Raw genomic sequence first — 288,358 nt, 5'->3', positions numbered from 1 at the left:
TAACTTTGGAAAATTGAGTTTATGAACTTGAAAAACACTTGAAATATTCTTTGAAATTCAATGCTTTTGGGAAAATCGATTTTGCTATAAGACTTAGGAGATTTTGAGAAAATGAACTTCTTTGAATTGGAATTTGAATTGGAATTGACAAATGCATGAAATGAATGAATATGGATTTGAGAAATACTTTTTGTATTTTTGAGAAATGCAGTGCATTTTTGAAGTTAGCCTAAGAGTGTAGGCTGAATGTGGCTAATGTGAAGATCATAAATCTAAGTATCATTCGTATTCTAACTATGGCCATAAATACAAATTCCACCAAGTTTATAAACTTCATAGAAGCTAGTGCATGTGCCATTCGTGTAGACCATGGTGAATTTGTAAAAATATGCATGAATCATCATCCATCACACATTAACATTATAAAAAAATAAACTATATGCAATGCTGCCTAAGCTAAGCAGGAAATGTAAATTCTTATTCCAAAGTTTAATTACAAGTTACATCACTATTGAAATTTAAATACATGAAAAAAAAAGTCTTCAATGTACCTGCAAAACTAGAAAACTTTGTTAATGAAAATATGTTGGCTTTTCTAGATTTATACAACAATATCAAGAAATTGTTGGATTTTGCTAGATATAAGCCTTTTCCATGATTCCCTTAAATCAAAATTGATAAAATATGAAACAAAATTGAAAAAATATGAAAATAGAATTTGAAATTTCGAAATTGGGGTCAAAATGACCAAAATACCCCTAATAACAAGACTATGGCCTTGAAATTAGGGTTTTTAGAAAGATATTTGGTAAAATGCAAGTTTTGAAATTCAAATGCAAATAAACTAGGCTAAAATATGATATGACATACTTAAACACATGAAAATTAAGGTTAGGGATTTCGAAATTTAGGTCAAATGACCAAATTGCCCCTGATAGCAAGACTATGGCCTTGAAATCAGGGTTTTTAGAAATAGATTTTGGTAAAAACTTAGGTTTTATGCCCTAAATGAAATCAAATGAGCACAAAATTAAACCTAAAGCATCCTAATATGATTATGAACATGATTAAACCCTAAAAATATATGCTTATGCACGAAAATCCAATAATATCACAAAAACTGTGATTTTAGCAGTGTTTTTGGATCTTTCAGGAACCCGGTTTTGCAATTTGCTTAATTCAGCCATCAAATGGATTCCAAAATCCATAAAAATTGGTACCTGCACTTGTTATAACCCTAATGTCGAATTGGAATTATAAAAATAATTTTTTGACATTAAATTAATCCGAAAATTGCATTAAACCCTAAAAATATGCTATTTTTGACCTAATTCACCAACCAGTTTCAATCCAAGACCTGAACCAGGGGTCAAATCTTCATGGAAATTTATGAAATTTTACAGAGACTAACTAAGAAGAAAAACAGAGATTTCCCAATTTACATATTGGAAAAATCATCTCCGGTTAGGGAGAAACCCTTCCGGAAATCTGAGCTAAAATATATCACTTTTAACAGGGATTAAAATGGCTACTTCAGATTGAAAATACAGGAATAAATAGCAATTCTAAACAAAAATCTCTGAAATTGTAGTGGTGAACAGTAGACAGAAAAATAACAATACTCACTTTTTACAGATCTAGAATCGGATCTGTGGTTTGGGATTTATGACTAACACAAGTCTGATTAGGGTTTTGGTAAACCCTAACGAGTTCTAAATTTAAAAACAGATTCTCTGAAAGGAGAAAAATACTAAACCGTGATAAAAAAATCCGAAAATTTCACAGCAGACAGATCTACTCAATGTGAATCCATAGCACTTTAAAGATCTAAAATCGGATATAAGATGAGAGAAATATCATCACAGCAAGTTACCTTCTTGATTTTAACCACGATTTTAAAGCTTTAAAAACCCGATTTGATGTCTGATTTTTTTTGACAGAGTTCCCGAGATCCAAAACCTCTGATTTTTCTACAGTAACTCAATAACTCATGCATGCATCACATATAAAAAAATCAGAAATAAACAATGAGTAATTCAATCCGAAATAACATTATCTTTACTGTTCTAAACCTAAAACACACAGAAATTTAAGAAACTTGGAAAACCATGCATTAACTAATGTAAATCAATAAAATAAACCGTAAAACAGCAAATAAAAATTATTTCTATGCTGTAGAACGTAAAACAAACATGAATAAACCATGAAAATAAAATAAAAACAGGGAATCAATGGCTGAAATTTGATATCACCTTTAAAACATAGATTTAACCCATTAAAAGGGTAAATCATATATTTTATTGGTTAATAATGTAAAGAATCATATTAAAATCAATTCTAATGGATTAAAATCCCTGTAAATGATCCAAAACAGGGTTAGATCACCTTCTTGGATCGTTCTTGCTGATTCTTGATGGTTCTTGAGGTTGAATCCATGGTTTAATCCATGAAGGTGATGGTGCCAATGGCTAAATCATGCTTAAAACAATGAAAAATATTAAATAAAAGCTAAAAATTAAAGAAAATAATTACCTTGAGGTTGCTGCAATGGAGGAAGGGCTGAAGAGGAGAGAGAAGCTCCAAGAATCCAATAGGAGAGAGATGGAAAAAATCGACCCCCCTTATGCATCTATTTATAATAAAAAAATTAGGTTTAAATTTTAACACTTTTGAAAATCTTGGACTCTCTAAGGGGGGCGATTTTGGTGTGAGTTTACCTAACTAACCCTAGCCTAGATTATCCTAATTAAGTCCTAATTAGCCCCTAGCTAAACCTAGAAAATCCCCAAATGTGGTGCCACTTGGCATTTTCTCACATTGGGTTTTTAAAACACCTTTAAAAACCTTTAAAAACACTAGTTTTAAAAACTAACTTTTAAAAATGAGTTTTTCAAAATGGTTTTGACTCTTCTAAATCTCTAACACTAACCAAGACATCAACTAACCCTAGTCTAGCCCTGACTGACTCGAATATGGCACCACCCCGAGTGGGCCCTACTTGAGTTTTTACAAAAAGATGATTTTAAAACTTGAAATTGAAGGAGTTTTCAAAAGGATTTTCAAAAGGATTTTTAAAAGTAATCTTAAAATTAGGATTTTTGAAATGGCATAGGGTTCTAACTGAATTAGAATTCCTCTGGATATGGTGCCAACTGAGTGGGCCCACATCGAGTTTTAGAAATTTTGAAATAAACACTGAAAATGGCTTTGAAAAGGGGTTAAAATCGATATTTGAAATTCAAGATCTTTGAAAATAGGGTCTCAAGCGAACTAGAACTCCGGGTTAGAGTCCTGAACTCTTAGGACTCTGAGATTTTAGATTTTAAAAGCCAAATGAAAGAATTTTCAAAAGATTTTATCAAGAAATGATGAAATAAGTCAGAAAACACAGTCAGGGTTAGACTCCTAACTCAACCGAACTCTAAAATAGAATCCTGAACTAACTGGACTATGTAAAATGACCTAAATTTTAAAAATAATCGAAAAAGACTGAAAATGGAAGTAAAACAAACTTAAAAACCAGACTCCTGACCGGATTAGGACTCTGAGACAGAGTCCTGATCGGACTGAAACTTTCAAAGATTTGAGAAATTTGATGAATAGAGGAATTCAGAAGCGACACCACCTCAATGGGTCTCATCTGTGAATTGAAATCGATTAAAATTTGGATTTGAAATGAATCCAGATTGTTTTTTGAGAAAATATTTCAAAATATAAAGTCCTGGGGTTGGAAAATGACAGAGTATTGAATAAAAACCCAGGTTTTGAAATTGATTTTGAAATAAAGCTTTAAAATTCAAATCTGGATTGAATGTTTTGAAATAGGAGTGCGGGATCACGAAAATGAGATGCAATGACATGCAATGCTATGCAGAATACATGCAATGACATGCAATGATCTGTAATGACACTGGATGAGGGTGAAAATTTGGGGTGTTTACAGATGCCCCTCTTTGCTGCTAAGCCGGTTGAAAGCCGAGCTTAGTGGCAAAGAAAACACACCAAATTTGGATTATAGAAATGCCCCAGTTAGATGAATCTGACTGGGTATGAAAGAATTAGTTCAAGTGATGATGATAGATATGAAATGAAGAATAAGGAGAAAATTTTACTTCGAAAAGAAGTGAGATTCAGGTTTTGCCCTTAACCTGGATGGGACGGGAAATACCTCGTATGGAACGAAGCTCAGGCTTAACCTTTAACCTGATTGGGCGGAAAATGGAATACCTCATCAAATGAGGCTCAGGTTTATACCCTTATCCTGATCGGGCAGAAAATGAAATACCTCATCAAAGTGAGGCTCAGGTTTATACCCTTATCCTGATCGGGCAGAAAATGGAATACCTCATCAAAGGAGGCTCAAGTTTATACCCTTAACCTGATTGGGCAGAAAATGGAATACCTCGTCAAAGGAGGCTCAGGTTTATACCCTTATCCTGATCGGGTAGAAAATGGAATACCTCATCAAAGTGAGGCTAAGGTTTATACCCTTATCCTGATCGGGCAGAAAATGAAATACCTCATCAAAGTGAGGCTCAGGTTTATACCCTTATCCTGATCAGGCAGAAAATGGAATACCTCATCAAAGGAGGCTCAGGTTTATACCCTTAACCTGATTGGGCAGAAAAATGGAATACCTCATCAAAGTGAGGCTCAGGTTTATACCCTTATCCTGATCGGGCAGAAAATGAAATACCTCATCAAAGGAGGCCCAGGTTTATACCCTTAACCTGATTGGGTGGAAAATGGAATACCTCATCAAAGGAGGCCCAGGTTTATACCCTTAACCTGATTGGGCAATGAAAATGAAATATCTCATCAAATGAGGCTCAGGTTTGTACCCTTGACCTGATTGGGTGGAAAATGAAATACCTCATCAAAGGAGGCCCAGGTTTATACCCTTAACCTGATTGGGTGAAAAATGGAATACCTCATCAAAGGAGGCCCAGGTTTATACCCTTAACCTGATTGGGCAGAAAATGGACGGAATCCTCGAAAGAAGAGACCGTGATGGAACCTTCGGATTTCCGCACAATGAATCCGATAGGGGTTTTGCAAAAGGAAGGAAATTGGGGTCCCTAAAGTTTGAAAAGGGATTGATTTTGGGCGCCTCATTGCTGAGACTAATTAACTTTTGAAATTGCCTTTTGCTGAAATTGGTGGCTTAACCTCAAGCCAAAATTGGACTGTCTATGGTGGGACAGTGGGGACACAGGGAAGTGTGCGAATCTGAGAACCCAGGTGCTCAGATTATACCGAAGAAGGGAAGGAATCTTGAAAACTCCCATTATCAAGTCCTAAAAAGGGATAACAACTGATGTCAGGATGCACCAAAGATGAACCTCAAGCTCTCATTTCATGCCAGGATAGCTAGAAAATATTGTCAAAATGTTGAAAATTGTTGTTGATTCAAAATAATTGAAAATGATGCACATTGTTTTGAAAGTATTCCCTCTTTTCTACCTGAAGTATTACCTCCGACTGGGCTTAACTCCGTAAAATCTAGATTCGAATTCAAATTGCTTGCGATTGACTTTCTTTCAAGGAAGCTATCAATTTCCTTGATATGGACGGAAAAGAAAATATTCTTGATATTGTGAGAGCTATTGGTGAAAGAATATTGATAAAAGAATTTCACAAAATTAAAGAAGATTCTTGATAGATTTGGAAGTCTGATATCCTGGGATTCTTTTCTCATGATGATCTTTCTGCACTCTTTTTTTTTTAGCAGATTGGAGCTCTCTTGGATTTTTCGGGAATTACATCATCCTTCATTTTGGAGATGTCCTGACTTGTCTCTCTCTTTTTTTTTTTGGAAGGGTACGTCACAAACTCCTTCATCTCAGAGATGTTCTGATCCTTCTTTTCTCTCAGGGATTATCTTGATAGTTATTGGCTCTTTGGTAGGAAATCTCTTGATGATAGCAGAAATTAAACACCTTTTAGGGTTTGTCGGTAGGCTCATCACACTCGCCTTCATCTCGACGGTGATCTGAACTTTCCCTGGAAGAATTCGTCACAAACTCCGTCATCTTGGAGATGATCCAAATCTTCTTTGGCCCCGGGGGTCGACTCGCTTAATTCGCCTTCATCTTGACGAGAATTGAGAGATCCTTTTTGTAGATATTTAATTGCAGCTTAGGTGATGGAGGAGATATGGAGATTGAGTGGATTTTTTTGTATCACCTAGGATATTTCGACTGCTTTATTTTTCAAGAAAGGTCTTTAAAAATGTGTCATTGACTGCGATCAATATCAATCACTTATGGCTTTGCAACAACATTGAGTTTTCTTTACTGGCCATATCGCGGATTTATTCTTCATCCTTTTGGTTGGCCAATAGAAAGATTTTGAACTTTGAATCCTTTTTCGCGAAAGCTTTGTCCTTTCGGAAGTAATACTGAGGGTATTCTGAGGTAATAATTTTGTGCAATAAAGATTTTTGAAATCAACAAATATTTAATGACAAATTGGCAAAACTTTCTTGAAATTCTTTTGTGAAAGTGAGCATTTAAAGCACAACGCAACACATCAATGACAAAAATTCTCTTCTCCTTTCCCCAAAGGAGAAGATTCAGAAATTGGAATTGGGAATTACTCCTCTCTTCTTTGAAGAGGAGGTGTTTGCAAAACGAACTTTCGAAGAGAAATTAAGCTTTCGTCAAAATTTCCTAACATTAGGCTTCTCTTATGGAAAGGGGGCCGGAATTGGTGAGGTTGGTAAATTGGTCATGAAGGAACGAGTTCATCACACTCTCCCTGAAAAGAGGGTCCTTCATGATGAAATGGCCTAGTCTGAAATTATGGTTACAAGGACAACGAACTTCCGTCGAAGCTCTCCCTGACCTAAGGGTTCCTTGTATGAAATTGGAATTTTGTTTTGCAAACGGTTCACAAAGGCACGAGTCCCTTCAAACTCTCCCTAAAAAGGGGTTAAGTGAACGAATTGGATAGCATGCGAAAAGAGCGAGCTCCCTCGAACTCTCCCTATACAAAGGGTCTCTCGCAAGAGGAATTTTTGGAATTGGTATTGAGTGACCAAAAGGTCGAAATTTGGAATTTTGAATTTTGAATTTTGAATTTTTGAAATTGGAATTTTGATATTTGAAATTAGAAATTAGAAATTGGAAGTTTGGAATTTGATATTCGAAAATTGGAAATTGGAAACTGGAAATTTGGGAATTGATTGGCTAAAAAAGTCGAAATTGTGAATTGGTTTATTGAGAATGACATGGGTTCTATAGGGATTTAGCCTAATAACGATATTGGTTCAATTGAGAACGGCATTGGTTCACTGGGAACGACATGGGTTCTGTAGGGATTCGACCTACGAACTATCTATTCCATAGGGATTTAACCTAAGGATCATAGTTTAAGAAGGAATGATTCCAACTTGTGAGCTTTGAATGGACCAGGTGCTAAACTGGGTTTTTGAGGGAAGATTCGAATCGGAATTCAACTCTTCAAGGAAAACTAGATGAATTGGATTTTAAAAGAGAATTCGAGTCGGAACTCGAATCTTCTAGACCAGTTCTGAATTGGATTTAGAAGAAGATTCAAGTCGGGACTCGGATCTTCTAGACCAACTCTGAAGGAAAGGAAAACTCGGATCGGAACCCGAATCTTTGAAGGAAAACTAGATCCATCGTGGAAGGAGAAGAAATTCGAGTTAGAACTCGAATCCTGAAGGAAAGGTAGATCAATTTGGAAGGAGAAGAAATTCGAGTTGGAACCCGAATCCCAAAGGCAAACTGGATCAACTAGAAGGAAAGAAGATTCGAGTCGGAACTCGAATCTCGAAGGAAAACTAAACCGGTTAGAAGGAAAGGAAATTCGAGTCGGAACTCGAATTCCGGAGGAAAACTAGATTAACTAGAAGGAAAGAAGATTCGAGTCGGAACTCAAATTCCGGAGGAAAACTAGGTTAACCAAAAGGAAAGAGGATTCGAGTCGGAACTCGAATCCCGTAGGAAAACTTAAACCGGTGTGGAAGGAAAGGAAATTCGAGTTGGAACTCGAATTCCGAAGGAAAACTAGGTTAACCAGAAGGAAAGAAGATTCGAGTCGGAACTCGAATCCCAAAGGCAAACTTAAACCGGTGTGGAAGGAAAGGAAATTCGAGTCGGAACTCGAATCTCAAAGGAAAACTAAACCGGTTAGAATGGAAAAGAAATTCGAGTCGGAACTCGAATTCCTGACGGAAAACTAGATCAATTATAAGGAAAGGAAATTCGAGTTGGAACTCGAATCCCAAAGGAAAACTAAATTAGTGGACACTGAATTTTAAAGTATACCAGTGCAAACACCGGATTTTGAAAATGTGCCAATACAAGCATTATGTTTTGAAAAATTACCAGTACGAATACCAAGTTTTTGGAAGATTACCAGTACGAGCGCTGGATTTTGGAAGGTTACCAGTACGAGCACTGGATTTTAAAAGGTTACCAGTACGAGCACTGGATTTTAAAAGGTTACCAGTACGAGCGCTGAATTTTAAATGGTTACCAGTACGAGCACTGGGTTTTGGAAATTTACCAGCACGAACACTGGATTTTTGAAAAATTACCAGCACAACACTGGATTCTGAAGAATTACTAATTGATTTTGATGGAAAATTTTCAGTCTTCACCCTCACGACGACTTGGACAACTGTCGGGGTCTCAGGATTTATCCCTTATCCTGAATGGGTAATCGATGCAAATGCAAATTGATGCAGATGAATGCGAATGAATGCATGCAAATGCAAATGAATGTAAATGGGTGCACATGCGTGCAAAATGAGAGATTTGTTTGATCATGCCTGCATACAGAAAGTTTTGAAGATAAAATGAAAATTTAAAAATGCCCCAGTGTAACTGGGAAAGAAGAATTTGAACAAAAGGATAAATGATTGATGTTCGAAGAGCGCTCTCCGAAGGTGACACGACAACTGGCTTTTAATTGATTCAGACGAGACTCGGAAGAGGTTATTCCTCATAAAAGAACATTTTGCCGAGGAGAAAATGGCACCGAGCTTGCGAGAAAAATTGAAACTTTATTCATGTATTGAAGGAAAGGTAACAAATAAAGGAAAGACAGACGGGATTACATCATCCCTTTGAAATAATAAAAGCAAGATGAGAAATTGGGAAAGCACTAGTGTTATCAACTTTTGAATGATTGGGGAGAAACATGATCAAGATGAATGGTCCTCCTTTTCATCTCCAACGAGGAAATTCTTGTCAATGCCGTCTTGAACAATATTTTTAAGGACAAAATAATGCTCGGTATCGTGACCCATTGCCCGATGAAATTCGCAGAACTGATCTTTAAACCTTCCCATGGCTGTTGCGGGATCAGCTACTTTAGGTAAACGGATCATATCTTTTGCGAGCATGTATTTCAGAACATTCTCTAGTGTCTGATCTAGAGGGGTGAACTTTCGATCCGTATTCCAATCCTTGTGCTTTGGCTTTTCTTGATCTTTCCCTTTATGCTGAGGACTAGATTGGAGAGGCTTATCATTGTTGAACTTTCCTTTTTGGCCCTTGGATCCCTCTGAAGGATGATCATAATCTTTCTTGTTGCTTTTGCTATCATTGGCAGAGAGAGTGAAATGAGACTTCAGAGATCCGACTGTATCTTTTGTAAGCATGTATTTCAGAAAAGTATCAAATATTTGATCCAATGGGGCTATCTTGCGATCCTGGTTCGGATCATCACACTGCACCTCTTGTCGAGTGTTTGATTTCTGCTGAGACTTAGATAAGACAGTCGATTGGTATTCTTTCTTATTCTCAACGAAGAAATTCTTGTCGATATGATCTTGGACAATGTTCTTGAAGACGAAACAATGGTCGGTATCATGTCCTACTGCCCTATGAAATTTACAGAATTGATCCCTGAATTTTCCCATGACTGTGGGAGGATTTGCGACTCTTGGGAGTTTTACCAATTCCTTGGCCAACATATATTCAAGGATTTCGTCGAGAGGCTGCTCGAGAAGAGTAAACTGGCGATTGCAATCCCAACCGTCCCGCTTTATCTTTTCTTTCTGCTGACTCAATTTTCCACTCTGCTTTAAAGATTTCTCTTTCTGACTTGTGTGATTGCCTTTGTTATCCTTGCACCCCTCGCGGTGGGCCTTGACAGAATTTGTCTTTTTTGAATCTTGATTATTCCTGACGGGAGTGATGCTCTTGTAGAAATCTTTGCCCTTGAAGACCTTCTTGCCCTTGTCGCGGGCTTCCAAATCTTTAATCTTCTTTGCCATTTCCTTCAGTTGTATTTGGATTGGATCATCCATTGCTTGATTTTTCAATTTATAGGCTGTCCCTTGTCTATGAGGGGATCTTTGAAATGCTTGCTGAACTTCATACTCTTCATCGGTGTTACCTACCGATCCTGATTCATCCGATGTATCTTCCTGTTGGATATGTTTCTTGGATAGCTTCAGAACTTTCTTGACTGCCTGGTCTTTTGCCTTCTGCTTAACCCGAGTCTCTTATATACTAGTTTCAGTTTGTTCTGCCAGCATCTTGGTCATCATTTCTTTGAACATAACATACATTCGGGGATCGATGCCATCATCCGCTTGCTGACTCTGACTTCTGACTGATCGGAGTGAGTCCATTTCCTCTTCTGAAGCGATCGAGTATGCCACACCTTCTATTGATGCAGTTTTCTTTCCGGACCTTGTCTGAACCACTGAGTATCACGAATGCTCTTTTGAATGTTATTAATGCTCTCTCTGCAAGGCAGAACTGATGGTTAGGCTTCTGAAGGAAATTTGGTTGGAGGAAAATATTTGTTGAGAATTTTGGTAGACAATTGAAAGAGTATCCCATTACTAGGGATTGAGTCATCGCTGGAATTACGACAATTGCGATGCTATTCTTTGCAAAATAAACAACTGAAAATATGCCTTGTTACCTATGCGAGGTCGTCAAACCAAAGTGAAATGAAGATTAAAGGAACTTTATCGAAAATCTGATTTTAATAATACACTTGACAGATTGGAGGGGGACAGACAATTTTCCACCACTCCGGATAATCAGAAGATACACGAGGACCAGGAAAAATAGTAAGACTGACAAAGGAATCCCAGCCATGTCTGGCAGAATGGTATGCTCCGGACCACTGATCTGATGCTTGATCGAATTCTGGCAGAACCCCTGCTAGTGGACGAATCTCTACGCGCTTCTGCCTCTGAGAGAACTGCCTGACACACCGCTCTGGATGATAGTATGCGCAGAAGAATGGGCCAAGTAGCCTGAATCGCTTGCCATATGCATAAGTATATCTGGGAGGTGATTCCTGACGATCAAAGTAGTCCCATACGACCTCTTCCTTCTGAAGGTTGTCGATCAAGAACCGGTATCGCGCAACTGGAAGAAGCTTTTCACCATTGTATCTGAAGGAACTGGCTCAGACTGGCACATGTCGGAGGAACCAAGACTGCAAGGCATAGGTGCACCCTTCGACTAGGATCGACTCTCCGAGTGCGAAACGAGTCAACCCTCGGTATAGAAAAGCGAGTGCGGCCATGGCTATTGAGAGGCGGCTGGTCTGTCGACTTCCCCATCTCCTTAGAAGCTGAACTATTCTGATATCCATGTAATTCCGTCCATCGGGAAAGAAAACTAATCCCACCGTGCACAGAACCATCGCGTGCTGAATTCTCTCTCGAGCTATCCTGGATAACGAGCTGACTTCCACAAATGTTCCATACTGTTTGTAGATTTCGAGCAGGTCCACATATTCATTTCCATCTTCTTCAATCAAAGGCCAAGACTTGCGTCCCGTCATGCGAGCTAAGGCATCTTTAGGGTCCAGACCCTTGACATTAATCAAAATTGTTTCTCCAATGGATCTCCAGGCTGACCGGCTGGCTCGAGCAATCCCATGATTTCTGAAAATTCATCCATCAGTATTGTCATCTCGCCCCACGGGAACCAGAAGGTAGAAGTGCTCGGATTCCACCGTTCTGCTAGTGCATGGATCAAGTTGCCGTTGACTGTCTGCTTTCCCACTGCGGACGCCAGTTCCAATCCACACTCGTCCAGATGGTCCAGAAACATATGAGAGAAATTCTTGAACCATGAATAATACCACCGAAGAAAGAAGGATCCGGTGCTGAGGACTCGATGTTCGGGAAGACTTTGTCGCACCTCGTAGGAGATGTGACCCTCAGGGAAGACTGAATCAAGCTGACTGGATGCCATCAGACTGGAAGACATAGAAAATTGGAATAAGACTTGGGAAAATACAGGAATTTTGAAAGAGAATTGCAGGTAGGATAAAATGAAGCAAAAAATTCGAGATCCAGAAGAAAGGAAAGATGGGAAATCACCTGGAGTTTTGAAGAAAATAGCGGAATTTCATGAAAATCGTCTAGGGTTTTAATATTTCATAAAATGGAGTATTTGAAAATCGTCTAGGGTTTAAAACATGGACAATATATGGACATGGATTGAAAATCGTCCAGTATTTTAGAAAATATGGAAAATAAAAAAGAAATGACTTTAACACATTTAAACACATCCTACACAATCAAGTATGCACATACAGCATTCCCTAAAAGCTGACTCTAGATGCACAAATTTTGAAATAGCTGTAGGACCTTAATCCTAACTCTAAGGTTCAGATCATCTGTATCCAATCCAGTTATGCCTATATACTCAAGCCAAGGCTCGATGTACATGGCATAAAATCAAATTCTCCGGTTTTAGGTTCAAGTTTTCCAACATCCTTGAGCACCTGCCGATATACGTTGGACTATGGCCCTTGGTACGTGGCAGGGGGTTTTCACCCAAATAAGTGGCCCAGTTGTGAGGCTCTGTCCCGAACTATGGTTCTGGAAGAGAGCCCAGCAACGTGAAGACCGGGACAATATAGGTGGGGTGATTTTTGAAAAACATGAGCACATGCAATCAAATAGAAAGCTCTAAGTCCTAAAGAGATAGATTTTTGAAATATTTGAAGAAGCAAGCATTGTTTTCATACAATTCCTAAATTGAGGAGTGTTGTATTAGACCTAAGTCTATGTGAGCATGAATAATTCTCCTCAATATGGTCCTACCAAACCATACCTAGTCTATATGCATTCCATGTCAGCTGGGTTCAAGTCTAGGCTCCTAGGTTCACATGATAGCATAAAGTAAAAGCTGACATTCCATGGAAATCGATTTTGACAATTTGAACTAAGTAGAGCATTAGATTGATCAGGCAAAGACAGGTCCCATCATGGTCGCCAAACCTGTTATCATCGCAAAATTTTACTTTTGCAAATCAAACTGACCTTTGAAAAAGATTTTTGAAAATAACTCACCTCCGTTTTTAAAATGCAGGAAAATTCCGTAGAATGGGACTCGCCTGTCGGTACGAGGTTCAACCGTTCCTGCCACCTTTAACAGGGGTAATTGAACCAAGGATCAATCTTATGCTCTGCTCTATTCAACTTGTCTAAATCATATTCTAATTTCTAAATGCACATAGAATCAGGCATGTGCTATGAATTTTCAGAAAATGCACATTTTGAAAACATGATGTTTGCTTTGAATGATTGAAATATTTAGAATAGGTTTCTCTGAATTCAAACTTGGAAATTGAAATTCTGACTTAGAAAAATTGAATTTGGAACTTGGGAAATACTTGAAATATCATTGGCAAATCCATATTCTTTTGAATAAGACTTAGAAAAATTCTAACTTCAAACTTTGAAATTGACTGCATAACTTTGGAAAATTGAGTTTATGAACTTGAAAAACACTTGAAATATTCTTTGAAATTCAATGCTTTTGGGAAAATCGATTTTGCTATAAGACTTAGGAGATTTTGAGAAAATGAACTTCTTTGAATTAGAATTTGAATTGGAATTGGCAAATGCATGAAATGAATGAATATGGATTTGAGAAATACTTTTTGTATTTTTGAGAAATGCAGTGCATTTTTGAAGTTAGCCTAAGAGTGTAGGCTGAATGTGGCTAATGTGAAGATCATAAATCTAAGTATCATTCGTATTCTGACTATGGCCATAAATACAAATTCCACCAAGTTTATAAACTTCATAGAAGCTAGTGCATGTGCCATTCGTGTAGACCATGGTGAATTTGTAAAAATATGCATGAATCATCATCCATCACACATTAACATTATAAAAAAATAAACTATATGCAATGCTGCCTAAGCTAAGTAGGAAATGTAAATTCTTATTTCAAAGTTTAATTACAAGTTACATCACTATTGAAATTTAAATACATGAAAAATAAAGTCTTCAATGTACCTGAAAAACTAGAAAACTTTGTTAATGAAAATATGTTGGCTTTTCTAGATTTATCCAACAATATCAGGAAATTGTTGGATTTTGCTAGATATAAGCCTTTTCCATGATTCCCTTAAATCAAAATTGATAAAATATGAAATAAAATTGAAAAAATATGAAAATGGAATTTGAAATTTCGAAATTGGGGTCAAAATGACCAAAATACCCCTAATAACAAGACTATGGCCTTGAAATTAGGGTTTTTAGAAAGATATTTGGTAAAATGCAAGTTTTGAAATTCAAATGCAAATAAACTAGGCTAAAATATGATATGACATACTTAAACACATGAAAATTAAGGTTAAGGATTTCGAAATTTAGGTCAAATGACCAAATTGCCCCTGATAGCAAGACTATGGCCTTGAAATTAGGGTTTTTAGAAATAGATTTTGGTAAAAACTTAGGTTTTATACCCTAAATGAAATCAAATGAGCACAAAATTAAACCTAAAGCATCCTAATATGATTATGAACATGATTAAACCCTAAAAATATATGCTTATGCACGAAAATCCAATAATATCACAAAAACTGTGATTTTAGCAGTGTTTTTGGATCTTTCAGGAACCCGGTTTTGTAATTTGCTTAATTCAGCCATCAAATGGATTCCAAAATCCATAAAAATTGGTACCTGCACTTGTTCTAATTGTCGAATTGGAATTATAAAAATAATTTCTTGACATTAAATTAATCCAAAAATTGCATTAAACCCTAAAAATATGCTATTTTTGACCTAATTCACCAACCAGTTTCAATCCAAGACCTGAACCAGGGGTCAAATCTTTATGGAAATTTATGAAATTTTACAGAGACTAACTAAGAAGAAAAACAGAGATTTCCCAATTTACAGATTGGAAAAATCATCTCCGGTTAGGGAGAAACCTGTCCGGCAATCTGAGCTAAAATATATCACTTTTAACAGGGATTAAAACGGCTACTTCAGATTGAAAATACAGGAATAAATAGCAATTCTAAACAAAAATCTCTGAAATTATAGTGGTGAATAGTAGACAGAAAAATAACAATACTCATTTTTTACGGATCTAGAATCGGATCTGTGGTTTGGGATTTATGACTAACACAAGTCTGATTAGGGTTTTGGTAAACCCTAACGAGTTCTAAATTTAAAAACAGATTCTCTGAAAGGAGAAAAATACTAAACCGTGATAAAAAAATCCAAAAATTTCACAGCAGACATATCTACTCAATGTGAATCCATAGCACTTTACAGATCTAAAATCGGATATAAGATGAGAGAAATATCATCACAAAAAGTTACCTTCTTGATTTTAACCATGATTTTAAAGTTTTAAAAACCTGATTTGATGTCTGATTTTTTTTTACAGGGTTCCCGAAATCCAAAACCTCTGATTTTTCTACAGTAACTCAATAACTCATGCATGCATCACATATAAAAAACTCAGAAATAAACAATGAGTAATTCAATCCGAAATAACATTATCTTTACTGTTCTAAACCTAAAACACACAGAAATTTAAGAAACTTGGAAAACCATGCATTAACTAATGTAAATCAATAAAATAAACCGTAAAACAGCAAATAAAAATTATTTCTATGTTGTAGAACGTAAAACAAACATGAATAAACCATGAAAATAAAATAGAAATAGGGAATCAATGGCTGAAATTTGATATCACCTTTAAAACATAGATTTAACCCATTAAAAGGGTAAATCATATATTTTATTGGTTAATAATGTAAAGAATCATATTAAAATCAATTCTAATGGATTAACATCCCTGTAAATCATTCAAAACAGGGTTAGATCACCTTCTTGTATCGTTCTTGCTGATTCTTGATGGTTCTTGAGGTCGAATCCATGGTTTAATCCATGAAGGTGATGGTGCCAATGGCTAAATCATGCTTAAAACAATGAAAAATATTAAATAAAAGCTAAAAATTAAAGAAAATAATTACCTTGAGGTTGCTGCAATGGAGGAAGGGCTGAAGAGGAGAGAGAAGCTCCAAGAATCCAATAGGAGTGAGATGGGAAAAATCGACCCCCCTTATGCATCTATTTATAATAAAAAAATTAGGTTTAAATTTTAACACTTTTGAAAATCTTGGACTCTCTAAGGGGGGCGATTTTGGTGTGAGTTTACCTAACTAACCCTAACCTAGATTATCCTAATTAAGTCCTAATTAGCCCCTAGCTAAACCTAGAAAATCCCCAAATGTGGTGCCACTTGGCATTTTCTCACATTGGGTTTTTAAAACACCTTTAAAAACCTTTAAAAACACTAGTTTTAAAAACTAACTTTTAAAAATGAGTTTTTCAAAATGGTTTTGACTCTTCTAAATCTTTAACACTAACCAAGACATCAACTAACCCTAGTCTAGCCCTGACTGACTCTAATATGGCACCACCCCGAGTGGGCCCTACTTGAGTTTTTACAAAAAGATGATTTTAAAACTTGAAATTGAAGGAGTTTTCAAAAGGATTTTCAAAAGTAATCTTAAAATTAGGATTTTTGAAATGGCATAGGGTTCTAACTGAATTAGAATTCCTCTGGATATGGTGCCAACTGAGTGGGCCCACATCGAGTTTTAAAAATTTTGAAATAAACACTGAAAATGGCTTTGAAAAGGGGTTAAAATCGATATTTGAAATTCAAGATCTTTGAAAATAGGGTCTCAAGCGAACTAGAACTCCGGGTTAGAGTCCTAAACTCTTAGGACTCTGAGATTTTAGATTTTAAAAGCCAAATGAAAGAATTTTCAAAAGATTTTATCAAGAAATGATGAAATAAGTCAGAAAACACAGTCAGGGTTAGACTCCTAACTCAATCGAACTCTAAAATAGAATCCTGAACTAACTGGACTATGTAAAATGACCTAAATTTTAAAAATAATCGAAAAAGACTGAAAATGGAAGTAAAACAGACTTAAAAACCAGACTCCTGACCGGATTAGGACTCTGAGACAGAGTCCTGATCGGACTGAAACTTTCAAAGATTTGAGAAATTTGATGAATAGAGGAATTCAGAAGCGACACCACCTCAATGGGTCTCATCTGTGAATTGAAATCGATTAAAATTTGGATTTGAAATGAATCCAGATTGCTTTCTGAGAAAATATTTCGAAATATAAAGTCCTGGGGTTGGAAAATGACAGAGTATTGAATAAAAACCCAGGTTTTGAAATTGATTTTGAAATAAAGCTTTAAAATTCAAATCTGGATTGAATGTTTTAAAATAGGAGTGCGGGATCTCGAAAATGAGATGCAATGACATGCAATGCTATGCAATGACATGCAATGCTATGCAGAATACATGCAAGACATGCAATGATCTGTAATGACACTGGATGAGGGTGAAAATTTGGGGTGTTTACAGATGCCCCTCTTTGCATCTCTGTCAGGTATGCATAATATTACACATCTTCATAAGTAGTAGGTAATTAAAAAACTTTGTTTTTAAAATATTTCCTGTTACAAAAAAAATCAAACATAATTAGAGTCTTTTATATACCACCACAAAAAAAGAATTTCTTTCACTTTTCTAAATATCACAATTATTTATGTTTTATTCTTAGAAAATCCAATAAAAACAAGTTATTATTTATTTATTCTCACTCATATGTTTTCTGCACAGGTTTTTCTCAATCACACTTCTAAGCACTAAACTTTTTTCTTTTTAAGATCTTTTCTTTTTCTTTTTTCTTTCTTTTTTTTCACACTTTTTCTTTTTGCGCATTCATTCTTCTTTTATAGCTTGCGTGTGGTCTGCTTTTATGCCTTGTGCAATGTTAATATCTTCTATACTTTTTCAGTATATACCAAAAGATATCGACTAAGACATAAAAGTGACTTCCTTTATTTACCTTTTCAACGTGATAGTCAAACACTTCAACTTGTGTCTGTTCTCAGCTACTTGGGATCACAAAGTTTTCCACTATCCTTTTCAAAATGGAATTCAAAAGCTTCAACTTACATCTAAGTCCCATCTACTAAGGATTGCGAAATTATCCAAACAACCTAACACTTGCTCTTTTCACTTTTTGAGCTCATTTTTGTGCTTTTGTTCATTTGCTTAGTTTTTCAAAAATAAAACTGTGCATATTCATATTTGTGATTCAAAATAAACTCTAACATGTATCTATTGTCATTTCTTTGAAATCCACATAAACAACCATAATTTCTAGATCCATGTCAGAAAAAAAAATCGTAGGGCTTAAAAATCCTCTAAAAATATTAGATTTGAAATAATATTCATATAAGTTCAAACTCTTTCTTTAAAAACCTACTTTTCATGAGAGATGTGTAAACATGTGCAAGAACGTAGACAAAAATATTCAGGTGTGCAAACTACACCCTCCCCCATGCTTGACTGACATTGTCCCAGTGGCACTCCCCCATGCTTATATGAAACTACGTGAATGCACATGAGATGCAATAAATGAGGGAAAAGCGTAGAAACAACTTGACATGAATTAAAAATGCACGTTCTATGAATGCAATATATACCTGACATGACATGCAAAACTCATGAATGAAACGAAAAAAAGAAAAATACAACTTAATAAAATTTACAAATTCTAAAAGCAAATCTAATAATACACAAGATATGGGTTGGCTCCTATAAAGTGCTAAGTTTCACATCCCCAGCCAGACAAATCCCTAGAAAAATCCTTCATCGTCCATGAGATCAATGGACATGAAGTATCGCTCAATCGGGCTCTCTATGAAAAAGAGTGTCATCTGTGACACTACGCACTGTGTTCTTGTCTAAATCGAAAAATGGCTCAAAGTGCCATATCCAACTCAAATCACCTGTCTGATTCTCATGTAATCCTAAGTGATCCTCTTCGAGTGATTCATCCTCCTCCTCTTGAGGTGGATCACTCAACAACCAAGCATGTTTTGCTTCTACAAGGTCCTGGATGAAATCAACCTTGAAAGTAGCCTCCTCTCTGATAGACCCTAATACAACATGAAAAATGTTCAACCTTATCTTCTTGTTGCCAAATGAAACATCCATCGCACCAGTGCAGCAATTAATGCACGCATTGGCAGTGGCAAGGAAGGGGCGACCAAGAATAATAGGGGTCTGACGTATGCTATCAGCTCCCACCATATCGAAAATCATGAAGTCTACAGGAAAATAACAATCCTCTATCTTAACTAAAACATCTTCAAGTATCCCTCTTGGGATCTTGATCGATCTATCTGCAAGCTGCAAAGTCAGAGGTGTTGGTTTTATCTCTTTTAATCTAAACTTGTCATAGAAGAAACCCGACAAGATATTGACACTTGCCCCAAGGTCGAGCAATGCTTACTCAACAATAATGTTTCCTATGACACACGAGATGATCGGAATCCCAGGGTCCTTGAGCTTAATTGGGGTTTGTGTTGCAATACTGCGCTCACCTGCTCAGTCAAGTAGATCTTCTTCTGCGCATGGGACCTCAACTTCCTTTTCTGCGTACAAAGCTCTTTGAGAAACTTTGCATGTGCAGGGACTTGCTGGATGACATCAAGTAAAGGGAGGTTTATCTGGACGTGCTTGAATATCTCAAGCATCTCTTGCATGTTCACTCCAGACTTACCTAATGCTCTTGGTCTCTCTAACGCCTCAGGAAAGGGGGCTTTGGGAATGTAGGATTTTGAAGGCTCAGATGGAAGAACCCTCTCGCTTTCCTCAGGTAAAATATTAGGGACAGGCTGCTTCTCACTCCTAAGGGTAATCACTGCTTTAGCCTGCTCTTGATGTGTATCGGTCATATTGAGGCTATGAATTGGCTCTTTACCCCTAGGGTTAACTATAGGCTGGCTAGTAAGTATCCCCTCATTTCGCCTGCTAAGCGCCTCGACGAGCTGCCCCATTTGGGTCTCTAATTTTGTAATTGACTGGGTATGAGAGCTCAAATTCACCTTAATATCAAAAAAAGCTTGTAATATCTTGTCCTCAAAGGACTGACTAGGCGAAGGCTCATGAGAATGGGGTTGAGTATAATCAGGTTGGGCTGGGAGATAACTCGATCTCTGAAATCCAAGCGCATAACTGCCTTGGCTGGGTTGGCTCTGGGAAGGGTTAGGTAGTTGGGACTGTGGGTTGCACCATGAAAAATTGTGATGGTTTCTCCAGCCCGGGTTATAGGTGTTGGCAAATGGGTTGGGTGCAGGCCTAGCAAAGTTTTAAGCCATTTGAGCTTGCTCTTGGACAAACTCAGAGTACTGTGGTGCAACTGAGCACTCGAGGACATGGTGTGCAGGACTCACACACAATGTGCACACCTGCATGGCAGGAGAGGGACCCAACAATAACTGATCTAATTTCTGAGACAACTGATCGACCTTGTTACTCAACTCAATGTGCATCCCTATCTCGAAAATACCTGCCTTCTTTGCGCCATCCTGCGCAGGTGTGGCCCTATCAAATCGTGAAGCATGGTGTATAGAATTTTTGCTCAAGGACTCAAAGAGAGTCCATGCTTCGTCTTCACTTTTCAACATAAAAGTGCCCCCACAGGCAACATCAACCATTTGACGGTTATTCTGAGTAAGACCGTCATAAAATTATTGCACCAGTTTCCAACGAGGCACCTGGTGGTGGGGACACTTACGGAGAAGATCTTTCATTTTCTCCCAAGTCTCATAGCATTGCTCTCCCTCAATCTGCGAGAAACTGGTTATGGCTTTACGAAACTGATTCGTCTTACCAATTGGGAAGTACTTTTTAAGGAATTCGTGCTGCATTCCTTCCCAAGTGGTAATCTGAACCGTATCGAGAGCCTTTAGCCAGTGCTTGGCTTTATCTTTGAGGGAGAACGGAAACAACGTCAGCCTCAACGCGTCATCTCCAAAGTTATTGATCCGCACTGTCGAGCAGATCTCCAAAAAATCATCGAGATGACTATATGGGTCTTCATTGCTAAGGCCATGAAAGGATGGTAGCATTTGAATGACACTGGCCTTTATTTCATATTGACTTGCTCCTACATCAGGTCTCGTGATACAGGAGGCGGGAGTGTATATGTTGGGCATGAAGTACTCCCTAAGGGTAAGGAACAACGATTGATTTTCGGCCATGGTGACAGGAGGAGGGGCTCTCTTAACAAGAGACTCGGGACTCAACTAGCTCAGGTTGAGTGATTATTGCTCGTGCATACACCTCAAAGTAGATCGGTGTAGCACACGTCCTAACTTTGGTTTTTTCTACCTAACTAATGTGCTAACGGCCAAACCACGCAAACCACAAAGCAAGTAAACTAAAAACGAGAACTAAACAAACACCACACAGTTGCACACAGCAAGGATTATGCAAAAAAATGAAATCTATGTGCACGATACCAATCGTACACAGTCACCTCTAAGGGAATCCTAGTGGGTGGGTTGTGCAGAATAGTAAGCTTGTCTCTACGGTATGCACACACGTGGTTCTAAATCTAAATGCAAAAATAAAATACTAGGCAATAAAGTGAATACTTGTATTTCACCGTTCCCGAGCAACGACGCCAAAAATTTGATGTCTTTTTAAAGATGTAGTTTTAAAAAGATTTTTAAATGAAAAACATGTGAAAACCAGACATCAAATAATAAAAACCGGCTCTCACTAGTGGTAGAGACCGGGTCGAACTCAGGGAACAAGAATATTTCGTATTCAAACAAACAACTAAACTATTCTTTATTGCCGAAATGGAAAAAGTACGAAGGAAAGTAAACTACTTGGCTATTACAATGAATGATTACCCTACGCAGAAGGCTTAAAAGACTTTATTTACAAACCCAAAATTAAATTCCTAAATTCTAAACTAAAAGCAAAAGTCTTCTATTCTTTATGTATTTCGTGTCACGTATGCACTTAAGCTCCATGGTTGATATTTTGGAATGATCTTTTTAAAACAAGTATTTGCAATAAAACTTTGGAAAATCGTCAACCAAAAATATAAAAACCGACTTTCCACAAAGTGGTAAGTACAGGTCGAATCCTCAGGGAACAGGAAATAATCAGAATATTTCTTAAAATTTAATTTATTAATTACAAATGTCAATCTACAATTATAAAGATAATACAACTACAATTTATCACTAAAATGAAAATGAAAAAAAAAAACAACACTTGGAAATTTTCTATTTTGGTTGACGATTTATCTCAAGTTCTGAAGTTAGATTCAAACATTTCTGCACACCCTTACCAAGTTCATCTCAGAACACTTGGAAATTTTCTAAAATGTGTTTTTTTCAAATAGCATACATCTTCACATTGCATAAGCATGATTCTTTGTGCATTTAGAGTTAGATTAAATTCTTAGATATATTTGGGCAAAGCAAAAGGCATAAATTCAATCCTTGGTTCGATTACCCCTGGTAAAGGCGCCAGGAACGGTCGAACCTCGTACCGACGAGCGAATACCATCTCTCCATTTTCCTGCAAATTTTCAAAACGGAGGCGAGTTAAAATTTCTAAATGTTTTCAAATTAAGGTCAAGTGAGACCGCGCAAAATAGTTCCTCTTCTCTCTTTCTTTCTTTCTTTTCTCTTCTCTTTCTCTTTTCTTTCTTTTATTTTCTTCCCTTCAAAAAGGAGGAAAATAGAGGTTAGAAAAGGGAAAGAGAAGGAAGAGAGAGAAACAACAAGAGAATAGGAAAAATTTTGCGATGATTACAGTTTTGGCGACCATGATGGGACATCGTCTTCGTCCGGTTGGATCTATGCCTTTGCTTTGCTTTTATATAATCTAAGTCTTTATTCTTCTATGTCAGCTACATTTTCATGCAAACCTTAGGAAGCCTAGATTTTGTCCTAAGCTGACATCATTGCATATAGGATCTAAGTATGGTTTGGTAGGACCATATTGAGGAGATTATTCCATGTTCACATTGGACTTAGGTCGTAAATACAACTCTCCTCAATTCTAGGGATTGAATGCAAACAATGTATGCAAGTGTATGCTCCTTTTCCATTTAAATTCTATCTCTTTAGGACTTGCATTAGAGCCTTCTGATTTTATTGCATGTTAATCATATTTTGAAAACATCTCTACCTATATTGTCCCGGTCTTCACGTTGCTGGGTTGTCTCACTGAACCATAGTTCGGGAGAGAGCCTCACAACTGGACCACTTATTTGGGTTCGCGCCCCCCTACCACGTACCTAAGGGCCATAGTCCGAGGTATATCGGTAGGTGCTCAAGGATGTTGGGAAGTCTTCTGCTCCACGCCAAGGGTATTTCCATCTTTTCGCCAATTATTCACTCTTCGCACTTGGACAATAACCCTGGAAACTAAAGATGCTTTTCAACCTAAAAATGAAGGAAATATAAAGTTAGTATTTTTAATCTAAGAATGAAAACTATAAATAAAACTAAGTCTAATTTTACGAAATTAATAAAATAAATACTAATTATCAGACAATAATTAAATAAAATACTAAACTACTTCTAAAATTAGTTAAATTACTTCTACCAATGCTGTATGATGATTATGCAGCTACTAAAATGCAGAAACTACTGAAAACAGATCTAAAATGCCGAAACTAAGGAATTTACGAAACTACCCCTAACTAGTGTAAAATAGAATTCTGACAGGTTGTCGGAAAACCACTGTTTGACAGGGCAAACGAGGTCCTATTTTCCCCAAATTTATTCTGTTATGCAACTGACAGATTAAAAAATCTGACAGTTTTTACAAAATGAAAAAAAGATATCTGAAACTCCAGATATAAGCGTTTCAAATCTGGGAAAAATCAGGATATCGAAAGTCCTGTAATTTAAAATCCAGAAAAAGTGGTTTTCGCAAAACGCTTAAAAATCAGACCAAATCAACTCCGAAAGAGCTGAAATTTGGTCTGCAGTCAGATAACACGCCACTAAAGTGAACAGAAAAAGAATTTTTGGAAAACACGGAATTTTTGCACAGACAATAACGCTTGTGCGACAGGGCAAAAATCGGGTTTTTCTTTGAGTACACTATTCACTTTATAAATCTATTTAAACACTATAAAATGCAAATTAAACCTAATGTAATCTAAATGACACTGAATAACAGTGTATATGCAGATGAATATTACAATTACGCTAAATGCATGACGAACAAAATACGATAAGCAAATTATGACTAAAACTACGTTAACTAATGATGCAAATGCAACTATGCTACTCAAAGGAATGCAATTCGAACTACTATGTTAAATAATAACTAACTACAAGTAAAACAATCACAAAACACAGCTCACACAATCAAAACAAATACAATATACGCACACACACTTCTACACTAAAACTAAACTAAATAACTAAACTAATTAGTATAAAAATCAAAATAAATAACACTAAATGAAATTAATTCACTAAAGAACAAAAGCTAGTGTTAGGGTTCACTCGGTTGACTCGACTTGGACTAATGTTGACTCGGCTAGGCTTGACCTAACTAGTTGGGTTCGGTTGACTGAGGATTGGGTTCGGTTTGGTCTATGACTTGACTTTAGGCTTGGGTTTTGACTAAGTTAGGTTTAACTAAAACTAGGTTGGACTCGGTTGACCTAAACTTAGGTTAGGTTTGACGAAGACTTGATTAGGGTTAGGTCTTGGTCTTTGACTTGACCTAGACTAACTAGGTTTGATTTGGGTTTGACTAGGCTCGAGTTTGGGTTAAGTCGGGATTATGTTTGACTCAACTAGGCTTAACCTAGGGTTTTGACTTGGGCTAGGGTTGACTCGGTTTTGACTAGGTTAGGGGGTTTAGACTAGGGTTTGACTCACTTAAATTGGGTCGACTAAAGTAATAACCTCTTAATTATCCTACAATTAATTCAAAGTTAACGATTTTAATGGAGAAGGTTGGGAAAATAAAGTAATAATTGGAAATGCTCAAACTTTGAAATGATTTGGATTCTCAAAAATCACTCCACTTAATAAGAGAGTTACACTCTTTAATTGCCTTTAAAGCTCATTTTGGAAAAATGAAAAGTCCAATCTAGAAATCCACGATTTTTGCTTTTCAAGATGGAATTGAATTGCCTTTAATTCTTTATGGAAATCGTGGAGCCTAGATTGGAGGATTAATTAAGTTCAAAAACTCTTTCCAAAACTAAATAGTAACTCCTTCTTTAATGCAAAATCAAAATTTAAATCTCCCTTAAATGCCTCACACGATTTTTGAAGAAAATACTCTTTCCAAAAACTATTCATATTCAATTACTTTAATTACCCTCCTTCTTAAAAACCGCCAACTTCTAAAAGTGCTACTTTCTAAACTAATACAATTAAAGCTACCTAGGGAATAAAATGACTTAAATAGAAAATCGACTTCCTAGGATTAAATGCTAACCTAATTCCCAAAACCTACCTAAATGCAATCCTAAAAACGGCTAAGAAAGAAAAACCCTAATACATTGAACCTAGACACCTAATTAAACATACCTAATTGCACTTACTAATTACCAAGAATAGCCTAGAGCTCGAATTGAGCTCTAATGGCTGCCGCCCCTCCTTGGGGAAGAAGAAGACTAAAAAAAAAATAAAAAGAATAAAAACATAAACTAACAAAAAACGATTTTACCTATTAACCACTATTTTGATAAAACTAAATTAAAATATAATAAAGAGAACTCCTAATTCCACAAATGCAAACATGAACAGCACTATACTGGAATTTATTTAAAAACATAAAGAAATGAAAATTCGACTTTTGTACTTTTTTTTTTCAATAGATCCAAAACACCAAAAACACAAAATGATAAAAACGATTCTCTAGAACAATCCGAGAATAATGAAATGAACTAACACAAGTTTATGTTGCTGTTAACATACAAAATACACAGCAAACCACACGACTTACCAACCTAAACACACACTTTTAAAGAAATTGCAAAGATCGGCTAGAATAAATCTAGCCGATTTTTTCTTTTCTTTTTTTCAAAAATGAAAGCAAACAAGACACAATCAAATCCACAAATAAGATGAATCAAAATGAACTTTTATAAGTAGATTTTCAGTAGAACATAACCAAGAACACGCCTATGACAGATTACAAATAAAATAAAAGAGATCGGCTAGATGAGGTTCTAGCCGATTTATTGGTTTTCAATGAAAAACACCTTTAGATCTAGACCCAACACCCAAAATAACTCAAACTCATCTTTTTGAAGGCTTTTTCTGTAGAAATAACATAAACACATACGTGGAAGAAGACAACCCAAATCGGCTAGAATAACCTCTAGCCGATTTACATGTTGTTCTTGAAAAATGATGGAGATCGATACTCGAACATGCAAACAATGAAACAAACCTAGATCTAACGTGCTAGTCTATGCACGGATACTATTCTAAGGTTGAAACAATAAAAAAAATAAAAGAAACACATAGAAATAATAAAAGAAAACCAACACACAATTCGGTTTTAGCTAGAAGACAAGGAAGAAGAAGACCTACCTCTTGGAAGATCCGACGACCGGGGGGATGAAGAAGAGCGGACCGTGGCTGGAGTTGGACGTCCCAAACAGTTCGAGAATGCTGGACTTCACCAAAAAACAACACCTTTGCAGCTGCTACACGTTGGAGATCCACCGAAGATGGATTATGCGCCGATTCTCGATCGGAGGGTATAGAAAGCCGGATGGAGGTAGGGTCGGCTGACCTTGTTGGTGTGTTTCGCACTCCCACACAAGGTTAGTAGTCTCCACCTCTGCTACACCTGCAAAAGTACAGAAAAATGGTGAAAAGACAGCAAGGAAAAAGGAATAAATGAAGAGAAAACACAAGGGGGATCGACATATGCTTGGAACCCAAGCATAGACCGGTCTTCAATGGCCAAAACGTGGGAGGATGGAGAGGAAGGAGCTGCTGGAGTAGAATCACTATAGGGGGCGTCCAAACAAAGCCAAAGACGCCTGGGGTTCTTCAAAAAAAACTATTTATAATTTTGACCTTTTTCAGAAAGAGGGTTAAAAAATAAATTTTTGCTAGGCGCCACTTTCTGGGTGGTTTTCTGCAAAACTTTTTAAATTGGATATGGATAGGCGTGTGGGTTGGGTTTTGGGATTTCTAAGGGTTGATCCAAAGTCCAAATAACCTAATTGGGTCGGCTATGGATCCGATCCACCTCGAAATCCGTGCCCAAATACTAAAATAGCCATAACTCTCTCATTTTAACTCCGATTTTTCTGAAATTTGAACCATAACCCCTTACTATCAAAATACATCTAAACATGGGTTTAAAACCTTAAACTTAGTACAAAATGCATGAAAAACTTATTAACATGATGTGCATTTCATGCATCATCAAATACCCCCATGCTTGAATGTTTGTTAGTCCCTTAACAAACCCTAATTATGCTATGCAACGAAGACAAGAAATGCTAAGCATAAATGCATAATACTAACTCACTTTCGTAGGAATCACGGTTGCATTTAGCGTATGAAACAAGCCCTTTAAACCCCTAATTTACACTAGTGGACGAGTAAGGTCTCGTGAGGGTTTGCAAAGATGCTACCCACAAACATCAATGAAATGCGAGGCTGATCTTTCAAAAATATTAGGCTCTTAAGAATGCAGTTATAACAAATATTTCATGTAATTGACATTCTCAAAACAAGTTTAAAAATCTCATGCCACTACAGTAAAAATTCTTTTCCTTCACTTTTCTAATATTGTAGCTAGTTCATGATTTTTCTCCGAAAGTCAAGTACTCTCATGTTTTACTCATTTATTCTCACTTATATATTTTCTGCACAGTAATACACATATATGCCTAAGCAATGAAAATTTTCTCATTCAGCACATTCTTTTTCTTTCATTTTCACTCTTTTTTTTCAACTTTTGTTCTCTTGAGCATTCTTCTCATATGAGCACTATTTCGAATAGTCAGTTTTCGTGACCCGTGTAGCGAGCTTTGGGTCAGTGACTTCCAAGTCGGCCGACCTTAGGGCACTAGATACGGAGTATCCCTCGGACTTAATTGCTCGAGTCACTAGACCTTCTATTCTAATAGTTTACGTATAGTCTTCTTCTCGTCATGTGCAATGTCTCTATCTCTTAGGCTTTCTATGCAGTCCATGTAACAAGCTTTCGAACCGGTGGCTCCCAAACCGGCTGGCTTTGGGGCACCAAGTGTAAAACACCCCTCTGATTCTACTTACTCGAACTACAAAGGCCACAGATATCAACTAGACAAGGGGATGATCTCCTTCGTTATCCTTTTCGTTAAGATACTCAAACACTTCATCTCGTGTCTGAGTTCCACTACTAGGATTCATGAAGACATCAACAACTAAACGAAGCTCTATTCTTTTAAACTCATTTTTCAAAAACACCTTTCCATTGCTTATTTCTTTCACAAAGCATACTGTGCATACTTATACTAAAGTGATTCAAAATTTTCTAACAATCAAATACTATCTTTTCTTTGAATTTTCTCATAAATAACTACTCTATTTGAATCAGTTCAGAAAAAAAAAAAATTTATGGGGCTTAAAAATTTATAAACTGTTAGATTATGCCAAAAACAATCATATATGCTATAACTTGTTCTCAAATGCCTACTTTAATTACCAGTCATAAAAAAATTTTGAATTTATTTGCATCTAAACCACCCCCCCATGCTTGAATGACACTGTCCCTAGTGGCATACAAAATATATAACAATATGATGCACATACACTAAAAGACCCTAAGAATATGGAAGAAAGGATAGATACAACCTGATCTGCTCTGAGCTTCTGAAGTTGAATTTCATCTGATCTTTGAATTCTTTGAAAGCTCTTATCTGTACCTGGTAACTTGATATACTAAGTGTTAGATTCATCCTGCATACATCAAAACAAATGTTAGCACATATGAAATGAAATACTGAATAAAGAAAAATACTGAAATGAAAAATAAACTAGTGTACATATGATACATCCCTCTGGGTGAATCCTCATGCCTTCGCGAGATGCACTATCTCACACTCACCATCCTGCAAGAAATCTGAAATAAAGGGCTTCAATCTTTGCCCATTTACCTTGAATGTACCTTGGGTCATAGGATCGAATAATGTCACTGCTCCATGGAAAAATACTTCTTTCACAATGTAAGGACCTGTCCATCTTGATCTCAACTTCCCTGGGAATAAATGCAAATGAGAATTGTATAGCCACACTTTCTGATCTGGCTCAAACATTTTCCTGACAATATGCTTATCATGAAATGCTTTCGTGCGAGCTTTGTATAATTTGGCATTCTCATACGCATCATTCCTGAGTTCCTCTAATTCTGAGAGCTGCAATGTTCTCTCTTTGCCAGCCTGGGTGAGGTCAAAATTCAATTTCTTGATAGCCCAGTACGCTCTATGCTCTAGCTCGACAGGAAGATGACATGCTTTCCGAATACAAGGCGATACGGGGACATGCCAATGGGAGTCTTAAATGCAGTTCTATATGCCCAAAGTGCATCATCTAAGCACTGGGACCAATCCTAGCGATCCGGGCGAACTGTCTTTTCTAAAATTCGCTTAATCTCCCTATTGGACACTTCAACCTGTCCACTAGTCTGCGAATGATATGGAGTGGTGAATCTATGATTGACAGAATATCTTCTCAGTAGAGAAGCTATCTGTACATTCCTAAAATGCTTGCCACCATTGCTAATCATCGCACATGGCACCCCAAAATAACTGAAAATGTTGTGCTTAATGAACTTAAGCACTACTCTATGATCATTGGTCTTGGTTGCCACAGCCTCGACCCATTTGGACACATAATCAACCGCCACCAGAATGTATAAATTTCTGAATGAAGGCGGAAATGGTCCCATGAAATCAATGCCCCAAACATCAAAAATCTCGACTATCAAAATCGGAAGCAAGGGCATCATGTCCCTCTTGGACATGTTCCCAATCTGCTGACATCGAAGGCATCGCCTACAGAACTCATGAGCATCCTTGTGGAGTGTGGGCCAATAAAATCCTGACTACAAAACCTTTGCAGCCGTCTTCCTACTACTAAAATGCCCTTCACAGGCTAATGAATGGGAAAAATTCAGAATGGACTGGTACTCCTCCTCCGGAACACATCTTCTAATGATCTGATCTGCACAGTATTTGAACAACTCTGGTTCATCCCAATAATAGTGCCTCACCTGAGATAGGAATCTCTCACGCTCATTCTTGTTCCAATGCTCAGGTATCTGCCTCGAAACCAGATAGTTCACAATATATGCAAACCAGGGTAACTGCGATGTACTGACTGTCATGATCTGCTCGTCGGGGAAAGAATCACTGATCGGCCTCTGATCCTGCGTGGTTTCCACGATCAGTCTGGACAGGTGATCTGCTACTACATTCTCGCTTCTCTTCTTATCTCGAATCTCGAGATCAAACTTCTGTAGTAGTAGAACCCAACGAATCAGTCTCGGTTTGGTGTCTTTCTTATTCAACAAATATTTCAATGCAGCATGGTCAGAATAGACAACCACCTTCGAACCGAGTAAATAGGACCTAAATTTGTCCAATGCGAAAACTACCGCAAGTAGCTCCTTCTCTGTCGTAGTATAATTCATCTGGGCATCAGACAGAGTTCTACTCGCATAGTAGATCACATAGGGCTTCCTATCAATGTGTTGTCCTAAAATAGCCCCCATAGCATAATCAGATGCATCGCACATAATCTCAAATGGGAGAGTCCAATCCGGCGGTCTCAAAATGGGCGCAGTAATCAAGGCCTCTTTGAGAATCTCAAAGGCCTTCATATAATCCTCACCGAAAACAAAGGGCTGATCTTTCTCCAATAAAGTACATAGCGGTCGCGAGATTTTACTGAAATCTTTTATGAACCGCCTATAAAAGCCTGCATGCCCTAAGAATGATCGAATCTGCCTCACAGAGGTGGGTGGAGTCAAACGGGAAATGGATTCCACCTTCGCTCTGTCAACCTCAATACCACGCTTGGACACAATGTGTCCAAGCACAATCTCCTTCTGGACCATAAAATGACTCTTTTCTCAACTAAGGACAAAATTTGTCTCAGCACACCTACTCAGTACTCGAGTAAGTTTTTGGAGACAATCTTCAAAAGAAGAGCCATACACTGAAAAGTCGTCCATGAAAACTTCCATCACATCATCTATCATGTCCGAGAAGATAGCAAGCATACACCTCTGAAAAGTAGTCGGGGCATTACAGAGCCCAAACGGCATACGTCTAAACGCGAAGGTGCCATAAGGACATGTAAACGTGGTCTTCTCGTGGTTGTCAGGATGGACAACTACCTGATTGTATCCTAAATATCCATCTAGAAAGCAGTATTAGCTCTGCCCTGCGAGTCTCTCTAAGATCTGATCAATGAATGGCAATGGGAAATGATCTTTCCTAGTTGCCACGTTCAGCTTCCAATAATCAATACAGACTCGCCATCCTGTGGTGGTTCTCATCGGATTTCTCTCACCCTTCTCGTTCTCAACCACAGTGAGTCCTGACTTCTTCGGCACAACCTGAATCGAACTGACCCACTGGCTATCAGAAATAGGGTAAATGATTCCAGCATCCAACCACTTCACCACCTCGTTCTTCACCACTTCCTTCATGTTGGGATTTAGTCTTCTCTGCATATCCCTAACTGGCTTGACTTCCTCATTACAATGAATTCTATGCATGCAGAATAAAGGATCAATCCCCTTCAGATCAGCAACTCCCCAGCCAATCGCTGCCTTGTGCTCTCGAAGAATAGTCAGCAATCTCTGCTCCTGCTCCTCAGTGAGCAAGGACAAGATGATCACAAGCAGAGTCTCCTCATCTCCGAGGTACGCATACTTGAGTGAATCCGGTAAGGGTTTCAACTCGAGTTTCGGAGGTGACTCGATCGAGGATTTGGCGGGGGTCTCCGCAAGTGGTGGGAGAGTCTCAATGATGGCTCCCCAAGGTGGTCTCTCTGACGACACTCTAGACACATCTACACTATCTACATCACTATTCTTCTCTATATGGTACAAATCTAACGAATCTTCAGTAATATATAACTCGGGCTGCTCTTCCAATAATTCCTGCGCAATGTCTACATGAAAGCAGTCCATGTCTCCCGCTGGTCCCATCGCGGCATTGAAAATATTCAGCTTGACTTTCCTATTGCCGAACGAGAGGTCCATGGCTTCGGTCCTACAATTGATGCATGCATTGGCAGTCGCCAAGAATGGTCTGCCCAAAATGATCGGAGTTTGGTGCTGGCTATCCACTCCTTCCATATCCAGAATAATGAAATCGACTCGAAAATAAAAGTCATCCACCTTAACTAGCACGTCCTCCAAGACACCTCTCGGTACCTTGACAGAACGATCTGCCAGCTGCAGTGTAATCGGAGTCAATTTCATTTCTCCTAGTTCGAAAGAATCAAAGAAATATCCAGGCAGAATGTTCACGCTTGCTCCAAGATCGAGCAATGCGCGTTCTATCCGGATGTTCCCTATAGTACAAGCAATGATAGGGGCTCCAGGGTCCTTGAGCTTTGGTGGTGTCTGATGCTGAAGTACTGAACTCACCTGCTTAGTAAGATGGACCCTGTTAGGAACTCTCTCTCTAGATTTACACTTCTGGGTACATAGTTCCTTCAGGAATTTGGCATATGCCGGCACCTGCTGAATCACATCGAGCAAAGGTAAGTTGATCTGCACATGCTTGAATATATCAAGCATGTCCTGGATCTTCGCACCTTGCTTCCCTCTATATCCAGGAGACTCTAATGCTTTGGGATAGGGTGGGGGGGGGGAATATACTTGGTTGGTTCCTTCTCTTTGTGAGAAGTCTCACTCCTATCCTTCTTCTGCACTGCAGATAAAGAGGATGATGATGAAGATAATGAAGATGATTTTGGGGATGGGGATGATGATGATGGCTGAGCCGACGTAGGTGAAACAATGGTCTCTGGCTCCTCTATCCTCTCTCTACTCTCTCTTTCTCTGCTCTCAACGTGATACTCACGTCCACTCCTTAGGGTCATAACAGATTTGGCCTGCTGCTGTGTCTCAGTATGAAATAGGCCTCCAGTCATCTGGTCCTTGCCCTTCGGGTTCATGACAGCCTGACTCGGTAATGTACCCTCAGGTCTCCTACTGATAGCCTCAGCTAACTGTCCCATTTGCGACTCTAACTTCGCAATGGACTGCGTATGTGAGCTCAATATCTGGCTACACTTATCGAAGGTGTTCTGATTAGAGGTTTTCACCTCTTGGAATGCCTGGAGAAGTCTCTCCTCAAAAGATATCTGCGGGGCAGACTCTTGCTGAATCGGGGGAGGGACTGAAGAAGAAGAGGACTGAGAATAACTCGGTCTTTGGAATGGCTGAGCAAAAGATGGCTGCCGAGCAGGCTGAGAAGATGTAGGCATTTGCATGGAAGACTGTGGATTCTTCCATGAAAAATTGGGGTGGTTACGCCAACCTGGATTATATGTCGATGAAAATGGGTTATTCGGCGGTCTGACGTAACCCTGAGCTGCCTGAACTTGTTCTTGAACAAATTCAGGGTACTGAGCTGCCGAAGGGCACTCAGTGATATCGTGTGCCGGACTGGCACAAAGAGTACACACCTGCTGTGTAGTGGATGGTCCTGAGAGAAGCTGACCCAGCTTCTGAGCAATCATGTCTACTTTGCACTGTAGTGCAGTAGATGGACCAATCTCAAGAACACCAGCTTTCTTCTGAATGCTGGGTGTGGCTCTATCCGAATGAGAACTCGAAGCATGGTGGAGGAAATTCTCGGCCAATGTATCAAATAGCCTCCATGCTTCGTCCTCGCTCTTCAGTATGAATGTCCCTCCACATGAAGAGTCGATCATCTGACGATTCTTGTCAGACAATCCATCGTAGAAGCTCTGCACCAGTTGCCATTTCGACACCTGATGATGGGGACATTTCCTGAGGAGATCCTTCATTCTCTCCCAGGTCTCATGAAAGTGCTCACCATCTAGTTCCGCAAAACTAGTGATGGCTCGACGATACTGGTTCGTACGACCAATGGGAAAGTATTTCCGAAGAAACTCCTGTTGTAATTTCTCCCAAGACTCTATTTCTACAGAATCTAAGGACTTTAGCCAATACTTGGCTTTGTCCTTCAATGAAAAAGGGAATAGAGTCAACTGCAAGGTGTCATCATCGAAATTATGTATCTTTACCGTAGAACAGATTTCGAGGAATTCATCTAAATGGCGGTATGGATCCTCGTGACTAAGGCCATAAAAAGATGGGAGCATCTGAATAATGCTGGCCTTAATCTCATAATGAGGCGCTCCTACTTCGGGTCTCCGAATGCAGGATGCCTGAATATAATATGTGGGAATAAAGTATTCCCGCAGAGGACGTGGATGAGCTGGGGGGGGAGGTGGAGGATCCATGTCAGCCATTGTTGTCGAACTTCGATGAGAATGTAAAATTCTCTCTGAGTTGTCAACAAATGGACGTAATGGGGTTTCTAGACCTCGTCGCCCCTGCATACACTGGTACTAAGACCAGATGTAAGCAGACAACCTAAATCTAAATCTAAACTAATACAGGTACTAAAATGTAAATAAACAAATAACAGTAACTAAAAACAAACAGATATGCTATCTATCTATGTCAGATATCTATAACTAAATAAATAAATAACAAAGTAAACTATTCTAAAATACTAAAACAAATAAATACAGGAAATCACAAACTATGTTTTTCTAAAACCCACCTGTCTAATCGCTCCTTGTAGAATGAAAATTAAGTGAATCCTAGAAAGAACAGTACGTGAATCATATATTTACTAACTATGTTAATCCTATATTCACTTACTAATCCTACTAACTAAAAAGAAAACAACTAATTAACTAACTAAAACAAATTAATAAATCAAACTCTAAGAAATAAAGTAATTAATTCCCCGTTCCCCGGCAACGGCGCCAAAATTTGGTTGATATTTTGGAATGATCTTTTTAAAACAAGTATTTGCAATAAAATTTTGGAAAATCGTCAACCAAAAATATAAAAACCGACTTTCCACAAAGTGGTAAGTACAGGTCGAATCCTCAGGGAACAAGAAATAATCAGAATATTTCTTAAAATTTAATTTATCAATTACAAATGTCAATCTACAATTATAAAGCTAATACAACTACAATTTATCACTAAAATGAAAATGAAAAAAAAAACAACTAAGTCTTTTGCTCCACGCCAAGGGTATTTCCGTCTTTTCGCCAATTATTCACTCTTCGCACTTGGACAATAACCCTGGAAACTAAAGATGCTTTTCAACCTAAAAATGAAGGAAATATAAAGTTAGTATTTTTAATCTAAGAATGAAAACTATAAATAAAACTAAGTCTAATTTTACGAAATTAATAAAACAAATACTAATTATCAGACAATAATTAAATAAAATACTAAACTACTTCTAAAATTAGTTAAATTACTTCTACTAATGCTGTATGATGATTATGCAGCTACTAAAATGCAGAAACTACTGAAAACAGATCTAAAATGCCAAAACTAAGGAATTTACGAAACTGCCCCTAACTAGTGTAAAATAGAATTCTGACAGGTTGTCGGAAAACCATTGTTTGGCAAGGCAAAAGAGGTCCGATTTTCTCAAAATTTGTTCTGTTCTGCAACTGACAGATTAAAAAATCTGACAGTTTTTACAGAATGAAAAAAAGAAATTTGCAACTCCAGATATAAGCGTTTCAAATCTGGAAAAAATCAGGATATCGAAAGTCCTGTAATTTAAAATCCAGAAAAAGCGGTTTTCGCAAAACGCTTAAAAATCAGACCAAATCAACTCCGAAAGAGCTGAAATTTGGTCTGCAGTCAGATAACACGCCACTAAAGTGAACAGAAAAAGAATTTTTGGAAAACACAAAATTTTTGCACAGAAAATAACGCTTGTGCGACAGGGCAAAAATCGGGTTTTTCTTTGAGTACACTATTCACTTTATAAATCTATTTAAACACTATAAAATGCAAATTAAACCTAATGTAATCTAAATGACACTGAATAACAGTGTATATGCAGATGAATATTACAATTACGCTAAATGCATGACGAACAAAATACGATAAGCAAATTATGACTAAAACTACGTTAACTAACAATGCAAATGCAACTATGCTACTCAAAGGAATGCAATTCAAACTACTATATTAAATAATAACTAACTACAAGTAAAACAATCACAAAACACAGCTCACACAATAAAAACAAATACAATATACGCACACACACTTCTACACTAAAACTAAACTAAATAACTAAACTAATTAGTATAAAAATCAAAATAAATAACACTAAATGAAATTAATTCACTAAAGAACAAAAGCTAGTGTTAGGGTTCACTCGGTTGACTCGACTTGGACTAATGTTGACTCGGCTAGGCTTGACCTAACTAGTTGGGTTCGGTTGACTGAGGATTGGGTTCAGTTTGGTCTATGACTTGACTTTAGGCTTGGGTTTTGACTAAGTTAGGTTTAACTAAAACTAGGTTGGACTCGGTTGACCTAAACTTAGGTTAGGTTTGACGAAGACTTGATTAGGGTTAGGTCTTGGTCTTTGACTTGACCTAGACTAACTAGGTTTGATTTGGGTTTGACTAGGCTCGAGTTTGGGTTAAGTCGGGATTATGTTTGACTCAACTAAGCTTAACCTAGGGTTTTGACTTGGGCTAGGGTTGACTCGGTTTTGACTAGGTAAGGGGGTTTAGACTAGGGTTTGACTCACTTAAATTGGGTCGACTAAAGTAATAACCTCTTAATTATCCTACAATTAATTCAAAGTTAACGATTTTAATGGAGAAGGTTGGGAAAATAAAGTAATAATTGGAAATGCTCAAACTTTGAAATGATTTGGATTCTCAAAAATCGTTCCACTTAATGAGAGAGTTACACTCCTTAATTGCCTTTAAAGCTCATTTTGGAAAAATGAAAAGTCCAATCTAGAAATCCATGATTTTTGCTTTTCAAGATGGAATTGAATTACCTTTAATTCTTTATGGAAATCGTGGAGCCTAGATTGGAGGATTAATTAAGTTCAAAAACTCTTTCCAAAACTAAATAGTAACTCCTTCTTTAATGCAAAATTTAAATCTCCCTTAAATGCCTCACACGATTTTTGAAGAAAATACTCTTTCCAAAAACTATTCAAATTCAATTACTTTAATTACCCTCCTTCTTAAAAACCGCCAACTTCTAAAAGTGCTACTTTCTAAACTAATACAATTAAAGCTACCTAGGGAATAAAATGACTTAAATAGAAAATCGACTTCCTAGGATTAAATGCTAACCTAATTCCCAAAACCTACCTAAATGCAATCCTAAAAACGGCTAAGAAAGAAAAACCCTAATACATTGAACCTAGACAACCTAATTAAACATACCTAATTGCACTTACTAATTACCAAGAATAGTCTAGAGCTCGAATTGAGCTCTAATGGCTGCTGCCCCTCCTTGGGGAAGAAGAAGACTAAAAAAAAAAAAAAAAGAATAAAAACATAAACTAACAAAAAACGATTTTACCTATTAACCACTATTTTGATAAAACTAAATTAAAATATAATAAAAAGAACTCCTAATTCCACAAATGCAAACATGAACAACACTATACAGGAATTTATTTAAAAACATAAAGAAATGAAAATTCGACTTTTGTACTTTTTTTTTTCAATAGATCCAAAACACCAAAAACACAAAATGATAAAAACGATTCTCTAGAACAATCCGAGAATAATGAAACGAACTAACACAAGTTTATGTTGCTGTTAACATACAAAATACACAGCAAACCACACGACTTACCAACCTAAACACACACTTTTAAAGAAATTGCAAAGATCGGCTAGAATAAATCTAGCCGATTTTTTTTTTCTTTTTTTCAAAAATGAAAGCAAACAAGACACAATCAAATCCACGAATAAAATGAATCAAAATGAACTTTTATACGTAGATTTTCAGTAGAACATAACCAAGAACACGCCTATGACAGATTACAAATAAATAAAAAGAGATCGGCTAGATGAGGTTCTAGCCGATTTATTGGTTTTCAATGAAAAACACCTTTAGATCTAGACCCAACACCCAAAATAACTCAAACTCATCTTTTTGAAGGATTTTTCTGTAGAAATAACATAAACACATACGTGGAAGAAGACAACCCAAATCGGCTAGAATAACCTCTAGCCGATTTACATGTTCTTGAAAAATGATGGAGATCGATACTCGAACATGCAAACAATGAAACAAACCTAGATCTAACGTGCTAGTCTATGCACGGATACTATTCTAAGGTTGAAACAATAAAAAAAACAAAAGAAACACATAGAAATAATAAAAGAAAACCAACACACAATTCGGTTTTAGCTAGAAGACAAGGAAGAAGAAGACCTACCTCTTGGAAGATCCGACGACCGGGGGGATGAAGAAGAGCGGACCGTGGCTGGAGTTGGACGTCCCAAACAGTTCGAGAATGCTGGACTTCACCAAAAAACAACACCTTTGCAGCTGCTACACGTTGGAGATCCACCGAAGATGGATTATGTGCCGATTCTCGATCGGAGGGTATAGAAAGCCGGATGGAGGTAGGGTCGGCTGACCTTGTTGGTGTGTTTCGCACTCCCACACAAGGTTAGTAGTCTCCACCTCTGCTACACCTGCAAAAGTACAGAAAAATGGTGAAAAGACAGCAAGGAAAAAGGAATAAATGAAGAGAAAACACAAGGGGGATCGACATATGCTTGGAACCCAAGCATAGACCGGTCTTCAATGGCCAAAACGTGGGAGGATGGAGAGGAAGGAGCTGATGGAGTAGAATCATTGTAGGGGGCGTCCAAACAAAGCCAAAGACGCCTAGGGTTCTTCAAAAAAAACTATTTATAATTTTGACCTTTTTCAGAAAGAGGGTTAAAAAATAAATTTTTGCTAGGCGCCACTTTCTGGGGGGTTTTCTGCAAAACTTTTTAAATTGGATATGGATAGGCGTGTGGGTTGGGTTTTGGGTTTTCTAAGGGTTGATCCAAAGTCCAAATAACCTAATTGGGTCGGATATGGATCCGATCCACCTCGAAATCCATGCCCAAACACTGAAATAGCCATAACTCTCTCATTTTAACTCCGATTTTTCTAAAATTTGAACCATAACCCCTTACTATCAAAATACATCTAAACATGGGTTTAAAACCTTAAACTTATTACAAAATGCATGAAAAACTTATTAACATGATGTGCATTTCATGCATCATCACTCCACTCCTGTGCTATCTAGCATGAATCAAAAGAACACAAGCAGCACAAGAGAGAAATAGAAACTATACTAAGCAAAAGATATTAATTAAATGCTAAAACAATGAAAGAAATCTAAATGACAAATTTAAATGAAAATCTAAATGACAAGTAGAACTATATTAAGCCTATAATGTGAATATATGCAAACTAACTATGGACTATATAAACCTAATCACAATTCATTAAGTAATTTTAAGAACTAAGTGGAATATCAAAAACTAACTAACAACATCTAACAGTTCAATTAATAATTACACATTCTCTAACTACAGCTAACAAATCAATTTAACTAGACAACTAACTAATTAATGAACTAACCCTATTATTCAATTAGAAAACTCAATAAACAACAATCTAAAGTAACAATCTATCTATGAAACAATTAGAACTCAGACAGTAAAAAAATTCTAAATGACTAAAGCAAAGCATCGACAATTAAAACTCAAACAGTACTAGTAAATCGATCAATGCTGGATCAATTCAATTTGCTTTTAAAACACTCAGTGTCGGAAATCGATTGCAGTATGAGCGATCAACATAAATCAGAACTTGCCGGAAACAAACAGCAACGCCGGATTTAAACTCAAATCGTGATAGAGGATTCACGGCAAATCGATTTCAAAAATCAACAACAAATCGATAAATGCACTTCACAGCAAATTGTGACAGAGAATTTTGGCAAATCGTAGGGGATTCTGGAAAATCGTGACAGAAAACACGATTCAGATTTAAACATCAACGCCAGAGATCAGTAAAAAAAAACACGGCCAGAAGAAATTTTAATTGTCGATGAATCCAGTAAAAAACACGATTTGGATTGACATTCACCAGATTCAAACGAACACAATATTCACCGGAGATAAACAGAGCATTCAATGGAAGATGTTGTGGTTCAGAGGTTCGCATTACCAAATTCTGGCAAACTGGAATCAATCGATGACCAGAGGATTCAATCCGAAAATCAGATACTCTCATTTCCGATGATCATTCAATCATCAAACGTTTCATTCCAGGATGATCATCAAGCTGGAATCTACCCAGAGATCTGATCCAGATATCTGATCAGACTTTTGATATTCAATTGGGATCAATAATCGATCAAATGATCGATTAATCTTCAGATGTGTTGATACTTTGCAAGAAACAAATTGAAAATGCTATAAACTAAAACCTATGATGCAATTTATGCTAATGCAATGACTGTAATTAATCTTTAATTAAGCTACAAAAAATTAACTGCAAATAACACTATGAATGCTATGAAATGTTACAAAAAATCAATGCAACGCACACAAAATTTTGAGAAAAGAAGGGAGGATAGAAGAAGATAAGAAGAAAGAAGAAGAAGATCCGAGAAAAGAAGACTTACCGTAGACTGGAAGAGTTAGAATCGAGGTGGACTCCTCCTGTACGCCATCGCCGGATTGAATATCTCCACCAGAAAAAAGGAAGAGGATAGATGAGAGAAAGAGGGAGAAGAAGAAGAAGAGAAGGAAGAGGTGGAGAGGAAGGGGAAGAAGAGAGGGAGAAGGCGCAAGGGGGAAGACAAGCTTTTCTTCCCCCCTACGTATCATATTTAAAGAGTTTGGAGTTTTTCCATAAGTCCATCTCTTTTTGAAGAATTTCATTTTAAAACCTTTCCTTCAAAAAGTTATTTACAAAACACCTCATTTTGACTATGTTTTTCAAAAATCTAAACTAACTCTATTTTAACTCTAATTTTTTTATTATTTAAAAAACTAAAACTACTCCATTAATGACAATAACTAAAATATGCATTAAATTGCAAAATAGAACTAATTTTCAAATATTTTCTATTTTTTAATCATTTTAGCACATTTACTCGAAACTAGCACAAAATTGGGTTTTTAATACGTTTTCTCATGAAATCATGCATATATTAATATGAAAGTAATGTGAAAAGATATAAGACATGTCATGTTGCAAAAGGATTTACTTAAAGGGAAGACATTGATTACACATAGACTTTATCTTTGGTTTCTACGAAAGACTTTTTTATGATTATGATGATAGTTGTGGGTCATTATGATTTAGAGTTGCATCAAATGGATGGTAAAACTGAATTCCTTAATGGTGACATTGATGAGACAATATATATGATCCAAACAGAATATTTTGTCTCTAGTAATGTCAAGATAATGGTTTGCATTATTTGTCTTTTGCATTGTCGAAAGAATCACTCTGCTCCTTTTGGATTGCCTTGTCCATCTTTCGCACCGTCGAAAGAATTGTCTCATGTTACCTCATTCATCTTTCGCATTGTCGAAAGAATTACCTCATATTGCCTTGTTCGTCTTTCGCATTGTCGAAAGAATTGCCAACCTGTTGCCTCATTCATCTTTCGCGTTGTCGAAAGAATTGCCACATATTGCCTTTTTCCGTTGTTCATACTAATAAATTTTCACCTTATCCTTCTTAAAAAAGAATTGCCTTACTCACCTTCCTCTTACTATCTCACTTTCCTTTCATGCCTGCTCAGGTTAAGGGTCAAACCTGAATTTTCTGCGAAAGGCCATCTGATTTTAAAAGCTGATTTAGTCTCAACAATGAGGCACCCAAGATCATCCATTTTCCAAGCTTTAGGAAACCCCATTTTTTTTCCTTTCGCAAACCGCTCTCGGATTTGTTTGTCCAAACTCCGAAGGTCCCATCATGGTTTCTTCATTCGAGGATTCCGTATGGTCGTCCTTTTGAGGTTAAAGGTTAAGCCTGAACCTCGCTCCTCGAGGTATCATCCCTTTCAGGTTAAGGGTTAAGCCTGAACCTTGCTCTATGAGGTATCTTCCGTTAAGGTTTGGGTTAAACCTGAGCCTCATTCCGACGAGGTAGTTCTCTCAGTCCCATCATGGTTTTCCTCGTCATGGAATCCATGCTCTTTATATAAATCCATGAAAGGATCATACTAGAGCTTCATTTCACGAGGCATTTTCTCAAAAATGTCCCATCAAGGTCTTTATGTATTCCTTTCCCATTTAGGTAAGGGTAGAACCTGAAATTCATCTTGATATATCTTCGTCCCATCCAGGTTAAGGGCAAAACCTGAGTCATTTCAAAAAGTTGATCTTGTCTCACCCATGAGACTTGATCGAAATTCTTATTTTCCACCATTTCGAGACCTTTACCCAAAGTTGCATCATGATTTCCTCAGTTTCTATTATCCAGTTATATTATTTTCGATGATTTCATCTCCCCAAAACCATTCAGGATAAGGTTTTAAGCCTGAGAAATCATGTCTATTCAAATAAATTCTTCCATACCTAGTTCAGATCTACTGACTGGGGCATTTTTCAAAATTTGGAGTGTTTTCTTTGCCACTAAGCTCGGCTTTCAACCTGCTTAGTAGCAAAGAGGGGCATCTGTGAACACCCCAAAATTCAGAATTGGTCTAGAAAATCTGAGTCCCGACTCAAATTTTCTTCAAAATCCAGTTCATCTAATTTTCTTTCCTCCAGATTCTAGAATTGGTCTAGAAGATTCGAGTTCCTATTTGAATCTTCTTCCAAATCCAATTTATAATTGGTCTAGAAAATCTGAGTCCCGACTCAAATTTTTTCCAAATCCAGTTCATCTAATTTTATTTCCTCCAGATTCTAGAATTGGTCTAGAAGATCCGAGTTCCGACTCAAATTTTCTTTCAAATCCAATTCAGAATTGGTCTAGAAAATTCGAGTTCTGAATTGAATTTTCTTCCAAATCCAATTCAGAATTGGTCTAGAAAATCTGAGTTCTGACTTGAATTTTCTTCGAAATCCAATTCGCTTAGCTTTCCCTTAAAAGTCTGAACTTCTACTCAAAATTTCCTGCAAATTTAGCAATTGGTTAAGAAAATTTGAGTCCTGACCTGAATTCTCTATCAAAATCCAATTCATCTAGTCTCTCCTTAAAGATTTGAATTTCGATTCAAAGCTTCCGACCGAACCTAGTTTTACATCGGTCTAGTTAAATCTAATTTTCAAATTGGTCCTTTTATGAAATCCAACCTCGCCTTGGTTGCTTTACCAAATCTTGTATTTGTATTGATAATATTTCAAAAATCTAGTGCTCGTACTGGTAATCTTTTAAAATCCACTGCTCGTACTGGTAACCTTTTAAAATCCGGTGCTCATACTGGTACTCTTTTAAAATCCGGTGCTCGTACTGGTATCCTTTTAAAACTCAATATTCATACTGGCGATCTTTCAAAATCCAGTGTTCGTACTGGTAATCTTTTAAAATACTATGCTCATACTGGTAATCTTTCAAAATCCAGTGCTCATACAGGGAATCTTTTAAAATCTAGTGCTCGTACTGGTACTTTGTCAAAGTTCGGTCTTCATACTGGTCGTAACATAAATCTCACATTGAGGTTCAGACTCAATGTTAATCTTCAGATCTACGAACCAAACAATCTTTATCAGACCTTTGAGTCACCCCATTCTGTCAATCTGATCTTCAGGTCACCAATCTTGTCAGACCTCTGGTCATTCGTGTTATCAAGCAAACTTTTAGGTTATCAAATTCTATCAAAGTTGATCATGTTTGTCTGACCTTCGAGTCATATCCTTCAATCATAGTCTTTCAAGATTCGACCTTTATGTCGACTTCGTCTGTTAATTAGTTCAAAACCAATTATCAATCTTTTCTCTTGCGAGAGACCCTTTTTTCAGGGAGAGTTCGAGGGAGCTCGTTCTTTTCGCATGTCTTTTATATTCGTTCGTTGAACCCCTTTTTCTAGGTAGAGTTTGAAGGAAGTCATGCTTCACGAACAGTTTGCTAAACAATCTTGATTGTCGTACAAGGAACCCTTTTTCCAGGGAGAGTTTCGACGGAAGCTCATCCTCCTTGTAATCCTGAATGTCTTTTGTTAGGCCACCCCTGTCATCGAGGACCCTTTTTCCAGGGAGAGTGTGATGAACTCATTCCTCTATGATATCCTTTCAACTTTTGTTAGCGGCCCCCATTCCATAAGAGAAGCCTAGAAATAGGGAGTTTTGACGAAAAATTTATTTCTTTTCGAAAGTTCATTTTGCAAACACCTCCTCTTCAGGGAAGAGAGAAGTATCTTTTGTTACCCGTTCAGATAAGGGTCAAGCATGAGTCTCTCCTTTGAGGAAAGGAGAGGAGAATCTAGCCACAGATGTTTCAATTAGACCTCCAACAATTTCATTCACCAAGGATTTCAAAAATATTTTGCCAATTTGTTATAAAAAATAGTTGTTGATCTCAAAAAATCTTTAATTGTATAAAAAGAATTACCTCAGATTACTTTTAGTATTACTTCCAAAAAGAGTGAAGCTTTTGTGAAGAATGATTCAAAATCCAACTTCTTTCTATTGGCCAACCAAAGGGATGAAGAATAAATCCTTGATATGGCCAGCAAAGAAAATTCAATATTGTTGCAAAGCCATAAGTGATTGATATTGATCAAAGCTATGGCACGTTTTTAAAGATCATTCTTATAAAGATAAGGTAGTGAAAATATCCTGAGTGATAAAAAAGAGAGTTCATCTAATCCATATCTCCCCAATCACCCAAGCTGCAATTACATATCTGCAAAAGGGATCTCTCAATTGTCGTCAAGATAAAGACGAATTATGCGAGTTAGACCCCCGGGGCCAAAGAAGATTTGGATCATCTCCAAGATGAAGGAGTTTGTGACGGATCCTTTCAGAGAAAGTTCAGATCACCGTCAAGATGAAGGCGACTGCGATGAACCTCCTGACAAACCCTAAAAGATATTGAATTTCTGCTATCATCAAGAGATTTTCAACCAAAGAGCCAATAACCGTCAATATAATCCCTGAGAGAAAGAAGGATCAGAGCATCTCCAAGATGAAGGAGTTTGTGATGTACCCTTCCAAAAAAAGAGAGAGAGAGAGAGAAAAGTCATAACATCTCCAAAATGAAGGTTGATGTAATAAACTCCCCAGAAACCCAAGAGAGCTTAAATTCTGTCAAAAAAGGAGAGTGCAAAAAGACCATCATGAGAAAAGAATCCCAAGATATCAAATTGTCGAATCTGTCAGGAATCTTCTTTAATTTTGTGAAATTCTTTTATCAATATCTTTTCACTAATTGCTTTCCCAATGAGAATTTTTTTTTTTCCGTTCATATCAAGGAAATTGATAACCTCTTTGAAAGAAAAGTCAATTGCAAGTAATTTGAATTCGAATCTTGATTCTATGAAATTAAGTCTAGATCGAGGTAATACTTCAGGTAGAAAAGAGGGAATATTTTTCATATAAGTATACTTACATTTCAATTATTTTTGAATCAGTCACAATTTTTTTATCTTATTGGCAATCTTTTCAAGTTATCCTGACATGAAGTGAGAGCTTGATGTCTATTTTGATGTATCCAGGCGTTATTTTTATCCCTTTTAGGATCGGATGATGGGAGTTGTCCAAGATCCTTCCCTTCTTGTTTTTATCTAAGTGCTTGGGCTCTCAGATTCGCACACTTCCCCGTGTTCCCCACTGTCCCACCATAGACAGTTTCCGTTCAGGGTAAGGGTTAAACCTGATTTTTTTGCAAAAAGGTCATCTATCTTAAAAGCCATTCAGTCTCAGCGATGAGACGACCAAGATCAATCTCTTTTGAAGCTTTAGGAAACCCCCTTTCTTCCTTTTGCAAACCCCTCTCGGATTTATTGTGCAAAATTCGAAGGTCCCATCATGGTTTCTTCATTTGAGGATTCCGTTTATCGTCCCCTTTCAGGTTAAGGGTTAAGCCTGAACCTCATTTTTCCACGAGGTATCGTCCCCTTTCAGGTTAATGGTTAAGCCTGAACCTCATTTTTCCATGAGGTATCATCCCCTTTCAGGTTAAGGGTTAAGCTTGAGCCTCATTTTTCTATGAGGTATCGTCCCTTTCAGGTTAATGGTAAAGCCTGAATCTCTTTTTTTTCACAAGGTATCTTTTGTCCCATCCAGGTTAAGGGCTAAGCCTGAGCCTCATTTCGATGAGGTGAGTCTTCTTCTTTATTCTTCATTCCATATTTGTCATTACCGTCGTAGCAGATTCCTTCATACCTAGTCAGATTATCCTAACTGGGGCATTTTTTTATATATAGTCCAAATTTGGTGTGTTTTTTTTCGCCAATATGCTCGACCCTAAACCGGCTTAGTAGCAAAGAGGGGCATCTGTAAACACCCCAAATTTTCACTCTCATCCAGTGTTTATATATTTCATGTGTCATTGCATATCATTACATGCTTTCGGCATACCATTTCATTGCATTGCATGTCATTACATCTCATTTTCGAGATCCAACACTCCTGTTTTCAAAATATTTAATCCAGATTCGAGTTTTAAAACTTTTCTTTCAAAATAAATTTTAAAACCTGGGTTTTTAATCAACATTCTGTCATTTGCCAACCCCCAGGACCTTATATTTTGAAGTGTTTTTCTCAGAAAACAATCTGGATTCGTTTTAAACTCAATTTTCAACTGATTTCAATTCTCAGATGAGACCCATTTAGGTGGTGTCGCTTCTGGATTCCTTCATTTATTAAATTTCTCAAAATTTTCAGAGTACTAGTTGGATCAGAACTCTATCTTTTTATTTTTTTTAAACATTTTCAAAATTCCATTTTTATTTTAAGCTAGTTATGGTCATATCCCTTGTCCATTTCCTCCATTTTCGCCAAAATCTTAGAGTCCTAGTTGGATCAGGACCCTTTTTCCAGAGTCTTAGTCGGATCAGAACTCTACTTTTTATTACCTTTTCTACCTGTTTTTGGAGAAAACCTTTCAAAATCTTCCGTTTTGGCCAAAATCCCAGAGTCCTAGTTGGATTAGGACTCTTCTTCAAGAATCTCAGTCGGATTAGAACTCTTCGTCAGAATCCATGTTAGACTAGGACTATGTCCTTCATTGTTATTTTACTTGTTTTAACCAAATCTTTCAAAATCTTTCAAAAAAAAGTCAAAAACTCAGAGTTTTAGTTGAACCAAGACTCTATTCAGAGAATCCCAGTTTGATAAGGACTCTGACCCTAATTTCAATTTTGCAAGAAGCTTTCCAAAATCTCTTCATTTATCTTTCCAAATTTCAAAATTGTTACACTTTTACCACTAAGTCTCAAAATTATGGGATTTTACCCCAGAGTCCTGATCAAATCAGGACTCTACCCCAGAGTCCTGATCGAATCAGGACTCTATCCTGAATTCATTTTCTCACTTCATTTTTACTGGTTTTCAAAAGCTTTGTTTAAATCTCATCATGTACTTTCTAGAAAACCAAAAATTTTCAGAGTCCTAGTTGAATTAGGACTCTTCCTCAGAGTCCTAATCAGACCAGGACTCTTAAACCAAAAGTTCAATTTTATCCTGTTTTCATCTATTTTTCAAGATCCTCTCGATTGTTTCTCAAAAAATCCAAAAATCTAAGAGTCCTAATTCAATTAGGACTCTGTCCCCAAAGTCCCAGTTGGATCAGGACTCTGTTTTAATTTCAATATTTGTTATTGTTTTCACTGTTTTTACAAGTTCTTTCATCTATTTTTCAGAAAATATAAAAAAAATCTAGAGTTTCAATCCGATCAGGACTCTGTCCTAGAGTCCTAGTCCGGTCAAGAGTCTGTTCGAAAGTCTGTTTTTACTTCCATTTTCATTCTTCTCCATTTGTTTTCAAAAATTAGGTCATTTTACAGAGTCCAGTTAATTTGGGACTTTGTTTCAGAGTTCTGATTGAGTTAGGATTCTAACCCTGACTGCGTTTTCTGACTTATTTTATCATTTCTGATAAAATATTTCAAAAACTTCTTTATTTGGCTTTTAAAATCCTAAAATCTCAGAGTCCTAAAAATTTAGGACTCTAGCCCGGAGTTCCAGTTCGATTAGGACTCTATTTCCAAGTCTTTGAATCTCATTTATTAATTTTAACCCCTTTTCAAACATAGTTTCAGTCTTTATTTCAAATTTTCTAAACTTTGATGTGGGGCCCACTCAGTTGGCACCATATCCAGAGGAGTTCTGACCCAGTTAAAACTCTGTGCCATTTCAAAACTTTTAATTCCAAGTTTACTTTTGAATATCTTTTGAAAATTCTCTCAATTTCAAGTTTTAAAATTGTTTTAGAAAATTCAAGTGAGGCCCACTCGGGGTGGCGCCACATTTGAAGAAGCAAGGTTAGACTAGGGTTAGTCATTGTCCTAGTTAGGTTAGGGGTTTAGAGGAGTCAAAAGAAATTTTGAAAATTCATTTTATTTAAGTTTTAAACCATTGGTTTTTTAAAGGTTTTAAATTCAAGTTTTAATAAAACCAAATGTGGGCCCACACTAGGTGGCACCACATTTGGAATTTATAGGGTTTAATTAGGTGTTAATTAGGGATTAATTAGAGTCCTTTTAGGTTAAAATCCTCTAGGAAAATCGTTGGTCCCTAGTGGATTTATTAGAAACAGTCCTGGAAAAAAGAAAAACCTCTTAATTAACCCTAATTAAGTGACTTTTTGAAAACCTATACAACGGGGACTTCAAGAGGTCAAAAGAGGCTGTTTTTCTCTCAAATTTTCGTGGTCTCCCTCCTCTCTCCAACACCTTTTCTTCCTACATTGAAGCTGCAACCCCAAAGTGAGTTTTTTTAACATTATTTTATTAATTTTTATTAGTTTTTTATGATTTTTCAATAGATTTCACCATGGAAACTCTTGTGTTCATGGATTTCATCCAAGAACCCCAAAATCGACCCAAGAAGATGATCTAACTCAGTTTGAGGGTGATTTCAAGGATTCTAATCCATTAGAATCGATGAGAGGTATGTTTTTCATGTTCTTAACCAAGAAAACATGAGATTTATCTGATTAAATGGATTAAATTCCTGATTTCAAAGGTGAAAGCAATTCCAGCCATGGATCCCTATTTTATTTTTATTTTTTAGCATATTACTGTTTATTTCATGTATTACAACATCAAAATAGAATTTATTTTACTGTTTATATTTTTTTTTTATTGTTTTCATTAAATAAATCATGTTTTATTAGGGTTTCTTAGATTTCTGTATGTTTTAATCTTGGATTCATAGAAATCATGTTAGTTCGCATTGAAATACTCGTTAGAAATTACTTATTTTTTTATATGTGATACAAGGATATGTCAGTGAACTACTGTAAAAAAATAAGATATTTTGGGATTCGGAAACCCTGTTCATAAAATACAAAGTCAAATCAGGATTTCTGTTGATTAAAATCGTTGTTTAATTTCAAGCATCACTTGCAGATACGTTATTTCTTTCATCCGATATCCAATTCAAGATCCGTAAAGTGAAGTGGGTTTATGTTGATGTAGGATATTTACTGTAAAAATTTCATAATTTTTTTTTTCAATTTGGTATTTTTTCTCAGTCAAAAAGTCGGATCTATTTTTAAAAACTCGTTATGATTTATCAAAACCCTAATCCGACTTGTGTTGATCATAGATCTCTAACCGTAGATCCGATTCATACTTTGTAAAAAAGAAAGTTTATTATTTTTCTGTCTACTGTTCACTGCTAAAAGTTTAGAAATTTTTGATGAAGTGTTCTATTTGTTTCTATATTTTCAACCGGAAGTACCTGTTTTTATCAATTTTATATTCGTTAAATTTAAGTTCAGATTACCGGAACGATATCTCCCTAACCAAAGATGATTTTTTTGATCTGTAAAAAGGAGATTCTCTGTTTTCTGTCTAGTTTGCTCTGTAAAATTTCAGAAATTTTTATGGTGAATTGGCCCCTGATTCAGGTCTGACATTGAAACTGGTACGTGACCATGAGTAAAAATAGCATATTTTAGGGTTTTAATGCAATTTTTGAATTGGAATAATGTCAAAAATATAATTTTATGATTCCAATCTGATTTTAGGGTGATAAAAAGTGCAGGTACTGATTTTTATCAATTTTTGAATACATTTGATGCTTAGATGAGCCAAATTGCAAAACAGGGTGCCCGTAGGATCCCGAAACACTGTTAAAATCATGATTTTCATGATATTTCCTGGTTTTCGTGTATAAGTTCATGTTTTTAGGGTTTATTCATGTTTATAATCATATTAGGATGTTTCATGGTCGATTTTGTGTTCATTTCAATCTTAAATCCAAAGTTTTTACCAAAAATATTTTCTGAAAACCCTGATTTCAAGGCCATAGTCTTGTCATCAGGGGCAATTTGGTCATTTGACCTCAATTTCGAAATTCTAAACCCTAATTTTCATATTTTTAATCATATCATGCCATCTTATGTTTGATTTATCCTTATTTGAATTTCAAAACTTGCATTTTACAAAATATCTTTCTAAAAACCCTGATTTCAAGGCCATAGTCTTGCTATCAGGAGTATTTTAGTCATTTTACCCCCAATTTCGAATTTTCAAATCCTATTTTCATATTTTTTTAATTTTATTTCTTATTTCATTATTTTTATCTTAGGGAATCATGGAAAAAGGCTTATATCTAGCAAAATCTAGTAATTTCTAGATATTATTGGATAAATCTAGAAAAGCCAACATATCTTCACTAACAAGTTTTCTAGTTTTGCAGAGATATTTGAAGACTTTAATTTCCTGTATTTAAATTCAATTAGTGATGTAAATTAAATGTAAACTTTGGAATAAGAATTTCAATTTCTGCTTAGATTAGGATTTGCATTGCATATAGCCTAATTCTGCAAATTTTAATATCTGATGAATGCATCATTCATGTGCATATTTTTATAAATCCACCATGGTCTACATGAATGGCACGTGCACTAACTCTTATAGAGTTGACAAACTCGATGGAATTTGTATTTATGGACATAGTTAGAATATGAATGAGACTCAAATTTGTGATCTTCGTATTAGCCACATTCAGCCTACACTCTTAGGCTAACTTCAAAATGCATTGCATTTCTTAAAATACAATTTTTTTTTCTCAATTCCTCAAAGCCATGTCGTTCAAATCCATATTTATTCATTTCATTCATTTACAAATTCCAATTCCAATCCAGAGAAATCGATTTTCTCAAAATTTTCTAAGTCTTACTCAGAAATTGATTTTCTCAAAACTTTGAGCTTTTAATAGGTATTTCAAGTATTTTTCAAAGTTCAAAATTCAATTTTCCAAGTTATATATTCAATTTCAAAGTTTAAATTTAGAAAAATCAAGTTTTCCAAAGTTACTTGGAATTTCTCAGAAATCCATTTTCACAAAACACTTGGATTCTTCAGAAATCGATTTTCATTTTCCTCAGAAATACTTTCACAATGATTCACGGTTTTCCAAGTGACATCTTTTCCAAGAATTTTCTAAGTATTTCAAATATTCAAAGCAAACATCATGTTTTCAAATATGCATTTTCAGAAATTCATGGCACATGCCTGATTCTTTGTGCATTTAGGAAATAGAACACGATTTAGACAAGTTGAGCAAAGCTAAGCACACTTTTGATCCTTGGTTCGATTACCCCTGGTAAGGGCGCCAGGAACGGTTGAATCTCGTACCGACAGGCGAGTCCCATTCTTCGGAATTATCCTGCATTTTAAAAACAGAGGTGAGTTATTTTCAAAATCTTTTTCAAAGGTCAGTTTGACTTGCAAAAGTAAAATTTTGCGATGATAACAGGTTTGGCGACCGTGATGGGACCTGTTTTTTCCTGATCAATTGTGTGCTTGACTTAGTTCAAATTATCAAAATCGTGTTCTATGGAATGTCTGCTTTTATTTCATGATATCATGTGAACCTTGGAGCCTAGACTTGAACCCAGCTGACATGGATTGCATGTAGACTAGGCATGGTTTGGTAGGACCATATTGAGGAGAATTATTCATGCTCACATAGACTTAGGTCTAATACAACCCTCCTCAATCTAGGTTTGATTGAAAATAATGTTTGCTTCTTCAAATATTTCAAAATCTCTATCTCTTTAGGTCTTAGAGCCCTTTGTTTGCTTGCATGTGCTCATGTTTTCAAAAACCACCCCACCTATCTTTACCCGGTCTTCACGTTGCTGGGGTTTCTTCCACAACCATAGTTCGGGAAAAAGCCTCAAAACTGGGCCACCTATTTAGGTTAACGCCCCTTTGCCACATACCAAGGGTCATAGTCCAACGTATATCGGCAAGCGCTCAAGGATGTTGGAAAACATGAACCTAGAATCAGAGAAATTGATTTTATGCCACGTACATCGAGCCTCGGCTCGAGTATATAGGCATAGCATGATTGGACACAAATGATCTGAGCCTTAGAGTTAGGATTAAGGTCCTAAAGCTATTTCAAAACTTGTGCATCTAGAGTCAACTTTTAGAGAATGTTGTATGTGCATATTTGTTTGTACAAGATGTGATTGAATGTTAGTTTCTTTTATTACATTTTCCACAAGTTTTCTAAAATACTAAATGATTTTCAAAAATCCCTAATTTTTTCATTTGTTTTCATATATTGTCTAAAATTCCTGTTTTATTCAAACCCTCGACGATTTTTCAAATTCTTCTTTGTTTTCCTCAAAACTCCATGTGATTTTCCATCCTTCCTTCCTTCTGGATCTCAAATTTTCTACTTCATTTTTATCCTGCCTGTATTTTTTTAAAATTCCTGTATTTTCCCAAGTCTTATTCTAATTTTCCATGTTTTTCAAAGTCTTATGGCATCCGGTTAACTTGATTCGGTCTTTCCTGAGGGTCACATCTCCTACGAGGTGCGACAAGGTCTTCTCGAACATCAAACTCTCAGCACCGGATCCTTCATTCCCTGGTGGTATTATTCATGGCTCAAGAACTTCTCTCGTATGTTTCTGGACCATTTGAGCGATTGTGGATTGAAGCTGGCATCTGCAGTGGGAAAACAGACAATCAATGGCGATTTGATCGACACACTGGCAGAGTGGTGGAACCCGAGTACTAGTACCTTCTGGTTCCCATGGGGGGAAATGACTTTGTTAATGGATGAATTCTCAGAGATTATGGGATTGCGTGAGCCAGCTGGTCAGCCTGACGATCCATTGGAGAAGCAATTTTTTATTAATGTCAAGGGTCTGGATCCCCGAGACGCTTTAGCCCGCATGATAGGACGCAAGTCTTGGCCATTGGTGGAGGAGAATGGAAATGAATATGTGAACCTGCTCGAAATCTACAGACAGTATGGGGCATTTGTGGAAGTCAGTTTTTATCTCAAATAGCTCGAGAGAGAATCCAACATGTGATGGTCCTATGCACTGTGGGACTGACTCTTCTTCGAGATGGATAGAATTACATGGATATCAGGATAGTTCAACTTCTGCGAAGGTGGGGAAATCGTCAGACTAGCCGCCTCTCTATAGCCATGGCCGCACTCGCTTTTTTGTACTGAGGGTTGACCCGTTTCACACTCGGAGAATCAATTCTAGTCGAAGGGTGCACCTATGCATTGCAATCTTGGTTCCTCCGACATGTGCCAGTCTGAGCCAGTTCATTCAGATATAATGGTGAAAAGCTTCCTCCAGTTGCACGATACCGGTTCTTGATCGACAACCTTCAGGAGGAAGAAGTCATGTGGGACTACTTTGATCGTCAGAAATCACCTCCCAGATATACTTATGTATACGACAAGTGGTTCAGGCTACTTGGCCCATTCTTTTGCGCATATTATCATCTAGAGCGCTGTGTCAAACAGTTCTCTCAGAGGCAGAAGTGCATAGAATTTCGTCTACTATCAAGGATCTTGCTAGAGTTCGATCTCATATCAGATCAGTGGTCCGGAGCATACCATTCTGCCAGATATGGCTGAGATTCTTTTGTTACTCTCACTATTTTTCCTGGTCCTCGAGTGTCCTCTGATTATCAGGAGTAGTGGAAAATTGTTTGTTCCCCTCCCCTTTGTCAAGTTTAATACTAATAAAATCATGTTTTTCCTTCAATACAATTCCTTTAATTTTCATCTTAGTTTGACGACCTCGCCTAGGTAACAAGACATATTTCCAGTTGTTTATTTTGTAAAGAATAGCAGCGCAATTGTCGTGACTCCAGCGACGACTCAGTCCCTAGTAATGGGATATCCTTCCAATTATCAATCAAAATATCCAGCAAATATTTTCTATTTAAAACTATTTTCAGCAGCTAATCCTCAGTTTTGCTCTGCAGAGAGTATTTGCACCCTTATATGGTTCAGAAAAGGTCCGGCAGAAAAATTACACCCGTTCAGTGTATGAGTTACTCGCCAAGCCTCAGAATAGGAAATGGCCTCTTCAAGATTTATCAAAAACAAAAATCAGCAGAGCAATGATGATGTTGATCCCCAGATGTATGTCATGTTTCAAAAGACGATGAGTAAAATGATGGCAAAGCAAGCATAGGCAAATTCTGACAAGATATCTAGCAAGAAGAAGACTAAGGGCCAAACACTGAAGAAGCAACTGATGATATCCAAGAAACATATCCAACATGCGGATACATCTAATGAATCAGAATCGGTAGGTGACACTGATGAAGAGTATGAAGTTCAGCAAGCATTTCAAAGATCTCCTCATAGACAAGGGACGACCTATAAATTGAAAAATCAAACAATAGATGATCCAATCCAAATACAGCTGAAGGAAATAGCCAAGATGATTAAAGATTTGCAAGCCCGTGACAAGGGCCAGAAGGTCTTCAGTAGCAAAGACTTCTATGATGGCATCACCCCCGTCAGGAATAATCAAGATTCAGAAAAGAAGACAAATTACACCTTCTTCGCCGATGCCAACCGTAGCGATTGCAAAGATAACAAGGGAGATCATACAAGTCAGAAAGAAAAGTCTTTGAAGCGGAGTGAAAAATTGAGTCAACAGAAAGAGAAGAAAAAGCATGAAGGGTGGAGTTACAATCACGAATTTACTCCTCTAGATCAACCCCTTCAAAAGATCCTTGAATACATGCTGGTCAAGGAAATGGTTAAACTCTCAAAAATTGTTAATCCTCCTATCGCAAAAGGCAAATGGAAAGATCGATTTTGTAAATTCCACCGAACAACGGGGCATGATATTGAACATTGTTTCATCTTTAAAAATATCATCCAAGACTATATCAACAAGAATTTCTTTGTTGAGGGTGAGAAAGAATACTAGTCGATTGTCTTTGCCAAGTCTTAGCAGAAATCAAGCACTCAGCAAGAGGTACAACATGATGATCAACATCAGGACAGCAAGATGGCCCCATTAGATCAAATACTTGAGAGATTTTTGGAATACATGCTCGCAAAAGATACAGTAAGATCTCTGAAGGATCACTCCACATTTTCTACCAATCCCACCAGAAATAACAATGGCCACAACAAAAGAGGAGGTAAAAAAATCATACTGGAGGCTCAGGAAACCCAAACCCAGAGAGAAATGACCTCGCAAGTCGAAAGGATAAAATGGACAAGCGAAATGACAACTCTCCTTCAAGTGTTCAATTAGAATTAAAGCTCCAAGAAAGACCGAAGCATGACGGTTGGAGATATGACCGCAATTTTACTCCCTTAGAACAACCGCTCGAGCAAATTCTGAAATATATGGTAGCCAAAGGGATGGTCAAACTTCCCAGGATGGTGGATCCTCCTGTGACCATGGGAAGGTTTAAAGATTAGTTCTGCAAATTTTATCGGACAATGGGTCATGACACCGAGCATTGTTTTGTCTTCAAGAACATCGTTCAGGACTGCATCAACAAGAATCTTTCTGATGAAGATGAAAAGTCATCCTGACCATGTTTTTTCTCAATCATTCAAGAAATTGATAACACTAGTGCTTTTCAAATTTCTTGTCTTGTTTTTATGGGAAAATGCAATCTCGTTTGTCTTTCCTTGATTTGTCACTTTTCCTTCAATGCATCAATAAAGTTGTCTATTTTCCCCGCAAGCTCGGTAACACCTTTTATTCTCCTTCTCTGTAAAATGTTCTTTCATGAGGAAAGACCTCTTCAGAGTCTCTCCTGAATCAATCAAAAGTCAGTTGCCTTATCACCTTTAGAGAACATTCTTCGAACATCAATCATTTATCCTTTTGTTCAAAATATTCTTTTCCCATTACACTGGGGCATTACTTTGAAAATTGTCTTCAAAACTTTTTGTATGCAGGCAGGATCAAACAAATCTCATATTTTGCATGCATATGCACCCATTTACTTCATTTTGCATTCATTTGCATGCATTTATTCGCATTTGCATACATCAATTTACATCAGTCCAATACTCATTCAGGATAAGGGATAAATCCTGAGACCCGTGGCATTTGTTTAGGTCATCGTGAGGGTGAAGATTGAAAATCTCACATCACAATCATCAAGCGCTTTTTAAACACCAATCTTTTTCAAATTTGACCTTCGGGTTGAGTCTTTTATCGAAACCGTTTTTATCAGTCAACCTTCAGGTGAAGCCTACTTCCTGAATCCAGTTTTCACTGGTCGAACTTCCTAAATCCGGTTTTTACTGGTCAAACTTTCTAAAGCCAGTTTTTACTGGTCGAACTTTCAGAATCCAGCTTTCACTGGTCGAACTTTCTAAATCCGGTTTTTACTGGTCGAACTTCCTAAATACAGTTTTTACTGGCCGAACTCTCTGAATCCATTTCTTACTGGTCAAACCCTCTAAATTTAGTTTTCATTAGTCAGACTTTTCCAAAAACCCAGTGTTCATGCTGGTAATTTTTTTCAAAACCCAGTGTTCATACTGGTACTTTTTTAAAATTCTAGTGCTCGTGTTGGTACTCTTCCAAAATCTGATGCTCGTACTAGTTGAACAAGTCCCAAATGTCATTTTTACACTTATCAACTTTTCTTTCCTTTAAATGTCTTGAATTGGTCTAGAAGATTCGAGTTCCGATTCAAATCTTCTTCCAAATCCAATTCAGAATTGGTCTAGAAAATCTGAGTCCCAACTCAAATTTTCTTCCAAATCCAGTTCATCTAATTTTCTTTCCTCCAGATTCTAGAATTGGTCTAGAAGATTCGAGTTCCGATTCGAATCTTCTTCCAAATCAAATTCAGAATTGGTCTAGAAAATCTGAGTCCCGACTCAAATTTTCTTCCAAATCCAGTTCATCTAATTTTCTTTCCTCCAGATTCTAGAATTGGTCTAGAAGATTCGAGTTTCGATTCGAATCTTCTTCCAAATCCAATTCAGAATTGGTCTAGAAAATCTGATTCCCGACACAAAATTTTTTCAAATCCAGTTCATCTAATTTTCTTTCTTCCAGATTCTAGAATTGGTATAGAAGATCTGAGTTTCGACTCGAATTTTCTTTCAAATCCAATTCAGAATTGGTCTAGAAAATCCGAGTTCTGACTTAAATTTTCTTCCAAATCCAATTTTCTTAGCTTTCCCTTAAAAGTTTAAACTTCTACTCAAACTTTTCTGCAAATTTAGCAATTGGTTTAGAAGATTCGAGTCCCGACCCGAATTCTCTTTCAAAGTCCAATTCATTTAGTCTTTCCTTGAAGATTTGAATTTCGATTCAAAGCTTCCGACCGAACCTAGTTTTACACCGGTCCGGTTAAATCCAATTTTCAAATTGGTCCTTTTATGAAATTCAACCTCGCCTTGGTTGCTTTACCAAACCTTGTATTTGTATTGATAATCTTTTAAAAATTCAGTGCTCGTACTGGTAATCGTTTAAAATCCACTGCTCGTACTGGTAACCTTTTAAAATCCGGTGCTCGTACTGGTACTCTTTTAAAATCCCGTGCTCGTACTGGTATCCTTTTAAAACTCAATATTCGTACTGGCGATCTTTCAAAATCCATTGTTCGTACTGGTAATCTTTTAAAATCCTATGCTTGTATTGGTAATCTTTCAAAATCCAGTGCTCATACGGGTAATCTTTTAAAATCCAGTGCTCGTATTGGTACTTTGTCAAAGTTCGGTCTTCATACTGGTCACAACATAAATCTCACATTGAGGTTCATACTCAATGTTAATCTTCAGATCTGCGAACTAAACAATCTTTATCAAACCTGTGAGTCACCTCATTCTGTCAATCTGATCTTCAGGTCACCAATCTTGTAAGACCTCTGGTCATTCGTGTTATCAAGCAAACTTTTAGGTTATCAAATTCTATCAAAGTTGATCATGTTTGTCCGACCTTCGAGTCATATCCTGCAATCATAGTCTTTCAAGATTCGACCTTTATGTCGACTTCGTCTGCCAATTAGTTCAAAACCAATTATCAATCTTTTCTCTTGCGAGGGACCCTTTTTTCAGGGAGAGTTCGAGGGAGCCCGTTCTTTTCGCATGTCTTTTTTATTCGTTTGTTGAACCCCTTTTTCTAGGGAGAGTTTGAAGGGAGTCGTGCTTCACGAACAATTTGTAAAACAATCTTTATTGTCGTACAAGGAACCCTTTTTCCAGGGAGAGTTTCGACGGAAGCTCGTCCTCCTTGTAATCCTGAATGTCTTTTGTAAGGCCACCCCTGTCATCGAGAACCCTTTTTCCAGGGAGGGTGTGATGGACTCGTTCCTCTATGATATCCTTTCAACTTTTGTTAGCGACCCTCTTTCCATAAGAGAAGCCTAGAAATAGGGAGTTTTGACTAAAACTTTATTTCTCTTCGAAAGTTCGTTTTGCAAACACCGCCTCTTCAGGGAAGAGAGGAGTATCTTTTTGTTACTCGTTCAGGTAAGGGTCAAGCCTGAGTCTCTCCTTTGGGGAAAGGAGAGGAGAATCTAGCCACGAATATATTAATTAGACCTCAAGCAATTTCTTTCACCAAGGATTTCAAGAATATTTTGCCAATTTGTTATAAAAAATAGTTGTTGATCTCAAAAAATCTTTTATTGTATAAAAAGAATTACCTCAGATTACCTTCAGTATTACTTCCAAAAAAAGTGAAGCTTTTGCGAAGAAGGATTGAAAATCCAAATTCTTTCTATTGGCCAACCAAAGGGATGAAGAATAAATCCTTGATATGGCCAACAAAAAAAATTCAATATTGCTGTGAAGCCATAAGTGATTGATATTTATCGAAGCTATGACACGTTTTTAAAGATCATTCTTATAAAGATAAGGCAGTGGAAATATCCTGAGTGATAAAAAAGAGAGTCCATCCAATCCATATCTCCCCAATCACCCAAGCTGCAATTATATATCTGCAAAAGGGATCTCTCAAATGTCGTCAAGATGAAGACGAATTATGCGAGTTAGACCCTCGGGGCCAAAGAAGATTTGGATCATCTCCAAGATGAAGGAGTTTGTGACGGATCCTAACAGAGAAAGTTCAGATCACCGTCAAGATGAAGGCGACTGCGATGAACCTCCTGACAAACCCTAAAAGATATTTAATTTCTGCTATCATCAAGAGATTTCCAACTAAAGAGCCAATAACCGTCAATATAATCCATGAGAAAAAGAAGGATCAGAGCATCTCCAAGATGAAGGAGTTTGTGACGTACCCTTCCAAAAAAAAAGAGAGAGAAAAGTCAAGACATCTCCAAAATGAAGGATGATGTAATAAACTCCCCAGAAACCCAAGAGAGCTTAAATTCTGTCAAAAAAGGAGAGTGTAGAAAGACCATCACGAGAAAAGAATCCCAGGATATCAAATTGTCGAATCTGTCAGGAATCTTCTTTAATTTTGTGAAATTCTTTTATCAATATCCTTTCACCAATAGCTTTCCCAATGAGAATTCTTTCTTTTCCGTTCATATCAAGGAAATTGATAGCCTCCTTGAAAGAAAAGTCAATTGCAAGTAATTTGAATTCGAATATTGATTCTATGAAGTTAAGTCTAGATGGAGGTAATACTTCAGGTAGAAAAGAGAGAATATTTTTCATATAAGTATACTTACATTTCAATTATTTTTGAATCAGTCGCAATTTTTTTATCTTATTGGCAATCTTTTCAAGTTATCCTGACATGAAGTGAGAGCTTGATGTCTATTTTGATGTATCCAGGCGTTGTTTTTATCCCTTTTAGGATCGGATGATGGGAGTTGTCCAAGATTCTTCCCTTCTTGTTTTGATCTGAGTGCTTGGGCTCTTAGATTCACACACTTCCTCGTGTTCCCCATTGTCCCACCATAGACAGTTCCCGTTCAGGGTAAGGGTTAAACCTGATTTTTTTGCAAAAAGGTCATCTATCTTAAAAGCCATTCAGTCTCAACGATGAGACGCCCAAGATCAATCCCTTTTAAAGCTTTAGGGAACCCCCTTTCTTCTTTTTGCAAACCCCTCTCGGATTTATTGTGCAAAATTTGAACGTCCCATCATGGTTTCTTCATTTGAGGATTTCGTTTATCATCCCCTTTCAGGTTAAGAGTTAAGCCTGAACCTCATTTTTCCATGAGTTATCGCCCCCTTTCAGGTAAAGGGTTAAGCCTGAACCTCATTTTTCCATGAGGTATTGTCCCCTTTCAGGTTAAGGGTCAAGCCTGAACCTCATTTTTCCATGAGGTATCGTCCTCTTTCAGGTTAAGGGTTAAGCTTGAGCCTCATTTTTCTATGAGGTATTGTCCCTTTCAGGTTAAGGGTTAAGCCTGAATCTTTTTTTTTCACAAGGTATCTTTTGTCACATCCAGGTTAAGGGCTAAGCCTGAGCCTCATTTCGATGAGGTGAGTCTTCTTCTTTATTCTTCATTCCATATTTGTCATTACCGTTGTAGCCAATTCCTTCATACCCAGTCAGATTCTCCTAACTGGGGCATTTTTTTTATATATAGTCCAAATTTGGTGTGTTTTTGTTTGCCACTAAGCTCGACCCTATACCGGCTTAGCAGCAAAGAGGGGCATCTGTAAACATCTCAAATTTTCACCCTCATCCAGTGTTTATATATTTCATGTGTCATTGCATATCATTATATGCATTCGGCATACCATTTCATTGCATTGGATAGCATTGCATGTCATTACATATCATTTTCGAGATCCAACACTTCTGTTTTCAAAATATTTAATCCAGATTCGAGTTTTTAAACTTTTCTTTCAAAATCAATTTTAAAATCTAGGTTTTTAATCAATATTCTGTCATTTGCCAACCCCCAGGACCTTATATTTTGAAGTGTTTTTCTTATAAAACAATCTGGATTTGTTTTAAACTCAATTTTCAACTGATTTCAATTCTCAAATGAGACCCATTTAGGTGGCGTCACTTCTGGATTCCTTCATTTATCAAATTTCTAAAAAATTTTAGAGTCCTAGTTGGATCAGGACTCTATCGTTTTATCTTTTTAAAACATTTTCAAAATTCCATTTTGATTTTAAACCACTTATGGTCATATCCCTTGTCCATTTCTTCCATTTTGGCCAAAATATTAGAGTCCTATTTGGATCAGGACTCTTTTTCTAGAGTCCTAGTCGGATCAGAACTCTACTTTTTATTACCTTTTCTACCTGTTTTTTGAGAAAACCTTTCAAAATCTTCTGTTTTGGCTAAAATCCCAGAGTCCTAGTTGGATTAGGACTCTTCTTCAAGAATCCCAGTCAGATTAGGACTCTTTGTCAGAATCCCAGTCGGACTAGGACTATGTCCTTCATTGTTATTTTACTTGTTTTAACCAAATCTTTTAAAGTCTTTCAAAAAAAAGTAAAAAACTCAGAGTTTTAGTTGAACCAAGACTCTATTCAGAGAATCCCAGTTTGATCAGGACTCTGACCCTGATTTCAATTTTGCAAGAATCTTTCCAAAATCTCTTTATTTATCTTTCCAAATTTCAAAATTGTTACAATTTTACCATTGAGTTTCAAAATTCTGGGATTTTACCCCAGAGTCCTGATCAAATCAAGACTCTATCCTGAGTTCGTTTTCTCACTTCATTTTTACTGGTTTTCAAAAGCTTTGTTTAAATCTCATCAATTATTTTCTAATAAACCAAAAAATTTCAGAGTCCTAGTCGAATTAGGACTCTTTCTCTGAGTCCTAATCAGATCAGGACTCTGAAACCAAAAGTTCAATTTTATCCTATTTTCATCTGTTTTTCAAGATCCTCTCGGTTGTTTCTCAAAAATTCCAAAAATCTAAGAGTCCTAGTTCAATTAGGACTCTGTCCCCAGAGTCCCAGTTGGATCAGGACTCTGTTTTGATTAAAATATTTGTTATTGTTTTCACAAGTTTTTTCATCTGTTTTTCAGAAAATATCAAAAAAATCTTGAGTTTCAGTCCGATCAGGACTCTGTCCCAGAGTCCTAGTCCGATCAAGAGTCTATTCTGAAGTCTGTTTTTACTTCCATTTTCATTCTTCTCCATTTGTTTTCAAAAATTAGGTCATTTTACAGAGTCCAGTTAATTTGGGACTTTGTTTTAGAGTTCTGATTGAGTTAGGATTCTAACCCTGACTACGTTTTCTGACTTATTTTACCATTTCTGATAAAATCTTTCAAAAACTTCTTTATTTGGCTTTTAAAATCCTAAAATCTCAAAGTTCTAAAAATTTAGGACTCTAGCCCGGAGTTCCAGTTCGATTAGGACTCAATTTCCAAGTCTTTGAATCTCATTTATTGATTTTAACCCCTTTTCAAAGATAGTTTCAGTCTTTATTTCAAATTTTCAAAACTTTGATGTGGGGCCCACTCAGTTGGCACCATATCCAGAGGAGTTCTGACCCAGTTAAAACTCTGTGTCATTTCAAAACTTTTAATTCCAAGTTTACTTTTGAATATCTTTTGAAAATTCTCTCAATTTCAAGTTTTAAAATTGTTTTTGAAAATTCAAGTGAGGCCCACTCGGGGTGGCGCTACATTTGAAGAAGCAAGGTTAGACTAGGGTTAGTCATTGTCCTAGTTAGGTTAGGGGTTTAGAGGAGTCAAAAGCAATTTTGAAAATTCATTTTATTTAAGTTTTAAACCATTGGTTTTTAAAGGTTTTAAATTCAAGTTTTAAAAAAACCAAATGTGGGCCCATACTAGGTGGCACCACATTTGGACTTTCTAAGGTTTAATTAGGGATTAATTAGAGTCCATTTAGGTTAGAATCCTCTAGGAAAATCGTTGGTCCTTAGTGGATTTATTAGAAAGAATCCTGAAAAAAGAAAAACCTCCTAATTAACCCTAATTAAGTGACTTTTTGAAAACCTATAAAAGGGGGACTTCAAGAGGTCAAAAGAGGTTGTTTTTCTCTAAAATTTTTGTGGTCTCCCGCCTCTCTTCATCACATCTTCTTTTTCCATTGAAGCTGCAATCCCAAGGTGAGTTTTTTTAATATTTTTTATTATTTTTCATTAGTTTTTTATGATTTTTCAATAGATTTCACCATGGAAACTCTTGTGTTCATGGATTTAACCATGGATTTCATCCAAGAACCCCAAAATCGACCCAAAAAGATGATCTAACTCAGTTTTAGGGTGATTTCAAGGATTCTAATCCATTAGAATCGATGAGAGGTATGTTTTTGATGTTCTTAACCAAGAAAACATGAGATTTATCCGATTAAATAGATTAAATTCATGATTTCAAAGGTGAAAGCAATTCCAGCCATGGATCCCTATTTTATTTTTATTTTTTAGCTTACTACTGTTTGTTTCATGTATTACAACATCAAAATAGGATTCATTTTACTGTTTATATATTTTTTTATTGTTTTCATTAAATAAATCATGTTTTATTAGGGTTTCTTAGATTTCTGTATGTTTTAATCTTAGATTCATAGAAATCATGTTAGTTTGTATTGAAATACTTGTTAGAAATTACTTTTTTTTTATGTGTGATACAAAGATATGTCAGTGAACTACTGTAAAAAAATTAAACGTTTTGGGATTCGGGAACCCTGTTCATAAAATACAAAGTCAAATCAGGATTTCTGTTCATTAAAATCGTTGTTTAATTTCAAGCATAACTTGCAGATGCGTTATTTCTTTCATTCGATATCCGATTCAAGATCCGTAAGGTGCAGTGACTTTGTGTTAATGTAGGATATTTACTGTCAAATTTTCATACTTTTTTGCTTCTTTTGATATTTTTCCTCTGTCAAAAAGTCGGATCCATTTTTTAAAACTTGTTATGATTTATCAAAACCCTAATCCGATTTATGCTGATCATAGATCTCTAACCGTAGATTCGATTCATAATTTTTAAAATGGAAAGTTTATTATTTTTCTGTCTACTGTTCACTACTAAAAGTTTAGAAATTTTTGATGAAGTGTACTATTTGTTTCTATATTTTCAACCGGAAGTACCTGTTTTTATCAATTTTATATTCGTTAAATTTAAGTTCAGATTGCCGAAACGATATCTCTCTAACCGAAGATGATTTTTTCAATCTGTAAAAAAGAGATTCTCTGTTTTTTGTCTAGTTTGCTTTGTAAAATTTCAGAAATTTTTATGGTGAATTGGCTCCTGATTCAGGTCTGACACTGAAACTAGTACGTGACCATGGGTAAAAATAGCATATTTTAGGGTTTTAATGCAATTTTTGAATTGAAATAATGTCAAAAATATATTTTTATGATTCCAATCTGATTTTAGGGTGATAAAAAGTGCAGATACCGATTTTTATTAATTTTTGAATACATTTGATGCTTAGATGAGCCAAATTGCAAAACAGGGTGCCCGCAGGATCCCGAAACACTGTTAAAATCATGATTTCATGATATTTCCTGGTTTTAGTGTATAAGTTCATGTTTTTAGGGTTTATTCATGTTTATAATCATATTAGGATGTTTCATGGTCGATTTTGTGTTCATTTCAATCTTAAATCCAAAGTTTTTACCAAAAATATTTTTTGAAAACCCTGATTTCAAGGCCATAGTCTTGCCATCGGGGGCAATTTGGTCATTTGACCTCAATTTCGAAATTCTAAACCCTAATTTTCATATTTTTAATCATATCATGTCATCTTATGTTTGATTTATCCTTATTTGAATTTCAAAACTTGCATTTTACAAAATATCTTTCTGAAAACCCTGATTTCAAGGCCATAGTCTTGCTATCAAGGGTATTTTAGTTATTTTAACCCCAATTTCAAATTTTCAAATCCTATTTTCATATTTATTCAATTTTTTTTCTTATTTCATTATGTTTATCTCAGCGAATCATGGAAAAAGGCTTATATCTAGAAAAATCTAGTAATTTCTAGATATTACTAGATAAATCTAGAAAAGCCAACATATCTTCACTAACAAGTTTTCTAGTTTTGCAGAGATATTGAAGACTTTAATTTCCTGTATTTAAATTCAATTAGTGATGTAAATTAAATGTAAACTTTGGAATAAGAATTTCAATTTCTGCTTAGATTAGGATTTGCATTGCATAAAGCCTAATTCTGCAAATTTTAATATCTAATGAATGCATCATTCATGTGCATATTTTTATAAATCCACCATGGTCTACACGAATGGCATGTGCACTAACTCTTATGGAGTTGACAAACTTGATGGAATTTGTATTTATGGCCATAGTCAGAATACGAATGAGACCCAGATTTGTGGTCTTCGTATTAGCCATATTCAGCCTATACTCTTAGGCTAACTTCAAAATGCAATGCATTTCTTAAAATACAAAAAGATTTTCTCAATTCCTCAAAGCCATGTCTTTCAAATCCATATTCATTCATTTCATTCATTTACAAATTCCAATTCTAATCCAGAGAAATCGATTTTCTCAAAATTTTCTAAGTCTTACTCAAAAATTGATTTTCTCAAAACTATGAGCTTTCAAAGGGTATTTCAAGTATTTTTCAAAGTTCAAAATTCGATTTTCCAAGTTATATATTCAATTTCAAAGTTTAAATTTAGAAAAATCAAGTTTTCCAAAGTTACTTGAAATTCCTCAGAAATTAATTTTCATTTTCTTCAGAAATACTTTCACAATGATTCACGATTTTCCAAGTGACATCTTTTTCAAGAATTTTCCAAGTATTTCAAATATTCAAAGCACACATCATGTTTTCAAATATGCATTTTCAAAAATTCATGGCACATGCCTGATTCTTTGTGCATTTAGGAAATAGAACACGATTTAGACAAGTTAAGCAAAGCTAAACACACTTTTGATCCTTGGTTCGATTACCCCTAGTAAAGGCGTCAGGAATGGTTGAACTTCGTACCGACAGGCGAGTCCCATTCTTCAGAATTATCCTGTATTTTAAAAACGGAGGCGAGTTATTTTCAAAATCTTTGTCAAAGGTCAGTTTGACTTGACTTGCAAAAGTAAAATTTTGCGATGATAACAATCTGACTCAATTTCGGATCTGGATCTAGTGTTAAAATCCAAATCTGAGCCATGTTATCCAATTTTCAAAATTAAATTCGCAAAAATACCAAAAATAATTTCTGAAAGGCTCAGACAGTCGATCCGATGTCCATTTGAATTCGATGCTCTGTATTTCACGATTCGAGGTTCAAAAGCTCGAATATTTCCTTAAAACCTGGATCCAAACCTGTTTTCGAAAGAAATTTCCAAAATTCAAAGCCCGAATTCTTAGAAAATTCCTCTTTTGTAAATATTTCTCAAAAAAAAAAATTAAATCCCTTATTTTCCTTCAGTTTTAGAGTTTTATTTCAAAAAAAAAAAAAAATGTAGAAAATGTTAGAAAAAGAAACAAAAAAATAAAAATAGAAAAGAAAAATATGAAAGAAAGTAGTTTAGAAAATCGTTTTTTAAAGTATTTTGCTAAAAACACTTTTTGAGAAAATCCTTTGAAAAAGAACCACCTTCTGAAAATTTTCAAAAGCTTCCCGGACCTGATTCGTAAAAGAACCCAACGGTCTCTCGTTGAAGGGAAAACTGCAGGGAATACAGGGGATGGCGCTTCATCTACCATTGCCCCCTCTTATCCATCGATCCCTAACCACCTTCTCCCACTTCTCGATGGTTCTTCTCATCCTATATAAGTAGGCATCGAGAAGAGGGGAAGGCATCGATGACATTCACGAAACACCATCTTCCATCGAGCGATCTCCCATTAAGTGCATCATCCATTATTTTCATCATTGGTCTTCATTCCATCAAATTCACGCTTACCCTTTTCTTCTTGATTCCCTCTAGTGCTTCCCCTCTAAGCTACTGAAAGGATCACACTACAGAGCTCCAGCAAGGTTCACGGTAGGCAACCCTTCTCTTTCATTCTCGAATTCTCTTTGAATAAATGTTTTTACATCATTCTGTTTTGATTTTTTCTTTTAGTTTCTCTTCTCTTTCTTTAAATGCATCCACGGTGGGATCGGCCTGCATATAGCAGTGTCGACCCACCCATTGCAAAATTAATAGAATCGTCATATTCTGACATCTTGATTTCCCATTTTCATAATCATTTCCTATTTTATTGTGATTCCAGTATTAGTTAGTTTTGAATTGGGATTCTGATTTTCTTTGCCTGTCTGATTTGTTCTTCATCGTTTCACGAGAAGCATCGTTGTAATGCTAATCTATTGCATATAGCAATATCAGCTTATGTATTGTGATGTCGTTGGAATGTAACATTCTAGCATTTCTTTTATTGAGTTTATGTGGCTTATATATGCTTGAATATCTGTGTTCCTAGATTTCTTAGCATTCTTATTTCTCTTTTCATTTGTTTACCTGCGGTTTTGATGAACGTATTCAATATATTCTGCCTTTACATTTTATCCATTTGATCATTGTAGCATCATTGCTTCATTTGGTTGTAAATCCTCATTCATATGCTTGGCTTTCGAGAGCCATCTGATGGTTCTGCTTCAATGCATTTTGGTTTCAAAGTGCACGTCAGATCTCAGATGTTCTGCAAAAGGAAAAGAGACCAGTACAAGCTCCCATTCATTGTTGTATTCTGTTTGTTTGCTTTCATGTTTGTTAATGGATTTAGTTAGTTATGTCGAGAGAGAAAACCACCAGATGGTACTGCCTCAACGCATCTTGACTTTGAAATGCACATCGGATCTCCTTGCTTGTTTTTTTTTTTCTGCTTGTTTACACCCCACGTTATCATCCGATCTGGCCCTCCCTTGGCAATAGAAGAAAGATGCTAGCCAAACCATTTTCGAGTCAATTTGCCATCTGAATCCACATCGCCGATACCCCATCTTGATGCGTGAGATTTATTTTTATTTTTTATCGTTTCTTTTCTTTTTTTTTCTTTCTTTCCTTCTCATCATCACTATCTATTTTTTCATGTGCTTTCTTTGAGTCATCTTATCTTCAACATCTTGTTAATGATTATTGGCTATTTCTGAAGTTCTGATCCATTGTTAGTATGTCTTCATCATTTCTGCTATATTTAATATCCCCTGCATTGGTTGTCTGTTGTATACTGTCACGGTATTGCAAGTCTAATCCAGATCGGATGGCAAGAGACAAAGCCTTTTTCTAAGAGTCTATTGTAAGGACTCATTACAAGTAATGCAAGGTTTGAACATTACTATAAGAGTTTAAAAGAAAGGGGATTCAACGAATGCTCCACCCTTCAATGGTCGGCTGCTGGAATCTGGAGGAGACGACATATGGTTGTAACCAATGATAGGTTGTTTTGAATCTAAGTACGGGTCAGTATATAGATTCCTGGAGGCGGTTTGGAGCTTGGGGTATAATAGCTTGTTGATAGAGCATGGGAGAGCTCAGCCAAATGTTGATTCAGCTAATATAGGCTATGCAAAAGGACTCAGATGAGATATATTCGTAACAGGGGATGAATGGTGGTATGCTTTTCTATAACCAACAATCAACCTTTTCTTGAAAATGAGGAGTTAATGTGGGTTGATAACACAATGTCATATTGGAAAGGGTGGAAAGGGAGTTCTTCCTATATTATTGACAAATTTGCAGATGACTCCTGTTGCATAGCAAGCCCCTGATTCAAACGTCAATATGGGCTGGAACCTCTGGTGAAGAGATTATGTTACCTCTTCTGATGATCTTTTGCAGGTGGTATCATCGTTTACCTTCAAGTAGTATTATATTTAGTGTATATGGAAACCCCCACACCATGAATTCATCTGCAAGCCCTCCATCAATTGTGAGATTACTCAGTGATAGGTATGATTGCTGGAATCCCTTCGTTGAGCCAGTGGAAGGTTTCAGAAGGTTCTACAAGTACAGGGAAGTCAGCTGAAAGGTTTCAACTAGGAGATTACTGATGTAATTTCCAGCATTATTCACCTTCTCCATCTTCGCGCACTCATTCACAACACTCCCATCTCCTCCACATTCTCCACTCAGCACTCCAACACGTATACACACCCTGCCACAACAACATCATCACTATCATTACATTTACAAACATCAACATGTTCATATTACCCACCCAGCTATCTTCCATCCTACACTGCACCCACTTATGCACTTGTATTTTCTTTTATGCAAAATGCACTATTTACAACGCAAGGTCAGTGCACCTACGCACCTGATTCTTGCTCATTCATTTCCTGTATCCAGCGGGGGATATAGTCTATTCCTTGTTACATGTATGATTACCATCCCACACATTTCAACAGCATGACCACCATCTCATATAAACATATTTGTTGATGATTTCCCAACATCCTTCTTAACACATACTCCCTACCAAACTTTTTTCAGGCAGGTTTGCAGCTCAAATATATACAATGTTTGGTGAGTTGCTCAAAAGTAGTGCTTATAACATAGAATTGCAACTTACAGGTAATAAAGAGTGTAAGGATGTAGAACCTAGGCAAGTTATAAGTTGCATATACCTGGTCTGATGCCACAGAAGGGGCCCGAAAATCAAGTTGCATATCTGACCACAGCTGGTCTATGATGATTAACAGTTAGCAAAGTTATATATAAGATTCATTGCTATAATTGTGTGCATTTCTTACATCATGACAAACTATTTATCTTGGTTAAAGAATACAAGCTATTAACTTGATTTCTCCTTTTCTTTAAAAAAAAAAATGTGTCATTGCTATATACTTTACATAGGCATTCAATGATTCTTTTTGTGCTCGTAATATGTCATGTCTCACTCTCCCCATCACTACACTATGAAAAGTTCACCTTCAATACCTACATTTGCATATCTTTTCACATGTGGGCTCTCATTTATCATTTTCTCATGTGAATCGATATTTCATCACTAACATGTTAAAATGCAATATGGTATTTCCTCCCTATGTATCTTTGTATATGCTAACTCTATTTTTGAAGGAAAATTGTAAATTGTTGAATTTCTTTTTCTAGATTAGGAATTTGACTCCAATTCAATTCAAGAAATGTAATAGTTAGATCATAAATGAGAAATTTACATTTCAAGTACTAGATTAGAATGTATGAACATGCATATTCTCTAGAATTATGTGTTTTCATATCATTTTTTCTTTCCTTTCAAAAATTCACTAATGGGAACACGAATGGCACGTGCACAATTCTAATAAAAGGCGATTAAATCCTAAGTTGACGATTTGCATCAATGGCCATAGTCAAGGTGTGAACAAAACTTATAGTTTTCATCTTTTATGGAATAATACTGGATCCACACTGGAGCTTTTTCAAAAATCATCATATTTTCTAAATATTTTTTTCCTTTATTAGAGTTTAACTTAAAATTAGCTCAAAACATATATCAATGGCTATAGTCAGGATATATTGAGAGTTAATTTCATTTTAAACTCTATAAAGGCAACAAAATGTGTTTTATTCTTCACTTGAATTTAAATATGATTATTATATAATACATTTTATGACCATAGTCAGAAATGTATTATATCTTCAATCTTATTTCAGTTTATTTAAAGAATGAAATATACTTTTCAAAATCCAATTCAAATTCTTTAAATTCATTCATCATTTAGGATATAATTACATCATATTTTCAAAATTCTTTTCCAAAATCCAAGTGATTTTTAATTCTTCAATTATCTTCTTTATTTCTCAAACCAATTCTTATTCAAACTCATCTTCTCAATTCTATTTCATCTCAAAATTCAATTTCAAAGTCCAATTTGACTTTGAAATTTCAAATTCATTTTTATATTCAAAACTCAATTTCCAATTCAAATCAAATTTCAAAGTTCAATTCAACTTTGAAAATTCAAATTCATTTCCATTTTCAGGATTCAATTTTAAATTCAATTCAATATCCCAGATCAAATTTCAAAGTTCAATTTAACTTTGAAATTCCCTATTCATCTCATGATTTCAAAACTCAAATTTAAAATCAAATTTATTCTTTATTTTTCAAAATCTCCAAAGTTCTATCTAAAGATTGAGTCTTGATTCTCAAAATTCAAAATCAAAGTTTTGAGATTGATTCTGAATCTCAAAATCCGATTTTCCCTAAAGTTTAAAATCCCACTTTTAAATTCAAATCTGGATTTCCAAAATCCAAATCCATCTTCAAAATCCCATTTGGATTTTCAGAACTCAATTTCCACCTTAGATTCAGATATTCAAATCCAATCCCATTTAGGATTCCAGATTTCGGATTCAACTCCATCTTGGATTCCAGACTTCGGATCCAATTCCGTTTAGGATTCCAGATTTCGGATTCAACTCCTTTTTAGATTCCAGACTTCAGATCAAATTCCATTTAGGATTCCAGACTTCTGATTCAACTATATTTTGGATTCCAGACTTCGGATCCAATTCCATTTAAGATATAGACTTCGAATTCAACTCTATTTTGGACTCCAGACTTCGGATCCAATTCTATTTAGGATTCCAGATTTTGGATTCAGTTCCATCTGGGATGCCAGATTTTAGATCAAAAATCCATTCCAGATTTCAGATCAAAATTTCATTCTAGATTTCAAATCTAGTTTCATTTCCAATTCTCATTTCTAAAGCTAATTTCAAATCTATTTCCCAAATCTGAATTCAAATTCAATTCTTGTTTTAGGTCTTGAATTCAAAATTTCTTTTTCAAAATCGATTCTTGAAAATCGATCCAAATTCAAGTCCATTATGACTTTGAAAATTCATTCTTATTTCAAAATTTCAATTCTAAATTCCTTTTCTCTTCATCTGAAGATTTATCTTTCCAAATTTTGATCACTCCAAAACTTGGAATTTCAAGTCTCTTCTTCCAGATCTATTTCAAATTCTAAGTTAGATTCAAAATCTAACTTTTTCAAACCAACTTCAAATCTTTGAATAATTTCTTCACTATATTATCAAATTTATTTCAAAATCACTTGGAAAATTCTAAATTTTCAAAACTATTTTTTCTTAGAAGCATACATTTCTGCATTTGCATTGCACAAGCATGATTCTTTGTGCATTTTAGACTTAGAATAAATTCTTAGATAATATTTTAGCAAAGCAAAAAGGCATAAATTCGATCCTTGGTTCGATTACCCCTGGTAAAGGCGCCAGGAACGGTCGAACCTCGTACCGATGAGCGAATCCCGTCTCTCCATTTTTCCCACAAATTTTCAAAACGGAGGCGAGTAATTTCAAAATATTTTCAAAATTAAGGTAAAGTGAGACCTTTGCAAAAGAGTTCTTCTTCTCTTCTTTCTTTTTTTCGCTCTTCTTTTCTATTTTTTATTCCCCTTCAAAAAGGGAAATAGAGGTTAGAAAGGAAAAGAGAAGGAAGAGAAGAATACAAGAGGAAAAAAATTGCAATGATCACAGAAGTGGCGACCATGATGGGACCTCATCTTCGTCCGGTCGGATTTTTGCCTTTTGCTTTGCTTTAATATTATCTAAGTCTTTATTCTATAAATGTCAGCTTCATTTTTTCCATGCAAACCTTAGGAGCCTAGACTCTGTTCTAGCTGACATAATGCATATAGGATTTAAGTATGGTTTGGTAGGACCATATCGAGGAAATTATTACATGCTCACTTAGACTTAGGTCTGAAATACAAACTCTCCTCAATTCTAGGGATTGAATGCAAACAATGTATGCAAGTGTATGCTTCTCTTTATTTAAATTTTATCTCCTTTAGGACTTGCATTAGAAACATATGATTTTATTACATGTTGAGCATGTTTTCGAAAACATCCCTACCTATATTGTCCCGGTCTTCACGTTGCTGGGTTGTCTCACTGAACCATAGTTCGGGAGAGAGCCTCACAACTGGACCACTTATTTGGGTTAGCGCCCCCCTACCACGTACCTAAGGGTCATAGTCCGAGGTATATCGGTAGGTGCTTAAGGATATTGGGAAGCCATTACCTTAGAACCAGAGAAATATCTCTATGCCATGTACTTCGAGCTTTGGCTTGAGTATATCAGCATATCTTGATTGGAATCAGATGATCTGAACCATAGAGTTAGGATTAAGGTCCTACAAGCCATTTCAAATGTTACATTTAGAGTCAGCTTTAGGAAATGCTGTGTGCGCATCCTTGTTTGTGTAGCTGTGATTATGCGATGTTTCCTTGTATTCTCCTATATATATCAAACCTTTTTTCAAAACCCTGGGTATATTATTCAAAATTTCTCCTTATTTTTAGAAACCCAGGTATTTTTCCTTTCTTCTTCTGATTTCTTTAATTCTTTCTGATCCTGCCTGCAATTTTTCAAATTTTTGAAATCTACCATCTATTTCCAAAATTTTCTTCTACGTATCTTCTGATTCTATCCTAAAAATTCTTTCACCTTTTTTTAAAAATAAAATCCCTTTTTTGTCAAGAGATATCCTTTTCAAAATAGCATTTTCCTTCATATTTCAATTATTTATTCCCTCTCATGGAGAAACAATGCAATTATCGTAATTTTTGTGACCACTCAATCCCTGGTAATGGGATATCATTTTGTCAACCTGATTCCTTCTTTTATTAACATTTCTTTCAAAATTCTTTTTTCTAGATATCCCATTTTTAAGTTCTCCTATTTTTCTTAAATAAGCATTCTTCAAATATTATTCTTCCTTCCCAGTTATACTAAGGCATTTTTTTTATGAAAATTCATTTTTTCTAAAAAACTGTTTGCAGGCAGGATCAAATAAACTCTTCTTTTCTCAATTTTTATCAATTTTTCATTTAATCTTTTGTCAAATCATATCAATTTTTATCCTTCTTTTATCGATTTTTTTCAATTCTTTCAATTTTTGTCAAATTCTATTCTTTCTTTTACCCTTTCAGGTTAAGGGATAAACCTGACCCTCGTTCTCCGAGGTGTTCCCATTCAGGATAAGGGATAATCCTGAGACCCCTCATGGGAGCAACAATGCTACCTGTGAGAATTCTTTTCCAAAACAAATTTTCATAAATTTCCTCAAATTTTCTCCATTTCTTTTATCAATTTTATTTTTTTACCCTTTCAGGTGTAGGGATAAACCTGATGCCTTTTTCCCATTAGATATTCCTTTCCCCTTTTTCCCTTTCAGGTTAAGGGATAAACCTGAACCTCGGCCTTCGAGGTATTCTTTTACCCTTTCAGGTTAAGGGATAAACCTGAACCTCGGTCTTTGAGGTATTTTCTTTTTTCCACTCAGGTTAAGGGATAAACCTGAATTTTCCCCTTCAGGTTAAGGAATAAACCTGATGCCTTCTTCTAACGAGGTATTTATTTCCTTCTTTTTCCCACTCAGGTTAAGGGATAAACCTGAACCTCGTTTGTCGAGGTATTTCTTTTTCCCCTTTAGGATAAGGGATAATCCTGAAATCTTTTATCATCTTTCAAATTTTCACCAATTTTTACCAATTTTCACCAGACTTTCGTCAGTCTTTATCAATTTTCATTCTTTATAAATTTCTATCAATTTTATTGATTCTTTATCAATTTTTTCAATTTTTATTCTTTGTCAAATTTCATTAATTCTTTATCAATTTGTCAATTCTTATCAATTTTATTCTTTGTTAATTTTTATCAATTTTATTAATTCTTCATCAACTTTTTATCAATTTTTGACATCTTCTATTCATCCCCTTTCAGGTTAAGGGATAAAACCTGAACCTCAGCCTTCTAGGTATTCTTTTTCCCTTTCAGGTTAAGGGAGAAACCTGAATTTCTCCTTCAAGATAAGGGATAATCCTGAAACACCGACAATCATTTTCGCTCAATTCTCAAGTATCTTAGAATGTTGGTCTCCTTTTCAACTCTCTCTCAATCTTTCCTCGTGAAGCTGTATTTTCAAAACCCAGCACTCGTACTGTATTTTCTAAGTCCTGTACGAGTATTTTCGAAAACTCATACTTAGAAACCCAGCTTCACGTGTTTCGAAACCCCAGTTTTCAAAAACCCAACTTCACGTGACCCAGCTTCATGTACTGGGTTTCGAAAAGTCAGCTTCACGTACTGGGTTTCGAGAAAGCTCGTCACGATCCCCATGATGACGCACTACCAACCACGAACCATGAACAGGTGGTCCGTGGTTGGTAGTGCGTGAATCGATTTTGTATTCGCTGTATAGTGATTTGTGCAGTCATCCGGCTGTGATTTGTATGAGTAATCTATAACAGTCATTCGTATACGCTTAATACATATTTATAAGGATTCGTAGTTCAAATCATGTGCCTCGATTTTATAAGAAATTTATAACAAAGTAACGATTTCAATACAGAAATCGATGTACGTATAGCATAATACAATATAAATCGAGACGAAAATTGAACATGAAGTCTCAACCTGATTGCCTATAACATAAACCCTAAACTGAATGAACATCGGAGAACACATTTGCAATTTATGCAGTCAACACAGGCATGTAATCGACGTTCGAAAATGATAAAAGTAAAGATCTATAAGAAATGATTGACGTTCACAAATCGCTGTAATTCTCTACCTCCTGTACTAAAAATCACAAAATAAATTTGCATTGTATGCTGTCAAAAAAATATGGTAATGTTTCCCATTGAATGATAATAGTCAGCAGCGATAAGATACGTTTGTCGTTCAGAAATCGCAATTTTACTTGTCGTCATTGAATGTAAATCGCATGACACATATGCGATTCGTACGGACAACAAAGGATGCATTGACAAATTTTTCATTGATCGTACATTATTCATTGATCACGGTGGTTGAGCAGTAGATCTTTTAGCTCATAAATAGTCACACAAGTACTGAACGGTGTGATTATCTTCAACTTCATGAACGAGCAACAGTCAAACCGATGGTTCCTTTATAAACCTAGAGTTCCTCACTCGAACATGTAACCAGCTACATAGCAAATTGTGGTTGATGAGGCAGACGAAGACAACTACACGACCAACAATTGTGAATCAGGCGTATATTGTCTACACATCGTCTCCATTTTCATTAAAATCCATCTCTTTCATGCCATTTTTGCGATTTGTGTTATGTACTATATAATGTAATTTCAATATCGTTCATTGTAAATTCCTTATTCATTTCATTAGAACATCCACCGACGAAGTTGGGCGAAAATTTAGTCAATCACTCCTGGAGGACATCAAACGAATGCACGATGAATTCGCACAATACAACATGATAAGTAATTTTGTTCATATGAAACTAGTAGGAGTTGTCTATATACGTAGGCCATGTGTATGTACGTTAACAACATCATATTTGCTGCAAACAGACTATATCTGATTTCGTCAGTTATATTAAAAGCAACGCACCAAGCAAAACTATAAGCATCGTCAGCCCATATTTCATGGTATATCGATTGTATTTTATGTTGTTTTTGGTTATTGATTTAGTCCAGTTGATTCATATTTTAACATTGTTGTTAACAATGTTTCAGTTTGCAGACTATCTTACATTGTTTGCCATACTCTAGTAGATTTAAAGATGGCCTACCTTACTGAGTTAATGGTAATCATTGCAGAGACCTTTTGTCAAGTGAAAAAGTAAGTAAACAAACCTAGAGTGCAAAGTTACAACATAACAGTGCTAACAACATTTTTATGATCCATTTGCAGATATTGATTCCTACACTTTGGCAATCTGAAAAGCATTGGGTCTTATACGTGATGGATTTACATGAAAAACAACTATGGTGTTACAATTCATTGGAAGTTGACAGTGGTTTACGGCTTGACATTTCGCATCTCGTAAGATTCCATCTATATGAGTATCGTGTCGTGTACTGGGGTCATGAATTTACTTTCGGCCACATTATTCTCAGATCGGTTTCATCAAAGGTATTTTGGGAGTTGACGTTAGCGAGTGGATCTATCGCACGACATACCATGCTCCTTTACAAAATAATGGCATTGATTGAGGCGTATTTGTAATGAAGTACATTGAAGCGATATACAATGGTGCAGAACCCGGTTTTGACGCTGTATGCCATTTCTTGGCCTCTGTTATTGGGGATTAAATGCATGTCTATTGGTTCCACATTACAGTTTTTTTTGCAGGTTGATATACCTGGATTCTGCGAAGAACTCTGCAAAAAAATGATGGCCTTTCTAATTGTGGAGGAGAAACAAACGCAGCCGCCACGAGGATCTAAAAGGTAACAAACAACAGTGCCCACCACGCCAGAGTAATTTCATGTTCGTCCATTTCAAGTAGATTTTAGAGACGGTACAACCAACTTATGCGTAATCTATCCTATTTCGACCGAATATTACAAGCTGTTGTTGACCGCATAAATCGCAATCCTATTTCGCGGTTTGCATTTAAAGTGTCTCAGCAAAAGAGCGATTCCTGATCAGCAAACATATCTTACCGCTATTCACCTTTATCATGAGCGCATATCTTACAACAAACATGATTTATGCATGCTCTAAAAAAACATGTATATGTTCGCCCAAAAATAATAATACTCAACAATGACAAGGAACATTTGTTGTTCTGAAATCGCATTATTCTTCGTTGTCATTGAATGCAAATCACAAGAAAAACATGAGATTTATACGGTAAGCATGCGCAAGTAATGAAAGCTTTTAATTGATAAAAGATGTGCGCTCAACCTGCATGATTGACAGTCGCATAATTAGATTGCGATGTATGCAATCGACAAAGGCTTCTAATGTTCTAAATGATAATAGTCAACATCGATAGAAAATGCTTGATGTTTACACATCGCTAAATTGCTGACACTCACAGAATGAAAATCGCAAAAGAGATTCGCGATAAATGCAGTCAACAAGAGCCATTAATGTCGCTTTCGTAATTAGAAATAATACACAGTGATAAGATAGGTTTGCTGTTCAGAAATGGTGGTCTAACGTCATCTTCACTACTACTACCATGAAATCTTGTGTAATAATTTGAAAAATTTTGGACTATGAAATGATGTTTCCTTTAATTATGAGTTTGCAGACATCTGAAATAAGTCTAGACGGATACCTCAATTGCGTCGAAGCCACTTATACACTCGATTCAAGAACAAGTCATTTATGCAGGAATTGTCGGTTTGTCGGTTCCTTATTCACGAAGCAAAGTGGAACACATCCTTAACCTGTGTGATGTGTCATTCATATATAAATGAAACGTCCTATCACCCTCCGCCAGTTTTTAAATAAATATGACAGTTTTAAAAAACACAGAGCAAATCTCAAATAAAATACACTCCGCATTAATGAAATTAAACAATGTCATTTCATACAACTATATACAAAACTAATCAATGTGATTGGACATAGTAGTTCAAATTATGGTAGCACGTATCGTGTGGGTTTGATTTTAGAAATATTTTTTGGTCTTACATAAATCAACAACTTCATCCACCCTCGTCCCAACAAATCGCCTTAGGTGTAGATTGTGGACTTACACCTCGACAATGGGTTGGCCCGAGTCACTCTCCCAACTAATCCCTTCACAGAAAATGAGACATTTTTTAGACTGGTTCACAATTTGCGATTTTAATTCAATGGCATTGAGCAATAGAACGATTTCTAAGCATCAAGCATCTCTTCTAGCTATGCACTATTTTCGTTCACGATGGGGCATATATATTACGATTTTCATTCTCGTAAGTTCAGCAATACAACAATTTCTGAGGAACAAACCTTTCTTATCGATAATTACTTCGTCATTTGTTAAGGGCAAACATTACGTGCCTTTGTGGACCACATAAAGCGGAAATCTATTTCCGCGATTTTCGTTCACAGAGTGTGAGTTATACAAAGACTTCGGAACAACAACAAAATATCTTTCGTTGTGCAGTATTCTTAATTACTGAAGAACAACATTACTAGCATTGGTTCACCGCATACAACACAAATATATTTCTCGTTACGATTTAATTTTCGTAGATGAATCAGTACAACAATTTACAAGCGTGTTTTATAAAGTTCAAATTATATTTCAACGGAGACAAATTTACAAAATTTGTAGTCTTACAAAATTTGCCTACGGAAATTGGTGTAGACAGTCTCCAAAATCTGTTAGAAATCTATTTACATCCTTGTAAACTTTTCTGGATCGTGTCGTCCGTTTCCTTTGTAAGTAGTCTTGTTGGCTAATTATTTATGTCTGCCGACTTTTTAAACTCAATCAAATTTTGGCATAGTTTGTCGCGTACTTTCGGTATATCTTCCTGCAACAAAATATGTAATGTGAAACCAATATATAACAGGATTCCCCAATAACAGCGGATACAAAGCTCATACAGCGTCGAAACAAGGTTCTTCTCCATTGTATATTGCTTTAATATGCTTCATTACGAATATGCCACAATCGACCCCATTACTTTGTAAAGGAGCATCGTCAGCATAGAGCAACATCCACTCGGCAATGTCGACACCCAAAAGGCCGTTTAGGAATCACGCCTGTGATAAATGGAGAATATAGTAAAATCCGGTCCACCTCAAATAACTACGATTCACCTATGGACAAAAGCTTACCAAATGCATAGCGTCATGTTCTACACCACTGTGGCAGTCCAATGAGTTGTAGCACCATAGTTGTTTTTCTCATAAATTCATCTTGTATAAGACCTAATGTTCAGGATTTTGCCAGAGTGTAAGAAGTAAAATCTATGAATCGATACAATTATTTATAAATCCATAGACATATCGTGATGGGGATGTTAGGACTAAACCTTGGAGAAGAGGTTTGTTCACTTACCTTTTTCAAAATTCGAAAAGTCTACGCATTGATCATCGGTATTCTAACAAGGTAGTGCATCTACGAATTCACTGGTGTATGGCTTTCGCTGGACGTACGTCTGTTGCACGAAATAGTAAGGTTTAACCACCAAGAAACGTGAGTAAGTCATAAAAGCAAATAAAACAATAACAGAACAGACATAACATGAAATAAGAGGTGATGATGCATACAGTATTGCTCGTTGTGTTGCTTTGAATATAATTGACAAAATCACACATTGTCTGGTTGCAAAAATTTATGAACTTCAAAACATACAAAGCGATGACCTAGAAAATGATAGTGGTTACATACGTACAAAATTACTGATAGTGTTTCCGTCTGCAAATTCATCTTGCATCTGCTTGATGTTATCTTCGAACTCTTTAGGGCGTTGTCGCCCACTCTTGTCTGTGGATGTTGCACTGAGTGCACCATGAGCATAGTATTCAGAATTCAACATTGAAATTATTTTCTACAGTAAACAACACAAATAAAATATACGACATAAAAAGGCAAATGTTGCCTAAACCGGTCATGAGGTTCAAAAATTATACGCCTTATGCGCTAGTGCTGGTCCTGTGGATGTGGTTGTCTTCTTCTTCGGCGCCATGCCTGGTCGTATTGCTCCCATCGTCCTCTTTTTCGGCACCATGCCTGGTCGTATTGCTCCCATCGTCCTCTTCTTCGGCGCCATGCCTGGACGAAGATATCAATGACACCTTTGCGACGCAGCTACAGAATCGACGTCGTCAGTCAAATATAAAGGAAACGTCGTTTCACATGCTGCCCTTTTTCGAAAATCGCCCGCAAATTAATTGATTGTGTTTTAAATAAATAAAAAAATGTCGTTTCGACAGCATATTATAACAATAGTTGAGTGGGAGATTGACCCGACCCGACCAAACCCGGTTTCCAGGTATGTATAATCTTTGACGATTATTGTATTGATTATCATATATGGATACATCGATATATTCATGCCACATACTTTCTTTATTGGTTTTTTAACAACAAACGTTCATTATCGCTTTAGACTAGTATCATTTAACACCAGCAAAATTGTTCCGTGTTTTTGTCCGCATACATCGCAAATCGATGTTGACTTACACCGTTTACAAAGGGCGATTATTACAAGCCATTGACAGTTGCATGAATCACTAAACTATTACTTGGCCAAACATTAGTAACCTTTGTTAATTGCATACTATTGAAATTAACGTGTACAACGATTGTTGACAATATACGTTGCATTCAAGGAGATGAGCTAATGTTGCCATTTTTGGCCCCATTAATCGCGTATGAGTTTTGCGATTTTTATTCATTGGCTACGAGGAAAATTGCGATTTCTAAACAATAGACGTTCCATTTCCTACATGGCCAGCCTATTGATGACCTATATCCCTTTCCACTTAGTGTACTCTAGAACATGCGAGGCATGTCAGTAGTACGATGATTGCATGAGAATGCCTTATGACCTCGATTAATGCTTTATGCACGTTGTTCAACAATACTTCCATTTGCGATCAACAACATTTTCTTACCGATGATTTCGTTTAACGAAAGTCGAATATTATAAGGCGTTATTGACCTCATGAATTGCAATCCTATTTTGCGGTTTGTATTTAAGGTGTCCCTGCAAATGAGCGATTTCTGAGCAGAAACCATATTGTACCGCTTTTGGCCGGCAAACTATTGCGCGATTTGAATTTACTGATGATCATCAAAAGCGATTTCTGAGCATCAAACTTTTCGTGTCGCTATTGACTGTTATCATTTACGACGTCAGAACTTGTTAAATTATTGTTCACGGCATACATCGCAAATCCTTTTTGCGATTTTCTATCAAGGCAGAGACAAATACAGCAATTGCTGAATCGAAATGATCTATTATATCGATGTTGACCTTAATCATTTCCTAACATCGATTACGGGACCTGGTTGACCGCATAAATCGCATGTGTTTTGCGATTTTCATTCTAAAATGACGAGTTATATTGCGATTTTTGAACAATATTACTTGTGCCAATCAGACATCTATTGTGATTTTCATTGCGATTTTCATTAAAAAACAATGAGTTATATTGCAATTTTCATTCAATCATCACGTTGCAACAATTACTTAAAGAATTACGTTACGACAATTACTGATAGAATTACAGCAAATATCTATAGCGATCTCTGAGCATCAGACCTTTCGTGTCGCTGTTGACTGTTATCATTTACGACGTCAGAACTTATTCAATTATTGTTCACGTCATACATCACAAATCCTTTTTGCGATTTTCTACAAAGGTGGAGACAAATACAACGATTGATGAACAAAAATGATCTATTATATCGATGTTGACCTTAATCATTTCCTAACGTCAATTACGTGACCTTGTTGACCGCATAAATCACATGTGTTCTGCGATTTTCATTCAAAAACGATGAGTTATATTGCGATTTGTGAACAATATTACTCGTGCCAATCAGACGTCTATTGCGATTTTCATTGCGATTTTTATTCAAAAATGACGAGTTATATTACGATTTTCATTCAATCAAGGAGGTTAGGCAATGCCACGATTTCTGAACAACAGACATCCATTTTCAATTACAGTTTATTTATTTACGAGATCCATAGATGAAACACATCTGTTAGATGTAATAAAAAAGAATTAAACAATAAAAGAATGTCACGTTACGACAATTACTTATACAATTACAACAAATACCTATCGTGATAAAAAAAAATACCTCGGGTTTATTCTGTGGCACTTGACGAATCAGATGAAATATGATAGACTCGTCTCTTTCTTTTTCTTGGTGGTCTATCTATCCTCAGTGGCCTCTTGGTTGCGTCCATCTTATTAAAAAAACTGGTCATCATCTTTACCATTGAGTTCAATTTTCTCCCCATATTGCTTACATCTGTCCTTAATTTCTCATTCTCCCTCTCCATCAGTTCGAACCTTGCGGCGGAGACAATATTCTCTTTTGTAGCAAGTGTTTGCTCTTCATCGCGATTTGTTACTGAGGGAATCGTTGTTGTAACCGGTGAGAGATGACGGACGGGTTGTAGATGCTGGGATGTAACATGAAAGGGGGCTGTTGGAAGGCATGGGTTCCCAATTTTCTCAATCTCCAGATTTCGCCACATAGGTTCTTAATACCTTTGGAAATAGAAGGGATCAAATTGTCGTCCTTTATAATCATACGATACGGCACGGACACCACCTGTGTTCCAAATTAATAATTCGTCCCTGTAGCATTCGCACCAATTCACGTTCCTGCCCCCACCACTATTCATCTTCCTTCTCACTTCCAAAGGCTTATTTGGGATAGACTGCCCCAAGCCAGATTGTAGGAGAACTCGACTACCATGCTGCAACTCGGCTTCATAATTGCAAAACAGTTACAAATCGCGGTCAGACAATCTAGCAGCATCTACAACAACGTCTTGGTCATTGTCCTCCCCATCTCCATACGGTCTCCACAAAACCTGTACATTGGTAATTCTTTTTAATAACGAGTGACAAATATATTATAATTTACTTAAGAATGATATGGCGACAACGATATGTACTATGAAAGACAAAATCCTGCAGCGATGATTACTTAAGAATGTTAAACATTACAATGATTTATAATATTGAATGATAAATGCTGACCCGATTGTAAACAATTTTAGAACGTTTACCTCATTTAGTTGCAGCCCATCTAAAATGGACTTAGCATTATGAACTGTGACGTTTATTCTAGCCCAGCGATCGATCTTTGGAAAACCACAAATCGTAGGGCCACAATGTAGACGCAATGGAATAATATGTTCCCATGCCCAAGCCTAACAAAAATAATATATTAGTAACAGTACAACCTTCAATGAGCTTAGTCTACAATTACTAAGTATGTAATAAACAAATACCTAAACAAATCGCCAAAATCCCCCAACTGTTTTTGTACCCTTACTCGCACAATAGAGTTGACTGTATAAGTGTGCCAGCATAGCGGCACCCCATGCATAGTTGTCGACTTCATCTAAGTCTTCCAGGTACTGTAACCACATGTAACTTATTCTCGAACCAGAACAATCGGAAAATAAAGTAAGCCCAAAAAAATAAAGAAGGAAGTTGCACAACTCTTGGTCAGCTATTTCAGATGCACAAGTAGCGGAGCGGCCTTCCCATTTATTACGAAAAGATGAGACTTTCATTGATGTGAAATTGATTCCACCAGAAATGCATTGACTCCATTCGTCCATCGACATTCCTAGAAGGGTCGTGCATTTTTCCCTTGCGTTATAGTTTGAATGCCATAATAGGACAGCACTGCCATCGCACTTAAGGCCAGTGATCCTCGCCACATCTTCTAGAGTCATGGTGATCTCAAAAGAATCAAACTGGAATGTGTACGTCTTATCATTCCACTTATTTACCAGGTGGGTCATGGTATTCTAGCAAGTTTCAAAATATTGCTGGTCCAAAAAGCCACTGAAGTGCATATTTCGTAATCGGTCCTTCTGATATACACTCAGCTGACCATACCACGACAGAACTACAGGTCATTGACACCGACCTCCGAGCTTTTCACCTGGTGCTTTACTTCTCTTGTGACCTCCCTGTAACACACAATAACATATTATTCCTACCAATTGTAATTAGTACCATTTGTACTTATAAATAATATTCTACTAATAGCTATAAATAATATTGGTTGCACACACACTATCGCAGTAATCACTATACATTTTAATACCTAACACAGTAATCGCTATACAAAAATCGCTAAACATATTATTAAATCTTCACAGACAGGACGAATTTATTTATCTTGGTCGTACTTTTCTCCTGTTCAACCAATCCCTCCAACCTATGCCTTTCTGGTTGGTTCACTGCCTCCCACTGTCTTTCCCTTTTTTTCTCTTCCTCCTCCACCATCTCCTTCCTTTCTCTCTCCTTTTTCTCGTCCTCCTTCTCCTTCCGCTGCCTTTCTTTCTCTTCCTCATGTTGTTTTCTTCTTTCCTCCACTTCCTCCTCCTACTTCTTCCTTTCTCTTTCCTTTTCTTCCTCCTCCTTCTTCTCCTTCCTTTGCCTTTCCTTCTTTTCCTCATCCTCCATCATCTTCCTTTGCATTTCCTTCCCTTCCTCAAACTCCTTCTCCCTCCTTCGCCTTTTCTTTTCTTCCTCATCCTGAAGCTTATTTCGTTCCTTCTCTTCCTCCTCCTTATTCAATTGCCTTCGCCTCTCCACTGCCTCGTTCAGTAGCTTTACCCTGTTTCACATTTCTATATGCTCCAACAACAACTTCTGTGTTTCTGTCTTAGCATCCTCCTTTAGATTGGTCAATTCTCTTTCCCTCTCCTCCTCATTCTTTTTTTGCCTTTCCCTCTGCTCTGCCTTCTTCCTTTGCCTTTTTTTTTCATTTTCCTCCAGATTTCTTTGCTTTGCCTTCTCTTGGTCATCCTTCTTCTGCATCTTTAGTTCTTCAGCATTTTTCCTTTGGTTCGCAGCCTCAATATTTGATGGATAATCCTTCGCATAATACAATTCTAACACTTTTTCCCTATTTTTATCATTCTCAATCTTAAGTATATTTTGGTACCTTTCAAAAACCTTAGATAGATGGGACTGGCAGATCACTTCTCTAATACACAACCCATAGAACGATGGGGTATCTCTTCTCTGATGAGCTGTAGACATTGCTAACCTGTACAACACATTAAACGATCATCATGATTACAAATTATCACAATATTTGGCTTCATAAGTACACATCATTGTAAGATTTAGCAAACTTATGTATAAATTGAGGTATCTTAATAAACACACATCGCTATTGCTTTGAATGTATAAATCGTCGTCGATTCAAACTTACAAATCATTGTATAAGAAGCAACCTTCAGATTGCATAACGAAACCTTACACGAAACTCACTGAAATGATAGGATTTTAGATATTCGACTGTAGAGTAAGAAATAGTAAGAACGTATACGCAACAAATGGTGGCAACGATGTTGCGACTGCGCGTAAGACAGAAACGTATGCTCTGGCGGTAGCAGAGCAAAGGAAAGGATGCTCTAGCGGCAACAGAAGAAGGCAACGGATGATCCGGCGACAACAGATAAAGGCAAAGTATGCTTCGGTAGAGTTTTCTGCTTAGGGCGAGAATGGATTGTTTTGAACTATTTAAATCCTACAACATATAGCTTGCTACATACGCAAACTTTGCTGAAAATTTTGGCGCAATAACAATGGAGGGCAGTTTTATCCTTTTCACGAACTGTCGACTCAGTTTTCTAGATGGAGGGCATTTATGTCCGCTCCAGGAAGAGGAAGAGAATGGCGGTAAAGGGCACTTAAGTCTTTGCGATGGCACCAAATTACGATGCAATGTGATGCAGACACACATGGGGATACTAGCCGGTCTGCATCTTATACGTGGCGCTCTTTGGGAACCCACGAACATGAGATGGAGCTACCGGCCCTGTTCGGGGGGGTAACATATAACCTGCTTCATACAAAAGTAGACCATAGCCAGTCCATATTGGATATCCATTATTTTTTTATATTCAATTTGACCAGATCCCTTAAAGTAAAATGGTATTTTACCTAATCTGCTTGAGAGATAGCGAGAGAGAGAGTTTACAATGATGTAACTCGAGGTGGGTCATCATTGTTACAGAACAGCCAGTCCCAGCTGTATCGTTGGGGAAGACAAGGATCTCCACTCCACGAATCGAGTTGTTCCAACTTGCTTTGTAATCCATTCAAAGCTTGCACTGACCAATATTGATCCAAAGTTACACTAGTTATAGACAGCCTTAAACAGATCAAGAGAGAGAGAGAGAGAGAGAGAGAGTCTACTACCATCCTGACTACGGGTTCCGTTGGTAATCCCTTGTTTGATCTTAAAGAACTCTATGGCGTTGAGTAGTGGAGGAAGCGTGGAGACCAACGAACTCCTCAAGGAAATGTCTGTGTCCTTAGATATGGAAACGTTGATGAAGTACAACTCCTTCGCCTCCTGATAGATTGGAACTATCAGTCTGCTCCTCCCCGTCCCATTGACATAAACGTAGAAGGATCTGTTCTGAGATCCAGTCTCGAGCTGAGACACTTCGGCGAAGTATAAATTGATGTAGGTGTTGATGGCGCTATCGCTTGCGATGGGGTTGGGGATCGACAACAAGGTCGCTGATGCGTCCACCGGAGTCACGACGTGGAGCAACACTTGCTTCGGAGGCTTGTTCAGAACACTCACTTTCATCACGTTGCTGTCGCTATGAACGCTTGTTAAACCCTCAATATCCTCAATAGGGTTTCAGATACCTGCAAACGGTCTTTCTAGCATTTTAAACGTCAAAAATATCGGAAAAAAACATGGGTCAATCGAGCCCCCATCCTTTGATTTTACCTAGTAGTGTTAGGCGATCCAAAGGCAGTCCTTTGGGAGAGGGTGGTGTATGTTCGCCCCCGATGATTCACTGAATCCCACGTCTGTGTTTGGGGGATCAAATGAGCGCCACGTATTCATGCACATGGGGCTCGTATTCCCGTATATGTTGACATAACTTTGCATCGGACTCTGGTGCTGTTGCAAAGACTTAATCACCCTTACTTGCTTTTCTTGCCCTGAAATGACGGTTCGAGGAAATGACAAAAATATCCTCCATTCAAAAGTTGTGAAACGACGGGTCGATAAAAGGATAAAAAAGTCCTCCATCCAGAAAGTTTGATGTTAACAATTTAAAGTGGAGACGTTCCCTATTCATTAAACTCCTGCACCATCTGCTGTAATAGTTGCTCCCATTATCAACCCAAACTTTGCCTTCGTCTCCAGTCGAGCTTTCCGCTTTGTTTTTTATCCTGTTGTACAAGACACTGTCGCCTTCTCGTGCCTGCCTTGTGTTACAAAACATTCCACTGTCTTCTTTTATTTGTCGTTGTTGTTAGGCATTATGGAAGAAAGCAATGATGCACAAACATTCCAACCAGTGCCATTAAGGCAGCGTGAGTAGCTTTTCATCTCATCATGCTATCGATGAAGAAGGCATGTCGTCTTGTGTGCCATTACGACATTGTTTGGTTATTGCAGGTAGATCATGTCCTTACGATGGTTGGAAACTTATCAATATTTGTAAGATGTTGGGACCTGTTGACAAGAATGCTTGTTTACAAATGCTAGGAAGGGACTCTACCCCATCAGGTATCCTACATGAACTCATCATGTGCATTGTATGTCAAACCGCTGTATTAGTAACAGACTCCCGTTTTTGTGAGATACATTTTTGTTAGTTAATATCGATTTGTTTGCTATTATGCTCAAGTTCTTCCTTATCGATTTGCAATTTATTGTGCGATATATTTATCGACCTTTTAGATAGTATGGTTTTGTATCGTCGAGTTGTAAGTTATTATGCGGAACTTCCGTATCGATTTTCAATATCTTACAAATCGCTATACATATCGTTTTGTAAGATATTATATGTTTTGTAATATGTATTTGTAAGATATTTGTACACATACTTTGAAAACGTGTGGATGCAGAGACACATCATTACACGCATGGCGGGGCAATTTTCGCATGCATATCGCTGCTATCTCAGCGACTTCTATTGAACTCGCTTTAGAGCCTCGCGTTATCGTCAACACACATGTAGGACATGTGTATTTTATTGGCATGGTAAGCGACAAGTCGATGCTCAGTATAAGCAAACATCAAACCGCACTTGCTTTGATACTTTCATTCATTAAATCGTTGCTTTGACTTGCTTAACCCTAGTGGTATCCGTTGTTATATGCATCCTGATTAAATCATAGTAAACCTATGTCGCTTGCTAACGCAAATTGATATATTGCTTACAAAACATTCTATTGTCTTCTTTTATTTGTCATTGTTGTTAGGCATTATGGAAGAAAGCAATGATGCACAAACATTCCAACCAGTGCCATCAAGGCAGCGTGAGTAGCTTTTCATCTTATCATGCTATCAATGAAGAAGGCATGTCGTCTTGTGTGCCATTAAGGCATTGTTTGGTTATTGCAGGTAGATCATGTCTTTACGATGGTTGAAAACTTATCGATATTTGTAAGACGCTGGGACCTGTTGACAAGAATGCTTGTTTACAAATGCTAGAAAGGGCCTCTACTCCATCAGGTATCCTACATTAACTCATCATATGCATTGTATCTCAAACCACTATATTAGTAACAGACTCCCGTTTTTGTGAGATACATTTTTGTTAGTTAATATTGATTTGTTTGCTATTTTGCTGCAAACACAAATTGATATATTGCTTAAAACATTGTTGAGCTTATCATCAGGTTGTCATAAAGATGATGTAGCTCAATCAATCGAAAGATCTGGAGAGTTGAATATATATACTTATGACGCAACTGAAGAATTGAACATCTGCACTAACGATGCACATGAAAAGAAGGGTGCAGGCATTAGACCCACTCTTGACTTGAATGTTCCAGTGGAAGAAATGTAATTCAATGATGAGGTAGACTACCATGACAGTGCACATAATAAAAGTGTAGGCACCGGGAATGTACACGGAAGTACACTTGACTTGAATGTTTCAGGAGAAGAAATGCAATTCAGTAATGAGGTAGATTTTGATGTCAGTACACTTAATAAAACCGTAGGAATTGGGAATGTACATGGAATTACACTTGACTATGTTCCTGTAGAAGGAATTCAGTTTAATAACGAGGAAGATGCATATAAATTTTACAATGATTATGCCTTAAAAGTTGGCTTCAGTGTGAGAACGTTTTCTTGGTCAAAAAATGCACAGGGTGTCTTGGTTAGAAAGACATATGTCTGTTCCAAGCAAGGTTGGAAGAAATCAATGGGAAATCCAACAAGGAGCATGCCAGAATCAAGATGTGGATGTCAGGCGAGATTGGTTTTGAGAAGACATCCGAATGGGAAATTTGTCGCGCGTACTTTAATCAGTGATCATAATCATGATTTATCTGCATCATTTATGACTCCTATGCTAAGGTCACATCGTAAAGTAACTATAGCGCATGCTGCAATGGCTGAAATAGCTGATAGCGCCGGCATTGCACCAAGGAAGACATACAATTTGTTTACCCGCATAGATGGTGGTCACGAAAATGTGCCATTCACACCTTTGGATCTAAGAAACCACTTGAGAAGGAAGAGGACAGATAACATGAAGAACAGAGAAATATGTTGTTTGGTTCGTTGCTTATAGAATAAATCAAGCAATGAACATGGTTTCTTTAGTGCAATGCAAGTGGACGAAGATGGATATGCTGTGAATATGTTTTGGGCAGATTCAAAGTCTAGAGTAAATTATGAATGCTTCAATGATGTGCTTGTGTTTGATACTACAGTAAAGATTAATACTGAATAGTGGCCATTTGCGCAGTTTGTGGGAGTGAACCATCACGCATAGAGTTGTATATTAGGCGGTGCTTTTGTGTATGACCAGACCAAGGAAAGCTTTGAGTGGTTGTTCAGAGTATTTACACAGGCAATGAACGGGAAGCATCCTGAAACTGTACTTACAGATGGTGATCACGCAATTGCGGCTGCAGTGCTTCATGTGTGGCCAAATGCACATCATCGTCTATGTTTGTGGCATATCTTTCAAAATGCAGCAAAGAACATAGGATACATATTTAATGAGAATACAGAGTTTGACAAAAAGTTTACAAGGTGTGTACTTCATAGCGTAGACGAGGTCACCTTTAAGTCAGATTGGGACTAAATGATTAAGACATACGACCTTACTGACTGTCTGTGGTTACAAAATTTATATGCAGAAAAAGAGAAGTGGGCATTGGCATATAGAAGACAATACTTTTGTGCAGGTATGATAAGCACACAAAGAGCCGAATCTATGCATGCCACCCTGAAGAAAACCCTGTATTCATGTTTAATAATGTTTCGTTTCATGGAACAATATGAATTATTTGTAGACGGTCTAAGACAGAATGAGCTTGAACAAGACGTGAAATGCTTCAATACACGACCTCTAGCTTTTGGCATGAAAATATTGATGCGACCTGCAACTCTGTATACACTAATTGTATTTGAATGGATCAAGAAAGAGGTGTTGCATGTCATGAATTGCAAAATAGAAGGACTCGTGCAAACCGAGAATATGCACAAATACCATATTTTTTGTCAGGACGAAAAGCATCAGGAAAGGCAAGAAGCACATGTCACGTACAATGTTGACAACGGAAGGGTAGAATGTTAGTGCAAAATGTATGAATTCAAAGGTATTCTATGCTGTCATGCATTAAAGGCACTCAATCAAGAGAAGATACAAGAAATACCTGAGTCTTACCTAATGCGAAGATGGAAGAGACGCACAAAGATTGAAATGCTCGTTATGAACAATGCGAGTAAATCTGGTGTTGACCAGAAGCGCCACATAGCCTCTCGTTACCAACAACTATGTAGGTCATTCATGCATGTTGCTGATTTGGCATCGAGAAGTGAAGAATGCTATGTATCTGTGAGAAAAGCTGCAATGGAGTTACTTGAAAACATGGAGTCAATTCACCTTAAGTCCGTTGCAGCGAATGAATACCAACCGAAGATAATGGGATCGAACACCGTAGGTGAAAATCATGTTTCGCTTGACACTCCCGAGAAGTTGCGTCGAAGCGTAAACATTATCTTCAACAAGTCAGCAGTGAACGTTGTTGATTATGATGAACATATTCATGAAGCGAAGGGTATCAAAAGAAAACCTGCCTCTGATCGCAGTCGTCGGAGATCAAAGGGTGCACTAGAATTGGTTGGCAAGAAAAGGACTAAGAAACAACCAACTTGTAATAAAAAACAACAAAGCCCTTCGAATAAACAGGTATTTTAGACATTATATTGCTTCCCATTACGTGAAGCTTGTCAATATCTAACTCGTGTAATGTCCAACATGCAGCAATACCCTACAGAAGTACCAGAAAACGTTGAAACCTCCATTCCTCCCGATCAGATTTCTGGCAAGGATCGCTTCAGTTTTACAAGTCTATTGGTATGTAATCAATGTGGTGAGGAGGTATGCATTTCTTGTGAAACTTAATGCAGTGTCTTATATTTTCTCTATCATGACAGGCTTTGATGCATTCGACAGATGGGTATGGGACGCAGGAATCTCGTGTGGGCTATTAGTTTAGTTGTCATGCCTCTTTGCATAACCCAATTTCAACATTGTCGGATTTGTTACGAGTTTATAGTAATTTGTCATCGACGACTTGTGGTCTGTGCTTGTGTTTTTGCGATTTGTGGTTATCGTTGAATAGTGATTTGTGTCATCGCAGCATAGTGATGTGTGGATATTGTTCGAATGTCAATCTAAGCGGGCTGAGAAAGGTTGTTCAAGTAAGTTTTTATGGGGCATTGATCAAGGTTGCAATTCATTTTATGATCTGAGTTTGCTATCACCACGCAAATGAAACCTTACTTAGATCATGAAATGAAACACAACCATGATCAATGCCCCAAAAAAGCTTACTTGAACAACCCCTCAGATAATGCTTAGAGTGACAGTCAAACAATACCCCCAAATCATTATGCTGCGGTGCCAAATATCGCTATTTGACAATAACCAAAAAATCACCATTAAGTTATGTCATGAACCAACAGAAGCCACAAATTGCTATTTAGCGATTAAAGCAAAAATACAAGCACGGACCGCAAGTCATCGATGACAAATCACTATAAACTCGTAACAAATCCGACAATGTTGAAATCGGGTCAATTTACCAATGTTAGTTGGTAAAGCTATGATTGTAAATAAAAGGCGTCGATTCAACTTCTTCTGCAACAATTCTTTCGTGTTCCCAACACCTCCAATTGTTATCTTGTGAAAACTTTTAGCCATATGTTGTAAATAAAAGGCTAATCAATGTGTCGTTTCTCTTCCTCACTTCATTTCTTAATTGGTAAGTAAACCTCTTCGTCTGTTACAGAGTGAGCTTTGTTTGCTTTAACAGTGGAAGTGCAAGTGTGAGGGGTACTCCACAATTTCTCACAATCGCTTTGGAGTTCTTAACGTGGGATCGTTCAGATCCCTCTGGTTTTTATCAACAAACATTGATTATCGCTTTATACTAGTATCGTTTAACACCGCAACTCGATGTTGACTAACACCGCTACGTGCTACCGCGATGTAGGCCGTGAACAATAATTTAACGAGTTCTGACGTCGTAATTGACATCAGTGAATAGCGATCATAGAAGATTGATGCGACGAAATCGCTATTGATGATCATAAGTAAACTGTAAGTAGATTGCAATCACGCAATAGTATGCCAGCCAGCCAAAATCGGTACGATATTGTTCTCTGCCAGAAGTCGCTCATTTGCGAGGATTTCAATTCATGAGGTCAACAACGCAAACGACAATGGCTTGTACCTTTGTAAACGTTGTAAGTCAACAAGGATTTACGGTGTTAAATGATACTAGTATAAAGCGACAATGAACGTTTTTATAAAACCGACAACGGCTACGATATTTGGCATGAATATATCATTGTATCCATGTTTGATAATCAATTGAGTAATCGTCAAAGATTATTCATACTTGGAAAACGGGTTTGTTCGGGTCGGGTCAATCTCCCACTCAACCATTGTTATAATATGAAGTCGAAACAACAGTTTTTTAATTATTTAAAACCCAATCATTTAAGTTGCGGGTTGTCTTCGATAAAGGGTGGTATTCGAAACGACGGTTTTTAATTATTTTAAACGAAATCATATAATTAGCGGGTTTTTTTTCGAAAAAGGGCGGCATGGGGAAAGACGTATTTTGTATTATTTAAAACGCAATCATTTAATTTGCAAATGTTTATCGAGCAACGGCATCATTTGAAATGATGTATTATTAATTATTTAAAACACAATCATCTAGTTTGCAGGCCGTTTTCGAAAAAGGGTGGCATGTTAAAGGACGTTTCTTTTATATTTGACTGACGATGTCGATTCCGTATCTGCGTTGCAAAGGTGGCATCAATATCGTCGTCTAGGCATGGCGCCGAAGAAGAGGACTATGGCAGTAATACGACCAGGCATGGCGCCGAAGAAGAGGACGATGGGAGCAGTACGACCAGTCATGGCGCCAAAGGAGAGGACGATTGGAGCAATACGACCAGTCATGGCGCCAAAGGAGAGCACGATAAGAGCAAAACGACCAGCCACAGCGTCGACGAAGAAGACAACCACTCCCATAGTACCAACTTTACCGCTTAAGACATATAATTTTGCCTTTTCATGTCGTATTTAGTCTTTTGTTGTTTACTGTAGAAAATAATTTGAACGGCGAATTCTGAATACTACGCACATGGTGCACTCAGTGCAACATCCACAGATAAAGGTGGGCGGCAACTCCCTAACGAGGTCCTAGATGACATTAAGCAGATGCAAAATGAATTTGCAGACGGGAACACTATCAGTAATTTTGTACGTACGCAACCACTATCATTTACTAGGTCTTCGGTTTGTATGTTTTGAAGTTTGTAAATTTTTGCAACCAGACAATGTGTGATTTTGTCAATTATATTCAAAGCAACGCAACGAGCAATATAGTACGCATCATCACCCCTTATTTCATGGTATGTGTGGTCTGCCATTGTTTTATTTGCTTTTATGACTTACTCAAATTTCTTGGTGGTTAAACCTTACTATTTCGTGCAACAGATGTACGTCCGGCGAAAACCATACACCAGTGGATTCGCGGATGCACTACCTTGTTGGAACAACGGTGAAGAGTTCGTAGACTTTGCGAATTTTGATAAGGTAAGTTAACAAACCTCTTCTCCAAGGTTTAGTCGTTACATCCCCATCAGGATCTGTCTATAGAATTATAAATTATTGTATCGATTTGCAGATTTTACTTCCTATGCTGTGGCAAACTCCAGAACATTGGGTCTTATACGAGATGAATTTTGTGGAAAAACAACTATGGTGCTACAACTCATTGGACTGCCACAGTGGTGTAGAACGTGACGCTATGCATTTGGTAAGCTTCTGTCCATAGGTGAAGCGTAGCTATTTGTGGTGGACCGGACTGTACTATATTTTCCCTTTATCACAGGCGGGATTCCTGAAGGACTATTTGGGTGTCGACATTTCCGAGTTGATGTTGCTCTGTGCTGACGATGCTCCTATACAAACTAATGGGATCGATTGTGGCATATTCGTAATGAAGCACATTGAAGCAATATACAAAGGAGAAGAAGTTGTTTTCATCGCTGTATGAACTTTGCATCCGCTGATATTGGGGATTCCTGTTATATATTGGTTTCACATTACATATTTTTGTTGCAGGAAGATATACCGGATTTACGCCAGGAAATATGCGGAAATTTGATTGAGTTAAAAAAGAACGGGTGATGATGCATGAAATGCACATAATGTTAATAAGTTTTTCATGCATTTTGCAACAAGTTTAAGGTTTAAAACCCATGTTTAGATGTATTTTGATAGTAAGGGGTTATGGTTCGAATTTCAGAAAAATCAAAGTTAAAATGAGAGAGTTATGGCTATTTCAGTGTTTGGGCATGGATTTCGAGGTGGATCGGATCCATATCCGACCCAATTAGGTTATTTGGACTTTGGATCAACCCTTAGAAAGCCCAAAACCCAGCCCACACTCCTATCCATATCCAATTTAAAAAGTTTTGCAGAAAACACCCCAGAAAGTGGCGCCTAGTAAAATTTTATTTTTTAAACCTCTTTCTGAAAAATGTCAAAAGTATAAATAGTTTTTTCCAGCAAACCCTAGGCGTCTTTGGCTTTGTTTGGACGCCCCCTATAGTGCTTCTAACTCCAGCAGCTCCTTCCTCTCCATGCTCCCACGTTTTGGCCATTGAAGACCGGTTCATGCTTGGTTTTCAAGCATATTTCGATCTCTCTTGTGCTTTCTCTTCATTTCTTCCTTTTTCCATGCTGTCTTTTCACCATTTTTCTATACTTTTGCAGGTGCAGCAGAGGTGGAGACTACTAACCTTGTGTGGAAGTGCGAAACACACCAACAAGGTGAGCCGGCCCTACCTCCATCCAGCTTTCTACACCCTCCGATCGAGAATCGGCGCATAATCCATCCTCGGTGGATCTCCAACGTGTAGCAGCTGCAAAGGTGTTGTTTTTTGGTGAAGTCCAGCATTCTCGAACTGTTTGGGACGTTCAACTCCAGCCACGGTCCGCTCTTCTTCATCCCCCCGGTCGTCGGATCTTCCAAGAGGTAGGTCTTCTTCTTCCTTCTCTTCTAGCTAAAACCGAATTGTGTGTTGGTTTTCTTTTATTATTTCTGTGTGTTTCTTTTATTTATTTTTATTCTTTCAACCTTAGAATAGTATCCGTACATAGACCAGCACGTTAGATCTAGGTTTGTTTCATTGTTTGCATGTTCGAGTATCGATCTCCATCATTTTTCAAGAAAAACGTGTAAATCGGCTAGAGGTTCTTCTAGCCGATTTGGGTTGTCTTCTTCCACGTGTGTGTTTATGTTATTTCTACAGAAAAAGCCTTCAAAAAGATGAGTTTGAGTTATTTTGGGTGTTGGGTCTAGATCTAAAGGTGCTTTTCATTGAAAACCAATAAATCGGCTAGAATCTCATCTAGCCGATCTCTTTTATTTTATTTGTAATCTGTCATAGGTGTGTTCTTGGTTCTGTTCTACTGAAAATCTACTTATAAAAGTTCATTTTGATTCATCTTATTCGTGGATTTGATTGTGTCTTGTTTGCTTTCATTTTTGAAAAAGAAAAAAAAAATCGGCTAGATTTATTCTAGCCGATCTTTGCATTTTCATTAAAAGTGTGTGTTTAGGATGGTAAGTCGTGTGGTTTGATGTGTATTTTGTATGTTAACAGCAACATAAACTTGTGTTAGTTCGTTTCATTATTTTCGGATTGTTCTAGAGAATCATTTTTATCATTTTGTGTTTTTGGTGTTTTGGATCTATTGAAAAAAAAGAGTACAAAAGTCGAATTTTCATTTCTTTATGTTTTTAAATAAATTCCAGTATAGTGCTGTTCATGTTTACATTTTTGGAATTAGGAGTTCTTTTTATTATATTTTAATTTAGTTTTATCAAAATAGTGGTAAATTAGTAAAATCGTTTTTGTTAGTTTATGTTTTTATTCTTTTTATTTTTTTTAGTCTTCTTCTTCCCCAAGGAGGGGCGGCAGCCATTGGAGCTCAATTCGAGCTCTAGGCTATTCTTGGTAATTAGTAATTGCAATTAGGTATGTTTAATTAGGTTGTCTAGGTTCAATGTATTAGGGTTTTTCTTTCTTAGCCGTTTTTAGGATTGCATTTAGGTAGGTTTTGGGAATTAGGTTAGCATTTAATCCTAGGAAGTCGATTTTCTATTTAAGTCGTTTTATTCCCTAGGTAGCTTTAATTGTATTAGTTTAGAAAGTAGCACCATTAGAAGTTGGCGATTTTTGAGAAGGGAGGTAATTAAAGTAATTGAAATTTGGAAAGCTTTTGGAAAGAGGAGTTTCTTCAAAAATCGTGTGAGGCATTTAAGGGAGATTGAAATTTTGAATGTGCATTCAAGAAGGAGTTACTCTCTCACTTTGGAAAGTGTTTTTGAAATTAAACAAAAATTCCAATTTAGGCTCCACGATTTTTAGAAAAGAATAAATGCCTTTACTCAAGTTGGGAAAGCAAAAATCGTGGGGTTTTTCTAAGTTGGATTTTTCATTTTCCAAAGTGAGAATTTAAATACAATTAAGGAGTGTAACTCCCTCATTAAGTGGGGCGATTTTTTAGAATCCAAATCATTTCAAAAGTTTGAACATTGGTAATTATTACTTTACTTTCCCAATCTTCTCTATTAAAATCGTTAGCTTTGAAATTAATTTAGTATAATTACTAAGTTACTAATTTAGTCGATCCATTTGAGTGAGTCAAACCTAATCCCTACTTAACCTAACTCGAGCCTAGTCAAACCAAAATCAAACCCGGTTGGTCTAGGTCAAGTCAAAGACGAAGACCTAACCCTAGTCAAGTCTTAGTCAAACCTAACCTAAGTTTAGGTCAACCGAGTCTACCTAACCTAATCTAAGCCAAACCTAAGCTTGAGTCAACCTTAGTCCGAGCCCACCTAAACCAAACCGACCTTAGTTGACTAAGTCAACCCTAAATCAAGTCAACCCTAGTTTTAGTTAAACCTAACTTATTCAAAACCCAAGCCTAAGTCAAGTCATAGACCAAACTGAACCCAATCCTCAGTCAACCGAACCCAACTAGTTAGGTCAAGCCTAGTCGAGTCAACCTTAGCCCGAGCTTATCTCTCCCAACCTAACTCAAACCGATTACACCCAAGCCAATCCAAACTTAGTCAAGTCAAAACCGAGCCTAGTTGAGTCAACCGAGTGAAACCTAACCCTATTCTTGTTCTTTAGTGGATTTAAATTTGTTTAGATGTTATGTCTTTTAATTTTGGGTTAATTAGTTTAGTTATTTGATTTAGTATAGTGTAGGAGTGTGTGTGATTAGATTGTATTTGTTTAGTGTGTGATTTGTGCATTGTGCTTTGTTGATTCGTATTTATTTAGTATTTAACATAGTTAATTCAAATCACATTTCATTGATTAGCTTAAGTGCATTTGCATTGTTAATTTAGTAGTGTTAGTCTCAATTTGCAATTTACGATTATTCTTTAATTCATGTAGTGATAGTGCATTTTGTAGTAGTATATATACTATCATTCATTGTCATTTAGGTTGCATTAGGTTTAATTTGCATTCTTTAGAGTTTAAATAGATTTATAAAGTGAATAGTGTACTCAAAGAAAAACCCGATTTTTGCCCTGTCGCATAAGCGTTATTTTCTGTGCAAAAATTTCGTGTTTTCCAAAAATTCTTTTGCTGTTCACTTTAGTGGCGTGTTATCTGACTGTAGACCAAATTTCAGCTCTTTCGGAGTTGATTTGGTCTGATTTTTAAGCGTTTTGCGAAAACCGCTTTTTCTGGTTTTTAAATTACAGGACTTTCGATATCCTGATTTTTCCCAGATTTGAAACGCTTATATCTGAAGTTCCAGATATCTTTTTTTCATTCTGTAAAAACTGTCATATTTTTTAATTTGTCAGTTGCATAACAAAACAAATTTTGGGAAAAGCGAACCTCGTTTGCCTTGTCAAACAGTGGTTTTCCGATAACCTGTCAGAAAGCTATTTTGCACTAGTTAGGGGCAGTTTCGTAATTTCCTTAGTTTCGGCATTTTAGACCTGTTTTCAGTAGTTTCTGCATTTTAGGAGCTGCATAATCATCATACAGCATTAGTAGAATTAATTTAGTTAATTTGAGAATTAGTTTAGTATTTTATTTAATTATTGTCTGATAAGTAGCATTTGTTTTATTATTTTCGTAAAATTAGAATTAGTTTTAGTTATTGTTTGCATTGTTAGATTAGAATACTAACTTTGTATTTCTCTGCATTTTTAGGTTGAAAAGCATATTTAGTTTCCAGGGTTATTGTCTAAGTGCGAAGAGTGAATAATTGGCGAAAAGACGGAAATACCCTTGGTGTGGAGCAGAAGACTTAGTGTTGTTTCATTTTCATTTTAGTGATTAATTGTAGTTGTATTAACTTTATAATTGTAGATTGACATTTGTAATTAATAAATTAAATTTTCTAGAAATATCTTGATTAATTCCTGTTCCCTGAGGATTCGACCCGTACTTACCACTTTGTGGAAAGTCGGTTTTTATACTTTTGGTTGACGATTTTCCAAAGTTTTATTGCAAATACTTGTTTTAAAAATATCATTTCAAAATATCAACCAAATTTTGGCGCCGTTGCTGGAAAACGGTGAATTAATTACTTTATTTCTTAGAGTTTGATTTATTAATTTGTTTTAGTTAGTTAGTTAGTTGTTTTCTTTTTAGTTAGTAGGATTAGTAAGTGAATATAGGATTAACATAGTTAGTAAATATAGGATTCACGTACTGTTCTTTCTAGGATTCACTTAATTATCATTCTGCAAGGAGCGATTAGACAGGTGGGTTTTAGAAAAACTTAGTTTGTGATTTTCTGTATTTATTTGTTTCAGTATTTTAGAATAGTTTACTTTGTTGTTATTCATTTAGTTATAGAATTCTGACATAGATAGTTAGCATCTCTGTTTCGTAGTACTGTTATTTGTTTTATTTACGTTTTAGTATCTGTGTTAGTGTAGTTTAGATTTAGGTCGTTTGCTTACATCTGGTCTTAGTACCAGTGTATGCAGGGGCGACGAGGTTTAGGAACCCCATTACATCCATTTGTTGACAACCCAGAGAGAATTTTACATTCTCATCGAAGTTCGACAACAATGGCTGACATGGATCCTCCACCTCCACCCCTAGCTCATCCACGTCCTCTGTGGGAATACTTCATTCCCACAGATTATGTTCAGGCATCCTGCATTCGGAGACCCGAAGTAGGAGCGCCTCATTATGAGATTAAGGCTAGCATTATTCAGATGCTCCCATCTTTTTATGGCCTTAATCACGAAGATCTCTACCGCCATTTAGATGAATTCCTCGAAATCTGTTCTACGGTAAAGATACAGAATTTCGATGATGACGCCTTGCGGTTGACTCTATTCCCTTTCTCATTGAAGGACAAAGCCAAGTATTGGCTAAAGTCCTTAGATTCTTTAGAAATAGAGTCTTGGAAGAAGTTACAACAGGAGTTTCTTCGGAAATATTTTCCCATTGGTCGTACGAACCAGTATCGTCGAGCCATCACTAGCTTTGCGGAGCTAGATGGTGAGCACTTTCATGAGACCTGGGAGAGAATGAAGGATCTCCTCAAAAAATGTCCCAATCATCAGGTGCCGAAATGGCAACTGGTGCAGAGCTTCTATGATGGATTGTCTGACAAGAATCGTCAGATGATTGACTGTTCGTGTGGAGGGACATTCATGCTGAAAAGCGAGGACGAAGCATGGAGGTTATTTGATACATTGTCTGAGAATTCCCTCTACCATGCTTCGAGTTCTCATTCTGATAGAGCCACACCCAGCATTCAGAAGAAAGCTGGTGTTCTTGAGATTGGTCCATCTACTGCACTATAGTGCAAGGTACACATGATTGCTCAGAAGCTGGACCAGCTTCTCTCAGGACCGGCCACTACACATCAGGTGTGTACTCTTTGTGCCATTCCGGCACACGATATCACTGAGTGCCCTTTGGCAGCTCAGTATCCTGAATTTGTTCAAGAACAAGTTCAGGCAACTCAGGGTTACGTCAGACCGCCGAATAATCCATTTTCATTGACATATAATTCGGGTTGGCGTAACCATCCCAATTTTTCATAGAAGAATCCAAAATCTTCCATGCAGATGCCTACATCCTCTCAGCCAGCTCGGCAGCCATCTTTTGCTCAGCCATTCCAGAGACTGAGCTATTCTCAGTCTTCTTCTTCTTCAGTCCCTCCCCCGATTCAACAGGAGTCTGCCCCGCAGACATCTTTCGAGGAGAGACTTCTCCAGGCATTCCAAGAGGTGAAAACCTCTAATCAGAATGCCTTCGAGAAGTGTAGCCAGATTTTGAGCTCACATACGTAGTCCATTGCGAAGTTAGAGTCGCAAATGGGATAGTTAGCTGAGGCTATTAGTAGGAGACCCGAGGGTACATTGCCGAGTCAGGCTGTCATGAACCCGAAGGGCAAGGACCAGATGACTGGAGGCCTGTTTCATACTGAGACACAGCAGCAGGCCAAATCTGTTATGGCCCTGAGGAGTGGACGTGAGTATCACGTCGAGAGCAGAGAGAGAGAGTAGAGAGAGGATAGAGGAGCCAGAGACCATAGTTTCACCTACGTCGACTCAGCCATCATTATCATCTCCATCCCCATCATCATCTTCATCATCCTCATTATCTTCATCATCATCATCTTCATCCTTAGAGCAGAAGAAGGATATGAGTGAGCCTTCTCACAAAGAGGAGGAGCCAGTAGAGTATATTCCCCCACCACCCTATCCCAAAGCATTAGAGTCTCCCGGGTTTAGAGAGAAGCAGGGTGCAAAAAGCCAGGACATGCTCGACATATTCAAGCATGTGAAGATCAACCTACCTTTGCTCGATGCGATTCAGCAGGTGCCGGCATATGCCAAATTCCTGAAGGAACTATGTACGCAGAAGCGTAAATCTAGAGAGAGTTCCTAACAGGGTCCATCTTACTGAGCAGGTGAGTTCAGTACTTCAGCATCAGACGCCACCAAAGCTCAAGGACCCTGGAGCCCCTATCATTGCGTGTACCATAGGGAACATCCAGATAGAACGCGCTTTGCTCGATCTTGGAGCAAGTGTGAACATTCTGCCTGGGTATTTCTTTGATTCTTTCGGGCTAGGAGAGATGAGATCGACTACGATTACACTGCAGCTGGCAGATCGTTCCGTCAAGGTACCGAGAGGTGTCTTGGAGGACGTGCTAGTTAAGGTGGATGACTTTTATTTCCCAGTCGATTTCATTATTCTTGATATGGAAGGAGTAGACAGCCAGCACCAGACTCTGATCATTTTAGGCAGACCATTCTTGGCGATTGCCAATGCATGCATTAATTGTAGAACCGGAGCCATGGATCTCTCATTCGGCAATCGGAAAGTCAAGATAATTATTTTCAATGCTGCGATGGGACCAGCGGGAGACATGGACTGCTTTCATGTAGATATTGCACAGGAGTTATTGGGGGAGCAACCCAATTTGTATATTACTGAGGATTCTTTAGATTTGTACCATATAAAGAAGAATAGTGGTGTAGATAGTGTAGATGTGTCTAGAGTGTCGTCAGAGAGACCACCTTGGGGAGCCATCATTAAGACCCTCCCACCACTTGCGGAGACCCCCGCCAAATCCTTGATCGAGTCACCTCCGAAACTCGAGTTAAAACCCTTACCAGATTCACTCAAGTATGCGTACCTCGGAGATGAGGAGACTCTGCCTGTGATCATCTCGTCCCTGCTTACTGAAGAGCAAGAGCAGAGATTGCTGACTATTCTTCGAGAGCACAAGGCAACGATTGGCTGGGGAGTTGATGATCTGAAGGGGATTGATCCTTCATTCTGCATGCATAGAATTCATTGTAATGAGGAAGTCAAGCCATTTAGGGATATGCAGAGAAGGCTAAATCCCAACATGAAGGATGTGGTGAAGAACGAGGTGGTGAAGTGGTTGGATGCCGGAATCATTTACCCTATTTATGATAGCCAGTGGGTCAGTCCGATTCAGGTTGTACCGAAGAAGTCAGGACTCACTGTGGTTGAGAACGAGAAGGGTGAGAGAATTCCGATGAAGACCACTACAGGATGGCGAGTCTGTATTGATTATCGGAAGCTGAATGTGGCAACTAGGAAAGATCATTTCCCATTGTCATTCATTGATCAAATCTTAGAGAGACTCGCAGGGCAGAGCTACTACTGCTTTCTAGATGGATATTTAGGATACAATCAGGTAGCTGTCCATCCTGACGACCAGAAGAAGACTACGTTTACATGTCCTTATGACACCTTCGCGTTTAGACGTATGCCGTTCGGGCTCTGCAATGCCCCGGCCACTTTTCAGAGGTGCATGCTTGCTATCTTCTCGGACATGATTGATGATGTGATGAAAGTTTTCATGGACGATTTTTCAGTGTATGGCTCTTCATTTGAAGATTGCCTCCAAAAACTTACTCCAGTACTGAGTAGATGTGCGGAGACAAATCTTGTCCTTAGTTGGGAAAAAAGCCATTTTATGGTCCAGGAGGGGATTGTGCTCGGACACATTGTGTCCAAGCGAGGCATTGGGGTTGACAGACCGAAGGTGGAATCCATTTCTCGTTTGACTCCACCCACCTCTGTGAGGCAGATTCGGTCATTTTTAGGGCATGCGGGCTTTTATAGGCGGTTCATAAAAGATTTCAGGAAAATCTCGCGACCGCTATGTACTTTATTGGAGAAAGATCAGCCCTTTGTTTTCGGTGAGGATTGTATGAAGGCCTTTGAGATTCTCAAAGAGGCCTTGATTACTGCACCCATTTTGAGACCTCCGGATTGGACTCTCCCATTTGAGATTATGTGCGATGCATCTGATTATGCTATGGGGGCTATTTTAGGACAACGCATTGATAGAAAGCCCTATGTGATCTACTATGCTAGTAGAACTCTGTCTGATGCTCAGATGAATTATACTACGACAGAGAAGGAGCTACTTGCGGTAGTTTTCGCATTGGATAAGTTCAGGTCCTATTTACTCGGTTCGAAGGTGGTTGTCTATTCTGACCATGCAGCATTGAAATATCTTTTGAATAAGAAAGACACCAAACCGAGATTGATTCGTTGGGTTCTACTACTACAGGAGTTTGATCTCGAGATTCAAGATAAGAAGGGAAGCGAGAATGTAGTAGCAGATCACCTGTCCAGACTGATCGTGAAGACCACGCAGGATAAGAGGCCGATCAGTGATTCTTTCCCCGACGAGCAGATCATGTCAGTCAGTACACCGCAGTTACCTTGGTTTACAGATATTGTGAACTATCTGGTTTCGAGGCAGATACCTGAGCATTGGAACAAGAATGAGCGTGAGAAATTCCTATCTCAGGTGAGGCACTATTATTGGGATGAACTAGAGTTGTTCAGATACTATGCAGACCAGATCATTAGGAGATGTGTTCCGGAGGAGGAGTACCAGTCCATTCTGAATTTTTCCCATTCATTAGCCTGTGGAGGGCATTTTAGCAGTAGGAAGACGACTGCAAAGGTTTTGCAGTCAGGATTTTATTGGCTTACACTCCACAGGGATGCTCATGAGTTCTGTAGGCGATGTCTTCGATGTCAGCAGATTGGGAACATGTCCAAGAGGGACATGATGCCTTTACTTCCGATTTTGATAGTCGAGATTTTTGATGTTTAGGGCATTGATTTCATGGGACCATTTCCGCCTTCATTCGGAAATTTATACATTCTGGTGGCGGTTGATTATGTGTCCAAATGGGTCGAGGCTGTGGCAACCAAGACCAATGATCATAGAGTGGTGCTTAAGTTCATTAAGCACAACATTTTGAGTCGTTTTGGTGTGCCACGTGCGATGATTAGCGATGGTGGCAAGCATTTTAGGAATGTACAGATAGCTTCTCTGATGAGAAGATATTTTGTCAATTATAGATTCACCACTCCATATCATCCGCAGACTAGTGGACAAGTTGAAGTGTCCAATAGGGAGATTAAGCGAATTTTAGAAAAGACAGTTCGCCCGGACCGTAAGGATTGGTCCCAACGCTTAGATGATGCACTCTGGGCATATAGAACTGCATTCAAGAGTCTCATTGGCATGTCCCTGTATCGCCTTGTATTCGGGAAAGCATGCCATCTTCCTGTCGAGCTAGAGCATAGAGCGTACTGGGCTATCAAGAAATTGAATTTTGCCCTCACCCAGGCTGGCAAAGAGAGAGCACTGCAGCTTTCAGAATTAGAGGAACTCAGGAATGATGCGTATGAGAATGCCAAATTATACAAAGCTCACACGAAAGCATTTCATGATAAGCATATTGTCAGGAAAGTGTTTGAGCCAGATAAAAAAGTGTGGCTATACAATTCTCGTTTGCATTTATTCCCAGGGAAGTTGAGATCGAGATGGACAGGTCCTTACATTGTGAAAGAAGTATTTTTCCATGGAGCAGTGACATTATTCGATCCTATGACCCAAGGTACATTCAAAGTAATGGGCAAAGATTGAAGCCCTTCATTTCAGATGCCTTGCAGGATGGTGAGTGTGAGATAGTGCATCTCACGAAGGCATGAGAATTCAACCAGAGGGATGTATCATATGTACACTAGTTTATTTTTCATTTCAGTATTTTTCTTTATTCAGTATTTCATTTCTTATGTGCTAACATTTGTTTTGATGTATGCAGAATGAATCTAACACTTAGTATATCAAGTTATCAGGTACAGAGAAGAGCTTCCAAAGAATTCAAAGATCAGATGAAATTCAACTTCAGAAGCTCAGAGCAGATCAGGTTGTATCTATCCTTTCTCCCATATTCTTATGGTCTTTTAGTGTTTGTGCATCGTATTGTTATATATTTTGTATGCCACTAGGGACAGTGTCATTCAAGCATGGGGGGGTGGTTTAGATGCACAAAAATTTCAAAATTTTTTTTATGACTGGTAATCAAAGTAGGCATTTGAGAACAAGTTGTAGCATATATGATTGTTTTTGGCATAATCTAATAGTTTATAAATTTTTAAGCCCCATGAATTTTTTTTTTCCCTGAACTGAGTCAAATAGAGTAGCTATTTATGAGAAAATTCAAAGAAATATAGTATTTGACTGCTAGAAAATTTTGAATCACTTTAGTATAAGTATGCACAGTGTGTTTTGTGAAAGAAATAAGCAATGGAAATATGTCTTTGAAAAATGAGTTTAAAAAAAGAATAGAGCTACGTTTAGTTGTTGATGTCTTCGTGAATCCTAGTAGTGAAACTCAGACACGAGATGAAGTGTTTGAGTCTTTTTTTACGAAAAGGATAACGAAGGAGATCATCTTCTTGTCTAGTTGATATCTGTGGCCTTTGTAGTTCGAGTAAGTAGAATCTGAAGGGTGTTTTACACCTGGTGCCCCAAAGCCAGTTGGTTTGGGAGCCACCGATTCGAAAGCTTGTTACATGAATTGCATAGAAAGCCTAAGAGATAGAGACTATACGTAAACTATTAGAATGGAAGGTCTAGTGACTCGAGCAATTAAGTTCGAGGGATATTTTGTATCTAGTGCCCTAAGGCCGGCCGGCTTGGGAGTCACTGACCCAAAGCTCGCTACACGGGTCACGAAAACTAACTATTTGAAATAGTGCTCATATGAGAAGAATGCTCAAGAGAACAAAAGTTGAAAAAAAAGTGAAAATGAAAGAAAAAGAATGTGTTGAAAGAGAAAATTTTCATTGCTTAGGCATATATGTGTATTACTGTGCAGAAAATATACAAGTGAGAATAAATGAGTAAAATATGAGAATACTTGACTTTCTGAGAAAAATCATAAACTAGCTACAATATTAGAAAAGTGAAAGAAAAGAATTTTTACAGTGGTGGCATGAGATTTTTAAACTTGTTTTGAGAATGTCAATTACATGAAATATTTGTTACAACGGCACTCTTAAGAGCCTCATATTTTTGAAAAATCATCCTTGCATTTCATTGATGTTTGTGGGTAGCATCTCTGCAAACCCTCACGAGACCTTACTCGTCCACTAGTGTAAGCTAGGGGTTTAAAGGGCTTGTTGCATACGCTAAATGCAACCGTGAGTCCTACGAAAGTGAGTTAGTATTATGCATTCATGCTTAGCATTTCTTGTCTTCGTTGCATAGCATAATTAGGGTTTGTTAAGGGACTAACAAACATTCAAGCATGGGGGTATTTGATGATGCATGAAATGCACATAATGTTAATACGTTTTTCATGCATTTTGCAACAATTTTAAGCTTTTAAACCCATGTTTAGATGTATTTTGATAGTAAGGGGTTATGGTTCGAATTTCAGAAAAATCGGAGTTAAAATGAGAGAGTTATGGCTATTTCAGTGTTTGAGCACAAATTTCGAGGTGGATTGGATCCATATCCGACCCAATTAGGTTATTTGGACTTTGGATCAACCCTTAGAAAGCCAAAAACCCAGCCCACACGCCTATCCATATCCAATTTAAAAAGTTTTGCAGAAAACACCCCAGAAAGTGGCGCCTAGTAAAATTTTATTTTTTAAACCTCTTTCTGAAAAATGTCAAAAGTATAAATAGTTTTTTCCAGCAAACCCTAGGCGTCTTTGGCTTTGTTTGGACGCTCCCTATAGTGCTTCTAACTCCAGCAGCTCCTTCCTCTCCATGCTCCCACGTTTTGGCCATTGAAGACCGGTTCATGCTTGGTTTTCAAGCATATTTCGATCTCTCTTGTGCTTTCTCTTCATTTCTTCCTTTTTCCTTGCTGTCTTTTCATCATTTTTCTGTACTTTTGCAGGTGTAGCAGAGGTGGAGACTACTAACCTTGTGTGGAAGTGCGAAACACACCAACAAGGTGAGCCGGCCCTACCTCCATCCGGCTTTCTACACCCTCCGATCGAGAATCGGCGCATAATCCATCCTCGGTGGATCTCCAACGTGTAGCAGCTGAAAAGGTGTTGTTTTTTGGTGAAGTCCAGCATTCTCGAACTGTTTGGGACGTTCAACTCCAGCCACGGTCCGCTCTTCTTCATCCCCCCGGTCGTCGGATCTTCCAAGAGGTAGGTCTTCTTCTTCCTTCTCTTCTAGCTAAAACCGAATTGTGTGTTGGTTTTCTTTTATTATTTCTGTGTGTTTCTTTTATTTATTTTTATTCTTTCAACCTTAGAATAGTATCCGTACATAGACCAGCACGTTAGATCTAGGTTTGTTTCATTGTTTGCATGTTCGAGTATCGATCTCCATCATTTTTCAAGAAAAACGTGTAAATCGGCTAGAGGTTCTTCTAGCCGATTTGGGTTGTCTTCTTCCATGTGTGTGTTTATGTTATTTCTACATAAAAAGCCTTCAAAAAGATGAGTTTGAGTTATTTTGGGTGTTGGGTCTAGATCTAAAGGTGCTTTTCATTGAAAACCAATAAATCGGCTAGAATCTCATATAGCTGATCTCTTTTATTTTATTTGTAATCTGTCATAGGCGTGTTCTTGGTTCTGTTCTACTGAAAATCTACTTATAAAAGTTCATTTTGATTCATCTTATTCGTGGATTTGATTGTGTCTTGTTTGATTTCATTTTTGAAAAAGAAAAAAAAAATTCGGCTAGATTTATTCTAGCCGATCTTTGCATTTTCATTAAAAGTGTGTGTTTAGGTTGGTAAGTCGTGTGGTTTGCTGTGTATTTTGTATGTTAACTGCAATATAAACTTGTGTTAGTTCGTTTCATTATTTTCGGATTGTTCTAGAGAATCATTTTTATCATTTTGTGTTTTTGGTGTTTTGGATCTATTGAAAAAAAAAAAGTACAAAAGTCAAATTTTCATTTCTTTATGTTTTTAAATAAATTCCAGTATAGTGCTGTTCATGTTTGCATTTGTGGAATTAGGAGTTCTTTTTATTATATTTTAATTTAGTTTTATCAAAATAGTGGTTAATTAGTAAAATCGTTTTTGTTAGTTTATGTTTTTATTCTTTTTATTTTTTTTAGTCTTCTTCTTTCCCAAGGAGGGGCGGCAGCCATTGGAGCTCAATTTGAGCTCTAGGCTATTCTTGGTAATTAGTAATTGCAATTAGGTATGTTTAATTAGGTTGTCTAGGTTCAATGTATTAGGGTTTTTCTTTCTTAGCCATTTTTAGGATTGCATTTAGGTAGGTTTTGGGAATTAGGTTAGCATTTAATCCTAGGAAGTCGATTTTCTATTTAAGTCATTTTATTCCCTAGGTAGCTTTAATTGTATTAGTTTAGAAAGTAGCACCATTAGAAGTTGGCGATTTTTGAGAAGGGAGGTAATTAAAGTAATTGAAATTTGGAAAGCTTTTGGAAAGAGGAGTTTCTTCAAAAATCGTGTGAGGCATTTAAGGGAGATTGAAATTTTGAATGTGCATTCAAGAAGGAGTTACTCTCTCACTTTGGAAAGTGTTTTTGAAATTAAACAAAAATTCCAATTTAGGCTCCACGATTTTTAGAAAAGAATAAATGCCTTTACTCAAGTTGGGAAAGCGAAAATCGTGGGGTTTTTCTAAGTTGGATTTTTCATTTTCCAAAGTGAGAATTTAAATACAAATAAGGAGTGTAACTCCCTCATTAAGTGGGGCAATTTTTGAGAATCCAAATCATTTCAAAAGTTTGAACATTGGTAATTATTACTTTACTTTCCCATTCTTCTCCATTAAAATTGTTAGCTTTGAAATTAATTTAGTATAATTACTAAGTTACTAATTTAGTCGATCCATTTGAGTGAGTCAAACCTAATCCCTACTTAACCTAACTTGAGCCTAGTCAAACCAAAATCAAACCCGGTTGGACTAGGTCAAGTCAAAGACCAAGACCTAACCCTAGTCAAGTCTTAGTCAAACCTAACCTAAGTTTAGGTCAACCGAGTCTACCTAACCTAATCTAAGCCAAACCTAAGCTTGAGTCAACCATAGTCCGAGCCCACCTAAACCAAACCGACCTTAGTTGACTAAGTCAACCCTAAACAAAGTCAAACCTAGTTTTAGTTAAACCTAACTTAGTCAAAACCCAAGCCTAAGTCAAGTCATAGACCAAACCGAACCCAATCCTCAGTCAACCGAACCCAACTAGTTAGGTCAAGCCTAGTCGAGTCAACCTTAGCCCGAGCTTATCTCTCCCAACCTAACTCAAACCGATTACACCCAAGCCAATCCAAACTTAGTCAAGTCAAAACCGAGCCTAGTTGAGTCAACCGAGTGAAACCTAACCCTATTCTTGTTCTTTAGTGGATTTAAATTTGTTTAGATGTTATGTCTTTTAATTTTGGGTTAATTAGTTTAGTTATTTGATTTAGTATAGTGTAGGAGTGTGTGTGATTAGATTGTATTTGTTTAGTGTGTGATTTGTGCATTGTGCTTCGTTGATTCGTATTTATTTAGTATTTAACATAGTTAATTCAAATCACATTTCATTGAGTAGCTTAAGTGCATTTGCATTGTTAATTTAGTAGTGTTAGTCTCAATTTGCAATTTACGATTATTCTTTAATTTATGTAGTGATAGTGCATTTTGTAGTAGTATATATACTGTCATTCATTGTCATTTAGGTTGCATTAGGTTTAATTTGCATTCTTTAGAGTTTAAATAGATTTATAAAGTGAATAGTGTACTCAAAGAAAAACCCGATTTTTGCCCTGTCGCACAAGTGTTATTTTCTGTGCAAAAATTTCGTGTTTTCCAAAAATTCTTTTTCTGTTCACTTTAGTAGCATGTTATCTGACTGCCGACCAAATTTCAGCTCTTTCGGAGTTGATTTGGTCTGATTTTTAAGCGTTTTGCAAAAACCGCTTTTTCTGGTTTTTAAATTACAAGACTTTCGATATCCTGATTTTTCCCAGAATTGAAACGCTTATATCTGGAGTTCCAGATATCATTTTTTCATTATGTAAAAACTGTCATACTTTTTAATCTGTTAGTTACAGAACAGAATAAATTTCGGGAAAATCGGACCTCGTTTGCCTTGTCAAACAGTGGTTTTCTGATAACCTGTCAGAAAGCTATTTTGCACTAGTTAGGGGCAGTTTCGTAATTTCCTTAGTTTCGGCATTTTAGACCTGTTTTCAGTAGTTTCTGCATTTTAGGAGCTGCATAATCATCATACAGCATTAGTAGAATTAATTTAGTTAATTTGAGAATTAGTTTAGTATTTTATTTAATTATTGTCTGATAAGTAGCATTTGTTTTATTATTTTTGTAAAATTAGAATTAGTTTTAGTTATTGTTTGCATTGTTAGATTAGAATACTAACTTTGTATTTCTCTGCATTTTTAGGTTGAAAAGCATATTTAGTTTCCAGGGTTATTGTCCAAGTGCGAAGAGTGAATAATTGGCGAAAAGACGGAAATACCCTTGGTGTGGAGCAGAAGACTTAGTGCTGTTTCATTTTCATTTTAGTGATTAATTGTAGTTGTATTAACTTTATAATTGTAGATTGACATTTGTAATTAATAAATTAAATTTTCTAGAAATATCTTGATTAATTTCTGTTCCCTAAGGATTCGACCCGTACTTACCACTTTGTGGAAAGTCGGTTTTTATACTTTTGGTTGACGATTTTCCAAAGTTTTATTGCAAATACTTGTTTTAAAAATATTATTTCAAAATATCAACCAACGGGAGACAAAATATGTAATGTGAAACCTATCGATTGCTCTCTCTGTACAACCTAACGAGCTTCGCCATCACCGTTCTCGCCCAACTACGGATGTGCAGTCGTAACATGGTAAGGAGCGGTCGGCGGAGGTGGAGTTGGCTGACGTGGAGCTGCCGGCGGTGCAGTCGCGGGCACTTAATTTGCGGTCGTCAGCGTTGGCGAGGGACGCGTTCGTTGCGTCGCGGGTGACCATCAGGAGCTCCACCGCGTCCTTTTTTTCTCGCAAGGAGGAGGTTTCAGAGTAGCGGTCGTTCTGGTGAAGGGGGTTCATCTTACCCGGTTCTATTGACGGGGGTTCATCTTCCGGTAGGCAAATTTTGTAGGACTACAAATATTGTAAATCTGTCTCCATTGAAATATAATTTAAACATTACATCATACTCTTGTAAATCGTTGTACTGCTACATCTACGAAAACTAAATCGTATAGAGACATAGTTTTGTGTTGTATGCACTTAACCAATCCTGGTAATGCTTTTCTTCGGTAATTTAAAATACTGTACAGCGAAAGATATTTTGTTGTTGTTTCGAAATCGTTGTATAGCTCGCAATCCGTGAACGAAATGTGTGGAAATGGATTACCGCGATTCCGAGTAACAAAGGCACGTAATGTTCGCTCTGAACAAAGTTGTGGTTTTATATAAGACCAAAAAATATTTCTACAATAAAACCCACCCGCTACGTGCTACCGTGATTTGAACTACCAGGTCCCATCGCATTGATTAGTTTTGAGAATAGCTCTCTGACATGCCATTGTTAAAATTCATTAATGCAGAGGGTATTTTATATGAGATTTGCTCTTTGTTTATTAAAACAGTCATATTAATTTGAAAACTGACGTAGGGTGATAGGACGTTTCATTAATATATGAATGACACATCGCACAGATTAAGGATGTGTTCCATTTTGCTTCGCGAATAAGGAACCGACAAACCGACAATTCCTGCAAAAACGACTTGTTCTTGAATCGAGTGTATAGGCGCTTCGACGCGGTTGTTGTATCGATATAGACTTTTTTCATATGTATGCAATATCATAATTAAAGTAAATAGTCGTTTGAAATTAAAAAAATTTACAAATTCTTACACAACATTTCATGGTAGTAGTAGTGTAGCTGACGTTAGACCACCATTTGTGAACAACAAATCGACATTTTTGGCTTCACCGCATTCATCTCGAGTCTCTTCTGCGATTTTCATTCTGTGCGTGTTAGCAATAAGGCGATGTTTACACATCAAACATTTCATAACGATGTTGACTATTATTATTTCAAACATTACAAGGATTCGTTCATTGCATACATCGCTATCTAATTCTGCGACTGTCAATCATGCGTGTTGGGCACTGCTGGTCGCTGCCTTTTACATCCTCGTGGTGACTCTGCTAGTTTCGCCTCCGCAATTAGGAAGGACGTCAATATTTGGCAGAGTTCTTCACAGAATCCAGGTATATCAACCTGCAAAAACAAATTGTAATGTGGAACCAATAGACATGCATTTAATGACTAATAACATAGGACAAGAAATGGCATAGAGCGTCGAAACGGGGTTCTGCACCATTGTATATCGCTTCAATGTACTTCATTATAATTACGCCGCAATCAATGCCATTATCTTGTAATGGAGCATGGTATGCCGTGCGATAGATCCACTCGCTAACATCGACTCCCAAAATGGCTTTGATGAAACCGATCTAAGAATAATGCGACCCAAAGTAAATTCATGACCCCAGTATAGGACACGATACTCATAAAGATGGAATCTTACGAGATGGGAAATGTCTAGCCGTAAACCACTGTCAACTTTCAAAGAATTGTAACACCAGAGTTGTTTTTCGTGTAAATCCATCACGTATAAGACCCAATGCTTTTCTGATTGCCAGAGTGTAGGAATCAATATCTGCAAATGGATGGAAAAAATGTTGTTAGCACTGTCATGTTGTAACCTTGCATTCTAGGTTTGTTTGCTTACCTTTTCACTTGACAAAAGGTCTTTGCAATGATTACCGTTAACCCAATAAGGTAGGCCGTCTTTAAATCCACTGGAATATGGCAAACGACGTAAGATCGCCTGCATACCGAAACATTGCTAACAACAAGGTTAACATACGAATCAATCAGACTTAATCAATAACCAAAAGCAACGTAAAATACAACCGATATACCATGAAATACGGGCTGACGATGCTTATAGTCTGGCTTGGTGCGTTGCTTTTAATATAACTGACGAAATCAGATATAGTCTGTTTGAAGCAAATATGGTGTTGTTAACGCATGTACACATGGCTTACATATATAGACAACTCCTACAAGTTTCATAGGAACAAAATTACTGATCATGTTGCATTCTGAGAATTCTTTGCGCATTCGTTTGATGTCCTCCATGAGTGATTGACTAAGTTTTCGCCCAACTTCGTCGGTGGATGTACTACTGAAATGAATAAGGACATTGCAATGAACGATATGGAAATTATATTACATAGTACACAACACAAATCGCAAATAACGGCTTCAAAGAGACGAATTTTGTTGAAAATGGAGATGATGTGAAGACAATATACGCATGATTCACCATTGTTGGTCGTGTAGTTGTCTTCGTCTGCCTCACCAACCACAATTTTCTATGTTCGGGGGGGGGGAGTCCAGGTTTATGAAGGAACCGTCGGTTTGATTGTTGTTGATTCACGAAGTTGAAGATAATCACACCGTCGAGTACTTGTGCGACTATTTATGACCCAAAAGATCTACTGCTCAACCAACATGATCAATGAATAATGTACGACAAATCCAAAATTTATGGCCATCGATTGGAATTGCGTAATTCGACTACATATTCGCTGCATAGCGAGTTGTGTTTATTGCGGAAAGCGATTTGTTCTGTAATACTCGGCCTTTGTAAACGGTGTTAGTCGACACCGAGTTGCGATGTTAAACAATACTAGTATAAAGCGATAATCAACGTTTGTTGATAAAAACCAAAGGGATCTGAACGATACCACGTTAAGAACTCAAAAGCGATTGTGAAAAATTAAGGAGTACCACTCACACTTGCACTTCCACTGTTAAAGCGAACAATGCTCACGCTGTAACAGACGAAGAGGTTCATTGACCGGAATTCCTTTGTTCCATGGTTGATCTTTCTTCGTCCAGGAATGGCGTCGTTGAAATGTAAGGTTCGATTTCTCGCAATCGCTTGGAGCTGCGTAAGTAGACTTCGTAATCACTGCATAGCCAGTTGTGGTTATCGCGGGAAAGCGATTGTGCTGTCAGTTGGACAGGAATCTCGTGTGGTGATAGCTTACGTATTTTCCCATGCCGCCCTTTTTCGAAAAAAACCCGCTAATTATATGATTTCATTTTAAATAATTCAAAACCGTCATTTCGAATACCGCCCTTTATCGAAGACAACCCGCAACTTAAATGATTGGGTTTTAAATAATTAAAAAACTGTCGTTTCGACTTCATATTATAACAATGGTTGAATGGGAGATTTACCCGACCCGAACAAACCCGTTTTCCAGGTATGAATAATCTTTGACGATTACTCAATTGATTATCAAACATGGATATAGCGATATATTCATGCCAAATATCGTAGCCGTTGTCGGTTTTTTAAAAACGTTCATTGTCGCTTTATACTAGTATCATTTAACACCGCAAATCCTTGTTGACTTACAACGTTTGCAAAGGGACAAGCCATTGCCGTTTGCGTTGTTGACCTCATGAATTGAAATCCTTGTAAATGAGCGACTTCTGGCAGAGAATAATATAGTACCGATTTTGGCTGGCCGGCATACTACTGCGTGATTGCAATCTACTTACAGTTTACTTATGATCATCAGTAGCGATTTTGTCGCATCAATCTTCTTTGATCGCTATTCAATGATGTCAATTACGACGTCAGAACTCGTTAAATTATTGTTCAGACAAATACAGCGATTGCTGAGCAGAAATGCTCTATCATAATGATGGCGACCTTATTCAATTCAATGCCACGCATTCTGAAGAACAAACATCTATTTTTGATTAAAATTTATTTATTTACGAGATCCACAGACGAAACGTGTCTTTTACATGTAATAATAAAGAATTAAACAATAAAAGAATGTAAAGTTACGACAATTAATTATACAATTACAACAAATAGCTATCGTGATAAAAAAGAATGCCCAGGGTTTATTACTAGGCACTTGATGAATCAGATGAAATATCATACACTTGTCTCTTTGTTTTTATTGGTGGACCCTCTATCCTGGGTGGCCTCTGGGTTGCGTGCATCATACTAAAAAAGTTGGTCATCATATGCACAACTGAGTTCAATTGTATCCCCATATTGCTAACTTCTGTCCTTAATTTCTTATTCTCCCTCTCCATAAGATCGAACCTTGAGGCAGAGTCAATGTGCTCTTTTGTAGCAATTGTTCGCTCCTCATCACGCTTTGTTGGTGAGGGAATCGTTGTTGTAACAGAAGAGAGACGACGTTTTGGTTGTAGAGGTTGGGATGCAACATGAGAGGAGGCAGTTGGGATGCATGGGTTCCCAATTTTATCAATCGACAGATTTCGACGCATTGGTTCTCAATAGTGTTCGAAATAGAAGGGATCAAATTGTCGTCCGTTAGAATCATACGATATGGCAGAGACACCACCCGAGTTCCAAATGAATAATTCATCCCTGTAGAGTTTGCGCCAATCCACGTTCCTGCACCCACCACTATTCAACTTCCTTCTCACTTCCAAAGGCATATTTGGTATGGACTTCCCTAAGCCAGATTGTAGAAGAACTCAACTACCATGCTGCAACTCGACTTCATAATTGCAAAACAGCCACAAATCACGATCAGACAATCTAGCAGCCTCTGCAACAACGTCTTGGTCATCAGCCTCCCCATCTCCATAAGGTCTCCACAAAACCTGTACATTGCTAATTCTTTTTAATAACGAGTGACAAATATATTACAATTTACTTAAGCATGATATGGCGACAACAATATGTACTACGAAAAACATTCCTGCAACGATGATTACTTAAGAATGCTAAACATTACAATGATTTATAATACTCAATGATAAGTAAACAATTTTAGAACGTTTACCTCATTCAGTTGCAGCCCATCTAAAATGGACTTAGCATTATGCACTATGACGTTTATTCTAGCCCACCGACTGATCTTTGGAAAACCACAACTCGCAGGGGCAGCACGTGGATGCAATGGGATAATATGTTCCCACGCCCAAGCCTAGCAAAAACAATATTATTAGTAACACTACAACCTTCAATGAAATTAGTCTATAATTAGTAACTATGCAATCAACAAATACCTGAACAAATGGCCAAAATCCTCCAACTGTTTTCGTACCATTACTCGCACGGTAGAGTTGACTGTACAAGTGTGCGAGCATAGCGGCACCCCAGCATAGTTGTCGACTTCGTCTAAGTCTGCCAGGTACTGCAGCCACATGAAACTTATTCTCGAACCAGAACAATCAGAAAATAATGTAAGAGCAAAAAAATAAAGAAGGAAGCCGCGCAACTCTTGGTCAGTTGTTTCAGATGCACAAGTAGTGGAGCGACCTTCCCATTTATTACGGATAAATGACACTTTCATTGATGTGGAATTCATTCCACCAGAAATACATTGACTCCATTCGTCTATCGATATTTCCAAAAGGGCCGTGCATTCTTCCCTTGCGCTATAGTTTGAATGCCGTAATAGGCCAGCACTGCCATCGCACTTAAGGCCAGTGATTCTCGCCACATCTTCTAGAGTCATGGTCATCTCAAAAGAATCAAACTGGAATGTGTTAGTCTTATCATTCCACTTATTTACCAGGTAGGTCATGGTATTCCAGCAAGTTTCAAAATATTGCTGGTCCAAAAGGGCATCGAAGTGCATATTTCGTAATCGGTCCTTCTGATATGCACTCAGCTGACCATACCATGACAGAACTACAGGCCATTGACACCGGCCTCCGAGCTTTTCAGTAGGTGCTCTCCTTCTCCTTTGACCTCTCTGTAACAAAAAATAACATATTATTCATACCAATTGTCAATTAGTTCCATTTGTACTTATAAATACTATTCTACTAACCGCTATAAATAATATTGGTTGCGCACAGACTATCGCAGTAATCGCTATAGATATTAATACCTAACACAGTAATCGTTGTACCAAAATCGCTAAACATATGATTAAATCTTCAAAGACAGGCCGGATTTATTTACCTTGGTCACTCTGTTCTCCTGTTCTCCCTCCAACCTAGGCCTTTCTGGTGGGTCCACTGCCTCCAACTGCCTTTCCCTTTCCTTCACTACCGGCTCCACCATCGCCTTCCTTTCTCTCTCCTTCCTTTCCTCGTCCTTCTTCTCCTTCATTATTCTCTCCTTCCTTTTCTCGAGCTTCTTCTCCTTCCTTTCTCTCTCCTTCCTTTCCTCATCCTCCTTCTCCTTCCTTATTCTCTCTTTCCTTTTCTCGTGCTCCCTCTCCTTCCTTTCTCTCTCCTTCCTTTCCTCGTCCTCCATCTCCTTCCTTTTTCTCTGCTTTCGCTCCTCCTCCCTCTCTTTCTTTTCTCTCTGCTTTCTCTCCTCCTTCTCCTTCCTTTCTCTCGCCTTTCTCGCCTCCTCCTTCTTCCTTTCTCTCGCCTTTCTCCTTCCTTTCTCTCTCTTTTTTCGCCTCCTCCTTCCTTTCTCTCTCCTTTTTCTCGTCCTCCTCCTTCTGTCGCACTTCCTCCTCCTTCTTCCTTTCTCTTTCCTTTTCTTCCTCCTCCTCCTTCGCCTTCCGCCGCATTTCTTCTTCCTTCTCCTTCTCCTTTCAGCGCCTTTCTTCCTCCTGCCGCCTTTCTTCCACCTGCTTCTTCCTTTCACTTTCCTTTTCTTCCTCCTCCTCCTTCTCTTTCCGCCGCCTTTCTTCCTCCTCCTCCTCCTTCCGCCGTCTTTCTTCCGCCTTTCTTCCTCCTGCTTTTTCTTTTCCCTTTCCTTCTGTTCCTCCTCCTCCTTCTCCTTCCGCCACCTTTCTTCCTCTTCCAAATAGTGTTTTCTTCTTTCCAACACTTCTTCCTCCTGCTTCTTCCTTTCTCTTTCCTTTTGTTCCTACTCCTCCTTCTCCTTCCGTTGCGTTTCCTTCTTCTCCTCATCCTCCTTCTCCTTCCGTTGCAATTCCTCCTTATTCATTTGTCTTTGCCTCTCTTCCGCCTCCTTCAGTAGCTTTTCCTTATTTCGCCTTGCCTTATTTTGCCTTGCTTTGTTCTCCAAGATCCCCTTATCCAATTTTGCCCTAGCCTCCATCATTACCTGATAAAAATACCTTTCCCTCTCCTCCTCATTCTTTCTTTGCCTTTCCCTAAGCTCTACCATCTTCCTCCGCCTTCTCTTTTCATTCTCCTCCGTATTTCTTTGCTTTGCCTTCTCTTCGTCATCCTTCTTCTGCATCTTTCGTTCTTCAGCATTCTTCCTTTGGTCCGCAACCTCGATATCTGAGGGATAATCATCCGCATAATACAATTCCAAGGCTTTCTCCCTGTCTTCGTCGTTCTCAATGTTAAGTATATTTTGGTACCTCTCAAGAACCTTGGATAGTTGAGACTGACAGATCACTTCTCTAATACACAAACCATAGAACGACGGGGCATCTCTTCTCTGATGAGGCGCAGACATTGCTAACCTGCACAACAAATTAAATGATCATCATGATTACAAATCATCGCAACATTTGGGTTCATAAGTACACATCTTTGTAAGATTTCTCAAACTTATAAGTCATTGTATAAGAAGAAACCTACAGATTGAATAACGAAACCTTACACGAAACTCACCAAAATGATAGGATTTTGGATATTCCAACTATAGAGTAAGCAACAGTAACAATTAATACACAACAGAAGGTGGCAACGGATGCTCTGGAACAAAGGAAAGGATGCTCCGTTGTACACAGATGAAAGCAAAGAATGCTCCTGTAGAGTTTTCTGCTTTGGGCGAGAATGGATTGTTTTGAACTATTTAAATCCTACAACATACAGCTTGCTGCATACGCAAACTTTGCGGAATGTTTTGGCGTGATAACGATGAAGGGCATTTTTGTCCTTTTTAAGAACCGACGATTCAGTTTTCTAGAAGGAGGGCATTTATGTCCGTTCGAGGAAGAGGAAGCGAATGGCGGTAAAGGGTACTTAAGTCTTTGCTGCGGCATCAAATTACGATGCAATATGATGTGGACACACATGGGGATACATGCCGGTCTGCATCTTATACGTGGCGCTATTTGGAACCCCCGAACATGAGATCTCAGTACCGGCCCTGTTTGGGGGGGGAACATATAACCTGCTTTGGTCCTTTAGAGAGTAAATATGGCATCTTCTGTGCTCTGCATCTCGTATATCTTTGAGTCAATGATTCGGACCTTAAGGGAAGTGATGAAGGGTATGTGATCAGGCTTCGTCTGAGCAAGGCACACGCTGATGCTCTCTCCCTTCACTGCGTACGTCACTTCATAATAGAAGGAGCCCGTGAGGGAGGTCATGACGTTGGCCTAGCGGTTGCCATCGAACTGAAGGCCGAACGTCAGTGGCGAAGACTTGTCGTCGTAGTTGTCGTATAACCTGCTTCGCTCACGAGAGGGTGGTGTATGTTCCCCCGGATGATTCACTGAATCCCACGTCTGTGTTTGGGGCTTTGAATGAGCACCACGTATAAAAGCACATGGAGCTCGTATTCCCGTGTATGTTGATATAACTTTGCATCAGACTCTAGTGTTGTTGCAAAGACTTAAGTACCCTTTCTTGCTATTCTTCTCATAAAGTGATGGTTTGAGAAAATGACAAAAATGTCCTTCATTCAAAAAAGAAAAAACAAACAGTTCAAAAAAAGGACAAACATGTCCTCCATCCAGAAAGTCGAGGATGATGTTGACTCTTCAAAGTCTTCTTCTTCTTTCTTCGTTCAAAAAAAGGACAAACATGTCCTCCATCCAGAAAGTCGAGGATGATGTTGACTCTTCAAAGTCTTCTTCTTCTTTCTCCATTCAAAAAAAGGACAAACATGTCCTCTATCCAGAAAGTCGAGGATGACGTTGACTCTTTAAAGTCTTTTTCTTCTTTCTCCGTAAAACACTGTAAAACCCTCCCTCTCTCTCTAGAGAAGAAATCAAGGGAGGCAAAGAGTTCTCCCTGGAGAATGCCATGAACATCAACCCTCTCACTCTCTCTCCCTTCTCTCTCTACTTCTGTGCACATCCAATAGACGATCCTACATTGCTCCATCAAACACCGACTGACCTGCACACTGACTGTAGCATCGTTCAACTTGAAGAGTTGTGGAGTCTGATTCAGAGTTTTTGCCCTTACAGGAGAAGGGTTTGGGGGCTCCTCCCAGCGTGGGTAGCATCATTCAACTTAATTCGTTGTGGAGCTTGATTTAGAGTTTTTGCCCTTACAGGAGGGTGGTCCGGGGGCTCCCCCCCGGTGCGGATCCCTAGTATTGGAAGGCCCCAAAAAAAATGGGATCCGTGCCGGGGGAACCCCCGAACCCCCCTCCTGTAAGGGAAAAAACTCTAAATCTGGCTCCACAATGAATCAAGTTGAACGATGCTACCCACGCTGGGAGGAGCCCCCAAACCCTTCTCCTGTAAGGGCAAAAACTCTGAATCAGACTCCACAACTCTTCAAGTTGAACGATGCTATCCACGTTGGGAGGAGCCCCCAAGCCCTCCTCCTATAAGGGTAAAAACTCTGAATTAGACTCCATAACTAATCAAGTTGAATGATGCTACCCACGCTGGGAAGAGCCCTCAGACCCCCCTTCTGTAAGGGTAAAAACTCTGAATCATACTCCACAACTCTTCAAGTTGAATGATGCTACCCACGCTGGGAGGAGCCCTCAGACCCCCCTTTTCTGTAAGGGTAAAAACTTTGAATCAGACTCCACAACTCTTCAAGTTGAATGATGCTACCCACGTTGGGAGGAACCCCCAGACCCCTCTCCTGTAAGGGTAAAAACTCTGAATCAGGATCTACAACTCATTTAGTTGAATGATGCTACCCACGCTGAGATAAGCCCCCAAACCCTCCTCCTGTAAGGGTAAAAACTCTGAATCAGGCTCCACAACAGTCAATGTGCAGACCAGTCGGTGCTTGATGGAGCAATGTAAGATCTTCTGTTAGATGTGCATAGAAGCAGAAATAGAAGGGAGAGAGAGTGAGAGGGTTGATGTTCATGGCCTCCTCCAGGGGAGATTTCTTTCTCAGATAATCCTGCAGTGCAGAGACTGGGTCTTAAATAATCATCTTCGGGGCACTTAAGTCTTTACAACCACTCCTTTTCAAGAATCGTCATTTTTTTGACACCAATGGAGGAGAGGATACTTAAGTCTTTGCAATCGCATCAAACTCCAACGCTAATTAATGTTGACAAACATGGGGATACGAGACGCACATTCTTACATACGTGGTGCTCTTTGGGACCCCCGAACATGAGATGTAGCTAACTGCCCTGTTCGGGGGGGGGGGGGAACATATAACCTGCTTTGCTCACCAGGTACTTGTTGTCAGGCGTCACGCCGGGGATGACGTAGCAGTTCTTCTTCCGGGAGGTGAAGAGTCGGAGTGTCCCCCAGAGTTGTGGATAAGACTCTTCGATGTGAACCACCCTCGGGTTTCTCCCATCTTGAAGTAAGGTCGTCAATTGGATCCCTCTAGTACTAGTGTAACCTTCTCTCGCAGCGCAGTCGATGCTTACAAACATTGAGTGACAGGACACGAATAAAAAAAGGAATGCAGAGTAATGGTGTTGCTAAAATTGCCCAAACGGTACCGGGTCGAATGATTCAGCTCCCTTTCAAAAACTCATTGTCTCATCACTTAGTTTTTTTTTAAATAATTAAGTGAAAAAAAAGTCATCTTTGAAATGAAACCATTAATTCCATTCCGATTGGATTCAGACCGATTTTAACAACATTGGCAAGGGCTGATGTGCAGTGCAAGCACTAAAGCGTTTGGGGTTTGAAAATTTATAATGCTGTAAACCTCGATTCATGATCTATTCTGTGAGATCTTAAGTTTAGATCTCGGTGGAATCTAGAAAGCTTTCCCATGTTATGTGATCCAAACACCAGCAATGTCGCAAGCAACTTCATCGTGGCAATGTTGTGTAGACCCTGCAACAATTGAATGTGGGTCCCACTCAAATCAAGGCAATGTCATTGCCAACATTAGATCCTTGTCGTCCAACTGTGGCCTGGATTAGCCCATATTCTCACTTAGATGTTGACTACTTCCAGACATACAGATGCATCATCACACTACAAGAAAACACTAATTAGCGACGGAATTTTGCGATGGATTTTTTTCGTCGCAAATTTGCAACGGATTAGTGAGAGAAAACTATACATCGCTAAAATGCGAAATATTTACGAAATTAGCGACAAAACAAATTTCATCGTGAATCCATCGCTAATTAGTGACGAATTCACAACTGAAAAATTATGTCTCAAACTCTGTCGCAACTTAGTGATGGAATTTTTTCCGTCGCGAATCTAATTAGAGACGGATTTTTTCTGACGCTAATTTCGTTGCTATTTTTCGATAAAAATGGAGCACGAATTTCTCCCTCTCTCTCTCTTTCTCTCTCTAATTACCCCCAAACCCTTCTATCTCGTTTTTCATCTTCTTTCCTCTCGTTTACCCCTTCTCTCACCTTTTCGTCTTTCATAATCAGCCACTGCGAGCCCACTACCGGTAAAATTCTGACGATCTACGGCGGGCAGTGAAGAGGTAGGATTCCAACATCTTTTCTCATGAAAAAAAGGGGGAAACCCCTTGAATTTTCATTTTCTTTTCCTTTTCACAGAAACAAACATCGTCCCCTGGTAATCCATCTTCCTCTCTCTATTCTTCAAACCTAGGTAATCCGTCTCTTCCTCTCTCTCTCTATTCATGCTTTGATTTCTAAATGCTGGTGGCAAATTTGTCGTGGGGATGAAAATCTTACATTATATTTCAGAAATAAATACAAATTGTTGGGCACGCCTTTGAAATGGGAAGCTACTCGCTCTTCCCTGCCAAAGATCACCAATTTGGAGAATGGTTTAAGAACTTGTATTGCTCCACCAGGTAATGATGAGTTTTGATGCTCCTGGCTTCATTCAACATCAGTTGAGTTCTCCATCTCCTCTTACAGTCTCGTGTTTGGCTGCATTGGGGCTGACCCATTTTCAAAGGGGTTGCTTTGGTCGGCTGGTGCGTCTCCCCGATGCAAGTGTTTTGTTTGGCTAGTGGCTTCAGATGGTGTTCTCACGCAGGACAATCTTGCATGTTGGGGCTTCGCTTTAGTAGGCTTTGCTGTCTTTGAAAGACTGCCTGAAACAGCCTGCCACCTGTTTTGGGCTTGCACCTATTTCCAGCACATCTTTAGGGGTTCATGACTACAAATGACAATCTCTATTAGTGAGGAATCGAGACCTACTTTTGAACCAGTCATTCATTCCAAAGGGGTCTGGCTGACTGTTCTTTTGGCGTGCTTGGCTGCTTGTATCTTGCTGGGCTATTTGGAAGGAGCGTAATGTGTGAGGACCTTTGATGAAAAAGAAAGCCCACCAAATGTTCTGCTTGTGCAGATCTTATCTGACGTCTTGCTTCTAGCACAAGCAAACTGACCTAGACATAACCTAATCTGGATGAGAAACATTTTTCTTTAATCCTTGGTAGGTTATAGTGGCTGACAGTTCTTCGACCCAATATTCTAATCTGTAACTTGAGGACTTTGTTATTCATGTCTCTGATAAATAAAATGTTTTCATTTTTCTTTAAAAAAAAAAGTAAAGGATCAGGTGCAATGTGATTTCACACTTTTAATGTACTGCTACACCTAATCACCCTTCATCTTCATCTCTGGGATTCAGTCTGTCAAGTGCAATGCTAGTGTCATATAAAACCAATGTTCTGATAAATGCTAGTGTCATCTTGTTTTGATTTTTATTTCTTATTCATATATGTATTTGCTATATATAAAATTTAAAAATAGGGTGTTAAGGTGCTATTTAGAGGCAGTTTGTATTTTTTTTCATTCTGCTAAATTTTGAAGGATGTATTCATCTGATAACATACGATTTGTTTTGCAGTGGTGAATATATAGTGGTTAACAAACACCTTCTTCATGACTGGACTGAGATGGGTCTTTGGTCTCCATCTCTGAAAAACAAGATAATATATGAAATGGATCTATACAGAAAATCCCTGAGGTTCCAACTGGTCTCAGATCAATTTACAAGTATAGGAATGCAAACCTTTCTTCTCTTTTGTTCAGCCATTAGTTTGAAAAACAACCTTTTATAATTATCTTTGTTAGAACTGAGAGATCAAGAAAAGAACTACGGTGGATCTGGCTATTGATCGTGGATGCCCATTGTTTTCTAATCACATCTTTATGATTTTTAGATGATGTTTGTTTGAAATTCAGTAGTTTGATCCATCGCAACATGGGTTAGTGGTAGATTGGCTTTACATGATCTTTCTAATTTTTTTGTTTTATCTTATTTAGTTGATTAGAAAGTTCATTTTGTGTTTTTGTGCTTTGCAGCTGTCTCCTTGAAAAATGTTGTGTTTTTTATCAACTAAGACAAGTTAGGAAATTACTTGGTGGATCATGGAGTGTGGATCTTAATTGTTCCATTGTATTGTCCATCTGAAGGCTGCTGAAGATGATGTTGCAGTTGGAAGGAAAAAATAGGGCATGGGTTTTGCAAGAGTGTTGTTTCTTTATCTGGAAATCTGAGATGGGTGTTAATTGCTTGTTATAAATCTTAATCTATGATATTGATCTTAACATGCTTCTGTTTTCACCATTGTAGCTTGCATGAACAGGAACAACACATCATCTAGCAAGGGTAAGCTACTCATTCTATATCTCATGCGTATGGTTGTCTGTTTTGTCATGTGACTGTCTGTATGCACACATGGGGCACATGAAAAAGTTTATAATGTAGTAGGAATGGGTATTCTAATTTGACAAATGTGGTAATAGTTTTCAGGAAAGCCTTTGGTTATAACAGACAATGGTGCTAGTGGAGTCTTTGCTGGAAGCACAGATCATTCCTATCAGCAAGTTGTAGATGATGGTGCTACTGTAATTGATTGCTCTGCTCAAATGACATGAACACTAGGCCAGAGTAAGAGGTCCAAACCCATCCCACAATAGGCAATAGCCTGCCTTAGAGCGGGACAGATTTGTCACATTTGAGACTTGATATTGCTCATTCATATATATTTTTGAGGTGAACGTGCGTATATTTCGTGAAAAATACTATCTCATTCTTCTTGTGTCTAGTTACACATGGCTCACAACACTTTGATGTGTGATTGTAAACCTTTTATTCAATCTTGGAAATGTATTTGAGGCATCATGGATGAGCACTTTTGTTAAAAATTGTAACATCTCATAGCCAATAAGGATGTGTCATTTCTATCAACATCTGCATTTTATCATGGGTCATCTTTGAGTTGGATGGTGGCTTTAAGCCATAGTATTCATTTTAATGTATTTGGTAAAATATTGTCTTATATCTGTACTGTGAATGATATGATTTACACTAACAAGCATCTGATGAACATTAATCTCTAACATTACGAATGTAGTATCTAGCATTTTATACCTGCAATTGTACTAAATGTAATAATAAATTATCTAAAATACAGTATATGCAGCATCGTGTAATGGATCTGTTGTTGAATCTTATGTTTGCATGTGTGTGTGCTCTTGTTAATTGTGCTCTATCAAAGATATTTTTGTATTGTCATTTTGCATAATCCTCATATTTGCAACATTTTCCTCCACATAATGCCTGGAAGAACATTCACAGAAAGTCGTCACATCTGGCTTTGTGATGCTCATTATGCAGATAGCAAAGAATTCACCTGTTCACTTTGAACTAAGAATTTTTTTTACCATATCCACTTAATTCTCATGCACCCAAAGAACAAACTGATTTTGAAACTAATGTGGTTAATGTATCACATGTGGTCATAAGAAAGGTGGCATCTCTTAATCACGGTTCGACTGAAAGTGGTCAAAATCAACAATTTGATGACTCATTCATGCTCAATGAATTAACAGATACATGTCAAGTTCAGAATTGGCCACATGTCGATGAAGAAATCAGTGAGGGAGCACATGGTTCAATGAATCCAAGTGACTGCATTTCACAGTCATTTGTAAACAATAAAAAGCTTTAAACTCCTATTCATGATGAATAATTGCACCAGTATATGCAAGAACTCCAAGTGTGTACCCATACTAAGTTCACGTCAGATGCAAATGAGAACGACAACTCCCACTATTCAAGAACACTTTCAGCTATTCTGTGTAATTCTCTCAGGCCAAAACCTATGTATATTTCACATGGCTTCTCTTTCAAAACTTACTTCTCCAGTGGAAGTAACGAGTTTTGCTACTCAAAATGCAGGAAAGGTATAAATTGCTAGTTGACACACCGCAAAATTTATTGAAGAAAGCTTGGTTTGAAGTTACTTGGCCGCAAGGTCATAAAATGAGCGAAGCAGGTTATATGTTACCCCCCCGAACAGGGTCGGTAGCTCCATCTCATGTTCGGGGGTTCCCAAAAAGCGCCACGTATAAGATGCAGACCGGCTAGTATCCCCATGTGTGTCCGCATCACATAGCATCGTAATTTGGTGCCGTCGCAAAGACTTAAGTACCCTTTACTGCCATTCTCTTCCTCTTCCTGGAACAGACATAAATGCCCTCCATCTAGAAAACTGAGTTGGTGGTTCGTGAAAAGGTCAAAACTGCCCTCCATCGTTATCGCGCCAAAATTTCCAGCAAAGTTTGCGTATATAGCAAGCTATATGTTGTAGGATTTAAATAGTTCAAAACAATCCATTCTCGCCCTAAGCAGAAAACTCTACCGGAGCATACTTTGCCTTCATTTGTTGTCGCCGGATCATCCGTTGCCTTCTTTTGTTGTCGCCAGAGCATCCTTTCCTTTGCTCTGCTACCGCCAGAGCATCTGTTTCCGTCTTACGCGCAGTCGCAGCATCGTTGCCACCATCTGTTGCATATACGTTCTTACTGTTTCTTACTCTATAGTTGGAATATCCAAAAATCCTATCGTTTTGGTGAGTTTCGTGTAAGGTTTCGTTATGCAGTCTGAAGGTTGCTTCTTATACAACGATTTGTAAGTTTGAATCGGCGACAATTTATACATTCAAAGCAATAGCGATATGTGTTTATTAAGATACCTCGATTTGTACATAAGTTTGCTAAATCTTACAACGATGTGTACTTATGAAGCCAAATATTACGACGATTTGTAATCATGATGATCGTTTAATGTGTTGTGTAGGTTAGCAATGTGTGTGGCTCAACAGAGAAGAAATACTTCGTCATTCTATGAGTTGTGTATTAGAGAAGTGATCCGCCAGTCCCATCTATCTAAGGTTTTTGAAAGGTACCAAAATATACTTAAGATTGAGAATGATAAAGACAGGGAAAAAGCATTGGAATTGTATTATACGGAGGATTATCCATCAGATATCGAGGTTGCGGACCAAAGGAAGAATGTCGAAGAACTAAAGATGCAGAAGAAGGATGACCAAGAGAAGGCAAAGCAAAGAAATAAGGAGGAGAATGAAAAGAAAAGGCAAATGAAGAAGGCAGAGGAGAGGGAAAGGCAAAAAAAGAATGAAGAGGAGAGGGAAAGGGAATTGAACAATCTAAGGGAGAATGCTAAGACGGAAATGCGGAAGCTGTTGTTGGAGCATATAGCAATGCGAAACAGGGTAAAGCTACTGAAGGAGGCGGAGGAGAGGCAAAGGCAATTGAATAAGGAGGAGGAAGAGAAGGAACGAAATAAGCTTCAGGATGAGGAAGAAAAGGAAAGGCGAAGGAGGGAGAAGGAGTTTGAGGAAGGGAAGGAAATGCAAAGGAAGGAGAAGGAGGATGAGGAAAAGAAGGAAAGGCAAAGGAAGGAGAAGGAGGAGGAGGAAGAAAAGAAAAGAGAAAGGAAGAAGCAGGAGGAGGAAGTGGAGGAAAGAAGGAAACAACATAAGGAAGAGAAAGAAAGGCGACCGAAGGAGAAGGAAAGGGAAAGGCAGTGGACCAACCAAAAAGGCCTAGGTTGGAGGAATTGGTTGAACAGGAGAAAAGTGCGACCAAGGTAAATAAATCCGTCCTGTCTGTAAAGATTTAATAATATGTTTAGCGATTTTAGTATAGCGATTACTGTGTTAGGTATTAATATGTATAGCGATTACTGTGATAGTGTGTGTGCAACCAATATTATTTATAGCGATTAGTAGAATATTATTTATAAGTACAAATGGTACTAATTTACAATTGGTAGGAATAATATGTTATTTTGTGTTACAGGGAGGTCATAGGAGAAGTAGAGCACCAGGTGAACAGCTCGGAGGTCGGTGTCAATGGCTTTAGTTCTGTCGTAGTATGGTCAACTGAGTGTATATAAGACCGATTACGAAATATGCACTTCGGTGGCCTTTTGAACCAGCAATATTTTGAAACTTGTTGGAATACCATGACCCACCTGGTAAATAAGTGGAATGATAAGACAAACACATTTCAGTTTGATTCTTTTGAGATCACCATGACTCTAGAAGATGTGACGAGGATCACTGACCTTAAGTGTGATGGCAGTGCTGTCCTATTACGACATTCAAACTATAATGCAAGGGAAAAATGCACAGTCCTTATAGGAATGTCGATGGACAAATGGAGTCAATGTATTTCTCGTGGAATCAATTCCACATCAATGAAAGTCTCATCTTTTCGTAATAAATGAGAAGGCCGCTCCGCTACTTGTGCATCTGAAATAGCTGACCAAGAGTTGCGCGGCTTCATTCTTTATTTTTTTGGTCTTACTTTATTTTCCGATTGTTCTGGTTCGAGAATAAGTTACATGTGGCTGCAGTACCTGGAAGACTTAGACGAAGTCGACAACTATGCATGGGATGCCACTATGCTCGCACACTTGTACAGTCAACTTTACCGTATGAGTAAGGGTACGAAAACAGTTGAGAGATTTTGGCCATTTGTTCAGGTATTTGTTTATTACATACTTAATAATTGTAGACTAAGCTCATTGAAGGTACAGTGTTACTAATATATTGTTTTTGTTAGGCTTGGGCATGGGAACATATTATCCCATGGCGTCAACATTGTGGCCCTGCGATTTGTGGTTTTCCAAAAATCGGTCACTGGGCTAGAATAAACGTCATAGTTCATAATGCTAAGTCCATTTTAGATGGGCTGCAACTAAATGAGGTAAACTTTATAAAATTGTTTACAATCGGGTCAGCATTTATCATTCAGTATTATAAATCGTTGTAATGTTTAGCATTCTTAAGTAGTCATCGCTGTAGGATTTTGTCTTCCGTAGTACATATCGTTGTCGCCATATCATTCTTAAGTAAATTATAATATATTTGTCACTCGTTATTAAAAAGAATTACCAATGTATAGGTTTTGTGGAGACCATATGGAGATGGGGAGGATGATGACCAAGACGTTGTTGTAGAGGCTGCTAGATTGGCTGACCACGATTTGTGGCTGTTTTGCAATTATGAAGCCGAGTTGCAGCATGGTAGTCGAGTTCTCCTACAATCTGGCTTGGGGCAGTCTATCCCAAATAAGCCTTTGGAAGTGAGAAGGAAGATGAATAGTGGTGGGGGTAGAAACGTGAATTGGCGCGAACGCTACAGAGATGAATTATTAATTTGGAACACAGGTGGTGTCCGTGCCGTATCGTATGATTATAAAGGACAACAATTTGATCCCTTATATTTTCAAAGGTATTGGGAACCTATGTGGCAAAATCTGGAGATTGAGAAAATTGGGAACCCATGCCTCCCAACTGCCCCCTTTTATGTTGCATCCCAGCATCTACAACCCGTCCGTCGTCTCTCTCCGGTTACAACAACAATTCTCTCAGTAACAAATCGCGATGAAGAGCGAACACTTGCTACAAAAGAGAATGTTGTCTTCGCCGCAAGGTTCGAACCGATGGAGAGGGAGAATAAAAAATTAAGGACAGATGTAAGCAATATGGGGAGACAATTGAACTCAGTGGTAGAGATGATGATCAGTTTTTTTAATAAGATGAATGCAACCAAGAGGCCACCCAGGATAGACAGTCCACCAAGAAAAAGAAAGAGACGAGTCTATCATATTTCATCTGATTCGTCAAGTGCCACGGAATAAACCCAAAGTATTCTTTTTTATCACGATAGGTATTTGTTGTAATTGTATAAGTAATTGTCGTAACGTGACATTCTTTTATTGTTTAATTCTTTTTTATTACATCTAACAGACATGTTTTGTCTATGGATCTCGTAAATAAATAAACTGTAATAAAAAATAGATGTCTGTTGTTCAGAAATCGTGGCATTGCCTAACCTCCTTGATTGAATGAAAATCGCAATATAACTCGCAATATAACTCATCGTTTTTTAATGAAAATCGCAATGAAAATCACAATAGATGTCTGATTGGCACGAGTAATATTATTCACAAATCACAATATAACTCATCATTTTTGAATGAAAATCGCACAACACATGCGATTTATGCGGTCAACAAGGTCACATAATCGATGTTAGGAAATGATTAAGGTCAGCATCGATATAATAGATCATTTCTGTTCAACAACCGTTGTATTTGTCTCCGCCTTGATAGAAATTTGCAAAAAGGATTTGCGATGTATGACGTGAACAATAATTGAACAAGTTCTGACATCGTAAATGATAACAGTCAACATGACACAAAAAGTCTGATGCTCAGAAATCACAATAGTTATTTGTTGTAATTCTATAAGTAATTGTCGTAACGTAATTCTATAAGTAATTGTCGTAACGTGACGATTGAATAAAAATCGCAATATAACTCATCGTTTTTAAATGAAAATCGCAATAGATGTCTAATTGGCACGAGTAATATTGTTCACAAATCGCAATATAACTCATCATTTTTTAATGAAAATCACAGAACACATGCGATTTATGCAGTCAACAAGATCACGTAATCGACGTTAGGAAATGATTAAGGTCATCATCGATATAATAGATCATTTCTGTTCAGCAATCGATGTATTTTTCTCCGCCTTAATAGAAAATCGCAAAAAGGATTTGCGATGTATGACGTGAACAATAATTGAACAAGTTCTGACATCGTAAATGATAACAGTCAACAGCGACACGAAAAGTCTGATGCTTAGAAATCGCTATAGTTATTTGTTGTAATTCTATAAGTAATTGTCGTAACGTAATTCTATAAGTAATTGTCGTAATGTGACGATTGAATGAAAATCGTAATATAACTCATCGTTTTTTAATGAAAATTGTAATGAAAATCTCAATAGATGTCTGATTGGCACAAGTAATATTGTTCACAAATCGCAATATAACTCGTCGTTTTTGAATGAAAATCGCAGAACACATGCGATTTATGCAGTCAACAAGGTCACATAATGACGTTAGGAAATGATTAAGGTGAGCATCAATATAATAGATCATTTCTGTTCAGCAATCGTTGTATTTGTCTCCGCCTTGATAGAAAATCGCAAAAAGGATTTGCGATGTATGATGTGAACAATAATTGAACAAGTTTTGACGTCGTAAATGATAGCAGTCAACAGCGACACGAAAAGTCTGATGCTCAGAAATCGCTATAATTATTTGTTGTAATTCTATAAGTAATTGTCGTAACGTAATTCTATAAGTAATTGTCGTAACGTGACAATTAAATGAAAATCGCAATATAACTCATCATTTTTTAATGAAAAACACAATAGATGTCTGATTGACACAAGTAATATTGTTCACAAATCGCAATATAACTCATCGTTTTTTAATGAAAATCACAGAACACGTGCGATTTATGTGGTCAACAAGGTCCCGTAATCGATGTTAGGAAATGATTAAGGTCAGCATTGATATAATAGATTATTTTTGTTCAGCAATCGCTGTATTTGTCTCCGCCTTCATAGAAAATCGCAAAAAGGAATTATGATGTATGCCTTGAACAATAATTGAACAAGTTTTGATGTCGTAAATGATATCAGTCAACAGCGACACGAAAAGTCTGATGCTCAGAAATTGCTATAGTTATTTGTTGTAATTCTATAAGTAATTGTCGTAACGTAATTCTATAAGTAATTGTCGTAACGTGATGATTGAATGAAAATCGCAATATAACTCATCGTTTTTGAATGAAAATCGCAATGAAAATCGGAATAGATGTCTGATTGACACGAGTAATATTGTTCCCAAATCGCATTATAACTCGTCGTTTTTTAATGAAAATCGCAGAACACATGCGATTTATGTGGTCAACAAGGTCCCGTAATCGACGTTAGGAAATGATTAAGGTCAGCATCGATATAATAGGTTATTTCTGTTCAGCAATCGCTGTATTGGTCTCCGCCTTCATAGAAAATCGCAAAATGAATTTACGATGTATGCCGTGAACAATAATTGAACAAGTTCTGACGTCGTAAATGATAACAGTCAACAACGATAAGAAAAGTTTGATGCTCAGAAATCGCTATTGATGATCATCAATAAATTCAAATCGCGCAATAGGTTGCCGACCAAAAGCGGTATGATATGGTTCCTGCTTAGAAATCGCTCATTTGCAGGGACACCTTAAATGCAAATCGCGAAATAGGATTGCAATTCATGAGGTCTACAACGCCTTATGATATTCGGCTTTCGTTAAACAAAGTCATCGGTAAGAAGATTTTGTTGATCGCAAATGGAAGTATTACTGAATGTGCACAAAGCATTAATCGAGGTCATAAGGCATTCTCATTCAATCGTCGTACTACTGACACGCCTCGCATATTCTAGAGTACACTAAGTGGAAAGGGACGTAGGTCATCAATAGGCTAACCATGTAGGAAATGGAACGTCTGTTGTTTAGAAATTGCAATTTTCCTCGTAGCCAATGAATAAAAATTGCAAAACTCATACGCGATTAATGGAGCTAAAAATGGCTCCATTAGCACAACCTCCTTGAATGCAACGTATATTGTCAACAATCGTTGTACACGTTAATTTCAATAGTATGCAATTAACAAAGGTTACTAATGTTTGGCCGAGCAATAGGTTAGCGATTCATGCAACCGCCAATAGCTTGTAATAATCGCTCTTTGTAAATGGTGTAAGTCAACATCGATTTGCGATATATGCGGACAACAAGACAGAACAATGTTGTCGGTGTTAAATGATAATAGTCTAAAGCGATATTGAACGTTTGTTGTTAAAAAATCGATAAGGAAAGTATGTGGCATGAATATATCGATGTATCCATATATGATAATCAATACCATAATCGTCAAAGATTATACATACCTGGAAACCGGGTTTGGTCGGGTCGGGTCAATCTCCCACTCAACTATTGTTATAATATGCAGTCGAAACAACATTTTTTTATTTATTTAAAACGCAATCAATTAATTTGTGGGTGGTTTTCGAAAAAGGGCAGCATGTGAAACGACTTTTCTTTTATATTTGAGTGACGATGTCGATTCCGTAGCTGCATCGCAAAGGTGTCATTGATATCTTCGTTCAGGCATGGCGCCGAAGAAGAAGACAACCACATCCACAGGACTAGCGCTTAAGGCATATATTTTTTGAACCTCATGACCGGTTTAGGCAACATTTGCCTTTTTATGTTGTATATTTGATTTGTGTTGTTTACAGTAGAAAATAATTTCAATGTCGAATTCTGAATACTATGCTCATGGTGAACTCAGTGCAACATCCACAGACAAGGGTGGGCGACAACGCCCTAAAAAGTTCTTAGATAACATCAAGCAGATGCAAGATGAATTTGCAGACGGGAACACTATCAGTAATTTTGTACGTATGTAACCACTATCATTTTCTAGGTCATCGGTTTGTATGTTTTGAAGTTCATAAATTTTTGCAACCAGACAATATGTGATTTTGTCAATTATATTAAAAGCAACGCAACGAGCAATATCGTACGCATCATCACTCCTTATTTCATGGTATGTCTGTTCTGCTATTGTTTAATTTGCTTTTATGACTTACTCACGTTTCTTGGTGGTTAAACCTTACTATTTCGTGCAACAAACGTACGTCCGGCGAAAGCCATACACCAGTGAATTCGTAGATGCACTACCTTATTATAATACCGATGATCACTGCGCAGACTTTTCAAATTTTGAAAAGGTAAGTGAATAAACCTCTTCTCTAAGGTTTTGTCCTAACATCCCCATCACGATATGTCTATGGATTTATAAAATATTGTATCGATTCGCAAATTTTACTTCCTACACTCTGGCAAAATCTCGAACATTGGGTCTTATACGAGATGAATTTACGGGAAAAACAACTATGGTGCTATAACTCATTGGACTGCCACAGTGGTGTAGAACGTGACGCTATACATTTGGTAAGCTTTTGTCCATAGGTGAATCGTAGCTATTTGAGGTGGACCAGATTTTACTATATTCTCCATTTATCACAGGCGGGATTCCTAAACGACCTTTTGGGTGTCGACATTGCCGAGTGAATGTTGCTCTGTGCTGACGATGCTCCTTTATAAAGTAATGAGGTCGATTGTGGCATATTCGTAATGAAGCATATTGAAGCAATATACAATGGAGAAGAACCTTGTTTCGATGCTATATGAGTTTTGTATCCGTCGTTATTGGGGAATCCTGTTATATATTGGTTTCACATTACATATTTTGTTGCAGGAAGATATACCGAAAGTACGCGATGAACTATGCCGAAATTTGATTGAGTTTAAAAAGTCAACAGACATAAATAATCAGCCAACAAGACTACTTACAAAGGAAACAGGTGGCACGATCCAGAAAAGTTTACAAGGATGTAAATAGATTTCTAACAGATTTTGGAGACTGTCTACACCAATTTTCGTAGGCAAATTTTGTAAGACTACAAATTTTGTAAATTTGTCTTTGTTGAAATATAATTTGAACTTTACAAAACAAGCTTGTAAATCGTTGTACTGCTTCATCTACGAAAATTAAATTGTAACGAGAAATAGTTTTGTGTTGTATGTGGTGAACCAATGCTAGTAATTAAAAATACTGTGTGTAACTAAAAATACTGCACAACGAAAGATATTTTGTTGTTATTCCGAAATCTTTGTATAACTCACACTCCGTGAACGAAAATCGCGAAAATAGATTTCCGCTTTATGTGGTCCACAAAGGCACGTAATGTTTGCCCTTAACAAATGACGAAGTAATTATCGATAAGAAAGGTTTGTTCCTCAGAAATCGCTGTATTGTTGAACTTACGAGAATGAAAATCGTAATATATATGCCTCATTGTGAACAAAAATAATGCATAGCTAGAAGAGATGTTTGATGCTTAGAAATCGTTCTATTGCTCAATGTCATTGAATTAAAATCGCAAATGGTGAACCAGTCTGAACAATGTCTCATTTTCTGTGAAGGGATTAGTTGGGAGAGTGACTCGGGCCGACTCATTGTCGAGGTGTAAGTCCATAATCTACACCTAAGGCGATTTGTTGGGACGAGGGTGGACGAAGTTGTGGATTTATATAAGATCAAAAAATATTTCTAAAATCAAACCCACACGATACGTGCTACCGTGATTTGAACTACTTTGTCCAATCACATTGATTAGTTTTGTATACAGTTGTATGAAATGACATTGTTTAATTTCATTAATGCGGAGTGTATTTTATTTGAGATTTCCTCTGTGTTTATTAAAATTGTCGTATTTATTTGAAAACTGGCGGAGGGTGATAGGACGTTTCATTTATATATGAATGACACATCACACAGGTTAAGGATGTGTTCCACTTTGCTTCGTGAATAAGGAACCGACAAACCGACAATTCCTGCATAAACAACTTGTTCTTGAATCGAGTGTATAAGTGACTTCGACGCAATTGAGGTATCCATCTAGACTTATTTCAGATGTCTGCAAACTCATAATTAAAGGAAACGTCGTTTCACAGTCCAAAAATTTTCAAATTATTACACAAGATTTTATGGTAGTAGCAGTGAAGATGACGTTAGACAACCATTTGTGAACAACAAACATGTCTTATCGCTGTGTACTATTTCTAATTATGAAAGTGACATTAATGGCGCTTGTTGACCGCATTCATCGCGAATCTCTTTTGCGATTTTCATTCTGTGAGTCTCAGTAATAAAGCGATGTGTAAACATCAAGCATTTCGTATCGATGTTGACTATTATCATTTCGAACATTAGAAACCTTTGTTGATTGCATACATCGCAATCTAATTCTGCGACTGTCAATCATGCGGGTTGAGCGCACATTTTTTATCAATTAAAAGCTTTCATTACTTGCGCATGCTTACCGTATAAATCCCATGTTTTCCTTGCGATTTGCATTCAATGACGACGAAGAATATTGCGATTTCAGAACAACAAACGTTCTTTTTCGCTGTTGAGTATTATTATTTTTGGGCGAACATATACATGCTTTTTTAGAGCATGCATAAATCATGTTTGCTGTAAGATATGCGCTCATGATAAAGGTCAATAGCAGTAAGATATGTTTGCTGATCAGGAATCGCTCTTTTGCTGAGACACTTTAAATGCAAATCGCGAAATAAGATTGTGATTCATGCGGTCAACAATGGCTTGTAATATTCGGTCGAAATAAGATAGATTACACACAAGTTGGTTGTACCGTCTCTAAAATCTACTTGAAATAGACGAACATGAAATTACTCTGGCATGGTGGGCACCGTTGTTCGTTGCCTTTTAGATCCTCGTGGTAGCTGTGTTAGTTTCTCCTCCGCAATTAGAAAAGCCGTCAATTTTTTGCAGAGTTCTTCGCGGAATCCAGGTATATCAACTTGCAAAAAAAACTGTAATATGGAACCAATAGACATGCATTTAATCCCCAATAACAGAGGCCAAGAAATGACATACAACGTCGAAACAGGGTTCTGCACCATTGTATATCGCTTCAATGTACTTCATTACAAATACGCCGCAATCAACGTCATTATTTTGTAAAGGAGCATGGTATGTCGTGCGATAGATCCACTCGCTAACGTCGACTCCCAAAATGCCTTTGACGAAATCGATCTGAGAATAATGAGGTCGAAAGTAAATTCATGACCCCAGTACACGACACGATACTCATATAGATGAAATCTTACGAGATGAGAAATGTCAAGCCGTAACTTCCAACAAATTGTAACACCATAGTTGTTTTTCATGTAAATCCATCATGTATAAGACCCAATGCTTTTCAGATTGCTAGAGTGTAGGAATCAATATCTGCAAATGGATCGTAAAAATGTTGTTAGCACTGTTATGTTGTAACCTTTCACTCTAGGTTTGTTTACTTACTTTTCACTTGACAAAAGGTCTCTGCAATGATTACCATTAACCCAGTAAGGTAGGTCGTCTTTAAATCCACTGGAGTATGGCAAACGATGTAAGATAGTCTGCAAACCGAAGCATTGTTAACAACAATGTTAAAATACGAATCAACTGGACTAAATCAATAACCAAAAACTATATAAAATACAACCGATATACCATGAAATACGGGCTGACGATGCTTATAGTTTTGCTTGGTGCGTTGCTTTTAATATAACTGACAAAATCGGATATAGTCTGTTTGCAGCAAATATGATGTTGTTAACGTACGTACACATGGCTTACGTATATAGACAACTCCTACTAGTTTCATATGAACAAAATTACTGATCATGTTGCATTGTGCGAATTCATCGTGCATTCGTTTGATGTCCTCCAGGAGTGATTGACTAAGTTTTCGCCCAACTTCGTTGGTGGATGTTCTACTAAAATGAATAAGGAATTTGCAATAAACGATATTGAAATTATATTATGCAGTACACAACACAAATCACAAAAAGTGGCATGAAAGAGACGAATTTTGATGAAAATGGAGATGATGTGTAGACAATATACGCCTGATTCACCATTGTTGGTCGTGTAGCTGTCTTCATCTGCCTCATCGACCATAATTTGCTATGTAGCTGGTCACATGTTCAAGTGAGGAACTCCAGGTTTATAAAGGAACCGTCGGTTTGACTGTTGCTAGTTCACGAAGTAGAAGATAATCATAATGTTCAGTACTTGTGTGACTATTTATGAGCTAAAAGATCTACTGCTCAACCACCGTGATCAATGAATAATGTACGATCAATGAAAAATTTGTCAATACATCCTTTGTTGTCCGTACGAATCACTTATGTGTCATGCGATTTACATTCAATGACGACAAGTAAAATTGCAATTTCTGAACGACAAACGTACCTTATTGCTATTGACTATTATCATTCAATGGGAAACATTACCATGTTTTCTTGACAGCATACAATGCAAATTTATTTTGTGATTTTCAGTACAGGAGGTAGAGAATTACAGCGATTTGTGAACGTCAATCATTTCTTATAGATCTTTACTTTTATCATTTCCGAACGTCGATTACATGCCTGTGTTGACTGCATAAATCGCAAATGTGTTCTCCAATGTTCATTCAGTTTAGGGTTTAGGGTTTATGTTATAGGCAATCGGGTTGAGGCTTCATGTTCAATTTTCGTCTCGATTTGTACTGTATTATGTTGTACGTACATCAATTTCTGTATTGAAATCGTTACTTTGTTATAAATTTCTCATAAAATCGAGGCACATTATTTGAACTACGAATCGTTGTAAATATGTATTAAGCATATACGAATGACTGTTATAGATTACTCATACAAATCACAGTCGGATGACTGCACAAATCGCTATACAGCGAATACGAAATCAATTCACGCACCACCAACCACGGACTACTAATCGTCATCGATGTAAACACCCCAAATTTTCACTCACCTCTCCGACATTTCCACCAAGCATCATCATCCAGCCTTTGAGATCGCCGAAGGGCAAAATGGTCATTTTCTGAGCCTGGAGCCCGCAAAAGTTCAAGTTTCATCTGCAACTCTCAAAATTTCTCTATTTTAGCTCAGATGTTCAAAATTTTATTCCTGACAGGAGACGGGAATCTCCAAATTCTGGTTCAGGATTGCATTTCATAAGACATGGCATTGCATAGCATCGCATAAGCATTTCATATCACTGCACTGCACAGCATGTCATTTCGAGATCCAGAACTCTCGATTTTAAAATTTTTAATCCAGATTTGAATTTCAACTCTTTTTAAAATCAATTTCAAAACCCTGGGTCTTCAAAATTATCAATTCTTCCCATTTTACCCCCAGGACTCTGAATTTCAAAATATTTTATCAGGAAAACAATCTGGATAATTTTCAATAAATTTCATCTCAGATTTTGCCCTTTTGTCAAACAATTTCAAATATCTTCCTTTTACAAAATCGCCCTACAGGGGCCAACTCTTTTCAAAATTTCCGTTTTGCCAATTAGTCTAGATTTTATGAAAATTCCAAAAAAATGATTTAGTGTCTTGTCCTTATTTCAATAAAGAAGCAATGTGAGACCCACATTGAGGTGGTGTCACATAGGCTTTTCTTTTGAAAAACCTGAATTTTGAAAAACCCAAAAATATAAGAGCCTTGTCCCTGGATTGGTGCCACTTGTCTTTTCTCTCTCCTCCCATTTATCTGCCAAGTGTCAGCATGGGGTTCACCTAGAGGTGGCGCCACATGTCATTTTCTCTCTCCTTCCATCCTCCGACACGTGTCAGTGTGGGGCCACCTTAAGAAGCCGCCACATGTCATTAGACATACTCTTCATTTCATGCCACGTGTCAGTGTCCACCATCTTCACCCTGTGCCATGTGTCATTTTAAAGTCACCATGAGATGCCAAGTGTCATATGTTGTTCTGTTCAGAAAAAGTAAAGTGTCTCCTCTGAGGTGGTGCCAATGGAAGTGTGTCGCCTGCAGAAGACACGTGTCACTCTCTCCTTTCCTCAGAAAAAGCAAACTGACACATGTCATTCTCTACTCTTCTCAGAAAAAGCAGGTGACACGTGTCATTCTCTGCTCTTCTCAGAAAAAGCAAATGCCACATGTCATTTTCTGCTCTCTTCAGAAAAAGCTAGAATTCAAACATTCAAATCCTTCCAGAGGTGGCGCAAATCCTGAACTTCACCTTTTCTATCTTTTCTGAGATGGCGCCACATGTGCTTGGCCCTCTTTCTCTTCCCTCTGCCACGTGTCAATCTCTGCTTCTTTTAGAAAAAGCAGGATGACACATGTCTCCCCCTACTTTTCTCAGAAAAGTAGGTGACACATGTCATTTCTAGCTTCCTTCAGAAAAAGTAGAGGACACGTGTCACTCTTAGCCTTCTTCAGAAAAAGCAACCATTCAAAATTTTTCAGACAAGGCCTAGGTGGCACAAATCTTGAGTTCTGTCTTTTTCATTTGGTCTATGAAGGAGCCACATGTTCTTTGCTCCTCCCAACTGCCACATGGCACTGTAGGAGCCACCCTGAGGTGGTGCCACATGTCAACCCTCCATTCCTTCAGGGCCAACCCCCATTTGAATTTCAAATCTCCCTCTGAGGTGGCGCCATTTGAGAAGACTCCTCCAGACAGCTGACACTTGCCAAAAGCATAATCATCCTGAACTGCCACATGTCCAGACCTCCCTGCATCAGAAAAAGTAGAAAAGCTCCTCTCTAAGGTGGCGCATTCTGCTTCTTCTATTCTTGTTCTCCTGCCACATGGCAGTGTGGAGCCACCCTGAGGTGGCGCCACATGTCAGCCTCTGCCTCCTACAGAAAAATCAAAAATTTGAACTCCTCTGAGGTGGCGCATTCTGCTTCTTTCATTCATGTCCTTCTGACATGTGTCAAGAGCTTCCAGAGGTGGTGCCACATGGCGTGCTCCTACTGTTTCCAACTTTACACCTCAGAATCTCTTTTGAGGTGGCGTCATTCCAGAACCCCACTTGGCTCCACTTTTTATATTTATTTTATATTTTTTAATAAAAGTAGCCCCTGAGGTGGCGCCATAGAAGGATCTTCAGAAAAATAGGAATTTGAATTTCAAACTCCAAGATAGCACCCCCTGAGGTGGCGCAATTTGGGAGCCTCCTGCAGAGAAAATTAAGCCACCATTTTGAAAATTTTCAACTCCCCTGCTGAGGTGTCTCACCCAAAAAATTCCCATTTTATTTTCTCAAAAAATCAGAATAGCACCCTCTGAGATGGCGCCACATGGAGGGCTCAGATTGAGCCTGTTTGAAATTCAAAATTTTTAAAGAATGCTACAAATACAAGGGCTCACACTCAGCCTAAAAGGACTCCAATTTTAGACTCCAATTTTGATCTTGAACTTCAGCTTAGATCCCTTTTAGAACTCAAGTGTGCCTCTTTGAATTCACGCCCCCCTTGGGCTCAGTGGAGAAGGTGCAGTGAAGCATCTACATTGCTCGTGCCGTGGCCAATCTGATTCAAGCATGGGTCCATCTTTGTGAATCATTTGAAGCCCGGATCGAAGGACGAACGAAGCCCTTGGTAGCCGTCCATTTCGAGAGTTTCAAAGCTGCATAACGACGCAAGGTGCACCTCCTTTCCTCTTGATTTCATAATATCATGATTTGATTCACGTGATGTTTGAAGAAAGAGCTCATCCGAGGGATGGATTGAGCTACTCTCATAAAACGACATATATAAAAAAATACAATTATACTTCCTTGATGATTTTTAGCATTCATGCATTTAGTTAAATTAAATTTATATTTTATTTCGTTAATTTAGCATGTTTTATAGGTTAATTAGGTTTAATTCGGTATTTATTTCAATTCTGTTCAATTTCAGTAGTTCTCTGTTTTTTTTAATCAGTCCACACATCATTTCATGCAGTTATTTTTCATTAAAAATTCTACAAAAATCATGGTATTTGCCATTAGATGTCCTTAGAAATGTGCCAAAAATTCGGAGAGATTTGAATTTTTTTACTGCAGTAAACATTCAAAATGGTAAGTCGGGTTTTGTTACCCGGGATGCATTTTAAAAACTCATTTCCGATTTGTAAAATCTAGATCTCCCTCATGTGAGATCAGATTTTCGATCCAAAAGATGTTTTGAACTCGCAATGATGCTTAGTTTTTAACCTGATTTTCTCAGATTTTTCTGATTTTTTTTATGTCTGACAAAAATCTGAGAGTTCGGGACACGTGTCAGAGCCTGATTTGGGTCTCTAAGATTTTGGATCGACTTAGGTCGATGGGTTCTCCCTGGGTATTGCTCCAAACCCGAATCTGTAAAAAGTGAATGTTATTTTCGAAGTGTCTTCTGTTTGCATCTGAAAGCTTGTGATTTTTAGAATAGATTTGTATCTGTTTCGGATTTTTATTTTCACTCTCCTGTTTTGTCACATTTGTCTGTCCGGTCGATTTAGGCAAGTAATGTCATATTTTTAGCTCTGTTTCTGTTGATCAAATGCTGAAGTCATGAACATTAAAGTTGTCTCTGTATGTGTCGTGAGTTAGATCTGTTAAATATCAGAAATTTCCATGGCTGTTTTCTATTTTTTTTAGCATTTTATATTAGATTAGGTCGATTTTACCTCCGGCATAACCAAATCCCCATTACCGAACTCACCGTAGTTTGAATCCCAAGGCTGTAAAAACCAAAAGTGTTCAATTTCAGGTCCTTTAGCAGTCTGCAAAATATCATAAGTTTTTATGGTGTAAAATTTGCATTATCATATTAAGCATTGCATTTGGTAAGGGTCCGTAGGCGAAATCCACCCTTTTTAGGCCTTTCTTTAAATTTTAGCATTCAAATCATATCATTTCATGATTTTTAGCATTTTAGGCTGTTTATCAGAGTAGGTAGATGCTTCATACCGAATTTGGTGTAATTTAAAATTCATTTGAGGCTCGGTTTAGCCATATCATCAAAACAGGGCCCCGCAGGACCCGGATCCAAGCGAAAAACAAGCGAAATTCATTATTTTGGATAAGCTGCAAAATGTCCAATTCTGATTTTACAGTCCTAATGTGTTTAGCAGCATGTCATCACATCTCATTATGCATTTCTTCATCATTTGTTTCAATTTGAATTTCAAAATCTCAATTTTACCAAAATTTCCTTCAAAAAACCCTGATTTTAAAAGTATAACTTTAAAATTAGGGGTATTTTGGTCATTTTGACCATAATTTCGAATTTCAAACTATTTTCTACTGAATTTCTTGCATTTACATCATTTCAAATATCAAGGAAGCATGAGAATAGGGTTTATATCCAATTAAGTCCAATAATTTCAGAATATTATTGGAAAATCTTGGAAAAACCCACATATTTGAGCTAACCCCATTTCAAGTTTGGCAGGGACGTTCAAAAGAAGGAGCTGAAGTCTGCAATTTCTTTTTATTTCATTTAATTAGTGATGTAATAATATAAATTTTGGAATAAGAGATTTAATTTCCTGCTTAGACTAGGATGCATATCATATAGTTTAAATTCTTGCAATATCCTGTTTATGTGATTCATGCATTCTATTCCAAAAAGCACCATGGATGTACACGAATGACACGTGCACCAACTCTTAGGGAGTTGATGAACTCGGTGGAATTCATATTTACGGCCCTAGTCGGAATATGGACGAGACCCAGATCCATCATCTTTCTACCAGTCACATTGAGCCTACACTCTTAGGCTATCTTAAAAATGCACATCATATTTCTAATATTTTCAGAGCATTGTGCATTAAATCAACTAAACTCTGAACATATTCATGGCCACAGTCAGAATATGTGAAGGATTTATTTTGACTTAATACACATTTTTCCAACAAATTTCTTAGAAAATCTTTCAAAATGCATTCATTCACTCATATCATTTGCATCATGAAATCATTGGTTTTCCCATGATTTTCTTAAGAAAACTTCATTCTCAAAGAAATCGATTTCTCAAGAAACTCTGAGTATTTTCCAAAATCGGTTTTCCCAAGTCATGTTTTCACAGTTTTCCATGGAAACCAGTCTCTCAAGAAACTTCTAAGTTGGATTTCCAAGATCAAAGTTTCCCTCGATTTTCCTTGGAAAATGTTATTTTCTTAAGATCTTCAAAAAGAGTTTTACAATCTTCCTCAAGAATCAAAAATTGATTTCCAAGTATTTCAAAGGTAAGATTCCCAGAATTTCAATCTTCCAAGTTTCAGTTTTCTTCTCCAATGAGTTTTCCTATAAATTTTCCATCATTTTCCTAAGAAAATTCTCAAAGTCCGAATTTTCCCGAGAAGTGTTTCCTTTTTCAAATGTTCACCTTTTCTCAAGAATCACTTCTATTTTCCCAGTATTTTCAACCATTCATGATTTTCCTACAACTTTATGAACTTTCTCGTGATTTCAAAACCCCTTTCTTCTGAGTTTCCTGAGAAATTGACTTTCCCAGAGAAATAGCTTTCAACTCCAAATATTTTCCAAGCATACATCATGTTTTCCTACTTCCATTTTCCAAAATCTCATAGCACATGCCTGAATTCTCTGTGCATTTAGGATAGAACACAATTTCGATAATTTAACTAAGTCAAGCACAATTTTGGTCCTCGGTTCGATTACCCCTGTTAAAGGCGGCAGGAACGGTCGAACCTCGTACCGACAGGTCGAGCCCCATCCCATGGATTTTCTCACAATTTTCAAAACGGAGGCGAGTATTTCAAAACAATTTCCAAAATTCGGTCAAGTTTGAAGCGCGAAACCATTTCCCTCTCTCTTCTGCAAGGAAGGGAAGACGGGAAAAATTTTGCGACGATAACAACCGACAAATCAAAATCCAGCGAATAGGAAAGACTTCCACGGCAAGATCAGTGGACGTCCTAGAAGTTCTGCTGCGGTCCGAATAAGAAGGAAAACCCAACAATTTCTCAGTAAACGAGCTCTGCTGGAAACCCTAAACTCTTAACAAATCCGACAATGTGGTAATCGGGTCATGCAAAGAGGCATGACAACTTAATTAATAGCCCAAACGAGATTCCTGTGTATAAGTTTTCTCTTGCGAATTCATCAGAGCCTGTCATGAAACATAAAATATAAAACACTGCCTTAAGTTTCACAAGAAATGCAAACCTCATCCCAACATTCATTACATACCAAAAGACTTGTAAAACTGAAGCTATCGTTGCCGGAAATTTGGTCGGGAGGAATGAAAGTTAGCACGTTGGGTATTATGCCTTTAGGGTATTGCTGCATGTTGGACATTACACGAGTTAGATATTGACAAGCTTCATGTAATGGAAAGCAATATAATGTCTTACATACCTGTTAATGAGAAGGGCTTTGTTGCTTTTGATTAGAGGTTGGTTGTTTCTTAGACCTTTTCTTGCCAACCAATTCTAGTGCACCCTTTGTCCTCTGACGACTGCGATCAGAGGCAGGTTTTCTTTTGATACCCTTCGCTTCATGAATATGTCTATCATAATCAACAACGTTCACTACCGACTTGTTGAAGATGATGTTTAGGCTACGACGCAACTTCTCAGGAGTGTCAAGCGAAGCATGATTTTCACCTACATTGTTCGATCCCATTATCTTCGACTGGTATTCATTCGCTGCAATAGATTAAAAGTTAATTAACTGCACGTTTTCAAATAACTCCCTTGACACTTTTCTCATGCATACATAGCATGCTTCACTTCTCGATGCCAAATCAGTAACATGCATAAATGACCTACACAGTTGTTGGTAACGGAAGGCTATGTGTGTAATAAACTGGAAAAAAAATTAAGTTTGGATTCGGGTCGGATTTGGACCCGGACCCGAAAGGGAGGCACCGCCTCCTGTGTCTTTTGAAGACAGCAAGGCAGGGGTTTTAAAGAGAACCCCCGCCCCCCTTCTTCCTCTCTCGGTCTGTCTCCCTCGATCGACTCCCACTCTGCATTGCTGAGCATCGCCGCCGATGCCCCCCTTCCGACAAGCACCTTCTGGCAGCCTCCCCAGAGGAGCCCTTGACGTAGGAGCTCCCTCTTCTTGCCGGATATCCCCCTTCGTTGCTGCCGCCGCCGGCGACCACTAGGTACGCCCCTCTTTTCCCTCTCAGTCTCTTATCTCTCTCCCTCACCTCTCTCTGTGGCCACAGGAGGGGTCAAATCTCCTCCCTGTGCCCCCTTTTAGCAGAGGAGGAGCACGACACCCCTCCCTGCTCTCCGATACGGTTGGGGAGGGGGGGGGTTGAGCCCCCTCCTCCCTGCCTCCTGTTACGGTAGAGGAGGGGCTCGGCCCCCTCCTCTCTGTCCACTCTGTCACGGCAGGGGAGGGGCCGAACCCCTCCTCCCTGCCTCCTGTTACGGTAGAGGAGGGGCTCGGCCCCCTCCTCTCTGTCCCCTCTGTCACGGCAGGGGAGGGGCTGAGCCCCCTCCCTGCCCTTTTGATCGGCAGGGGAGGGGCTGAGCCCCCTCCCTGCTGTGATCATCGCAAAAATTTTCCTCTTTTGTGGTTTCTCTCTCTTCCTTCTCTTTTCCCTTTCCAACCCCTATTTCCTCCTTTTTAAAGGGAGAAAATAAAAGATGAAAAAGAAAGAGAGAAGAGAAAAGAAAAGAAAAGAAAAGAAGAGAAAGAGGAACTCTTTTGCGGGGTCTCACTTGACCTTAATTTGAAAATATTTAAGAAAATGACTCGCCTCCGTTTTTGAAATATTTGTGAGAAAACTGGGAGACGAGATCCGCTCGTCGGTACGAGGTTCGACCGTTCCTGGCGCCTTTACCAGGGGTAATCGAACCAAGGGTCGAATTTATGCCTTTTTGCTTTGCTAAGAAATTATCTAAGAATTTATTCTAAGTCTAAAAATGCACAAAGAATCATGCTTGTGCAATGTAAGGATGTATGCTCTTTTTTAAAATGATTTGAAATTTTCCAAGTGTTTCTGAAATGAATCTGATAAGGGAGTGAAGAAATGGTTTCTAACCTAGAACTTAAGATTTAAAGTTCTAAGTTTTTGGAATAACCAAGAGCTTGGGAAAAATAAATCTAGATTTGGAAAGAGATGATTTTGAAGTTTGAGATAAAAGAAGAAGAAAAGAAAAAATTTGAAGTCATAAATGGACTTTGAATTAGGACTTTGAATCAAGATAGAGATGTAGTTTGAATTTCAATTATAAAGCATGAAATTGAGATAAGATTTGAGAAATTGAGAAATAGAATTGATTTTTTTGGATTCAAGATAAACTTGGAATGGAATTCAGATTCAGAGATAGAATTTTGATTTTTTTGAAATTTGGAGTTCAGAATGGAATTTTGAATCAAAGGTTTGGACTCTAAATAGAGTTGAAATTCAAGATGAACTGAATTCAGGATTTGGAATCCTAAGAGAAATTTGGATCTGAAATATGAGATCTAGGATGGAATTGGATCCGAAGGAATGGAATTCGAATCTGAAATCTGAGATTCGAAATGGAAATGAATTCTGGATCCTAAAAACTTGGATCTGAAGTCTGAGATCCAAAGTGGAATTTAGGTTCTAGATCCTAGAATGGATTTGGATCTGAAATTTTGAATGGCATTGGATCCAAGATTTGGAATCCAAGATGGAATTTGGATCTGAAGTCTGAGATTCAAGATAGATTTGGACTCTGGACCCTAAGATGGATTTTGGATCTGACGTTTGAGATCCAAAGTAGAATTAGATTCTGGATCCTAGAATGGATTTTGGATCTGAAGTCTGAGATCCAAAGTAGAATTGGAATCTGGATTGTAGAATGGATTTTGGATCTGAAGTCTGAGATCCAAAAAGTGGAGATTGATACTTGGAAATCTAGATCCAAGTTGAGACTAGGATCTAACTTTGGATTTATGGAATTTCAAAATTGATTTTGAGAATGAATTTCAAAGTCAAATTGGACTTTGAACTTGAATTTTGAATTTATAAGATGAATCAAGTTGAATTTTAAACTTTGAATCTGATTTCAAAATTTTGGAAATGAGATAGAATTGAAATAGCAATTTGAAGAAGAGATATTCACAATCACTTGGATTTTAAGATGAATTTTTGAAAATATTATGCAATTCTATCCTAAATGATGAAATGAATTTAAAGAATTTGAATTTGGAATTTGAAAAGCTATTCCATTCTTGAAATGAATTAAAAATGAGGTTGAAGACATAATACATCCCTGACTATGGTCATTGAATATATTATGTAATAACTACATTTAATTTCAAATGAAAAATAAAATACATTTTGGTGCTTTTATAGAATTTAAAATGAAATTAACTCTCAATATACCCTGACTATGGCCATTGGTATATATATTGAATTAATTTTAGATTAAATTTTGATAAAAGAGGAGAATATTTACAGAAAACATGATGATTTTTTAAAAGGATCCAGTGTGGATCCAATGTTATTTTATAAAAGGTAGAAATACTAAGTCTTGTTTACATCCCGACTATGGCCGTTGATGTAAATCATCAACTTAGGATTAATTTACCACTTATAAAATGGTGCACGTGTCATTCGTGTTGCCATTTGTGAGAATTTTGAGAAATAAAGGGAAAAATGCATGAAAACAAGTAATTCATGATATTTACAATGCTCATTCATTCTATCTAAAACAGGAAAATGTAAATCGTCATTAAAATCTAAGTTATTACAGTCTTTAAAATTGACAAAATCTTGATCCAAGAAGGGATTTAATATCTTTCCTGCAAAATAGAGTTAACTTAGAGCAAAATTGCAAAATATGGAGGATCAAGCAAAATCTAGATGTTATGCTTGGGTTAAAAAGAAAGAACACATATGAATGCCTTGATCTAGATAGACATGGGAATGTGTCATCTAATTGTCCATGGAAATGCAATGGAGATGTACAAGGCTATACTTGTGTTTGAAAGAGTACACATGCCTATGTCGGGTCCTAATTGGAGATGGATGCTCATGCTAATGAATGTGCCTATACCTAGCTGGGCTAGATATTCATGTTGATGCCTAACTGGATTAGAAGTTTATGAATGATGCAGCAGAGTGTACTGGGATAAAGGTGATGAAATAGCACATTTAGCGGATGGATATTAGGCTGAAGGTATCATCTTGAAGAAAGCACCAAATGCCTAGATGATATAGATGGGTGAGTGGGAAGGTGGTGCTTACAAATGAACAATACACTGAAAATGGAAAATATGCATGCAGGTACTGTGAAAAAGTGGTGATGAATGTCAAGGTAGCCCAATAGATACCAGTATGAGTTACAAGAGGTACTGTTCTGATGAACAGTGCCTCTTGCAGAAAAGGCAGGTGCAGACGAGTGTAAGGTGGGTTGCAAGGGTATGTAGGTGAGAGAAGCCTGGTGCCTAGAGGCTATGGACACTGAATAATTGTGGTGCATGCAGACCACTGAATATATGAAATCGGTAAGTCCTTGAGGGCCTTAATTGGGTGCTCTGCTTGGCAGGACACCTCGAGATAATGGGAATTAGAATTCTATTGCAAGTAGTCATGCCAACTCCTGACAGGATAACCGATGTACATAATGTAGGGGCCTGGATGGGAATTGGACTTATGAACGGACCTACGAAGAATATGACTTCTACCTGGAGAGTATGAAGACAACACAAGTAGATACAGATGGACTATAGATATAAACAGTACTGTTGCTGATGAATCAAGAGACACACATGGGTTTTATGAACTAGTAACTCGTAATGTTGTGAAACTTTTAGGAGTATTAATAATGTCAAACAGCGCAACAGAAGAACTAATTTCTAGGACACGATGCTTGGTTCTTTCAGTTCTCAGAGACTACAAACCAGAACAAGATGAATCCGAATTCAACATTCACCAGTAGGACAACTCTCACAAGTGCTTCACTCAACTCACAGCGACTAAGTTCGAAAAAAGCTTTCTAAAAACCTTCAACAATCCAGTGAAGCCTTGAATGTGGTTTTCAACTTTCTGATGGGTGGAAGGTAGTGAAATCGTATAGGGAGGTGATGCTGCTGGAAAAGAATGGAGCTGGAATATATGTACAGGCGCAGAAGTGTGGTGCGGTATATGCTGTGAAGAGGGCAGAGATAATGGTATTGACACAGATACAACAATAGAGTCGACTGACAAGAATTGATTTCCAATGAGTCAATTACACCCAATGATAGCACACGGCGCCACAAAGTTGGTTAGTCAGTCAGCTTTGCAGAAGAGACTTTCAAAATGACTATTCACGGTTTTGAGAATATAATTTACATAATGTTTCAAAGTGTCTTGATATTTGAGACCATATGAGTATCTCAAGGCAGTTTTCATATGGCCTGTCTTAGTGACCTTAACTGATTCATCAAGATACTGGATGTTTTAAAACCCTTCCAGTTGACCATTATGAAGAAAAGATGACTATATGCTTTTGAGAGGATGTAGGGAGCTATAGGTTTATGCACAGGGGGACAAATCACCAGACTCTTTCAAAGTTTGGAGATGTAGACATGAAAATATAGTGGAGATGTAAATACAGTTGCAGTGATTTGCAAAAAAATAAAAAATAAAAAATGAGAGATGATGTAGAGGGTTTATAGCAATAAAGGGTGTCATGCACAGAAAGATCAATGAAGTACCTTCATTTCTTTGTGATATATTTTTTTTTTACAAGAGCAACTCCAAACCATCAGACACAGCCTTGTTTAGACTCCATCTTTCAAATTGACCCATGCTGCACAATAGATTTGTACTGAATATTCTAGGAAAATGAAATGCTAAACAGAAAAAATCATAGGGAAGGTGAGGAATGTTGTTAACAAGGGTGAACAGAAAAAGGCATGAAGTTATTATCCACGAATTCTATCAAACTGCCTCCGTCTTTGGCAAAACTCTGCATCCTGAAAACTCAATCAATGCTACTGATGTTAAATCACATAACCTAAACCAGAAATGCTTATGAACATAAATGTTTTTTTTTAGGACATAAAGAAAAAGAGACAAAAGTTGGAGAGAAGGCTTTATCATACAAGATCGGCAACCCTCGATGGTAAATCAGTTGTAGCAGACTTGGTTTCTGCTATGAAGACAAGATTTTCCTGGGAGATCCCAGGTATCAAACTTGTGAATATCCAGCTTTGAAATAACATTGTGCTTAATGTGTCCCCACAGATGTTCCCTTTTAAGTAAAACATCACAACTCTACACCTGTTGGATGAAATTGAAATCCTGGAAGGAATGCTAATTCCACCATTTAGAATTAAAACACCCTTTTCTTGTAACTCAATCCAATGTTTATGTACAAACCTCTGGCACCAAGATCTTGCTGAAATTATGCGTAACTCATGATAGTTTAACCACGTAACTGCCTGTCTTGTCTAGAATTGTTGCCAACATTATTGTGTTGAAATGTCAAATTGTTGTATTTCAAGAAACAAATTGCATTAAAGGCAAAATGACTTGGAGGCCACCGTCTGTCGAGGCCAATGCTGTAAGCACATATTTACTCTGTTGAGCTTAAAGCAAGCTCCATATTATTCAACCAGGGCCCATGTTGGTTGTCAAGAGGCTCTTTAGTAAAGATATATCATATGAAGTACAGAAATGGGTCCAAGTTCTAAATACAATCATTCCAGAAATTGAATTATTTACAATACAAATGATATGCTAATACCAGAAATGAAAAGAAAAAAAAAGTTTGAAACAGGAGAAGATGAAATCAGCAGATTACCGATAGATTAAAAATGTAATTAACTATCGAATGAGAATAGGAATTCAAAATTCACATGACAGATTAAGCATAAAAGCAAATGGGATTAAAGATTGGATGTAGAAGAAAAGTAAAATAAAAGGTGTGAATTATAACGGTGACCCGTATGACAACAATGGAGTTATCGAACTCGCAGGATCATGCATGGTGATCGGTTAAGACTTAAAAACAAGATCATGAAAAACGCAGGGTAATCATTCATAATGCAGAGGATTCCATGTCATCAATGCCATGGGGAATAATACAAACGTGGATCTGAAGCTAACAAGCTTGCAGATCAACGACAATATTGACTCAAGTATAAAGTTCATAATGTCAGCAGAAATTAGGAAAATGACCAAAAGGAACGAAAATCGAAATGCATGAAGAAGAGATGTACCCCAGCAAAGGGGGCCAAATTTTTATTGCAAAAACGCGAATTGGGGCTGCTATAGGCAGACCAATGTTGCGATATCGCCACAATGTTAAAAAAAAAGAAAGCCCAAAAGAAGAAATTCCGAAAAAAAAATGGAGGGGCAAACTTACAGAGGAAGCAGAAGGAGGAAAGGAGCTTTACCTGATCTTTGCAGGGATTCCGTATTCGTGGTTCTTCATAAGGAAGATCGTATGGTCGATGATGGATGCTTCATCAAAAAAAAAAAACCGATGCTCGATGGTGGTGGATTGTAAATCGATGCCCGCCACTCGAAGATTTGCTGGAGCTTCAGACTAGTGGACTCTTTTCACCAAGGAAAAGAGAAGAAAGACAAAGGGGAAATGAAGATGATTACTGGAGCTTCAGGAATTATTCCGTGAAACTGAGTTGTTGTATGGAATGTTCAGAAAAAAAATGGATGCGTGAATGTAGATGGCCAATGCCAGAGGAAAAAGATGGATGATGGATGATTGTAGGAGGGGACTGAGTGCCTCTTCTTAAAGAGCGAGTAGAGGGCTCCCGAAGGTGGTTCGTTGGAGATGGAGGATGGAGAGAGATGGGATTTGTTAGAGATTGAAGGTGGAGGGGAGAAAGGTTCGTTCATGATCAACGATGGAGGGAGAAGGAGAGAGGCACGGGAGAGAATCCATTAGAATTTTTCCACTTTTTTCAAAAAGGAGGTTTTCTTTTTAAGATATTTTTGAAAAATGGTTAAGAAATGAGCTTTTTGGCAAAATGGCTTCAAAAAGCTTGAAAATCATTCGCTTTTCTTGTAGTTTTTTCCATTTTTTTTTGGGTTTTTATGTTATTTTTCTATTTTTTTATATTTTTGGAATAAAATTCTAAATTTTTACAGAAGAATAAAGTTTAAAACTAATTTTTTTGGTGTTTTTGTAAAATATTTACAAAAAGAGTTTTTCTGAGAACTCAAGGCGATTTTTGAGAAAATTTCTTCAAAAAATGGATTTGTATCCGGATTTTTAGAAAATATTCGAGGTTTACAACCTCGAACTGAGAAATATACGGTTGGGGATCCGACAGAGTGCCAGATGAATTACCTGAGCCATTTAGAACTATTTTTGGTATTTTCGTAATTAATTTTGGAAATCGGACAACGGGGCTCAGATTTGGGTTTAAAACACTGGGTTTGGATTCAGAATTGAATTTTGAGTATATCAATATGGAATTCATTCCGAAAATCTGAAGAATGACTGAAATTTAGCTTTGAAATCGCTTTGATGGAGTCAGGGGCAAAATGGTCATTTACGAATCTTTTAAAAAAAAATTGGGGTGTTCACAGATGCCCCTCTTTGCTACTAAGCCGGTTGGAAGCCGAGCTTAGTGGCAAAGATAACACTCCAAATTTTGAAAAATGCCCCAGTCAGCATATCTGAACTGGGTGTGGAAGAATTAATTTGAAAACATAGCTTCTCAAGCTTGAAACCTTATCCTGAATGGTTTTTGGGGGGACAAAAATCCTCGAAAATGATATGATTGAGTAGAAGATGAGGAAATCGTGATAGAACTTTGGATGAAAATCCCGAAATGGTGGAAATCAGAATTTTGATCAGGTCACATGGGTGAGACAAGATACTCTCTTTGGAATGATTCAGGTTTAGCCCTTAACCTGGATGGGACGAAAATATATCAAGATGAATTTGAAGTGAGGAAAGGAATACATGAGGACCTTGATGAGACATTTTTGGAAAATGCTACGTGAAATGAAGCTCAAGTAGGATCATATCTTGGATGGATATACAAAGCATGGGTTCCTCGATGGGAAGAGCCATGATGGGATTGGAAGAAAACATCTCGTCCAAACGAGAAATCTCATTGGAACGAGGCTCAGGTTTAACCCAAACCTGCAAGGAAGATACTTCGCGAAGCGAGGTTCTGGGTTAACTCTTAACCCGAATAGGAAATCTACCATAAGGGTTTCTCAAATGGAGAAACCATAATGGGACCTTTGGAATTTGGACGAACAAATCCGAAAGGGGTTTTGCGAAAGGAGGAAAATATAGGGTTTCCTAAAGCTTTGAAAAGGGAAAGAAACGGGGTGTCTCATCGCTGAGACTGAAATAGGTTTTGGAATCAATGAACTCTCGCAGAAAATTCAGGTTTTGACCCTTAACCTGAGTGGGAACACCATACAGAATCCTTGACTGAAGAAACCGCGATGGGACAGGAAAAAATACTTCAATTGAATGAGGCAACTCTTCTGGAAGATATAGACAACGCTAGGTTGCATCAAAAATGGATATTGAATGTTTATTTCATTCTTGGAATAGCTAGAAAATTTTGCAAATAAGATAAAATCGTAGTAGATTCAAACGTTTGGAAATGTGCACATATGTGCAAAAGATATTCCCTCTTTTACCTAGAGTATTTCCCCCAAATGAGGTTAACTCCTCAGTTCTAAGAGTCAGATTCAAATTTTTAGCGTTGATGATTTTCTTCAAGGAAGCTATCCATTTCCTTGATATGAGAAGAGAAGAAATATTCTTAATTTCATAAAAGCAAGTAATTAAAAGATATTGATAAAAGAATTTTTGCATGAGAAAAGATGACTTTTGGCAACTTTGGCAGTTTGATATTTGGGTGTTCTCCCACGATGATCCTTTTGCACTCTTTTTGAGTCATTGGGCTTTCCGAGCTTTTTACATCATCCTTCATTTCGAAGATGTCCTGACTTTTCTCTCTTTTTCAGGGAAGGGTACGTCACAAACTCCTTCATCTTGGAGATGTTCTGATCCTTTTTTCTCTCAGGGATTATATATATGATATTGGCTCAAAAGGTCTTTAGATGATAGTAGAAATCAAATATCTTTTAGGGTTTTTCGGTAGGCTCATCACACTCGCCTTCATTTTGACGGTGATTTGAACTTTCCCTGGAAGGATCCTTCACAAACTCCTTCATCTCGGAGATGATCCAAATCTTCTTTGGCCCCGGGGGTCTGCTCGCATATTCGTCTTCATCTTGACGACAGTTGAGAGATCCCTTTTGCGGATATTTGATTGCAACTTAAACGAATGAGAAGACATAGATTAAGTGGATTCTTTTTATCGCTCACGATATTTCCACTGTCTGGTTGCCAGAAAATCATCTTTAAACACGCGCCATAGCTATGATCAATATCAATTCGCTTCCGGCTTTTCAACGTCATCAAATATTTCTTTCGCCAATCATACCGAAGACATTTCTCTCATCCTTTTGGTTGATCAACAAGGAAAAGATTTGAATTTTACCTCTTTTTCGCAAAAAGTTTCACCTTTTTGGAAAGTATACTAGAGGTAATCAGAGGTGATTCTTCTGTGCAGTCAGATTTTTAGTATCAACAAATGCTTTTAGCAAATTGGCAAAGTTTTCACGAATTCTGTGTGAAATACTTCACTCGATATAGATCTTGATGCGACCTTTAGCTGTATCTTCGATTTTGGAAATACATGACCAGCAAGAGTTGGGACTTTTGAAATACATGACCAGCGAAAGCTGGAACCTTTAAAATACATGACCAGTGGAAGCTGAAACCGTTTTGAAATACATGACCAGCGAATGCTGGAACCTTTTGGAATACATGAAAAATAGATGTTGAGATATTTTGAAATACCTGACCAGCGAAAGCTGGAACGTTTGAAATACCCGACCAGCAAAAGCTGGAACCTTTGAAATATCTGACCAGCAAAACTGGAATGTTTTGAAAATACATGACCAACGAGTGTTGGATCTTTTAAGAAATACACGACTGGTTATAAACATTGTACCCGGAGGTTGGGGAATTTGATAGAATTGAGAGATTTGGAGATATGAAGTTTTGGAAATGATAGATTTGAGAGATTGAAACCCGAAGGTTTGGAAATGAGAGAATGGGGAAATCGCACCTTGAAGGTTTGATTTGTGGAATAGGCTGTTTTGGGAACTCGATAATTGTGAGCTGGGACTTTTTGAGATATATGACCAGCGAGAGCTGGGTCTTTTGGAAATACATTACCAACAAAAGCTGGACCGTTTGAAATGTATGACCAGCGAAAAGCTGGGACGTTTGAAATACTTGACCAGCAACAGCCGGAACGTTTGAAATACATGTCCAACAAGTGTTGGATCTTTTTTGAAATACCTGACCAGCAAAAGCTGGAACGTTTGAAATACTTGACCAGCAAGAAGCTAGAACATTTGAAATACTTGACCAACAAGAAGCTGGAACGTTTGAAATACATGTCCAACGAGTGTTGGATCTTTTTGGAAATACCTAACCAGCAAAAGGCTGGAATGTTTGAAATACCTGACCAGCAAGAAGCTGGAACATTTTAAATACATGACCAACGAAAAGATGGATCTTTTTAGAAATATCTGACCACCAAAAAGCCGGAACGTTTAAAATACCTGACCAGCAAGAAGCTGGAACGTTTGAAATACATGTCCAACGAGTGTTGGATTTTTTGAAATACGTGACCAGCAAAAAGCTGGAACATTTGAAATACCTGACCAGCAAGAAGCTGGAACGTTTGAAATATATGACCAACAAGTGTTGGATCTGACCAGCAAAAGCTGGAACGTTTGAAATACCTGACCAGCAAGAAGCTGGAACGTTTGAAATACATGCCCAACGAATGTTTGATCTTTTGAAATACCTGACCAGCAAAAAGCTGGAACGTTTGAAATACCTGACCAGCAAGAAGCTGGAACGTTTGAAATATATGACCAACAAGTGTTGGATCTTTTTGGAAATACCTGACCAGCAAAAAGCTGGAACGTTTGAAATACCTGACCAGCAAGAAGCTGGAACATTTGAAGTACATGTCCAACGAGTGTCAGATCTTTTGGATATTCCTCAAATTTTGAGAGATCTTAAGTCAGAACTTGAATTTTGTAGAAGGAAAGATTTTGATCAAAATCCTGAATGTAGAAAGTTATTGGTGCAAGGGTTGGACCCTCCAAATGGGTTTTAATATATGATTGAAGATTTTGACAAAATACCCTAGTGCGAGGACTGGGTTGTAAAAGATGAGTTAACAAAGTGAAATTTTTAGAAAATAAAGATTCTTTGGTAAAACTTAGTGGACCACCATATTTTAATTGCATGTGGTCGACTTTCAGGATTTTGTCCCCTTGTCCTGAACGGGGGAAATAACAAAGAGAAATACCTCATTGACAGGAGGCATCAGGTTTATCCCTTAACCTGAAAGGGTACATTTTAAAGATAAAAGTAGATGAACTTTTAATAAGATTGAAAAATTTGTTAAAACTTGACAGAGATAAGCAATAGCTTGAAGAAAATTTGTTCAAACCAAAAGTGAATCAAATGAAATGGAAATAAAGATCACAAGATCAAATAAGAATTAACAAAATTTGAGAAAAAGATCTTTCGTCTATTCCTGCCTGCATATGATGAAAGAAGATGATTATAAAATGCCCCAGTATCATGGAGAAGAATGTAAGAATTGATAGAAGATCATTGCTTTATTGAAATGACTATTTGAATAGTACAAAAGGCTTAGGATGAACATTTCAGGTATAAAACTTCTTCAAATGCAGAGCATTGATGGGATCTGGCATTTCCACTCCATCTGTGTTGATTAGACGATATGAATTGCGAGGAAGTGCTTCCTTAACCACATAAGGGCCTTCCCAATTGGGTGACCACTTGCCCCGTGGTCGATGCTTGAGATGGGTTGTTGATCTGAGCACCAAATCGTTGACCCGAAATTTTCTCTCAATGATGGACTTGGCATAGTGTCGAGTTATCCTCTGTCGATAAGCTTGAGCGTGCTCTGCTGCCTTGAGCCTCTTTTCATCTAGTCGATCCAACTGTACCAATCTCTGCTGCTGATACTGATCAAGTGACAATTCTATAAGTGAAGCAAATTTGAGAGCGGGCTTTTGGATATGGAGAGGTAACACCACTTCAGTCCCGTAAACAAGTTCAGAAGGAGTGGCATTAGTCGGAGTCCGAATGGTGGTCCAATATGCCCAAAGTGCGTCATGAATCTTCTCATGCCAATCTTGACCTGTTTTCACAGTCCTTTCCAGAATACGAATCAAAATTTTATTGGTGGCCTTTCCTTGGCCGTTCTCTTGAAGATAATAGGGAGCTAAGAAATGATGGAAAATTCTGAATTTAGAACAAAGTGTTTTCATCCTCTCATTTTTGAAATGAGTTCCATTGTCTGAAACAATGTCATGTGGTATGCCGAAGCGGCAAAGAATGTTCTTGTGAATGAAAGAAACCACATGGCGGCCTTCTACTGTGCGTAGAGTAACAGCTTCAACCCATTTTGTGAAATACTCTGTTGCAGCCAGAAAGTATTTGTGGCCGTTGGAAGCAGAAGGAGTGATTGGGCCTACGACGTCGAAAGCCCACATAGAAAATGGCCAAGGAGAAACAACTGATTGTAGGTATGTGGCTGGAGCATGAATGTAAGGCGCGTGCATTTGGCACTTGACGCACTTCTTCACAAATCTATGTCAGTCCTGCTGCATGGTATTCCAATAGTACCCTGCTCGAACGATCTGCTTGATGAGAGTTTGATAGCCAGCATGGCCACCATAAATCCCTTCATGCGCCTCTTGGATAACTTCTATAGCTTCTTCTTTGTCTAAACATCTTGAATACTCAGAACTGAACCCACGGCGGTAGAGGATATTGGCAAGAATGAAATATCGGGTAGACACATGCTAAACTGCACATTGCTCTCTTTTTGACATTTCTGGTGGAAATTTACCAGTCTCAATGAAATTTTTGATATTTTGATACCAAGGTTTTTCCTTCTGATTGACCTGGCTTACTTGCATAATTGAATCGAAAGCAGGTTGCTCAAGTTTGCCGACTTCAAAAGAATGACATGATTCACTGCCTTTGAAGGATAAAATGGATCCTAAGCTGGCCAAGCCATCGGCTCTCTAATTGTGTTCTCTTCTTATGTGATTGAGCTAAAATTCTTCGAAGCTGTCTACAAGAGCTAGGACAATCTTCTGATACGGAATTAATTCGGAATCTTTTACTTGCCATTCAGTGTTAACTTGACTGACAACAAGTAGTGAATCGCCAAAAGCATGCACTCTCTTGACATTGAAACTTTGTAAAATTTTGAGGCCTTGTATTAGAGCTTCATACTCGGCCATGTTATGAGTACATTGGAAACCAAGCTTGAGGGAATAAGGGATCATTTCTTTTTCTGGAGTGATCAGCAAGACTCCGATCCCTATGCCAGACATATTCTTAGAGCCATCGAAGAAAAGGTTCCAAACTAGGGGTTGTTGAATATTACAGATGTGCTCATCAGGGAAATCATCCTCTGCTTTAATCTCTTCTGTCAGAGGAAAATCTGCCAACTGATCTGTGATCGCTTGGCCTTTAATAGACTTTTGAGAAACATACTCTAAGTCATACTGCATCAGAAGGACTTGCCACTTTGCAATCCGTCTAGTGAGAAATGGTTGTTCCAAAATATATCTGAGAGGATTAAGCTTCGATAGGAACTTGATTTCATAAGCCAACAAGTAATGTCTCAATTTCTGGCACATCCAGACCAGGGCCAGACAAGTTTTCTCCATTTGAGAATACTTCTTTTCGTAATCAATGAAGGTTTTACTCACATAGTAGATGGCGTGCTCTATTAGGCTGCCCTCTTCATACTGCGCGAGGAATCCACCACAGGCATTCTGATTGACAGAAATGTACAGTAAGAGAGGCTTTCCCAGCTTTGGCAGCTTCAAAACTGGTGGATTAAGGAGATATTGCTTGATGCGCTCAAACAAGAGTTGGCATTCTGGTCCCCATTGAAATTTAACTCCTTTTCTTAGCAAATGATTGAAAGGTTCACATCTAATGGCCAAATTGGAGATGAACCTGCGAATAGACTGAATACACCCTTGAAGGCTTCGCAGTTCTCTCAGATTAGTTGGAGGTGGCATATCAATAATGGCTTTTGCCTTGGCCCGATCCACCTCGATTCCTTTCTTGCTGATAATGAAGCCGAGTAATTTGCCAGACTCAACTCCAAAAACACATTTCTGAGGATTAAGTCTTAACTTGTAGAGAATAAGTCTTTCAAAAACTTGACTAAGAGCGTCAAGGTGATCCTCTTCTTCTTGAGACTTAACCAAGATGTCATCCACATATGCATCCATATTCTTGTGCATTTGATTGTGGAAAATGACGGCCATTGCCCTTTTATAAGTTGCCCGGCATTTTTGAGTCTGAATGGCATGACTGTGTAGCAAAAGGTCCCCCATGGTATAGTAAATAAATTCTTGGAGGGATCACGAACGGCCAGCTTGATCTGATTATAGCCTGAATATTCATCCATGAAAGAAAACATGGCATGACCTGCTGTGCTATCGATCAATAGGTCAATATTAGGAAGTGGATAATCATCTTTCGGGGTGGCCTTATTGAGATCCCTGAAATCAATGCATATCCGAACTTTTCCATTCTTTTTAGGGACTGCTACGATATTTGCTAACCAATCTGGGTAATCAATGGCCCGGATGAAGCCCACTTTCAATAAATCTTCAAGTCCTTCCTTGACTTGTTGCTCAATTCGAGGGTCTAATTTCCTCAATTTCTGTTTGATTGGTCTGGCTTCTGGTTTCAATTTGAGGCGATGCTCAACCAGCTTGGTATCTAATCCTGGCATATCTTCATAAGTCCAGGCAAATACTTCCTGATGTTTTTCAAGAAATTGGATGAGTCTTACTTTTTCAACTTCGCTTAGACTCGACCCGATTTTGAGAATTTTCGGATCATCTTTCGACCCAATGTTGATATCCTCAGTTGGATCTTGAACCAAAGATGATGGTTCATCCTGCTTCTGAATGTGAGCAAATTCTGGCAATTCCTGAATGGTGGAATCAAATTCGGCTGGCTCTTCGGTCTGCTCTACTGCCTGACTGACCTCTGCTCTGTCTTTCATCTCAGGAAACCTTGCCAATTTTAGATACTTGGGATTGATAACAAATTTTGTCATTGATTTAGGAGTTAATGGTTCTGAAAATGCCAAGAGAAGGTTTTTAAGAGAAAATACAAGTCAAAAAGTGAGCCTTTTATACAAAGAAAGGAATAATGGCATAGACAAAATATAAGATAAGAATGATAGATGCTTAAATGTGAAGAGAAAATTGATCTTTCATTGATTGAAAATAAAGTATTTACAAGACATCGACAAAAGAAATGGGACTGCATCGTCCCTACAAGATTAACAAAAGATAAAAAAAGAAAGCAGGAAAACTAAGGCATCATCTTCACTTGTTCACTCTGACAAAAACTGTCTTTTTGCTGGAATCCTGGCCGGTGAACCCCAACCCTGAACTGTCTGCATGCTGAACTGGAATGATAGGCTCTATCATGCCGTCTTCATCTTTCCCCATGCCCCGGAACGGCTGATATCCATGTTTGATCAACAGATCGAATCCCTTTCTTGCTTTAGAAAATTGTGGAAATAAAGGATGATCTTTGAAGGAGGTGTAATTGATCCGTCCTCCTAATTTGAAGAAACAAGGTCCTTGCCTCTCCTAATTTGAAGAAACAAGGTCCTTGCCATTGGACTGTGACTGCAACGTTCTCTTCTTCCATGACATCTTTTAATTTTAACATTTCTAAGCTGTCACTGAGATTGATTTCATTCGCTTCTCGGATGCTTGGAATATCAGTTGTAAATGTCGGATGAGGAATCATAGGCTGTGGCAGCCTCTCTTCAGGATCTTCGCCCAAGATGGTAGTAATCATTTCGCCCTTGGACCACTTTATACACTGGTGGAGGGTTGATAGAACGGCATTGGCGTTATGGATTCATGTTCGTCCCAACAGAAGATTGTAAGTTGGTGGTACGTTGACAACATGGAATAATACTATGTGCACTGAATAGTTGATAAAAATTTATAGGAAGATCTTGCCCTTTGCAGTCTGCCCGTGATTGTCGAAGCAGTAAATGGTAATGGGATCAGGCATGTATTCTTCTTCCTTCAATCCCAGGGCCTTTGCTGTCATTTCTGGGCAAATGTTGAGGCTGCTGCCTTCATCAACGAGCACATGCAGGACAACCATGCCCCTGGTCCTTACCACAATGTACAGTGCATTGTTATGGAATGAATGAGGCTTTGGCAGGTCCTCATCTGAAAAGGTGATAGGCGCATTAGTCATCACCTGATTCACAATCTGCGCCATATCTTCTGGCGTAGTGTTCGGCTTCACTTTGATCTTCCTCAATAGATCATCCAACTTTTCCTGATGCTTAGGAGAATCATGGGTTAATTCAAAGATGGAAATATAGGAGAGCGTTGTAATCGGCTTCTGGAAATCATCGGCCCGCTCTTCTGCTGCCTTAGAGGTTTCTACACAGGCTTCTTTCTTAAGTAATCTTCTTGGGAAAATTTGAGTTCTTTTGTTCTCAACTGGTACACTTACTTGGTCAAGAAGCGAGAAGATATTCATCTTTTGAGATGTAGGTTGATCCTGATGTAGAACCATTACCTGATGTTGGAGATTTAGTTCTTCAATGGAACATGGGTGTATATGACTTTGTGGAAGGAATGAATGTTCTAAGATGGTTGATGCTGAATGCTTTGGGAATAGAGCAGATAAAATTTCCATTTTGCCCTCCTCTTCATCTTCTACGAGGATGCTCTTGTCGATACAATCCTGGACCAAATGCTTTAAGACGAAGCAGTGTTCTGTATCATGTCCCATGGCTCTATGGAATTTGCAATATTGCTCTTTGTACTTCCCCATGAATACTGGAGGATCTGCAATTTTGGGCAGTTTCACCATCCCGTGGGACAGTAGGTATTCCAACACCTTTTCCAGAGGCTGGTCCAAAGGAGTGAATTTCTGATCCTTGCTCCAATTGATGTGTTTAGGTCTTTCTTGAAAGTCCCCTTTTTGTTGAGGACCGCTGGGGAGAGGCTTATCACTGTTCTTAAAGAACTTTCACTTTCTACCTCTATTCTGCTAAGGCCTCGTGCCACTGCCGCTGTCATTCTTACTGCTACTTCCCTGATTGTCTTCGGGAACATCAGCTGAGTAGGTAAAATGGGCTTTCTTCTTTGGGTCCAGGATGTTCTTGGCCAAAGCGACGCCTTCATACATCTCATTCTCTACCCCCATTTCGAGTCATTCTGCTCGTTCTGTCAATTCAATGAATGACTTGGATGGGTATGGGAAAATAAGGCTTTTTAGGGGCTGACAGAAGTTGTTTAGGATGACTTGGAGGGCATGCTCCTCAGAAATGGGATTCCTCATCTTGTTACAGATGCTCCTCCATTTATTGATGAAATCTTTGGCTTTCTCATTGGGCTCCTGTTTGAGGTTGCACAAGTGGTTCAGAGTAGGTAGGGCTTCCGTGTTGAACAGGAAGCGCTCAACAAACATATTAACAACTTTGTCAAAATCCCTCAATTCGATGGGATTGACATGCTCAGCGTACCACTTGGCAGCTATCTCATCCAGGCTGCGAGGAAAACAGAAAAAAAGGGCGCGGTTATCTTCACTGAACCGGGCACATTCTGCGAAGAACATTGCCAAATGAGCTATTGGATCGTCGGTTCCATCAAATTTAATGAATTTGTGGGGGAGGTTCTCCAGATCCTTGTCCCCTTCTAAGCCGAGATAGAAATCTTGTCTGGTGTATGACCTCTTCCCTTTATCCCGGATTTGCAGGTCTTTGAGTATCTTGGTTAGTGCCTGAATTGAATCCTCTGCGGGGGCCCCATACTTGGGCTTGTTTACTGACAGTGGCTCTTCTACTGGCCTCTTGGATTGTCGCAGATATTTCGGAATGTAAATCAACTGCTCCTCTTCGGAGTTCTCTTCCGTTGATTTTGAATTTTCCGAAGTACTTTCATGTTGTACTTTCTCCTTGCTGATTTTGATGGGCTTCTTCTTGGCTTTGCCCTTAGAAGTTGCCTTCTTGGGACCAGCCTTAGTCTGCTCGGCCATCATCTTGGTCATCATCTTTTGAAAGATCCGGTACATGGCCGGATCAACGTCGCTTTTCATCCCCTGAGTCATGCTTTTTGGATAATCTGGGAGAATTCATCTCCTTTGGTTCGTTGTCACTGTGTCGTTGAGCAGCCTGCTTACCAGCCCTTGTTTGAACCATCTTTAGATGCCAAAGTTTTCCTGCGGAATATGGGAATGGTTAGAGTATGGAGAAGCCTTTGAAAACCAAAAATTTTGAGGAAAAAGGAATGAAGAATTTCGGCGGACAATTTCAAGAGATTATCCCATTACCCGGGATCGGGTCATCATACGATTTGTGATAATTGTGTTACCATTTGATGATAACAGAGAAATGTGCCTTGTTACCTAGGCGAGGTCGTCAACCATGATAAAATATATTGAATAAAATGTGGGAGGAATGTCCCATTAACTTGGGATGAGGTTGTCAAAAAAAATTGTGACTATTTGCGCTATAAACAAAATACAAGAAATAAAATTTTGGCCAAAAAAAGTAATTTTTATTGATATTTTTAACATTTAAAGTCAAAGAGAGGGTGGGCAAACAGTTTGCCACCATTCTTGATATTCAGATGATACATTTGGCCCAAGAAATACAGACAGAGGAACAAATGAGTCTCAGGTATATTTAGTGACATGGTATGCCCCAGACCACTGATCCGACTGCAGGTTGAATTCTGGCATGTTGCCTGTCGGAAAGCGGGTGTTGGCACGAATCTGCCACTACGAAAACTGCCTGAGACATCATTTCGGATGATAATTGACACAAAAGAAAGGGCCAAGCAATCTGTAGCGTTTGTCACGAGCGTAGGTGTATCGAGGAACGGTCTCTCTTCTGTCGAAGAAGTCCCAAGTAATCTCCTTCTGATGCAGTTTCTCAATCAAAGCTCGGCACTGAATGGCTGACTTCGGCTGTTTACTGCTGAATCTGAAAGAACTGGCCTTCGAGGGAACGTGTCGTAGGAACCACGACTGCAGGGCGTAAGTGCATCCTTCTACCAGAATGGTCTCTCCGAGGGCAAATCGAGCCAAGCCTCTGTAAAGGAAAGCCAAGGCTGCCATAGAAACTGAAAGTTGACGGGTCTGCTTGCTTCCCCATCTTCGAAAGAGCTGGGCGACTCTGATATCTATGAAATTCTGGCCATCTTGGAAGAAAGCTAATCCTACTGTGCACAAGATCATGACATGCTGAATTTTGTCTTTTGCTGCTCGAGACAAAGTGTCAACCTCCTCGTAAGCCCCATACTTGCGGTAGAGTCTGAATAGGTCGTTGAACTGGTTCCCACTAATCTCAGTAAGGGGCCAGGATCTGCTCCTTGTTGCTCTGGCCAAGGCTTCTCGAACATCCACCCCTTTGATGTTGATCAAAAATTGCTGCTCGACAGGATCATCTGGCTGGCCAGCTGGTTCGGGCAATCCCATAATATCATTGAACTCATCCGTCAGTAGAGTCATCTCTCCCCAAGGAAACCAGAATGTACAGGTACGCGGATTTCATCGTTCTGCCATAGCCTGAATTAAAGCTCCATTGATGGTTCGCTTGCCTGCTGCTGATGCCATCTCCAACCCACAGTCATCCAAGTGGTCTGGGAACATATGTGAGAAGGTGGTGAACCAAGAATAATACCACCGAGGGAAGAAAGGGCGAGACTGGATGACCCGTTGATCCGGGGATCCATCCTGAATCTGATAGAAGACATGATCTCGGGGAAAGACTACATCGAGGGAGTCAGATGCCATCGAAATGATACTGAGGTAAAGAAGAAAATAAGAAGAATTAGATAGAATGCAGGACTTACGGATAGACTCTTGAAGAATAAAACCTGGAAATTTTGAAAAGGTTGATGAAATTTTAAAGGAATTTTCGAGGGTTTTTGAAGAAAATTTGAAAAAAGAGAAAAGAAATGTAGGTAGAGAAAAATATACACCTGGGTTTTTTGAAAATAAGGGTAAGTTTTGAATAATACACCCAGGGTTTTGAAAAGGGTTTGATACATATATATGAGAGAATAAGAGAACATCACAAAAAGCTTCACAAACAAGGATGTGCATACAGCACTCCCTAGAGGCTGACTCTAAATGCAATATTTGAAATGGCTTGTAGGACCTTAATCCTAACTCTAGCGTTCAGATCATCTTATTCCAATCAAGATATGCTGATATACTCAAGCCGAGGCTCGAAGTACGTGGCATAGAAATATTTCTCCGGTTCTAAGGTAATGGCTTCCCAACATCCTTGAGAACCTACCGATATACCTCAGACTATGGCCCTTAAGTACGTGGTAGGGGGGCGCGAACCCAAATAAGTGGTCCAGTTGTGAGGCTCTCTCCCAAACTATGGTTCAGTGAGACAGCCCAGCAACGTGAAGACCGGGACAATATAGGTAAGGAGGTTTTCAAAATATGCTCAACATGCAAGAAATCAGATGGCTCTAATGCAAGTCCTAAAGAGATAGATTAAAATGAAGAGAAGCATACACTTGTATACATTGTTTTGCATTCAATCCCTAGAATTGAGGAGAGTTGTATTTAAGACCTAAGTCTAATGTGAGCATGGAATAATCTCCTCAATATGGTCCTACCAAACCCTACTTAGATCCTATATGCAATAATGTCAGCTTAGGACAGAGTCTAGGCTCCTAAGGTTTGCATGAAAATGAAGTTGACATTTGAAGAATAAAGACTTAAATAATATCAAAGCAAAGCAAAGGAAAAGGCATTAAATTCGACCGGACGAAGACGCGTCCCATAACGGTCGCCAAAACTGTGATCATCGCAAAAAATTTCCTCTTTTGTGGTTTCTCTCTCTTCCTTCTCTTTTCCCTTTCGAACCCCTATTTCCTCCTTTTTGAAGGGAGAAAATAAAAGACGGAAAAGAAAGAGAGAAGAGAAAAGAAAAGAAAAGAAGAGAAAGAGGAACTCTTTTGCAGGGTCTCACTTGACCTTAATTTGAAAGTATTTAAGAAAATGACTCGCCTCCGTTTTTGAAATATTTGCGGGAAAACTGGGAGACGAGATCCGCTCGTCGGTACGAGGTTCGACCGTTCCTGGCGCCTTTACCAGGGGTAATCGAACCAACGGTCGAATTTATGCCTTTTTGCTTTGCTAAAAAATTATCTAAGAATTTATTCTAAGTCTAAAAATGCACAAAGAATCATGTTTGTGCAATGCAAGGATGTATGCTCTTTTTGAAAATGATTTGAAATTTTCCAAGTGTTTCTGAGATGAATCTGATAAGGGAGTGAAGAAATGGTTTCTAACTTAGAACTTAAGATTTAAAGTTCTAAGTTTTTGGAATAATCAAGAGCTTGGGAAAAATAAATCTGGATTTGGAAAGAGATGATTTTGAAGTTTGAGATAAAGAAGAAGAAAATAAAAAATTTGAAGTCATAAATGGACTTTGAATCAAGATAGAGATGTAGTTTGAATTTCAATTATAAAGCTTGAAATTGAGATAAGATTTGAGAAATTGAGAAATATAATTGATTTTTTTGGATTCAAGGTAAACTTGGAATGGAATTCAGATTCGGAAATAGAATTTTGATTTTTTTGAAATTTGGAGTTCAGAATGGAATTTTGAATCAAAGGTTTGGACTCTAAATAGAGTTGAAATTCAAGATGAACTGAATTCTGGATTTGGAATCCTAAGGGAAATTTGGATCTGAAATATGAGATCTAGGATGGAATTGGATCCGAAGGAATGGAATTCGGATCTGAAATCTGAGATCCGAAATGGAAATAAATTCTGGATCTTAAAAACTTGGATCTGAAGTCTGAGATCCAAAGTGGAATTTAGGTTCTAGATCCTAGAATGGATTTGGATCTGAAATTTTGAATGGAATTGGATCCAAGATTTAGAATCCAAGATGGAATTTGGATCTGAAGTTTGAGATCCAAGATAGATTTGGACTCTAGACCCTAAGATGGATTTTGGATCTGACGTCTGAGATCCAAAGTAGAATTAGATTCTGGATCCTAGAATGGATTTTGGATCTGAAGTCTGAGATCCAAAGTAGAATTGGAATCTGGATCGTAGAATGGATTTTGGATCTGAAGTCTGAGATCCAAAAAGTGGAGATTGATACTTGAAAATCTGGATCCAAGTTGAGACTAGGATCTAACTTTGGATTTTTGGAATTTCAAAATTGATTTTGAGAATGAATTTCAAAGTCAAATTGGACTTTGAACTTGAATTTTGAATTTATAAGATGAATCAAGTTGAATTTTAAACTTTGAATCTGATTTCAAAATTTTGGAAATGAGATAGAATTGAAATAGGAATTTGAAGAAGAGATATTCACAATCACTTGGATTTTAAGAGGAGTTTTTGAAAATATTATGCAATTCTATCCTAAATGATGAAATGAATTTAAAGAATTTGAATTTGGAATTTGAAAAGCTATTCCATTCTTGAAATGAATTAAAAATGAGGTTGAAGACATAATACATCCCTCACTATGGTCATTGAATATATTATGTAATAACTATATTTAATTTCAAGTGAAGAATAAAATACATTTTGGTGCTTTTATAGAATTTAAAATGAAATTAACTCTCAATATACCCTGACTATGGCCATTGGTATATATATTGAATTAATTTTAGATTAAATTCTGATAAAAGAGGAGAATATTTACAGAAAACATGATGATTTTTTAAAAGGATCCAGTGTGGATCCAATGTTATTTTATAAAAGGTAAAAATACTAAGTCTTGTTTACATCCCGACTATGGCCGTTGATGTAAATCATCAACTTAGGATTAATTTACCTCTTATGAAATGGTGCACGTGCCATTCGTGTTGCCATTTGTGAGAATTTTGAGAAATAAAGGGAAAAATGCATGAAAACAAGTAATTCATGATATTTACAATGCTCATTCATTTTATCTAAAACAGGAAAATGTAAATCTTCATTAAAATCTAAGTTATTACAGTCTTTAAAATTGACAAAATCTTGATCCAAGAAGGGATTTAATATCTTTCCTGCAAAATAGAGTTAACTTAGAGCAAAATTGCAAAATATGGAGGATCAAGCAAAATCTAGATGTTATGCTTGGGTTAAAAAGAAAGAACACATATGAATGCCTTGATCTAGATAGACATGGGAATGTGTCATCTAATTGTCCATGGAAATGCAATGGAGATGTACAAGGCTATACTTGTGTTTGAAAGAGTACACATGCCTATGTCGGGTCCAAATTGGAGATGGATGCTCATGCTAATGAATGTGCCTATACCTAGCTGGGCTAGATATTCATGTTGATGCCTAACTGGATTAGAAGTTTATGAATGATGCAGCAGAGTGTACTGGGATAAAGGTGATGAAATAGCACATTTAGCGGATGGATATTAGGCTGAAGGTATCATCTTGAAGAAAGCACCAAATGCCTAGATGCTATAGATGGGTGAGTTGGAAGGTGGTGCTTACAAATGAACAATACACTGAAAATGGAAAATATGCATGCAGGTACTGTGAAAAAGTGGTGATGAATGTCAAGGTAGCCCAATAGATACCAGTATGAGTTACAAGAGGTACTGTTATGATGAACAGTGCCTCTTGCAGAAAATGCAGGTGCAGACGAGTGTAAGGTGGGCTGCAAGGGTATGTAGGTGAGAGAAGCCTGGTGCCTAGAGGCTATGGACACTGAATAATTGTGGTGCATGCAGACCACTGAATATATGAACTCGGTAAGTCCTTGAGGGCCTTAAGGGGGTGCTCTGCTTGGCAAAACACCTCGAGATAATGGGAATTAGAATTCTATTGCAAGTAGTCATGCCAACTCTTGACAGGATAACCGATGTACATAATGCAGGGGCCTGGATGGGAATTGGACTTATGAACGGACCTCCGAAGAATATGACTGCTACCTGGAGAGTATAAAGACAACACAAGTAGATACAGATGGACTATAGATATAAACAGTATTGCTGCTGATGAATCAAGAGACACACATGGGTTTTAACTAGTAACTCGTAATGTTGTGAAACTTTTAGTAGTATTAATAATGTCAAACAGCGCAACAGAAGAACTAATTTCTAGGACAAGATGCTTGGTTCTTTCAGTTCTCAGAGACTACAAACCAGAACAAGATGAATCTGAATTCAACATTCACCATCTGGACAACTCTCACAGGTGCTTCACTCAACTCACAGCGACTAAGTTCGAAAAAAGCTTTCTAAAAACCTTCAACAATCCAGTGAAGCCTTGAATGTGATTTTCAACTTTCTGATGGGTGGAAGGTAGTGAAATCGTATAGGGAGGTGATGCTGCTGAAAAAGAATGGAGCTGGAATATATGTACAGGCACAGAAGTGTAGTGGGGTTTATGCTGTGAAGAGGGGAGAGATAATGGTATTGACACAGATACAACAATAGAGTCGACTGACAAGAATTGATTTCCAATGAGTCAATTACACCCAATGATAGCACACGGCGCCACAAAGTTGGTTAGTCAGTCAGCTTTGCAGAAGAGACTTTTAAAATGCCTATTCACAGTTTTGAGAATATAATTTACATAATGTTTCAAAGTGTCTTGATATTTGAGACCACATGAGTATCTCAAGGCAGTTTTCATATGGTCTGTCTTAGTGACCTTAACTGATTCATCAAGATACTGGATGTTTTAAAACCCTTCCAGTTGACCATTATGAAGAAAAGATGACTATATGCTTTTGAGTGGATGTAGGGAGCTATAGGTTTATGCACAGGGGGACAAATCACCAGACTCTTTCAAAGTTTGGAGATGTAGACATGAAAATATAGTGGAGATGTAAATACAGTTGCAGTGATTTGCAAAAAAAAAAAAAAATGAGAGATGATGTAGAGGGTTTATAGCAATAAAGGGTGTCATGCACAGAAAGATCAATGAAGTACCTTCATTTCTTTGTGATATATTTTTTTTTACAAGAGCAACTCCAAACCATCAGACACAGCCTTGTTTAGACTCCATCTTTCAAATTGACCCATGCTGCACGACAGATTTGTTCTGAATATTCTAGGAAAATGAAATGCTAAACAGAAAAAATCATAGGGAAGATGAGGAATGTTGTTAACAAGGGTGAACAGAAAAAGGCATGAAGTTATTATCCACGAATTCTATCAAACTGCCTCCGTCTTTGGCAAAACTCTGCATCTTGGAAACTCAATCAATGCTACTGATGTTAAATCACATAACCTAAACCAGAAATGCTTATGAACATAAAGTTTTTTTTTTGAGGACATAAAGAAAAAGAGACAAAAGTTGGAGAGAAGGCTTTATCATACAAGATCGGCAACCCTCGATGGTAAATCAGTTGTAGCAGACTTGGTTTCTGCTATGAAGACAAGATTTTCCTGGGAGATCCCAGGTATCAAACTTGTGAATATCCAGCTTTGAAATAACATTGTGCTTAATGTGTCCCCACAGATGTTCCCTTTTAAGTAAAACATCACAACTCTACACCTGTTGGATGAAATTGAAATCTTGGAAGGAATGCTAATTCCACCATTTAGAATTAAAACACCCTTTTCTTGTAACTCAATCCAATGTTTATGTACAAACCTCCGGCACCAAGATCTTGCTGAAATTATGCGTAACTCATGATAGTTTAACCACGTAACTGCCTGTCTTGTCTAGAATTGTTGCCAACATTATTGTGTTGAAATGTCAAATTGTTGGATTTCAAGAAACAAATTGCATTAAAGGCAAAATGACTTGGAGGCCATCGTCTGTCGAGGCCAATGCTGTAAGCACATATTTACTCTGTTGAGCTTAAAGCAAGCTCCATATTATTCAACCAGGGACCATGTTGGTTGTCAAGAGGCCCTTTAGTAAAGATATATCATATGAAGTGCAGAAATGGGTCCAAGTTCTAAATACAATCATTCCAGAAATTGAATTATTTATAGTACAAATGATATGCTAATACCAGAAATGAAAAGAAAAAAAAAGTTTGAAACAGGAGAAGATGAAATCAGCAGATTACCGATAGATTAAAAATGTAATTAACTATCGAATGAGAATAGGAATTCAAAATTCACATGACAGATTAAGCATAAAAGCAAATGGGATTAAAGATTGGATGTAGAAGAAAAGTAAAATAAAAGGTGCGAATTATAACGGTGACCCGTATGACAACAATGGAGTTATCGAACTTGCAGGATCATGCATCGTGATCGGTTAAGACTTAAAAACAGGATCATGAAAAACGTAGGGTAATCATTCATAATGCAGAGGATTCCATGTCGTCAATGCCATGGGGCATAATACAAATGTGGATTTGAAGCTAACAAGCTTGCAGATCAACGACAATATTGACTCAAGTATAAAGTTCATAATGTCAGCAAAAATTAGGAAAATGACCAGAAGGAACGAAAATCGAAATGCATGAAGAAGTGATGTACCTCAGCAGAGGGGGCCAAATTTTTATTGCAAAAACACGAATCGGGGCTGCTATAGGCAGACCGATGTTGCGATATTGCCACAATGTTAAAGAAAAAGAAAGCCCAAAAGAAGAAATTCCGAAAAAAAAAATGGAGGGGCAAACTTACAGAGGAAGCAGAAGGAGGAAAGGAGCTTTACCTGATCTTTGCAGGGATTCCGTATTCGTGGTTCTTCAGAAGGAAGATCGTATGGTCAATGATGGATGCTTCAGCAAAAAAAAAAAAAACCGATGCTCGATGGTGGTGGATTGTAAATCGATTCCCGCCACTCGAAGATTTGCTGGAGTTTCAGACTAGTGGACTCTTTTCACCAAGGAAATGAGAAGAAAGACAAAGGGAAAATGAAGATGATTACTGGAGCTTCGGGAATTATAGCGTGAAACTGAGTTGCTATATGGAATGTTCAGAAAAAAATGGATGCGTGAATGTAGATGGCCGATGCCAGAGGAAAAAGATGGATGATGGATGATCGTAGGAGGGGACTGAGTGCCTCTTCTTAAAGAGCGAGTGGAAGGCTCCCGAAGGTGGTTCGTTGGAGATGGAGGATGGAGAGAGATGGGATTTGTTAGAGATTGAAAGTGGAGGGGAGAAAGGTTGGTTCAGGATCAACGATGGAGGGAGAAGGAGAGAGGCGCGGGAGAGAATCCATTAGAATTTTTCCACTTTTTTCAAAAAGGAGGTTTTCTTTTTAAGATATTTTTGAAAAATGGTTAAGAAATGAGTTTTTTGGCAAAATGGCTTCAAAAAGCTTGAAAATCATTCGCTTTTCTTGTAGTTTTTCCAAATTTTTTTTGGGTTTTTATGTTATTTTTCTATTTTTTTGTATTTTTGGAATAAAATTCTAAATTTTTACAGAAGAATAAAGTTTAAAACTAATTTTTTTGGTGTTGTTGTAAAATATTTACAAAAAGCGTATTTCTGAGAACTCAAGGCGATTTTTGAGAAAATTTCTTCAAAAAATGGATTTGTATCCGGATTTTTAGAAAATATTCGAGGTTTACAACCTCGAACTGAGAAATATAGGGTTGGGGATCCGACAGAGTGCCAGATGAATTACCTGAGCCATTTAGAACTATTTTTGGTATTTTCGTAATTAATTTTGGAAATCAGACAACGGGGCTCAGATTTGGGTTTAAAACACTGGGTTCGGATTCGGAATTGAATTTTGAGTATATCAATATGGAATTCATTCCGAAAATCTGAAGAATGACTGAAATTTAGCTTTGAAATCGCTTTGATGGAGTCAGGGGCAAAATGGTCATTTACGAATCTTTTAAAAAAAAAATTGGGGTGTTCACACCTGCCCTTTTGATAGACAGGGGAGGGGCTGAGCTCTCCTCCCTGCTCCCTATTAGGCAAGGGAGGGGCTCAACCCCCTCCTTGCTTCCTGTTACGGCAGGGGAGGGGTTGAGCCCCTCCTCCCTGCATCCCCTTATGGAAGGGGAAGGGCTAAGCCCCCTCCCTGCTTCGTGTTTTGACAAGGGAGGGGCTGAGCCTCCTCCCTACTCTTTGTGTTGACAGGAGCCCCTCCCTGCTCTTTGTTTTAATGGGAGAGGGGAGGGTCGAGCCCCTCCCTGCTCCTTGTTGCGGCAGCGGAGGGAGCCGAGCCCTCCCTGAGCCTCTTTTCTCGTTAGGCAGGGGCATCACCCCTGCCTTCGCTGTTTTTCGGCCGGCCGGGGGCAAGCCCCCTCACCTCGCTTTTCCCTGGCATCAGGCGGGCCTCCGTTCGTTGTTGACAGGTAGGGGCTTTGACCCTGCCTCTCTACTACTTTGTCAGGCAGGGGCGCAACCCTGCCTACACTCGCTTTATGAGGGCAGGGGTGCAACCCCTTGCCTCCTCGGGGCTGACAGCAAGTCAGCAGGGGCTCGCAGCCCCTGCCCCTGCTTCTTGCGCTTATAGCAGGTGCGCATGTGCACGATGCCCCTGCCTCTGCTTCCCTTATGTCAGGACGACGATAGTACCTTGACGTTCTATTTTGGTATTAGCTTGCTAAGATCGTCACTTTTGCAGCTCGTATGACGGACCCTGCTCGCGCTCCGCGACCCGAGCCGCCAATTGCGTACATCCGCGGACGACAGCAAGCTTGCAACTCTCAAAGGTAGGGGAAGATTGCACAGAAGACTTGGACAATTGAATTAAGTTCAATTAACTAAAAAGGATAATTAAATAAATATATATGCATATATATATCATATATATTTATATGAGTATGCATTTAACTCAAGGACGCGGTTTCGCGATCCTTGTCCTTTACTTTGCCATCGTGCATCACGCAAAGGTTTTGCGTTGCACTCCTGCTTACAGTTTCTTTACTTTGCCGTTGTGCATCGCGCAAAGGTTTGGCGTTGCACTCATGTTTACAGTCTTTACTTGCCGTTGCGTGTTGTGCCGAGGGTTGTGTTGCCCTTTTACTTACCGCCTTTACTTTGTTGTCGCGCTTTGCGCCTAGGCTTTTGCTTTTGTATATGTGTTGGTATTGCCTTGCTATTGCAGATGACGTGCAGGTTCTTGCTCTTTGCGTATGCCTTAAAGGCATCCTCGTGGAGAATGCAAGGGGCATTTACCACTCTCCCTCTTGCGACAAGAGTCAGTCGGGAGCGCGCAACACATCCTCGTCTAAGGAGAGGGATACCTCGCAAGGATCCTTGCTCTTCGTGTGCGCAGTCCTGCAGAGTCGACTTGAGATTTTAGGGAGCTGCGCAAAAGCATCAAAGACTGCTCCAAATCAAAGCATTTGGAACGTTGTGACTGGCTGGTTCTGCTCGCCTTCTTGGCTTATCTCGGGTGATCCCGAATTGGGGGTTCGAGCGAACTTTTTAGCAGGTGTTTTGTTGAGAAACCTGTGTCTCGTCTATCGAGGCTGGTATCGAGTCATGCGAGACATGTAGATACTCCGATAGTGGATGTGATTCGAGATAATCACCTGCATAATGTGTTACGACAATGAAGCCATACATGATACTGCATTTCAGCTAAGGCTATGAAGAAATTGAAGAATTCAGTGAAGAATCTTTGAAGACTAGTGTGCAAATGTTTAATTCATTAAAAGTCTTAGATTCTTGTAAGAGCCTTACTTAGAGTGCATATTTAGGTTGCATTTCACCTTAAAAGTCTTTAGAAAAACTTTTCTAAAAAGAACCCTCATGAAAATCTTTTTTGAAAACTCTTTTCTTAAATTTTCATGTTTATTAGTCGACCAATAGTCTTACCAGTCGACTAATCCTTTCGCGCCATATTTTCTAAAAAGTCATTTTTGTCAAATTAGTCGACCGAAGGTTTTATCAGTCGACTGGACAGAATGTCTGTTTTCTGGAAAATTAGCAGCAGTCGACTAATGGTTTTATCAGTCGACTGAACAGAACATGTGTTTTCTGAAAATTTAGCAGCAGTCGACTAATGCTTTTTATCAGTCGACCGAACAGAATGTTTGTTTTTCAGAAGATTTTAGCAGCAGTCGACTAAAAGGTTTTTCAGTCTACTGATGATATTATCAGTCGACTAACTTTTCTCAAGTAGACTAAGTTTCAAAAGTTCAGATTTTCAAACGGCTTGATTAACATATCAGTCGACCGACGATAACGGTCAGTCTACTAATAACTAACTATTAGTCGACTAACTGATGTTTCAGTCGACTAATTTTGTCGTTTTCCTGAAACTTTAAAAAGGCATGTCTTTTCATTTTTCAAACGTTTTGATCGTTCAAAAAGGACAGTTTTGACACCCTTTCATACCCTCAACGTATGGAAAACTTTAACTATAAATATGAGTGCATTGTACACTAAAAAACAACAAGAATTCAATCGATTTGAATCATTTACTTATTGCTTTTCACTCCTATTCATTCAAGTATTTGTTTTCTCACTCACGTGATATTTTCACTTCAGTTTTTCACTCAAATCACTTTGAGAGATAGTGAATTCATGAGTAGAGTGTTTCAAGAACCTCAAAAGCCAATTGCATCTCATTTGCATTCAAAAGGAAGGCTCATAGGTTGTATTGTAAGTTGTTATTTCTTTTCTGTAAAAAGAAGGACTCCTTGGTTTAAAGTAGTTGTTTGCTTTCAGTAGGGTTGTTACTGAAAGTGGGACAGATTATGGTCTGTGTGATCTTGTAGTTTACAAGGTTGATAGTGGATAATCTCAAGCGGGTTTTTCTTGGGGACTGGGTGTAGGTCAGGTTAGACCGAACCAGGATAAAATCTTGTGTTCTTTGTGTGTTTGCTTTTCAAATTGCAAAATCCTTCAATATTCTGCAGACAATTTTTAAAAGCACTATTCATCCCCCTCTAGTGCTCGTTGCCTCGATCCTAGTGCACTTTCATTTTGTATCAGAGCACAGGTTTGCTATTACTTTGATTTGACCATCATCTAGCATGGCAACTACAACATCTCAGCACAAAGAAGGAAGCTCCTTTGTTCGTCCTCCTCTCTTCGACAAAAAAAACTATGGATACTGGAAAGTAAGAATGACAATATTCTTGGAATCCATGGATCTCGATATCTGAAAAGTTGTTTCAGAAAAGTACCAAACTCCATCAACTGATTTCAGCCGATGGACCGATGATGAAAAGAAGACTGCTTCACTGAATGCCAAAGCCATGAATGCATTATATTGTGGCGTTGACAAGGTAGAATTCAATCGCATCTCTCAATGCTCTACAACAAATGAAATTTGGCATACTCTTCTAGTAACTCATGAAGGTACGTCAAAGGTAAAGGAATCTAAAATTGCTTCTTTAGTTCATAAATTTGAATTGTTCAAAATGAAGCAAAATGAATCTATATCGGACATGGTAACTAGAATGACTGATATAACTAACACTTTGAAATCCCTTGGAAAAGAATATTCACAAGTGGATTTAGTCAGAAAGATTCTAAGGTGTTTAACTCCTGAATGGGAGAGAAAAACCACTGTTATTGAAGAAGCAAATGATCTCAATACTCTCACTCTTGAAGACTTAGTTGGTAACCTAATGGCATATGAGGTCCAACTTCAAGACAGACAAGAAGAAGAGCCTAAGAAGAAATCCCTTGCTTTTAAGGCTACTTCTGACTCAGAAAATTCAGAAGAAGATGAAGATGAAGATATTGCCCTCATCACAAGGCAATTCAGAAGATTCATCAAAAAGGGAAGATTTCAAAGAAAGGTAAAGAAAGCAGATTCTTCCATTCCCAATGAAGTATAGTGCTTTAACTGCAAAAAGGCAGGACATATCAAGAAAGATTGTCCTTTTCTCAAAATCAAGCCCAAGGACCAATTCAAGAAGAAAAAGGCATTTCAAGCATGTTGGGATGATAGTGACTCCTCTTCCGATGAAGAATCAAATGAAGAAGTCGCCAACATGCATTTTGTAGCACAAGAAGATTCGGTAAGTCAATTTGACTATGATGAGTTATTTGAAGCATTTAATGATTTATATGCTAAATTTAAGAGTCTTAGTTCTAAAAATAAAGAGTTAAAAACTGAAAATTTAACTCTTGACTCTCAAAATAAAGTGTTACTTCAAGAAATAGAAGATCTCAAGAAGGAAAATTCTTGGCAAGCACTTGAGATAAAAGAAATTGAAGTTAGAACCAATCTCTTATAAAAAGAAATATCTAGTCTTAAAGAAAAGTCAAATGATCTTCTTTCTTTAGTGACCAAATTCACAAATGGTCAAGAGAATCTAGAAAAACTTCTTGGTTCTCAAAGATGCTCGGTTAATAAAACCGGATTGGGATTTAGCTTCTTTGATACTCAAAATAGACCAAACTATGTGATGAAAAATCAAAGACATTATTCTCAACCTTTTGTTCATAAAACTAAACTTTCTAGTTCTAATAGAAATGCATCTAGATATGATTATTCTAGACATGTTTATTCTAAATCCTTTTATAGAAAGAATATTTATTATCAAAGGAAACCAAAATCCAAATGGATATGGGTTCCTAAGACTAACTCTCATGGACCCGAAAATAGAAAGGGGTCAAATGCTCTGTTTTCTGATTTTGTTGTAGGTACACAACATAAGGAGCAAATGGATATTGGACAGCGGCTGTTCCAAACATATGACTGGAAGGTTGGAGTTATTTTCCACCCTCCAAAATAAGGATAGAGGAACCGTCACCTTTGGTGACAATAACAAGGGAAAAGTGATAGGTATTGGTAATATTGGTAATCCAAAATTTCTCTTGATAGAAAATGTTCTTTTAGTAGATGGTTTAATGCATAATTTAATATCTATCAGTCAATTATGTGATAAAGGTTTTCATGTTTCTTTTGAAAACGATTTATGCTTAATTTCTGATTTTCAATCTCAAAAGATCATTTTTAAAGGTAAAAGAAGAAACAATGTGTATGAACTATATCTAGATGAATTACCCTCTTTTAATGAAAAATGTCTTATTGTTTCAAATGAAATTCAATGGTTATGGCACAAGAAACTTGGACATGTTAACTTTAAAATTATTTCAAAATTATCCAAGAATGATCTTGTAAGAGGCCTACCTAGAATACTATATAAAAAGGATCACTTATGTGATGCTTGTCAAAGAGGTAAACAAATCAAGAGTTCTTTTAAAGCAAAAGATATAGTTTCAACAAAACATCCTCTTGAACTTTTACATTTAGATCTATTTGGACCATCTAAAATTCAAAGTTTGAATGGTAGCAAGTATGTTTTTGTTATAGTAGATGATTATTCTCGGTTTACATGGGTGATTTTTCTAAAAAGCAAAAATGATGCTTTTTCAGAATTTTCTAAACTTTGCAGAAGAATTACAAATGAAAAATTTACATCCATTATTAAAATTCGTAGTGATCATGGTGGTGAATTTGAAAATGAATCTTTTCTAAAGTTTTGTGATTTACATGGTATATCTCACAACTTTGCTTTTCCTAGAGCAGCTCCACAAAATGGAGTTGTTGAAAGAAAGAATAGAACTTTGCAAGAATGTGCTAGAACCATGCTTCAAGATAAAAATTTACCAAAATACTTTTGGGCTGAAGCAATTAATACAGCATGTTATGTTCTAAACTGTGTTCTTATTCGACCAATTTTACATAAAACATGTTTTGAATTGTATTATGATCGTATACCAAAGATCTCATATTTCAAAAATTTTGGTAGTAAATGTTTCTTGTTAAATACCAAAGATAATCTTGATAAGTTTGATTCAAAATCAGATGAATCAATATTTCTTGGATATTCTTCTAGAAGTAAAGCATATCGTATTTTTAATAAAAGAACATCTTGTATTGAAGAATCTTTACATGTTGCATTTGATGAGAATTGTGAGCAGGTTATACCTCTAAGCGAAGAAGAAGAAGTAATACTTCAAGAAGAACCCTTGATAGAGAATACTTTTCAAGAAAATATTCCTCTTCAACCGGTTTGGAAAGAAGTTCTTAATCATCCACATGAACAAGTTATTGGTGAAATAAAGAGTGGTGTTCAAACTAGAAGGCAATTAGAAAAATATATTGCAAATGTTGCTTTCATATCTAAATTAGAACCAAAGAATATCAATGAGGCTTGTGTTGATAAATTTTGGCTTTTGGCCATGTCTGAAGAACTTAACCAATTTACTAAGAATGATGTTTGGGATCTAGTTGATAGACCAAAGGATCATCCGATAATTGGAACAAGATGGGTCTTCCGAAATAAGCTGGATGAAAATGGTGAAGTCATTTGTAACAAAGCAAGGCTAGTGGCACAAGGCTATAATCGAGAAGAAGGCATAGATTTTGATGAAACCTATGCACCAGTGGCTCGATTAGAGTCAATTCGAATGATGTTTGCATTTGCTAGTTACATGAACTTCAAGTTATATCAAATTGATGTTAAGAGTGCATTCTTAAATAGACACATCAATGAAGAAGTTTATGTAGAGCAACCTCCAGGCTTTGAAAATGAGAAATATCCAAAAAAAGTCTACAAATTGAAAAGAGCTTTGTATGGACTCAAACAAGCACCAAGAGCGTGGTATGAAAGACTACAAAATTTTCTAGAACAATCTGGTTTTTCCATTGGTCGGGTAGACTCCACTTTATTTATTAAAAATCTTAATTCAGATATTCTTATTGTGCAAATTTATGTTGATGACATAATATTTGGTTCTACTAATGATTCTCTTTGTAAAGAATTTGCTAAGGCTATGCAGGAAGAGTTTGAAATGAGCTTGATGGGCGAATTAAACTACTTCCCTGGACTTCAAATAAAGCAAACTGAAGAAGGAATCTTCATCAATCAGGCTAAGTATACAAAAGAACTTCTCAAGAGATTTGGGATGGACTCATCGAAATCAAGAAGGAATCCTATGAGTACAATTACTTCTCTTGATAAAGATGAAAATGGTAAAAGTGTAGATACTAAGCTCTACAGAGGTATGATCGGATCTCTATTATACTTAACTGCTAGTCGACCTGATATTATGTTTAGTGTTTGTATGTGTGCAAGATTTCAAGCTTATCCAAAGGAATCTCATTTAACTGCAGTAAAACAAATTCTTCGTTATTTGAAAGATACTTCAGATTTCGGTTTGTTTTACCCAAAATCATCTTCCTTTGATTTAGTTTCATATAGTGATGCAGATTTTGCAGGAAGTAAATCTGATCGCAAGAGTACTAGTGGAACTTGTCATTTCTTGGGAAATTCCTTAGTCTCTTGGTTTAGTAAAAAGCAAAATTCAGTATCACTCTCAACAACTGAAACATAATATATAGCGGCTAGTTTAGCATGTTCACAAGTACTTTGGATGAAACAGACCTTAAAAGATTTTGGTTTGAATTACTCCACAACAACTATTTATTGTGATAACACTAGTGCTATAAATCTTTCGAAAAATCCTATTCAGCACTCAAGAACTAAGCATATTGAAGTTAGACATCATTTTTTAAGAGATCATGTGTTAAAAGGAGATATTTCGTTAAATTTTATTTTCACTAAAGGACAACATGCCGATATCTTCACTAAACCTCTTAAAAATGAAGATTTTATTAGAATTAGGAGAGAACTAGGTATTTGCTCGTTTTTGGATTTATAAAAAATGCTGATTTTTGAACAAAATCTCAAAATCGCACTACATTAGTCGACCGATAAAATTCTAGTCGACTGGTGTTTTAAAATGTATCGCACCATATTAGTCGATCGATATATTTCTAGTCGACTGATGATATTTTTAGAATAAGTCGCACTTTTTAGTCGATCGATAAAGTTTTAGTCGACTAAATTTTTTTAAAAAAAAAATTAAATGAAGGGACCCGACACCCCTTGGATTTGTTTTAAAAACCGTTTTTTTTTTTTGGGGCATCGTTTCACTTCGTACCTTTTCGTTTTTTTTTCTTAAAAAAAAATGAAACCCTTAAACCGAAAACCCCTCTTTCTCTTTTGCCTCTCTCTCTTCCGAAAAACCCTCGGAGTGCCGTTCGATTCCATCTTCACCGGGATTTTCTTGCCGTGACAAGGAGACGCCGGAATCTTCTGGCCGTGATCTTGAAACGCTGGAATCCTCATGCAGTAACTGGCGCATCTTCAAAACACGCCGGAACCCTCTTGTGTGACAGTGCATTGCCGGAATCCCCTTGTGGCCGACTTCTCACTCACCGTCAGCCATTGTATCCTCCTCTGGTTTTGTTTCACATCGCTGGACATCATTCTACTTCTGCTGGAAATCATTTGGAAGTCGTCACTATTTTTGGTAACTCTATTTTTTTACCATGCCTCGTACGAAGTCTGCATCTGCAAAAGGTTTAGGTTCTCCTCCTCCTACACCTTCTTCAAGACATGGTTTTTCACTAAGATTACTTCAATCAAGGATTTGCTCAACTCACTTTTCTAATCTTTGTTGTCTAAACTTTCATTCTTTATGGGTTGTAATATTTTAAACTTGTATCTCTATTTTGCTTATGCTATTTCTGCCCTTACTCTTTTTTTATTCTGACAAAGGGGGAGAAAAAGATGATAGCAATTACATTACAGGAGATCTTGCATGAGAAATGCAAAATTAAGAGAAAAAGAAAGCTTTGAATGAATGTATTTTTAAATGCATGAAGAAATGATGAATGGAAATGCAAGTCAATCAATATGTGATATATGTGCTTTAAATGTGCTAACTTTTAATGTTTTGCAGCATATTGATAGGGGGAGTAAAATCTCCATCTATGCATCTAAATGCTTCATCTATGATTAAGTTTGTCATCATCAAAAAGGGGGAGATTGTTACGACAATGAAGCCATACATGATACTTCAAGTACAAGGTTTTGATGATGAGCAAGTGGAATCAACTGCATTTCAGCTAAGGCTATGAAGAAATTGAAGAATTCAGTGAAGAAACTTTGAAGACTAGTGTGCAAATGTTTAATTCATTAAAAGTCTTAGATTCTTGTAAGAGCCTTACTTAGAGTGCATATTTAGGTTGCATTTCACCTTAAAAGTCTTTAGAAAAACTTTTCTAAAAAGAACCCTCATGAAAATCTTTTTTGAAAACTCTTTTCTTAAATTTTCATGTTTATTAGTCGACCAATAGTCTTACCAGTCGACTAATCCTTTCGCGCCATATTTTCTAAAAAGTCATTTTTGTCAAATTAGTCGACCGAAGGTTTTATCAGTCGACTGGACAGAATGTCTGTTTTCTGGAAAATTAGCAGCAGTCGACTAATGGTTTTATCAGTCGACTGAACAGAACATGTGTTTTCTGAAAATTTAGCAGCAGTCGACTAATGCTTTTTATCAGTCGACCGAACAGAATGTTTGTTTTTCAGAAGATTTTAGCAGCAGTCGACTAAAAGGTTTTTCAGTCTACTGATGATATTATCAGTCGACTAACTTTTCTCAAGTCGACTAAGTTTCAAAAGTTCAGATTTTCAAACGACTCGATTAACAGATCAGTCGACTGACGATAACGGTCAGTCTACTAATAACTAACTATTAGTCGACTAACTGATGTTTCAGTCGACTAATTTTGCCGTTTTCCTGAAACTTCAAAAAGGCGTGTCTTTTCATTTTTCAAACATTTTGATCGTTCGAAATGGACAGTTTTGACACCCTTTCATACCCTCAACGTATGGAAAACTTTAACTATAAATATGAGTGCATTGTACACTCAAAAACAACAAGAATTCAATCGATTTGAATCATTTACTTATTGTTTTTCACTCCTATTTATTCAAGTATTTGTTTTCTCACTCACGTGATATTTTCACTTCAGTTTTTCACTCAAATCACTTTGAGAGATAGTGAATTCGTGAGTAGAGTGTTTCAAGAACCTCAAAAGCCAATTGCATCTCATTTGCATTCAAAAGGGAGGCTCATAGGTTGTATTGTAAGTTGTTATTTCTTTTCTGTAAAAAGAAGGACTCCTTGGTTTAAAGGAGTTGTTTGCTTTCAGTAGGGTTGTTACTGAAAGTGGGACCAGTTATGGTCTGTGTGATCTTGTAGTTTACAAGGTTGATAGTGGATAATCTCAAGCGGGTTTTGCTTGGGGACTGGATATAGGTCGGGTTAGACCGAACCAGGATAAAATCTTGTGTTCTTTGTGTGTTTGCTTTTCAAATTGCAAAATCCTTCAATATTCTGCAGACAATTTTTAAAAGCACTATTCACCCCCCCCCCCCCTCTAGTGCTTGTTGCCTCAATCCTAGTGCACTTTCATAATGTTGGCACAAGGTACTGTTGTTTCAAAAGATAAAGTAAAGTTGATAAACTTTACGTCTTTGTGAAACACTCCTGTTGAGGCTTCTATTGAGGAGCTATACCCCCTTCATCCTAGAGTACTTGTAGTCGTGCACGACACGTCTAGTACTGTGATGATCGGATGAGATGGTCGTACGACCTCGAACAACGCTAAATGCAAAATGTTGTAATCACATAAATGGCCTCACATTCGCCTTCACAGGCAAGATGGTCGAGTGGTTTAAAGACCACAGCATAGAATGGGTCGTTAGTTAAGCAAACCCTAACGTACTGTTATCATCGCAAAATTTTTACTTTTTGCGAGTCAAACTGACCTTTGAAAAAGTTTTTGAAAATAACTCGCCTCCGTTTTAAAATGCAGGAAAATTCCGAAGAATGAGACTCGTCTGTTGGTACGAGGTTCGACCGTTCCTGCCACCTTTAACAGGGGTAATCGAACCAAGGATCAATCTACTGCTCTGCTCTGTTCAACTTATCTAAATCATATTCTATTTTCTAAATGCACATAGAATCAGCATGTGCTATGAATTTCTAAAAATGCATGTTTGAAAACATGATGTTTGCTTCAAAGATTGGAAAATATTTGAAAAATAAACTCTTTGAAAATCATGAATCATGATTGAGATACTGTATTTGAGAAAGTGAAAATCGATTTCTGAAGAATCTAGAGGTTTTTGTGAAAATCGCTTTTGAGAAATGTGAAATAACTTTGGAAAACTTGATTTCTTTGAATTCAAACTTTGAAATTGAAAATATAACTTAGAAAAAATGAATTTGAAACTTGGAAAATACTTGAAATATCATTGGCAAATCCATATTTTGAGAAAATCGATTTTTTTGAGTAAGACTTAGGAAATTTTTGAGAAAATGAACTTCTTTGAATTGAGATTTGAATTGGAATTGGCAAATGCATGAAATGAATGAATATGGATTTGAGGAATTGAGAAATACTTTTTGTATTTTTGAGAAATGCAGTGCATTTTGAAGTTAGCCTAAGAGTGTAGGCTGAATGTGGCTAATGTGAAGATCATAAATCTAGATATCCTTCATATTCTGACTATGGCCATAAATACAAATTCCACCAAGTTTATAAACTTCATAAAAGCTAGTGTATGTGCCATTCGTGTAGACCATAGTGAGTTTGAATATGCATGAATCATCATCCATCAGGCATTAACATTATTTAAAAAAATAAACTATATGCAATGCTGCCTAAGCTAAGCAGGAAATGTAAATTCTTATTCCAAAGTTTAATTTAGTTTACATCACTATTGAAATTTAAATACATGAAAAATAAAGTCTTCAATGTACCTGCAAAACTAGAAAACTTTGTTAGTGATGATATGTTGGCTTTTCTAGATTTATCCAGCAATATCAGGAAATTGCTGGATTTTGCTAGATATAAGCCTTTTTGCCATGATTCCATTAAATCAAAATGATAAAGTATGAAATAAAATTGAATAAATAAGGAAGATAAGATATGAAATTTTGAAATTGGGGTCAAAATGACCAAAATACCCCTAAAAACAAGACTATGGCCTTGAAATTAGGGTTTTCAGAAAGATATTTGGTAAAATGCAAGTTTTGAACTTCAAATGCAAATAAACTAGGCTAAAATATGATATGACATACTTAAACACATGAAAACTAAGGTTAGGGATTTCGAAATTGAGGTCAAATAACCAAATTGCCCCTGATAGCAAGACTATGGCCTTGAAATTAGGGTTTTCTGAAATAGATTTTGGTAAAAACTTGGGTTTTAAGGACTAAATGAAATCAAATTAACATCAAATTTGACCTAAAGTATCCTAATATGATTATGAATATGATTAAACCCTAAAAATATATGCTTATACACAAAAATCCAAGAATATCACAAATTTTGTGATTTTTGCAGTGTTTTGGAATTCTTTAGGTGCCCTGTTTTGCAATTCAAGCCATTCAAGCATCAAATAGATTCTAAAAATCCTCAAAATTGGTACCTGCACTTGTGATAACCCTAATATTAAATTAGAATTATAAAAATATTTTTTTGGCATTAAATTAATCCGAAAATAGCATCAAACCCTAAAAATATGCTATTTTTTACCTAGTTCACCAACCAGTCTCAGTCCAAGACCCAAACCAGGGGTCAAACCTCCATGGAAATCTATGAAATTTTACAGAGAACAAATAGACAGAAAAACAAAACTTTTCCTTTTTACAGATCTGAAAAATCTTTTAAAACCAGGGAGATACCCGTCCGACAATCCGGACTTGAATATATTGATTTTAACTTTGGTCCTAACTGATACTTTCAATTGAAAATTCCGGGATAAATATCAGTACTCATTTTAAATATCTGAGATTTTAACAGTGACCATCTGACATAAAAATAACAATACTCACTTTTTACAGATCATGAATCGGATCTGTATTTTGGGATTTATAAACAACACAAGTCTGATTAGGGTTTTGGAAAACCCTAACGAGTTTTAAATTGAAAATCAGAGTCTCTGACAGAGGAAAAATACTAAACAGTAATAAAAAATTCTGAAAATTTCACAGTAGATAGATCCAATCAATGTGAATCCATGTCATTTTACATATCTAAAATCGGATATAGGATGAGAAAAATATCATCACAGCAAGTTACCTTTCTGATTTTAACAACGATTTTAAAGTTTTAAAAACCCGATTTGGTGTCTGATTTTTCTGACAAGGTTCCCGAAGTCCAAAATCTTTGAGTTTTTTATAGTCGTTCAATAACATATGCATGCATCACATATAAAAAAATCAGAAATTAACAACACATATTTCAATCCGAAACAGCATACTCTTTTCTGTTCTAAACTAAAAACACACAGAAATCTAAGAAACTTGAGAAAATATGCATTAACTAATGAAAAATAATAAAATAAACACTAAAACAGTAAAATAAAAATTATTTCTATGCTGGAAAACGTATAATAAACATGGATAAACAAATAAATAAATAAAATACAGGGAATCAATGGCTGGAATTTGATGTTACCTTTAAAAGCATGGATTTAACCCATTAAAAGGGTAAATCACATGTTTTATTGGTTAATAATATAAAAAATAATGCAATAAATGATTCTAATGGATTAAAATCCCTGTAAAACACAAAAAACAGATTTAGATCATCTTCTTGAATTGATTTTGGGGTTCTTGGATGAAATCCATGGTTACATCCATGAACACAAGAGTTTCCATGGTGAAATCTATTGAAAAATCATAAAAAAACTAATAAAATAATAATGAAATAATATTAAATAAACTCACCTTGGGGCTGCAGCTGCAATGGAGGAAGGTGGAGGTACTGGAAAGGAGAGAGAAGCCACAAAAATTTGAGAGAAAAAAGAGTTCTCTTTTTGACCTCTTGAAGTCCCCTATTTATAGGTTTTCAAAACCTCCTTAATTAGGGTTAATTAAGGAGTTTTATTTTTTTAGAACTCTTTCTAATAAATCCAATAAAGAGGGCAACGATTTTTTGGAGAATTATAGCCTAGGTGGGACTCTAATTAATCCCTAATTAGCCCCTAACTAAACCTAGAAAACCCCCAAATGTGATGCCACTTGGCATCTTCCACATTTGGTTTTTTTAAAAACCTTTAAAAACACTAGTTTTAAAAACTAAACTTCAAAATGGGTTTTCAAAATGATATTAACTCTTCTAAACCCCTAACACTAACCAAGACACTGACTAACCCTAGTCTAGCCCTGACTTACTCGAATATGCCGCCACCCCGAGTGGGCCCTACTTGAGTTTTTCAAAAAGCGATTTTAAAACTTGAAATTGAAGGGGTTTTCAAAAGGATTTTCAAAAGCAATCTTAAAATTAGAATTTTTGAAATGGCATAGGGTTCTAACCAAGTCATAACTTCTCTGGATATAGTGCCAACTGAGTGGGCCTGCATCGAGTTTTGAAGAATTTTGAAATAAACACTGAAAATGGTTTTGAAAAGGGGTTAAAATCAGTATTTGAAATTCAAGATCTTTGAAAATAGGGTAACAAGCGAACTGGAACTCCGAGTTAGAGTCCTGAACTCTTAGGATTCTGAGATTTTAGATTTTAGAATTCAAATGGAAGAGTTTTCGAAAGATTTTATCAAAAACTGACGAAATAAGTCAAAAAAACACAGTCAGGGGTAGACTCCTAACTCGACCGACCTCTAAAATAGAGTCCTGAATTAACTGTACTCTGTAAAATGACCTAAATTTTGAAAACAATAAAAATGAAATAAAAATAGACTTCAAAACAGACTTCTGACTGGACTAGGACTCTGGGACAGAGTTCTGATCGGACTGAAACTCTAAATTTTTTTTGTATTTTCTGAAAAATAGACGAAAGAACAATGTAAACAATGACAAGTATTGAAATAGAACAGAGTTCTGATTCAACTGAGACTCTGAGAACAGAGTCCTGATTGAACTAGGACTCTCAGATTTTTAGATTTTATGATAAAACAAATGAGAGAATTTTGGAAAACAGTTAAAAATGGGATGAAATTGAAGTTTTGGTTCAGAGTCCTGATTTGATTAGGACTCTGAGATAGAGTCCTGATTCGATCAGAACTCTAAGAATTTTGGTTTTCTGATAAGCAAATGATGAAATTTAAGCAAAGCTTTTTGAAAACCAGTGAAAATGAAGCGAGAACATCAATTTTGGATAGAGTCCTACTTCGATCAGGACTCTGGGGTAGAGTCCTGATTTGATCAGGACTCTGGGATAAAACCTCAGAATTTTGAAATTCTTTGATAAAAGTATAACAAATTTGATAAATGGAAAGATTTTTGAAAGATTTTCTCAAAATTGAAATCAGGATCAGAGTCCTAATCCAACTAGGACTCTCTGAACAGAGTCCTGTTTTGAATAAAACTCTGAGTTTTTGACTCATTTTGAAAGATTTTGAAAGATTTGATTGAAAATGGTTGTGAAAGATTAAAGTTCTAATCTGATTAAAACTCTGAAGAAGAGTCCTGATCCGACATGACTCTTGAAGAAGAGTCCTGATCCAACTAGGACTCTAAGATTTTGGCCAAAACAGAAGATTTTAAAAGGTTTTCTCCGAAAACAAGTAAAAAGGTAGTGAAAAGTAGAGTTTTGATCCGACTAGGACTCTGGAAAAAGAGTCCTGATCCAATTAAGACTCTAAAATTTTTGAGATTTTTGATAAATGAAGGAATCCAGAAGCGACACCACCTAAATGGGTCTCATCTGAGAATTGAAATCAATTGAAATTGAGTTTGAAATGAATCCAGATTGTTTTCTGAGAAAATACTTCAAAATATAAGGTCCTAGGGGTTGGCAAATGACACAATGTTGATTAAAAACCCAGGTTTTAAAATTGATTTTTGAAAGAAAAGTTTTAAAACTCAAATCTTGATTGAATATTTTGAAAACAGGAGTGTTGGATCTCGAAGATGAGATGTAATGACATGCAATACTATGTAGTGCAATGAAATGGTATGCCGAATGCATGCAAATGATATGCAATGACACATGAAATGTAAGCACTGGATAAGGGTGAAAATTTGGGGTGTTTACACATAGCTATTCGCTTCTATGTGTCTGTCAACGGAGAGGACAGAGCGGTACAAACTCTAATGGACAGGTTGTTAACAATCACCCAACGGGCAACGATCCGGCCTCTCCAGTCATTGGAGTTAGGGGAAAGGGGCTACATTAGTTAGCTCAACACTTCTGCAGAAGTTGGATGCATCCGTGACACAACCTCCTTTGGGGAATCCTCTCTCGGCTAAAGTCGTCCATTTGGAGCGAACTAAACTAGCTATTCGGGTTATTGAAAATACATAGAATAACAGACGCCGAAACTAGTCTCAGTTGGTTCTACGTTTTGCCTATGCGTACCCGCAGGTTCGTATTTATCGAAATATAAGGTCTGTTCACACTGGTCGTTAAGTCATGAGATTCGCTTGCACTATGGATTCGCTTGCACTACGGATTCGCTTGCACTACTGATTCGCTTGCATTACTGCTTCGCTTGCACTACTAATTCGCTTGCTTGCTCGATAGTTCAATATGTTACTCGTTGAGTTGTGCACGCCTGTCAAGGCGTTACTCTAGTTGGTTAAACTGCTTACGCAGTTCTTTGCGGAGTAATAAGGAGCTTCTCATACTAGATAAATGCTTTAAATAATAGCATTATGCCAGTTGCTACATATTAGCATGTGACTTGCTTTATCCCTTGGTCGGACTATTTGGTGCTTATTATAGCATAGCACTTGTTGGCTTGCATCTCTTATGATTGATGTGATTGCATACAGCACGTAATCTAAAAACTGGTGACAACTAGGATTGATGTGGTCGCTTGTCTTATAAGCTGCTTACATATTGTGATATAACTGTTGCCGTATGATTGCTTATGAATGGCTTGTGATGTAATGGTTTATGCCTTACGATTAATTTAATTACTTGTTGATGGACTGAGCCATTTTATGGTAATTATATGTTTTACGAGCATTGTTATGAGTGTTTGTCTTATTCAGTTGTTTTGTTTGGCTGACGGGTAGAGTTAGTTACCCTTCGCCCATAGAATCAACTGAATTGCCATATCTGCGCGTTCTCATGTGTCGTTTACACATGCTTTGAGGGCCTATTTGAGGATTGCAATATTCCTTGTGGCAATAACACGATGCGTAGGATTATATGCTTCTAGGTGAAGTTATACGTTGCATATTGTTGGTATGCATGTTTGTGCCCATATTGTGGCTATCGACCCTGAGAGCGGTCACTTGTGTTGATGCGTGTATCGCAATGATTTTCATTGGATATGGCATTTGTTGGGGACCCGCTTCCCAAAGGTTCCGCTGTGGGGGTATGTATGATCAAGATCAGGTATACCCTCTAGGCAGTAATTCCTTGTCAGGTCGTATATCTCTCGGACGGAACAATCCGACGTGGATCTTGTGTTTTTGCTTACCATAAAAAGTTATGGTGAGCTGTGACGATCTTCTGAGATTGTTTGTGATAGCCAACTATGAATTCATAGTTTCAGCTTTCTGTTTTAGCATGATTACATGCATGACTCATACGTGATAATCAGATCGTTAGTGATTTGAGTTAGTGATCATGTTTTGGACCTTCTACGGAAGGGTGGGCTTTTCTGAGGAAGTATGACGCCTTAGTGCGTCATAACCGGTGACAGTTAGCCACGTAAGACTTTGAGAGATGAGAATAGATTAATGTTGTTCAGGACCAAGCATTTGTTAGAAGTAGTGAGCGACAAATGATGTCCTGATGGTGATTAGATGCAGAGACCTCATTTTAGGAATGAGAACAAGCTTGTTGCATGGTAGTTCACAACCTACGATCAATTGAATCGTATGTTGCGTTTGTCAGTTGCACTGCTTACTTGCTTTGCACTGCTTACTTGCTTTGAACTGCTTACTTGCTTCGAACTGCTTACTGTTTGCACTACTTGCACATTTGCACTACTTATTCGCTTGTACTACTTACGCGTTTGCACTATTCACCTACTTGCATTGCTTATCTGTTTAACTGCATATCTGCTTTAAACTACGTAACTTACTGAATTAAATGTACTTAATTCAGTTTCTTGTAGTCTCTCTTCTGCACCTACTAGTTTTTCGCGAAACTAACCCATTCTATGGGTACAAGTGATGATTATGTACTCTATGGGCGATGGCGCGATTGCAAGATGGCTTTAAGACTTCTTCTTTCTGCTCTTAGCTCGCGTCCTGGACGCTATGGGTTTGTATCGGATTTTTTCTTCGGATATCTGAATCTCGTGAGTTTTGGTTCTTTTAGCTAACGTGCCCAAAGTTGTCAGCTTGCCTTATGATTTATCAAAAGAAAAATCTTTCGCTGATTTTATAAACAAACTCTGAAGGAAAGAGATATTTCTAGTCTCTTGCCTGTTTTTCTGAAATTGTTTACAAGTTTGAAATTTGGGGCATTACAACTTGGTATCAGAGCTAAGGGAAGTAAGGATTCTTGACCATTGAGCATCCGCATCGCGCTGTAAGTATACAAATTTTCTTATTTTATAAATGTTTTTAGCGTTGTTAAGCTAAATGGCTTGACTTGTTATGCTTATGTACCAGCATTGCTGGGTTTTTTGTGAACTACTCATGTTATGCATGAATAGTACGAATGTTTTTGGCTTCTTTTTCGAGTTTCCTCAGATTTTGATATTTGGTATCCCTTGTTTACATCAAGGATGGTAAAGAACTCGAAAAAGATTCGGGTGACGAATGGTCAAATATTAGGAAAAATTACTCTGACTTGTAATTTTACTAATTTAGGTCAAGGTAATTTCGCGGACGAAATTCTTTTAAGGAGGGTAGGATGTAATAAACTGGAAAAAAAATTAGTTTGGATTCGGGTCGGATCCGGACCCGACCCGGACCCGGACCCGAAAGGGAGGCACCATCTCCTATGTCTTTTGAAGACAGCGAGGCAGGGGTTTCAAAGAGAACCCCTGCCCCCCTTCTTCCTCTCTCGGTCTGTCTTCCTCGACTGACTCCCTCTCTGCGTTGCTGAGCATCATCGTCGACGCCCCCCTTCCGACAAGCACCTTCTAGCAGCCTCCCCAGAGGAGCCCCCGACGTAGGAGCTCCCTCTTCTTGCCGGATACCGCCCTCCGTTGCTGCCGCCGTCGGCGACCACCATGTACGCCCCTCTTTTCCCTCTCAGTCTCTTCTCTCTCTCCCTCACCTCTCTTTGTGGCCATAGGAGGGGTCAAATCCCCTCCCTGTGCCCCCTTTTAGCAGAGGAGGGGCACGACACCCCTCCCTGCTCTCTGATACGGTTGGGGAGGGGGGGGGGGGTTGAGCCCCCTCCTCTTTGCCTCCTATTACGGCAGAGGAGGGGCTCGGCCCCCTCCTCTCTATCCCCTCTGTCACGGTAGGGGAGGGGCCGAGCCCCTCCTCCCTGCCTCCTGTTACAGCAAAGGAGGGGCTCGACCGCCTCCTCTCTGTCCCCTCTGTCACGGTAGGGGAGGGGCCGAGCCCCTCCTCCCTGCCTCTTGTTACGGCAGAGGAGGGGCTTGGCCCCCTCCTCTCCGTTCCCTCTGCTACGGCAGAGGAGGAGCTGAACCTCCTCCCTGCCCTTTTGATCGACAAGGGAGGGGCTGAGCTCTCCTCCCTGCTCCCTATTAGGCAGGGGAGGGGCTCAGCCCCCTCCTTGCCTCCTGTGGGGTCGAGACCCTCCTCCCTGCATTCCCTTATGGTAGGGGAGGGGCTAAGCCCCCTCCCTGCTTTGTGTTTTGATACGGAAGGGGCTGAGCCTCCTCCCTACTCTTTGTGTTGACAAGGGAGGGGCTGAGTCCCCTCCTTGCTCTTTGTTTTGATGGGGGAGGGGGAGCCCCTCCCTGCTCATTGTTGCGGCAGGGGAGGGGGCCGATCCCTCCCTGTGCCTCTTTTATTGTTAGGCAGGGGCATCGCCCCTGCCTTCGCTGTTTTTCGGTCGGCCGGGGCAATCCCCCTCGCCTCGCTTTTCCCTGGCATCAGGCGGGCCTCTGTTCGTTACAGGCAGGGGCTTTGACCCTGCCTCTCTTCTACTTTGTCAGGCAGGGGCGCAACCCTGCCTGCCCTCGCTTTATGAGGGCAGGGGTGCAACCCCCTGCCTACTCGGAGTCCACTGACAGCAAGTCAGCAGGGGCTCGCAGCCCCTACCCCTGCTTCTTGCGCTTATAGCAGGTGCGCATGTGCACGATGCCCCTGCCTCTGCTTTCCATACGTCAGGACGACGATAGTGCCTTTGACTTTCTATTTTGGTATTAGCTTGCTAAGATCTTTACTTTTGCAGCTCGTACGACGAACCTTGCTCGCGCTTCGCGACCCGAGCCGACAATCGCGTACATCCGCGGACGACAGCAAGCTTGCAGCTCTCAAAGGTAGGGGAAGATTCCACAAAAGACTTGGGCAATTGAATTAAGTTCAATTAACTAAAAATGATAAATAAATAAATATATATTCAGATATATATCATATATATTTATATGAGTACGCATTTAACTCATAGACGCGGTTTCGCGATCCTTGTTCTTTACTTTGTCGTCATGCATCACACAAAGGTTATGCATTGCACTCCTACTTACAGTTTCTTTACTTTGCCATTGTGCATCGCGCAAAGGTTTGGCGTTGCACTCATGTTTACAGTCTTTACTTGCCGTTGCGTGTTGTGCCGAGGGTAGCGTTTCACTTTTGCTTACCGTCTTTACTTTGCCGTCGCGCTTTGCGCCTAGGCTCTTGCTTTTGCATATGTGTTGGTATTGCCTTGCTATTGCAGATGACGTGCAGGTTCTTGCTCTTTGCGTATGCCTTAAAGGCATCCTCGTGGAGGATGCAAGGGGCATTTACCACTCTCCCTCTTGCAACAAGAGTCAGTCGGGAGCGAGCGACACATCCTCGTCTAAGGAGAGGGATACCTCGCAAGGATCCTCGCTCTTCGTGTGTGCAGTTCTGCAGAGTCGACTTGAGATTTTAGGGAGCTGTGCAAAAGCATCAAAGACTGCTCCAAATCAAAGCATTTGGAAGGATGTGACTGGCTGGTTCTGCTCGCCTTCTTGGCTTATCTCGGGTGATCTCGAATTGGGGGTTCGAGCGAACTTCTTAGCGGGTGTTTTGTTGAGAAACCTGTGTCCCGTCTATCGAGGCTGGTATCGAGTCATGCGAGACATGTAGATACCCCGATAGTGGATGTGATTCGAGATAATCACCTGCATAATGTTGGCACAAGGTACTGTTGTTTCAAAAGATAAAGTAAAGTTGATAAACTTTACATCTTTGTGAAACACTCCTGTTGAGGCTTCTATTGAGGAGCTATACCCCCTTTATCCTAGAGTACTTGTAGTCGTGCACGACACGTCTAGTACTGTGATGATCGGATGAGATGGTCGTACGACCTCGAACAGCGCTAAATGCAAAATGTTGTAATCACATAAATGGCCTCACATTCGCCTTCACAGGCAAGATGCTCGAGTGGTTTAAAGACCACAGCATAGAATGGGTCGTTAGTTAAGCAAACCCTAACATACCTATTCGCTTCTATGTGTCTGTCAAGGGAGAGGACAGAGCGGTACAAACTCCAATGGACAGGTTGTTAACAATCACCCTACGGGCAACGATCCGACCTCTCCAGTCATTGGAGTTAGGGGAAAGGGGCTACATTAGTTAGCTCAACACTTCTGCAGAAGTTGGATGCGTCTGTGGCACAGCCTCCTTTTGGGAATCCTCTCTCGGCTAAAGTCGTCCCTTTGGAGCGAACTAAACTAGCTATTCGGGTTATTAAAAATACATAGAATAACAGACGCTGAAACTAGTCTCAGTTGGTTCTACGTTTTTCCTGTGCGTACCCGCAGGTTCGTAATTATCGAAACATAAGGTCTGTTCACACTGGTCGTTAAGTCGTGAGATTCGCTTGCACTACGGATTCGCTTGCACTACTGATTCGCTTGCACTACTGCTTCGCTTGCACTACTAATTCGCTTGCTTGCTCGATAGTTCAATATGTTACTCATTGAGTTATGCACGCTTGTCAAGGCGTTACTCTAGTTGGTTAAACTGCTTACGCAGTTCTTTACGGAGTAATAAGGAGCTTCTCATACTTGATAAATGCTTTAAATAATAGCATTATGCCAGTTGCTACATATTAGCATGTGACTTGCTTTATCCCTTGGTCAAACTATTTGGTGCTTATTATAGCATAGCACTTGTTGGCTTGCATCTCTTATGATTGATGTGATTGCATACAGCTCGTAATCTACGAACTGGTGACAACTAGGATTGATGTGGTCGCTTGTCTTATAAGCTGCTTACATATTGTGATATAACTGTTGCCGTATGATTGCTTATGAATGGCTTGTGATGTAATGGTTTATGCCTTACGATTAATTTAATTACTTGTTGATGGACTGAGCCATTTTATGGTAATTATATGTTTTACGAGCATTGTTATGAGTGCTTGTCTTATTCAGTTGTTTTGTTTGGCTGACGGGTAGAGTTAGTTACCCTTCGCCCATAGAATCAACTGAATTGCTATATCTGCGCGTTCTCATGTGTCGTTTACACATGCTTTGAGGGCCTATTTGAGGATTGCAATATTCCTTGTGTCAATAACACGATGCGTAGGATTATATGCTTCTAGGTGAAGTGATACGTTGCATATTGTTGTTATGCATGCTTGTGCCCATATTGTGGCTATCGACCCTGAGAGCGGTCACTTGTGTTGATGCGTGTATCGCAATGATTTTCATTGGATATGGCATTTGTTGGGGACCCGCTTCCCAAAGGTTCCGCTGTGGGGGTATGTATGATCAAGATCAGGTATACCCTCTAGGCAGTAATTCTTTGTCAGGTCGTATATCTCTTGGACGGAACAATCCGACGTGGATCTTGTGTTTTTGCTTACCATAAAAAGTTATGGTGAGCTGTGACGATCTTCTGAGATTGTTTGTGATAGCCAACTATGAATTCATAGTTTCGGCTTTCTGTTTTAGCATGATTACATGCATGACTCAGACGTGATAATCAGATCGTTAGTGATTTGAGTTAGTGATCATGTTTTGGACCTTCTACGGAAGGGTGGGCTTTTCTGAGGAAGTATGACGCCTTAGTGCGTCATAACCGGTGACAGTTAGCCACGTAAGACTTTGAGAGATGAGAATAGATTAATGTTGTTCAGGACCAAGCATTTGTTAGAAGTAGTGAGCGACAAACGATGTCCTGATGGTGATTAGATGCAGGGACCTCATTCTAGGAACGAGAACAAGCTAGTTGCGTGGTAGTTCACAACCTACGATCAATTGAATCATATGTTGCGTTTGTCAGTTGCACTACTTACTTGCTTTGCACTGCTTACTTGCTTTGAACTGCTTACTTGCTTCGAACTGCTTACTGTTTGCACTACTTGCGCATTTGCACTACTTATTCGCTTGTACTACTTACGCGTTTGCACTATTCACCTGCTTGCATTGCTTACCTGTTTAACTGCATATCTGCTTTAAACTGTGTAACTTACTGAATTAAATATACTTAATTCAGTTTCTTGTAGTCTCTCTTGTGCACCTACTAGTTTTTCATGAAACTAACCCATTCTATGGGTACAGGTGATAATTAGGTACTCTACGGGCGATGGCGCGATTGCAAGATGGCATCAAGACTTCTTCTTCCTGCTCTTAGCTCGCGTCCTGGACGTTATGGGTTTGTATCAGATTTTTCCTTTGAATATACGAATCTCGTGAGTTTTGGTTCTTTTAGCTAACGTGCCCAAAGTTGTCAGCTTGCCTTATGATTTATCAAAAGAAAAATCTTCGGCTGATTTCATAAACAAACTCTGAAGGAAAGAGATATTTCTAGTCTCTTGCATGTTTTTCTGAAAATGTTTGCAAGTTTGAAATTTGGGGCGTTAAAATGTGGCACTTCTCGTCGACACGAGATTTACTCATATTGTCTATATCAAGCATTTCAATCTTTGCTTGTCTTCTCTATCTTCACATTACATAAGACTCCGGTATTTCTTGTATCTTCTCTTGATTAAGTGCCTTTAATGCATGACAACATAAAATACCTTTGAATTCATACATTTTGCACGAACATTCAACTCTTCCACTGTCCACATTGTACGTGACATGTGCTTCTTGCCTTTTGTGATGTTTTTCGCCCTCCCATAAAATATGGTATTTGCGTATATTCTCGGTTTGCACGGGTCCTTCAATATTGCAATTCATGACATGAAACACCTCTTTCATGATCTATTCAAATACAGTTAGTGTATACTGAAATTCCACTAGAGGGGGGGTGAATAGTGAAATACGATGCAGATCGATAAGATAAAAAATAAGGCAATAAGGCACAACACAATAAACACAAGATTTATACTGGTTCGGCCGAGTTACTGACCTACATCCAGTCCCCAAGTAAAACACTTGAGCCTGCCACTATAACATCTGAGTCACTGGATAAATAGTAAAACACCCTCTTCCTCAGAGGTCTACTTCTCTCAACAGAGAAGGGAAACACCCTCTTCCTCAGAGGTCTACTTCTCTCAACAGAGAAGGGAAACACCCTTTTCCTCAGAGGTCTACTTCTCTCAACAGAGAAGGAAAAACACCCTCTTTCACAGAGGTCTACTTCTCTCAACAGAGAAGGGATACAACAGAGATCAGAAAGTTACAACACTTTCTTATAGAACCTTCAGAATGATATGCAGAGTATGAATGCACGTATGAAGATTCTCAGAATGATCTTTTTCTTTTCTTACACACTCTTGTATTTTTCTGAGAGCTTTTCTTGACTTTTTCTCTTTCTTTTTCTAAGCTCTTTTCTCAGAGTGTCAAGCAGGAATTTTTCTCGTTGAAAGTTTGCTTGTATTTTCACACTGTTCTGTTTGTATATATAGTCTTTAGAAAACTAGTCGTTGTCTTTTTGAAATGATTGTCCTTTTGGGATATGAGAAGTCAGGTCATTTCAAAAACAACTTAGTGTGAAAAGATAAGTGTACTATATTGCTTTTTCAAAAAGTCTTCTTTCCATACGAAGCATTTTTGGAGTACACTATTCATTGGTGTATTTTAAAATGAGTTATTCTTTGTATTAGGTCTTTTCTCATAATAAATGTTCTGTAGTATTTTTGAACATTGAAGTGTAGTTTATCATGTAGTTTTGTCTTTATTCTAATTAATGATTTGAGGTACATAAGTACTTCTTTACTTTAAATGAGTGTAAGTACAATAAATGCTTTGAGATATTTATTTGTACATAGTCATGTCAAGAGTTTTCTTTATGTTGTGTTTTTCAAAGTCTACAGAGAGAATGAAGACTTTAAACAAGTCGACATTCTTAAGAAGGATATCAACAAGGATTTCTTACAGGAGGTATTTAATGCTATACAAAGAGAATGATGACTTCAAGTAAGTCGACATTCTATGGTTTTGTAAAAAGGTAACTAGAGTCTTTTCAAAACATATTATATTTGTATTTTATATTTATGAGTAAGTCGACATTCTATGGGTTTGTAAAAAAGTAACTAAAGTCTTTCAACATATATTATATTTGTATTTAATGTTTATGAGTAAGTCGACATTCTTGAGTGTGGGTTTTATTTATAAATAAATAGTCATTTCTCAAATGCTTTTTGAGGTGGCATTTAATGCTTAAAGAAATAAATGGTCATTTCTTATTTTAATAAAATAATATTTATTTTCTCAAATCGTCAATTCTAAAATGAATGGTTATGAAGTACACTAAATGCTTGAGGAATACTTATATTACAAATAGTCATTTCTCAAATAAATGCTTGTGTATTATCTTTTCATAATTTGTCTTTTCTTACATAAATGTTTATGTATTATGAACCAAAATTTCTTACGTAAATGTTTGTGTATTATGAACTAATGCATTTTGTCTTTTCTTACATAAATGCTTATGTATTATGAACCAATACATCTTTTCACATTTTATCTTTTCTTACATAAATGCTTATGTATTATGAACCAATACATCTTTTCACATTTTGTCTTTTCTTCATAAATGCTTATGTATTATGAACCAAAATTTCTTACGTAAATGTTTGTGTATTATGAATTAATTCATTTTGTCTTTTTCTTTCATATTTGAAATCATTAGCTTTTATATCTTTTCAAGTTGTCTTTTTCATAAATGCATGTCAGAAGGTACAATTAATTTGTTTCAAAAAGGTGTTTTTATAATGCTACAATATACATAACGTATCCTTTTATGAAAGCTTAACTTTTTGTAAATAAATGGCTTGTATGATTTCAAAGCATATAGTCTAATATGAAATATGCATGCTTCTGAAGGTTCTGTTACATATGACTCTAAAGAAGAAGAAAATCTTCATCTTGAGGTAGCCGATCTTCTTGGATAATCTTTATGAATGTATGGCCCATCAAGCTTTTTCTTCAGAGTAGTATGATTGCATCAAAAAGTTGCACTTGGTCAAGTTGTCTTCACTCTTCTTAAGTGAAATAACCTTGCATCAAATACTCGTTAAATACATAGCACATCATTTCCAGGCATAATATAACATATTCAGTTTCACATATGAAAGCATATCATATTTATCATATCTCATGAAAGCATATAATGTATTTATCATGTATCATATATATGCATCATGCAAGCATATCATATTTATCATGTATCATCAAAACATAGTTTCTCAACATTTTCCCCCTTTTTGATGATGACAATATATGCTCCCCCTGTCAATTAGCCATATATATTATGATGATTTAAATATGATATCAGAAATAAAAAATGTATAGAAATAGTAATCATAAAAAAAACAGAATTAACATAAAAAAGTTTGTGTATACTTCATGTGTATGAGATAAAGAGTTAAACGTTTTTTTTTTTTTTTCTCCTACATAGGAGAGGTAGGTTTTCTCTCCCCCTTTGTCATTGACAAAAAGGAGGGATCAGAGTCGAAGAGTTAATATTATAGACCAGGTTGAAGCAAGTTGACAGTTGAAGACAACAAGTCAAGAAATGGATTTCAAAAAATACATGGGGCGATCCATTGTTTTGAGACAGAGTAAAGAAGGAAGTGAGCTCAATTCATGTGAGAGAGATGAATAGAGATAAAGTCAAGCTGAAAAGACATAATGAGAAATTTTAAGTTGGGCGTATGAAGAGAGTGATGACAGACATGGATAGAGAAGAGGACAAAAATAATTAATGAGTGATATGAGATGAAAGAGATAAAGAAATGTCATGATTGCTTATTTAATATATAAATAGTTTTTATGGATAGACATGAAAGGAAATAGGTCATAGGGTGATCATGTGATGTGTACTTTGAAAGATATGACATTTTTGAAAGAAAAGAATGACTTAAAAAATGTTTCATGATTAATGTGTTCTCATATTTGTAATTTTTATGAGTATACGTAAATATGAGAAGGACACACTTTGACTTTGAATAGTGGTAAGAGAGATGATGAGACAAAAAGAGAAAGAGTCAAAAATATATTCGAAAAGAATAAGAATTGATAAATGATAGATAAAAAAAAATAAGAATAGACATGGAGGAGTCGGATTCAAAAATCTAAAATATATAATAAAAAAAAATGTATTCGAGAGATGAAATGAGGAAACAAAAGATATTCATGAGTGAAGAGTAATAATTGCTTATATAAGAAGTATTTTTATGGATATGCGTGGAAGGAGTAAGAGTAGACATAAAGAAAAGTGAGATGACATATATGGATTTTCGAGTAGGATAGGAATAAAAAAATAAGAAAAAAATTCATGATTGATATGAGATGAAAGACATAAAATAAAGTTATGATTGACATGAATTAATGTTTATTTGATAAACATATTTTTAAAGAAACTCGATTGGAGGAAGTTCATAGTTTTTAGAGAATAAAGTTAAGTTTTAAACTAGTAAAGGAGTCAAAATCACGGATTGAAAAGAATGGAGGCTCAATTTGTATGAGAGAGAGAGAGAAGGATGGTACTAATAGTACTTATGAGAATAAAAAATGAAGGACAAGTTTTTCGAATAATTTTTCATAAAAGGTGTGAAGGATGAAGGGACGATAATAGATTGTACTTAGGATATGATATAACAGATGATGTAGTAAGATTTTACGTGAAATATGACAGCTTGATTTTGAAAAAGGTGGTGAAGAAAATAAGAAGGATAAACACTCAATTTATTTAACATAAAGTTTAGTGAAGTGTCTTAATAGGAGGAAAGGAAGTCATGAAAAGGGATATATCACTTGAAAAAATAACAAAAGTGAGGAACACAATATCATGTTGAATCTCGGATAGCTTATCGTAAGAGAGGTTTTCACAAGAAGACAAAAGTGATAAAAGGTGTTATGAGATGAGTGATGTGAACAGAGTCATGATAGCTTTACTTAATATTAATTTTTCTTATGAATAAGAGTGAAAAGGAAATAGGACAATGAGTTATTATTGATGTGTACTTGAAAGATGACAAGTTGAAAGACATAAAGAATGTGTCATGATGAATGTGTTTTTATGAGTATTTAGAGTATACGTGAATATAGAAGCATAGTTTGACTTTGAATAGTAAAAAATATATATATAAGAACTCGATTAGAATGAAACTGATTAAAATAAAATTTTAATAGAACTCATAAGATGTTTTAGTCTTAGTAGGTGAGATTAATTATAAGTCACTTAGTTTGCATATTCCTAAATCTCTTCTAATTTGTGTAAAGTCTTCATGTTTTAATGGTTTAGTAAAGATGTCTGCTAACTGTTGATTAGTGGGTATGAATTCACGTTTTATTATGTTGTTTAAGACTTGTTCTCTTAAAAAGTGGTGTCTAATTTGAATGTGTTTAGTTCGAGTGTAAAATAGAAAAGTTTTAAGTCTCGTATCACGCACGAGGTGCTTGTTTTAATCCATATAAAGCACATTTTAGTTTAAAAACATGATCAGGAAATTGTTCATTTTTAAAAACTGGAGGTTGTTTTATATAAACTTGTTTATTTATAAAACCATTTAGAAAAGTACTTTTAACATTCATTTGATATAGTTTAAAATCCATATAGCTTGCATATGCTAAAAACATTCTTATAGATTCAAGTCTAGCAACAGGAGCAAATGTTTTATCAAAGTCAATACCTTCCTCCTGATTGTATCCTTGAGCCACTAGCCTTGCCTTGTTTCTTACAACATTACCTGATTCATCCAGCTTATTTCTGAAGATCCATCTTGTCCCAATGATTTGACGATCTTTTGGTTTTGGTACAAGATCTCACACATCATTTTGTTGGAACTGGTTTAGTTCTTCAGTCATTGCTAGCATCCAGAACTCGTCTATGATGGCTTCATCAATCTTTTTAGGTTCAAGTTGAGAAATGAAGGCCATATTTGCAATATGTTCCAACTGAGCTTTTGTTTGAACCCCCTTGGTCAGGTCTCCCAAAATCTGCTTTTGAGGATGATCTCTGATTTCAGCAAATGTTCTTTGATGATCATCTTCATTAGATTCAGCTGTATTATCTAAAAGAAAATCTGTACTTTCAAGATCATCATCATTAGTCTTATTATGAACAGATTGACCAATAGATTCATTAAAACTGACATGCATAGATTCTTCAATAGTATTAGTACTCTTATTGAAATATAGCATGCAGTATTAACAGCTTCAGCCCAAAAATATTTAGCAAGATTGTTATGTTGAAGCATAGTTCTGGCAGATTCTTGAGGGATTCTATTCTTTCTTTCTACTACACTATTTTGAGGTGCAGCTCTAGGAAAGGCAAAGTTATGTGAAATACCATGCAAGTTACAAAAAAATATCATTATCAAATTCTCCTCCATGGTCACTACGAATTTTAACAATTGAAGAGGATTTTTCATATTGTAATTTTTTCATAAAATTTCAATTTCACAAAACGTATTACTTTTGTTTTTCAAAAATATTACCCAAGTGAATCTTGAATAATCATCAATAATGACAAAAGCATATTTATTATGATTAAGACAAGCTACCCTAGAAGGACAAAAAAGATCCAGGTGGAAAAGCTCTAAAGGTCTTTTACTTGACACAACATTCTTTGATTTGAAGGATGATTTTGACAATTTTCCTAATTGACAAGCATCACAAAAAAATAGTCTCTTTTAAATGGTATTTTAGGTAACCCACGAACCAAGTTATTTTTAGCCATTTTAGAGATATATTTAAAGTTAACATGTCCCATTCTCATATGCCATAAATTTTGAGAGCCATTATTTGCTTATGAGACAATGTTCAGTAATATTATCTAAGTATAATTCATATACATTATTTTTCTTTATACCTTTTAAAACAATATTTTCGTTTGTGTCCACTATGAAGCATGCATCATGTTTAAAACTGACATTATATCCTATGTCACACATTTGACTGATGCTTAAGAGATTGTGTTTTAAACCATTAACAAGGAGAACGCCTTTGATAAGAGGTTTATTGATGTTACCAATATTGCCAATACCAATTATCAAACCTTTGTTGTTATCTCCAAAGGTGACAGTTCCTCCTTTATGATGAAGAACAGCAAAAAGATCTGGATGTCCTGTCATATGTTTTGAACATCCATCGTCTGATATCCATCTGTTCTTCTTTTTCAATGCCTGCAATAGATCAAGTAGAAACTCTTTTTGGTACCCGATCGGGTCCTTTTTTGTTAGATTTTGGAACCCATATCCTCTTTGATTTGGGTTTATCTATAATCTTAGAGGAGTGCATGGAATTCAAATTATAATACTCCTGCTTAGGTTCAATAGAACCTTTGACAAAAGTGGTATTTTGATTCGTACAAGAAGGTTTACTATAATGAGAGTAACTAATATCATTCTTGTAAAAAGAGAATTTTTGAGAGGAAAGAAGTTTGTCCAGGTTCTCTTTTCCTTTGGTAAACTTGAAAACCGTTTTTATAAGGTTTTCAGTTTTACTTTTTAATTCTGAAATTTCTACTTGAAGATTTTTAGTCTTGAAGCTAGTAGAAGTGATTTCAGAAGTAAGCATAAAAATTTTCTTTTTCAACTCAGAATTTTCAATACTGAGTTTTTCATTTTTCTGGGAAATCTCTAAATTCTCGGATTTTAAAACTTTGTTTTCGAGAATTATTTTTCTGGATTCTTCAAAAAGTTCTTGAAAAGCATTTTGAAGTTCTTCAAAAGAAAAGTCAGAAGTTTCACTTACAGAGCTTTCTTCTACCATGAAGCACATGTTTGCAGTTTCAGCTTCATCATCACTTGACTCTTCACTGGTGGATGGTTCTGAATCATCCCATTGAGCATGTAGAGCCTTTTTCTTGAAGAACCTCTTCTTTGGTTCCTCGATTTTGGATTTTCTTTTTAGGAGAGGACAATCACGTCTTACATGAGCTAGCTTGTTGCATTGATAGCACATAGTCTCTTCTTTTTTATCTTGTTTTTCTTTGAGCTTTTTGGAAAACCTGTCCTTTCTCATGAAGCGTTGGAATCTTCGGGTAAGAAGAGCATTTTCAGAATCTTTTTCTGAATCATCATCCTCTGAGAGAGTTGGGAAGGCAAGATTTTTCTGTGTAGGTTGTTCTTCTTCCCTTCTTTCTTTCATATAGACTTCATAGGCCATAAGATTGCCTATTAAGTCATCCAGAGTAAGCTTGAAAAGATCTTGGGCTTCTTCTATAGTTGTAGTCTTTTTCTCCCAGTCAGTTGTGAGAGATCTCAAGATCTTTTTTACTTTATCAGTCTGGGAATGAGTTTCTCCCAAAGATTTAAGATCATTGGTGATATTGGTGAATCTAGTGAACATTTCAGTAATGGTTTCATCTTTGATCATCTTGAAAAGTTCATATTTTCGAACCAATGATGAGATCTTAGCTTCTTTTACTCTGTTTGTTCCCTCATGAATAACTTCCAGAGAATGCCAAATATCATGAGCAGAATCACAAATGGATATTCTGTTAAATTCATTTTGGTCTATGGCACAGTATAGAGCATTCATGGCTTTTGCATTTAAGTTTGCCATTTTTCTTTCTTCATCAGTCCATGAAGAGTAGTCTGATGTAGGAGAAGAATATGGACATTTTACGATATTCCATACAGCAAAATCTACAAACTTGAGAAATATGATCATTCTACATTTCCAGTAGCTATAGTTAGTGCCATTAAAAAAAGGAGGGCGAGATGAGTGTTGACCTTCGATGTCACGAGCATAAGAGGTTGATGCTATTTTTGTGCCGGAAGACTTGTTATGTCGAAACCAGCAAAACCTGCTCTGATACCAAAAGAAATTCCACTAGAGGGGGGGTGAATAGTGAAATATGATGCAGATCGATAAGATAAAAAATAAGGCAATAAGGCACAACACAATAAACACAAGATTTATACTGGTTCAGCCGAGTTACTGACCTACATCCAGTCCCCAAGTAAAACACTTGAGCCTGCCACTATAACATCCGAGTCACCGGATAAATAGTAAAACACCCTCTTCCTCAGAGGTCTACTTCTCTCAACAGAGAAGGGAAACACCCTCATCCTCAGAGGTCTACTTCTCTCAACAGAGAAGGGAAACACCCTCTTCCTCAGAGGTCTACTTCTCTCAACAGAGAAGGAAAACACCCTCTTTCACAGAGGTCTACTTCTCTCAACAGAGAAGGGATACAACAGAGATCAGAAAGTTACAACACTTTCCTATAGAACCTTCAGAATGATATGCAGAGTATGAATGCACGTATGAAGATTCTCAGAATGATCTTTTTCTTTTCTTACACACTCTTGTATTTTTCTGAGAGCTTTTCTTGACTTTTTCTCTTTCTTTTTCTCTTTCTTTTTCTAAGCTCTTTTCTCAGAGTGTCAAGCAGGAATTTTTCTCGTTGAAAGTTTGCTTGTATTTTCACACTGTTCTGTTTGTATATATAGTCTTTAGAAAACTAGTCGTTGAATTTTTGAAATGATTGTCCTTTTGGGATATGAGAAGTCAGGTCATTTCAAAAACAACTTAGTGTGAAAAGATAAGTGTACTATATTGCTTTTTCAAAAAGTCTTCTTTCCATACGAAGCATTTTTGGAGTACACTATTCGTTGGTGTATTTTAAAATGAGTTATTCTTTGTATTAGGTCTTTTCTCATAATAAATGTTCTGTAGTATTTTTGAACGTTGAAGTGTAGTTTATCATGTAGTTTTGTCTTTATTCTAATTAATGATTTGAGGTACATAAGTACTTCTTTACTTTAAATGAGTGTAAGTACAATAAATGCTTTGAGATATTTATTTGTACATAGTCATGTCAAGAGTTTTCTTTATGTTGTGTTTTTCAAAGTCTACAGAGAGAATGAAGACTTTAAACAAGTCGACATTCTTGAGAAGGATATCAACAAGGATTTCTTACAGGAGGTATTTAATGCTATACAAAGAGAATGATGACTTCAAGTAAGTCGACATTCTATGGTTTTGTAAAAAGGTAACTAGAGTCTTTTCAAAACATATTATATTTGTATTTTATGTTTATGAGTAAGTCGACATTCTATGGGTTTGTAAAAAAGTAACTAAAGTCTTTTCAACATATATTATATTTGTATTTAATGTTTATGAGTAAGTCGACATTCTTGAGTGTGGGTTTTATTTATAAATAAATAGTCATTTCTCAAATGCTTTTTGAGGTGGCATTTAATGCTTAAAGAAATAAATGGTCATTTCTTATTTTAATAAAATAATATTTATTTTCTCAAATCGTCAATTCTAAAATGAATGGTTGTGAAGTACACTAAATGCTTGAGTAATACTTATATTACAAATAGTCATTTCTCAAATAAATGCTTGTGTATTATCTTTTCATAATTTGTCTTTTCTTACATAAATGTTTATGTATTATGAACCAAAATTTCTTACGTAAATGTTTATGTATTATGAACTAATGCATTTTGTCTTTTCTTACATAAATGCTTATGTATTATGAACCAATACAGCTTTTCACATTTTGTCTTTTCTTACATAAATGCTTATGTATTATGAACCAATACATCTTTTCACATTTTGTCTTTTCTTCATAAATGCTTATGTATTATGAACCAAAATTTCTTACGTAAATGTTTGTGTATTATGAATTAATTCATTTTGTCTTTTTCTTTCATATTTGAAATCATTAGCTTTTATATCTTTTCAAGTTGTCTTTTTCATAAATGCATGTTAGAAGGTACAATTAATTTGTTTCAAAAAGGTGTTTTTATAATGCTACAATATACATAACGTATCCTTTTATGAAAGCTTAACTTTTTGTAAATAAATGGCTTGTATGATTTCAAAGCATATAATCTAATATGAAATATGCATGCTTCTGAAGGTTCTGTTACATATGACTCTAAAGAAGAAGAAAATCTTCATCTTGAGGTAGCCGATCTTCTTGGATAATCTTTATGAATGTATGGCCCATCAAGCTTTTTCTTCAGAGTAGTATGATTGCATCAAAAAGTTGCACTTGGTCAAGTTGTCTTCACTCTTCTTAAGTGAAATAACCTTGCATCAAATACTCGTTAAATACATAGCACATCATATCCAGTCATAATATAACATATTCAGTTTCACATATGAAAGCATATCATATTTATCATATCTTATGAAAGCATATAATGTATTTATCATGTATCATATATATGCATCATGCAAGCATATCATATTTATCATGTATCATCAAAACATAGTTTCTCAACATATACAGATCTGCAGGTCGCATCAATATTTTCATGCCAAAAGTTGGAGGTCGTGTACTGAAGCATTTCATGTCTTGTTCAAGCTCATTCTATCTTAGATCGTCTATAAATAATTCATATTGTTTCATGAAGCGAAACATTGTTAAACATGAATACAGGGTTTTCTTTAGCGTGGCATGCATAGATTCAACTCTTTGTGTGCTTATCATACCAGCACAAAAGTATTGTCTTCCATATGCCAATGCCCACTTCTCTTTTTCTGCATATAAATTTTATAACCACAGACAATCTTCAAGGTCGTATGTCTGAATCATTTCCTCCCAATCAGACATAAAGGTGATCTCGTCTATGCTCTCAAGCATACACCTAGTAAACTTTTTATCAAACCCTGTCTTCTGATTAAATATGTGTCCTATGTTCTTTGCGGCATTTTGAAAGATATGCCACAAACATAGCCGATGATGTGCATCTGGCCACACATGAAGCACTGCAGCCACAATTGCGTGATCACCATCTGTAAGTACAGCCTCAGGTTGATTCTCGTTCATTTCCTGTGTAAATACTCTGAACAACCACTCAAAGCTTTCTTTGGTCTGGTCATACAAAAATGCACCGCCTAATATACAACTCTGTGAGTGATGGTTCACTCCGACAAACTGCGCAAATGGCCACTGTTCAGTATTAATCTTTTTTGTAGTATCAAATACAAGTACATCATTGAAGCATTCATAATCTACTCTTGACTTTGAATCGACCCAAAACATATTCACAGCATATCCATCTTCATCCAGTTGCATTGCACTAAAGAAACCAAGGTCATTGCTTGATTTCTTCTGTAAGTAATCAACCAAAGAACATATTTCTCCATTCTTCATGTTATATGTCCTCTTCCTTCTCAAGTGGTTTCTTAGATCCAAAGGTGTGAATGGCACATTATCGCGACCACCGTCTATGTGGGCAAACAAATTGTATGTCTTTCTTGGTGCAATGCAGGCGCTATCAGCTATTTCAGCCATTGCAGCATGCGCTACAGTTACTTTACGATGTGACCTTAACATAGGAGTCATAAATTATGCAGATAAATCATGATTATGATCACTGATTAAAGTACAAACTAGAAATTTCCCATTCGGATGTCTTCTCAAAACCATTCTCACTTGACATCCACGTCTTGATTCTGGTATGCTCCTTGTTGGATTTTCCATTGATTTCTTCCAACCTTGCTTGGAACAAACATATGTCTTTCTCACCATGACACCGTGTGCATTTTTTAACCAAGAAAACCTTCTCACACTGAAGCCAACTTTTAGGGCATAATCATTGTAAAATTTATATGCAGCTTCCTCATTATTAAACGACATTCCTTCTACCAGAACATAGTCAAGTGTACTTCCATGTTCATTCGCAGTGCCTACACTTTTATTATGTGTACTATTATGATAATCTACCTCATTATTGAAATGCATTTCTTCTACTGGAACATTCAAGTCAAGAGTGGGTCTAATGCCTGCACCCTTCTTATCATGTGCATCATTAGTGCAGATGTTCAATTCTTCAGTTGCATCATTACTATAGATGTTCAATTCTCCATAACTTTCAATTAATTGAGCTACATCGTCTTCATTACAACCTAATGATAAGCTCAACAATGTTATGAGTAATATATCAGTTTGTGTTGCCAGCAAAATAGCAAATAAATCGATATTAACTAACAAAACAATATCTCACAAATCGGTAGTATGTTACTAATACAGCGGTTTGAGATACAATGCATATAATGAGTGAATGTAGGATACCTGATGGGGTAGAGGCCCTTCCTAGCATTTGTAAACAAGCATTCTTGTCAACAGGTCCCAGCGTCTTACAAATATCGATAAGTTTCCAACCATCGTAAGAACAAGATCTACCTGCAGTAACAAAACAATGCCTTAATGGCACACAAGACGACATGCGTTCTTCATCGACAGCATGATGAGATGGAAAGCTACTCACGACGCTTTAATGGCACTGGTCGGAATGTTTGTACGTCATTGCTTTCTTCCGTAATGCCTAACGACAACGCAAAAGAAGAGAAGACAGGGGAATGTTTTGTAAGCAATATATCATGTTGTGTTAGCAAGCGCATATGTTTACTACGATATAATCATGATGCATATAACAACGAATACCGATAAGGGTTAGCAAGTCAAAGAATCGATTTAATAAATGACAGTATAAAAGCAATTGCGGATTGATATTTGCTTATACTGAGCATCGAGTTGTCACTTACCATGCCAATAAAAGACTTGAAATGTCGTACATGTGTGTTGACGATAACGCTGCCAGTAGATCCAAAAGGCTGTGAAACAAGTTCAATACAAAATGTTGATAGAGTAGCGATTTGAATGCGTGTAACGATGTGTTTTTGCACGCACATGTTTTCAAAGTCTGTGTACAAATATCTTATGAATACATATTACAAAACATATAATATCTTACAAATCGATATACATATCGAATAATATATTGAAAATCAATACAGCAGTTTAGCATAATAACTTACAAATTGACAATACAAAACCATAATATCTAAAAGGTCGATAAATATATTGCACAATAAATTACAAATCGATACGGAAGAAATTGAGCATAATAGCAAACAAATCGATATTAACTAACAACGATATATCTCACAAAAACGGGAGTATGTTACTAATACAGCTGTTTGAGATACAATGCATATAATGAGTGAATGTAGGATACCTGATGGGGTGGAGGCCCTTCCTAGCATTTGTAAACAAGCTTTCTTGTCAACAGGTCCCACTATCGTACAAATATCGATAAGTTTCCAACCATCATAAGAACAAGATCTACCTGCAGTAACAAAACAATGTCTTAATGGCACACAAGACGACATGTGTTCTTCATCGATAGCACGATGAGATGGAAAGCTACTCACGACGCCTTAATGGAACTGGTTGGAATGTTTGTGCATCATTGATTTCTTTCATAATGTCTAACGACAATGAAAATGAAGAGAAGACACGGGAATGTTTTGTAACACAAGGCAGGCACGAGAAGATGACAATGTGTTGTAAAACAAGATACAAAACAAGGCAGAAACCTCGACTGGAGACGAAGGCAAAGTTTGCGTTGACAATGGGAGCTACTGTTACAGCAGATGGCGCAAGAGTTTAATGAATAGTGAACGTCTACACCTTAAATAGTTAACATCAAACTTTTTGGATGGAGGACTTTTTTGTCCTTTTCTCAAACCATAGTTTCCCAACTTTTGAATGGAGGATATTTTTGTCATTTCCTCGAACCGTCATGTCAGGGCAAGAAAAGCAAGTAAGGGTGATTAAGTCTTTGCAACAGCACCAGAGTCCGATGCAAAGTTATGTCAACATACACGGGAATACGAGCCCCATGTGCGTAAATACGTGGCGCTCATTCCCCCCCCCCCCCCGAACACAGACGTGGGATTCAGTGAATCATCGGGGGAGAACATACACCACCCTCTCTAAAATGAGGCATGTACTCCTCTTCAATGCACATACCTCGAGCAAGATGTGCACCTAAAAAAGTAAAATGCATGCCTCATAAACAACAATGCCTCAATGTTGCATCTCGAGGCACGAAGGCTCGCCTCACACCTGAGGTGTGCGCTTCATGCCTTGAAGCATAGGTACTTAACAACATTGAAATTAACATTACATTTAAACATCTTCATGTTAGCCAATTATCCCCAATGGGTAGGGGAACCTCAAGGGTATTGTCAACCAGAGGCCTGCACAATGTATGGAAAAAATAAAATAAAACCCGGCCATGTGTTGCCAACATTGAGGATGAAGGTATTAACCATTTGCAAACATGTACTTAGATCTTAATTTTGGGCTTTTATTATTATATTATTGGCAGCTCAAAATTAAATGTCACAAAATAATGCTATCCCTCTATGGACTTGAAAAGAAGAAGAATCTCACAAACATGACCTGGTAACGGATTAATAAACAACAAGAAACATTTAATTTGATGCCTGCCTTGTTGATGAAGTCTAAGTTACGGGGAAAGGGTGAGCAAGAAGAATGCAATGGCTATGAGAAATGCTTTGCTGCCCTTCACATTGAGCTTACACCCAGAAGTATTTCCTTTGGACGAGCTGGGACCCTCGCCTGTTTGGCTTGAACTCGGACTTATTTGGCTTGAACTTGGACTTATTTGGCTTGAACTCGGACTCATGGTCAAGCGCGCATTGCCAGTAACGTTGTTGCAGGCAAAAGATTTGATCAAAATGCCAATAAAATTCATATGAATACGTGATATATATATATATATATATATATATATATATATATATATATATATATATATATATATATAATCGTTAGAACACAAGAACTGAATTATGAGAACTAGAAATATGGGTATTTTTAATGTTTTTTATGTAAATCCAACTATGTGGATGTGCTTGGCATGGTGAATTTGCTAGGAATCAACTGTTGGATAGTGTATTTTTTATGAAAAATACGATTTTTGAATGCTTGAATATTTATGGTAATTATGAGCTATTGATTTTAAAGAGTTAAAAAAATCTTGTTTTTGCATCAAAATCGAATAATTCGAGAGTGGGTTCTTATAAACCAAGCATGTAGATCACATCTTTACGGTCAGGTTCAAGAAAAAAATAACAAAAAAATCATGAAAATCGCAGTTCACACATTAGATCTCATATTCTAATATATATGGGTTAATATTGGCTACTAATCAAGGTACAATACTAATCAGCTAGAAATCATAGGCACAAGTTGTATCAACTTAATCTAACCACATAAATGTGTTCAACATGATTTGTTTGCTAAGGATCAAGCCTTGGATCATGCTTTTAATTTGATTTTTTGAGTTATAAAATTTGGGCCATTGATTTTTTAACCCCACATAAAAACTTAATTACATGATTCAAAACAAGTTTTTCACTAAACAAACCATGTAGAACAGATCTATGTGGTGAGATTGAGTTGATACAACCTGCACTATGATTTCAAACTCATTAGTATTGTACCTTTATTAGTAGCCAATATTAACCCATATATATATAGTGGGTGGTAGCTATGCACGCAACAAAAAGTGGGATGACGTTCAGAGCATTTTTCCACCAAAACACCTTTAGCGGTGACAAAAGTCATCGCTAAAGGTCTAGTACCTTTAGTAACGACTTTTGTCATCGCTAAAAGTCTTGCCAAGATCTTTAGCGGTGACTTTTGTCACAACTAAAAGTCCCGCCGAGACCTTTAGCGATAACAAAGGTCATCGCTAAAGGTCCCAAACATTTAGCAGCGGAAAAACGATGCTCTACCACCTTCTCTCTCTCTCTCTCTCTCTATATATATATATATATATATATATATATATAATATGTGTTCCTTAGGCCCTCCTTTTTTGTTAGGTCTCCTTATGCCCCTTAAAAATAATAGTTTTAAGTATTTTTTGTACGTCTAATACCATAGATATGATCTATAGGTTTTGTTTAGTGAGAAACAACTTTTAGATCATCGAAATCTGACCTATATACAAGTTTTTTTGGTGATCCAAAATCAATGGCTATGAAGGTACTATTTTTTTTGCTCATAAAAATATGTATTTTCATAAAAAAAACATGATTCAAAAGTCGATTCTCACTAAATAGATCATGCTAAACACATTAAGGGTTTAAATCTATCATAAAACACTTAAAACCTATAGGAAAAAATGGGTCAAAACAAAAAATGGGCCCTAATATATTCAATTTTTTATATGTATATAGAGTAGTGTGTTAGGCCCCTTTTTTCCTTAGGTCTTGTTAGGCCACTTCAAAAAATAGTAGTTTTAAGATTTTTTTTTCAAGGCTAACACCGTAGATATGATCTATAAATTTTGTTTAGTGGAAACCAGTTTTGGATGATCGGAATCTGACCTATATACAGGTTTTTCTGATGATTCAAAATCAATGGCTACAAAGGTAACTCATAAAAATATATTTTTCATACAAAAAACATGATCTAAGAGTCGATTTCCACTAAATCGAGCATGCTAAACACATCTAACGATTCTGGTCTATCATAAAACACTTAAAGCCCATGGGGCAAAACATGGCAGAATGAGAAATGGGGTTTAATATGTTCAGTTCTCATATATATATATATATATATATATATATATATATATATAGAGAGAGAGAGAGAGAGAGAGAGAGTAATGGGTCTGTGCTAAATGAAATTGGCTAAATGGGGTTTTCAGCTTCTCTGATGCTTTTTAAGTGGTTTTGACCCTATAAATGTGTTGAGCATGATTGATTTAATAAGAATCCACCCTTGGATCATGTGTTTTCAATGAAAAAAATTGATGTCTGGAGCCTCAAAATTTTACAAAGATTTTGGATTGTTGATTTTTTGAACCTTACAAAAATCCACCCATGTCTTGGAATAGAGCTTCAAGAGCAAATGAAAAAGGCTTGAAAAAACCATTTAACATATTTCATTTAACAAGAACCCATTACTCTCTCTCTCTCTCTCTCTCTCTCTCTCTCTCTCTCTATATATATATATATATATATATATATATATATATATATATATATATATATATAGTCACTAAAATATGAGAACTACAGTGTGAACCACTATTTTTATGAATTTTCTTATTATTTTCTCTTAAATCTAACCACACAATCTACATGATTGATTTTTTGAGGACCAGCTCTTGAATCACCCAATTATGATGCATACATAAGATTTTTAAGTCCTTAAAATTAATGACTCAATCTTTATAAATATTCAACCATACAAAAAATCATATTTTATTCATCAAAAATACACTATCCAACATTTGATTTCTATCAAATTCACCGTGCCAAACACATCTACATAGTTGGATTTGTAAAAAATGGGTTGGAAATGCTCCGTTCACATGGTAGTTCTTATATATTTGGTACTAATGAAGGTATGAAACTATTGAGATTCAAATCATAGGTGCAAGATGTATCAATTCAATCTAACCACATACATTTGTTCAGCATGGTTTGTTTTATTAAGGATCATGCCATGGATCGAGTTTTTTGACATAAAAACATGAATTTTGAGTTATGAAGTTTGGGCACATTGCATGCCATTGATTTTTTAATTCCTTAAAAAACCTACCTACTTGTTATAATCATGCAATTCAAAAACCATGTAGAACAATTGAATTTTTTTGAAGAAAAGATTCAAATATTCTACTCAATAGCCCGTTGCCTTCATTAGTACCAAATATTCAAATATATATAGAGAAATTGAAACCTACAAGGTAGAAACCGTAAAAACCTTACTCACTAAGAATTTTTTGGGTATTTTTTTTGAAATTCTGACTTTACGATGTATTCAACATAATCAGTTTACTAGAAATTGAAACATGGATCATGCATTTTGGATAAAAAAACAGTATTTGAAGCCGCAAGAATTTATGAAAATTATATACTATTGATTTTTTAACCTTATAAAAACCTATCCATGCATCATAATCAAATGATCCAAGTGTCAATTTTTAGTAAATTAATCATGCTGAACACAGCTGTAAGGTCAGAATTTCAAAAAAATAACAAAAATTGATGGTCCCAAGACAGTCAGGTAGCTCTCCACTGCTCTTCAAATATATATATATATATATATCGAGAGAGAGAAGGTGGTAGCTATTAACCACGCATTAGACATGCTTGATTTTATAGGAATTGACTCTTGAATAATCCAATTTTGATACACATGTTGGTTTTTATAAGATTTTAAAAAATAGATTGTCTAAGATTTTTCTAAATATTTATGGCTCAAAAAATTATATTTTTATAAAAAAACACAATCCAAGTGTCTTTTTCTAGTAACTCAACCATGCCCAATGCATCTGTACGATCATACTTAAGTAAATGATTAATACAATGATTAGCTAGAAAAGTGGTTAGCCACTACCACCTTTTCATATATATATATATATATATATATATATATATAACAGTCTCTCTCTCAAGCTTTCATGATTTTAATGTGTTTTCCACTTACTTTAGCTTTATGTCTGGATTGGTTGTCAACGACGATGGTATTGTTCCACTGAAATCATTATCTGCCAAATTCCTGCCCACCAAGTAAAGGGGATCTCATTAAAAGAACAGCAAACCAAGGAAATATATATGAAACCAACTTTCTATGTCGAGATGTGAGCTATGCTTCACCGGCTCAAACATGTGAAGTGGTTTTTTTGTGTGCTTTTTTAATAACAAGAAAAAAAATAAATGATTCTAGTAGCAAGAAAATTTCATATCTTCAAAACCATGCCACATATATCGTGATCTTTTGAAAATATCGTGATTTTATTGCTATCAAGAGATTCGAAACTTGTATAATTGGACTCTAATAGATTACTGAGATCAGACCCAGTTTTGGACTAAATCAGGGGCCTATATCTGAACAAAAAATTGCATGCAGAATTATATTTAATTTGGATTCCATGTGGGACCAAAATTTGATTCCACCTATATCCTTGTTCGGCCTCGATCTTGCCCCAAGTTTAGATTTTGCCTCATATGTTGGATCAAAGGTAGCCAACCTATTCCTATTCACAGATAACTGCCAACTTTTTTTCGGTTATTATATTTAACCTCCTGATCTTTCTAAAATGACAGGGAGGGCATGCCGTCTTATAATTGGTCAATTATAATTAGCCAAATAAAATGCAGTCCTAAAGTATTCTGGATGTCTATGTGATCATTATTCATTAGCTAAAAGAATGTGTAATTAAAATGAGTTATTTTATACTTTTTTAGGGCACATCAAGAAAAAACAGTTATTTTAATGTAATATGCAAAAAGAATCAATTAAGTGCAGATGAATGATAAGAATTTACTCCTTCACAATTTTGTTCTCTCCATTTTATTTTATTGTGCTTTTTGGATAATTGGAAAAAACCGCCTTACTCACTTGTGAGCTCATTCACCTAGCTCCCCTTACCCACTTGGGAGTACCTACCAGATGAACATAGCCCTGTGGCTTATTTTGTTTGTTTTAAAGCATTCTTTTTCGTATATTTTTCTAAAGAATTTCAGATAGTTGGATGAGATTCAAACGCTTAGGAGAGCTTTTCAGGAACCATATATACTTACAATTCTTTCAAATTAGGAAATTTTGCAAGAAATTGGGGCAATGGGCCACTCAAACTGTTGTTATGCAAGTCGCTGCAATGAAATGATGGCAACAAAAACAAGCCAATTAGTGTCATGAGTAGTTGAAGAAAACCCAAAAAAGAAAAAGCATGGTTTGTACATAAATTGTCTTAAGAGCATTCAAGTTGCTGAAATCTGGTAGTCCTCCACTCAATCCAAATCCACTAAGGTGCCTGAAACACCCACCAGCCTTGATCAGAGAATGCCAAAATTTGTTGTATGCTAGAGTAGTGCTTGCTAAAGGATATGCATGAGCAGTGGAAAAGACTTTTTTTTTTCAAACAGAGAAAGCTGGATATTTAAATACCTGTATTTTTTTAAGGCCATGTTTGGAAGCTGTAGCTGGGATGAGCGTTTATGGAGATTATGCATTTGAAGAAGTGGCAGCAGTTAGTGTAAAAACAACAACAACAACAACTACTACGCCTTCGTCCCAAAACAATTGGGGTCGGCGCAGCAGTTAGTGTAAATACAAAGAAGAAAGAGCCCCACTTCACACCCCAAATGCATAAACGCCCATCCCATTTAGCTACTAAACAACAAAGTGGTGGTAAGCGATATCTGGTACATGGGGCATAAGAGATATCTGGTAAGGGTCTGCCTAATCCCAGCTTACCTATTTTAAAAAAAAAAAAAAAAAATCTTGGGACCACCAAGTGCATAAACGCTTATCCCAGCTACCAGATTCCAAGCGAGACAACCAAGGTAGTTTGACCAAGATTTTACTTCCAAACCACCAAATGCGAAAACGCCCATACCAGCTACCAGATTCCAAACAGAGCTTAAAGCTCTCAAAACTGGTAGTTGGAGGCAGTTTATGCATTTCAAAAGGTGGTACCCGCCAACCAGGAGGTGGTAGTTACTAAATCTAATGAAAGAGGACCTCACTTCCCATCTCAAAAGCATAAACTCTCATCCCATCTAATAGTTTCCAAACATCCACCGTTAAGTTTTTACAAAATGCATCAACTCCCATCTCAGCTACTGGATTTCAAACAAGGCTTAATCTGCTTTCTCATATTTGAGAAGGGATCCGGTCTTATCAAATTGCCAAATTCCAAGTGAATGCTTATCAGGTCAAATGCATTTCTGACGGCAATCCATCAGTGTTGCCTCTAAGATAGGGGCGTCAACTGGTGGGTTTTACCCGAATCAAAGGATCCGAGTATGGCAACAAATATGATGACATGATTAAAACCCGAGTCCAAACTGGCAGGTCCAATTAATACATGAACCTGAGTATAGTTTCATATCCTCCATCTCTGATTATTTATAAGAGCGAGGCTGGGTGGGGCCCCATTTTCCCGTTCGACAGCCATCCTTACATGTGCCATTATTTATAAGAGCAACCAAACGTAACCTAAATGGGTCTAACAAGTTTTCCAGTGCCAATAATGAGCACGTAGAACACACAAAATGGATGGCTAAAAATGATGTCAAAACCATGTATTACGGTCAGGGCTGCCTCCAAAACTCCGCCTGTGTATAACTGTTTAGTTATACACTGCCAATCCTAAGCCCGGATAAAGGAGGATTGCGATAGGCCAGTGACAGCCAGCATAAAAACTTAGTCATACCTTATGAATATGAACCAATATAAGAATTTCGTTGGGGCGTTCCTTACTGAGCGATGCGTTGTACTCTATAGGCCCGGAGGCAGTGATAAATGGGAAAGGGTTGCTAGGTCGTCACCCGGAAGCAACGCGTCACACCGGCACCCGGGTGTGGTGTCAAATAGGCAAGAGTTCCCTCACTTTGTTGGATGGGTGTGAACACCCCAAATTTTTCAAAGTTTTGTAAAAATGACCCTTTTGCCCCTGACTCCATCTTCTGAGAAAATCAAAGCGATTTCAAAGCTAAATTTCAGTCATTCTTCAGATTTTCTGGACTAAAAACCATATTGATCCATTCAAAATTGATTTCGGGTCCGAACCCAGTGTTCTAAATCCAAATCTGAGTCCCGTTGTCCGATTTTCAAATTAAAATTATAAAAATACCAAAAATGGTTCTAAATGGCTCGGGCAATTCATCTGGCATTTTGTTGAATCCCCAACCCTATATTTCTCAGTTCGAGGTTGTAAACCTCGGATATTTCCTAAAAATCCGGACATAAATCCACTTTCTAAAGAAATTTTCTCAAAAAAATCGCCTTGAGTTCTCAGAAAAACTCTCTTTTGTAAATATTTTACAAAAACACAAAAAAATTAGTTTTAATCTTCGTTTTCTCGTAAAACTTTAGGATTTTATTCTAAAAATACAAAAAAAAAATAGAAAAATAACATAAATTGGGAAAAACTACAAGGAAAACGGATGATTTTCAAGCTTTTTGAAGCCATTTTTACCAAAAACCTCATTTTAAACCACTTTTCAAAAGTTTTTCTAAAAGGGGACCTCCTTTTTGAAATGGAGAAGATTTGCAACGGCTGCAGGCTCGCTGCCTCTCTCCATCGCAGATCTTCAAACGGCCTCCTCCTCTGTCAGCCTTTGATTCCCAACAAATTTCCTTCCTGAACCCTCCACGACGCCTTTAAGAAGAGGACTCCCAGCTTCTTCTCGGCAACCCCTTGTTTTCCTTGAGATCGGTTTTTACTTCAAGCATCCATTATCGACCTCATCCACCCTTTTCTTCAATATCCATTCATTTAGACTCATCTTCCGCAACAATTCAGGGGATTTTCTTTTCAAAGGGTTTCTCCATAGACAAGCGTGGCAGAATTATCTTTCCCCGAAGACATTCCTCTCGCAAGAAAGCCGAAGTTCCCCTGCAGAATCCGTCACCAGTATCCATTTCCTTCCGGCAGATCATCGATTTCCTAAGGACTCATCTTCTTTTCACTCTTCTCATCCTGGTGTTTTCCCCTTGAATCGACCGAGAGGACAATCCAAATATCCTAGGAAACCAAGGTAAGAGATATCGTTCCTCACCTTCTTTTATTTCCCGTATAAATTTTCCTTTGATCAGCATATTTTCTGTTTCACTCCTCTTTGCTTCATTTGGTTTAAGCACAAAAGGGAAGGTCGACCTGCATATAGCAGTGCCGACCCACCTAGTTGCCACAATAATGGAGTATTCATGCTCCCACATCCCTTTTTATTATTATTTCTCATAATTTTTTTTTGCTACTTATGTTATTTAGTGTTTCATCCGGGTCATGATTTACATTTGAGTTTATCCTCCCTTTTTAGTTCCGATTTTCCCTTGGATTTTCAATTCCCTGTTTATAAACCAATTTTCCTCCTGATTTTAGTTTCTTGTTTATATTTAGATTTCTGTTATGATGCCTTATTTCTTATTTTATCCTTCTTCAGAATACTCGTTCCTTTTTCCTGTAATTTTCCTCTGAGTTTTCCCTTTGATTTCCCATGCCTCTTGTCGCCCTGGATCTCGGCATAATCATCCTTCTGTTGGATGTGAGGATATGATCATTACCCTTTTCTGATCGTTTCACTCTCTATTGCCTAATGTTGACACTCGTTCTTTTACACGTTTCTCTGCAATTTTAAGCAAAACATTGCATCTCCGCATAGCATCATCCTCTTTATGTTTATTATCAACATTGTGCAATCGTATTTCTGCTTGATTTCTGGTTCATGTAGGCTATTTTGAACACAGTATTAGATACATCAGAATGTCAAGATTCACGTTCTGTCCCCATTAGCTAATAATCCTGTTCAGGAGATTGCAGTAATTAGCAAGGTTTTGCTCCACCACGAAATGGTCATTCCCTTATCAAATTCACATTTTCATCTCCTTGGGTTTACCACGTTTTATAACAATTTCATAAGTTCGTTCCCTGCATCTGCATTTTTGAATATCTTCAGCCCAAAAGATTTGAATCATGCTAGTATGAAGCTATCCCCAAAAATTCAGGCGAACTATGCTGGAATCATCCGAATAGGGGAATCCCTCTCCCATTATTGACGTGCATTTTTTGAAGATAGCCAAGATTTGGAGATGGCTCACGTCTGACGTGTGGTGAAGAAGAACTTCTGTTAGGATAAGTCATGGGTGGTATTTTCAGGACCCAACGGTTGCACATCTAATGGCAGGATAAAGATACGATTCAACATATATACCTGTATCAGCAAATTGCCAATTCCAACTGACTGTGGAATGTATTATTAAGAGGGAAGAGCTTAACTGTTGGATCTATCGTTTTCAAGATTTGAATCAAAGATCCCTCTGTTATGATAGTGTGATTTCACCATCCTGTTATCTCACTGTCCCATTTTTTTGTTTATCTGTCCTTATTTTGATAAATGCTGTTACACAAAGCTCTGCCTTGTCATAGCAAGGAGAGCTGGTTGCTATCCATGGTAAAACTATGATTCATGTTTGTTTTTAATATGCTATGTCAGGAACAGATGTCTTGGTGGATTTTTAGTATTATACTTTTTTTTTTTTTTGAAGATAGTCCTAATGGTGATCATTTTTTTTTTCTCTCTAAGTTTTAACCTCTGTCTACAGCATATCTTCATTGTTACATCATTATCATTCTTTTCTTTTCTTTTTTTTTTCTTTTTTTTTTCTTTTTTTTTTGTATATATATATCTATATACACTAGAGGTATTAAGCTTTTTTTTCTACAGGATCTATGCATCATTGATAGAATGCATCAGCACCTTGGTAAACCGGTAACTCAGTTGTTTTGGTACAATTAGCATCGTTTGGTGTTAATATTCCAACCTTGCTACATGTTATAATCCAAAAGAATAAAAAAAATTGGTGCATCATGTGGGCGCTTTAAGTTCATCGTTAATCATCCTTACATGCTTACACCTTATTATACTCCCCTTTACTCACACTTCACTATATGCAGGTTTCGCCATATCAAGCTTAGCTCACAGCCCAGAAGGTAAAGACAGCTCATCTGTGCATAGTGTTTTGATTTTTTTTTTTACCAATAACAATCTCTATTTCCTGTTATCTCATGTAATACTCAACCATTCAATTTCTGTTGGGATCACTAATCAAACCGCACCACTGTGCAATACATTTATCTATTGATTCAAAATTTGGTCTTTCGGTTTGATGCTCGTTTATTGACCTACCATTAAGTCACTGGTTTGCGAGGAAATACAAGATGCGCTGACTCAGAATGTCATGATAACCCAGGAGTTAAAAAGGAACCTGTGCTGTTCTCCTTTGGTAAATGCTTAGCATTACGCGAACACAAGTACTCTCCCTCTTTAGTGTCAGCAGGACCGCTGCCACATAATCAACATAGTGCATATATCAAATTTTGGACATCTGTAGGTTGCTACCAAAACAGCATCATATCTGCCTCTGTCCCTACACCTCCAGTACATTGCTAATATCTGCCATTTCACTTGTCATATGCATAAACCACATCTACAGTCATCTTGTATACCATCTCCTGCAAATACTGTATATAGCCAGTGTAAGACCTCAGCAAATTCTCGCTGACCAGCTAAATTGCTGCAGAGAACCTCACCATAACAATAGTCGTCAGGATGGGATGTGAACATCAAAGGAGAGGCTTGTCCTGAAAGTCATTTAAATGGGTATGCTTAGATAATTTGGTCCAGAAAATGCAGCTGAAGCTTCTAATCACTGGATTGTTAAATTTGATAATATGGCATGGGTATGGTTTACCTGTCAAATGCTAGTATCGTATCTTCCATCCCAATATTACATCCCTATAGCCTTCCTATGTATATTCTCTCATTTAGCTTACCTTTGTATGATTATTAGTTAAGATAACACCTCTAATTTCCAGGAGGCAAAAGGCTTAAAGTTTCTTCTGCAAGAAGGCTTGCATCACTGTCGTACCCAAGTGATAAAGGGTACCTTCTTTTGGGATAGAGCTGCCAGTATCTTGTTTAGTGAGAATCCTACTATGAAAAGTGATGGACTTTGGGTTGTCCAACCAGGCCAATACTTGGTAAAAGTTGCATTAGGATAAACAATGAAGGAAAACTCAGGTTTTGTCACAGTCTTAGATCCCTTGAGGGATGATCACCCCCCCCCCTACATATTGTCAATCGGCTGGCAGTTTCCTATGTGATTTTGCGGTATTTAGTATAACACCACCTTTTAAACAATATCCTTCTGTATGAATGACCCCAAATTAATGGTCATTATACACCTATAAAGGTTGTAATTCCCAGCCAGCTGCTATGGATGGTTCTAATTGTCTGTTACATTTTTTTTTTTTTCAAATATGATCATCATTGATGTAGAACATATGTGAATACCTCATATCAGTATGACACTTGGTTACTTTCCTTCCAGTCATATCTTTTAGCTTGTGCTAACCCAGTTGTTTTGCAGGGAATGTGTGAAAGATATCACTCCCTGGGGGGGGGTGTAAAATTGATCTTATATGTTGTAATAGCTAGATTTGAATGAAAATTTACATTTCCTGCTTTAGGTAGAATGGATGAGCATTGTAAACATTATAAATTGCTTATTCTCATGCATTTTCCCTTTATTTCTCAAATTCTCACAATGGTGAAACACGAATGGCACGTGCACCATTTCATAAAAGGTAAGTTAATTCTAAGTTGATGATTTACACCAACGGCCATAGTCGGGGTGTAAACAAGACTTAGTATTCTTATCTTTTATGAAATAATACTGGATCCACACTGGATCCTCTTTCAAAAATCATCATATTCTTCAAATATTTTTTCCTTTTATCAGAGTTTAACTTAGAATTAATTCAATATATATACCAATGGCCATAGTCAGGGTATATTGAGAGTTAATCTCATTCTAAACTCTATAAAAGCACAAAAAATGTGTTTCATTCTTCACTAGAATTTAAATATAGATTATTATATAATACATTCAATGACCATAGTCAAGGATGTATTATATCTTCAATCTTATTTTAATTCATCTGAGGAATGGAATAGCTTTTTTAAAATTCTATTTCAAAGTTATTTAAAGTCCATTCATCATATAGGATAGAATCGCATCATATTTTCAAAACTTCCTTTTCAAAATTCCAAGTGATTCTTCTTCTTAAAATCGAATCTTATCCAAATTTTAATGCTATCTCATCTTCAATATTCAAAAAATTCAATTTCAAAGTCCAATATTGCTTTGAAATTCCAAAATCATCTGATATTCAAACTTCAATCAAATTCGAAATTCAAATTAACTTTGAAGTTATCTTTTGGATTTCAAATCAATTTCATCCCCTTATCCTCAATCAATGTTTAGATTTGAAATCTCAAGCTTTAAATTTGGGTTTCTAAAACCCGGATCCATTTTCAAGGTCCTAGTTGGACTTCTCAAAATCCAAATCCAAAAACAAATCCTAGTCTCAAACTTGGATCCAGATTTCCAGGTATGAACTCCATTCCACTTTGGATCTCCCATCACAGATCCAAATTCCATCTAGGATCCAAACTCTTATTCCACTTTGGATCTCCAATCACAGGTCCAAAATTCATCAAGGATCCATATCCTCGTTCTACCATCCAGATCCCAAAACCAATTCTCAAGATCCAGAATCCAACCCTACCTTGGGTCTCAAATTCAGATCCAAAATCCAACTCTTAGGATCCAGAATCCAATTCTACCATTGGATCTCAGATTCAGATTCAAATTCCAATTCTTAGGATCCAGAATCCAACCCTACTTTGGGTCTCAGATTCAGATCCAAGATCCAATTCTTAGGATCTAGAATCCAATCCTACATTGGATCTCAGACTTCAGATCCAAATCCATTCTAGGATCCAGAACCCAATTCTATTTTGGATCTCAGATTTCAGATCCAATTCCATCTTAGAATCCAGAGTCCAACCTTATTTTGGATCTCAGATTTCAGATCCAAATACCATCTCGTATCCCCTTCAAAATTCCAAATCCAAAATTCCATTTAAATTCCAATTCTTAAAGCCAATTCCATTTCATTCAGACCAAGTCCCTATTTCGAATCTTAAAAATCAATTCAAAACTCTATCCGGAACTTGGATTCGGATTTCATCTTGAAAATCCAACTTCTACAAATCTCATTTCTTAATTTCTTTAGATTTCCCATATTCAAAAGTGGAATTCAATTCCATTCCAGATATTCGTCCAAGTTCAAAATTCTAAATTCAAAGTCCATTTATGACTGTGAAAAATTTCCTTCACTCTCTTTTTATTACAAAACTTCAAGGTTAAACTCCAAATTCCAGATTTATCTTCCCAAACTCTTGATCATTCTAAAAACTTAGAACTTTAATCTTAAGTTCTAAGTTAGGAATCATTTTCTTCACTTTATCAATTTCACTTGGAAGTTTTTCAAAACATTTTCAAAAGGAGCATACATCTTTGCATTCGCACAAGCATGATTCATTGTGCATTTAGATTTAGGATAAACACTTAGATAAATTATTTGCAAAAGGCATAAAACTCGACCCTTGGTTCGATTACCCCTGGTAAAGGCGCCAGGAACGGTCGAACCTCGTACCGACGAGCGGATCCCGTCTCCCGATTTTTCCCGCAAATATTTCAAAAACGGAGGCGAGTCATTTCAAAATTCTTTAAAATTAAGGTCAAGTGAGACCCGCAAAAGAGTTCCTCTTCTCTTCTCTTCTTTCTTTTCCCTTCTCTCTTTCTTTTCCGTTCTTTTATCTTTTCTCCCTTCAAAAAGGAGGAAAATAAAAGGTTGGAAAGGAAAAGAGAAGGAAGAGAGAGAACATTACGAGAGGAAAAATTTTGCGATGATCACAGGTTTGGCGACCGTGATGGGACCCGTCTTCGTCTGGTCGAATTGATGCCTTTGCTTTGCTTTTATATCATCTAAGTCTTTATTCTAACATATGTCAGCTTCATTTTCATGCAAACCTTAGGAAGCCTAGATTTTGTCCTAAGCTGACATCACTGCATATAGGATCTAAGTATGGTTTGGTAGGACCATATTGAGGAGATTATCCATGTTCACATTAGACTTTAGGTCTTAAATGCAACTCTCCTCAATTTTAGGGATTGAATGCAAACAATGTATGCAAGTGTATGCTTCTTCTTTATTTTAATCTATCTTCTTTAGGACTTGCATTAGAGCCTTCTGGTTTTATCTGCATGTTGATCATATTTTGAAAACATCCCTACCTACATTGTCCCGGTCTTCACGTTGCTGGGTTGTCTCACTGAACCATAGTTCGGGAGAGAGCCTCACAACTGGACCACTTATTTGGGTTCGCGCCCCCCTACCACGTACCTAAGGGTCATAGTCCGAGGTATATCGGTAGGTGCTCAAGGATGTTGGGAAGCCATTACCTTAGAACTGGAGGAATATTTCTATGCCACGTACTTCGAGCTTCAGCTTGGGTATATCGGCGTACCTTGATTGGAATCAGATGATTTGAACCCTAGAGTTAGGATTGAGGTCCTACAAGCCATTTCAAATATTGCATTTAGAGTCAGCCTTTAGGGAGTGTTGTATGCGCATCCTTGTTTGTGCAGCTTTGGTTGTGTGATATTTCTCTTATTCTCTCATATATATGTATCAGACCCTTTTCAAAAACCCTGGGTGTATTATTCAAAACTTACCCTTATTTTCAAAAACCCCAGGTGTATATTTTTATCTACCTACATTTCTTTTTCTCTTTTAGATCAAATTTTCTTCAAAACCCTAGAAAATTCTTTTAAAATCTCCTCAATCTTTCAAAATTTCCAGGTCTATCCGTAAGTCCTGCATTCTATCTGACTCTCTTCCTCTTTTTGCCTCAGTATCACTCCGATGGCATCTGAATCTCCCGATACTATCTTTCCTTGGGATCATGTCTTCTATCAAATAAGGGATGGAACCCCAGATCCGCGGGTCATCCAGTCTCGTCCTTTCTTCCCTCGGTGGTATTATTCTTGGTTCACCACCTTCTCACGTATGTTCTCAGACCACTTGGATGACTGTGGGTTGGAAATGGCATCAGCGGTAGGCAAGCGAACCATCAACGGAGCGTTGATTCAGGCCATGGCAGAACGATGGAATCCACGTACCTGCACATTTTGGTTTCCATGGGGAGAGATGACTCTACTGATGGACGAGTTCAACGACATTATGGGATTGCCCGAACCAGATGGTCAGCCAGATGATCCTGTCGAGCAGCAATTTTTGATCAACATCAAAGGGCTAGATGTTCGAGAAGCCTTAGCAAGAGCAACAGGGAGCAGATCCTGGCCTCTCACCGAGATTGGTGAGAATCAGTTCATCGACCTGTTCGAATTATATCAAAAGTACGGAGCCTACAAAGAGGTTGACACTTTGTCCCGAGCAGCGAAGGACAGAATTCAGCACGCCATGATCCTGTGCACAGTGGGGTTAGCCTTCTTCCAAGATGGTCAGAATTTTATAGACATCAGAGTTGCCCAGCTCTTTCGGAGATGGGGAAGCAAGCAGACTCGTCAGCTCTCAGTCTCCATGGCCGCATTAGCCTTCCTTTACAGAGGTTTGGCTCGATTCGCTCTTGGGGAGACCATTCTGGTAGAAGGATGCACTTATGCCTTGCAGTCGTGGTTCCTACGCCACGTTCCCTCAAAAGCCAGTTCTTTCAGGTTCAACAGTAAGCAACCGAAGACAGTCATCCAATGCCGAGCTCTAATCGAGAAGCTGCATCAGGAGGAGATCACCTGGGATTTCTTTGACAGAAAAGAGACTGTTCCTCGATACACTTATGCTCGTGACAAGCGCTACAAGTTGATGGGCCCTTTCTTTTGTGTCGATTATCAGCCGGAACGATGTCTGAGGCAGTTTTCACAGCGGCAGGTCCGTGCCAACACCCGTTTCCCGACAGGCAATGTGTCAGAATTCAACCTGCAGTCGGATCAGTGGTCTGGGGCATATCATGTCGCAAAATATACCTGGAACTCCTTTATTTCTCTGTCTATATTTCCTGGGCCAAATGTATCATCTGAATATCAAGAGTGGTGGCAAACTGTCTGCCCACCCTCTCTTTGTCCTTGAAAGTTACAAATATCAATAAAATTTTTGTTTTTGGCCAAAAATGTTATTTCCTGTATTTTGTTTGTAGCACAAATAAAAGTCACAAAAACTTAAGTGACGACCTAATCCCAGGTAAAAGGGATATTCCTTCCGCATTTCTTCAAATCTTATCATGGTTGACGACCTCGCCTAGGTAACAAGGCACATTTCTCTGTTACCATCAAATGGTAACACAATAATCACAAATCGTGCGATGACCCGATCCCGGGTAATGGGATAATCTCTTGAAATTGTCTACCAAATCCCCTCATTTCTTGCTTTCTCTCGAAGAAATTATGATTTTCAAAAAGCTTCTCCATACTCTAACCATTCCCATATTCTGCAGGAAAGCTTAGGCATCTGGAAAATGGTTCAGACAAGGGCTGACAAGAGGGCTGCTCAACAACACAGTGACAACGAGTCAGAGGAGATGAATTCTCCTAGATTGACCAAGAAGCATGACTCCGGAGATGAAAGCGATGTTGATCCGGCCATGTACCGGATTTTTCAGAAAATGATGACTAAAATGATGGCCGAGCAGGCTAAGGCGGCTCCAAAGAAGGCGGCTTCTAAGACCAAAGCTAAGAAGAAGCCCATGAAAAAGCCCGTCAAGATCAGCAAGCAAAAGGTACAGCGTGACAGTACCTCTGAAGATTCTGAGTCAGCAGAAGAAAATTCTGAAGAAGAGCAGTTGATTTACATCCCGAAACATCTGCGGCAGTCCAAGAGGCCAGTAGAGGAGCCAGTGTCAGTGAACAAGCCCAAATATGGGGCCCCCGCAGAAGACTCGATCCAGGCATTGACAAAAATCGTCAAAGACCTGCAAGTCCGGGACAAAGGAAAAAGGGCATACACTAGGCAGGATTTCTACCTTGGTTTGGAAGGAGACATCAATTTGGAGAATCTCCCCCGAAAATTCATCAAATTCGATGGATCCGGAGACCCCAAGGCCCACCTTGCCATGTTCTTCGCAGAATGCGCCCGGTTCAGCGAAGACAACCGTGCCCTCTTCCTCTGTTTTCCCCGCAGTTTGGAGGGAATAGCCGCCAAATGGTATGCCGAGCATGTCAATCCCATCGAGTTAAGGGATTTTGACAAAGTCGTTAATATGTTTGTGGAACACTTCCTATTCAACACGGAAGCTCTGCCCACCCTGAACCACCTGTGCAACCTGAAACAAGAGCCCAATGAAAAGGCTAGGGATTTTATCCACAAGTGGAGAAGCCTGTGCAACAAAATGAGAAACCCTATCTCTGAGGAGCATGCCCTCCAAGTCATTCTCAACAACTTCTCCCAGCCCCTAAAAAGCCTCCTCTTCCTATATCCCTCCAAATCGTTTATTGAACTGACGGAGCGAGCAGAATGGCTCGAGATGGGAGTAGAGAACGGGATGTACGAAGGTGTTGCCTTAGCCAAAAATGTGCAAGACCCAAAGAAGAAGGCACACTTCACCTACTCCGCCGAGGTTCCAGGGGATGATCAGGGCAGTAGCAGCAAACAGGGCAGTGGCAGTGGCACAAAGCCCGAGCAGAACAGAGGAAGGAAAGGGAAATTCTTCAAGAGCAATGATAAGCCTCTCCCGACCGGTCCTCAACAAAAGGGGGACCTTCAAGAAAAACCTAAACATATAAACTGGAGCAGGGATCGGAAGTTTACTCCCCTCGACCAGCCACTGGAGAAGATTTTAGAATATTTGCTGTCTCACGGGATGGTAAAACTTCCCAAGGTGGCAGATCCACCAGTGCTCATGGGAAGATTTAAGGAACAATACTGCAAATTCCACAGAGCGATGGGCCACGACACTGAGTACTGCTTCGTCCTGAAGCATCTGATTCAGGATTGTATTGATAAAAGCATCCTCATCGAGGATGAAGAAGAGGGCAAAATGGACATTCTGTCCACCCCATTCCCAAAACATTCAGTGTCAACCGTTTCAGAAGGTTCTTTTCTCCCGTAGAGTCACATACATCCTTGCTCCAGCAAAGAAATAAGTTTGCAGCATCAGGTGACGGTTCTACATCAGAATCAACCTGCATTTCAGAGAGGGGATATCCTCTCATTTTTAAATATTAAAAACATGTCAGTTGAGAGTGGAAAGATCCAAGTTTTTCCAAAAAGATTTGTGAAAAGGGAAGCCTGCATAGAGGAAGCAGAAACCTCGGAAGCAGCAGAAGAACGGGCCAAAAGCCTTCAGAAGCCCATCACAGCGCTCTCCAACATCTCCATCTTTGAGTTGACTCACGACTCTCCCCAGCATAAAGAAAAACTAGATGATCTATTAAGAAAGATCAAAGTAAAACCGGGCACCACGCCCGAAGACATGGCGCAGATAGTAAACCAAGCAATGACTAACGCGCCTATTACCTTTTCAGATGAGGACTTGCCTAAGCCTCATTCATTCCACAACAATGCATTGTATATAGTGGTCAGGACCAGGGGCATGACTGTCCCGCACGTACTCATTGATGGGGGCAGCAGTCTGAATATTTGCCCAGAAATGACAGCGAAAGCATTGGGATTAAAGGAGGAAGAATATGTGCCTGATCCCATCACCATCTATGGCTTCGATAATCATGGGCAAACTGCCAAAGGCAAAGTCTTTTTGGAAATCTTCATCAACTACTCAGTGCATACTGTGTTGTTCCATGTCGTCAATGTACCACCGACTTACAATCTTCTGTTGGGACGAACATGGATCCACAATGTCAATGCCGTTCCATCAACTCTCCACCAGTGCATCAAGTGGTCTAAGGGTGGAATGATCACCACCATTTTGGCTGAAGATCCTGAAGAGAGGCTGCCACAGCCTATGATTCCTCGTCCGACATTCACAGCTGATATTCCAAGCATCCGAGAAGCGGATGAGATCAATCTCAGTGACAGTCTAGAGATGCTGAAGCTAAAAGATGTCATGGAAGAAGAAAATGTCGCAGCCACGGTCCAATGGCAGGGACCTTGTTTCTTCAAGTTAGGAGGACGCATTGATTACGCCTCCTTCAAAGATCACCCTTTATTCCCCCAGTTCTCCAAAGCCAGAAAGGGATTTGATCTGCTGATAAAACATGGATACCAGCCATTCCGAGGCATGGGGAAAGATGAAGACGGCATGATAGAGCCCATCATTCCAGTTCGGCATGCGGACAGTTCAGGGTTGGGGTTCACCGGCCTAGATTCCAGCAAAAAAACAGTTTTTGTCAAAGGAAACAAGTGAAGATGATGCATTAGTTTTCCTGCTTTCTTTTATTCTCTTTTTTTTTTTTTTTAGGGACAATACAGTCCCATCTTTTGTTAAAATCTTGTAAATACTTTACTTCAATCAATGAAAGATCAAAATTTTCTCTTCAAGTATCCATCAATTCCTTCTTATACTTTGTCTATATCATCACTCTTGCTTTATATAAAAATTTTGATTTGGCTCATATTTTCTCTTAAAAACAACCTCTTTTTGGCATTTTCAGGACCATTAACTCCTGAATCAATGACAAGATTTGTTATCAATCCCAAGTATCTAAAATTGGCAAGGTTCCCTGAGATGAAAGACAGAGCAGAGGTCAGTCAGGCAACAGAGCAGACTGAAGAGCCAGCTGAATTTGATTCCACTATTCAGAATTTACCAGAATTTGCTCACATTCAGAAGCAGGATGAACCATCAGCCTTGGTTCAAGATCCAACTGAGGATATCAACATTGGGTCGGAAGATGATCCGAAGATTCTCAAAATTGGGTCGAGCCTAAGCGAAATTGAAAAAGCTAGACTCATCCAATTCCTCCAAAGGCATCAGGAAGTATTTGCCTGGACTTACGAAGATATGCCAGGGTTGGATATCAAACTGGTTGAGCATCGACTCAAGTTGAAACCAGAAGCCAGACCAATCAAGCAGAAATTGAGGAAATTAGACCCTCGAATTGAGCAACAAGTCAAAGAAGGACTGGAAGATTTATTGAAAGCAGGCTTCATCCGGGCCATTGATTACCCAGATTGGTTGGCAAATATCGTAGCAGTCCCTAAAAAGAATGGAAAAGTTCGGATCTGCATTGATTTCAGGGATCTCAATAAGGCTACCCCGAAAGATGATTATCCACTTTCTAATATTGACCTCTTGATCGATAGCACAGCAGGTCACGCCATGTTTTCTTTCATGGACGGATATTCAGGTTATAATCAGATCAAGTTGGCCGTTCATGATCAGTCGAAGACCTCATTTACTACTCCATGGGGAACCTTCTGCTATACAGTTATGCCATTTGGGCTCAAAAATGCCGGGGCGACTTATCAAAGGGCAATGGCCGTTATTTTCCACGATCAAATGCACAAGAATATGGATGCGTATGTGGATGACATTTTGGTTAAGTCTAAAGAAGAAGAGGATCACCTCGATGCTCTTAGTCAAGTTTTTGAAAGACTTATTCTTTACAAATTGAGGCTTAACCCTCAGAAATGTGTTTTTGGAGTAGAGTCCGGCAAACTGCTCGGCTTTATTATCAGCAAGAAAGGGATCGAGGTGGATCCGGCTAAAGCAAAAGCCATTATTGACATGCCGCCTCCAACTAATCTGAGACAGCTGCGAAGCCTTCAAGGGCGTATTCAGTCTATTCGCAGGTTCATCTCCAATTTGGCTATGAGATGTGAGCCTTTTAACCACTTGCTGAGAAAAGGAGTTAAATTTGAATGGGGATCAGAATGTCAGCTCTCGTTCGAGCGCATCAAGCAGTATCTCCTTAATCCACCAGTTTTAAAGCCGCCTAAGCTGGGAAAGCCTCTCTTGCTATATATTTCAGTCAATCAAAATGCCTGTGGTGGATTCCTCGCTCAGTATGAAGAAGGCAGTTTGATAGAGCACGCCATCTATTACGTGAGCAAATCATTCATTGATTATGAAAAGAAGTATTCTCAGATGGAGAAGACTTGTCTAGCTCTGGTCTGGATGTGCCAAAAATTGAGACATTACTTGTTGGCGTCTGAAATTAAGTTTCTTTCAAAGCTCAATCCGCTCAGATACATTCTTGAACAACCTTTTCTCACTGGACGAATCGCAAAGTGGCAAGTCCTGTTGATGCAATATGACTTAGAGTATGTTTCTCAAAAGTCGATTAAGGGCCAAGCGATCGCAGATCAGTTGGCAGATTTCCCTCTGACAGAAGAAATTAAAACAGAGGATGATTTTCCTGACGAGCACGTCTGTAATGTCCAACAGCCCCCAGTTTGGAACTTGTTCTTCGATGGCTCTAAAAATATGTCTGACATCGGGATTGGAGTCCTGTTGATCACTCCAGAAAAAGAAATGATCCCTTATTCTCTTAAGCTTGGTTTCCAATGCACTCATAATATGGCCGAGTATGAAGCTTTAATACAAGGCCTCAAAATTCTACAATGTTTCAATGTCAAGAGAGTGCACGCCTTTGGCGACTCACTACTTGTTGTCAGTCAAGTTAACACTGAATGGCAAGTAAAAGATCCCAAATTGATCCCATATCAGAAGATCGTCTTAGCTCTTGTTGATAGCTTCGAAGAATTTCAGCTCAATCACATCAGAAGAGAGCATAATCAGATAGCCGATGGCTTAGCCAGTTTGGGCTCCATTTTATCATTCAAAGGTGGTGAGTCATGTCGCTTTTTCGAAGTTGGCAGACTCGAACAACCCGCTTTCGATTCAATTATGCAAGTAAATCAGGTCAATCAGAAGGAGGAGCCTTGGTATCAAAGTATCAAGAATTTCATTGAGTCTGGTGAATTTCCACCAGAAATGCCTAAAAGGGAGCAACGTGCAATCCAGCGTATGTCTACCCGATATTTCATTCTCGCCAATGTCCTCTACCGCCGTGGATTCAGTTCTGAGTATTCAAGGTGCTTAGACAAAGAAGAAGCTATGAAAGTTATCCAAGAGGCACATGAAGGGATTTGTGGTGGTCATGCTGGCTATCAAACTCTCGTCAAGCAGATTGTTCGAGCAGGGTACTATTGGAATACCATGCAGCAAGACTGTCATGGATTTGTGAAAAAATGCGTCAAGTGCCAATTACACGCGCCTTACATTCATGCTCCGGCCGCATACCTACAATCAGTTGTTTCCCCTTGGCCATTTTCCATGTGGGCTTTTGACGTCATCGGCCCAATTACCCCTTCTGCTTCTAACGGCCACAAGTATTTCCTGGCTGCGACAGAGTACTTCATGAAATGGGTTGAAGCTGTTACTCTACGCACTGTAGAAGGCCGCCATGTGGTTTCTTTCATTCATAAGAACATTCTTTGCCGCTTCGGCATACCACATGATATTGTCTCAGATAATGGAACCCATTTCAAAAATGAGAGGATGAAAACCTTCTGTTCTAAATTCAGAATTTCCCATCACTTCTCAGCTCCTTATTATCCTCAAGGGAATGGCCAAGCAGAGGCCACCAATAAGATCTTGATTCGTATTTTGGAAAGGACTGTGAAGACAGGTCGAGATTGACACGAGAAAATTCATGACGCGCTTTGGGCATATCGGACCACCATTCGGACTCCGACTAACGCCACTCCTTCAGAACTCGTTTACGGGACTGAAGTGGTGTTACCTCTCCATATCCAAAAGCCCGCTCTCAAATTCGCTTCTCTCATAGAATTGCCACTTGATCAGTATCAGCAACAGAGATTGGTGCAACTAGATTTACTGAATGAAAAGAGGCTCAAAGCAGCAGAGCACGCTCAAGCTTATCGACAGAGGATAGCCCGACATTATGCCAAGTCTGTCATTGAGAGAAAATTTCGAGTTAACGATTTGGTGCTCAGATCGACAGCTCATCTCAAGCATCGACCACAAGGCAAGTGGTCACCCAATTGGGAAGGCCCTTATGTGGTTAAGGAAGCTTTGCCTCGTAATTCGTACCATCTAATCAATGCAGATGGAGTGGAGATGCCAGATCCCATCAATGCTCTACATTTGAAGAAGTTTTATACTTAGAATTTTCATTCAAAAATCTTTTGTACTATTCAAAGAGCCATTTCAATAAAAATAATGATCTTCTATCAATTCTTATATTCTTCTCCATGATACTGGGGCATTTTATTTTAATCCATAATCATCTTCTTCCATCATATGCAGGCAGGATTAGACGAAAGTTCTTATCCTCAAATTTTGTTAATTCTTAATTGATCCTGTGATTTTTATTGTCTTTTCCTTTGATTCATTTTGCTTTGATCAGATTTACATCAAGCTAATGCTCGTTTATGTCAAGTTTTAACAAATTTTTCAATCTTATTAAAAAAATTTTTTTCTCTACTTTTATCTTCAAATTACCCCTTCAGGTTAAGGGATAAACCTGATGCCTCCTTTCAATGAGGTATTCTCTTTATTATTTCCCCGTTCAGGATAAGGGGATAAATCCTGAATTATCTTCTAAAAACTCATTTTGAAAATCTAGCTCATCTTCAAAACCCAGCTCTCGCACTGGTTATTTCTCAAAATTGAGCTCATTTGGAAAATCCGGTTCTCACACCGGTAACCTTCTAAAATCAGTCTTCTGACCAAAGACCTTTCTCCTTCTAAATTCAAGTTCTGACTTAAATCTCCCAAAACTTCACGTATTTTCAAAAGATCCAGCTTTTGCCGGTCATGTATTTCCAAAGGATCCAGCATCTCGCTGGTCATGTATTTCCAAAAGATCCAGCATCTCGCTGGTCATGTATTTTCAGAGGATCCAGCATCTCGTTGGTCCTGTATTCCAAAAGATCCAGCTCTCGCTGGCCGTGTATTCCAAAAGATCAAACCCTTAGGGTGCGACTCCTCAATTCTATCATTCTCAAACCTTCAAGATCTTCAATCTTTTAAAATTCTATCAGTTTCCCAACCTCTGGTTGTAATATCCTCAAAATCTTATCATTTTCTCAACCCTCGGGTTATAATCTCCCAAATTCAATCACTTTCAAACCATCAGATTAAATCCTTCATTCTCAAAATCCAGTATTTTTCACTGGTCGGGATTTGAAATCCAGTATTTTTCAACTGGTCGGGATTTGAAATCCAGTTTTTATAACTGGTCGGGATTTGAAATCCAGTTTTCATAACTGGTCGGGATTTGAAATCCAGTATTTTTCAACTGGTCGGGATTTGAAATCCAGTTTTCATAACTGGTCGGGATTTGAAATCCAGTATTTTTCAACTGGTCGGGATTTGAAATCCAATTTTCATAACTGGTCGGGATTTGAAATCCAGTATTTTTCAACTGGTCGGGATTTGAAATTCAGTTGTCATAACTGGTCGGGATTTGAAATCCAGTATTTTTCAACTGGTCGGGATTTGAAATCCAGTTGTCATAACTGGTCGGGATTTAAAATCCAGTTTTCATAACTGGTCGGGATTTGAAATCCAGTATTTTTCAACTGGTCGGGATTTGAAATCCAGTTTTATAACTGGTCGGGATTTGAAATCCAGTTGTCATAACTGGTCGGGATTTAAAATCCAGTTTTCATAACTGGTCGGGATTTGAAATCCAGTATTTTTCAACTGGTCGGGATTTGAAATCCAGTTGTCATAACTGGTCGGGATTTGAAATCCAGTTTTCATAACTGGTCGGGATTTGAAATCCAGTATTTTTCAACTGGTCGGGATTTAAAATCCAGTTTTCATAACTGGTCGGGATTTGAAATCCAGTATTTTTCAACTGGTCGGGATTTAAAATCCAGTTTTCATAACTGGTCGGGATTTAAAATCCAGTTTTCATAACTGGTCGGGATTTAAAATCCAGTATTTTTCACTGGTCAGGTTTTGAAATCCAGTGTTTTCACTGGTCGGGATTATCAAAAATCCAGTTTCTCATAAACTGATCGGGATTTCCAAAAACCTAATATTATCAGTACAGTTTTCTAAAGTCTGATTTCTCACACCATTTCTTTAAATTACAGCTAAATGTCTCATCAAAATCTATATTGAATGATTATTTCACAAGAGATTCGTGAAAACTTTGCCAATTTGCTAAAAGCATTAGTTGATTCTGAAAAGTTTGACTACACAAAAAGAATTTCCTCAGATAACCTCTACTATTTCTTTCCAAAAAGGTGAAACTTTTTGTGAAAAAGAGGTAAAATTCAAATCTTTTCCTGTTGATCAACCAAAAGGATGTAAGAAATATCCTCGATATAATCAATGAAAGAAATCTTCAATGATATTGAAAAGCCAGAAGTGAATTTATATTGATCTTGGCTATAGCGCATGTTTTAAAATGACTTTCTGGCAATCAAGTACTGGAAATATCTTGAGCTATAAGAAAAATCCGCTCAACCCAATATCTTCTCATTTTTGTTTAAAAGTTGCAATCAAATATCCGCAAAAGGGATCTCTCAATTGTCGTCAAGATGAAGGCGAATTAAGCGAGTAGACCCCCGGGGCCAAAGAAGATTTGAAACATCTCCAAGATGACGGAGTTTGTGACGGATCCTTCCAGGGAAAGTTCAGATCACCGGTGAGATGAAGGCGAGTGTGATGAACCTACCAACAAACCCTAAAAGATATTTGATTTCTGCTATCGTCTAAAGACCTTTTGAGCCAGTGAGATCAATAGAACCCCTGAGATAAAAGAAGGCTCGGAGCATCTCCAAGATGAAGGAGTTTGTGACGTGCCCCTCCCTGAAAAAAGAGAAAAGGTCAGGACATCCAAATGAAGGATGATAAGAAAAACCCGAGAAAGCCCAAAGACTCAAAAGAGTGCAAAAAGATCATTGTGGGAAAAACACCCGGATATCAAACTGCCGAAGCTGCCAGAAGTCCTCTTTTCTCGTGCAAAATTCTTTTATCAATATCTCTTCATTTCTCGTTTTTATGAAATTAAGAATATTTCTTCTATTCTCATATCAGGGAAATGGATAGCTTCCTTGAAAAAAATCATCAGTGCTAAAAATTTGAATCTGACTCTTAGAATTGAGGAGTTAACCTCATTTGGGGGAAATACTCTAGGTAAAAGAGGGCATATCTTTTGCACATACGTGCACATTTCCAAGCATTTGAATCAGCTATAATTTTATCCTATTGGCAAAATTTCTCTAGCCATTTCAAGAATGAAATAAACATTCAATATCCATTTTGATGCAACTTAGCGTTGTCTATATCTTCCAGAAGAGTTGCCTCATCCAGTGGAAGCATCTCTTCCTGTCCCATCACGGTTTTCTCATTAAAAGAATTCCGTAGGGACGACCCACTCAGGATAAGGGTAAAAACCTGAACCATTTGCGAAAGATTCTTTGATTTCAAAAGCTATTTCAGTCTCAGTGATGAGACGCCCAATTTCTTCCCCTTTTCAAAGCTTTAGGGACTCTATATTTCCTCCTTTCGCAAAAACCCCTCTCGGATCTGTTCGTCCAAGTTCCGAAGGTCCCATCGTGCTTTCTCCATTTCTGAGAAACCCATATGGTAGATTTCCTATCCAGATTAAGAGTTAACCCGGAACCTCGCTTCGCGAGGTATCTTTCTTGCAGGTTTGGATTAAACCTGAGTCACATTCCAATGAGATTCCTCGTTTTTGACGACATGTTTTCTTCCAGTCCCACCATGGTTCTTCCCATCAAGGAACCCTTGCTTCATATATTCCTCCAAGAAAGGATCATACTCGAGCTTCATTTCACAAGGCCTTTTCCAAAATGTCCCATCAAGGTCCCCGTGTATCCCTTTCCTCAATTCAAATTCATCTTGATATATCTTCGTCCCATCCAGGTTAAGGGCTAAACCTGAATCATTCCAAAAAGAGTATCTTGTCTCACCCATGAGACCTGATCAAAATCTTCATTTCCCATCATTTCAGAATTTCCACCTAAGAGTCCCATCACGATTTCCTCATTTTCTACTCAATCATATCGAGGATTTCGTCTCCCCAAAACCATTCAGGGTAAGGTTTCAAGCCTGAAAAACCATATTTTCAAAATAATTCTTCCACACCCAGTTTAGACCTGCTGACTGGGGCATTTTCAAAATTTGGAGTGTTATCTTTGCCACTAAGCTCGGCTCTCAACCGGCTTAGTAGCAAAGAGGGGCATCTGTGAACACCCCAAATTTTTCAAAGTTTTGTAAAAATGACCCTTTTGCCCCTGACTCCATCTTCTGAGAAAATCAAAGCGATTTCAAAGCTAAATTTCAGTCATTCTTCAGATTTTCTGGACTAAAAACCATATTGATCCATTCAAAATTGATTTCGGGTCCGAACCCAGTGTTCTAAATCCAAATCTGAGTCCCGTTGTCCGGTTTTCAAATTAAAATTATAAAAATACCAAAAATGGTTCTAAATGGCTCGGGCAATTCATCTGGCATTTTGTTGAATCCCCAACCCTATATTTCTCAGTTTGAGGTTGTAAACCTCGGATATTTCCTAAAAATCTGGACATAAATCCACTTTCTAAAGAAATTTTCTCAAAAAAATCGCCTTGAGTTCTCAGAAAAACTCTCTTTTGTAAATATTTTACAAAAACACAAAAAAATTAGTTTTAATCTTCGTTTTCTCGTAAAACTTTAGGATTTTATTCTAAAAATACAAAAAAAAAAAGAAAAATAACATAAATTGGGAAAAACTACAAGGAAAACGGATGATTTTCAAGCTTTTTGAAGCCATTTTTACCAAAAACCTCATTTTAAACCACTTTTCAAAAGTTTTTCTAAAAGGGGACCTCCTTTTTGAAATGGAGAAGATTTGCAACGGCTGCAGGCTCGCTGCCTCTCTCCATCGCAGATCTTCAAACGGCCTCCTCCTCTGTCAGCCTTTGATTCCCAACAAATTTCCTTCCTGAACCCTCCACGACGCCTTTAAGAAGAGGCCTCCCAGCTTCTTCTCGGCAACCCCTTGTTTTCCTTGAGATCGGTTTTTACTTCAAGCATCCATTATCGACCTCATCCACCCTTTTCTTCAATATCCATTCATTTAGACTCATCTTCCGCAACAATTCAGGGGATTTTCTTTTCAAAGGGTTTCTCCATAGACAAGCGTGGCAGAATTATCTTTCCCCGAAGACATTCCTCTCGCAAGAAAGCCGAAGTTCCCCTGCAGAATCCGTCACCAGTATCCATTTCCTTCCGGCAGATCATCGATTTCCTAAGGACTCATCTTCTTTTCACTCTTCTCATCCTGGTGTTTTCCCCTTGAATCGACCGAGAGGACAATCCAAATATCCTAGGAAACCAAGGTAAGAGATATCGTTCCTCACCTTCTTTTATTTCCCGTATAAATTTTCCTTTGATCAGCATATTTTCTGTTTCACTCCTCTTTGCTTCATTTGGTTTAAGCACAAAAGGGAAGGTCGACCTGCATATAGCAGTGCCGACCCACCTAGTTGCCACAATAATGGAGTATTCATGCTCCCACATCCCTTTTTATTATTATTTCTCATAATTTTTTTTTGCTACTTATGTTATTTAGTGTTTCATCCGGGTCATGATTTACATTTGAGTTTATCCTCCCTTTTTAGTTCCGATTTTCCCTTGGATTTTCAATTCCCTGTTTATAAACCAATTTTCCTCCTGATTTTAGTTTCTTGTTTATATTTAGATTTCTGTTATGATGCCTTATTTCTTATTTTATCCTTCTTCAGAATACTCGTTCCTTTTTCCTGTAATTTTCCTCTGAGTTTTCCCTTTGATTTCCCATGCCTCTTGTCGCCCTGGATCTCGGCATAATCATCCTTCTGTTGGATGTGAGGATATGATCATTACCCTTTTCTGATCGTTTCACTCTCTATTGCCTAATGTTGACACTCGTTCTTTTACACGTTTCTCTGCAATTTTAAGCAAAACATTGCATCTCCGCATAGCATCATCCTCTTTATGTTTATTATCAACATTGTGCAATCGTATTTCTGCTTGATTTCTGGTTCATGTAGGCTATTTTGAACACAGTATTAGATACATCAGAATGTCAAGATTCACGTTCTGTCCCCATTAGCTAATAATCCTGTTCAGGAGATTGCAGTAATTAGCAAGGTTTTGCTCCACCACGAAATGGTCATTCCCTTATCAAATTCACATTTTCATCTCCTTGGGTTTACCACGTTTTATAACAATTTCATAAGTTCGTTCCCTGCATCTGCATTTTTGAATATCTTCAGCCCAAAAGATTTGAATCATGCTAGTATGAAGCTATCCCCAAAAATTCAGGCGAACTATGCTGGAATCATCCGAATAGGGGAATCCCTCTCCCATTATTGACGTGCATTTTTTGAAGATAGCCAAGATTTGGAGATGGCTCACGTCTGACGTGTGGTGAAGAAGAACTTCTGTTAGGATAAGTCATGGGTGGTATTTTCAGGACCCAACGGTTGCACATCTAATGGCAGGATAAAGATACGATTCAACATATATACCTGTATCAGCAAATTGCCAATTCCAACTGACTGTGGAATGTATTATTAAGAGGGAAGAGCTTAACTGTTGGATCTATCGTTTTCAAGATTTGAATCAAAGATCCCTCTGTTATGATAGTGTGATTTCACCATCCTGTTATCTCACTGTCCCATTTTTTTGTTTATCTGTCCTTATTTTGATAAATGCTGTTACACAAAGCTCTGCCTTGTCATAGCAAGGAGAGCTGGTTGCTATCCATGGTAAAACTATGATTCATGTTTGTTTTTAATATGCTATGTCAGGAACAGATGTCTTGGTGGATTTTTAGTATTATACTTTTTTTTTTTTTTGAAGATAGTCCTAATGGTGATCATTTTTTTTTTCTCTCTAAGTTTTAACCTCTGTCTACAGCATATCTTCATTGTTACATCATTATCATTCTTTTCTTTTTTTTTTCTTTTTTTTTTTTTTCTTTTTTTTTTTGTATATATATATCTATATACACTAGAGGTATTAAGCTTTTTTTTCTACAGGATCTATGCATCATTGATAGAATGCATCAGCACCTTGGTAAACCGGTAACTCAGTTGTTTTGGTACAATTAGCATCGTTTGGTGTTAATATTCCAACCTTGCTACATGTTATAATCCAAAAGAATAAAAAAAATTGGTGCATCATGTGGGCGCTTTAAGTTCATCGTTAATCATCCTTACATGCTTACACCTTATTATACTCCCCTTTACTCACACTTCACTATATGCAGGTTTCGCCATATCAAGCTTAGCTCACAGCCCAGAAGGTAAAGACAACTCATCTGTGCATAGTGTTTTGATTTTTTTTTTTACCAATAACAATCTCTATTTCCTGTTATCTCATGTAATACTCAACCATTCAATTTCTGTTGGGATCACTAATCAAACCGCACCACTGTGCAATACATTTATCTATTGATTCAAAATTTGGTCTTTCGGTTTGATGCTCGTTTATTGACCTACCATTAAGTCACTGGTTTGCGAGGAAATACAGGATGCGCTGACTCAGAATGTCATGATAACCCAGGAGTTAAAAAGGAACCTGTGTTGTTCTCCTTTGGTAAATGCTTAGCATTACGCGAACACAAGTACTCTCCCTCTTTAGTGTCAGCAGGACCGCTGCCACATAATCAACATAGTGCATATATCAAATTTTGGACATCTGTAGGTTGCTACCAAAACAGCATCATATCTGCCTCTGTCCCTACACCTCCAGTACATTGCTAATATCTGCCATTTCACTTGTCATATGCATAAACCACATCTACAGTCATCTTGTATACCATCTCCTGCAAATACTGTATATAGCCAGTGTAAGACCTCAGCAAATTCTCGCTGACCAGCTAAATTGCTGCAGAGAACCTCACCATAACAACAGTCGTCAGGATGGGATGTGAACATCAAAGGAGAGGCTTGTCCTGAAAGTCATTTAAATGGGTATGCTTAGATAATTTGGTCCAGAAAATGCAGCTGAAGCTTCTAATCACTGGATTGTTAAATTTGATAATATGGCATGGGTATGGTTTACCTGTCAAATGCTAGTATCGTATCTTCCATCCCAATATTACATCCCTATAGCCTTCCTATGTATATTCTCTCATTTAGCTTACCTTTGTATGATTATTAGTTAAGATAACACCTCTAATTTCCAGGAGGCAAAAGACTTAAAGTTTCTTCTGCAAGAAGGCTTGCATCACTGTCGTACCCAAGTGATAAAGGGTACCTTCTTTTGGGATAGAGCTGCCAGTATCTTGTTTAGTGAGAATCCTACTATGAAAAGTGATGGACTTTGGGTTGTCCAACCAGGCCAATACTTGGTAAAAGTTGCATTAGGATAAACAATGAAGGAAAACTCAGGTTTTGTCACAGTCTTAGATCCCTTGAGGGATGATCACCCCCCCCCCCTACATATTGTCAATCGGCTGGCAGTTTCCTATGTGATTTTGCGGTATTTAGTATAACACCACCTTTTAAACAATATCCTTCTGTATGAATGACCCCAAATTAATGGTCATTATACACCTATAAAGGTTGTAATTCCCAGCCAGCTGCTATGGATGGTTCTAATTGTCTGTTACATTTTTTTTTTTCAAATATGATCATCATTGATGTAGAACATATGTGAATACCTCATATCAGTATGACACTTGGTTACTTTCCTTCCAGTCATATCTTTTAGCTTGTGCTAACCCAGTTGTTTTGCAGGGAATGTGTGAAAGATATCACTCCCTGGGGGGGGGGTGTAAAATTGATCTTATATGTTGTAATAGCTAGATTTGAATGAAAATTTACATTTCCTGCTTTAGGTAGAATGGATGAGCATTGTAAACATTATAAATTGCTTATTCTCATGCATTTTCCCTTTATTTCTCAAATTCTCACAATGGTGAAACACGAATGGCACGTGCACCATTTCATAAAAGGTAAGTTAATTCTAAGTTGATGATTTACACCAACGGCCATAGTCGGGGTGTAAACAAGACTTAGTATTCTTATCTTTTATGAAATAATACTGGATCCACACTGGATCCTCTTTCAAAAATCATCATATTCTTCAAATATTTTTTCCTTTTATCAGAGTTTAACTTAGAATTAATTCAATATATATACCAATGGCCATAGTCAGGGTATATTGAGAGTTAATCCCATTCTAAACTCTATAAAAGCACAAAAATGTGTTTCATTCTTCACTAGAATTTAAATATAGATTATTATATAATACATTCAATGACCATAGTCAAGGATGTATTATATCTTCAATCTTATTTTAATTCATCTGAGGAATGGAATAGCTTTTTTTAAATTCTATTTCAAAGTTATTTAAAGTTCATTCATCATATAGGATAGAATCGCATCATATTTTCAAAACTTCCTTTTCAAAATTCCAAGTGATTCTTCTTCTTAAAATCGAATCTTATCCAAATTTTAATGCTATCTCATCTTCAATATTCAAAAAATTCAATTTCAAAGTCCAATATTGCTTTGAAATTCCAAAATCATCTGATATTCAAACTTCAATCAAATTCGAAATTCAAATTAACTTTGAAGTTATCTTTTGGATTTCAAATCAATTTCATCCCCTTATCCTCAATCAATGTTTAGATTTGAAATCTCAAGCTTTAAATTTGGGTTTCTAAAACCCGGATCCATTTTCAAGGTCCTAGTTGGACTTCTCAAAATCCAAATCCAAAAACAAATCCTAGTCTCAAACTTGGATCCAGATTTCCAGGTATGAACTCCATTCCACTTTGGATCTCCCATCACAGATCCAAATTCCATCTAGGATCCAAACTCTTATTCCACTTTGGATCTCCAATCACAGGTCCAAAATTCATCAAGGATCCAGATCCTCGTTCTACCATCCAGATCCCAAAACCAATTCTCAAGATCCAGAATCCAACCCTACCTTGGGTCTCAAATTCAGATCCAAAATCCAACTCTTAGGATCCAGAATCCAATTCTACCATTGGATCTCAGATTCAGATTCAAATTCCAATTCTTAGGATCCAGAATCCAACCCTACTTTGGGTCTCAGATTCAGATCCAAGATCCAATTCTTAGGATCTAGAATCCAATCCTACATTGGATCTCAGACTTCAGATCCAAATCCATTCTAGGATCCAGAACCCAATTCTATTTTGGATCTCAGATTTCAGATCCAATTCCATCTTAGAATCCAGAGTCCAACCTTATTTTGGATCTCAGATTTCAGATCAAAATACCATCTCGTATCCCCTTCAAAATTCCAAATCCAAAATTCCATTTAAATTCCAATTCTTAAAGCCAATTCCATTTCATTCAGACCAAGTCCCTATTTCGAATCTTAAAAATCAATTCAAAACTCTATCCGGAACTTGGATTCGGATTTCATCTTGAAAATCCAACTTCTACAAATCTCATTTCTTAATTTCTTTAGATTTCCCATATTCAAAAGTGGAATTCAATTCCATTCCAGATATTCGTCCAAGTTCAAAATTCTAAATTCAAAGTCCATTTATGACTGTGAAAAATTTCCTTCACTCTCTTTTTATTACAAAACTTCAAGGTTAAACTCCAAATTCCAGATTTATCTTCCCAAACTCTTGATCATTCTAAAAACTTAGAACTTTAATCTTAAGTTCTAAGTTAGGAATCATTTTCTTCACTTTATCAATTTCACTTGGAAGTTTTTCAAAACATTTTCAAAAGGAGCATACATCTTTGCATTCGCACAAGCATGATTCATTGTGCATTTAGATTTAGGATAAACACTTAGATAAATTCTTTGCAAAAGGCATAAAACTCGACCCTTGGTTCGATTACCCCTGGTAAAGGCGCCAGGAACGGTCGAACCTCGTACCGACGAGCGGATCCCGTCTCCCGATTTTTCCCGCAAATATTTCAAAAACGGAGGCGAGTCATTTCAAAATTCTTTAAAATTAAGGTCAAGTGAGACCCGCAAAAGAGTTCCTCTTCTCTTCTCTTCTTTCTTTTCCCTTCTCTCTTTCTTTTCCGTTCTTTTATCTTTTCTCCCTTCAAAAAGGAGGAAAATAAAAGGTTGGAAAGGAAAAGAGAAGGAAGAGAGAGAACATTACGAGAGGAAAAATTTTGCGATGATCACAGGTTTGGCGACCGTGATGGGACCCGTCTTCGTCTGGTCGAATTGATGCCTTTGCTTTGCTTTTATATCATCTAAGTCTTTATTCTAACATATGTCAGCTTCATTTTCATGCAAACCTTAGGAAGCCTAGATTTTGTCCTAAGCTGACATCACTGCATATAGGATCTAAGTATGGTTTGGTAGGACCATATTGAGGAGATTATCCATGTTCACATTAGACTTTAGGTCTTAAATGCAACTCTCCTCAATTTTAGGGATTGAATGCAAACAATGTATGCAAGTGTATGCTTCTTCTTTATTTTAATCTATCTTCTTTAGGACTTGCATTAGAGCCTTCTGGTTTTATCTGCATGTTGATCATATTTTGAAAACATCCCTACCTACATTGTCCCGGTCTTCACGTTGCTGGGTTGTCTCACTGAACCATAGTTCGGGAGAGAGCCTCACAACTGGACCACTTATTTGGGTTCGCGCCCCCCTACCACGTACCTAAGGGCCATAGTCCGAGGTATATTGGTAGGTGCTCAAGGATGTTGGGAAGCCATTACCTTAGAACTGGAGGAATATTTCTATGCCACGTACTTCGAGCTTCAGCTTGGGTATATCGGCGTACCTTGATTGGAATCAGATGATTTGAACCCTAGAGTTAGGATTGAGGTCCTACAAGCCATTTCAAATATTGCATTTAGAGTCAGCCTTTAGGGAGTGTTGTATGCGCATCCTTGTTTGTGCAGCTTTGGTTGTGTGATATTTCTCTTATTCTCTCATATATATGTATCAGACCCTTTTCAAAAACCCTGGGTGTATTATTCAAAACTTACCCTTATTTTCAAAAACCCCAGGTGTATATTTTTATCTACCTACATTTCTTTTTCTCTTTTAGATCAAATTTTCTTCAAAACCCTAGAAAATTCTTTTAAAATCTCCTCAATCTTTCAAAATTTCCAGGTCTATCCGTAAGTCCTGCATTCTATCTGACTCTCTTCCTCTTTTTGCCTCAGTATCACTCCGATGGCATCTGAATCTCCCGATACTATCTTTCCTTGGGATCATGTCTTCTATCAAATAAGGGATGGAACCCCAGATCCGCGGGTCATCCAGTCTCGTCCTTTCTTCCCTCGGTGGTATTATTCTTGGTTCACCACCTTCTCACGTATGTTCTCAGACCACTTGGATGACTGTGGGTTGGAAATGGCATCAGCGGTAGGCAAGCGAACCATCAACGGAGCGTTGATTCAGGCCATGGCAGAACGATGGAATCCACGTACCTGCACATTTTGGTTTCCATGGGGAGAGATGACTCTACTGATGGACGAGTTCAACGACATTATGGGATTGCCCGAACCAGATGGTCAGCCAGATGATCCTGTCGAGCAGCAATTTTTGATCAACATCAAAGGGCTAGATGTTCGAGAAGCCTTAGCAAGAGCAACAGGGAGCAGATCCTGGCCTCTCACCGAGATTGGTGAGAATCAGTTCATCGACCTGTTCGAATTATATCAAAAGTACGGAGCCTACAAAGAGGTTGACACTTTGTCCCGAGCAGCGAAGGACAGAATTCAGCACGCCATGATCCTGTGCACAGTGGGGTTAGCCTTCTTCCAAGATGGTCAGAATTTTATAGACATCAGAGTTGCCCAGCTCTTTCGGAGATGGGGAAGCAAGCAGACTCGTCAGCTCTCAGTCTCCATGGCCGCATTAGCCTTCCTTTACAGAGGTTTGGCTCGATTCGCTCTTGGGGAGACCATTCTGGTAGAAGGATGCACTTATGCCTTGCAGTCGTGGTTCCTACGCCACGTTCCCTCAAAAGCCAGTTCTTTCAGGTTCAACAGTAAGCAACCGAAGACAGTCATCCAATGCCGAGCTCTGATCGAGAAGCTGCATCAGGAGGAGATCACCTGGGATTTCTTTGACAGAAAAGAGACTGTTCCTCGATACACTTATGCTCGTGACAAGCGCTACAAGTTGATGGGCCCTTTCTTTTGTGTCGATTATCAGCCGGAACGATGTCTGAGGCAGTTTTCACAGCGGCAGGTCCGTGCCAACACCCGTTTCCCGACAGGCAATGTGTCAGAATTCAACCTGCAGTCGGATCAGTGGTCTGGGGCATATCATGTCGCAAAATATACCTGGAACTCCTTTATTTCTCTGTCTATATTTCCTGGGCCAAATGTATCATCTGAATATCAAGAGTGGTGGCAAACTGTCTGCCCACCCTCTCTTTGTCCTTGAAAGTTACAAATATCAATAAAATTTTTGTTTTTGGCCAAAAATGTTATTTCCTGTATTTTGTTTGTAGCACAAATAAAAGTCACAAAAACTTAAGTGACGACCTAATCCCAGGTAAAAGGGATATTCCTTCCGCATTTCTTCAAATCTTATCATGGTTGACGACCTCGCCTAGGTAACAAGGCACATTTCTCTGTTACCATCAAATGGTAACACAATAATCACAAATCGTGCGATGACCCGATCCCGGGTAATGGGATAATCTCTTGAAATTGTCTACCAAATCCCCTCATTTCTTGCTTTCTCTCGAAGAAATTATGATTTTCAAAAAGCTTCTCCATACTCTAACCATTCCCATATTCTGCAAGAAAGCTTAGGCATCTGGAAAATGGTTTAGACAAGGGCTGACAAGAGGGCTGCTCAACAACACAGTGACAACGAGTCAGAGGAGATGAATTCTCCTAGATTGACCAAGAAGCATGACTCCGGAGATGAAAGCGATGTTGATCCGGCCATGTACCGGATTTTTCAGAAAATGATGACTAAAATGATGGCCGAGCAGGCTAAGGCGGCTCCAAAGAAGGCGGCTTCTAAGACCAAAGCTAAGAAGAAGCCCATGAAAAAGCCCGTCAAGATCAGCAAGCAAAAGGTACAGCGTGACAGTACCTCTGAAGATTCTGAGTCAGCAGAAGAAAATTCTGAAGAAGAGCAGTTGATTTACATCCCGAAACATCTGCGGCAGTCCAAGAGGCCAGTAGAGGAGCCAGTGTCAGTGAACAAGCCCAAATATGGGGCCCCCGCAGAAGACTCGATCCAGGCATTGACAAAAATCGTCAAAGACCTGCAAGTCCGGGACAAAGGAAAAAGGGCATACACTAGGCAGGATTTCTACCTTGGTTTGGAAGGAGACATCAATTTGGAGAATCTCCCCCGAAAATTCATCAAATTCGATGGATCCGGAGACCCCAAGGCCCACCTTGCCATGTTCTTCGCAGAATGCGCCCGGTTCAGCGAAGACAACCGTGCCCTCTTCCTCTGTTTTCCCCGCAGTTTGGAGGGAATAGCCGCCAAATGGTATGCCGAGCATGTCAATCCCATCGAGTTAAGGGATTTTGACAAAGTCGTTAATATGTTTGTGGAACACTTCCTATTCAACACGGAAGCTCTGCCCACCCTGAACCACCTGTGCAACCTGAAACAAGAGCCCAATGAAAAGGCTAGGGATTTTATCCACAAGTGGAGAAGCCTGTGCAACAAAATGAGAAACCCTATCTCTGAGGAGCATGCCCTCCAAGTCATTCTCAACAACTTCTCCCAGCCCCTAAAAAGCCTCCTCTTCCCATATCCCTCCAAATCGTTTATTGAACTGACGGAGCGAGCAGAATGGCTCGAGATGGGAGTAGAGAACGGGATGTACGAAGGTGTTGCCTTAGCCAAAAATGTGCAAGACCCAAAGAAGAAGGCACACTTCACCTACTCCGCCGAGGTTCCAGGGGATGATCAGGGCAGTAGCAGCAAACAGGGCAGTGGCAGTGGCACAAAGCCCGAGCAGAACAGAGGAAGGAAAGGGAAATTCTTCAAGAGCAATGATAAGCCTCTCCCGACCGGTCCTCAACAAAAGGGGGACCTTCAAGAAAAACCTAAACATATAAACTGGAGCAGGGATCGGAAGTTTACTCCCCTCGACCAGCCACTGGAGAAGATTTTAGAATATTTGCTGTCTCACGGGATGGTAAAACTTCCCAAGGTGGCAGATCCACCAGTGCTCATGGGAAGATTTAAGGAACAATACTGCAAATTCCACAGAGCGATGGGCCACGACACTGAGTACTGCTTCGTCCTGAAGCATCTGATTCAGGATTGTATTGATAAAAGCATCCTCATCGAGGATGAAGAAGAGGGCAAAATGGACATTCTGTCCGCCCCATTCCCAAAACATTCAGTGTCAACCGTTTCAGAAGGTTCTTTTCTCCCGTAGAGTCACATACATCCTTGCTCCAGCAAAGAAATAAGTTTGCAGCATCAGGTGACGGTTCTACATCAGAATCAACCTGCATTTCAGAGAGGGGATACATAATCTCATTTCTTAATTTCTTTAGATTTCCCATATTCAAAAGTGGAATTCAATTCCATTCCAGATATTCGTCCAAGTTCAAAATTCTAAATTCAAAGTCCATTTATGACTGTGAAAAATTTCCTTCACTCTCTTTTTATTACAAAACTTCAAGGTTAAACTCCAAATTCCAGATTTATCTTCCCAAACTCTTGATCATTCTAAAAACTTAGAACTTTAATCTTAAGTTCTAAGTTAGGAATCATTTTCTTCACTTTATCAATTTCACTTGGAAGTTTTTCAAAACATTTTCAAAAGGAGCATACATCTTTGCATTCGCACAAGCATGATTCATTGTGCATTTAGATTTAGGATAAACACTTAGATAAATTCTTTGCAAAAGGCATAAAACTCGACCCTTGGTTCGATTACCCCTGGTAAAGGCGCCAGGAACGGTCGAACCTCGTACCGACGAGCGGATCCCGTCTCCCGATTTTTCCCGCAAATATTTCAAAAACGGAGGCGAGTCATTTCAAAATTCTTTAAAATTAAGGTCAAGTGAGACCCGCAAAAGAGTTCCTCTTCTCTTCTCTTCTTTCTTTTCCCTTCTCTCTTTCTTTTCCGTTCTTTTATCTTTTCTCCCTTCAAAAAGGAGGAAAATAAAAGGTTGGAAAGGAAAAGAGAAGGAAGAGAGAGAACATTACGAGAGGAAAAATTTTGCGATGATCACAGGTTTTGGTGTCAAATAGGCAAGAGTTCCCTCACTTTGTTGGATGGGTGGAGGTAAAGAAGTTAGTCCAAGACCATAAAATTAGGTTAGTCACTTGGAACATAGAGTCTTTAACTGATAAATTGGTAGAGTTAGTAGATGTTATCTGTAGGAGAAAGATTGATATTTTATGTCAACAAGAGACCAAATGGGTAGGTGAGAAAACAAAAGTGATAGAACCTTGGGGATATAAGATTTGGTATACAGGAATAAATAGGAATAGAAATGGAGTAGGGATTGTTATGAGTCGTGAGTTTATAGATAATGTAGTTAAGGTCCGTAGGAAGGGTGATAGGATTTTACTTATTAAATTAGTATTAGGTACGGATATTCTTAATATTATTAGCGTTTAAGCACCTCAAGTAGGTTTAGATGATTCCATTAAACGTCAATTTTGGGAAGATTTAGATGGAGTAGTATAAGGGATATCTTATGGAGAAAAGCTTTTCATCGGCGGTGACCTTAATGGACATATAGGCATTAGTAAGGATGAATTTGAGAGTATCCATAGAGGCTATAATATAGGAGAACAAAACGAAAGTGGAGAAAGGATTTTAGATTTTGGTTTGTCCTATGATATGATCTTAGTAAACACTTGGTTTAGGAAGAGGAAGTCTCACCTAATAACATTTAAAAATGGGGTTAATACGAGTCAGATAGATTTTTTCCTACTTAGAAAGAGAGATAGGGGTTGTTGCATCGATTGTAAGGTTATACCAGGAGAAAGTGTAGTTACACAACATAGAGTCTTAATTTTAGATCTTAAAATTAGACAATGCCGCAAAATGGATAGGCATAGGATAGATCCTAGAATTAAGTGGTGGGCACTGAAAGGAGCTAAACAAGGTATGTTTGTAGAGCAGGTAGTTAAGGAAGTTGATTGGTGTCTCGAGGAGGATTCAGAATCAATGTGGAATAAGATAGCGAGTGACATGAGAAAGGTGGCTAAGGAGGTATTGGGTGAGTCTAAAGGCGATGCACCGCTAGGTAAGGATAGATCATGGTGGAACAAGGATGTCAAATTAGCTATTAAGGTTAAAAGAGAGTATTATAGAAATCTAAGTAAGAGTCGTGATAATGAGAATTTGGAGAAGTATATGATAGCAAAGAAGGAAGCTAAAAAAGTAGTTCGAAACGCGAGGGATAAGGTATATAAGGAGGTTTATGACAAGTTGGATACCAAAGAGGGCGAGAAGGATATTTATAGGCTTTCAAAGATGAGAGATAGAAAATTGAGGGATTTGGGTATGGTTAGATGTATCAAAGATGAAACGGAAAGGGTTTTAGTCAAAGATGAGAAGATTAAGGAGAGATGGAAAGATTATTTTGATATGCTATTTAATGGAAAAAATGTTCAGGATCTTGGAGACTTCTCCATTCCTTTTTATGAGATGAATCGTGACTTCATGCGCAAGATTCAAAAGAAAGAAATTGCAGAGGCTTTGAAGAAAATAAAATCAAGAAGGACAGTTGGCCCAGATGGTATACCTATCGAGGCTTGGAAATGCTTGGGAGAGAAAGGTTTAGAATGATTAACAAATCTTTTTAACAATATTTGGTGGACAAATAAGATGCCTAATGAGTAGAGGAAGTGTACTTTGGTGCCTCTATATAAGAATAAGGGTGATATACAAGATTGCACAAAATATCGTGGTGTAAAACTCATGAGTCATACTATGAAACTTTGGGAGAGGGTGATTGAGTCTAGGTTGAGGAAGGTTGTCATGATATCGGAGAATCAATTTGGTTTTATGCCTGGAAGATCAGCTATGGAAGCTATACATCTTCTTAGACAACTTATTGAGAGAAATAGATAGAGGAACAAAGATTTGCATATGGTTCTTATTGATTTGGAGAAGGCATATGATATAGTACCTAGGGACGTTCTCTGGTGGACAATGATGAAGAAAGGTTTCTCTCAAGTACATTAGTATAATTAAAGATATGTATGAAGGCGTAATAGCCAATGTCTACACTTGTAGAGGGGTGACAACCAATTTTCCTATAACGGTTGGTTACATCAAGGATATGCTTTAAGCCATTTCCTATTTGCTATAGTGATGGATGAGCTTACGAGATCAATTCAGGAAAATGTGTCGTGGTGTATGTTGTTTGCTAATGATATTGTTTTGATTGATGAGTCTAAAGCTGGTGTTAATGCTAAGTTAGAATTATGGAGACAGACATTGGAAGCAAGATGTTTTAAGTTGAGTAAGAGTAAGACAGAATATATGAAATGTCGGTTTAGTAAGCAACGAAGTAGTGATGGGAGTGTAGTGAAGCTTGGTGAGCAAGAAATACCGATGGAGGATTGTTTCAAATATTTGGGATCTATCATTCAAAAGTATGGAGAAATTGATGGAGATGTAAATCATAGGATAAAGGTTGGGTGGATGAAATGAAAAAGTGCAACTGGAGTGTAGAATGCCATTGTGATTGAAGAAAAAGTTTTATAGGATGACTATTAGGCCTGCTTTACTACATGGTATACGGAATGTTGGGCTGCCAAGAGACATTATATTCAAAAAATGAGTGTAGCTGAGATGTGTATGCTTATATGAATGTGTGAAAATACAATAAAAGATAAGATTCGGAACGAGGAGATACGTAAGAAGGTAGGCGTTGCATCCATTGAAAATAAGATGAGAGAGAATCATTTACGGTGGTTTGGACATATTCGGCAAAGGCCTAATTATACTCCAGTTAGAAGGATGGAGAAATGGGAAAATATATTAGTTAAAAGAGGTCGGGGTAGGCCTAGGAAGATATGGATGGAGATGATAGGAAAGGATATGAATGCTTTGAACCTCACCGAGGACATGACATTGAATAAAAATGATTGGAGGAGAAGGATTCATGTGAAAGACCCAGAATGATTTTCTTTTTTGGTTCGTATCACCCTCCCAATTGTTTTGGGATGAAGGCGTAGTTGTTGGTCAGAGCCGCCTCCAACCTCATACACACTCATTGCAAGTGGTATAGACACGTGTTTGGACCACACGCGTGTTATTGGTGTCCTGGTCCCCACCGAAGGAAAAGGTCTTTACCTCCTGCGAAAACGTTCTCTTACCTGCCATGTAAAAGGAGACCATAGCCTCTATGGTCCATATTGGATATCTATCATTCTTTTTATTAAATTTGACTAGATCCCTTCTCGTCAAATGTGTATACGATGAAAAATAAAATGATGTTTTAAATAAGCTGCTTAAGAGAGAGAGAGAGAGAGAGAGAGAGAGACGAAAAGCGATCAACGTTACTTAAAAGTGAAACTCAACAAAGCATTGAGACCCACAAGCACAAACACAAACACAACAGCATAACATGAGAACACCAATAACACAAAACAAAACACTCATTGAGGACCACAAACATCTATATGAGGATCGGTTTGTGGCAGAGGCAGAGAGAGAGAGAGAGAGAGAGAGAGAGAGAGAGAGAGAGAGATTACAATGATGTAACTCGAGGCGGGTCATCATTGTTACAGGCCAGCCAGTCCCAACTGTATCCTTTGGGAAGACAAGGATCTCCACTCCACGAATCGAGTTGTTCGAACTGCCTTTGTAATCCCTTCAAAGCTTGTACTGACCAACATCGATCCAAAGTTACACTAGTTATAGACAGCCCTAAACGGAGCAAGAGAGAGAGAGAGAGAGTCTACTACCATCATCACTACGGGTTCCGTTGGTAATCCCTCGTTTGATCTTAAAGAACTCTATGGCGTTGATTAGTGGAGGGAGCGTGGAGACCGACGAACTCCCCAAGGAAATGTTTGTGTCCTTCGATATGGAAACATTGGAGTAGTAATACTCGTACGCCTCCTGATAGATTGGTATTATCAGTCCGTTACTCCTTGTCCCATCGACATAAACGTAGAAGGATCTGTTCTGAGATCCAGTCTCGAGCTGAGACACTTCAGCGAAGTACAAATTGATGTAGGTGTCGATGGAGCTATCGCTTGCGATGGGGTTGGGGATCGTCAGCAAGGTCGCCGATGCGTCCACCGGCATTACGGCGTGGAGCAGCACTTGCTTCGGAGGCTTGTCCAGAACGCTCACCTTCATCACGTTGTTGTCGCTATCAACGCTCGTTAAACCCTCAATATCCTCAATAGGGTTCTAGATACGGTCGTAAGGGTCATCCGGGTACCTGCAAACGGTCTTTCTCGCATTTTAAACGTCAAAATATCGGTAAAAAACACAGGTCAATCGAGCCCCCATCCTTTGATTTTACCTAGTAGTGTTAAGCGATCCAAAGGCAGTCCTTTGGAGAGTATATAGGGCGTCTTCTGTGCTCTTCGTCTCGTACATCTCCGAGTCGAGGCTTCGGACCTCAAGGGAAGTGATGAAGGGTATGTGACCAGGCTTCGTCTAGGCGAGGCACACGCTGATCAAAGCAGGTTATATGTTCCCCCCCCGATGATTCACTGAATCCCACGTCTGTGTTCGGGGCTTTGAATGAGCACCACGTATACAAGCACATGGGGCTCGTATTCCCGTGTATGTTGACATAACTTTGCATCAGACTCTGGTGTTGTTGCAAAGACTTAAGTACCCTTTATTGCTATTTTTCTCATAAAGTGATGGTTTGAGAAAATGACAAAAATGCCTTTCATTCAAAAAAGAAAAAACAAATAGTTCAAAAAAAGGACAAACATGTCCTCCATCCAGAAAGTCGAGGATGATGTTGACTCTTCAAAGTCTTCTTCTTTTTCTGTTCAAAAAAAGGACAAACATGTTTTCTTCTTCTTTCTCCGTAAAACACTGTAAAACACTGTAAAATCAAGGGAAACAAAGAGTTCTTCCTGAAGAAGGCCATGAACATCAACCCTCTCACTCTCTCTCCCTTCTCTCTCTACTTCTGTGCACATCCAACAGACGATCCTACATTGCTGCATCGTCATCTTCTTCTTCTTCCTTCTTCGTAAAACACTGTAAAACCCTCTCTCTCTGTAGAGAAGAAATCAAGAGAGGTAAAGGGTTCCTCCTGGAGAAGGCCATGAACACCAACCCTCTCACTCTCTCTCTCTTCTCTTTCTACTTGTGTGCCTGATTTAGAGTTTTTGCCCTTACAGGAGGGGGGTCCGGGGGCTCCCCCCCGGCGCGGATCCCGCTGCGCGGTCAGCGGGTGGGGGTCCAGGGGGGGCCGCCCCTGGCGGGGGGCTCGGAGGGCAGCGCCCTCCGGACCAAAATTTTTTTGGGCCTTCTAACAATGATTTGTAGTATTATCGGGCTTTCCTACAGCAATTTGTAGCATTTGTAGTGTCTTCCGTAAATCGCAAAACGCTATAGCGATTTGTAGTGTCTTCCGTAAATCGCTATAGCGATTTGTAGTGTCTTCCGCAAATCGCTATAGCGATTTGTAGTGTCTTCCGCAAATCGCTATAGCGATTTGTAGTGTCTTCCGCAAATCGCTATAGCGATTTGTAGTGTCTTCCGCAAATTAGGACCAACTTGTCAGAGTCATATCTCCCTAATCGGAGGTCATATTCCAAATCCATAAAAAGTAGTGTCTTCGTTATTAAGTCTAGTTTATTTTTGTAAATTTTCAGCAATTTCTATTGTTATTTCATTCCCCATTTTAACTTCAACGATACATTACAACCACAATCATCAAAAGAAAGATTGCCCAAGCTAAGAGTCACCGTTCTCGCCCTCCTCCTCGACAGCAACCCAGTCGGTGCAGTCGCGCTGAGGATGGCCAGCAGAAGCTTCACCACGTCGTCTTCTTCTCCCTAGCAAGGAGGTCTCAGCGGAGCCGTCGTTCCGGTGACGGGTGTTCATCTCGTTCCCTGGAGTTGAAGAGTTGTGGAGTCTGATTTAGAGTTTTTACCCTTACATAAAGGGGGGTCTGAGAGCTCCTCCCAGTGTGGGTAGAATCATTCAACTTGAAGAGTTATGGAGTCTGATTCAGAGCTTTTACCCTTACAGAAGGGGGGTCTGAGGGCTCCTCCCAACGTGTTCATGGCCTTTTGCCCTTACAGAAGGGGGGATTTACATTTCGTAGAACACCCGTCACCGGAACGAGATGAACATGTTTCTTCTCTAGAGAGAGAAAGGGTTTTACAGTGTTTTACGGAGAAAGAAGAAGAAAACATGTTTGTCCTTTTTTTGAACAGAAAAAGAAGAAGACTTTGAAGAGTCAACATCATCCTCGACTTTCTGGATGGAGGACATGTTTGTCCTTTTTTTGAACTATTTGTTTTTTCTTTTTTGAATGAAAGGCATTTTTGTCATTTTCTCAAACCATCACTTTATGAGAAGAATAGCAATAAAGGGTACTTAAGTCTTTGCAACAACACCAGAGTCCGATGCAAAGTTATGTCAACATACACGGGAATACGAGCCCCATGTGCTTGTATACGTGGTGCTCATTCAAAGCCCCGAACACAGACGTGGGATTCAGTGAATCATCGGGGGCGAACATACACAACCCTCTCCACGCTGATGCTCTCTCCCTTCACCGCGTACGTCACTTCATAATAGAAGGAGCCCGTGAGGGAGGTCGTGACGTTGGCCCAGCGGTTGCCGTCGAACTGAAGGCTGAACGTCGGTGGCGAAGACTTGCCGTCGTAGTTGCCGTAGTAAAAGATGGCCCTCACCAGGTACTTGTTGCCGGGGGTCACGCCGGAGATGACGTAGCAGTTCTTCTTCCGGGCGGTGAAGAGTCGGAGTGTCCCCCAGCGCCGTGGGTCAGACTCTCCGATGTCAACCGCTTGGGTTTCTCCCGTCTTGATGTAAGGGTCGTCAGCCACCCATTGGATCCCATTGGAGCTATTGTAACCTTCACTGGCACCGCAGTCGATGCTTACAAACACTGAGTGACACGACACCAATATAAAAAAAACCAGGAAGGTCATATATATTTCCGAAATGCAGAGTAATGGAATGGTGTTGCTAAAATTACCGAAACGGTACGTGGTCGAATCGATTCAGCCTCCTTTAAAAAAAAAACCATCGATTTTGGGTCCCGATTATTACATCATTTTTTTATTAATTAAGTGAAAAAAAGTCATCTTTGAAATGGAACCACTCATTCCATTTGACTCGGTTCAGACCGATATTAAAAACATTAATGGCAAAGGTTGATGAGCAGTGCAAGCACTAAAGCGATTGGGGTTTGAAAATTTGCAATGTTGTGAACCTGGAAAGATTTTTCCATGATATCTTAAGTTTAGATCTTCGTGGAATCTGGAAAGATTTTCCCATGTGTGACGCGATCCAAACATCCGCAATGTCGCAAGCAACTTAGTTGTGACAACGTTGTGCGTGCCCTGCAACAATTGAATGCGGCCCAACTCAAAATCAAGGCCATGTAATTGGGAGAGATGATCAATGCAACATTCAATCCTTGCCGTCCAACTGCGGCCAGGACTAGTCCACATTCTCACCTGGATGTGGACTACTTCCAGCCGTCTAGATGCATCATCAGTTGGACAACCAGGGTTGAACATAGATCCATTGATATCATATGTCAAAGGACACCCATCTTAAATCTCTGTCATCCCCCATCTTCATGCCCCTCTTAAATCTAATGATGCAAGTTGTTTTGATCAAATTTGATGTTATAAATGGATAATTCAGCATGATCGACTTAAATTTTTCAACAAAAAAATATGACTTTTAAACCACGAAGAATTGCGAAGCAGGTTATATGTTACCCCCCCGAACAGGGCATCTCACTACAAAAAAATTGTTAATTAGCGACGGAAATTTGCGATGGATTTTTTCGGTCGCTAATTAGCGATAGATTAGCTAGAGAAACAATATGTCGCTAATTCACGACGGATTAGCAAGGAAACAACTTTTATCGCTAATCTGTCGCTACTTAGCGACGGATTAGCGACATCAATTTTTTGTCGCTAATTCTTAATACAAGAAAACCATTTTAGCGAAGGATTTAGAGAGGGAACTCTGTCGTCGCTAAGCCGTCGCTAATTAGCGACGGCTTAGCGACAGAATATATTCTGTCGCTATTTTGGTATTTTGATTTACGACGGCTTAGCGACGGAATTATTCCGTCGCTAAATGTCGCGTAAATCCCTAATCCCATCCCTCTTTCTCTTTTTCCTGTTTCACTGTCTTGCTCCCGCACGCCGCCCTCTCCCTCCCGCCGCCCGTCGGCCTCTATCTGGCCCCCACCGTCCAACGCTCGCCAGCTGCCGCTCCCCGTCAGCCTCCCGCCGCCGCTCGACGACGCACAGGTAATCATTTCCGACAGCAGGGGGACGACCCCCCTGCATTTCTCTTCTAACCCCTCTGGTACGGTAAGTCATCTTCAATCTTCTTCTTCTTCTTCTTCTTCTTCTTCTTCTTCTTCTTCTTCTTCTTCTTCTTCCTCTGATTCCTCATCTGCATTTTCTTCTTCTTCCATTAATTCTGTATAAAACAGAATAAATAAAAAACAAAAACAAGAGAAATAAAAATAAAAAGAAAAAAACAATAGATCGAATTAGCATTTGTTTCTCTGTTTCCCGTCTTAAGCATCTGCAAATTTTTTTAATCGGTTCATAGATCTGAGTTTTTATTTTCATTGTTTGTCGATTGTTGTTGTTCATTGTTGATTTTTCTTGTTTTACAGTCGTCAATTTCATGTTTTTTTTTATTTCTTGTGTTTTTTTTCTGCATTACACTTTCAGTTTACATTCAATTGTCTCTATTTGTTTTTAATTCAGTGTTTCTGCATTATGATTCAGTCATCGTAATAGATTTGTGTTTCCTAATTCTCGAACTATTCCAATTCCTGTTTTCATCTTTAGCATAAATCTGATTTTTATTTTATGTCTTGTTTGATGTCAATTTTTTATTTTTCTGTTTTCATTGTTGAATTTCCTGCTTTTCAATTGAGTCGGTTCCTGTTTGCTTTCTTTTTCAGCATTGCATTACCTGTTTTTCTTTTCTGAATTTTCAGTAATTTTCTGTTTGCTTTACTGTTTACATTAGGTATAGTTTTTAGTTTTTTTTTTCTGTTGCTAATTGTTCCTGTTTTTAATTTTTGGTTCTAATTTCCTGTTTTTAATTTCTGGTTCTAATTTCCTGTTTTTAATTTTTCCCTGTTTTCTTTTCTTTCATTCAAAATTCTGTTTGTCCAGTTTTATGTTTCATGCTTTTATCTGATTTTTTTATGTCTATTTAATTCAAATTTTATTTTCCTAAATTTTTTTACAAGTTCATTTTTCTGTTTTCCTGTATTTCAATTTCCAATTGTGTTTTTCTTGTTATTTTCTTGTTTCATTTTTCTGTGTTTGCTTTTGATCATTGCATTTCATGTTTAGATAATTCCTTGTCTTCATTTCTTGTTTTGCTAATTTTTGTTAATCTTTTAGTTTTTCATTCTTGTAAAAGTTCTGTTTAGTCTTTTTGCTTCCTTTGCATAAGTGTTTGTGTTTCCCTAATTAGCTTCAATATTCATTGCAGTACATTACTTGCACACTTTATTTCATCGCATTTCATCATTAGATATATCATTATTAGTTTAGTTGTTTTTTGCATTGCATAAGTGTTTGTGTTTCCCTAATTAGCTTCAATATTCATTGCAGTACATTACTTGCACACTTTATTTCATCGCATTTTATCATTAGATATATCATCATCAGTTTAGTTGTTTTTTGCATTGCATAAGTGTTTGTGTTTCCCTAATTAGCTTCAATATTCATTGCAGTACATTACTTGCACACTTTATTTCATCGCATTTCATCATTAGATATATCATCATCAGTTTAGTTGTTTTTTTTTTGGCAGGTGGTGACTTCATTTTAACACAGTGTTTTTTGCAGATTTCTCAACGAAACTCGCTTGTGCCCCACCACCCGTGGTAAGTAAGTGACAAAAACAATGCAAATCGGGTAAATACCCGTGGTGAGTAAGTGATGCAAGCGCATCACATGTTATTTAATTTATTGAATGTAACACTTTATTGTTCACACACTCACTTAGTTGTTGATATCTAGGACTGCTTTGTTGGAGTTTGGAGATCATGCAGAGCATGATTTTAATGTATGAATATGGAAGTGTTCTTATTTTTGGAGTACGGAGTCCATGCTAGGCATGGTATTAGTTAGTGGGATATTGAAGTGTGTTTGCTGCAGGTACATGTTTGACATTTGTTTGATATGAATTATTTCGATGTATTGCAATGTTTGATGTGATTGTATCCATGCTTGCATGTAGTTACTTTCAATTTGATTATGTCTTCCATGTGAAATTGTATACTGAAAGCATGCTTCAAATGAATGTATCGTGTCATGAATAGTTTGCACATGAAAATATTAAGTTATCAATGCATGCATCATAATTCTTGTGATTGTATGACATCATATATTGCATGATAAATTTGATATTTTCTTTATCATAGCATTCTGATGGTTCTCTTTTAACTGGTTAGGATACTATTCGTAACATCATACGACAAAATGACTGCAAACCGTGAATGGATGTACTGTAGGATAGTGGACAATGAGTTATCGCATGAATATATGGATGGTGTTGACAGTTTTATTGAATTTGCAACGGCAAGTGTCAGTACAGTAGATCCCACAGGTCGGATTAGGTGTCCCTGCAAGATTTGTTAGAATAATCGATTTGTAGAACCTCATGGCGTTAGACATCACCTATACAGGAAGGGTTTTGTGAGTGATTATCAGAACTGGACATTTCATACAGAAGAATTTAGAAACGATTTTGATGCACGGTTGAATGTGGTGCACGATAATCCATATACGAATTTGATATTTGATGCCGTAGGAACAGAACTGGGTTCTGCTATGAGTTCTAGTGATGTAAGAACTGCCGTAGATGTAGAATCACCAAACAATGCAGCTAGTAGATTTTATGATTTACTTAGAGATGCTGGTGAGCCACTTTGAAACGGTTGTGAGAGTCACACTATCTTGTTTGCAGTTCTTCAACTAATGAATTTGAAGTCCGAGTATAATTTGAGTCAATCATGTTTTGACCGTTTGTGCATGATTCTGAAGGGTATGTTTCCCAAAGATGAGAAATTGCCACAAAATTTCTATCGTGCGAAAGTTATGGTCAACGCTCTAGGTATGGGTTACAAAAAGATTGATGCTTGTCCAAATCACTGCATGTTGTATTTCAAGGAGCAGGAAAACAACATATCATGCCCGTCATGTGGGTATCCTCGGTTCAAGCCAAAGACAAGAGGCAATGGTAGCACGAGATCAAAGGAAGTTTCATACAAGTCGCTCCGCTACTTTCCACTACAAGAAAATTGTTAATTAGTGACGGAAATTTGCGATGGATTTTTTCCGTCGCAAATTAGCGACGGATTAGCTAGAGAAACAATCTGTCGCTAATTCGCAACGGATTAGCGAGGAAACAACTTTTATCGCTAATCTGTCGCTACTTAGCGACGGATTAGCGACTGAAATTTTTTGTCGCTAATTCTTATTACAAGAACACCATTTTAGCGATGGATTTAGAGAGGGAACTCTGTCGTCACTAATTAGCAATGGCGTAGCGACAGACTATATTTCGTCGCTGTTTTGGTATTTTGATTTACGACGGCTTAGCGACAGAATAATTCCGTCGCTAAGCCATCGCTAAATGTCGCGTAAATCTCTAATCCCATCCCTCTTTCTCTTTTTTCTGTTTCGCTGTCTTGCTCCCGCCCGCCGCCCTCTCCCTCCCGCCGCCCGTCGGCTCTCGCCACCGCCCGGCCGCCGTCACTCGCCAGCCGCCGCTCCCCGTCCACCGCTCGCCAGCCGCCGCTCCCCTTTCCTGGCTGCGCCCTCTCCCCACTGTTGCTCCTCCATCGCCAGACCACCGTCATCCTTCGCAAACCCTGCTACCTGCGAACCATCTTCCTCAAAACCCTCTCAACTTCTCCTATCCACTTGATCCCTTCACCACCATCTTCCTTGAAACCCTCGAATACCCAAAAGGACGATCCCGTACATGATGCAAGATCGTCGGGGTTCAAGTTTTGCTCGATAGGGGTTTGAGCGACGGAGTTAGATCGTCAAGTTTCTATAGTTCTTGATCGACAGGGGTCTGAGCGATGGGGTTTGATCGATAGGTTTCGTCTGGGTACTACAACGAGCATCCAGTGTTGCCTTAGCGAGGTAAAGAATTTTGTCATCTCCCTTCCTTCTGTAGCTTCCTCTTTCCCAATCTCTATCGCCTTCTCTTTTTTAACCTAGCCGTTGTGCTCTTTCAATCCCTCAAACACTACTGAAGGTGGAAGATGTTTTAGGGTTTCTTTTAAAGGGATATCATCCTCTCTCTCTCTCTCTCTTCGTACTCTTGGCATCCTGCCAAGGAAATACGTTTCATTCATCCCGTCCATCTCTTGATGGACCTTTATGGCTATGGGCATGTTGCTGATAAAAAATTATGTGGTGCTTATAAATATTTGTTATTATTTTTTTGCTGATTCCATCCTTTGTCCTAAATTAGCATCTGGTGCCAGGAGCAGCTGTCATGTTTATTTGTTTATTTGTAGAATCTGTGACACTTCCCATGCTCATTTTTATAGTGACGATCCAGTATTCTTACACTATTGCATATCATGAGATATTTCATTATCTGTCACATCTAAGCGGGTTGATGTTGATGGATAGATGTAGGATTAGTACACCATTGTTTTGTTTCTGCTGCAAATTTCCACTTATTTTGAGATATTTCTTTGCCTGTTGTCTAATTGAGACATTTTAACCCTGATTCATTGCGGACTTGGGAGTGTTGTATGAACTTTATGATGCTTATAACTGAGACATCATAAACTCCTGATTCATTCCTGATTTGGCAGTGTTTCATGAACTTTATGTTGCTTTTCGTATTTTCAATGCCTTTCAATATGGCCAGAAAAAAAAGATTCATCATGCAGGAAATTGAAATTTTGAGATTTGTTGACTGTATCTGCTCATTGTTAGGTGCCTTCTAATTGTATTTGTGCTATATTTAAGATAAGTCTGCTTCTGCTACAATTCGTGTGTTTTTCACTTTAACATCACATTGCTATATCATGCAATTGTGGCATGACTATGATTTAAGCAATTTGTTTGTATCTGTTATAAGCAATCTTACAATGGGCACCCATTCCCATTGTCTTCTTCTTCTTGATAGGCATCATTTCAGCCTTCACATTGTAACAGATTTGAGCACCGCATGCATATTTATTGTTTGAACTGAGGGTTTGTCCATTTTTTTCTAGCACTCTAGTTTGTATCTTTGGCATTTCAGACAAGTTATCTTGGTGGTTTTAATTTCTTCAAAAGAGTGTAAAGAAAGTAGTAGTGATCATAATCATCCCTTTAAAGTTCAAGTTTTGATATTGGGAACATAATTGTCATTTGTACAGTTTGATTGAGGTCTGAGTACCAAACAACTAGATATAGATTGAATATGGTATCTGGGAGTGTACGTAGGGGGAGCATTGTGAGCTTTGAAAAATATTCATTTTAACACAGTGTTTTTTTGTGCAGATTTTTCAACGGAACTCGCTTGTGCCCCGCCACCCGTGGTAAGTAAGTGACAAAAACAATGCAAATCGGGTAAATACACGTGGTGAATAAGTGATGCAAACGCATCACATGTTATTTAATTTATTGAATGTAACACTTTATTGTTCACACACTCACTTAATTGTTGATATCTAGGACAGCTTTGTTGGAGTTCGGAGATCATGCTGAGCATGATTTTAATGTATGAATATGGAAGTGTTCTTATTTTTGGAGTACAGAGTCCATGCTAGGCATGGTAGTAGTTAGTGGGATATTGAAGTGTGTTTGCTGTAGGTACATGTTTGACATTTGTTTGATATGAATTATTTCGATGTATTGCAATGTTTGATGTGATTGTATTCATGCTTACATGTAGTTACTTTCAATTTGATTATGTCTTCCATGTGAAATTGTATACTGAAAGCATGCTTCAAATGAATGTATCGTGTCATGAATAGTTTGCACATGAAAATATTAAGTTATCAATGCATGCATCATAATTCTTGTGATTGAGGCATGAAAGGAAGCCTTGCAGGTTTGAGTACCATCGTCGATTTCTACCCAGCGATCATGCATTCCGACGTCAAAAGAATGCATTTAAAGCAGGCACAACTGAAACGGAAGGTCCATCCTCAAGATTGTCCGGCATAGAGATTCTAAGAAGATTGCGATACTTTCCAGATGTATTAACAGATGCCCGCAGTCCTACACCCTTCCGTGGATTTGGGAAGGATCACAATTGGATGAAAAAATCTATTTTTTGGCAACTACCGTATTGGTCGACCCTATTGATACGACATAATTTGGATGTGATGTATGTAGAGAAAAATGTGTTTGATAATGTGTTCAATACAGTAATGAATATTAAAGGAAAAACGAAGGATAATCCGAAGGCCCGTATGGATTTAAAATTAATATGTAAAAGACCAGAATTGGAACTCAAAGAGTATAATGGCAAAATACTGAAACCAAAGGTGAAGTACGTGCTCGGACCTGATCAAATAAAACATGTATGTCAATGGTTGAGACAACTGAGATTTCCATATGGATATGTCTTTAACATTGCTCGGGCTGTGAAGATTGACGATAGACAGTTATATGGGTTGAAGAGCCATGATTGTCATATCTTTATGCAATGATTGATACCCCTAGCATTCCATGATATGTTAGACAAACCTATATGGGGGGTATTGTCTGAGTTGAGCGGATTTTTCATAACATTGTGTGCATCGGAGGTCGTTGTATCAGATGTAAAGAATCTCGTGGACTCTGTCATCACCACTGTTTGTCTGTTAGAAAAGATATTTCCGCCAGCATTTTTCGATGTTATGGAACATTTGATCATACATCTGCCATATGAACTAAGGGTTGGTGGCCCTGTGCAATATCGATGGATGTACCCATTTGAAAGGTATATGTTTTTTTATATTTGTCTCTTTAATGACAGATATTTAAAATTTGAAATGTATATTCTTGTCAGATGCATGTTCGACATAAAAAAAAAGGTTCGTAACAAAGCAAGAGTAGAAGGCTCTATTTGTGAGGCGTACACTTTAGAAGAGATTTCAAATTTCTCATCTATGTACTTTGAACCTCATATTCCAACACGTTACACATGTCCGCCCCGTAACGATGATGGAGAACAAGTAACTGTAGCTGACAAGCTGTCGATATTTCAACCACTTGGGCATGCATTTGGTAGTTGTCGATCAAGGCTATTGACAGATCGAGAGCAAGATGCATCACACATCTATATTCTTTTTAATTGCTCAGCGATCGACCCATACATCGAGTAAGTATATGTATATGCAACTCAATTATAAATCCTTTTATGTTCTATATGTGGATACATGGCTCGGTAATATAAGTATTTGTGGTTTGCAGACGATTTGATCTGGAGTTGCAAAGCGAAGTTTCACATCTCACTAATGCAGAAGTACAAAAAGAACTTGAAACTAAGTTTGTGGAGTGGTTGAAACAGTTGGTAAAGAAGCTAACATAAATTTTGTACTTATAAACAACACTAAGTTACTTAATTGATCGTGATCACAATCATTGTTTATGTCTGTGCGTAGGTTCGTCATGGTGATGTTAAAGATCAAGGAATATGTGATTTAGAAAATGGTCCGACCAAAGTTGTGCAATGCTACAACGGGTATATCATAAATGGTTATCGATTCCATAAAAAAGACTACGGTATAAACAAATCAACGATAAATAGTGGCGTGTGTGTCAAGGGTAGCAGTTACGGTGAAAATGAACATGATTACTACGGTGTTATAGAGGAAATAATGGAGTTGACTTACTTAGACATGAATAACAGGGTTACGATATTCAAGTGTCATTGGTTTGATCCAACTACAACAAGACTCGACAAAGCTTCAGGCATTGTGGAGGTGAATCATAAATCCAGGTTTGGAACATATGAACCATTCATATTAGCCTCGCAAGCTTAACAAGTTTATTATACTTCATATCCGAGTATAAAAAAGTCAGATAGAAATGAATGGTGGGCAGTTTGCAAGGTGAAATCTAAACTATACCCCGAGTATGATCAGTTACAGGAAGATGAGCTAACTGAAGACAACGATTACTATCAATCAGATGATGTCTATGACTTCGCTTATGGTCACGATGTTGCGCATGATATGCATGTCATATCTCCATTGGCCGATGAAACATTCATAGAGGAATATGATCCAAATGATATACCAAGTGGATGGGCAAACAATGAAGAAGAAGAAGAAGAAGAAGAAAGTCAAACTAGTGACGAGGAAGAATTCTCAAGCTAGTGAGCAAAATCTTATACTACAAACCTCTATTTAAATGCATTGCAGTACTTGATGTGAGTTGTATTGCAATACTTGGTGTGAATGATTAAAAATTTTATTTGAATGTATTGTAATACTTGATGTGAATGATTTCAATTATCTGAATGTATTATAATTTATGCAACGAATGATTTGAATTAGTGCAATACTTGATGTGAATGATTTGAATTATTTGAATGCATTGCAATGCTTGATGTGAATGACTTGAATGCATTATAATACTTGATGTGAATTATTTGAATATATTGTATGACATATGTTATTTGTTAGAATATGGTTCCTGGATGTTATAGTGGTCGCTCATCCAGTAGTAGCCAGGCTCAGCCTTCATCTTCACGGGCTCCTGTGATAGGTATATCATATAACTAATTGGATGCTTGATTAGTTCAAATGAGCATTCTGAGAATTTCTAATGTATTTTTTTATAGATGATGTTGCGCCTGTACACGACCCACCTACACCAGTTGATCACACAAGTCAACAGCCAACACAGAAAACAGGGTCTTCTCAGGCTGGCACAAGAAGACTCATTCGAATAGTGTATATCGATAATCGACCGTAAGTATTTTGTTTTCAATTATTGCATATCTTTTAAATATTTTATATTGATATTTACTATGTAACAATTCATGTGCAGCACGAGGTTTGAGCCACAAGAAGTAGTACGGGAGATTAGGAATTCACTTCTTCAACATCTACCAGGACCAGTTGCTCAATGGAAAGAGTACCCAAAGGAGGTGTTAGACAGATTGTGGTCCTCATTCATGGTATACAGTTGTTCCTCATAGTTAATGTGTTTCATATTTAATTTATTTAAGCAATGTCTACTAACTTTCTGAAAATATTTGTAGGCTTCGAATCGCTTCGCAACTACGGTGGAAGAAAATGATGCAAGGAAGGTGTGGCAGAAGGTGGCTGCCAATCGATTTGCAGACATGCTGCACACTATGAAGACTGCAGCAAAAAAAGCATCTGGCGTAGTAGATGATCCATTACTGTGGAAGGGCCATGGTCCTATTACTATCAGGAGAGATTACTGGGATGAAATGTGCGATAAGTGGGCGGGAGATGCATTTAGAAATCGCTCTGCGAAGGCTGCACAAAATCGATCGAAGATGCCCGAAGCCCATCTATACACAGGTGGATCTAAGACATTTGGGAGCCACCTGAAGAAAATGGTCACTCATCAATATATAATATTAATTTTATAAGTATTGTTGCAAACTTGTGTACTAAATCTTGTCATTTAACTTCGCAGGAAGCAGAAAAATGAGGCAGTGTACCATATAAGGATGTGTTTGTAGAAACACATAAACGGAAGACCACGGGAGTCTTCGTATCAGAGAAGGCGAGAACGACAACAATATGTATTAATTCTATTAATAATCATTGCAATATATATGCAAGTTATCATAATATTATCATTAATTATTAATGAATACTTTAAACATTATTTTGTAGAAGGCATATGAGCAACAGATGGTAGAGCGATATGGCGATGACGCTACTCAGCATCCATCAATTGATCCTACAGCATGAGAGACTGCAGCAGGTGAACCCAAAAAAGGTCGCGTGTTCGGGTTTGGGAGTAATATGAACACTTCACCAGTTATTGGTTCTTCCAGTTACGGCTCACCGACTTCTTGCGCCGACATAAGCTTCAAGCAGCCGACTATTCTTTCCGGTGATGATGTGCGTCAGATCATTAATGAATCACTGAATAATTACTTCCAATACACCGTCGCCCCCTTTCTCCGAAATGAGATTAAGGCCGTTGTTCAGGATAGGGGATCTTCGATTCCAGGTCCCTCTCAGGTATAATCACATATTCAGTTTTTTGTCTGCCTTAGAATACATATGAGCATAATCGAATCACATATATAACTTTTTGCCTGCCTAAGAACACATATAAGCATGTTATAATCACATATTCAGTTTTTTGACTGCCTTAGAGCACATATGAGCATGCTATAATAACATATAGAGTTTTTTTATTGCATTAGAGCACATATGAGCATGCTATAATCACATATAAAAAAATTTTGCCTGCCTAAGAACATATATGAGCATGATAGAATCACATATAAAGTTTTTTTGACTGCATTAGAACACATATGAGCATGCTATAATCACATATTCAGTTTTTTGACTGCCTAAGAACACATATGAGCATGTTATAATCACATATTCAGTTTTTTGACTGCCTTAGAGCACATATGAGCATATTATAATAACATATAGAGTTTTTTTATTGCATTAGAGCACATATGAGCATGCTATAATCACATATAAAGTTTTTTTGTCTGCCTTAGAGCACATATGAGCATGATAGAATCACATATAAAGTTTTTTTGACTGCATTAGAACACATATGAGCATGCTATAATCACATATTCAGTTTTTTGACTGCCTAAGAACACATATGAGCATGTTATAATCACATATTCAGTTTTTTGACTGCCTTAGAGCACATATGAGCATGCTATAATAACATATAAAGTTTTTTTATTGCATTAGAGCACATATGAGCATGCTATAATCACATATAAAGTTTTTTTGCCTGCCTAAGAACACATATGAGCATGATAGAATCACATATAAAGTTTTTTTTACTGCATTAGAACACATATGAGCATGCTATAATCACATATTCAGTTTTTTGACTGCCTAAGAACACATATGAGCATATTATAATCACATATTCAGTTTTTTGACTGCCTTAGCACACATATGAGCATGCTATAATAACATATAGAGTTTTTTTACTGCCTTAGAACACATATGAACATGCTATATATCATTTATGTTAGAATCACATATAATTTTTTTTGCTTTGCCTGCCTTAGAGCACATATGAGCATGCTATAATCACATATTCAATTTTTTGACTGCCTTAGCACACATACGAGCTTGATCGAATCACATATATAGTTTTTTGCCTGCCTTAAAGCACATCTGAGCATGGTAGAATCACATATAGAGTTTTTCTAGATGCCTTAGAACACATATGAACATGCTATAATCACATATTCAATTTTTTGACTGCCTTAGCACACATATGAGCATGATAGAATCACATATATATATATATATATATATATATATATATATATATATATAACTTTTTGTCTGCCTTAGAGCACATATGAGCATGATAGAATCACATATAGAGTTTTTTTATTGCCTTAGATCACACATGAGTACATGATAGAATCACATATAGTGTGTAATTTATTTCATTATATTTTGTTTATCAATACTGACTATTCTTTTCTTGTGTAGGCTGCTAGCGATAATCAGCGTAGTGGAGCTGAAGGGACAGATAAAGACAATGAACAAGAAGACGCACAAAATCTTGGCGATGATTAGAGGACTGGGTTGAAGAAGTTCTATTTTTTTTATGTTTCCTAATTGTAATTGTTGAATTGTAAATAATTAAACTTCTTAATTTTAAGGTGGAACGATTAATTGTTGTAGATTCTTGTTATATAAAATTTTTTGTGTGGTTTGTTTTTTATTTACAGGAAATATAAATTGTACAGGAAATAGAAATTGCTCGGTATTTAATTTTCAAATAAATTTTTTTTAATTTTTTTTTTTGTGTTTGCGACGGATTAGCGACGGAACCATCCGTCGCTATTCATATTAATCTAGCGACGGCATAGCGACGGAAGTAAATCCGTCGCCAAGCCGTGGTCGCCGTTTAGTACCGGCGGATTGGCGATGGAATATAGCGCTTGTTATTCCGTCGCAATTAGCGACGGATCTGGCGACAGAATAATTTTGTCGCCAGTTAGCGTCGAAATATTCGCGACGTAAGCATACTGTCGCCTCGTTGTCGCTAATCCGTCGCTAACCATGATAGCGACGGAATGTGGTCGTCGCTAATCTACTGCTTTGTTGTAGTGTTCCTATCACTCCTAGATTGCAGCGATTGTATATGTCTTCAAGGACAACTAAACACATGAGATGGCATGCAAATAAAGTTCGACACGATGAAAACAAGATCACGCATCCTGTTGACGCTGAAGCTTAGAAGCACTTTGATCGTACTCATCAGAACTTCGCAATGGAAGTGCGAAATGTTAGACTCGGTCTATGTACAGATGAATTTAATCCATTTGGGGGTAGATCAACTTCATACTCATGCTGGCCAGTATTTGTAACTCTATACAACCTTCCACCAAGCATGTGTATGAAACGTCCAAATCTTTTCTTGTCTCTGTTGATCCCTGGTCCGACCTCACCTGGCCAAAATCTTGATGTATATCTAAGGCCATTGATTGATGAATTAAAAGTACTGTGGGATGACGGTGTTACCACGTATGATGCCCACAAAAAACAAAATTTCAACATGAAGGCCGTTGTTCTATGGACAATCAGTGACTTCCCTGCATATGGTATGTTATCTGGTTGGAGCACACATGGGAGGTTGGCTTGTTCGTACTGCATGGAGGATTCCAAAGCTTTTAGATTGAGGCATGGAAGGAAGCCTTGCTGGTTTGAGTGCCATCGTTGATTTCTACCCAGCGATCATCTGTTCCGACGACAAAAGAATGCGTTTAAAGCAGGCACAACTGAAACGGAAGGTCCATCCTCAAGATTGTCCGGCATAGAGATTCTAATAAGATTGCGATACTTTTCAGATGTATTAACAGATGCCCGCAGTCCTACACCCTTCCGTGGATTTGGGAAGGATCACAATTGGACAAAGAAATCTATTTTTTGGGAACTACCGTATTGGCCGACCCTATTGATACGACATAATTAGGATGTGATGCATGTAGAGAAAAATGTGTTTGATAATGTGTTCAATACAATAATGAATATTAAAGGAAAAACGAAGGATAATCCGAAGGCCCGTATGGATTTAAAATTAATATGTAAAAGACCAGAATTGGTACTCAAAGAGTATAATGGCAAAGTACTGAAACCAAAGGCAAAGTACGTGCTCGAACGTGATCAAATAAAACATGTATGTCAATGGTTGAGACAACTGAGATTTCCATATGGATATGTCTCTAACATTGCTTGGGCTGTGAAGATTGACAATGAACAGTTATGTGGGTTGAAGAGCCATGATTGTCATATCTTTATGCAACGATTGATACCCCTAGTATTCCATGATATGTTAGACAAACCTATATGGGGGGTATTATCTGAGTTGAGCGGATTTTTCAGAACATTGTGCGCATCGGAGGTCATTGTATCAGATGTAAAGAATCTCGAGGACTCTGTCATCACCACTGTTTGTCTGCTAGAAAAGATATTTCCGCCAACATTTTTTGATGTTATGGAACATTTGATCATACATCTGCCATATGAACTAAGGGTTGGTGGCCCTGTGTAATATCGATGGATGTACCCATTTGAAAGGTATATGTTTTTTTATATTTGTCTCTTTAATGACAGATATTTAAAATTTGAAATGTATATTCTTGTCAGATGCATGTTCGACCTAAAAAAAAAGGTTCGTAATAAAGCAAGAGTAGAAGGCTCTATTTGTGAGGCGTACACTTAAGAAAAGATTTCAAATTTCTCATCTATGTACTTCGAACCTCATATTCCAACACGTTACACATGCCCGCCCCGTAACGATGATGGAGAACAAGTAACTGTAGCTGACAAGCTGTCGATATTTCAACCACTTGGGCATGCATTTGGTAGTTGCCGATCAAGTCTATTGACAGATCGAGAGCAAGATGCAGCACACATCTATATTCTTTTTAATTGCTCAGCGATTGACCCATACATCGAGTAAGTATATGTATATGCAACTCAATTATAAATCCTTTTATGTTCTATATGTGGATACATGGCTCGGTAATATAAGTATTTGTGGTTTGCAGACGATTTGATCTGGAGTTGCAAAGCGAAGTTTCACATCTCACTGATGCAGAAGTACAAAAAGAACGTGAAACTAAGTTTGTGGAGTGGTTGAAACAGTTGATAAAGAAGCTAACATAAATTTTGTACTTATAAACAACACTAAGTTACTTAATTGATCGTGATCACAATCATTGTTTATGTTTGTGCGTAGGTTCGCCATGGTGATGTTAAAAATCAAGGAATATGTGATTTAGAAAATGGTCTGACCAAAGTTGTGCAATGCTACAACGGGTATATCATAAATGGTTATCGATTCCATACAAAAGACTACGGTATAAACAAATCAACGATAAATAGTGGCGTGTGTGTCAAAGGTAGCAGCTACGGTGAAAATGAACATGATTACTACGGTGTTATAGAGGAAATAATGTTGTTGACTTACTTAGGCATGAATAACAGGGTTACGATATTCAAGTGTCATTGGTTTGATCCAACTGCAACAAGACTTGATAAAGCTTCAGGCATTGTGGAGGTGAATCATAAATCCAGGTTTGGAACATATCAACCATTCATATTAGCCTCGCAAGCTCAACAAGTTTATTATACTTCATATCCGAGTATAAAAAAGTCAGATAGAAATGAATGGTGGGCAGTTTGCAAGGTGAAGTCCAAACTATACCCCAAGTATGATCAGTTACAGGAAGATGAGTTAGCTGAAGACAATCAGATGATGTCTATGACTTCGCTTATGGTCACGATGTTGCGCATGATATGCATGTCATATCTCTATTGGCCGATGAAACATTCATAGAGGAATGTGATCCAAATGATGTACCAAGTGGATGGGCAAACAATGAAGAAGAAGAAGAAGAAGAAGAATAAGAAAGTCAAACTAGTGACGAGGAAGAATTCTCAAGCTAGTGAGCAAAATCTTATACTACAAACCTCTATTTAAATGCATTGCAGTACTTGATGTGAGTTGTATTGCAATACTTGGTGTGAATGATTAAAAAATTTATTTGAATGTATTGTAATACTTGATACGAATGATTCGAATGCATTGCAATACTTGGTGTGAATGATTAAAAATTTTAATTGAATGTATTGTAATACTTGATACGAATGATTCGAATGCATTGCAATACTTGATGTGAATGATTTGAATTATTTGAATGTATTGTAATACTTGATGCAAATGCATGAGTTGTATTGCAACACTTGATGTGAATGATTAAAAAATTTATTTGAATGTATTGTGATACTTGATACGAATGATTTGAATGCATTGTAATACTTGATGTGAATGATTTGAATTATTTGAATGTATTGTAATACTTGATACAAATGATTTGAATGCATTGCAATACTTGATGTGAATGATTTCAATTATTTGAATGTATTATAATTTATGCAACGAATGATTTGAATTATTGCAATACTTGATGTGAATGATTTGAATTATTTGAATGCATTGTAATACTTGATGCGAATGATTTGAATGCATTGCAATGCTTGATGTGAATGACTTGAATGCATTGTAATACTTGATGTGAATTATTTGAATGTATTGTATGACATATGTTATTTGTTAGAATATGGTTCGTGGAGGTTATAGTGGTCGCTCATCCAGTAGTAGCCAGGCTTAGCCTTCATCTTCACGGGCTCCTGTGATAGGTATATCATATAACTAATTGGATGCTTGATTAGTTCAAATGCGCATTCTGAGAATTTCTAACATATTTTTTTACAGATGATGTTGCGCCTGTACACGACCCACCTACACCAGTTGATCACACAAGTCAAGAGCCAACACAGGAAACAGGGTCTTCTCAGGCTGGCACAAGAAGACTCATTCTAATAGTGAGCATGATATAATCACATATAGAGTTTTTTTATTGCCTTAGAGCACATATGAGCATGCTATAATCACATATAAAGTTTTTTTGCCTGCCTTAGAGCACACATGAGCATGCTATAATCACATATTCAGTTTTTTGACTGCCTAAGAACACATATGAGCATGTTATAATCACATATTCAGTTTTTTGACTACCTTAAAACACATATGAGCATGCACAAATCACATATAGAGTTTTTTTACTGCCTTAGAACATATATCATTTATGATAGAATCACATATAATTTTTTTTGCTTTGCCTGTCTTAGAGCATATATGAGCATGCTATAATCACATATTCAATTTTTTGACTGCCTTAGCACATATACGAGCATGATCGAATCACATATATAGTTTTTTGCCTGCCTTAAAGCACATCTGATCGTGGTAGAATCACATATAGAGGTTTTCTAGCTCCCTTAGAGCACATATGAACATGCTATAATCACATATTCAAATTTTTGACTGCCTTAGCACACATATGAGCATGATAGAATCACATATATAACTTTTTGCCTGCCTTAGAGCACATATGAGCATGATAGAATCACATATAGAGTTTTTTTATTGCCTTAGATCACACATGAGCACATGATAGAATCACATATAGTGTGTAATTTATTTCATTATATTTTGTTTATCAATACTGACTGTTCTTTTCTCGTGTAGGCTGCTAGCGATAATCAGCGTAGTGGAACTGAAGGGACAGATAAAGACAATGAACAAGAAGACGCACAAAATCTTGGCGATGATTAGAAAACTGTGTTGAAGAAGTTCTATTTTTTTTATGTTTCCTAATTATAATTGTTGAATTGTAAATAATTAAACTTGTTAATTTTAAGGTGGAACGATTAATTGTTGTAGATTCTTGTTATATGGAATTTTTTTTGTGGTTTGTTTTTATTTACAGGAAATATAAATTGTACAAGAAATATAAATTGTACCGTTCTCGGTATTTAATTTTCAAATAATTTTTTTTAAATTTTTTTTCGTGTTTGCGACGGATTAGCGACGAAACCATCCGTCGCTATTCATATAAATCTAGCGACGGCATAGCGACGAAAGTAAATCCGTCGCCAAGCCGTGGTCGCCGTTTAGTACCGGCGGATTGGCGACGAAATACAGCGCTCGTTAGTCCGTCGCAATTAGCGACGGACCTGGCGACGGAATAAATCCGTCGCCAGTTAGCGTTGAAATATTCGCGACGTAAGCATACCGTCGCCTCGTTGTCGCTAATCCGTCGCTACGCCTGTTAGCGACGGATTAGCGACGGAATGTGGTCGTCGCTAATCTGCTGCTTTGTTGTAGTGATCTCATGCTCGGGGGTCCCAAAAAGCACCACGTATTTAAGCATGTGTGTCTCATATCCCCATGTTTGTCAGCATTGATTAGCGTTGGAGTTTGATGCAATTGCAAAGACTTAAGTACCCTCTCCTCCATTGGTGCCAAAAAAATGACGATTCTAGAAAAGGAGTGGTTGTAAAGACTTAAGTGCCCCGAAGATGATCATTTAAGACCCAGTCTCTGCATTGCAAGATTATCCGAGAAAGAAATCTCCCCTGGAGGAGGCCATGAACATCAACCCGCTCACTCTCTCTCTCCCTTCTCTTTCTGCTTTTGTGCACATCCAGCAGAAGATCCTACATTGCTCCATCAAGAACCGACTGACCTGCACATTGACTATTGTGGAGTCTGATTCAGAGTTTTTACCCTTACAGGAGGAGGGTTTGGGGGCTCCTCCCAGCTTGGGTAACATCATTCAACTAAATGAGTTGTGGATCCTGATTCAAAGTTTTTACCCTTACAGGAGAGGGGTTTGGGGGCTCATCCCAGCGTGGGTAGCATCATTCAACTTGAAGAGTTATGGAGCCTGATTCAAAGTTTTTACCCTTACAGAAGAGGGGTCTGAGGGCTCCTCCCAGCGTGGGTAGCATTATTTAACTTGATGAGTTGTGGAACTTGATTTAGAGTTTTTGCCCTTACAAGAGGAGGGTTTGGGGGCTCCTCTCAACGTGGATAGCATCATTCAACTTGATGAGTTGTAGAGCCTGATTCAGAGTTTTTGCCCTTACAGGAGGGGGGTTTGGGGGCTCTTCCCAGCGTAGGTAGCATCGTTCAACTTGATGAGTTGTGAGCCTGATTCATAGTTTTTGTCCTCACAAAATAATAGGGGTCTGATTTTAGTTAAAATGGAAAATGAAATGATCATAGAAATCGCTAAAATTTGACAGAAATAAACTAGACTCAATAATGAAGACACCACTTTTTACGGATTTGGAATATGACCTCCGGTTCCTGACAAGTTGGTCCTAATTCGGGTCACGATTTACCACGATTTGCTTACTGAATAACACTACAAATCGCTGTAAGGCTCGATGGAGACCCCAAAACACTATAAATCGCTATAGTGATTTACAGAAGACACTACAAATCGTTGTTGGAAGACCGAATAACACTATAAATCGCTGCGAGGCTCGTTGGAGACCCGAAAACACTACAAATCACTATAGAAAGGCCCGATAATACTACAAATCATTGTTAAAAGACCGAACAACACTATAAATCGTTGTGGGGCTCGTTGGAGACCCAAAAATACTACAAATCGCTATAGTGATTTGCGGAAGACACTACAAATCATTGTTGAAAGGCCGAATATCACTATAATTCGTTATTGAGTCTAGTTTATTCATGTAAAATACTACCTCGAGCAAGAAACAACTGAAGGAAACATAAGCCCCACGATTAAACAAAACGCTTTATTGCTTTTTTTTATAGTTAAAAGAGGTAAAGAAAATAAAAAAATTATACAAGGCCCCAACAAAATTTGGTCCGGGGGGCGCTGCCCCCCGCCAGGGGAGCCCCCCCTGGACCCCTGCCCGCTGACCGCACAGCGGGACCCGCGCCGGGGGGGAGCCCCTGGACCCCCCTCCTGTAATGGCAAAAACTCTAAATCAGGATCCACAACTCATCAAGTTGAATGATGCTACCCACGCTGGGACGAGCCCCCAAACCCCCTCCTGTAAGGGCAAAAACTATGAATCAGGCTCCACAACTCATCAAGTTGAACGATGCTACAGTCAGTGTGAAGGTCAGTCGGTGTTTGATGGAGCAATATAGGATCGTCTGCTAGATGTGCACAAAAGTAGAAAGAGAAGGAAGAGAAAGTGAGAGGGTTGATGTTCATGGCCTTCTCCAGGGGGAACTCTTTGCCTCACTTGATTTTTTTTCTAGAGAGAGAGAGGGTTTTACAGTGTTTTACGAAGAAGGAAGAAGAAGAAGATGATGATGAAAAGTTCAAACAGACATTTTTTATGACTCAGGTTCGTTTCACCGGATGACCATCAGATCGCCTGCTCACCATCGGATCGTCGGCTCACCATCGTTTCGCCGGGTCACCATCGGCGAAATGATTAAGGTTTGTTTCGTTGTGTAGACTTTGAAGAGTCAACATCATCCTCGACTTTCTGGATGAAGGACATGTTTGTCCTTTTTTTAAACCATTTGTTTTTTTTTTTGAATAAAGGGCATTTTTGTCATTTTCTCAAACCGTCGTTTTATGAGAAGAATAGTAAGAAAGGGTACTTAAGTCTTTGCAACCACATCAGACTCCAATGCTAAGTGATGTCAACATACACGGAAATATGAGCCCCATGTGCTTGTATACGTGGTTCTCATTCAGACCCCCGAACACAGACGTGGGATTCAGTGAATCATCAGGGGAGAACATACACCACCCTCCTGAAGAATTGTGTTTTGTCAACAGTTAGTTTTTAAATAGCCAAAAAACCTTGCAAACAAGTCGGATTTGGACAATTTAAATGTCTATCTTCACTAAATGAATGATGTAGATTACATCTATGGAGTCAGATTTGATCAAAACAACTTTAATCAATAAAATCTCTTAATCAGAATAAAAACCGACCAACTTTGACATGCATACTCCTCACCAAGTTGTGATTAATCAACAAAATCACAAATCATCATTAATAGACAAAATCATGAATCATATTAACAATTATAAGCATTTAGATTTTAAAAATACAAGTAAACAAAGACTTATTTAGTTATGCTATAAAAATTGGTGGCATACTAATATTACAACTATACGATAAAATTATGCCCAAATTAATTAACCTTTAAATAGTATCAATAATTAAAAGCAATAAAATCAATTTATTGAAGCTATGATAGCAAAAATGATGGAATTGAACAAATTTAAACCAAATATGTGGTCTAACTTATTCTTTAAAACGGTCAGTTATTTCCTTTTTATTGAACTTATTAAATTAATATTACTTAATATACAAAGGTATTCTCATATATATATATATATATATTTATTAATGCACTATAAAGAAATTTGATTTTGTTATTATATTATAAAATAATCAATTTATTTAAACATATTATCTTCTTTTATCAACTCTCTCTCTCTCTCTCTCTCTCTCTCTCTCTCTCTCTCTCTCTCTCTCTCTCTCTCTCTCTCTCTCGATCCACAAACCCTCCTTCCTCCTTGCATCTCTAAATATTCACTTTTAACAGTAGTCAATGATTTTTTGAAGAAAATTGGGGTTGCCAAATCGCCAAACAAGAATATTGCAATTTGTTGGGAATTTGGCCAATGAGTCGCCGATTGCAACTACATTGATTTAAATTCAAAATTGTGAAATCTCAAGTAAGCTCACAATCTTGCACCTAGAACCAATACGGTCCACAGATATTAGGGACTTGAGATGAAGGGATCATCCGTTATGTGATGCAGCCAATCACATGACTTCATTTTAAGTGGAGCCTGCATTCTATTGCTGTGGGACCCATAAAATTCTGTCATGAGATAGTTTGGCGGCATATAAAGAGGGCATTTAACCGATCATTAGATCCCCTCCGGTCAATCCCACTTTTCACTTCCTTTGGTCATAGACTTCAGTCCATGAAAATGCCCTTGGCACATTCCATTTTTTACCATAATTTTACCTTTATGTTGGACATGCAGCAAACCAGGAGTAGCTCTACTAGCATGAACAAAGGCGTAGCTAGCTAGGGGGGGCAGGACTGGGCTGTAGCCCAGTCCTGCCTCCCGAAACAGTTTAAAAAAAATTTTATTTTTTAAAAGCCCAGTCCTAACCCAGCCCTGATTCCATATGAAATAGATTTTTATCCATTTTTGTAGCCCAGCCCAGCCCTGACTGTAGCAAATAGTTTGATTTGTTCATATGAAATAGATTTTTATTAATAATTGTAGCCATTTTTTATTTTATTTCAATTTTTTTTTTCAGGGGCGCTGCTCCAGAACCCCCGACTATCACACCAATTAAATTTTTTTTGCTACACCCCTATTTGCCCCCCCCCACATGAATCCTAGCTACGCCCTTGAGCATGAATATAGAAAACTGCAACAAGCAACTATTGCTACAAAGAAAATTTACATTCTCTACTGAAGAGCTAATTGCCAAAACAATAGGGTTAAGTTGGGGTCGTCACTCAACCTATTTAGAACACACATGCATCATAGCCCAACCAACCTTTTGGGTTGGGATTAATTAAATTTAAAATGACTAAACAGTCCATAATTTCCAACAAATAAAGAAATAGCAAAAACTTGTAGTCCTAGAATGAACTCCCTGCCCCCCCCCCCCCCCTCTCATACACACATTTAGTAACACCACCACCAACCTCTCATGTTTTCTCTCTTCTCTCCACATTTTCACTGAGGAAAAACCACCTTGCTTATCCTGTTCATTTCACTGGTGTAAGACCCCAAGTTCCTTTTGCCCACCAGACAGTACACTCAGCTTGGACCTCGCAACAAAGGACAATACGGGACTTTAGGTTTTGAACTCATGACATCCAATCATCCCCTATCAGATGAGCAGAACTCTCGTGGGCAAGTTTTTCTCAGCTTTTTGTTTTTCTGTTTTTTCTTTTTGGGGAGCCATTTATCAAGGCAATTGGCAACATAATGAATGTTTAAAATTCATGGGGCCAACTAATAAAAGGGAGGAAGAAGAGAAATACATTGGTACTTACATTTATCAGATGCCAATGCAGAAACACAGGTGAGGATCAGCAGCAAGCAGAGAATTTGGATAAGATTGGCCATGTCCTGTCCTGCTTAATGAACTATGGAACAGAAGGAGAGTTGATGAGGAAACCACAACCCAGAGTTGGCAGGATTTATGAGTGACGGGAGTTGACTCGGAGTCGTCGGTCTTTGACACAAATGAGATGGGTCCAAATAATTAATGGCCACAAGGGTTTCGCTCATCTGGTTGGTGCAACTTGTGAACGTCTCCAAGTTGAATGACGGGAGTTTACTCTAAGTCGCTGGGCGGTTGGTCTTTGAAGTAAATGAGATGGGTCCCATTTCTATGGTCGTTCACTGACTTTTCTTTTTGGGGAAATTTACCCATAGTCACCAAACTTATGAAAAAATTATGTTTAACGGCTCATGTTTGTAAAAGTTTTTTTTAATATGTGCTATCTTGTCAACAAATTACTCATATGACCGCACTGACTTTTCTTGCTAACATCCGGGAGATATTTTAAAAATTATGTCATGGACTTTTCTTCTTGCTAACATTCAGCTTGCATTATTGACTAAAAACACAGTAATGGAGATCGACAGTTTTTCCAACTTGCAAAACTATTTTGAGTAAAGACAGACCCTACTCTCGTTGGAATATTGACATATATGTGATGTCTTGGTGGACATGCATTGACAGTCTCTCAATTGTACGAGAGATTGACGTGTATGACAAGATGGATGGATGTAACGTCTTGGTGGACATGCATGCTCAATCCCGTGTCAGTCGTGCATTGATTGACCTTGACTCAATATATTTTTTAAAACAAAACGCCGAATTAGTTTTAATATAATTACAAACGCACTTCAGTCTTGAGAATTTAGGAATACACCCTAGTTAAATAATTCTCAAACACCCACCTCTTCTAACTCGAGGAGGTTCACCATGGTCAAACTATGATTAACCTTGATAAAATTACCTATTTACCTGTTAGTTCCCATTTTATGGTTATACCGAAAATCCAAACCTCACATCCTTGTTTTTTTTTGGTCCACCACCTTTGCAGAACTGCAAAGTTGCTCTCGTGGGACTCACTGACCCACATCATATCATGGTGAGTTTTTGATCTTATGGCCTCTCTCTCTTTCTCTTTCTGCATTGGTGGGAGTTAAGCATTTTCTAGTTTAAATGAGTATTGGTATTGATAAAAAAGTTGATCTAGATGGGTGTGGGCCATAGTCCTGAGCTCACTTGGTTTCAAGATAGATCAAGACTCCAACCGGGATCAACAACCCAAATTCAAGAAAGACTTATTCATGAACCTCATCAACCAATGAGACGCTAAGAAAGAGAAACCTACTCAAAGTAGAGTTCTACGCATGTAATCTTGAGAGTCAAGATCACCTGAATAAAGAAGATTCAAGAAACCTAATAAACCTTTCTTATCTCATGAAAATTGTTGAACGAGAGAGAGAGAGAGAGAGAGAGAGAGAGAGAGAGAGAGAGAGAGAGAGAGAGAGAGATGTGTGTATGCCTAGCCAAACCACATAAAACTATGTGAGTGCATGTGTTTGCATTCTTAAGTTTCAGCTTACGTAAGATTTGATCCAATAGATATATTCTCTTTTAGTTGTTGATTGTTGAGACAATCGACTTCTCTTGTATTACTTCTTTGGTTGGATCCTTGTTAGGCACAAACTTTGTCAAGTGACTTGCATATTTCTGGCATTCATAGTTGAGGTTGTGCATACCTTGAGCATTAAAATTAGTGATGTAGAGTTGTGCTTGTGGGAGTATGCTCCCTTGTCTTGGGATTGACCTTGGGTCTCTCAAGTTTGTGTACCCATCATTATGACTTCCTATTTTGCATTTGCATCTACATCATCTTCCAAGGCTGCATCAATGGTTCTCAATGCCACGATCTAGTGAAATGCTTTTTTAAGCTTTGTTTTGGTAAAATTTGATCGCAATAGTTATTTGTTGTGACGATCTTATATTGAATCAATTATGTTTAGTCAAGATTTGATTAAATTTGTTGATGACTCATTCTTTGCTCAAGAGCAATACTTAAGTGTGGCTAAGGAAGGTGAAATTCTCTTTATAAATCTTGAATATCTTGTGTGAAAAGGTTTGCTCAACGGACCATAAGCTGGATTAAGGCCACCGTGACTATGACGGTGCTCAATCAAATGGTTAGAATCACTAGTGCTAGGGTTGCATAGGTAGCCCTTGAGAAAGCTTGGGCTTCTCAATCTAGCCTTAGAATAATGCAAATGAAGAAAGATCTCCAAGATGTTAGCAAGCAAGAAAAGTCCATGACATAATATTTAAATCATGTTAAATTTTTTGCTCATTCTCTAAGTGTTGTTAATAAAATCGTGAGTGATAATGATTTGGTGCATTATTCCTTAAATGACATCGGTCATGAATATGAGAGCAATGTTACTACTATTACTATGCTTGATGAGCTATCATCATTTTATAGATTATATGATATGATGTTGCTACTGCCTTTTTTACTCAATAAAATAGAGGTCGTAATCAGGGTTTTTTTCAGGATAGTTTAAAGGAGTAGAGGTGGTGGCAAAGACAAAAGCAAAAATTCTAGAAACTTTGGTGATTGTGGTCGTGGTCATGGTTTCCTATAAGAAATAATTAGGGCAGAGGTAATGGTAATCAGGAAAAGAAAATCCAAATTAGCGAGGAGTTATTTGTGAGTTTTGGGATATTCATAAAGCTTTTAATGTTTTTTTAATATGTCCTCAGTTGAAAACTCTAACTAGTACTCAAACACATATGCCACCCATCATATGACTTCAGAAAAAGAGTGTATGACAAACAAGATAGAATATTAGGGTCCAGATTCAATCACCACAACAAAGCATTAGATTAGCGATGACCACATTCCATCGCTAATCCGTCGCTAACAGGCGTAGCGACGGATTAGCGACGACGAAGCGATGGTATGCTTACGTCGTGAATTTTTCGACCCTAACTGGCGACAAAATAAATTCGTCGCCAGGTTCGTCGCTAATTGCGACGGACTAACGAGCGCTTTATTCCGTCGCCAATCCGCCAGTACTAAACGACGACCTCGGCTTGGCGACGGATTTACGTCCGTCGCTAGATTTATATACATACCGACGAATGTTTCCGTCGTAAAAATAAAAAAAAATAAAAAAAAATTATTTGAAAATTAAATACTGAGAACGATACAATTTATATTTTCTGTACAATTTATATTTCCTGTAAATAAAAACAAACCACAAAAAAAATTCTATATAACAAGAATCTACAACAATTAATCGTTCCACCTTAAAATTAACAAGTTTAATTATTTACAATTCAACAATTATAATTAGGAAACATAAAAAAAATAGAACTTCTTCAACACAGTTTTCTAATCATCGCCAAGATTTTGTGCGTCTTCTTGTTCATTGTCTTTATCTGTCCCTTCAGTTCCACTACGCTGATTATCGCTAGCAGCCTACACGAGAAAAGAACAGTCAGTATTGATAAACAAAATATAATGAAATAAATTACACACTATATGTGATTCTATCATGTGCTCATGTGTGATCTAAGGCAATAAAAAAACTCTATATGTGATTCTATCATGCTCATATGTGCTCTAAGGCAGGCAAAAAGTTATATATATGATTCTATCATGCTCATATGTGTGTTAAGGCAGTCAAAAAATTGAATATGTGATTATAGCATGTTCATATGTGTTCTAAGGCAGCTAGAAAAACTCTATATGTGATTCTACCATGCTCAGATGTGCTTTAAGGCAAGCAAAAAGCTATGTATGTGATTCAATCATGCTCGTATGTGTGCTAAGGCAGTCAAAAAATTGAATATGTGATTATAGAATGCTCATATGTGCTCTAAGGCAGGCAAAGCAAAAAAAATTATATGTGAATCTATCATAAATGATATATGTTCTAAGGCAGTAAAAAAACTCTATATGTGATTTTGGCATGCTCATATGTGTTTTAAGGTAGTAAAAAAACTAAATATGTGATTATAACATGCTCATATGTGTTCTTAGGCAGTCAAAAAACTGAATATGTGATTATAGCATGCTCATATGTGTTCTAAGGCAGTCAAAAAAACTTTATATGTGATTCTATCATGCTCATATGTGTTCTTAGGCAGTCAAAAAACTGAATATGTGATTATAGCATGCTCATATGTACTCTAAGGCAGGCAAAAAACTTTATATGTGATTATAGCATGCTCATATGTGCTCTAAGGCAATAAAAAAACTCTATATGTGATTATAGCATGCTCATATGTGCTCTAAGGCAATAAAAAAACTCTATATGTGATTCTATCATGCACATATGTGCTCTAAGGCAGGCAAAAAGTTATATATGTGATTCTATCATGCACATATGTATACTAAGGTAGTCAAAAAACTGAATATGTGATTATACCTGAGAGGGACCTGCAATCGAAGATCCTCTATTCAGCACAATACTGGTGATCTCATCTCGGAGAAAGGGGGAGATGGTGTCATGGAAGTAGTCATTCATTATGTCCTTAATGATCTGACGTACATCATCTCCGGAAAGAATAGGCTGCTGCTTGGAGCTTATGTTGGCGAAAGTAGCCTGTGAGTCGTAACTGGAAGAAGCAATAACTGATGAAGTGTTCAAATTACTCCCAAACCCGAACACGCAGCCTTTTTTGGGTTCACCTGCTACAGTCACCCATGTTGCAGGTTCAAATGATGGATGCTGAGTAGCGTCATCGTCATATCGCTCTACCATCTGTTGCTTATATGCCTCCTACAAAATAATGTTTAAAGTATGCATTAATAATTAATGATAACATTGTGATAACTTGCATATTGCAATGATTATTAATAGAATAAATATATACCGTTGTCGTTCTCACCTTCTCTGATACAAAGACTCCCGTGGTCTTCCATTTATGTGTTTCAACAAACACATCCTTATATGGTACAATGTCTCCTTTTTCTGCTTCCTGCGAAGTTAAAGGACAAAAAATTTAGTACACAAGTTTGCAACAATACTTATAAAATTAATATTATATATTGATGAGTTACCATTTTCTTCACATGGCTCCCAAATGTCTTAGATCCACCTGTGTGTAGATGGGCTTCGAGCATTTTCGCTTGATTTTGTGCAGCCTTCGCAGAGCGATTTCTAAATGCATCTCTTGCCCACTTATCGCACATTTCATTCCAGTAATCTCTCCTGATAGTAATAGGGTCATGGCTCTTCCACTGTAGTGGATCATCTACTACGCCAGATGCTTTTTTTGCTGCAGTCTTCATAGTGTGCAGCATGTCTGCAAATCGATTGGCAGCCACCTTCTGCCACACCATCCTTGCATCATTTTCTTCTACCGTAGTTGTGAAGCGATTCGAAGCCTACAAATATTTTCAGAAAGTTAGTAGACATTACTTAAAAAAATTAAATATGAAACACATTAACTATGAGGAATAACTGTATACCGTGAATGAGGACCACAATCTGTCTAACACCTCATTTGGGTACTCTTTCCATTGAGCAACCGGTCCTGGTAGATGTTGAAGAAGTAAATTCCTAATCCCCGTACTACTTCTTGTGACTCAAACCTCGTGCTGCACATGAATTGTTACACAATAAATATCAATATAAAATATTTATAAGATATGCAATAATTGAAAACGAAATACTTACGGTCGATTATCGATATACACTATTCGAATGAGTCTTCTTGTGCCAGACTAAGAAGACCCTGCTTCCTGTGTTGGCTCCTGACTTGTGTGATCAACTGGTGTAGGTGGGTCGTGTATAGGTGAAACATCATCTGTAAAAAAATATGTTAGAAGTTCTCAGAATCCGCATTTGAACTAAT

At 37.7% G+C, this 288,358-nt stretch overlaps 2 protein-coding genes across 2 annotated transcripts; both read right to left on the bottom strand.

Annotated features, from left to right (window-relative positions):
- Positions 1-113,366: 113,366 nt before the first annotated feature.
- On the bottom strand, positions 113,367-256,833 carry LOC149837816 (putative LRR receptor-like serine/threonine-protein kinase At1g05700). The gene is made up of 6 exons (XM_090008133.1): positions 256,676-256,833; positions 256,107-256,591; positions 255,894-256,026; positions 218,632-218,704; positions 115,087-115,239; positions 113,367-113,498 (listed from the first exon to the last, which is right to left on the bottom strand). The coding sequence occupies exons 2-6, from the start codon at positions 256,504-256,506 to the stop codon at positions 113,367-113,369; spliced, it is 891 nt and encodes a 296-aa protein (XP_089864259.1). The 5' UTR covers positions 256,507-256,591; positions 256,676-256,833.
- On the bottom strand, positions 256,561-260,653 carry LOC149837815 (uncharacterized protein At1g24485-like). Its single transcript, XM_090008132.1, has 3 exons — positions 260,521-260,653; positions 258,871-259,258; positions 256,561-256,591 (listed from the first exon to the last, which is right to left on the bottom strand). Exons 1-3 carry the CDS (start codon positions 260,651-260,653, stop codon positions 256,561-256,563), a joined length of 552 nt encoding a protein of 183 aa, XP_089864258.1.
- Positions 260,654-288,358: the final 27,705 nt, after the last annotated feature.

The sequence above is a fragment of the Nuphar pumila genome, chromosome 5 (assembly GCF_984573655.1).
Source record: "Nuphar pumila chromosome 5, dmNupPumi1.hap1.1, whole genome shotgun sequence".
NCBI lineage: Eukaryota > Viridiplantae > Streptophyta > Magnoliopsida > Nymphaeales > Nymphaeaceae > Nuphar > Nuphar pumila.
This window is presented reverse-complemented; position numbering and strand designations above follow the sequence as displayed.

Bases quoted from the DNA above. Each gene is read 5' to 3' on its own strand.
- LOC149837815 (XM_090008132.1), bottom strand. From the start codon at position 260,653: ATGATTACCTGTGCGTCGTCGAGCGGCGGCGGGAGGCTGACGGGGAGC. The intron at 259,259-260,520 runs GTGAAACAGGAA...CGTGTCACTCAG, and splicing joins CGGCGTGCGGGAGCAAGACA to TGTTTGTAAGCATCGACTGC. The intron at 256,592-258,870 runs GTATGTTCGCCC...GACCGTTTGCAG, and splicing joins ATCAGCGTGGAGAGGGTTGT to GTACCCGGATGACCCTTACG.
- LOC149837816 (XM_090008133.1), bottom strand. From the start codon at position 256,506: ATGAAGGTGAGCGTTCTGGACAAGCCTCCGAAGCAAGTGCTGCTCCAC. The intron at 256,027-256,106 runs GTAGTAGACTCT...GATGTTGGTCAG, and splicing joins CGGAACCCGTAGTGATGATG to TACAAGCTTTGAAGGGATTA. The intron at 113,499-115,086 runs GTGAGTGGTACT...TTGTTTTTGCAG, and splicing joins TTAACAGTGGAAGTGCAAGT to GTTGATATACCTGGATTCTG.